The sequence below is a fragment of the Scaptodrosophila lebanonensis genome, unplaced genomic scaffold (genome assembly GCF_003285725.1).
Source record: "Scaptodrosophila lebanonensis strain 11010-0011.00,11010-0021.00 unplaced genomic scaffold, SlebRS2 tig00000024-arrow-pilon, whole genome shotgun sequence".
NCBI classification, from domain to species: domain Eukaryota; kingdom Metazoa; phylum Arthropoda; class Insecta; order Diptera; family Drosophilidae; genus Scaptodrosophila; species Scaptodrosophila lebanonensis.
Window position 1 is genome coordinate 9,416,583 of NW_022060538.1, and position 288,358 is coordinate 9,704,940.

Consider the following 288,358-nt stretch of genomic DNA (forward strand, 5'->3'; position numbering starts at 1 on the left):
AACAAAATAATATAACAGAAGCATAAATTCGCTGAAATCTAAAAGCCGCTCTAAGAACATAAAGTACCGAATTAAATGCCTGCTTAATATCTTTAATGGACATCTAATTCATGATTTTCTTTTGCAAAAGTCGCAATTCGCTTTCATATGCCATATGCCATTTAATTGTAATTTTTGTTGTTGTTGTTTGTTATTGTTTTTGCGCTTAAATAATTTAAACATTTATCACATCCACTTACACGGCGATCACAATCGCAGTTAATTTTCTTAATCTTTTCCTTTTCGTTTTATAATATGTCTTATGATTAAGTTTATAGCTTTAATGCATACATTTTCTTTTTTACTTTGCTGCATAATATTTTTGTATATTATTTATTATTAAGTTGTTTTTTATTTAACTTTTTCTTTTATCTTGCTTTTATCTTGTAATGTTTAAAATGTTTCTTTCTTTGTTCTAGGAATTTCGAGTTCATTTGCGGAATATTCTTTTTTTTTTGTTTTGCTTGTAAATGCTCTGTTTTTGTTTATTTTAAAATGTTTTTTTTTGTTGGTATATTCGTATAGATATTTATGAGCTTTGCATTCGATTTATTTTTCTTTACTTATTACTGGAACACCATGAGAGTTTTGTATTTTGTAAGCCTAAAACACTTTTCTGATTCTATTCAGTTGTCAGTGGTTTTGAAATGCAAGTTTGTTGAGCTTATTTTAGTATGAACACAAATAAGATTGGTAAATGCTATGGGGTGGTTTCCGTAAGCTGCATAGGCAATCCAATTTTTTTTACAAGGAAACAAGAAAAACGAGAACTATGATGATTGCTAAATAAGCTAGAAGTTACTATATGTTGAACATTTTATGGCGTAATGGAAGTAGTATAAAACAAAGTGTCATTTAAAATATGAAGTTCTGTTGAATTCTGTTTTTAAGGATAGGTTGGGGATTTACCATTTCGATTTCTATGCAGCATGCGTGAATTTTCCAAAGAACCCATAAAGTAGCTTATGCCCCTAACAATGATATAAGCGTTGCATAGTTTTTGAATATTATATATTCGATTATGGCAGCTGATAATATTACGTTGAAATATTGCAGTATTTATCAGTTTTTAAAATTCCATTGCAAAACTGTAAAAAATTGTTTTGATCTGTTATTTTATATTTGCTTTAAATATCATTGAAAAGGGCATACAATCGATTTCGTATCGATTACTGTCATCGTTTACATTTGTCATTTGTCATGATGTTACTTTATATCTTTTACAACACTGAATTTGCCGTTAAGCATTGGCATAGACAGGCTGCTTCTTCTGTGGAAAGGTACTATTGTTTGTTACTGTCGTTTTTCTTGTTGTTGCTGTTTGTTTGGTTGGTAGGTTTATGAATATATGTATGTAGGCAGCATAGATAATGCTTTACTATGTTGTTATTGCACTTAGGTCTAAATACGTATACAGTTACAATTTTTAAACACATTTTGTCACATTCAATCATATATCAATCTTTTTCGATAAAAATTTGCCTTTCATTTCATTTCCAATATATATATATATATATATATATATATTTACATACACATATATGTATGTAACCATGTAAGTATTAATGTCAATATGTTAGGTAGGTGATTGCGTGTGTTTATAGTACCTCTATGGAATGTGTTTGTAGGTCTGTCTATTTGTTGGCTTGGTATGTATATTTATGTATATATAGTATGTATGTGTGTGTGTGTGTATTATTATTATTAATTTCATTTTATAACAATTTTTTTGCTTTTCGTTTTACACTTGGAACAACAATTCACAAAATACACTTTATAACTGACAATGTTGAGCTTTGTTATTTGGATGCTCTATTCGTAGATTTGTGGTTTTTGCTAATGTTCGTTAACACGCTACTTTAACTTGCTATGCTTATCAAAAATAATATCAATGCACGCTGGTCGATAATTGATGATTACACAGTTTGGCAATAATTATTTAATTTCTAATGAAAAAGTTTGAGTTTTATTTTACCAATAGAGAATAAAAATAATTATAATTTTTAATTACATTTGATTAATTCATTATAAAATACAATGATTCTGACATTCAAAAACCCATTTTTCAATTAAAAAATTGATGAAAAGAGAAGCCAAATTGTTTTTCTTCAGCATAAAAAACCATCGTCTACTGGGAATAAACGTCGCCTTATTGAAACCTTCTGTTCTGTTACTTCCATTGAATGACCATAAAAGAGTCAACATTTCAGCTTTCTATCACCGACTATACACGTAAACGATTTCAATTACAATTTGAAGCTAAGAGCTTAATTTAAAAATTTAAAATTTTTTCAAAAACGTTTAAATTAATGAAACAAGTATATCATGATTCAAGAATTTTTAGTAATTCTACAAAATCTTTGGTTTACTTTATGGAAATTAAGTGAAAAATCTTCAAATCATCGATTCATCGCATTTTAAGCAAGCAGCCACCCATTTGCCCATTAAAGAAAAGGGCTATGAGGACGTCGAGCCCTTTAAAAAAGTTTGTCCTGATATTCTGAAGAGCATGCCATATGTCTCAAAAATCCTTCATTATCATGCAAAATGTTTTATTAAGTCGTAAGGTAAATTTTTTGAATAAAATTAACTCATTTCAACAAAATATCAATTCTGTAATTTTATTTTTATATAGTCCAGTAACTATGGGACATACCTTGCATGCTTGATATATCAAAAGAATATTATCGACATGACCCAACTAATGTTATAGAACTAAAGTTCTTGATATTTGATATTTTCTGTCTTAAATTTTATGAAATGTTTGAGTCTAAAATTGTTATTTTTCATTATGAAGTTAGTTTTTTAAGCCAATTTGATATTCTGTAACAATACTAAATAAAAATAAATAAAATAAAATTGTAAAATGAATACAACTTTTTGGTGTTGTTTTTTAATTGTAATTTTAACGCAGAGAGTGGAACTTATCATTGAATCCGGAACTAACTTTTGTCTTGTTTTTAAATCCTAAATAAATGAGCGTATAATGCTGAAAAATGCTGTTAGTAAGTTTCTTAAACTAAAAATGTTTACATTTTTAAAAAGCTGTCATTACATAATAACCGTATAAAATTTAAAAAGGACACGTTTTACAATCAAATAATTCTATTAAATAAATATTTTTGATATTGAATTATTTTCAAAAATGTATATTCGCGGGATTTTCAATTTAATCTTTTTCAGAACATTTATTCTTTGAATGTAATTTTCTGTGAAAATTTGAGCGTTTAATCAAAAAAAAAGTCTGCATTTTTCATATTAAAAGGGATTATATTTCTTGAATATAGACTGCTATTCACTGATTTGTTTGGGCGCTATTTCAGAATTTACTCGTAATTGTATAATCTTCAAATATCGACCAGTATACAGTATGTTGGTGTGTGTGTGTGTGTGTTCGGGCTAGCGACAGATTCAGATTAAGATTTCTATTCAATTTCAGTATCAGTATTAGTTTCATATTCAGATTCAGCTTCTGTTGTTTTGTACAAACGAGGTACAGTCGGTGAATTGGATTTATAATACGGCTGTGGTACAAGTCTATGGTCATCAAAATATTTGCATATAAAGTTAAAATAAAAATATGCGTGTGTATGTGTGTGTGTGAGAGAGCTCGCATTTGTGTGAGTGTGTTTAGTTGTGTTTGAAAGCATGTAAAACAAAATGCAAAATGATTATAATCAGGTACATTTGATATATCGGTTGTGAAACAGAGAGAGAGAGAGATAGAAAGAGAGAGATATATAGAAAACAAAAACAATAAGCAAACAAAATGAAGCAATAAATACACGGAAATTAAATGTTATGATTGTAAAGATTTTAAATGCATTTTAAATCAATGAACACTTTTGACTATTGTGGCTGTGAGTTGGCTGTATATATATGAATGTATATATGTTTATATGTAGTATTTGTATATATGTATGTATATGGGCTATTGCAATGTGTGTGTGTGTATGTGTGAGTGAGTGTTGTTTATAGAAATATGCTGTTGTTTTTTGGCTACGTATGCATGTATGTACTTGTATGTATGTATTAATGCGATTAAATTAATAAGTTATTGTTTAATTATAGCAGCAATGGGTAAATTCTTGCAAAACTGCCTTTGCAAACTAAAACGTACAAATAATAATATTTATTAGCCTCAATTAACGAAAACAAAGTGATGTAAACGAATACGTATGTATACTAAACAAATATCAAGTATACGATATATGTATAAAAAACTATAGCATACAACTTAGCGCTTATATGATTACAAGTATATAGTATGTATATAAATAGTAGTTGTGTGCCTTATGTTTAACGCATACAGGGGTTCAACAGGTTCAGTTGGCCCTAAGCTGTTTATTAAAGGTGCACATGCCAGTACAGTCAAGCTTCTTTAAAACGAACCCATTGGAAAATGGCTAAATTATAGATGTAAATTGTGCAATAAAAACAAACACTTTACTGCTTAACCAACAAGAGGTTTCCAAGCTTATGACCTATTTGAATAGAGCGACAAACTATGGGCATCGGAATGATTTTAGTTAACTTTGAACACGAAATAAACGAGTAAACAGTTATAGGCCCTAGTTCCACAACAAAATATGGAACGCTTTACAAAAATAATAATAAAACTCTGTTCTCCGGCATGCATAAGAAAGTCGCTTCACAAAACAGCTGCTTACTTCATTTACATAACTTTTATAATAAATTTGTAAATATAGCATGCGAACATATTGATTTTATTTATATAGCACTGTTTCGAGACTCAAAACATTGTGATCAATGCCACCAAAATTGATTGCAACAACTTATCAGCGGCAGATCATATAACAAGGTGTTCTAATCGAAAACATGGGAGAGATCGATAGGCTTTTTTTGTATATCACAAAACTAGCTTTTATGCGCATTATGAGCCAACATTTCATCAATTGATGCGGTTCAGTGGAACAGGGCTCTAACTAACCAAGAGGTCCATAGAGTAGCTGATTTGTTGTTTAGAAGTGTTCTTTATAGTCGTACCCCAATATACTAAATGTCTAAACGAATGCTTTGCTGAACATGTGCTCACCAAATAAGGATACAGTGAAACCTCTCTTGGCCGGAAACTCACGGTCGGTCAGTTTTTGTCTGCCCACGGGGAGTGTTCGCTTAAATACTTTATGCACGGATCGATTGCTTTAGAAAAAGTGTCCGCCGAAGAGAGTGTAAAAGAGGTGTCGATGAAAGAGATATCTGTTAAGGGAGTTTTCACAGTATTTGTTTTGATTGACAACTATTTTAGTTCAATTGTTTTTAATTAAGAATTACTTAACAAATTTTAGAAAAGAGCTTATGCGAGCTTATTGAATTGAACTCCAATGCTCTTTGAAGGGCTGCTTGTTGCAATCTATTTTATTTGGATAGTTAGAGTCATAGAATCTACAAAAAATATGGGTTCTTTTATAATTGAAAGTATTTTCATTTTTTTACATTTGTTTCTGCTATACTTTTTGCTATTTCTTCTCTCGCCCAATTCAATAGAGTTATGGCACGAATCTATGCACAGTTTTGCTGTTAAAACTATATAAGTCTATTTGACTGATAGTGCGAAAAAAGTTCTTATAAGTACCAACCTTTGGCAGATTTTGTAATATTTTTAACGAAACTGTAAATATTTTATAGTTCGAATGCTTTTGCCCACTAAAAACGAAATGTTAGCGAAAGATAAATGATTTCGCAGATATTTTGATTTTGGAACCGATTGTTTTTATCAAATTCATTGATTTCTAATAATATTATGTAGAAAACCTATTTGGGAACTATAAGTTGTGGTTGGATGCTACACGAACAGCATGAGAGGATCGAAGTGTTTTTTGTAGCACATAAGAATAATAGTAATTAAAAGAAGTTAGTTCGACAATCGAAATAATTCCAGAATTATTTCATCTATACATTTTGCAATGCGTATGTTCGCTGGAGTCGTAGACCCTTAACCCTCTTACATTACGAAAATAAAATAAAAATAAATCAGGCCAAAGGTACTGTCAGGAATTCTGGGTTCATTAGAGGAGGAAATTAGTTCGTTTTAGTTAAGTTCGACTGTACCTAAAACTGGATGGCATGTGTGTTTTGGAATGTTTCAAGCTGCGAATGTTACAGTGTGTGTGAGTGTGTGTGTATTTTTATGTGTTTAGTAGCTTTATAAAATACTTATGCAGCGTGCCGTCATGTCGTTAAGGGCCATGACTCAGCCATTTGGGTCCACCTGGGCCCGTCGATGCACCGATGTTGTCGCTGGCCACGGCTGTTTGGCATGCAACATTGTTGATGTTGTTGCTGCTGCTGCTGCTGCGGTCGCTGATGCTGTTGCATTGCTTGTTGCATTGACGGCCACAAGTGGCTTTTGTGGCCCGTTGGCAGGAACTATGGATGATGTGTTGTGGCTGAACGAGATCGGTTTGCTGCGCTGCGACGAGTTCTGCTGCTGCCTCTGCTGGCGATCCTTCAGTTGTGTGACGGCAGTCTGGCCTTTCTGACCGCTGCCATTGTTGTTGTTGCTGTTGTTGTTGCGACTGAAATGCAATTTGCTGACTGGCTGCTCCAGCGTCTTGCTGCTTTTGTTATTCGTTGTTGTCATATCGGCGGGCAATTTGAAACCATTGGTCAGTGTGGCGCCAACATATTCGTGCTCCGAGGTCGGCGTCAGTGTGGCCGCCGATTCCTCCTCGGCTAGCAAACAGATGCCATCATTGGAATTGGAATGTTTGGGGAAATTTGTATGATGGTACTGTTTCTTGCTGCCATTGCTGCTGCTGCTGGTGCTGCTGCTGCTTAAACTGCAGCTGCGACGGGCGCTGCTGCTGCCCAGCCCCAGACCCGGCATGGCGGACACCAGTGGCAGCGAACTGGGAGGTACGGCCACCTCCAGTTCAGCACCATTGGCATGCAGCGAGGAACTTTGTTGCTTGTTGCTGGCCGGCTGCAGCGCCACAGCATTTGGCGGTGTATGGCGATAGGGTATGTAGAAGGCCTTGGCATCGTGCAGCATCGCCTCCTGCGCACTCTTCGCCTCCGGCGAGCCACTGCAGAGCGGCATTTGCGACAAATTATGCACACCGGCAATACTGAGCTCGTGACCATCGCTGCCCATTTGCGATTCCTGCTCCAGGCGACGTGCTGATGGTATATTGCCATTGCCATTGCCATTGGGCAGCGGATGTGAGGAAGCTCCAGCTACTGCCGCCGCCGATGTCGATGTCTGATACTCAAGCGTGTGCTCCGGCAGCAGTTCGATGTGGTAGCGAGAGCGTGGAATTAGCGTCTGCATCTCGTGGCAATCCTGCTGCAGCGTGCTGCCACTCAGCCCTCCAGCACTGTCGCCTGGCATCACCGTGTTGCTCAGATTTCCGAAATTAATGTCCGTGGGCGTCGTCAGGTGTGTGGGTCCCTGCTGACGCGCCTTAAAACGGCGCCGCTGAAAGATGATGAACAGTGCAAAGCCAAACACACACATGAGGGACAGCATGGAGCCAATTGCAATGCCGCTATAGACCTCCGAATTAGAACTGGATCGTTCGCGTTCCAACGTGTGATGATTGTTCCTCGTCAAATCGAAGTACATGGGCGCGCCCACACCTGTGTCACCCAGCACCCGCACAGCCACATGAATCAAATCCGTCTCCGAAACATTAGGAAACTGTGGAATATACAAATTTAAATTGTTAATCACTGGAAACATTTAAGCAATCGTAGTACCATTTAGAGAAAATGAAAGAAGTACGCATTTAAATGATTATCAAATTGAAAGAAAGAGAAAAAATATTTACTTAACAAAGAAAAATAAAATTTCACTACTAAAAACCTGCAAAAGAGCTCTGGGTAGTGAAAAAAGTGAAAGAAAAATTTTTGTTAGAACTATTTACAAAACTTTTTAAGTTGAATCGATCTACACACGTAGTTGTTAATTCTGAGTTATGCTGTCGAGATGTTTAATTAATTTATTGTTAAAGGAGCTATCTATTTTTTTCATTTTTTTAATCACTTTATAAATTAGGATTGTTTTAACATTCTGCATCTTTAAGTTTCAAGATCAGTTGAATCATTATCGCTAAAACAGTTGTACTTAAATAACTAGAAATTATAACAAGAAAATGGGAGAGAGATTTTATTCTTTCTAGCTCCATTATTAAAAAAAAACCTTTCTTTATTGAAAATATATATGATTTTTCAAATCAGTTAGAAAATCAGCGGAGCGATATTAATAAATATGTATCTAAAAATTAATAAATTTATTATTCTAGTTTCGGAAATAACGATGGGAATATGAAGAGGGAAATCTTTGACACTTTTCAATCCTATGAATTGTTTAATAGGTTCTCAATTGTTTATCAATTAAAAAGCATACTTCAGGCATTGTATTCTCCTGTAAGTGATCTTTAATTTGTTTCAAAGGAATCGCCATTGGTGGGAGAATCACAAAATGTATTTTATTTAAAATGAAAAACAATAAATGTTTTGAGTAGAAATTAGTTATACCTTGTAGCTGCAGGGATTACATTTGAAAACATTGGTCTCATGTGTCACATTTCCCAGCGTCCATACTATATTATAATGATGTATTTGACCGTTGGGCTGATTTGGCGGATCCCAAACAAGCTTCAGACCATTCTCCACTATCAGACGCGAGTTGTTTATAGTGCCGGGTGCTGTGTATAAATATAATATAGTATAGTTGAGAGACAGACAAGTCTTTCTGATTTGATTGAGCACTTACGATCAGGCAGGGTCTTCACATCGATCTGTCCATAGAATATGTGATTCTCACAATTGTAAAAATGGAAATTATAGCTGTTGTTGGCAAAGAGTCCGTTGACCAACAATATTGAATTCATAATAGTTCTCTCCTTGCACTTGGGCTCCTCTTTCCGTTTGAGTGCCATCTGTATGAGCAAATGGCATTCATAGACGCAAGTATCATTGAAGCTATCCTGAAATTGAAAGGCCAACATTCGCGACTCCCGGGTGGTCAGACGAAAGGGCATGCTCGACTGAGCTGAGGTATTGTTCTCGATCTGTCAGAAGGAACGATGGAAAATGTTTTAGATAAAGTAGACTTTAGTTGGGGGCATTTATAAAAAGGTTACTAGCTGATAATAAAGAAATAAATTCAATTCAAAAAGTGCAATGGTTTAAAGATATGTATCATTTAGTCGATTGCTGTTTTCGAATCAACAATGAAAGGCAGTTGGGTTCAATACGATGGACAAAGATATATAAAAAACATATTTACATACTTGTACAAGAAGTTAAATAAAAAATGTTTTTAATGTTTCCAATTAAATTGCTACCCAGAAAACCTTCTTAAGTACATCTATTAGATCAATGTGTAGGGTTTGATTTAATTTTTACAATTTTTGAAAAATCTATGAAATAAGTAAATCAAACATAAATATAACACTATTTAATAATATACATAATACTTTCTTGATGAAAATAAAACTCCGAAACTACTAAATTTAAATGCTGGGAGGAAAGTTATTATTATTTATAATGAAGATGTAATAAAGATATTATAAAATACTAAATAAATACCTTTAAAAAATGATATATTCAATTCTTTGGTGCAGATTATTTTGGGAAATAGTCATGTTTCTATTCAAAAATGTGTACCAATGGACAAAGCTTTCTGCGATTTCTAAAAACTTAAAGAGCGGCGCTCCTTAAATTCTGTTCTTCACAATAAATATGATTTGAAACCTAGGAAACGAAACTATCGATGCTACATAACACTCGGTTAAGAAATTGTTTTTAAACCATATATGTAGTTTATGTAATAACAAATAGAGGGACTAATTATAAACAAGATTTACAAATGAAGTCCATCCATTGTAAAAAATGTTTTCCTTTTTTTTTTTTTTATAAAAAGTGACTACAATACTGAAAGCTATTTTCTAATTCAAAATTAATTAATTAATTTAATGTTAATTTTTGTGCACACTACTATTAAGGAAATAATAGAAAATATCCACTGTTTTGTAAGCCAAGTTTTGTAAATAAAGTGTTCTTCTTGTTTTGAGCCTCAGCGGGTTGTGTAAGAACCCCTAATCGTCCCCAATAAATTAAAGATGTTCTCACTACAGTACAGTTTACTCACAATCTTCCAGCGCACATAGCGAAAGTCCTGACCCAAATACTCGTTTTCGCTAGTGATGATGAGGACACGCATCTTAATGCGCGTAAAGTGCTGCAGAAGGAGGCCCGTGACATTGGCATCCACCACCAAACTGAATATGTCCTCCTCCAATTCCAAAGCCATGTCGTCCACCTCGTTGTCCAGTACCTCGTGCTCGGCATTACGCAGCACGTTGGTGGCTGCCGTTTGATTTAGCGGCTCTATGGTTGTCAACTGGCGTCGGACTATATCCTCGTTGAGGTCGACGGGCGCGACGGTGCCTATGAGCGGGGATTTCAGCAGCTGCTCGGGATGCGGATGCGTGTGATTAATGGAGAACTGCAAGATGAAGTATTTCTTCGTTTCCAGCTCGGCCTGTGACCAGAAGACAAAGGTGTCGTTCTTAATGTGCACGGAGAGCAGCAACACTAAACAGACAGGCCGAAGAAAGGAATGGAGAAAGAGAGATGGTATTAGTGGCAGTGGCCTTGTGGTTAATGGTCTGGGACCGGGTCTATACTCACGCCCTTGAGTGCAGCATGTGACCGGCGGACTACGCAATGAGCTCTGATATATTCGTTGCTGAGTCAGCGTGCGCGTCCGCACCTCGGAGGTGGGGAAGAGGACGCGCGTAATCAGCGCAAATGGACGATAGGCGGGCAACGCATTCGAGATGATCACATACGAGGTGTGGTTCAGCTTCATTGGTGGCAATGAGCTCCAGTTGTGGGGATTACTGCGCACAATATGAACCACAAATAGTGACTGAAATCAAATCCGAATTGCGAATTAGTAAAGCGTAGACGAAATTTGATTAAAATTGTGTTTTGAAAATGTGCTGCAACAACAAGTTGTTTGTGGCAATAAAGGTTTTCATTATTTAAGGTCAATTCAAATAATTAAATTAAAAATTAAAAGGTATTTCATTTAATGTAATAATGCAGAAAACCAGTAAATCAACAATTTATTATTGGTTGTTCGAGGGCATAATTCGATTTATTCTGCTGCAGTTTATCGTACGAGGAAAGTTCCAGAAGTATTGAAACAAAGAAAACGTGAAAAATTCGTATAAATACACCTTTTTTCTACACAGTCCCCTTTTACTTAGATCGATATGTTTATGGTGAGAAAAGTGGAGTTTCTCAGAACTCTCTAAATAAATAATTTGTTAATTTTTATGCTATTGTGTTGCTCATATCTTAAATACTTTCTAAAATATCACTCCAAGCTGCTTCTAAAGCTTTACTAAAACTTTACTATATTTATAATAATAGCATATTATGCTGAAATGTGGTGTCAAAAATTCGATAGCATTATGAAAGCATTTTCTCAAGATTGTAGGTATTTGTTTGACGACTATAACTAAAATCCTTTTTTTTAACTTTTAACTTAAAAAGCATTTTTTAAATACTGTCAACCTTTGATCCATTTTCAAAAAAGCTCTAAAGCAACCTATTTTTGAACCCTATTATTCAGATTGTGTAGGTATTTTAAATTATAAAAATATATTGCACCAGTCTGCATTCAATGTTTTCATTTTACTTATAATTTAAATGGTATAGTATACTTGGAATAAATGATAGACATAGGCCTAAATATCTAGTAGCTTTGAAGCCTTAAAGGTCTTTTTTAAAAAAAATATTTTTTTTTACCGTTTTTTTTAAGTAACCAGTCTGCCCACAATGTTATACGTTAATATTTCAAATAAATTCGAAGTAACATTTTCGGGAAATATGTTTACTGAAAAATATAAATAACAACAAGAGAGAACGCTACAGTCGAGCAAGCCCGACAGTGTAATACCCTGTACCCAGGTAAACTTCCGTCACTGAGTTATATGCGCCCATAGCAGCAGCAAAAAGAGGAAGAAGAAGAGCGAACTTGTTGCTGCAGTTTGGGGGGGTTGTACTGGCGAGAATTTGTTTTGCTAATAACTTTTCTTAAAATTGACCGAATTGAATAATATTTTGAACAACAATAGACAATTATATATAAATTATGTGTGCAAAGTTTGGTTTAGGTAGCATTTGAAATGTGGACGCTATTGACGAAATTCTGTAGCGGGGGAAGGGGGGGAAAATTAAAAAAAATAAAATAAACTCGTCCTTACTCGGACCTAGGAGAATCTGGATGCCAACTTTGGTTATTCCAGCTTTTATAGTTTCTGAGATCCTTGCGTTCATCCAGACGGACGGACAGACGGACAGACGGACGGACATGTCTAGATCGATTTCTCTCGTCATGCTGATTCAGAATATATATACTTTATGGGGTCGGAGATGCTTCCTTCTGTATGTTACATACTTTGCACAAACCTAATATACCCTTTTTACCCTACGGGTACAGGGTATAAAAAGTCCTCCTCCCTGATATATAGTACATAAATAGTAACTACGAAGTCATTTAAATGTTAGAGTATTATGTATAATGCGTTTAATTTTATAGGTTCTAGAAGTTTCATGTTTTTTAAGCCCTTTTTAATTTCTAAAATAATAATATATATTTATGCTTATTTCCAATTTTTATCAAATGCACTTCAAATACGAAACCTTTACCCCAAAAGCGTGTATTTAGATTTAGTAAAGCTTAGAGAAATGACGAAAAATGATTGAAAATTAATTTTTAATGTAAGCACACAACTGTGGTGCTGCAAGTTATTTTTGCAATGGCCTTCTGGCTTCACTCACCTCCATAATGCGACTGTCAAAGGTCACATTGATGGCGTTAAAGCTGTGTGGGTAGCAGCGAATATTCTGTAATGGATTTGGCTGCTCCAGCTGCTGTTTCAGGAGTATCTCGCCGGTCATGTGGTCCTCACCGGCGACATTGCGAGCAAAGCATTGGTAGATGCCCTCCTCCTCGGGATCAAAGGAATGTATTTCCAAAGTGTTGCTACTAATATAGCGTGTATAGGAACTATTGAGCTGTGCACCATTGTGATACCAGGTGAGTGTGGGACGCGGATTGCCCTCGGCGCGACAACTAAGCGTTATGGGTAAACTAATGGACACAACCTCCACGGGCAGTGTGTTGAGAATGCGCGGAGCTGTGGTCACCAGCACGTGAAACGTTTGCCGGTCCAGCGGTGTGACGCAGGTATAGTGGCCCTCATGTTGCACCATGCTGGCATTGATTATGGCATAGGACACACTGTTGTTGCTCAGCTTGGTCAGCGTGTTGTTACTGTTCTGGAACCACCACTCGATGGCCACAAAGTCGGCCACGGCACGGCATTGCAGCACAAGTGAACCACTAGTCGGCACATACTGGGTGGCATTCTGCAGCTCTGGCAATAGCTGCGCTGCCGAAACGGGCGGCTGACCACTCGACTCGATCCACAGCGTCCACACGTACTGGCGATGGCCCTTGTTGGCAAATTGGTTGAGCGCCACGCATCTGCAAAAGCATAGAACATGTACGAGTATAAGTAGAGTTGGCAGGCTAAATACAATTCGATTGGGCAGTGTGCACAGTGGGCGCGAGCTCGTGCACCCTGCTTGCCATGCTAATTGGCAGCAATTATGGACGCTTGTCTGTGTGGGGTGGCCACGCAAAACCTTCTGCAAAAGTGTTAATAAATATGTACATATTTGCATGCATTCCTTCTTGCCCCCGTTGCGACGGATGCATTAATTAGTGTGGCCAGGGTAGCGTAAACCCACACGAGTCTGCGGCACAGTGGACCGGAAACCAAGGAGATAAGTCTCACTTATACTAAGTATTTAGCAAAAAAAAAACAAAAAATTAATATCGAATAAATAAATTGCAGCTTTGGTGCTTCGCATGAGAAGCGCAGAGAATGTCATTCAAAAAAAAAACAAAAATTAGCAAATAGTCTTTAAAACTCGCTGCCATTGTGTCGGGTCAGTGAAAACTTGCTTTTCAATGAATTGGCAGAGAAAATGATAAATAAAACTATTTGTTATCATAGAAAATAAAAATTGCTCAGATGCTTCATAGAATAGAGGCAAAAAAATTAATCAAATTTTTATCAAAAATATTAACTAAATCAACAGTTGGTCTCTAAAACTCGCTCCCATTGTGCTGTGGTCAGTGATAAGCTGTTATTGGCCAACACTTAAAGCCAAATGGAAATTTGTTTTCCAATTTATTTTCAGAGAAAAGGATAGATTGAATTGTAAACGAAGGTTAAAGTAAATTAATTATTATTATATAGAAAAACAAGAGAGAACGCTACAGTCGAGCAAGCCCGACAGTGTGATACCCTGTACCCAGGTAAACTTCCGTCACTGAGTTATATGCGCCCATAGCAGCAGCAAAAAGAGGAAGAAGAAGAGGGAACTTGTTGCTGCAGTTTGTGGGGGTTGTACTGGCGAGAATTTGTTTCGCTAATAACTTTTCTTAGAATTGACCGAATTGAATAAAATTTTAAACAACAATAGACAATTATATATAAATTATGTGTGCATTATGTGTGGTTTAGGTAGCATTTGAAATGTGGACGCTATTGACGAAATTCTGTAGCGGGGGAAGGGGGGGAAAATTAAAAAAAAAACATAAACTCGTCCTTACTCGGACCTAGGAGAATCTGGATGCCAACTTTGGTTATTCTAGCTTTTATAGTTTCTGAGATCCTCGCGTTCATCCAGACGGACGGACGGACAGACGGACGGACATGTCTAGATCGATTTCTCTCATCATGCTGATCAAGAATATATATACTTTATGGGGTCGGAGATGCTTCCTTCTGTATGTTACATACTTTGCACAAACCTAATATACCCTTTTTACCCTACGGGTACAGGGTATAAAAAATTGCTCGGTGCTTGGCATGAGAAGCGCAGAGGAGGGCTTCAAAAAATGCTATAATTTCATCTATCAGCTTTTCTAGCTTATAAGACTTTCTTTTTATAATTTTAATGTTGTTTAAATAAAATAACAAAAATAAAAACACTGAATGGAAACTGGTTTTTCAATTTATTTGCAGGGAAGAGAATAGCAGAGAATGGCTTCCAAAATTTCTATAATTTGTAGGTGGGATCAAAAAAGAGAACAAATTTCAGCAAGTGGTTTCTAAAACTCACTACCACTGTGCCTTGGTCTGTGTGAAGGTGTTGATGGCTTTCCTAGCTTATAAGGCTTTTTTTTATAATTTTCATATTGTTTAAATAAAATACATAAAAATGAGAAGGGCTTCCAAAATTACTATAATTTGTAGGTGGGAGCAAGAAAGCGGAGAAATTTCATCCAACGGTTTCTAAAACTCACTGCCACTGTGCCGGGGCCAGTGCTAAGGTGTTGATGGCCAACACTAAGTATCAGCCAAATGGAAAATTGCTTTTCCATCTATTTACAAGGAGGAAGATACAGAGAGGGGTGCACTCGTATATGTCTAATTGGTTGGCGAGTAACTCACTTGTATTTGCCTGCATGCTCGAGTCTCAGCTGGCGGAGTATCAGCGTTCCATTTGCCAATATGAGCACACTGCAATGAGAAAAGTCACGCACATCAGTTATAAGTAGTGGTTGGCAGACCGGGCAGTTGGACATAAGTGCTGGAAACGGTTATTGATTACATCAAGTGGGCAGGCGGCGCATCGCTTCTAATGGGGTGCCTCTAACTCATACCTCACTCGATGGCTACAATACTCGGATCTTTACTCGCCTGTTGTCATTGGCCAGCGACTCGTTGCCAAAGTACCAGCTGATGTGGGCCGCGGGCACACTGTACATGGGACAGTGTAAGGCCAGGGGCTGTCCCTCATAAGCACTGATGTTGGCGCTCACCTGTGAGCCGGGGGTCAGGCGCTTGAGCACTGCAGTAAGGAAGTAAAGCAATTAGCGTTCCTGTGTGCTGTTCATATTCGTACATACCTGGATATTCGACCGTCACGCTATCGGAGATTACGGCCACCTCATCGGATTCGATTTTGCAATGATAGACGCCGCTGGCACGCTCGTTGGGGGGCAGGCGCAGCGTGCCATTTTTGTAGATGAAGAAATCGTTTTTGCGTATCGACAAGTGCTCGATGGCCTCGTCGTTCCGATACCAGGTGCAGAAGAAGGCATTATCTGTGGTATAACAAATCGTTTGCGTGTGAGTTGCAAGCACGCTGTGCATTTAACCTTTTCAGTTATAACCCCCCCTCTACTCTCTCTCTTTTTCCAACTTACTCTGATAGTATTCATCGGGGTGAACCAGAGGCTGGCATGGCAAAAAGTATGGTGTGTGTAGCTTGGTAATTGTCAGTCTTGTTACAGGATGCTTTTTAATCTGTAGAGATGGCTTCGGTGTGGTTGTGTTTTTCTGTTGTGTGGCAGCAACTGAAATAGATTTAAGATTTAATTCGGTTAGTGGCGGATTTCAATTTAGTTTAGAGTATTGATTGAATATAAATCTGAGATAGTGGCGACCAATGTGAGTGCAGTAGCGAAAAATTTAGTTCAATTACAGAGTATTATTGTAGAATTGATTTCTGTGGAGCAAGAGAATAAGTCCCTTGTGAACATATTTCAATTTAATTGAATACCTAAATTTCGTGTGCCATTTTGGCTTAAAGTAAAAATAGAGTAGTTCATAATCAGCTAGAAACGACCAAAAAAGTTATCTTCTTCGGTGTCTTACAAGAAAACTTTATATCAGCTTATAGTCACGAGTGTTGCAACAATATTAGATGTGAATACAACTTTCTCAATTTGCAGTTATGTTCCCATATATTTTGAAATAAATAAGTAGTTGGTACAAGAACTATTTTAAATCAAATCGGTCTATACAAGGAAATTTAAAAGCTGGCATGGAGCTATGCACCCAGCCAACAATGGGAACAGCCAGCAATCGTAACGTGGAGGTAAAAATATTAAGGCTAATTACTGGTGCACTCTGCTAATCCCTGATCTTAGCCAGAATTTGGCAAAATTTAACAATTCGTAATAGCTTAGACAAAACACAATTTAACTGATACTTAAACCGATTAATTTTTAGGGCCAAGGCTATTGTTTCATCTCGATAGCTTATAAACTGTGCTGATGGTCAATGTGATTTGAATTTGTCTATATGTATGTGCTTCTAGGCACATACAATTGTACACCACCAAAAAGTATATACCTTTAAACATTTCAATAAAGTACATAAATTAGTATCTTAAAAAAATGCAACATAGGGCTTCATTTAAATGAGAGATGAGCATGGGGACCGATTGAGCAGCAATATTTATTGAAATAATCAGGAAGGTTTGATTAAGATCAACGATAACTTAGCATTAAATGATAAAACAAAAAATAAAGCTGAGCAACTATTTCTTCCTCAGTTAAGCCACGGGAGATCATTCTGTTCAAATCATGAGCAAATAAAACACACAATACGGCTGTCTGTCCTATAAATTATTAAATAAAATTGATTTATTATGTTGTTATGAACGTTGTACCCCAATGTAACAGAAATGTTAGAAACTGTCAATTGTCCATAATTCCAAAACAAGAATATGTTGAAACATAATATTTACTTACTATTTTTAACTTCTACTTATTTGCTGAATGATTTTAGATAGGTTTTATAAAAATGTTAAATTTTAAAAGAAAGTTTCTTAGCAAGTTTTGGGCGGGCTTGCTAAAAGTCAGCTTATGGAAATTATTGCCATATGATGTGTAAAAACTGAATTACAGATACATTCCTTCACATGTATAAAAGATGTCAGTTTGCATATTAAAGAATATTTGTAAGTTAATTCAAAATTGCAGGGACTTTTTACAGATATGTCCCAGATAAAGGGTTAAAGCTACAGCCACGGAGTAAAAATGTGTAATGCTTGTATTTCATTTTCCCATTAATATAAATTGTTTAATCTATTGATTTCTTACTTTAACGTCTAATTGCCTTTACTTACTTGTATAACATTTCAAATAAAATACATCTTGATTAAACAGATTATAAAATAAGAATTATAAATATTAAAAACTATTCAATTAACTGAATTGCGGCGAAAATGTTTGTGGCAACAGGGCTTAATTGAGGCAAAGTTCATTATAGAATAAACGGATTATTAAATAATAATTATAAATATTAAAACTCGTCAATTAACAGAATGGCGGAGAGAAAGTTAATGACAACAGAAATTACTTGAGGCAAAGTTCATTATAGATGTGTTTTTTTTAATATGTTTTTTAATTGAAAATCTAATTTGAAGTTGAATTATGTCTTGCTTAACCCAATTTTCGATACGAACATATAGTATAGTATATGACTAATCCATTATAATTGGCAGGCATATTTTTATGCGAAGCCATTTCTAATTGGGAGACCTCAACAACAGTTTCTTGGAAGTCTTTGTTTACAACAAAATGCACTCGTGCAAGCAAACAGAAAACTGCAATGTTATTTATATTCTAGCATAATCTATTGGCTGTTATAAATTTCACGCTTTTCATTTAGCACGACAAGTCGCCAGACCACCAAACCATCCGGCAGACAGACAGAAAGACGGACCGAGCCCCCAGACCGAGCTGCGACAGTGGCTTCTTTGTTGACTCTATGGCGCGACTCCTCTAGATGGTGTTGGCGCGCATTGCCCATAAAATACATGGCGAAAAATCTGGGAAATAGAAAATAGGCGGCTAGGCAGTCAGTCAGTCGGGCGGGTAGTCGTTGAAGAAGTCGGGGGAGCAGGGAGCAGGGAGCAGGGGCAGGGGCGAGTGGTACGTGTTGCAGGCGTGTCCACCAAGCCTTGGTGTGTTAATTAATTTTTCTGCTACTGCTACCATTGTTGTTGACTCTAAAGTAGTTGTTGTTGTTGTAGTTACTGACTTTTTTATTAGTTTTGTTGTTGCCTTTTGTTGCACTTGCACGTCAGTTAATCTTAGCACATAATTTCAAGGAGGATTGTAGAACTGGCATTACCTTTTAGTATGTAGTTTTAATTTTATTTTATGTGCCACTTAACTTTGTTGCTGGCTGCAACAATTAACCCGCATTACAGCGGTTTTTTATTGCAGCATTTTCTGGCATTTTAAAGCACCCGTAATAAGCCGTTAAAGGGCACATATTTTTGGTTTTACGGGCCTGATTTTTGTGAGTAGATTAACGGGGAAAACCGCAAATATATTACATTACTGTGAAAATGTATGGAAAGGTGGCTGATTTGTTAGTCAAATTTTGTAGGGAACGGCATTATTTATTGGCATTTCTAAGCAGCTACACATAGCGTTGAAATGCGTTCATACTATATTTATGGATTGGCTTACACCAGATGTTTGTTGAGTTAATAAACGTAAAACACATAAACAAAAGTTATAAAAAAGTATTCAAATGTTATTTGCAAAGCGAAAGGTTCACAAATATTGGAGACAAGGAAAGCCATTAACAAGCTATTTATTAGCGAAAATGAGTTTAAGTGAATGTTTGAAAATGTTGAACTTTAATGAGTAATTTATTTTTGGCAGAATACTCGTATATACACTTTTACCTTTATAAAAATGTTTAGTTTGGGGTTTTCATACACATACTTGTATATGTAGTTTTAGTTTCATTTTTTTTAAATGGTCAACAATATGAAGACGGCTTTAATATTGTTGTAATTTTTATTTAATGTTATTGATTCGAAGGCATTAATGGTTAAACAATTATAATGAGTAAACGAGGTCTGGAATTTTTGCCATATGTAAAATTCTTGCCATCCAAAAAGTGGTGTTTCCAATTTCAGGACTAAAGCTATTCGAAGTTTTACATTTCTAGAGTGCATTTCGAAGATTGATAAATTGATTTTTAGCGTTTAACTTTCGGTTTTAAATCAAACATAAAACAGTATTTTTAAGGAAACTAAATAAAAGGGAACAAAATAGGGTGGAAGAGAAAAGCGAGCACAATTTGTAAACATCTTGTTACAATAGCAGGGAAGTTGTTATAATAGCAAAAATATGATGTAATGGCTTAAGGGAATATGAATACTATTTTAGCCCTTATACGGTCCAAGATCCTTGCGTTCATACAGACGGACAAATGAACGGTATTGATTAAGAATATATATATATATATAAAGTACTTGTGTATTGCCAAGCTATCTTCTTATAGCTTTACAACTACTATACCAATTTATCCTTTGGCTGCATTATACAAATTAAAAGCTATTGCGCAATATTTGAAAATTTAGTTAATGAATAACTTTTAACTCCGATGATTAATAAACGTTTTTAAAAATATAAAAAGTGAAGATAAATTGAAGTAAATAAATAAGGTAGTATTAAATGAAATCCGAATGTAAAGGCAAACGGATTCATTTCCGCCTAAATTCAATCTTCTAAATATATAACTTTAGCTTTTATATTTCCATAATTTTTGGAAATTTATCATCAATATCCTACATTTATTTTTCTTTTAATTGCCTTCAATTTAGAGAAAATGTTGTGACGAAAAGTTCAATCAATTGATAGCTGATATGTATCGAGAATACAAATTACGCTGTGTTCTAAAGTTTGTCTTAAGAACACCCAAATGTTGATGACCCCTTTGCTAAACAAGGGTTAAAATTTGGCTCACGTCAAAAGCAATGACTGTGATAAGCACACCATGGCCAACAAAAACAAATCGAGTACAAAACGACAATTACATTTGCATACGACTTTGTTGATGTTTGCTGAAGAGTTACTTCAACACATTCGCATCAACAATATCTATTAGCTGCAATAATTTCTAGTGCGCATTCTCAGAATTGCGCAGTGCCCGAGGAATGGCAAATGGGTGAAATGGGTAAAATGGCTAAAAATGTGTAAAAACTGCCAAATGGGAAATGGACAGAGCTCAGAGCTCGTAGCAACAGAGACAGCAGGAGCGCAGAGCGTTGTTGAAAATAACAAATAGCCAAACATTAGTCAAATGCGTTGAAATTTATGCTAAAAATGCAATCAACTAGCGTTCCGCTTGCCCGCCACTACTCCATGTGTTCGCGGCCCACCCAAGAGTCTAAAGTGGTGGAGACGCATTCGGTTGTGGCAGTTAACGAGCCAGAGAAATTGTGGCACGCTGCCAGTTCTGAGGAAACTGCTTATTTGTTTAGTTTTTGATAAATGAACTTATATAAATTAGATAATTGTCGTGCATGCAGAGAGAGAGAGAGAGAGAGAGAGAGAGAGAGAGAGAGAGGGAGAGCGACTAAGGCTAAATCGGTGCACGAATGCAACCTGCAACCAGCAATCCGCAACTTGCAACGAGATCATAAACAATGTACCCCTAATGTGCTGAAATACGAGTATGTATGTGTGTATGCTGAAGGGCTTATACAGAATATTTTCTTTATTTGTGGAATTTGCCATGTTGCATGTTTGTACGCAATGTGTTGCAATTTTTATTGCTGTAATTATACGCAATGCACACACACGCACACACACACACAACACAGGCGGCAATTTGACGCATGAAAATGACTTTGTGGCAGCCACGACTTTTGAGCAGAAGTCGCCACCGAAGCTGCAACTGCCGCGTCAGCGCTAAATGCGGCAAATTTACAAACATACAGTATTTAGGGGGCCGAGGGATATACAATATATAACTATACTTATATAGGTACATGCTCGCAGCTATCAACAGCAACTGGCATCGCATGTGTAGGCCCAACCTAATTGTTGTGCCGTAATTGTTTCAATGGTGGGGCGTTTAATTACGCTTTGAAAAATACTCGACATTGGCTTTGGAGTCGGAGTCGGACTCGGACTCGCCGCAAAGTTAAAGCTCAGCACATTTTTTTGATTTCGGGTTACATCGGGGCACATCAGAGCACACCTTTCAGCCATTTAGCAAACCCATTTGCTAGCAAAGGCCAACAACAACATACTTGTACTCGTATAAAGATTAGGGAAGTATTGTTGTGACTCGTTAGCATGCAGCTCCTACCTGACATACCTCAAATATTAAATTGCTTGTGTATTTCGAGAAGCAATGGACTCTTAATGTGAATTTAAAATAAATTCAGAATACCTTTATTATGTTAGTTTCATGTCAGCATATCTTTGCAGCAAAATGTTAACCTCAAAATAACGAAAATATTTTTTACCTCACAAATATTTATCACATTGCCTTGCTCTACACTACAGTGCACAAATATGATTTACTCTATTTATAATATACTCTATCTTTCAAATCTTGCATTCTTCATTCATGAATATAAATTTATTGCTTTCAAAGTAATGCCCTGCGGTTGCAATGCCAACACTCTTTCCAATCCTTGGAGCAACCCAAAATATTCTTTCCTGAAGTGGTTTTTATACCCTGTACCCAAAGGGTACAAGGGTATATTAGTTTTGTGCGAGTGCACATGGAACACACAGAAGGAGGCTTGGTAGACCCCACAAAGTATATATATTCTTGATCAGCATGACAAGCCGAGTCGATATAGCCATGTCCGTCTGTCCGTCTGTCTGTCCGTCTGTCTGTCTGTATGAACGCAAGGATCTCCGAAAGTATAAGAGCTAGAATAACCAAACTTGGTATATAGATTCTCCTGAGACCGAGAAAGGACGAGTTTGTTCATTTTTTCTGATCCACCCCCCCACTCCCCCCCTATTAACGATTTTCTATAACTCCCGTAATTCTTGGAATTTTGAACTAAAATTTGGTAGTCACATTAGGTTAGTAATTATATATCCGCATACCAAGTTTCATTATGATAGAATGATCGGAAAGAAAGGTATAGCCATATAACCAGGCCCAATGCACACATACATACATATGTACAAGTACAAAAACACGCATAAGGCACGATTCTGATGTAAATGCATGTATGCATGCATGGAATATTTTATATTTAATTTAGTTAATTAATTAAATTAATTTAGTTAATTACTTTAATTTAATTAATTAATTAATTTAATTACTTTTTTGTGGGGTGGTACAGGGTATTTAAGAGTTGAGCCTGCTCGACTTTAGCATTCCTTTCTTGTTAGTACAGATTCATTATTAAGTAGCTAGAATTAGTATTTAGTAGCTAGAGGTCTTACACAGCTAAATAAAGCGAATACTACATCCATTGTGGCGACATCCTCATGATAAGCCCGTGCAGTGTTTTTGGAACCTAAAGAGTTTTGACTTTTATGCGGAACAATTGTTCTCCTGAAATACTGTTGACTGATCCATTCGAAATAATTGCCATGTCATGATGTTTTTGGTTGTCTTGAATTAGGGATGTAAGTCGAAGGGAAAACATCGATGTCTCTCTATCAAAAATAGATGCATGGTCGATGCATCGAAAAAACATCGATGCATCGATGTTTTAAAAAATTAACTTTCCATTCACAAAATAGCGATTATTAGGGGGAGAAAATCAACAGCGATGTTTGAAATAAAAAATGTTTATATATCAAGAACAGTGATGTTTGAAATAAAAAATGTTCATATATCAAGAAAGACTGTCATAGTATTATACTAAATGTTGTTAATCAAAAAAGTACTCGTAATATTGACTTTTGATGATTTACTTAAAAAAACTGATTATATACAGTTTTAAAAACAACGACGTGTGCAGCTACACCTTTTAAGCATATTAAGTGTAACATAATATGTATACGAAAAAAAGAAGATCAAATACAAACTAAAATGTATATTACAAAATACACATTTTAATGAAAACATCAAATAATTTATAATACAAATACGACAAACCACACAAAGAAATTTGACCGCCCAAAAAAACATGAATAATGTTCGATGTTTGGACAAACACCGATGGATAAACGATGCATCGTTAGCAAAAAACCATCGGAAAACATCGATGCATCGTGGTAAAAACATCGTCGATGTTTTTTACATCCCTATCTTGAATGTGGTTCGTCTTCCCTATCGAAACACCCACTCGATTTCAGGGACATTTTTGTACACAGTAGTATATTAGCCGTTTGTACACTTACATTATTATATTCTCCTGGAACAATAATTTTCATTCTACAAGTAAGTTTCGTAAGTTATTAGGCTTAGTTAGGCACTATGACAATATTTGAAATATACACATTAGTTACTTAGATACATACGAGTATTAGCTATAAAGACAGTTTATTATTTTAGGAATAAGAGGATTTTAAATTTAATTAAATTCCTCTGTTATTCTTGTTGTTACAAATTTAGTTGTTTAAATAACACTCTAGGTATTTTGAATTTTTCTTTTAGTTTTGCTTTCAGTTTAGCTGGAAAGTACATAGCTTGCATTTCTAATAGTCTTAAAGTCTAAATAAATGAAAAGTAACAAGTAAAAGCCAATTATTTATTTATTATAATCAATCATTGAATAGTGTTTTGTGGCTATGAAACAATTAGCAAAGAAGTTCTATAAAAGAATAAGTATTGTTTATACTTCTTGTGTCACGCAAATTAAATCTTATCAAGCAAATCCTGGATCGAACACATCTCCCAGCCTATCTCTCTCCTTTTTCTTTTATTTGAAACAGTATTATCCTTTATATTTTTGTGTATTTTAAATCTCACAAGTTTAATATAGATAAATTGGAAAACTGCTGACCATTATGGTTCGTATTTCTAATATATTGTATTCTATATTGTAGAATTTGGAGTTGATTGAATTCTAAAGCGATGTAACAGGAAACTGCACCAATTTTAGGAATTTTAAATTGTTGATCAACTTCTAGCAACAATCTTTTGTCAATACATCCACCTATAGGAACGTTTTTGGCTGAGCAGTAAAGTAAATTGTTTTTTGTGCCGTCCAGCTATAAATTTGTTTTATTCGATCACCAATTTATTGCAATGCTGCTCTTATTCTCAAATTTTAAGGTGTCCATTTATTCTAATATTTCTCTTGAGTAAAGGGAGTTATTTAGTCCGATTCGCCTGATAGTATACCTCTACTATACAAGAACATATTAGCTGCAACAACAGAACGCACTATGCTTAATAGCAAAATAAGTTTTTATTTATAGCATTTATTGGCAAGTTCACGTTAGCTTAAAAGTTGTGCCAAACTTGCCTCATTTTGTAAAGTAAGTGTGTCATGAAATTGATATGTTCCCCGAGGTACATATTGATTGGCATCTCATGTTCGAGGCAACATCAAGATGAGGAAAGTTTCATGAAACTAATTTACACGTGCGAAAGTTGACTTCACACAGTTGGTTTTAAAACTTTTCGCACTTTGTTTACAACTAGTACATCGGTTAGCCTTTAAGCAGCGCGTAAAAACTAGAGCAGCACTTCTCCGCTTACTGTACAATTTTAAGTTTATTTTCTTTCTACATGCTTAACCTTTTCGCATTATTATCGGCTGCAGTACATACTTGTAGATACACCGTTAACCTTGAGAGCCAAACAAGATCAACTATCGCAATGATTGAACTGTCATGACAAGTACCTTTCGCCCAGAACGCTTTATCTTTAGCAGCTCTACTTAATTTCTGCTCATTTATGTATTGAAAAAGAGAAGAAGATAGACGGGCAACAAAGCAAAGCCACAAAGATGCAAAGAGTCAAAGCCAGTGGAGAGGAATGTTTCCCAGAATCGTGCTTGAATGCTGTTTGACAACAAATATGTACACACAGACACACACACATACACAAACAGAGGCTCGCACAGACTATTGCTTTACTAAGTTGTAGCAAGTTGCAAGTCAATGTTGAAGCTATTGACTGCAAAGCCCTCGTTGCCGGCACTTCCTCCATTCCTTGATGCTGCTGCTGCTGCTGTCGCTGCTGCTTTTGCTGTTCGAAGCGGCACATTACTGCACAATTTGCATAGTTGAACGTACCGAGCAGCGCATTCCACGCTTAGCAGCAGCAGCAGCAGTAGAAGCGGCAGAGGGTGCAGCAGCAGCAACTGTTGCTGCTGCTGATGATGATGATGATGAATGCAAATGCAACTGCAACGGCAACGTCCGCACATAAATTGCCTGCCGCTGCGTTGCTTATCAAACGGCAACATCTTGTGCATAGATAAGCCCGGCCTGCGTCAGGCCATGCGGCCAACGGTTGGCATTAGTTGGACCCCCAATGGAATTTCACAAATTAAAATTGCCTACGCCCGGTCGGCTGCGGAACTCGACAGTGGGCATGCACTCAGAAAAATGATTGAACAGTCAAGAAATAAACATTCATTTTACTTTACCCCTTTATCAGACATACTTGTATCTTTCAAAAAATACTGCACAGGCCCGCTGTTAATGACAGTTTTTGCATTTCAGGAAACTACTTTAAGACAAATACTTCTTAGGCTATAATTTATAGCAATTACTATTTGTAACATAAATTCATTATTGCCCTGTTCGTATTAAGGGAGGACTCTTAAAACCTCAACATGATGTTTAAACAAAGCTTAGCAAAAATTAGTATTACGTTGCTTTCTAAGTAATTTACTTAATTTTTAGTGTTTTAGAATAGGATTATATATCACTAACAGTTAAAACTTGGAAACTCAGAGACCAGATATAAACTTGACTGAAAATTGTGCAAAAACTAAATTAATGCTCAAGCGAGAAAAACAAACAAAACAGTGTTTAGTTGAGCAAGAAGAATTTATTGCTGACCTTTTCTAAGTTTTCAGTTTCATCTTTAAGTCAGTTAGTTTAGTGATGCCTTTCAATATTATTATGTATAGCTTTACAAAATAAAAGTCAAGCTAGGTTGAAAAAAAAAGTATAAAAAAATGTCTATATTGATAACAATTTTCAAGCCTTTGAGCTACAATATATATTTACGAAGTGTATTTTGTTTTTGGGTGCGTAAATTTTCGTAGCTCACAGAAGCATGTCCGATGTCTACCTATCCGTTACCACCGGTACTCCTCCCATAGTTTCCAGATCAATATAATATGTACATAAATAGCTGTCATATAATCGAAACGACTTAAACAGAGGTTTTGTATGAAAAACTATTTGTTTCTAAATATATTAAAACAAAGTTAAATACTGAAAGCTGTTGGCAAATCCTTAGTCCAGAAAGGTAACAAATGTTGGGAAACAAACATTCCTTGTGCAGGTTTTTTGAAACTGAATGAATGAAATTCGTCAGCATGGTTTTCTCACAGTGTAGTTTGGCCATGGCCTCGGCTGGCAGAGTGACTGAGTGGCTGAACGGCTGGCGTCCTTTAATGCAGCCAAGAAAGTCGCCCATTTGCCACAGCTGTTGGCTATGCCTGGCGTTTGGCACACTTTTGTGGCAGCAACAGCAACAGCAGCAGCAGCATCAGGAGCAGCGGCATGCCAATCTCTTCACATGGTTGCGGCAGCCGGCTTGCAACATTTTATGCAAAATTGCAGCGCGCATGAGATAATTTATCGCTTAATGACGTGCTGTTCCTAAGGTTGTGCGCGTTGTTATAAAATGCAATAATAAAGCTTGTGCAAAATATAATAAAAAAAGCAAAATAAAAATAAAATTAAAATAAAATTTAAATGCCACATGAGCATGCACAAGTTTGCGTCTAAGGCCTACAGCTGGGATTGAGGGGGGACATTAGAATGAAGGCGGCTACCAGGGACCAGCCAACTATTTTCTCGCACTCTGCTATACATTTTCCCCAAACCCCTTCGCAGACAACACTCTCCCCCACCCCCTCCTCACCAACTAGCTATATAATAGCAGCATTCTTTTACTCTGTCGCTTTGGGCGCTCAACGAGAATTTATGAATGTGCAAATGTATACGACAATTTCGCGCATAAATGTAAGCTCCTGCAATGCCAGCAGCGCACACACACAGCCACACAAACACACACAGCCACACACACACACGTCATACGAGGTTGGTGAGAAGAGTATGAAAACTAATAGCTGGTTACATCATCAACTAATCTATTTCCTACCATGTCTGATGCATGGCCATGGCCCTATAGGCAAATAATTAGCTTACAAGTCTGTAGACTTCTTTAAGTATATTTAAAGAAAGAAAAACTCTAATTTGCAACAGTATCGTTCTACAATTTTGATGTTTCTTGACAGAATATGCCTGTCTGACCACCTATTATGGCAACTGGCCATGGCCCTATAGGCAAATAATTAGCTTAGAAGTCTGTAGACTTCATACTTTAAGTATGTTTCGTATTTAAGAAAAACTCTAATTTGCAACAATATTGTTCTACAATTTTGATGTTTCTTGACAGATTATTTGCCTGTCTGACCATCTATTATAGAGACGAAGAATTTAAGACGTGACAGATGAATTTTTCCTGTCTAAAATATTGGAAATGAATTTTTAAATGCACCTGCTTGTCAGCATTGAAAAAAGGATAACAAATTGTTATCAGAAATAGCTATGGAGGGTAAAACTGTAAAATAAATTTCCTAACATTGTTTTTTGTATAGCGTTGTTACTTCTGAAGAAAATAAAATCAACTTCATGGCAAGCTTGTTAGGTTAGGTTGCAGAGGCGTATTCATTCATTTTGCTGGGTCCGCCTATAAGCAACCGGTGTTTTTGTCAAATTTTGGTAACTCAACGAGATCGCTTTTCTCCTCTTCTTTATCTCCGCAGTGTCTGCAGGAATTATTGAAAGGGGTGGCGGTGTGTCTGCTCCCACCACCACGGAACCTTCTTTACACTTTACAGTATTTAGAGTTTGGATATTCTTTTGGTGTCGAACCCGCAAATTTGTACCTTTCACGCCCTGCTGGGCTATTGACTATGCGTCGTTTCATGTTGGAAGACGGAACGAAATTCGCAGCTCACCAATGTGTACCTTGTCAGAGAGGATGTATGCGGTAGTTCCCTCCCTTGTCAACTCATAGGCAATGCAGTTACCCTCAATGTTCCGGTGTCCAGTACACATAAGGGTTTGGCAGCACATCTCGTTATAATGGTGGTAGCCTTGGAGTTAACTAAATTGGAGTCGAGTGACTATTTCCAATTATTTGCCTGTTTATATTCCTGGATAGTCACGAGAGATATATTAAATCCCTTTTGCTGCAATTTTATTTGTCTTTGACATAATAAGAAGGGATTCCTTGAAAATATGTCCAAAATCAGTTTATCGTCTTTTTTTAAAGCTTTCATTGTTTTCACCCGCTTCTGAACAAAATTCTCTGTCTTATATACTTTACAGCTGTTACATGAGACATGTTTAGACCTTTTGGGTAACCTCAAAACGCTTAGCAAACGGAGCATACATTGAAAAACACGTGTCAATGCGTCAAAATCTCAACAATGAATTCAATTTTTTTATGAAAATTCCAAAGACAAAAGCTCTAGCTAACGATACAAAAAAGTTTTTGAAGTTGGCGTATTCTAATTGCAAGCTGTTTCTGAACATACTGTAGATTTATAATATATTTTATATTTATATATTTATTTATATATTTTATATTTATTATATATTTTTGTCATTTTTATAGGCTTTTTTATTTCATAAGTTTTACTTTGTTTAAGTTCTCTATTGTATTGTATTGATTTTTTTTATGTACATCGACTGCATTGTTTGTCGATGAAAATAAATAAATAAAAATATTTCCTATAAATTCTTTTACAATGGGGAATTTTATTTGCCAAACGGCCAGCTATGCCCCGATTCAGAGCAGAGAGAAGTAAGATACGTTATTAGACCTATCAAAAGATAAGTGGAGATGAAATAATATAGCAATAAAATATAGAAGAAATCAAATTAAAATTGAAATACTTAAATAATAAAATATAAAATATAATTAAAAATTAAAGGTTAAGAATCACAGACCCGTTGGGGGAAAATTTATTAGCCAGTCCGGCAAGCTATGCCTCTACTCAAGCAACAATTTGGTGTACAAGCCTCGCTAGTGTAGAGTATGTGTGTGTTTGTGTGTGTGTGTCTTCGCACACCCACCGCCACACATTCGCATTTGTACTCGCTTGGTTTGCGGCCTAGCTTCGATGGCCTGGCTGGGTCTAGTGTGGCTGCCAAATCGCCCAGAGATCGTATTGCCGGCTGACAGTCGAAGATGCGTGCACACACACACACACACACATACACACACATTCATACACATAGAGACACACACACATTCCATGGCATTCCGCAAAGCATGTGGGAAGTTCTATGGTTGCAGCATGCCTGCAACGAGTACGTACTACAGAAAGTATCTTGTAACTCAAGTTGCAGCCGCAGCTCCCGACGATAGTTCTTGCTGCTGCTGCTGCTGTTGTTGTTGTTGTTGTTCTTGCATCTATTGATTGCATGCAGTTCATTGGCGCGCTCTGTGCCCGCACATTCATTTTCTTATTTAAAATGTGTGTGTGAGTGTGTGCATATATGTATACGTATATATAGTATATTCCAAGGATTGCCAGTCGTTTGTGGCTGTTTACAATGTTTTATACTATTGCTGGTGCGATCTTCGGTTGTTGCTGCTGCTGCTGCTGCTGCAGCCACTTCTGTTGTTGTTGCTGCTGCTGCAGCTCTGTTCAGCTTATTTAGGTTAGCAGTTCAAATACTTAGTTACGTGCCTTGCCACGTATTGTGAAATTTGAAATTCCGCGCAAATTTATTGGAAAGTCTTGCAGTCCTCACACACACGCACACATTTGATTGCATGTGTGCATGTGTGAGTGTTGCTTTATCTCTCTTACTGCTTCTGTCTGCCAATTGCTGCTATAATTCTTGAACGCCCATTGTTTGCCGTTTGCATGCTTAGTTCTCTTAATGGTGCGCGATTTTGCCAGAGTACTGGTAGTTGCTCAATTGATTTGTGTGCGGCGACTGTGTGGGCGCTTCGAGTGTAATTGAGTGGTTGAAAATGCTCGAAATTTTAGTCAGCACTCGAACTAGTTAAAAGCGCTTAGAGCGATTCGCCCAGCCCACACGCTCCTCCTCCTAGTACATATACAGTCATCGTATTATATATATTGACGGGAACATTAAGCTGCTTTACAGCTTCGTTTTTTTTATGCACAAATATGTATCGTGTTATGTTTGTTAGATTCGAAATCTTCATCTAAGATTAAACAATTTGGACACGATGTCTGAACAGCTATTTTGAAAAGCTTTAACTTGTTTCTTATCTGCAGCCGTGGCTAGTTGGGAATTTTATGTTTAACATATTTTGTTAATTTTTCTGTATGATGAAAACGTTACAGAATGCAACACAAATATTAACTAACACCTCCGATTTGTTGGGGGGATATTTTTAGCACTACGGGACACTAAGCTACCTTACAGGCCAGATTTAGTCAACTTTTAAGACACAAAATGAAATTAATATTATTTATTTCTGCACAAAGTTATTAATGTAAATTTAAAAAAACACAAAAAAATTTAAAACAATTTTTGTTGGTTACTTTTGAAGTAAAATTAATTTAAATAAATTGAGAACTTTAAATAAATATAGCATGTTATTTTATCAAAGGAATAATTAAATTTAAATTAAGCTAAAATGAATACCTGCATGACGATAGATTGTTAATTCGCAAAAAATATAATTCGTCAGCTTAACCTACGGTCAGACAATATGTCCACATATATGTGTTATTTTATGTACATTTGTTGAACCAGAAAATAATATTTTACTTTACAAATTCAAAGGAATAAACATTTGAATAAACATTTTGGTCAAGGCATATTGTAAAGTTTAACAAAATTGTGTGCAAATTATAGAAAACAATATTTAACTTTACAAATTCAAAGGATAATTTAAATTGAAGAAACATTTTGGTCAAGGGTTATTGTAAAGTTTAACAAAATTTGTGCAAATTATTTGCCAGTCTGAATAAGGCTGGTTACTTTTTCAATTCATCAAAACATTTTTATGTGTGACTCAACGTAAATCTCATGGGAATGTAGTTATATTATTTGAAGATTTTAAATTATGGATTTACTAAAACCCATGTTGGCGAATAGTTAAAAATGAGGACTTATTGTATTTGGTGAACAGTATGATGTTTGATTATTTTAAAATAAAAACGGAAATATTTAAAGAAAGGACACATTTTAAGCAATTTATTACAATTCCTGATAGATTTTGTTCTAACCTAGCGGAATTTGTTAGCTACTAATAGTCATATTTTTCAACAGTTTTCCCAAATGATATAATCATTTTTGAAATCTCAAAAGTCAAATATTTTACATGTTCATTTAGTTTTGGCGATTACTGTCGTTCGTACACATATGTACTTGCATGCATGCAAAATGGCTTGCTGTTTGGGCACAATGGGCTGAATGGCTGGCCATTGAACCATTGTAGACAATGGCAATGGGATTTAGTTGGTAAAAGTCAAAGATAAATTGCTTTTTAACCTACAAGCTCCGTTTAGTTAGTATGTAAGTAGTAGGCAAAAGTCCTTCCTTCGCTTTGTTTGCAGCCACACACACCCAAACTAACAAAAAACGTTCAATTGACATGTTTGCTTAACTTTTGCTCACAAGATATGCAGTAAAAATAAATTGGATTTTGCAATTTGCATTGCATGGCAAGCCACGCACAATGTGGCTGCCTGGTTCGGTTCGGTTCGGTTGGGTTCGGTTGGATTGGGTTGGGTGGCTCTTTTTATCTAAATGTGGTGCCCCATGTGCGTGTTTGTGACTGTTACGCAATTTCTTCAACTATTTGTATATGTAAATGTGGCAATTGAGAAAACTGCTCAATGATATGTGAGTATTGTGCCTAGAAAATAGATGAACTGGGAGAAATTCAAGTATCATTGGCATCGGTTTCAGGCCCTAATATTAATCACTAAAAAGCTATTTAAAGCCAAGGCGTTAGTCACTTTTTTTCTGTTAATTTGAAAAATAGTGTTAAGTTAAGGCTGTGGCTGTGGCAGAATAAAAGTTAATGGTATACTAAAAACTTATCAAACGTGGAGACATGTTTCTTCTTTATTTATAAATCTGGTAACATTGTGTTCAAATAAACGCCACAATGTGGAGACAGCAATTACAATTTCTTTAATGACTTAATTTGATTTTTTTAAAACCAACATTGGAAAAGTGTCATAATTTTTCTCTTAAGAAATTTTAAGTTTATTACAAATTCTTGAATTAAAGTAGAAGTACTATGTTTTTGTTTATGTAAGTTTTTTAAAAAATTCAGAATCTCCAAGCATTTTGTTGGAAAAGTAAATTAATACATATATGCACCGAGGGCTCCTTCGTTTTCTTAATCACTATTTATAGAATCAATCAATAACTATTCGCAAGCAACAAAAAAACTGTCAAACAACTAAACATTTTCATTGATGATACATAAAAAAAAATATACATAAAAAAAAAAATAAAATGCACCAACAAATAATTAAAGGTTTCTCATATCAATATTCCAAAAACTGGTTTCCAACTATTTATAAGAAAGTGAATACTAATAGTAAAATAGTACTAAAATAGTATTGTATAAGCATAAAACTGTTTTGTTCCTGGTTAATATTTCAAGTATAAATATATAATATGCTATATATGTAGATTACTTCTAATTAATGCAATCTTTTAAAAAGAATTCCCAAAACTATATTCAGAACGCCACCACCCCCAAATAATTGTTAAATTTGTTTACATATTTACTGATAAAACAGTTTAATAATGAAAATTGGTTGTAAAAATGAAATTCAAATTAGCATCGACACATGTAGAATTTAATTAAAGAATTAAAGCTATACATTTTATTATGCACTGTGCATTAATTAGACAAAAAGTGCATACTCTGTATCCAATTCATTTGCATTATAATTTGAAAATTCATTATGTATTTTGTCACGTTAGCTGTTTTTAGATAAACAATAACAATATGTCTATGTTCGCAATAATTAATTAAAGTATAATTATAGCTGATTGGCAACCCAATAGGGGATCTGCCAATAAGATAGAGCTTGGCATATTGCCAAAAGCTTACTTATTGCTAGCAACAAGTTAATGGAAATAAGTATTTATTTTCCCTTTGCCACGCTGCTAAGCTATTTAATAACTGATTTAACTTTTGCACTTTCATAACTTGTCCAATTTTCAGAATAGTACATATGTACGAATAACAGTTACTTCCTCAATTCCCATTGTCGCACGAACAATATGCAGCACGTTCATCCTTAAACGAACGAACGAATTTCCGTTTAAATTTGGCAACAGCTTTGCAACCGTAGTCCGCAGCTCAATAAATCATGCAGCAAAAATTTCCGTTTTATATATACTTGTATTTTCTTGCAACATAAACATGGAATAATAAGAGGAGTGGCAGAAAGCGCAGCGACAGAGCGCACAAAGACTAACATTAAAAATTGAAACACTGACATTTTATGCAAGTTTTGCTTGCCATTCAGGCATACATATAAACATACATAAATACGTTGTTGTACAAACAAATGGACACATGTATGTACATATGTACATACATATGTACATGAAATGTGCGTCTACAGTCGTCACGTCGCACGCCTCGTATGCATTTTTAAATGGGTTAAACGTAAACCATTTACCAATGACTCAATATAACTTCCTGGAAGCGGACAATTCGTGCAAAAGCAACAGGGGGGAGGGATAGGAGAGGGGGAGCCAGCAGCCGGCAGGAGCCAAACAAACAACAACAATAAGTAACACACACAAGCTCCGGAACAGGAGAGAGAGAGAGAGAGCCAGTCAGCATGCATTAAAACGAAATAAATAAATAAACTGTTGAAAAACGCAGCGCTTCGTCAGACGGCGCAGGGCAGCCAAAGGGAGGTGGAGAGGGTCCGTAAATAGTCAATGTCCAAATAGCAGAAAACAACAATGTTGCCAATAGCCAACGAACCAAACAACAGCAACAACAACATCAGCAAAACAAAGCAATAATAACGAGCAGAAATGCTCGACGACGACAACGACGACAACAACTGAAGTAGCAACAGCAGAAGCAGCAGCAAGAGGGAGGGAGGGGAAGAGCGGAGGCAGTGGAAGGGCCCCAATATTGAGAGCTGAAGGAAGTGCAAGCAATGGATGTCCAAAAACGAAACGAAAAGAAATTATAAAAATGTTTCAATTCAAGTGAGTAAATAATAAAAGAGGAATACATCTATACATAGATTATAAGAGGTTTGCATTTAAAGTACACGTAATGGGCATAAATGGTAAATGATACCGAAGTTAGTAATATAAATACAAGATGCGTTACAAATTAAACAGAACTTTTGATGCAAAGCTTCTTAGGGTTGAGGGTTTTGTCGGCTGGATTGGCAAGGTTTTGTGTGACGAAACCAATAGCACGGTAATAGGCGCGCATAAATGAACAGCAGGTAGACAAGCTGGCGAAATTGAATTTATGAATGCAAACAAAAATCTGCTACCTAACGGTACAATCTGAAATGTAAACAAAAGACAAAAACAAAACAAAACACATTGCTACACTATCCCAATTGCCTTCAGCTTATATATTCCCAGCTGGTAGGTCTTGATTTTTAAAAGTCTCCGTTTCTTGTGGGTTTCGGGGCATTCCAGAAATATATTTAATGGAAATTTTTTTCGATGTTCTTGAAAGCTTTATAGGCAACTATCGATAACGGCGGGTTTACTTTCAATTATAAGCGGAGTTTTTAAGGCTATTATCGGTTATTTTTTTTTTATCCATTTTCTATCTATTTAGAGCGATTTTGTATTCATTTTCTGGCACATTCTATAAATTTTTAGCTGAGTTTCGAACTACAAGTATTTATAGTAAGATTTGTAGCCTTTCTTGTTATTTTAAGTGGATTTTCAAGCCATTTTCTACCTACTTATAGTTGTGTTTCTAGCCACTTTGTTTGATAACCGACAGTGATAACCATTTTCTAGCCATTCTTTTCAAGTCAAATTTAAATTTGCCAACAATTATTGAAGAATAATTATAAAGGCTCCTCTTACCAAAAGAAATTACCTCAAAATAAAATACTCCAATAGAACCTAATTCGAAATATTAAGTTTTGTTTTAAGCTCGGCTAAACTTTTACCGATACGTTTTAGAAATTAATACCATAATTGAATATAACTCATTCCATTGATTCTTTGGATTAGTGAATTTTCCAGAAATTAAAAAGGCTATCCCTTACTTTTAAATCCAACCTCGTTTGTGCAGACATGCACGCGGAACTGTTCGGTGGCTTATGGCCAACGTTGGTCAAACGGAAACTAAGGGAATTTTCGCAATACGCAAGTGCTGTCAGCAAAAATTTTACGAACCTATAGTTCGGTGGAATGTTGTGGCAAATGCTTGCGGGCGTATATAAGTTACAATGTTTAAGCCAATATATCTCTTCCCGCACTCCACCACTCCCTCCGTTATGCTCGTGCGTGTATGTTATTGCGGTCTGGGTTTTGGGTCTAGAGTCGCGTCCGGTGCACAATCATTATCATCATCATAATCAACATCATCGTCGCATCACAGAAACTTTCAACTATGATTTCTTAACTGACGAAGCGTCGCAATTGCTGCCTATTGCTGTTGCCAGTTGCCCGTTGCCGTTACCGTTGGAATGCTGTCCCACATCCCGTGACTCTGACGGCTCGCCCGCTTACTCATTTCTGGCTTACCCGCTTCCACTTTCAAAGCTGAGCGCGCCCGTTCCCGATTATTATGCATCATTTAACAGCCAACATTGTTGCAGTCGTCAATGCCTAGGGCATGGGTATGAGGCATGGGCATGGGCATTGCTTTGAGCTTAAATGTTGCTTGGGCTTTTGGTCACGAATAGCGCCGCCACCCCCCTGCCAATAAGAAACACAACAACGCTGGCGATGTCTACAATGAACGTGCCACAAAATGTTTTACCGAATGCGAATTGCAAGAAAAATTATTATTATTATGAGTTGCTAATTGAATGGAGCTGTGCGCGGGACAAGGTAGAAAAGAGGCTCTGCTAAGGCAAGGCAACCTGCCTTGAGTGTCGAATACACAGTACAAAATAAATACTCCCAAGGGCGGCTGAATAATAGAATTAATGAACTGGCACACGATATTATCTTGTGGGTATTTTTGGGTTTATCCAGCAAAATACAAGGGTTTATTTTGTAATGCTCCCGCATTAAACAAACAAAAAATGCTTTGTTTCACATTGCAAACCCTTTTCCCATTCAGACAGGGACGCCATTTCTTCAGGGAATTAGTCAAACTGTCAAACAGTCGATCAATATATGTGAGCTCGTAATGTCAATTACGTTGTTGATGCTTCGGAAAAGCGGAAAATGCACGAACCCATATCAAAGAGTGAAATGTTGACATGCTGTTTCAATTTGTAGGCAACGTCATTCTTTTTTCGTGAAACAATTGTGTTTAGAATGTTCAAAGGAAAAGGGATACGAAAAAAATAATAATATTATATAAACGCAGTGCAAGGACAATTAAATACTAACCTGGCGTTAAATTTGTAGTTATAGAACATATGACATAGCAATTAATAATATGCTTAATGCAACTTGAATCTTTTAGATACAATCTTTTTGTTTAAAGAAAGCAAAAATTATACATCTTTCTTTATTTCAACTGATTTTATTTGATCAAAAGATGAAAAGATTATTTTAAATTATTGATGCTACTGTCATTGTTTAAACGAACTCGTACAATCAAATAGTTCTTCATTTCCACAAGAAATGTTTATTGAGAATTGAAAGTAATCGGCCTAAAAAAAGTCATAAAAGATACATGTGAGGATATCTGGTAAATCTGTAGTCTTTATTTTTATATTTTTAACTCCGATTTTGAAGAAACATTTCCTTTACCGCCTTCCTGAAATTAATCTTACTTGTACATTCTTAAATGATTTTATTCCTTTCACACTTATAATTGTTTTGTATTGTATTGATAAAAACCGAAAACTTGATTGCTGGATTTCTTTTATTTATGTTTATACCCTGTACCCAAAGGGTACAAGGGTATATTAGTTTTGTGCGAGTGCACATGGAACACACAGAAGGAGGCTTGGTAGACCCCACAAAGTATATATATTCTTGATCAGCATGACAAGCCGAGTCGATATAGCCATGCCCGTCGGTCCGTCTGTCCGTCTGTCTGTCTGTCTGTATGAACGCAAGGATCTCCGAAAGTATAAGAGCTAGAATAACCAAACTTGGTATACAGATTCTCCTGAGACCGAGAAAGGACGAGTTTGTTCATTTTTTCTGATCCACCCCCCCACTCCCCTCCCCCCCTATTACTGATTTTCTATAACTCCCGTAATTCTTGGAATTTTGAACTGAAATTTGGTAGACACATCCAGTTAGTAATTGTATATCCGTATACCAAGTTTCATTATGATAGAATGATCGGAAAGAAAGTTATAGCCATATAACCAGGCCCAATGCACACATACATACATATGTACAAGTACACAAACACGCATAAGGCACGATTCTGATGTAAATGTATCTATGCATGCATTTTATATTTAATTTAGTTAATTAATTAAATTAAATTAATTAAATTAATTTTTTGTGGGGTGGTACAGGGTATTTCAGAGTTGAGCCTGCTCGACTTTAGCATTCCTTTCTTGTTTTTAAATTAGAAAGTCTTGGCGTAAACCAAGCAGGCTAAAAAGAGGAACATAATGCGACACCACGTATTGGGAATGCAGGCATCGAAAAGGTAAATAATATTCAATATCAACTGATTTTGAAAGCAATGAAATAAAAAAATCACTTTTGGAGGCCAATGAAGGAGAATCTTTCTGAATTAATTATAAGAATGGTTTATGCTGAAGATCACATGGCTTCGCTAACATACACGATGTTAAGCAATCTATTTGAGATGTTAAATTTTGGAGACATAAGAGCCAGAGAAAGCTCGAAAAGGCAATTTATGAAGTTGTGCTGTGCTGAGAGAGAAAAGTAATTGGATCCATTAAATAGGAACATTAAATATTTGAATAATATTTTGAATCGCCGATCACAACCAGCGTGCCATTATAACGAAATAGTGTTAAGACTACCTTATATAACTTAACTTGTGTTATATTTTCATTCAAATAAGAGCAGAATATGGAATGTGGAAGTAAGTGATAAATACAGCTGGAAGAGAGAAGGAAGCAGGCATATCAACATGAACTAACTGTAATGGGAGGATGGATTTAACTGAACTCAAAGAACTCAACATCATTTGCATAATTGAAGCTTGGCTTTAAATTTTCTCACGGTGTATTCCTCTAACTCTATAAATGTAAATGAATGTAAAACGTTAAATTTAACATTTCTTTCAGATGCATGCACATTCGCATATACATTTGATATCTCGGAATATTAAAGTGTGTTGAGCGTGTTGCTGTCTTTACCTTTAGCGCAATCTGAGCTGCTGCTATATGTGTGCATGTGTGTGTGCGTGTGTGTATGTAGATTTTCAATGTCAAAGTCATACACGATTCTCAGCATGCCAAAAGCGAAAAGGCAATCGACAACAGAAACAACCGAAGATACAAAAAAAACGTGGCATCTTTGCATGCTGCCAACGAGCTACGAAAAATTCCATGCGCATAATTTATGAAAAAGATTTCAATATTGGACGAACAACAACAACAATAACAACAACAACAATAACAACAACAGCGACTATGGCCAAGTGCAGGTGAAACATATTTGCATTTTTATACGTAGAATGCGAGTGTGAGGAAGCAAAAAGACGCAAAAAGCAATGCCAGAAAAGTGCTGGAAAACTGAAAACTAAACGTGAAATGCGTTTTACTTGCTTTGCGTGCCATTGACAGACTAGTCGAAGAGAGAGAGAGGGGGGAGATCAAAGGAAACAAGCAAGGCGGCTAAATTGCATCAAAGTGCCAGCCATGGTGCTGCAGGACAGGAGAGGGGAGCGAACATTAGGCGGCAAATTAGTGGCAACATGACTTTTGGCGTTGCAAATAAATTTAAGTACAACAGAAGCAACAACATCAAGTACAACGAACATGCGGAAATTAAGACGCACATCATCAAGAGAGGAGGGGGAAAAAAGTAGTAGAAGCTACTTATCCTGCAGGCTATGTAAATGTCATTTAGCTACAGGAACTGGCAACTGACACTTTGTAATGTGATGAGAGTAGCAGTTTCCTTGTGGACGGATTTTAAACCCTGTTGTCAAAAATAAAGTAATATACGATTCATATTACACAGAGAGTATGTGTGTAACTGGCAGAAGATTGACGTAGGGAAATGATTATAAAGCAAGCATTTCATTCCAAAGTTTCCAGCGGAGTTGCAAAAAGGATGCTGAGAACACAGCAATAATTATGATTAAACCTAGGAACCTAGGAATGCAAATGTTAAATGTACTATTCCAAATTAAAAATTAAGCTGTCATGTTTCAAAATGTTTATACAAATATACAATTTTTTTTTGGTTATCTAAGCTGCTGCAGGAAAGATAGTTTTTTTTTTTTTTTTTTTTTTTGTTATTTTTGTACCTGAACATGTACTTTACTCTTTAAATTCAATGTCAAATAGCGCTCTCATTAATTGGATGGCTTGATAAGCTCTAAGACTTATTTTATTTAATTACAGTTGTACCTTGAGTGAAAAACCAAAGCACATAATTCTGTAAAAATAAATCAAGGTACTTGTATAGCATATACTTAATAAGGTTAAATAGCCTAATTATAAATCTCTTTTCATTATCTATATTTTTTTGTGACTCGCCAAATATTATATATTATACAAATATTGACTTATCGATTTAAATGTGATTCTTTCAATTTGTAGATCTTTATCTAAAGGTAAAGCCACACACATAGATATACTTGTATGTAGTACTAAGCATATAGCAAACCAATTCCAAAGCTAGACAGCAGAAGTGCTAGATACAATTTAATAAAAAATAAGATGAAATGTACATGATTTGTCATAAACTTGATATGTATGTTGACAAGACAAGTTTGCATAAAAAGTTTGGTTTTTCTAGCTCTGTTGGTTTAAAAGTTATCGATGTTCATACGGACGGACAGGCAGACAGCACGCCATGCGGATCAGGCTTGTATACAAGTGTACCTTATATTTAAACAGTAACTCCTTCAAGGTGTAATATAAATTAGTTCGACCTCCAAAACAAACAAAGTGGTCGATATTGCAATGATCTGAGCAATTGTGTCCATCTGTAATATACATTTGACCAAACCTGATATACCCTTGTTAGACGGGTATAAAAAGTAGTAGAAACTATATTTGTGTGAAAACGCTGCAAAAAATTGGACAGTTTGGGATAAAAGCATTTCTGTTTTACTCTGTTAGCTATTTTAATTAAATAATGCAAATGGGTGTGAACGTGTGTTTGTGTGTGTGTGTGTGTGTGTGTGTGTGTGGATTGTTGATAAACCGGTGGCTGCTCAGTGACCGATGCACTCGTTGACTCCAATGTTGACTCTATTTGACTGCACCCCACATGCAGTATAGCTGTGCACACAAACGGAGAAACCCCAGAAAAGTTGTTGGCCAGCTTGATTTGCAGACTGTGGCTGGCTGCCACAAAGTGTTGCAGTCAACACTTTTAATGGTTCTGCATTAACTTTAAGAGGCATTAGTGCGTAAGTATGCTGTAATCTAGACTATAGAGGGGTCCCCGAGCGGACACTCCCGGAGTTCGGACCGACCAGCCGACCGGCCGACCAACCGGCAGTCGTTGTACTTGTTAATTGCAGCGGAAGCACTCAATTAAAAGCGCGTGAAACGAGTGCGCCACCTGCGTTTATATGTATCTCTCTCTATATACACACATATATATGTACGTATGTATATTTAGGTGCTATGCGTGTGCGTGTGAGCGTTTGCAGCGCCTATCATTAAACGCCTGCCTGCTGCGCCTGTGTGCGTAAATAAAGGCTACAGGAAACAAACAAATGCGGCGTAATCAAAAAGCGGTAAATGGCTGACTATGTAAATGTTTTATAGTGCCAAAGAGAAAATGGCATAAAATTGCAATTTACTCACATAAAATGCCCCGCTAAATGCAATAATCCAAATGTTTGTCAATGTAAGCGCCTAATTAGACGCGCCGTTGACTCTCGCTGACTAAATTATCGCTGCAGCTTTTACAGCACCCATATAATTAGTATGTGCACTATATATGTATGTATGTATGCGTTTGTGTGACAAATGCAATAAAGTAGCGAAAATGATAAACAGAAATTATGCAGCATTAAGTAAAATTGTGTGAAAATGTACAGAAAAACTGTAAAGTTAATTAGCACTGGACACTTTTTCATAAAGTTGAGTCTAGCAATTGTGTTTTGTTTTTAAATAAAACAAATACGAGTATTAAAGAATGATGAACATAATGAAAACCTGCTTCACTCTACATTAGCAATTTAATTAATTTGTTATTTTGTGTCCACATGGTTGCAGAAAATAATATTGTCTACGCCTGTAAAATTTGAAATGCAAATGGCCGTGGGTTCAAATCGTTTATCTGTTTCATAGCTCAGTTAATTGATGAAACGATTTAAACATTTCCTTAAAAGCTATCCAGTTTACTTATAAGCACATATAATATTAATAAACTTCTCAAACTTTTCCTTAGCCTAGGGATTTTAATTAAGTTAAGTTATAAGTATTTGAAATTATTCCAGACAGATTTATACTTGAACTATAAACAATAAATGTACATTTATGCTAAGAAAAAAAAAAAACAATAAACGTATGTAGAAGTAATCAATATTTATGATGCTGTGCCCTTAATTTAATTTGTCATTCAAATTAAAGTCGTTCGCAGCTGCGAAGTTCATGACTCAGATTTGACGATAATTACTTTAAAGTGAGAATTTTGTCGTTGTCAAAGCTGATGAAAAACATAGAGTATTCAGTGAAATGCATACAAAATTGTGCTTCCTTGGTTTCATATTGGGTTGAAAAGGTGCTTTCTATGCGTCTCAGAAGACAAAAAGCAGTGCTCGGATGCACCCATAAACGAATCCAGCAACATTCTGACCAACATTCTCACTTTATGTTTCTAAAGGCGTGGCAAACAAATTGAATATTGAGAATGTTTAACCTGATGTTACTGTACCTACCGTGGATCGCGAAATTTGATCACAGAAGATAAACCATGCTCTCCGATAAAAAAATATATATATTAGGGACACAGTACGGTGTATATATAATTCGCAACATATAGAAAAACTGTTTGTTGTGGGACCCTGTGAAGGGTAACTTCTCAGCTCGTTTGTTTTGTTTCCATTTCCCCAAATGACAACTTGTCAAAATAAAAAAATATGGACAAAATATTGAACAGAAAGAGCATGTATTCCGCACTTCTCATCCCAAACTTCTGAACACAATAAAAACTAATCGTTTGTTAAGCGTTAAAGGTAAGTAAGAAGGTTCAAATAAATCAAATCGAATCAAATTTAATTCTTTTCAACTACGACATTTCCAGAATGCATATTTTATGATACACATATATTTTGTATAGAACTATTTTTAGTAGAAAGCAATTTTCAAATTCTTTTGATTCTTATCAACTAATTTATCTTGACGTTTTTTTATGCCCTTTATATAGTTTAGATCAATATTAATATTAAAAGTGAAGAAAATCTGATTGAATTCACTAAATTGACACGCATCTAACGACCATATTTGTATGTCAAGCGGTTACAATTTGTATATATGCGACGCAACCGCTGAAAATTAATATATTCCTAGCATATTTAAATCGACTACAAAAAACTTCAAATTAAAGTTGAGAAAAATAAATTTATTTACTATGGAATATTGTAAATTTAGCTATTTGTTTTTTGAAGTGTCTGCATATTAATATTTAATATGGTTTAACATTAAATTGAATATGACAAACTTTAATAACAAAGTTTTACACTTTGTTTTGAATATTATTCATACTAAAATCACTAATTGAATACGTTTATACTTATACGTGTATACTTTGTGGGGTCTGCCACACCTACTGCTGTCTGATACATTTTTCACGTGGCACAAACCTAAACTACTCTTGTACAAGTACGATGCAGGTACAGAGTATAAAAATCAGGCCAATTGGTTTAACTGCATTCAGAGCTGGCGACGGCCATCACTTGATTGCTGGTAGCGTTGCTTTCTACTTGAGTGCCCGAAATAGCGAATGGCACTTTACAGACGCACTATTTCAGACTAGTTCGTTCGCTCTGGAGCCCATCAATAATTGTCTTGGTTATGAGCAACGACAGTGTCGGACGGGCATGTGTTGTGAATGGTGACTATTCCATATACATATGTACGGGTATGTATGTATGTATGTATATCGTTTCCCATTGCAGTCGGAACTAAGCATCAGGCGCAGACGACACACAAAGTGCTGTCAGTCTCGAAGACAAAAAGCGCAGTTGCACACACAAAGTGGCAAAAACAACAAAGGCGACAAAAGTGCACATGTGCTTGTTGCTTTTGTTTGTGTTGGTGTTGTTGTTGTTGGTGTTGGCGTTGCTGGTGTCGTGACATCATAAGGCAAAATGTCAGCAGTTTTATTATCAGCACACGCGTAAGTTGTACTTGTTTGTTGTTGTTGTTGCTGTTGTAGCAATTGTTGTTGTAGCAATTGTTGTTGTTGCTGTTGTAGCAATTGTTGTTGTTGCTGTTGTTGCAGTGGCATTCACTGTGTCTGTATGCCGCATAAATAATGCAGTTCATTATGTCATTTAGCGGCAAGTTGCGTTGGGTTGCGTGTGTAACTGACGCTGACGCTGACGCCGACGCAGAAGCCGAAGATGACGACGACGCTGACGCCGTCGCCGACGCCGACGTTGCAGCTGCGTTTCGTTTCGTTTCATTTGAAGCGAGAAGAGCAAAAGCAATAATAATAACAACAACAGTAACAACAACCACAGCAGCCACATGAAAGACGATGTTCATGATCTTAAGCGGATCAGATGCCACAGCAGGTCGTTGTTGTTGTTGTTGTTTTAGTTTTTGTTGCACTCATTGCTGCACACCAAGGCGCGGAAATGAAGTTGTCAATGAGCCACTTCCACAATTTATGACGTTGCCGCCGACTGTCGCAGCTTGCCTGCCACGATCTTAATTATGACTTGAGTAATGTTAAATAAACGATTAAGCGTACGCACGCAAATACACTGCAAGAAATTTTACACACACACACACATTATTCTAAGCCAACTGTAAGCCAAGCCCAATTCTGCCTGCAGACGACGAGAACAAGCCGGCCGGCCAATCAACATCATAAATCAAGCCACCAACTAACATGGCCCGTTGCTTTTTTGAGTAGAAATCATGGCAACTGTTCGTTGGCTTCATAAAAATGTCAAATAAAATGTGCAACCATTTTTGTGCATTTGCCAAATTTGTGAAATTTAATTGTGGCGAAAAAATGTTGAAATTTATGTTTATTTTATTACACATTTTGGTCGAAACGCTTTTGGCAGCCCACCAGAAACGGTCAAAAGAGAGCATTTTAAGTGGGTAACATTCAATTGCTAACTGTCTTCTATAACATTTCTACATAATCGAATAATTTATGTATATACTCATGCGCAAATCAATTCCCAGACATTTTTCTTCGAAGATTATGCGCTACTTCCCCGCTTCCAAGACTTGTCGGTCAATAATCGAGGCACACTATGGCAAGACATTATAAAACACTAGTGGGTGGCTGTTGCAGAGAAAACAGATTGAGTTGCTTATGTTTTAATAATGAATTGAATTGAAATAGCTTTAAATATTGAAAAAAATTTAAAAATTCTGAAACTGGTACCATTTTTGTTAAAATGTACATAAATGAATTCTGAATTTATTGCACTAATCTGCCAGCCTCCTACAGCTTAGCGAATATATAAAAGACGTAGAATTCTGTACGGATTCTGATAAATTTTTTTCATAATAGTCACAATGGCAATTGCGGGCGTGTATTTATTCAGTCTATCCGATCGGAACCATTATTCATCTCGTTTGATTATTCCAATATTTGATTCTTCGATTAATAATATACTATCGATCTAAAACCCAAAATGATGCTCAAATCAACGCCCTTAAAAGACCGAGACCCTTTGGAAGAATTTCAAAAAAAATTATTTTTAAACCACAAACTATTGTAGAGCAATGAAACAAGTCGGTAAGTCTTAAAATAAGGAACTTTGAGGACATTCTAAGCACACAAGCTTTAATGATTTGCTATTTCAAAGAATCATCTGCAAGCCTAAAGGGTTTGGAGAATCGTGCTATGGACAATTGAACACAATGAATCTTTTCCGGTGACGGGCTGATTGTAGAACCATTTATCCTGCAACAGGATAATGCAAAATGTTAAGCAAAATTGTAAAGGATGTTGACATTACTACTCTGAACTGGCCACCTCAAAGTGATTTCTTTTAAAGAAGAGGTTCTATAAAATGTAGTGGACTCAGTTCAAAAATTATTGAAGCCAAAGGGGCTATACATTTTATTAACTCACATTCAATATCTTAAGTCTCGTTTAGAAGTCAGCTTTTGATATTTATTTATAATCACTTATGCCAATCCATGAAAATTATATAACCATTAAATTATAGAAATATGAGGCTTGCACTACCAACTTTTGAATGTTATTTAAAAGTACATAATGACTTAATATAAAAATGCATAATTTGTTTTCGTCAAAATAATTTAACCAACCAGTGTTTATGATGAGCTTTGTTTTGCTGGATTTTAGTTGTTTATTTCAAAAGCGAATCAATCTATTTTATGACTTCACTTGTTTGTCATTTTCATTCTTTAGTCATATTGTGTTTAGTTAGCGTTTAAGTATTGTTAGGATATACGATTTGTTATGAATATTTAAAACGCATATACTATGGTGTTATTGTGGACTTGGAGTATTTATATTTTAGAATACTCTAGTCAAAATTTAGCTGGGTCTCTTTAATTTCTTAAAATTACAAAGTACTTGATTACGTCCAATTTTAAACCGAACAGCTCTTTAGCATCTATATGCTATCAGCATATTTTAGTATTTCCGACTCAAAATAAATTGTCAATGGTTCTAAAACTTATTCTTAGTGTTGTCTATTAACATTAGTTCTACTATTTATGGCTTACTATGTAATAACAAAAACTAGTTAAAAGAATTATTCAAATTAAAATATTCAATTTAAGAAATGGTAAGAGTATACGAAGTATGCTAAAGCTTATCTATTGTTTTGTTTTGTTTGTTTTTCCTGCAACTACAATAACTAAATAATTTCATTTATTATTTCTCTAGGGAGATGCAGTTTTGAAATATGTGAAAAGTTTCTCTCACAAATGCCATATTGATAAAACAAAATATATATGAATAAAAAATGTGATGTTTTAATTAAAGTTATTTATTCAAATATTTAGCAACACTTGCCACAATACAATCAAAAATATCAAAACATGGCAAAAGCAAATACTTGTGCACACACTTTCCTGTTTCTGGCAATTTAATTAAGATTTGGGCATTACAAAAACTGTAATAATGGTCACCTTGATGGCGGCCCCACAAACTAAAGCAGATTGAGTTTGAATGGAGTGTGGAAATTCCATTTTAACAAATCAATTAATAGCACGGCAGCCATTGGCTAATGCTGCTGGGAAGTCCTAAATGGGTGGGAGGGAGTTGGGGAGTTGTGGGTGCCTGTTTTTGCCGTGTGCTGTGTTGTTTGCTCTCGGAAGCAATCAGCACTAATCAACAGCTGCAGCAGCTATAGCCAGAGCCGCGCCAGACATGGCAGAGCACGTCTGAGTGCGCAACGCCAAACACCGTCAGCAACAACAACAACAGCAACCACAACAAATATCGCAGCAACCGACGATGGCGGTGAACGTGAACGTCTCTATAGACGGATTTAATCGATTATGCGATTTAATTGAACTAAAAACGCTTAATAAGCAAGAAAATCACACAAAAACACAGACGCGGAAAGGGGCTGATGGCAATGTGCTGGCAAACAAATTAAAAGTAACACTAAAAATTACAACACGTAGACAACAACAACAAAAACAACAAAGAGTAGTAAAGACAACTACAAAAACATTGGCATTGAGTTCATGACATTGGCGATGGGTAGAAGGGAAGACCAAAGGAATTTGCCGGCCTTCCTCTGTCTGTTTCTGTGCCTCTGTCTGGTTGCTTGCAATTGCTTTTTGAAAATGTGTAATAAAATTTTATTTTCTAAGAAATAAAATTTTGTGAAGCGTTGAAAACCACTTGCCACACGTTTTGCCTTTGATGCCAAACACACACACACACACACACACATACTTTCATACACACAGAGACACTGACAAAATTCAAAATAGTGGTGTAGGAGGGCATGCAAGGCGGCTGTCTTGGTCAAAGTTTAAATGCTGTTAAACGCATTCATTTATCAAATTTAATTTTATTAATTCGCTTTATAAGTGCATGGGCTGAAATGTTTTGAATGTTGGATTTCATTTTATTGCGCAGACAGACGAGCGATTTTTGGGCAAGTATATAAGCATATTCTGTGTGGCGGATTTATGAACATGGACACGAAGCAAAAGGCAGAGAGATGGGCATTAAAAGCTACAAACGATTTGCCCGCCTTCTATAGCTCAATGAAAAATGAGAAATTTTGCAGATGTTGCCTGGGCGGCGGAAACGCGGGAAAATGTTTTTAAGGGTGCAAAGTAATGGAAGTGATTTTGGGTGGATTTGAGCTGCTAGGAGGGTGGAGGGGGGAAAACATTAAAAATATAGCTGCTGGAATTTGGCGGTTAAGTGTAAGAGTGTCTATAAATTCAGTCAAGCCAGATATAAAAAATAAAATCAATGCTTATTCAATTTGCAAGAGAGTGAAGTCCTACTTGGATAGAAGAGTTTTGGGAGAGTCAATTTTTCAAAAGAAATAAAATAATAATTACAAATTTCATTTACAAAGTAAAAGAAAGTCGTAAAAGCCATACAATTCACTAAAACCCTTTTAGTTAATGATCTATGTTTTCTTATTCAAACAAATCTACATTCTATTTTAAACAATTTTAAAATAAAACAACTCGTAAAAGATAATTGTAGAAACATGAGACCTTTAGCAATCATGAATGAATAAAAAATATAGATATTTTTAAGAAAAAATTGTAAAGATATGTTAATTCCTAAATTATCAAATCCAAATACAAAAAATATTGGTAATGAAACGGAAAAAATATAAAATAAGAATTAATAAATAGTAAGTCTAAAATTTAAACTAATATAGGAATTAAAGTACTTGCAAAAATAAATAACTTATTATAACCAATTCCAAAATCTTTTCTGCCTGCATTTTGAACACCAGCGAAGAAAACTTTATAATTTCATTCACTTAAAAAAGTCGCAGCTCACTTTAAAAATGGGAGATATTTGCAAAACTTTATGAACATTTGCAGGGACCGCAAAGTGCTTTAATTTGCTTCTCTTTTGAATGATATTGTTTGGCAAAAACAATACAAGTTTTACGGAAAGGGTAGAGCATATGATATTTATTTTACAGATATATATATTTTATTTGGTTAATATTTCTTTCAGGAAGATAAATTCACATGCCTTTGAAGTATTAGTCTTCATTGTGCTTCCAATAGCTGCTTTATTGGATTTTTACAAATGTAATTTTTGTAATTTCTATTGAAGAATAAATATTAAATTATATGGGACAATACAAAAGAAATTGTTTTTGCCCCAGCATGCCAAAGTATGGAATAAATAGCCTCCATCCTAAGCAAATTATTGGTATTTTGATCGAACAACATATTGTTTGATTTGCTTTAATTAACTTATTGATAAAATGATTTTCTTGAAATTTTCTTCATTTAGATTACTTTTTTAATGACATAATAAACCTACACATTATTAATTCCCTACGTGACATTTAAATTTATTACAATACTACAGCTGAACAGCTTAATTCAACCCTGTTTGTTTTCTTTTAATTTATGTTCAAATATCAAAGTAAATTCTACAAACAACAAAGGCACTACTGTAATTAAATGCCTTAGTTAATACGCTTGCTGCTAATAGCGTCAATCTGTAATTATACGTATCTATATAAAGCAAAGCGAATAATTAAAAAGTATGCGAAACCTACAATTAATTAGGCATGTCTTGTATTTTCCTCATTGTGCACGCTACACAAAAAATTCATATACATACAAATATTTCCTTCACCAAATTATTTTATCATATACACAAATACAAATTTTAAAACTATACTTGAATAAATGAGTTCAATGAATTATTGTATGAAAATTGTTTATTCATCTGTCGTGACAGCAGCTTTAGCTGCCTTTCCATTTCATTTGCTTACTTGCCAAATGCGAGTTAATTTGTAATAGAATACATACATAAACATATATATACGTGTGTGTTTGTGGATTAACAAAGAAACGGGTTCAATGAACGGATTGCGTGTGCGTAGGGATTTATAGGCGGAGAGAGCTTTAAATTTAGACAAACAAGTGCACAGACAAAAACACAAGCAAGCTAGCTTTATTTTTTACTTTTCAACTGCTTATGAAGTTATTGTTGTTCTTGGTTTTGATGTTGCTTCTGTTGTATGCCCCTGTGTGGGTGTATGTAGGTATTTGTGTGTTTGTGTGCACAGCAAACACAAAACATATGTACTCTGTGTACAATGCGGCGTATGCGTAATGTGCAATTTGTTATACAGCTGTGGTGCGTACAACAAATTACACAGACACACGCTCACACATGCATAGTAGGTATTCATGTATTGGGTTTATTTTATGATAGGCAACATATTGCCGCTGGTATTCTGTTGCCTTTGCTGTTGTTACTGGTAATGCGATAGCTCAGAGAGAAAACACCTTTTTCGCTTTTAACAGCGTTCATTAACCGGCGGCGCGCAAAAACAATAACAATAACAAAATGGTCGCAAAAAACACTGTTTGGTAATTGAAGTTGTTCGCACAATAACAACAACAACAACAGCAACAATAACAACAACATCAACAAGAACAACAACAGCAACCATAATAACTACAGTGAGTGTTACGACGAAAAGTCATTACATAAACAAATGAAAATTAAATATTTTGCCACAGACAGCAGCAACGCAAGCGAAAAAATGTCAGTAATCATATTGTCGCACAAATAATGCAATAATACAAATAATTCAATAATAATATTGTCAATATAATGAGCGGACAAATAAGCGGGGGCTGGAGCGGGTTAAGCGCGAATGCCTGGGTTGGTTGACACACGAAAGGCTTAATGCGCACAAATAATTGAGCACGCGCCAACGCCAACAACAACAACAACTACAGCTTGAACACCAATGGCAAAGAGAAGGACGTTGGACCACAAACAAACACACACACATACACGCGTACGCACTCACACACAGAGTCCTTTATTAAATGCATGTAAAAAACCAAAAATCGATAAAACTGACTGACTACCGTGGCAGGCAAGCGAGCGTAGAGGCGACGCACACAAACCGCCATACATACATATATAAACACATGGCAATAGATACATAGATATACCAAACACACACAGACATAGTTACATACTTATATGTATGTACTTATATTTTTGTACACTCAAAAAAAATTAAGTCTCTAAAATGGATTTTTGTAATCTCGCAGCATGATACAGTGAAAACTCTCTTGGCCGGACACTCACAGGTTGGCCAACTTTTGTCCGTGCAGGAGTAGTGTTCGGTTAGGGGGATACCTATTTAATAATAATATTTAGTAGTTTAGAAAAAGTGTCCGCCTAAGAGGAATACTCGAAATAAAAAGCGGTCCCAATACCTATTCAACTAAAACTACGGTCACACATACAAAGAATTTGCATTTAATTTTGTATAAAATTATAAATAAGCTTTGAAAAATAATTCGCAGCGAGCTCATTTGTAGCAGAAAATTCAATTTTAGCATTGAATTATTACTGACATATAGTACTTAAGGAACTCAAAAATAAATATGCGTGCAAATTACTTGCCTGTCTGATCGCAGCTTAAGTATTGAATACTACGTAGAAAATAGGTAACTATCTGTTTGAGCATATCCAAAAATTGTCAAAGGAGAATGCAGCTCAGAGTATTTTGTTGTCCATAATTTTATCAATAAAGTGTTCGTTTAAGCTAATTAAGTTTTGTTCATCTCCACCCTTTGTACATGCTTTAAATACAAATATACAAATAATAACCACCAAAGAAAATATTTTAATCTATAAAGAAAATTCGTTAATTGTGTTTTTTTTAAAATGTCATAAAATATGTTCTAGTTTAATAATAACTTTTTGATCAAAACACTTTTTAGCTGCGTAAAGAAAAAATAAAATTTGAATCATTAATGTTTTAAGTAAATTAAATTTAAAAATAACGGAAATATAGTGTTATTTCTAAAATGAACGTTTGTTTATTTTTAGATTTTTTCCAAGTAAATGCGTTTTTCATGATTAAATGAATTCGTCTTGCATAGCGACACTGGAGACAGAAAAAAAGTATATAAGCAACTACAACTAGCACGTGCGACTAAGCTATGCTTACGCATATAATAATATAATATAATATTTATTCTAAGTCGCTTTTAAGCCCAAATTTATCTAATTATAATCTTTTAAAAATTATGATAAAATTCAAACATTTTAAATAGTTTTTAAACGATCTGGTATATGATTTAAGTTCAAAGAACGTGATGGCACAACAATCAGTTTTTGGTTTGAATTCTAATTAATCATAATTTCAATGGAACGATTTAGTTTTATTTTATTCTAGCAGGTCTGGTCCGTATATATTACATATTTATTTATTATACTGCTACTTATTTCGCTTTTCACACACAATGTGCTCATTAGCAGTTTTCATAGAAGCTACCCAATTTTTCTTTGGTTGTTTCTTGCATGCCCCGAATGTGAATTTCAAAAATTCTACCAAGTGGCATATTTTGTATTATCTCTTAAAGTTCTTTAAAGTTAATCGGATGGATCTTTGGAGTCTATTGTTCCCGCTTTGGAGTACGAATATTCCAAAACCGCTTCTCATTGGTCACCTACACTGTAAATTTCAGCTCCCTAGCTTCATTTGGACATCAATCAGTCAGTCAGAATAAACTGTTTTATAAATAGTATATAGATTCATTCCACTCTCAAATTATTTGATAAAAAATGGGAAAAGATTATGTGCAATATTAAACATTACTTTACATTACTTTAACTCCAAAATAAATGGAGTTGAAGATCAGGGCTCTATTTCTTAGTATTTTCTAGTTTTGTAAGCTAATTGTAATAAATAAAGGAAATAAGATTAAAAACGGTTTCTCTTTTACATGAAATGAACACAATATTGCCAAAAATTCCTCAGTGTATTATTGTGTTTATGTGTGTGTGTGTGTATGTTTAGCGTCTAACGTATCCTGTAAGTTGTAGTCGTAGTAGGCGTTGATGCTTGATGGTAACGTTGACTGCAAAGCATTGCCTGGTCGAGTCAAGCTTGGCGGAAATGGCATGCGAAGTGAAACGGATGTGAACGTTTGGGGAAATGTACAGGAAAAACGCACCATATCTATCTATATATAATGTGTTGCTGCCACAATGTCTATAAGTGTGCTTGCGCGCGCGCGTGTGTGTGTGTGTGTGTTTATGCGTTGCAGTTGAATAACCTTTGAGCTCGTGTCACTTGTATCTCTTACGCTCGATGTGAATGCTGCCTGCATATGCTTGGCAGGTGCGTCTGTCTAACGGCAACGCACAAGCCAGCAACGGTAACGGTACAATCACACACGCACGCCACTCACACACACAGACACACACACCATGTCAGATTATTATGACGCTTCTGTCAGCCATTACAGGGGCTACTTCATTATGGTGCGTGTCTCTCACACACAAAGACCGCGACGCCTACACGAGCAACCTGGTTTGGTCGAGCTTGTTGCGTCGCATCAACGGACAAGCCAGTAAGTCACTCAGTTAATAAAACGCTTGCTGCTGCTGCTGCTGCTGCTGCAACAGCAACAACAACATCAACAACAAGAGGCCAAGTGGGTGAATAAGTGGATGGGTGGTAGATCGGTTGACTGACGTACTAGTTGGCTGCATGACGACAGTGAGCTTGTTGGGCTCTTTGCTTGACTGGCGAAATGAAAAACAAAATAAAAAATACCGACAAATAAAAACCGACATAAGCGCCATTCAAGAAGCTTTTTAGTTTATTTCAGTGAAGCAAAACAACAAAAAACAGCGTTAACAGTGTTGTCACACAACATGCAACAAAAAACGGAAAAAACGACGTATTGGTAACAGAGAAAGAGTACGTAAGAATAAAATACAGTTGCTAAGATATCCTATATATATGTAAATGTGTAGAATTTAATTCTTAAAACATCATTTTGTACATTGTTGAACATTCAAAAGTTCCGGTTTCTTTCTCTCTCAGAAAATTTACAACAAATTACAATACAATTACTAACTAAAATGCGAATGAACTAGTATTTTAGTATTTTACTCCAGTAATTATTTATTTAACTGTAAGCAGCAGAAGGACGCAATAAAAGAGTATAAATAGCAGATTGACAAACAATTATTCTGCATTTTTTGATTTCCAATTAATTTGTTAACGAGTTGTAACATATGGTTATATTCTTATTATTATTTTGTTGTAGGTGAAAACTTATCTTATATATAGTATGTTAGGAAATCAACTTTTGTTCAACAACTTAAGAAATGTATTAAAAAACTAGCTATAGAAATCTATTTCAATACAAAAGTTAATGTATGTATTTCGTTATTCAACAACCAAAACAAACATATTTTAAAGACGTAATAAATAAGTCTGCAACATTTATATTCTTTGCTTTTCTGTTTGCAAAATTTTATAAGATTATAAACAATTTTTACAAACACATATTGTTATATTCTTATTATTATTTTGTTGTTGTTGAAAACTGATCTTTTATATGTGTTAGAAAATGAACTTTTGTTCAACAACTGAAGAATGTATTAAAAAACTAGCTAGAAATCCATTTCAATCCAAAGGTTAATTTATTTTGTTATTCAACAACTAAAACAAACATATTTTAAAGATATTAGAAATAAGTCTGCAAAATGTTCTAAGATTATAAACAATTGTACAAAAACAATATGGGGAAAATATGGAATATGAATATGTTTATCATGAAAATAATTCTTTCAATTTTATTTAATTTCGTAATTTAAGAGAATAGGTAACGGATCTGCTCCAACTTCCATATCGATACACTTAATGTCGCGGAATGCTACTGTAATGATCCATATTTATATACTCGTAGGATTTGCGGTTAAAAAAATAGTGAAAGTGGATAAAATAGGGATGGCTTCTGTGTAACGGCTATTTCTTTTTTTTTCGGCTCATCTTAGTTAAGAGCTCTCAACGATGTTGAACAAATGACAGGGTAGCCTGTTCTTGATGTGGTGATGGGTCAAAAGGGAAAGAGTGAGATTAACACGTGGTTTGGGGTTCACCGTGTGCCCATTGCTGCTTGCTGGCTGCCTGAGCTTTTGTGTATATCTCATTATGGCTTAAATGGGTATGAATGGTGTGAGTGGGTGTGTGCGTGCTTATATGTGTGGGTGTAAGCGTGGATGTGAGTGTGATATTTACGCATTTTCTGCACCCAACTCGTTCTTCATACAAATGTGTATATGAATGGTAGCATGGATGTGTGTGTGTGTGTGTTGTCGTTGAGCTAATGAAAAGCGGAAATGAAACTTTTGTATTAAACAAGCTGCTGTTTGTTGCGCGCCTGTACTTGTATGTGTGAATGTACTTTTAAGCTTGTGTGTGTGCGTATGTATGTGTGAATGGGTGTGTTTGTTTGTCCGCCTGCTGGCTGCCTGTCTACTCCCAAGCCCAAACTTCATGCAGTTTACATAATAAAGCGTCGCATGAAATACACACAGATTGCGTATACGCAGCGTGTGCTACAAAATTAATACCAAGCCAAATTGCCTGTATGGGGGCAGGGGCCGCGGATGTGTGTGTGTGTGTGTATTTGTGTGCGTGCTGGGGCGGGGATTTGACGGTGCGGCCTGTCTTCTATAATACGCCTGGATTAAGTGAAGTCCTATTAAAATAAAGTAATTTCTGTCGCGGCTTAAAAAACAACTCTTACTCGCTACTGGCCGCTGTTTTTTCTCTCTTTTTTTTCATGCCTGTCTATGCCTTTGTTTTTGCGCTCAAGAAAAAACTAAATTGTAAAAGAAGCTGAACAATAACAACAGCAGCAACAATAACAACAGAAAGACGACAATGCGGCGCCTGTTAAATGTGTAAAATGCGCTTAGTTCTATGGCAAGCGGCAAAAATGGTTAAGTAGGAGAGAGTGGCAGAATGGGTGGCTGGTACGCGAGAATTGGGAGCTGGGAACTGCGTGCTAATGTGCAAGCCAAAAAAAAAAGAAAAGGAAATCAGAAGAAAAGCTCACACAGGGAGATGGTGCCGTGGTTTCTGGCGAACAAAGCACACAAGACACAAAAAAACAGCATGCCCCAAAATATGAAAAAATTGAAATTTTTATGCAAATAGCATTTTATTTAGTTTGCTCGGGTATTTGCTGAAAAATGTGCAGAGTGTGCAAATATAATACGAAAACTAAATAAAAATTAATTGAATTAAGACTGGTGCACACACCCAAAAAAATAAAAAATAAAAAACGAGCATTAAATGCGAACAGAACTTTTACAAATGCAGCGCCCAACGTGTAGCGAGCATTTTCTTTTCGGCAAATAATGAATGCTGCACAGATTGTAAAGTTCTGCCAGATTTAAAAATTGTAAATGAGTTTGGGAAAATGTATTTGCCTTCCCCTCTGACTGTGCCAACTAGCTAGAGCAGAAAGTCTATGTAAAAGGAGGCGAGAAATAATGAATTTAAATACAGGCCCCTTAGCTTACCTGCGAATTGGGGTAGATTTCACTTTTTGTTTTAGAAAAGTTATCAAAAACTTTATGACAGGGCTTTGGGGATTCGTTTGGTGGAAAAGATTTGGCTTAGAAATGCGTTTTTATTCAAGCAAATAGAAAAGAACGATATAAATGTTGGGGCACATGCTTACCAACGTACATATATGTACTATAAGAATGTGAACTAGCTTGAGGCATATAAAGCAATTCAGAAATAGTATACAAAAAATATTTCTAATATTTTATCAATCAATCGATGAACTAAATTAAATATTTGATTATAATTTACAGACTCATACTCAACAAACAAAATTAATTGTTCTTCGGTGATAAATCAATATATACTTGTATTATAAAATGTAATATTACAAATATTGGAAAAATTCAAACAATTCGAATGTCACTACAATTATTGGCATTTATACTTTGTATTGAAAATATAAGTTTTATATAAGTCTCAAGTTTTATATTTCTAAAGTAATTGGCATTTCTTAAAACCAAACAAGAGAAAACTTTTTTAAGGGCCCCCAGCAACTGGCTGGAAACTTCAACTTCATCTCTACAATGCACATTTTATTTCTACCTTATGCATTCATAATCTGATTAATTTGCAAATTGAATCTGTATTAATTCAATTCAAGAGCAGAAAAGTTCTGCTTTACAAAGAAAGGTGGCAAGTTTTACAAAATAAAACAATTTGTGGCAACAGCACAGCTACATTTCAACAGCTTGTTACCAACGTTGCTAGGCCAGTCACCGCATGTTGACGCCATCTTGACAGACAACTGCAATACTATACACACACTCACAAATGCATGCAAGTATATGCATGCACAGAAGAGTTGTTGTCTACCTATATGGCAGACGCATTGCCAGACAAATGCGCGTCAAGTTGACTTCATGTCTCGAGGCAAGTCATTCACATTCGTCATCGCAGTCGCAGTCTCAGTCTCGCTTTCAGATACAGTCACAATCACAGTTGCAGACACCACCAACTAGGAGATGCAGTTGCTAGACAACATACTATAGAGGTGCAAAAGCAGCAGCACCCACACGCATCTGCTGCTCACCGTTCAACGCTCGCAACTTGGGGCCAACCAGGCAGGCAGGCAGGCAGCCAGCCAACCAGCCAGCCAGCGCTACCAGTAGCTGCCGTCGCACCTCTCGTCATGTATAATTTGTTGCTGTTATTAATCTAACGCAATGCATTGCTGCCCACACCCAGGTGGCAACGCTACCCAACTCATGCTCGTATCTTCGTGCCTACGAGGTCTGATCGAAGCTTAAGGGTACGATCTGATTGGAAAGCCAAGCGCGATAGAAATGAACGAAAGAAGAGTACCTAATTTAGAATGATTTAGAAAATCGAGGACTATCTCGAATACTTTTCTCTACTTGCTCTTACTGCGTTTAAAGCCAAATTTTTTTGGGCAGAGCCCAATTGTGTATTGCTTGATTCAGTCGAATAATATTTTGTGCAAAAAGACAGACTAAGTCTCGCCAACAATATTTGTAATCGAAATTCACATTTAACTGTGATGGAAATGTTCACATCTAACTCATGCAGCATTCATTATTGTCCTTTGTTTCTTTTAACGAGCAAATTGTCGCAACAAGCCATGCGTGTTGACACAAAAGCCTACTCCATTTTTTCGTTTGAATTCAAAAGAACATCGTGATTATAAATTTACTGCCTTCCCAAAATTTGTGCAATTTGCAAATAAGGTAACACATCCGATAGCATACTTATTTAGTAAAACCAGCCTTTGGTGAACTGACAATTTTTTATAAAGAGCTGCCAGTGTTGCAAAATATTAAAAAATGGGTTTGAACTGAAATGAGAAAGTTATTTCCAACTTTTAATGCAACGAACGGTGTAATGGAAATAAAATTTTGTATACGGAGTATATCCCAAGGACAACACATAATTTTTGAGATAATAACAACTGGTTGAAATTTCTAATTTTATAATTTTTTGGATAGCTACTTATTACAGGTTTAAAACTAAATACGTAGTCTCTGAGATGTACTACTTCTTCTTGTGAACCTGGAAAAAACCAAATATTTCTATAAGTTTACGTTAATGTTTTCTAATTAGGGAGATGTAGTACTTGTTATTATTTATTGTTATATAATATAGCTTTAGTAGAGCTCGGTAGAGTTATATTTCGGTTAAAATCACATTAGTTTATTTACTTTTAAAAACAATAAAATGTCTTCAAAGAGGTGTGACTGACAAAGTTATGTGTGGGGGAATAAAAAATTGACTCCAATTAGATGTTTATGTCTTATGACAAGCAAAAACGAGAAAAAAAAACATCACTTTTTTAATCCCAACTTTTTCGATACAGCCTCGCTTATGAATTTGTATGTTTGTAGTAAGAGTTGGCCCATTAGTTTCGCGTATTTTGGTAGCATGTTGCACAGCTCATGTTCGTGTGCTCATGTTGTATTGCGCCGAGGAGGCACTTGAGCGCCACACGTAGGCAAATCAGTCGCTAGATCGAGTATGAATGCATAGATGTATGTACTGTATACAGATATGGCCACAAAGTAAATAAATCGAAAAGGAAAACTAACTTTGGGCGTACTTAAATTGCCGTTTAAGCATTTTTTATGAGCATAATTTATCAAAGTTACGTTAATAATTTCTTAAATGTGCACCACACAGTTATTAGCACACACACACACACAAATGTAAATAGGCAGCCTGTGACTCTTTGCCAGCTCACGTTTATGTGGGCCGTGGCTGTTGTCGCTGTGTTCTGTGGTGACATAAAAAATATAAAGTATTGCAATTTAATTTGCATAAATTGAGCAGCCACCGCAAGGCCCAGCAGAGCACCCAAAGCGCTTGCGTCAGTTTTATAGAAAACAAGAAGAGTATATCTTTAAATTCATGCCAGCCGAACTCTTGAATGCTCTGCAATCGCCCTTGTCCCATTTGGTACCGATTTTCATAAAAACTGCAGGTTAATATATCATTATAAATAATAAAGCTGTTGGCATTTAGCTTAAAGTTTGCACTGATTGTTATTGTTTCTGCTTTATGAAAAGCTGTTAGCTCCCAGACTTGCTTAAGAATTCTATAATTGATTGTTGCACCTACATATATGATATGTAGGTATATAGATATATAGGCAGATTTCGATGAAATTTGGATTATAGTGAGAGACTATACAAACCAAATAAATTTAAGTTTTGTGTAATAAGTATATTAAAAACAGGCCAACAATTTTTTTGCACCCAGTAGTAGTAGGCCGATTTTGTAAATCCTTCAGATTATGGTGGGGCACTATAAATAACTTACAAATATTAAAATTGTTCACCCTATTTAAATAAATATCAGAGTTTTTGTACTAAGATTGATTTTTGCACCGATCGTTTCTATGGCAGCTATATAAAATAATAAGGCCATGGATAAAACTAGTTTACGTACCAATGTTGGTGATTAATGCTAAAAAGATCTCGGTTTTCATACAGACAGACGGCCAGAGAGGACAAACAGACCCGCAGAATCAGATATGCACCTACCCGTATGTAGGTACTAGAAAGTCCCATGAAATTCTAGTATCCCCCTTTCATCCTTCGGGTGCAGGGTATAGAAAAGACACCGCTCAGTATTCTGCTGAAATAATTTCATTGCTTACTTTTAACATTGCACTGACAACATAAGGCTAGCAACAACAACAACAACAACAAAAACAAGCGGAACGCCCAAAAAGGGTTTCAGGGCACAAAATACTGGCATTAAATTTTGCTTTAGTATACTTATTCTTATGTACATACTACATCCACGTATATGTGTGTGTGTGTGTAAAGCATTGTGTTAAAATATGCGGCAAAATAAAAAACTTTGTGTGCACACCAAAATTTTTGTAAGAATTTTTGCCAAAAACTTTTAGAGAATTTTCATTATCAACATTGTTGTTGTTGGTGTGCGAGGCACTGATAAGCCGCATTGAGCTTAAAACGACTGAAGTTTTAGGCTTTTGCAAATCCTTAACGTTTATTCTCGTACTGCATCAGCATTTTTAACTCATTTCTGCATTTAAATCAAGTACCATTTAAGGTTTATGTGTTTAAGATAAATAAAATGTTGCATTCGCATAGAAATAAAACTAAAGCAAAATTCTAGTTTTATTACGAATTCTCGTTTTTCCTATCATTTTAGTATTCATAATCTTATACAAGCCATCATCAGTGCACATTTGTTCCATCGCTTCGTATTTATTCGCATAATTTCTAAGCCGCTTACTCCATAAAGTTGGTTTCGAAGGCAGTTATTTAGCAATCGTTAACTGTTGCCGCCACATGAACCCTCTTTTTGAACTTTAAACCCTCGATTTGTTGCCAATTTCAGCAGCAAATAAAAGTTACTCTCGAAAGGGTTAAGCACATATATTCCTACATATTGTTGAATTCATGATGCCTCGAGCCCTTTTTCGATTAAGCGTAGAGTTCATATGCAATAACTTTCCTTTTTTTTTTTTTCTTTTTTTGATATAATCTTTTTCCGTATTGTATGTTTGTTTTGTGCGTGCAATCAATCGAACTTATTTAAAAATCCCTTTTCAATGACTTTAAAATACGGGCGAATGGACGGGTATTGAACAGTATTACTATTAATAAGCGGATCATGTTCAAATGAATTTAAATGGAAAATGGCGAATAAAAAATGCAGTTCATTTCAGTGCTCAATTGTTATCAATTGTCAATATTAAATGCATCATTATTATTTCGACAAATGTGAAGTATGAATAAATTAATTTTGGAAGCAAAAGGAAGGCAGCGAATTATTTATCATTATAGAAAATATTCTCTTTACAATAATCTCCCAATTCACATCTTCTTTTGGTTCATAAACGAATGCTAAAATAAATGACAATGAAATGAAAATTCACAACAAAACCTAATACTAAAATTCTGAAATATTGTTATTTCACATTAGAAGACAACTGTTCCGATAAATAGTATGGCAAGCCTTAAGTAAAATGGATCAGTATATTAATCAGAACAAGGAGTCTATTATTATATCAGACTAACTATTAAATATTAGTAACTCAGATAAATATTATGATGAGTATACAGAGCCATTGACTTATCCTTTAAAGGAAGTGTTAAATGAAAATTCACATCAAAAACAAATAGTAATATTCTAAAATATTGTTATTTATAAAAAAAAACTGTATTTCATGACACACTTTTACTAATTATTGGCGGTATATACTATAGCTACCGTCAGTCCATGTAAATATTTCTATAAAATTAAAATAAAATATCTACTCTGCCGATGTTTCATTTTCCAGGCAAGCATTTGCCTTAAATTGGTTTGAAGAGCTCTCCGAGTTTTCACTTCTGGAATGGGTTTATAAATCAACGCACATATCACTTTGACAGCATCTTAATTAAGAACAGACTAGAGTGTTCGTATGGCATGAAGTGCTGCTGCAAATTGCAATTTGAGAAAATTGAGAAACACAAGTGCAGGCAAGTGGTCTTGGTGGCCAACTTGGCAGCTCATTTGGCCGAAAAACAAATTGACAATTTTGCCCAAAATTGCTTCAACTTCAACGAACAATTCAAATAATATTACTATTTATTTTACAGTTTTGTTTAATTTATGCTGCACTCAAAAAGCGCAAGTATGCTTATATTGCAGCATATACATTAATATTCAGGAGTCTACTTGTACTTGTGGAGCAAAAAGTTTTCCGCTATAATGAAGGAATATTCTCTACAATAGTTCACTTATTTTTGATTTCTTTCTAAAATTAATCTGTTTTGTCTTTGAACATTCGAGTCGTCACATAATTAATTTAAAGCTTTGTTGCGAATTTATTTCTAAAGTTTAAAGATAACATTATTATAAGAGTCTTCCAAAAAAGCGATTGATTTTTATACCCTGTACCCAAAGGGTAAAAGGGTATATTAGTTTTGTGCGAGTGTACATGGAACACACAGAAGAAGGCGTGGCAGACCCCACAAAGTATATATATTCTTGATCAGCATGACAAGCCGAATCGATATAGCCATGTCCGTCTGTCTGTCTGTCCGTCCGTCTGTCTGTATGAACGCAAGGATCTCAGAAAGTATAAGAGCTAGAATAACCAAATTTGGTATCCAGATTCTCCTGAGCCCGAGAAAGGACGATTTTGTTCATTTTTTCTGATACATTATATATATACATTATATTATATTTCATTTAATTAATTAAATTTAAAAAAAAATGTTTTTTTTTTGTGGGGTGGTTCAGAGTATTTAACAGTTTAGTCTGCTCGACTTTAGCATTCCTTTCTTGTTTGTTATATATAGTACATACATAAACGTAACATAAAGAAATCAATATTCGAAGGACATAATTAAAGAGTTCAAAAAACCCAACAATAATAATGGAATATTATTGTTATTTGACCAAAAAGCCAAAGCGCATTTAAAAGGCTTGAACTACTATTCTGAAAACTTGTTAGAAATGCATCTTGAGCGTGCAAAACATTGAAGAGAGAGATAGTGTTTTTTTTTTTAATAAAATAAATAAATTTTGTTAAAATATCAAGTTTGAGTTCTTATTTGTTAAAAGTTCTTCTATGACTAACAACCCCCATATATATTTTTATAAAACTCACTTAAAAGTCGCAAATAAATTTATACTTGCTAGAATATTATTTAAGCGCGATTGTTAAATTTTTATAGATATTATTCATAGACTTTTGCAGTAAATATAGATTTTTATACAAGTATATTTGTAATCATTTGCCAGAAAAACGTCTGATAATTTCTAGTAATTACTTATTTAAAAACTTTAATTTCGAAAGGAACAGAAGCTTTTAATATTGATAATTATTAAGGAAATTAATGCAATTATATATTTGTGTCATCTATTGCACGTTCTTAATCAAATCATAGCATCTTCATGTATTTGCTTTTCAAAATCATTATGCCTATTCTTTGCAAATATTATTATTGAATTTTGTCGACAAAACTTTATCCTGCTGCTGGCATGTCCATTAACTTTTTACGCAGCCCTCGCAGATGCCATGCTTAGGAAACATTGGCCTAAAAGCAAAATTTTGCAAACAAGCGCCAGAGTGCGTTCGCTCTGATTGTATATACATATACATACGTATATGTGTGTGTGTGTGTGTGTGTGTGTGTGCCACAGATGGTGTAGGCAAAAATTGAATTGAACTGCAATGCAGTTGGCAGCGCAAAAGCTGAAGGGTTAGTTTCTGTGACTGCAGCGGCTGTTGGTCGTCTCTTCAATTTTGGCAGCTCGCACACATAAAACGAGCAAGAGTTCAATAGCCTTAACGCAGTACAAATACATACAAACACACATAAAAGACACAAATGTCACACATCCACACAGGAACACACTTATGAAGCACAACAGAATGCAAGCGTTAACCAAAACCTATCCTAATAAATTTGTGCTTGATGCGCTTTCATGATGTTACCTGCCCTGACGGACTGGTTGGTTGCCTGGTTGCGACCTGACATCCTGCTGAAGGCTGAGAGCGGCAGACTGGTAGACGGAGTAATGAAATGCCAGCCGCAAACACACACATACACACACTCATATTCACTTGATGGTAAAGTTTATTGCAATGCGACATTTGAGCTTCAACACTCGACGCCTGAAGTCTGCTGCTGCCGTTGCTGTGGTAGCTGCTGCCCCCGTGATGTTGTTGCTCCTGCCGCTGCTGTTGCTGCTGTTGTTGTTGGTGGTGTGGCATGCAAAAAAGGAGGGTTGCAAATTTCGTATTGCATTTGGAACTCAAACCAAATACAGAGGCCATCGACTGCGAACAAATAACAATGGTGCTTATGTATTATATAACAGTGCACACATATGTATGTACATACAGATATTCGCATATACATACCTATGTACATATAATTACACACAGGAAAAAAAATGAAGTAAAGTCAATACATAAATATTTCAGCTCTTCTGATCGAAATGATGTGAGCTAATATTTATTTTGTCTGCTGTTGTCCTAAGGCCGAATACCTCGCATAAAACTCAATTAACAAATATCCTTGCCTAATGAAAATTGTTTTTTTTTATAAATGATTGAAGTATAATCAAAGCGTTTAAAGTAATCCTTGTAATGTAGTTTTTATTATGTCTTATTAATAAAATGTCACATTTATTCCCGCAGATTGGGTTCAATATTTAAGTTTGAGAAACTTTAAAGCGAAAGAAAATCTAACAAAACTGGGTTATATTTTAAAATATGTAATTAAATTTATAAATAAATTATACATTTATTTTATAGCTTACATAAATATGATTGAAATGAATTCACACTAGAGAGCTGCTGACAAGAAATATTTGCTAAGTTTTAGTGGTTTCCAAAATTATTTAAATTAATTATGTATTTTTCTAACATATTTTATATACATTTTTTTTTTATTTTACAGATGAAATTATCTATTTTTCTACAAACATTTTATAGAATTACAAACTTTTGTGGTTCATACACTACAATATAAGGATATAATTAATTTTATAAATAATATTTATAACTATAGTAACAATAAGGATTATTATATTTAATTCACCCTAAGGAAAATAATATAATATTTGAAATAAATATTTCATTTACTTCGATAATTATTTATTAATAAGAAAATAATTTCAATTCTATTTTATTATTAAGTTGATAACATTTCTTTAAATCTTTCTATAAAAAGAGTGTATCTTTCAGACTTGAGCTTAATTTCATCAGCACCTAATATTTTCATTGGAAAATAATACCAATAAGTGCTGTTATAAGAAGGATATACATACACGAATATTATTTAGATCATTCTTCTAACATTTGCCGTAACTTGTAACCACGATAATAAATGATACTCGTAAAGTATTGCGCCAATGCCCCGAGTCCTCTTACTTTCGGATTTAATGAATTCAATAATAAATAAAGAAGTCCTCACTAATTGTTCACAAACACATAAAGACTGATGGTTTGGGTAGAGCTCAGGTCTAGCTATTTTAATGGAGATCCTTAAGATCTTCATAGAGTTGCCCTTTTCCAACTTTTTTCAACATTACACCTCCAAGCCAGTTTCCGACCCGATACTGTACGAGGCATCTTTCTTGCATTTTGGATGGGATCCTTCCATTACCCCTTGATTACTTCCTTGGTTCCTTCATCACGTCCGTATTTCATTAGACAGTTCAAATAAATGTTGGTAAATACAATATTTTAATGAATTTATGCTTCTGCTGTCACTTTTTCCACTGTGTAGCTTTGTGTGTGTGTATGCGCGTGCGTGCAGGCCTGGAATCCTTATGAATCCTTTTTGCCTTATACGCACAAAACAATGAAACAAAATTGTTGTTTTTCTTGTTGTTGTCGTCGCCTTCATCGTGTTGTTTTTTAACTTAATAAACAAGCAGTAGCAACTGCGGCAAGTTAGGGCGCAGCGACAACAGCAACAAACGCAACAACAACCTAAAGTTGAGACATCTGTCATAGATACTGTCAGTTTATATTGATTTTTGTTTGGCTTTTTTTTCGACGTACATCGAGGTTTGCATTCCGTATTTATAGGTGCAGAGGAAGAGCGTAGCAAGAGGGGGCCGAACGCACAACAATGCCGCCAATTGGTAACAATGGAACGTCAACGTCATCGTCGTCCTCGTCCTCGTCCTCGTCTGCTCTACCTGACTACATATTTGCGTTCAACTTGTAAATAATACAAAATGCAAATACAAGGCTGAGGAGGACGATGGCAATAGCGACGACGATAGCGATGAAGAGGATTGGGAGGCGTTATCGGGAGTAGAAAACCACTTTTGACGCATTAACGTCACTTTAGCTAGCTGGCTCGTTGGCTGCCTGACTGGCAGACCCACACACACAATTATCTTACGTTTATGCCAGTCGAATAGCAGGAAATTATTTCAAAATCTTGATTTAGAGTTACACAGGAAGGTTCGATATAATCAAAGGCTCCGATGAAGCTAGATGAATCTAGTTTTTGCTGGACAGAATTTTAGTTTAATTTATTTCTCTACGTTTGAATGGTAAAGAAAATTGCCTGAAGAATGAAATGGTTTTCTGTGGAATATCAGAGTTCCTTATTTTTCTTATTAATGAAGTTCGTGAAGGGAAAAGTGAGAAAATGTTCATTTCAAGATTTTGAATTTGCGTGTGTTGGCTGGCAAGTATAAGCATAGCAATACACATATACGTACACATATGTATTAACTGGCAGACCTAGCGTATACGTAATATGTGCATGTTACCCGTTAGACTGGCTGGCAGATCCGTTTCAATGCAAACAATGGCTAATAGTGCTAAAACTTACTCCCACAATGCACGCACACACACACAAACACACTCCTATGTACATACACAATTACAGCGACGCTGACACATTGCTTGCATGCCATTGTCAATATTTGCAACAGTCAACGATGCTAACAACAACAAGGATGATGAGAAATGAGTATGAGGATGATGATGACGATGTTGACGGCAACTGGCAACTTCAAACTAACAACAACAGCAACAGCAAGAACAACATTAGCAACTACTGGCAACAACATTAGCTACCCAACATGTTCAACAACATATTGAACAAATGCATTTCAATAAGCCAAACAGCAGCGGCCGCAGCAACCGCCAAGCCTTAACCGCAACCACAACCACAACAACAACTACAGCAACAGCAGCAATAACAACAGCACCAGCAACAGCAACAACAATCAGCACAAGAGCCACAAATGTGGCAGCACGCTAGGCAGTTTGCAAATAGCAAAGTGAGAAGCAAAGAGTTGCGGTGGGGGGGTGGGGACGCCAATAACTACAAACTACCGAGAAGGGGGGTTTCTGTTTCCATTTCTATGCGCTACACGCTTCAGCTTCAATTGTTTGCATTAAAATTGCACTTCAACTTCGACAACTAGTACATGCAACAACAACAAGAACAACAACAGCCACAAACAACTAAAAAGCTGTAGTTGATGCTGATGCTGACGCCAGCAGCGAGAGCGACTGCGGCAACCACAAAACTGAACCGTAGCTAAAAAACCATAGCAAAATTGTTTGATAAAATGAAAAGAAGCAGACGAAATGACAAGGAGTGGGCGCAGTAGAGAGCGAGAGGAACAAGTTGAAGAATTCTGAAGTCTACTGCTGCCGCTGTAGACGACGTTACTGCGGCTGCTGCTGCTGCTGCTGTAAAGTAAATATGTAAATAAAATATAACAACAAAATGCCAAAGCTAACAACAACTTGGTTTGTCGCAAGTCAGCATAACATGATGAGTAAATGATACAAATACAACGCGTAGCTTTTTTAAAGGAGGACACCAAAACGACTACAAAACGACAACAAGATATTTGCTTAGCTTCAGGCCCTACAACATCAACTAAAGAAGCGAAACCCCCCCCCAAAAAAAAAAAAAAAGAAGCGAGCATTCAACTTATTATATATACTTGTGTATATATGTACCATTGCACCCTATCAGCTGCATTTTACCGCTCTAAGCTGACTTCAAGCATCCGCAAAATGTGCGTTTTGTTTAGCATAAAATGCTGAAATTTGTTGAAAAACGTAAAAGAAGGATAAAAATGGGGCCAAATACAGCAACTGACTGCAGAGCAGAAAATAGCAAATAGAATATTTAAGGTCTAAGGTTTAAGCAGCTGGCTAAAAGCAAACATAAAAAGCTTTGTTTAAAGCTGAAAATTTGATTTCGACATGGGAGAGGCGATGGTACATTTAAAGCTTTCGCATGATCCTAAAATGGGTTGCAGAGAGGCAGATTGCGTTGCTAGGGTAAAGGATCAAATGTTGGTTTAAAAATTTCCACAACAAGTAGTCAAGTTTGTCAACTTCGGCCCTTGCCTCGCACCTTTTCAGGTAAGGGACATTTATCAAGCATTAAACAAATAAGGAAACAAAAAGCTATTTTCCTAAGTTGAGGAAATTGAGTTTAAACGAGTAGCACAGTGCCTTTAAAATTCACACAATCATACCCATAGTATAGTAAACACGATGACTTCCTAAACAATAGTTATCATACCAAGTGCGACTTTAATGCTCCGATAAAGTGGAGTTGAACGAGTGTTCATACTGGTGGAAAGAAGAAGGACGGACATATTTAAATTAATTTCTCTCTTCATGCTGTTATGTAGCTACAACATAATGCATGTTAGAGCCACGGCCGGTTTAAGGACAGGCAAAGCAACATCAGCAGTTATTGTTAAACATCCTGGCGGGGTAAGACTCTGGATTTGTCAGCGCCAAGCAATGACAGCCACATCAATATAAGAAGCAGAGATTGTGGCAGCAAAAAAGCCGTTAAATATTTGGCTAACAAAATTGTTCCATGGTATCGCCCTTATACAAATAGATAATGCAGCTGAGGGGAAAGAAGTTTCCGATGTGATGACTAGGCAACTGCTGAGATCTCGCGCTTTATTTATTTTGCAACGAAATGTGACTTTTCACATATCTCTGTATGTTAAAATTCGATGTCTCATTCATTCTTCTGTCATCACACCATTAATCCAAGTATGTATTATTTTTAAATTGGATGTTAATGTCAGGAATTGTTAGTTTAAAATAAAAAATGTGAACGCTGCATAAATGGAGATACTATACGAATGGTTTAACAAAGTCTGTCATGCTACCTTATTATCGTTACATATGTACATACTTGTACTATAGTGTTCATCAAATAATTTCATTTCATTCCTTTTCCAATTGGATAAAAAGATTACTTAAAAAAATATATTTTGACTTTGGTTGGGAGCCTAAGCGACTACAATTTCCACAACCACACTTCCTTAACTTCCAACGATAACAACAAAGTAAGTTGCACTTCAAATTATATAGATGTGGTGTGTGTTTTTTTTCCAATAATACATTTCCCCTTTTTTTCCTTAAATTTAAAACGTTGTTTAATTTGAACTTTAAAAGCTAAGACCCCTTAAAGCAAATCTTTGGGGAACCCCAAAATATTGAGAATTCATTTACAGAAAAAAGCTACAAAGTTTTCCCAAAGAGATAAATTGAAAATTGATTTTTATTTAAAAGAATCTTTCTCGATTTTTTAAACTATATAAATGCTTTTGAATGCAAATACAGTTTTTAAAAAAAAAATCAACATTTTACTTCAAATTTGCACTTTGTTTTATTCAGACTGCAGAATCGACTCCGATGTCCTGATATTTGCGTTTGTTAATATTTAAGCGAGCACTTTAATTGCATTGCATGTAGCAGTGCCAATGTAATATTGGCCCCTATCAAATATTGATAGTCAGTCGGTTTCCATTGGATGTGTAGCAGCTGAATGACGTGAACGCACGTTGGATTTTACTTAAAAATTCATAAACTCTGTCAATTTAAACGACACTTTGAAATTCAAAGCGCCAGCTCATATCGATTTACAGTCACTGATATATGGTCTGCATATATGTATAAAACATGTGTAATAATGCACAAGCAATTCGATCTTATTAGGGCTTATGAAAATTTTAAAATATGTATACATGTAGCTACTTAAAGGACAAAGGAATAAAAATGTATTCATAATATTCCAAATGATGTGTGTATCGACTAACTTATATGTGTGTACAGGTGGAAAAAAAGTGCACCAAATGACAGTTTTATCTTGCTTTTACCTTTTTTTTATTATTGTCAGATAATGTCTACAAAGGCACTGTTGAAAATCAATACAAACATAAGTACCAATGCACGCATGTTAATATAAGCAGATAATAATCTTATGTTATCTACAAGTTATCTGTCACTGTTGCATACGAATGTAAGCATAAAGAATATGTATAGCAAAAGTGTCAGTCTCCAATAAAACTCTAAAGCGAACAGACGCACGGCGGTCCGCGACTATTGTCTTTTACTTTACTCCTACTGAGCCCTTCCCTTTTCAGCGAATATATAATCTATTCAATAGGTTATGGGCCCAGGGCATATAGGCTCATAGGAGAAGTTCAAAGTATTGTGAAATAGTAATCGTTTGGTGACTCAAGAAATATAACATTTAAAAAATGAGTGCGCTATATCAAATAGACAAATTGGAAGAGCATAACTATGACTCATGGAGCATACAGATGCGATCTGTCTTAGTGCACGCGGAATTGTGGAGTGTGGCATCAGGTGCTGAACCTAGTAATACTGAGAGTTCAAGGCCAAAAGATGAAAAGGCATTAGCAATTATAACGCTAAGTGTAAAAGCTTCACAATTGGGCTTCATTAAAAATTGCAACACTTCGTACGAGGCATGGAAAAAGTTAAAGGACGTTCATCAGCCGAGTGGACCTGTACGGAAAGTGTCGCTGTACAAGAAATTGCTAGGCAAACGCATGTTTCAAGGCCAAAGCATTTCAAGTTACATACACGAATTTAACGAAATTCTGGATGGTTTGTGTACAGTTGGCATCGAATTAAATGATGAGTTAAAAACAATCGTGTTGTTGTCAAGCTTGCCCGAACCATACGAAAATTTTGTCGTCGCCATTGAGACGCGTGACAATTTACCGTCATTTGATGTGTTATGTATCAAGCTGATGGAAGAGGGAGAGCGCAGAGGCAATGCAGATGGAGAGAGCGAGAATGCAAGAGCATTTATAGCTACGCAGCAGATCGTCGCGCATTCCAAAGCGAATTCAAAAAGGAATTCAAAAATCGTCGTTTGCTACAACTGCGGCGAAAAAGGGCACTACAAGGCACAGTGCAAGCGTGAGAAAATTCGCGGTGAAGGGAAAAAGCAATCGACAAAGAAAGAGATGGAAAAGCAGAGCAGCTTGTTAAATGCGTTGGACGTTGGAAAGATAGAGAACAACATGTGGTGTCTGGACAGCGGAGCAACAAGCCATATGTGTTGCGATAAGACGTTATTTTCAAAATTTATTGCGCACACTGAAATGATCGGTTTAGCTGACGCTGGTTTCCTGAAGGCCGAAGGCAGAGGAGAGGTGAAGTTACAGACAGAACTTTGTACCTTGGTGTTGTCAGATGTACTGTATGTACCGAAAATGAATGGCAACTTTATGTCCGTCAGCCGGTCAGTGCAAAAGAACAATGTTATACATTTTGGGCCACATTTTGCTAAAGTTATACAAAACGGCGAGTGTATACTGAAAGCGAATAAAGTTGGGAACCTTTATATGTTTCAAGGCAAACAAAATAGGTGTTATTCCGCAACTGAATCAGATGGTACATTGTGGCATAAGCGTTATGGCCATTTAAATTTTACCAGTCTGAAGGAAGTGATCAGCAAAGAGCTAGTGCGTGGTATTGGAAAGGTTGTTTTCCCAGACAACTTGAATTGCAAAACGTGTATGCTAAGCAAAATACATGTACAGCCATTCCCAAAGGTAAGCACTAACCGTGCCGAAGAGCTGTTGGAACTGGTTCATGCTGATGTATGCGGCCCATTCGACACGAAGTCACTTGCTGGATCCAAATACTTTCTGACCTTCATCGATGACAAGTCCAGGCGTATATTTGTTTATTTTTTGCGGAAGAAAGATGAAGTGTTCAGTAAGTTCGTCGAATTTAAAAACTTGGTTGAACGGCAAACAGATAAAAAGCTCAAATGTATTCGAACCGACAATGGAGGCGAGTTTGTCAACACAACATTCAACGGTTTCCTGAAACACCATGGTATTGCAAGGCAATTGACCGTGGCTTATACTCCGCAGCAGAACGGCGTGGCGGAAAGAGCAAACCGGACATTAACGGAGATGTCCAGATGCTTATTGGTGCAGTCGGGCCTAGGCGAGTCTTTGTGGGCCGAAGCAGTCAACACAGCAGTATACATAAGAAACAGATCACCTACCAGTGCACTGAACAACCTGACTCCAATGGAAGCGTGGACAGGTAAGAAACCCTGTGTTAGCCATCTAAAAGTTTTTGGTTCCATTGCAGTTGCACTTGCAAAGGGTCCCCGTAAAGGCAAATTCAAACCCAAAGGGCATGAGTACCGTATGGTTGGGTATTCGGTAGCAGCCAAAGGCTATCGGTTATACGACCCAGAGACGAGGACGATTGTCGAAAAACGAGACATTCTATTTGATGAGCGTTGTGGTGGTCATACCAATGAAGATACCGTTACGGTAGATTTTCCTGCATGCGAGGTTCAAGAGCATGTCACTCACACGGATGGTGACAGAAGCATCGACGACGATGACAGTGAGCACAGTTCTGACGACAGCAGCTCCAACGCATATGAGAGTGCAGTCGAAAAAGAAGACTCTGACGAGGATACTGTGAAGATTGGGCCAGGCCGGCCTAAAATTGTTCGAAATGGTAAACCTGGTCGTCCAAGAAAGCAATACAATGTGCTTGGAGCATTGGTTGCTAGTGACGTAATGGTTCCGACATCCTATGATCAGGCCGTTGGTAGCACACATGCAGTATTCTGGCAAGAGGCGATGCAAAAGGAATATCAGGCACTACAATCAAACGAAACCTGGCAGATGGCTGATTTACCAAAAGATCAGCGAGCAGTTGGTTGCAAGTGGGTATACAGCCTGAAACGTGACTCTGATGGAAAAGTCGAACGTTTCAAGGCACGACTCGTTGCTAAAGGGTGCTCCCAGAAGTATGGCGTGAACTATGTAGAGACGTTCTCACCCGTTTGCAGATTGGAAACCGTGCGGTTTATTTTGGCGTTAGCAGCGGAATTGAAGCTGTACCTTCACCAGATAGATGTGTGTACCGCCTATTTGAATAGCGACCTGCATGAAACTGTTTATATGAAGCAGCCACAGGGATACACAGATCCCAATAATCCAAGTAAGGCTTTATTGCTTAAAAAGGCAATATATGGATTGAAGCAGTCGGGGCGCGAGTGGAACTCCAAGCTCGATTGTGTACTACAAGGCATAGATTTTGTAGCATGTGAAAATGAACCGTGTCTTTACAAAAGGAACGGAAGAGGTGACTTATCATTAATCCTTGTTTATGTTGATGATATAATTATAGCATGCCGATCAAAAGAGGACTTGGCCAACATCAAGTCAGCCATTACAACATCGTTTGAATGTGTTGACAAGGGAGAGCTGCATTTGTTCCTTGACATGGAAGTGCAGCGCGACGGTGAGCTTGGCGAAATTTCGCTAAGCAATTCGCAATACATCAAAGACATATTGCGTGAACATGGATGCGAGACCTGTAGACCTACAGCGACCCCACTGGATGCTGGTTTCCAAGTGATATGTACCAGCGAGCATTGTCAAAAGGTTGACATTGCATCCTACCAGTCTTCAATTGGCGAGTTAATGTGGCTGGCGCTTACAACAAGGCCAGACATATTGCATTCCGTTGCCAAGTTAGCTCAACGGAATCAAGATCCGCATGCAGAGCACCTAGTGGGTGTAAAACATGTGCTTCGATACCTGGCGTCAACTGTGGACCTGAAGTTGCACTACAAAGAGTGTGGACAACCCCTTACCGGCTATGTGGATGCAGACTGGGGTGGCGACCGCATCGATCGCAAGTCGTATACTGGCTATGTATACTACTTGGCTGGAGGACCCATATCCTGGCGATCTGAAAAGCAACGCAGCGTGGCACTTAGCAGCACGGAGGCGGAGTATATGGCTCTTTCAACTGCGTGTAAGGAGGCCATATACCTACGGCGTCTTATAGTGGAGATTGGCTGCGGTGACTCGAGTACTCCAACTATTCTTCATGGCGATAATTTAAGTGCTCAACAATTAGCTAAGAATCCTGTACACCATGAAAGAACAAAGCATATTGATATTAGATATCATTTTGCAAGACAGGTTGTAAACGAAGAACAAATTGTTTTACAGTATACATCAACCAATGAAATGATAGCTGATATTTTAACGAAAAATCTCCCTAAAGCGAAGCATGTTCATTTTACAAAGCTGTTAAATTTGATTTGAAAATTTTTGTAAAACATGTTTGCATTGAGGAAGGGTGTTGAAAATCAATACAAACATAAGTACCAATGCACGCATGTTAATATAAGCAGATAATAATCTTATGTTATCTACAAGTTATCTGTCACTGTTGCATACGAATGTAAGCATAAAGAATATGTATAGCAAAAGTGTCAGTCTCCAATAAAACTCTAAAGCGAACAGACGCACGGCGGTCCGCGACTATTGTCTTTTACTTTACTCCTACTGAGCCCTTCCCTTTTCAGCGAATATATAATCTATTCAATAGGCACATGCGTTAATTTATTATTAGTTTAAAAAAAAAATGTTTATAGTTATATTTGTTCGTTACAGGATATATTTGTTTATATTTAAGAGGCCCCTTAAAATAAGTACATTTCTTGTAATGGATTGTGAAAGTTTGATTAAGTAACAATGACATTAACCAGTTAAAGAGAATTAGGGTGCCCTACAGTCATCGTGCAATTTACATTTTAGACACAAAGCATGGGGCAGGCGCAGTAAGGCTAGTGGAATTTGATACGCCAGATGTCGTTATGGAGAAATAAAAGCCCATTAGTCACATAATTGAATTGAGCTTTCGAATTATGCACTTCATTTAAAGCATCATAACTTAATGGAATGTCGCACCCCTCCCCCCACTTTCCAAAAAACGAACATTCCCCTGCTCTACCAAGATTCAAATCGTCATCATACCCAAGCTTGACAGAAATTTCTTTACACAACTTGAAGATAACTTCAACTCAAGTGCTTGTTGTTAGCTTCTATTCATTCATACTAGAGAGCATGAAAAATGCGATACTTTTTTCTACGAAAATTGGTCAGAATGTACGTACTATGAGTACATATTGATGCTTCAAGTGTCATTTATCTTACTCAACTAGCTGAGCAAACTATTGGCATTTGATTGAAAATCAAGTCAAGTGGCAGGAAGGCGCACACAAAAGCAAGGAAGTCACTGTATAAAATTTTAAACGGTTCGTAGATTTGGCCGAAAACTTTTTTTTTTGGCTACGAGTATTGCAACTTCCTGCATTTGGGGGCCGCTCTTCAACCGTCTGCCAATCGCACAAAAAAAAAGAACGCAGTGAAGGAAAGAAAACAAACTGCGGAAAACAACAAATACAACAAACAAAAGGCAAAGAAAAAATACAAGTGGAAAGAACTTTGGCTAACTGCTTGAAATTATGAAAGTTTTTCCTACAAGTTGAACAGTGTTAATGTTTTGCATTCATGTCGCCTGCAATGTAATCCAATCAAACTTCATGATGAAATAATAATGCCCTCAACTGAAGTGCATGAAAAATCAGCAGTACACAGTTATGCCGACCAGATAGCAGATAGCAGCGACCAGATACTACGAGTAGCACAAGGGCTGCCACTTAAAGGATGAGTAAGTGAGATGGCTTCAACGGGATGCACTTTGAAAAGTTAAAGGAAATATTGCGTTACTGTGCAAATAAAACTTCGTGCTGTTATTACAGATGGCAGCGTGACGAACGAACAGATGCGGTCGGTCATGGGAGCCACAAAATGCAATGTAAATAAAAGAAAAAAAAAAACAACAAAAAAATATGAACAAAACATTAAAGTTGCAGAGCAAATATTTTAGCTACTCCAGCGCAAGTTTCTTTACAATCTCATGATGTTTTTTTATACTAGTCGTATATAACATTGCTACATAATGATGTTGCAAAAATTTACTGCTGTTGTTACTGTTGTAAACTTGTAAAGAAAACTAGTCATTTTTCAGATAGTAACAAAAATATTTCTAAATATAAATATTTAAAATAAATGTTATATTATTTTTATAATTTCATTATTTAATTAGGGGCCAGGCATAGCTCAACAATTGTCCTACCTAATTGTTCTACCTACCTAGGACAGATCGTAAATAAAGATTAATGAAAAAGTATTTCGAATTGTTTATTGTTTTAAGAGAAATAACTTATAAATGGTAATACTATACTGTACTTGTATTATGCATTTGCAAACAATGATTTATTTCCACCTTCCACAATTCATTTGCCTATGGTGATGCGTCATACGCGCATCTCTAGCAACCACCCTCCGCAGCAACTACCCACCCCTAGCAGCTTTATGCATAAGCCCCGTCTGCCTTCTGCCGTCCGTCTCTGCCGACGCGTCGCTGCTGAGCACTGCAAGTCAGTCATAAAGGGAGGCGGCTGGCGGCTTTTCGGCATAAGACAGAATGCAAGCACTGGGAAACTGGTGTAAGTGGCACGAAGCTCACACAGGCTAAAGAATAACAGTTGTCAGAGAACGCATAACAAAGGCAGCAATAACACAAGCGGCAATAACATGCGGGCCAAACGGACAGAGGCAAAGCAGCTTTAAACAAAAGCAAACTGAATGACGAGTCGGCAACGACGCCGACGACGACGACGACGACGCTGACGCCGACAGCGATGATGATGATGATAATAACGACTACGTCGACCATGGCCTACGACAACGTGATTTTCAGTAAGTTTCGTTATGCCTACACACGTACATACATACGTGTGTGTATGAATGTATGTGTATGTGTGTAAGTGCATGAAGTGCGTATGTGTGTGTGTGTGTGGTTCTGCTGTTGTTTCTGTTTCAGTTTTTGTCGCTGTTGCTGTTGTGCGTTGTGCCGGTGGTCGTCTGTCAATTTAATGTGCGACGCAACCACGACGCCGGCAACGTTGACGACGTCATCAGCAAAGCGACTGCAACAGCAACAGCAACTTTTCATTGTTGCAGCAGCAGCTCCATTACAATACATCTCTCTCACTCACTCTTTCACACTTCCCCACTGCAAATAAGTAAGTATAAGTATGTGTGTGATTTACGGCCGCCGTTTCGTTTGAGGCATGACGTCAAATTGTAGACAACACATGAAGAAAAAATGCTTAACAAATAAGTAAGTAAGCGCAGAAGAAGTGCTCCCAACGACCAGCTGAGCGCAATTTCAAATGCGTTAACGTATGCGTATATATATAACGTATATGTATATGTAAATATGTATGTGTGTTCTGTGTGTCTGTGTGGGAGTTTTGGAGTCTCAACTAACAGGCGCCATTATAGCTGACAATGCGTCTGAGTTTCTTTGCATGCTGCGTGAGCTTTTTTTTGACATTTCTTAACGGTTTCCTATGTTTGATCCCAAAAATAAAAAAAGGCTCATAAATATATAAAGAAATGCAGGAACAGCTTTAATAGCCAGTTTAAAATGCTGCGACAGAGAAAGGCGTGTCTTGATATATATATATATATTTTTTTTTGGTTTTACTTTAAACAAACGGATAACCAGTTTGTTTTGAATGTTTGTCATGGTTGGCTGCAAATTAGTTGTTATTTAGAATTTAACGCCTCATCACAAAAAAGATCAACATTCAACACGTACGATTATGAATGTGTATGAATAAATTTTTAGCAGCCGTAAAAAATGGAACTGTCATGAGAAGCTAACTACTTTATTCGCGAATCTTGCTCGAAGTCTATTTACAAAACTGCGATAGAAAAGCTATAAACCAAGTCATGATCAAATATAACAAGCGTTTCATGTTCATATGAGCAGTTAAACAAATTTGCTTCTTTTCCTTATAAGAGCACCCATTAAAAATTGTTAAGTATACAAACAGGTGTTGTTTCCAAGACAATACAGTTGAAATAAAGTATCAACAAGGTGCATTCCAAAGTAAAGATGGCATTTTTTGGTGGCCCCACATATTCAGGAAAGAGTTAGTTACATCTTAGATAGAATGAATAGAAAATAAGTAGTTGTTTTTAAACATTTTTTAATGGGACAATATTGACTTTTTTAAGAGACCACACTCTTAGAATTTATGACTTTCAAAATTTTTAATCATTATTATGCGACAATGGTGGAGTCATTAATGAACAAACTCACATTGTGGGATTCTTGCATGCGCGTTGATTTCGAAAACGCGAAGGATTCAAAAAAGACTAGTGAGAAAATGTGGTGTTAAAAACGAAACAAAGTCGATTGATGAAGACAAGGGTGAACAGAATGCTGATTTGTTTCTACGCCTCAAAGGGAATTAGTCATTGGAAATATGTTCCACCAAACTAAACAGTAAATGCGGAGTTTTATGTTGGTGTTTTGAGGCGATTGTTTCGTTTTGTTTTACATGAATAAGGATGTTGGCGCTTGTTGCACGATATTTGCCGACACTTGTGACTAATTTTTGGACAAACAGTCGCATGTTTAGCATCAACAAATCCTATATTCGCCTGAATTTGAACAAAAAAACCGATAAGGAAAAGGCTGTTACCGACATTCTTAACAAATGCTGTTCAACAACCTAAAACACACGTTCGTGGCTTTTTTTAGGTGCAAAACGTTGTATCGATTTGGAAGGTAATTCCTTTGAATAAAAACAAAATTCATTTACACAACATATCAATTCTGTGTTTTTTTGTTTTTTAAAGGTGCATCCGAAACCTTTTAAAAGTAAAATAAATTGATAATTTCTGATTTTTCCAAACAAAATGTGATTGCTTTTAATTCGAATCGAGTATATGATTCATTATTCATTCATTCTTTTATTGTTGCAAAACATTTATTTAATTTTTTCATTCGAAGTAAAACGATAAGTCCCCTTGATTGTTTGCTTACTTTAAGGTTCCAATTTCTTAAGGAAACTCATAGAGTTGTCTATAAAATGATTAATTTCCAGAATTCTCAATGACTATGCATTTATTTATAATGTAACGTGTTTCTCACCCAGAATGCGCGTACTAGTATTTTCTTTAGAATCACAATATTGTTCATTGAAAATGCACTTCGATTCGTTGTCTTTTGCTTACATGAAAACTTCATTGTCTCGAGCTGCGCGGAAATCGAGTCGTATGCGTAATGCAGTATTGTTTGGCTTACCTAAAACGAAAAGAAAGAAGAAAATGCACGATTAATTTATACAGTGTTAAGTAAATTAAATGCGCGATGTGCCTTAGAAATTGCCTGACAGTTGTGCTAAAAACAAATTCGAATACCCGAATTAATTACGCACATTACAAACACTTTGCAAAGACATTTTGTGCGTTACCCGAAATGAAATATAAATAAACAAAGGATGCCAAAGGATGCGGCGCCTTGCAGTGAGGCAACCAACAACAGAAACCAACAACAACAGCAAATGCCATTTTCATGCGGAGAGAAAGAGGACGGTCTTCAACCCAAACAATGCGAGGCCAACAACATTGTCCGCCTCAATATTCCCATCCTGTCTCATTTTTTGTGTTTTCGGCGTGCTCGGCATTTTGGCAACGCAATAAAATTATTTTGCTTTCTTTGCCTCTCTCTCTCTCTCTCTCTCTCCTTCTCTTTCTCATTTCGACAATATCCTGTCCATTTGTCTCGCTCATTGTGCTGCTTTACGCTTAACGGCATTTGTGTTTTTGTTGGTCCTGTTTGGTGTTTTTTTTTTGCGGCTTTTTTGGAGCTTGAAGGGTTTTGCACGTCTAATGAAGCAACCCTTAAAATTTGGCACGTTTCACGAATTTCGGTTATAAATACATGCATATGCTATGTATGTGTGTATGTGGCTGCCAACGAAAATGAAATTTTGTGCAGCAACAACAACAACAACAATAATAACAATTGAGTGCATTGAACTTTTGCCGGCCGGCTATTTATGCCGATTATTTGCCGCAACTTTTTCTTGTTCCTACATTTCTGGTTTTTTGCATTATCGATGCTAATGACGACAATGATGATGCAATAAATCTTCAAGAGTGCCTCAATTAGTTCCATTTTTTACCCCCATTTCTTAAAATTATATTAATTTATCCAGTTATTTAATGTGTAATGGAAAATAGTGGTAAAATTTTAATGCAAACTTTAATTTATTTCTTTTCCAGTCTTGCGTCATCTACACCTTGGCTAATGCGCTTGCGAAGTTTTTTTTTATTTGTATTATTTTTTTTCCATTCATTTTTTGCTCTGCGTCTTCCTGTAGAAGACACGATTATCGAGACTCGCTGTAAGCCGAACCTGTTTCTAATGGTGGGAACTTTCATTAAAAACTGCACACACGTACTCAAAAGGAAATAAGCGAGTACTCGCATTTGCACTCGCACTCGCACTCATATACATATATACATATGTATGTATATAGAAATTGAAACCGGCGCTAAAAATTTGTTTATGCAAACGAGCAACTGCGAAACGGACAACAACAATTTGACCGAGTTAAAATATGCGACGCTGACGCTTATGTTAATTTTGCTCCACTATATAAAAGGCCCAACAAAAAAAGTGGGGTAAAAAACAAAATACGCGTATTCATAAAGTTGTCTATGTTCGGCTGCGACATGCCCTCTAAATGTTCTAAGATGTCAGCCTAAGACCAATGTGGACATTCTAAAAAGTTTTAAAAGAAATAAATTTGTCATAGGAAGTAATCATAGGAGTAATATTTTAGATAACGGGTGTATTAAGGGTTGGGGGGCTAATAGTTAAAATAATAAAACCTTAAAGTTGAAAAGTTGGCTTTTACTTTTAAAAATGAAAAATGGTTTGAGTCTTATTTGCGATTTCCTATTAGCGCCTAAATTTTGATGGCATTGTAAGCTTGTTAAGAGCTACAACAACATATGAAGTTCTACCAAGAGTTAACACAACATAATTTTGGAAATGCCAATCCGCATATTACACTATCTTTTTCTAATGAAGCTTCGACATCTCCATCAAAAAATGAAAATATTGTAATATAAAAAAGGTATGGGAGAATATTAGAAATTAGATAATAATATTACAGAAAATTGGAAAAAGTAATAATTACAAGTAAAAATAATAAAATATCCAACAATTTTAATTTCTAATATTGATTCTTGATAAAGCAATAGGTGTGAACATATATATATATATTTTTTTCAAAACAGACAGCTTTTTAATATATTTTAATTAAATCAAAGAAATTATTAGTTTTCAATATAAACATACTTCAGTGTCGAAACAAATAATAAGCGACTTATATAGAAATTAAAAATTAAAATTAAAAATAATTGTAAAAAAAAAATAAATTGCAAATTAAATATTGGTTCATAATAAACATTTTCACAATCAATCTCAGATTCACAGAACATCAAAATCTCTTATAATGAGTTGAAAGTTCTATTCGCCTAATTGTTTATATAACAACTACACAGCTTAGTGAATATGCTTACAGTTAACCACAAACTTCATTTGCTTGCATCTTAGCTCTTATGGTTTCCATAAACTCGAGATAGTAGGTGTAGCTTACACATAGATAGCCTCTCAATGGTCCCTATGCGTTGCAGAAATACAATCAGTCTGAATTGGCCTGTTGGGTATAGGGTATTGGAATCAAGGAGCCGTAAATTATTTATAAAATAAAAAAGGCCAAAATGCACGTCACGTTGTGCCGAATATACAAACAGGGACGCAGTCGGAGCAGCAGCTGCACGTCGCGTGCTTTTGGGCCAAAGCTAAACAACGAACTTTTGCCTCGTTGTGTGTTTTAATTGCAGTGCCAAAAATAGCCTAATATTGTCGAATTTTCATTTGCCGCCACCATGCCAGACAACTCTGAACCCTAACCCTATGTGCCGACTGCCCTAACTGGTTCTGCCACTGGCTCTTGTCTCGTCTTGCAGTTGTGCCTATTTATTCATTAACATTATCTACCCTTTGTAATCTTATAACTTGAAGCTTGAAGCTCCCTGCCTGGCCACAGTGAGTGAGCCTCTTCCTCCCTTTCCCTGTGCATTTATTTCATTAAAATCAAATTAACTTGTGATAAATGTTGCAAAATGTATCATAAGAGACATAGCCACATGTGCATATATGCATAAATGAACGATTGTGTAACTACCACATACTTGCATATGTATGTATAAGGATGTGTATGTATGTATGTATGTATGTAGGGCGACTTTTGTCTGTCAGACAATGGACTTCTATTTGATATTTATCTGCATTTAATTTCTGCCATGTGTAACGTATGCCAAAATAAAAACGTACGAGTAAAGCAAAATGTTATCGTTGCTGTGGAAGCGAAATGCTATATCTGATTATATAGAGCATAAAACACACACACACCGACACAGGCACACACACACACAGACACAGTCAGAAACTCAAACACCACATACATTAAACGAAAGGGGCAGAGAACAAAACGTGAAATAAATGCTTGTGGCAGCCAACTAGATGCGAGCATTGGGCGGAACAAACTGGCAAATGGTGGAAACGATGGCATATTAGCGCAGATTTAATGCACCACTTTCAAGCGGTGGGGGCGGGCAATGCCAACACACACACATACACCCCTAGATAAGTATGTAGTTATACATATAAAGATATATATATATATATATATATGTATATATAATGTGGTTTGGTAAAGAAAGTCTAGGTGTTCATGCATAGCATGTAAAGCTACTGCCTGATAAGTTGAATTTAGCTTTAAGCCAATAAAAGGGTCGACGTGACTGCATTTAAGCTTCAATAAATTGACGTTTATTGCACCCATAATTGAAAAAGGTGACACAAACATGCTCTATAAACAATAACTGTCTGAAATTTAATTAATGTATTTATGGGCTGACGAGAATGTGAATCTACTAAGTGACGCATAATATCTTGTTTTTGTTCAACCAAAGCAGCTACTAGTGTCAAATTTCGTATTAAAAGATAAATGTATTTGCTATTTCTATATAAAGAACAGGCCAGCATATACTCTTTACACTCTTCGGGCAATTCTAAATTTATATTATAATTAATATAGTATAGTTCATGTCAAAATTAAACTTTCTTTGTGATGCAAAGGTATATAGGTAATAAGTTTAAATACTAATAAATTGCTTAATCTTAAATCTAAATCAACTGTCATTATAAATCACTACAAACTGCCAGCAGCTATTAACTGGAAGCTATATCTGCAATTGGAAGAAAATGTGGTTAAGAGTTTTTATGTCCATTTGAACGCAAATTAATTCAAATTTTCACTAACTATCCTAACAAGCCATTTGAATGTGGTACTAAGTATAACTAACCCCGGTAGTTAGCGAAGTAAAAATATAATCGAAAAAAGTATCCTCTTTCTAGATAAACTACTAGAATTTTGACAGAAGCAACTAATTACAAGTAATACGATCGAATTCTGCATATATAGATGACATAATAATAGTGGAAAACTCATCTCTTTTTACCGAGAATCTTTTACAAAGTTGAAGAAAGCAACTTTTTATTTTACTTCGATTTAATTCTGCATATATATCTCTAAAATAGCTGCAGTAATATATGAAAGAAATAGCTACAAAAATTAACAAATGATGTGAGCTAATGATACAAAACAATAAATAGTACTCAAACATTTTATTAAAATCATATAAAAAAGCAAAACTAACATTGGCATAGTTTATGATGATAAATTATTTAGCTAAGCATAGCTCAAATGTTGATTAATTCCAATACCTGTTTCTGGTGTCATTTACGAGAATTCTTTTCAAAAAATCAATTACTTCAAATACAATGGAAACTAAAAACTGAAACCAACTCAAGCTTAATAATCAACTTAGTCATTGTATTAATCTTTAAGGCCAACCATCTTGGACAGAAACTGTCAACGCGCATATCTCTCTACATAATCAAGCAATGCCATCAACTATAACGGCCAACTTTTTTGACAAACTTCCCAGCTGTCATTGGTTGGCAAGCCCGACGTAGATCGGGCAGTAAAAAAGAAAATGAATCAGCAGTAGAAGAAACAGTAAAGTTTGAAATTTCTTGTGTGTTTCCACAGCCCTCAGCAACAAATGTAATTGAAATGATTTATCAACTTTTTCCCTCACTTCATTTTAACCAGCGAATGAACAAATGAACGTTGAAGTAATGCAGATTGGTTTGCCACACAAGCCGCATGCTGACAGCACTAAAATAAAAAAAAATAAAAAAGAGACATTACGCATACGCCATGGTGACAAGGCAGAGAGGCAGCTGTCGGTTAGCGCAACCCTTTCAGCACAAAAACGAAATTCCAGGAATAACACCTTCTTGCTGGCTTATTTCTTCATTCGACGAATGCCAAAGGCAGTGTCGCGACACATTCTGCTTAAAATTCAATTGCCAACATGACTGGAACTTCCACATCACACTTTATCATATCAATTTCAATTTTGCTCAAATTAAGTAAAACAGTAAAAACCGGTGACGATGCCCGGCATAAATTCACAAAATAACTTAAAACGCAAAAGAATAATTACAATTTAGGCAACACTTAACACAGTACACGAAAATTTGCGGCTGGTCTGGTTTGGTCTGTCCTGGTATTTTGGTTCTTGTTGTTGTTGTTTTTGCTGTTCCCGTCGCCGTCGTGACTCGTTAGGGTTGAGTAAAGAGGTAACTAGAAATTAGGGTACGAGTAGGGTGCAGCCGTCACGAAAATTGAGCAAAAATAATAATAATAAAAAGGGGGAGCGGCGCAAGAAAAACCCAAAAAAGGAAAAAACCAAAAAATAAGCAAGAAAAAAAGCAAGACCCTTCAAATTTGAAACGACAAGCACAGACAACACGCCAGGAATGACGTTTACGATGCACTCTGGTATGAATAGTTCTTTCTTTGGTCAATACCAGCTACATTTTAATTGCGAGACGTCTCAATACTGAGCTGAATCCGTTTTGCTTTGTATCGTTTCTACAAAATTTGAATAAACCATTAAATATCAAAAATAACTTTAAAAGTAGGTTATATTTTGTAGAATATTTATCTTTGATATTTTCATCATGAAAAGTTATTAGAGTCCTATACATTTTTGGAATATTTTAAAACAATTTAGAAAGCGTAATATATGCTTGAAAAAATAAACAGTAAAGTTTATTTTTATTTCCAACAGGGGGTAAAAAGTAAGAAAATATTTAGAAGCCTGATTTGGCAAAACCGGCGGACGGATTACTTAAATATCTTTTAATGATAGATGTGCAATGACAGATGTGTTGCAAGCCTCATTGCAAGTAAGAAAGAGGGTTTCCCAAACCAATTTATACAAGTAATTCGCAGTTAATACAATAATTGCCAAAAATTGTTTAAGCAATTTTTATAACATTTTAAGCTCCAAAACTATAAATAACCTATTAATAATCTTATATGTGAATTTAGGAGACTAAAAATAATATTAAAACGCCTTGAAAGTATTAAGACCGTGGCAATCAATGCATTGATAAGATTATCATTCATACAATTTGTTCGGATTTACTTGTATAATGACTTCCCAGGTGTCTCAAGACTTGAAGCCAAAATTTATAAATTAAAAACAACTTTTATGTTTTCTTTGAGTTATTTAAAATTTAACAAATTTATATCACTGTACAATAATATAAAGCACGAACTATTACGCTGGCTTCTGGGAATTAAGTTGCAAGTTCTGTTGTTAAAAATATTCAATTTTCTTTTAGTTGAGCTCGTTGTAAGGCCATAAACATATATTGCTTTACAATTATATTGCATATGTGCAGTTAGCTGCGATTAAATTTTGTAAATTTTATACCACGGTGCGATGGCGTGAAGTAAAACAGCGAGGCGCGACAGCTGAGCGCAGGACCCGTGCCACTAGCAAGTTGAATTATGTGCGCCCGGCGCTTTGCCTGCCTGCCTGCATGTATTAAATGTGTATGTGTGCAGGAGTGTGTGTTTTGTGTGTGTGTGTGTGTGTGAGTGTATGGGTGCAGTGCGAGATGAATGAGCTGAAGGAAGTGGCGTTGAGTACTGGCATAAGGAAGCATAAGCAGCAGCGGCTGCGCTTATGCAAAGTGGCAGACGAACGCTGCCTGGAAGCTGGCACTGAGGTAAGGAAGTATGGTAGGAAGCATTGCGCGCGCTAATGATGACGATGATGTACTGCAGGACGTGTTGGTTTTTGCTCTTTGCTCAGTTCAAAACAAATTAAAATCAACCAGGAAGACAGACGGAGCAGACTGGCAGACAGACAGGCAAGCAGGCAGTCAGGCAGGCAGGCAGGTTTCCAGGCAGAGAATAAACGAACAAGCGAGTGAACGAGTGTACGAGCAAAAGGACAAGCCAATGCAGAAGCGCAAGGATGCGTTCAACTGCCTCACTGGCTGCCAATGTTCTGGCATAGCTTCACAAGCTTCCTGACTGGCTGCCTGGCTTACATGATAATTTTATGTTTTTACATAATTATGTTAATGGATGGATTTCGTCTCTACTTTACGACTTTATAAAACTGTAAAATTATATGAAAGTGTTAATTATGTTTATAGACAGACAAGGGTTTCGTTGTTCGACCACTCTTCGCATCACTGTGCCAGAAAATAAATTTAATTCACAAAAAAATAAAGAATTTTGTGTGTTTTTTTCATAAAGCCACACCTTTGGCAGCTGCCGCACACCTAAGTACGAGTATTACACATGGCTTGCCGACTACCTGCCACATGTGAGCGCATAAATTTTCACCACGTGCTAAAACATGAGCAGTGTACGAAAAAAAAGTATATATATACGTATAGTATATATGACTATATGATTTGTCGCAAATTACTTTAGAAAAGTTTGGCACAAACACACACACCCACACACTCACAAATATACAGTCGTAAATCATGAAATAAAAGTTGCTGCCCATATGTGGAAAGTGCATGAAAAGTTACAGTTTTTGCAACAACTTTTGCCACATCAATGGCTCTGTCCAATTTTAATTAACAAAATGCGCTCGATTGTGGCAAACAATCGAAAATTATTTGGGACAGCCATCCGACACAAATCACAATCAAACCGTATACTATACATATATATATATATATATATATATATGGTATGTATGTATATTTTCCTATTTGTTTATTTGTTTGTTAGCATGATTTATGACACGGCACCTTAAACGTTTTGCTGCTTTGCGTTTAGTTTAGTGGCAGCAACCACTACCGTGTCATTGATTAATTAAGCACAGTCATTACATTGTCTACACGCATTTTTTTTTTTTTTTTTTGGCTTTTTCCTTAGCCCCAGAAAGCCTTGGCATTGATCGAAGGTCAGCACACATATCTATATTATATACATATACGAGTATATAAAAAAATACACCTGTAAATACGAATCTACATAAGTGGAAATGCTTAACAATTTAGCGCTGATTGTTGCTCCCCAAATAAATATACATATATATATGCGGGTATATAAAAAAAACGACTCATTCAAACGCTTTAGGCTTGTTATTATATTCTAAAAATACTGCCAGGTAATCATTATTCTTGATTTTTCTTTAACTTCATCACAAATGCTTTATACACAAACGTTGATCACAGCGAGCGCGAATTCGGCACACAAAATTATTCAGTTAGATCTCTTAAGAGTGTCTCGTTTTTAGTTATTTTCGGAACTCAGACTCTTTAAGGCTATTACATAATTGCTATTCGATGTTTGCCAATTGTCTGCTTGATTTTGGCCTTAAAAAGATAACATGACACTTTTGAAAGTTTTGGATGTCTGCAGTATTTTTAGAGCAGTCGGTTTTATAAGCCGCCGACAGGTATTTGTTATGATTACAATACACTTTATAAGGCATTTAGAAAGGCCTAGGAAGAGCCAACAAAGAAGACAATATGATATATTATGATATATAAAAATAGAACAGAAAAGGCGGCGTACATTCAATCCTATTAGACGAAGTCACAAGCAAAACATGATTACCTATTTTAAAAAAATACCCAGACAGATAATGAATTATTAATTGTATTGGAAGTTAAATAAAACTATTTGGGACTCTTACTATGCACAATTTTTCCATAGCAATTATGAAACTAGTTCTTACAAAATGTACATATCAATCAATTTTTTTAATGATAGCCATTTAAAGGAGATCCAGAGACCCAGTTATGAAATTGGAATATTTTTGATCAGACAATAGATATAAAGTACATTTGAATAAACTCAAGTTTCTTTGATAAGTAGCTTCAATTTAAACAAATTACTTGAAGATATAAAACAAAGGATGGCTCCACATTTTGGCGATCATTCAATTAAAGGTTATCCCCAAATCGATTTGGTCTGTAATTCATCGACCACATAGCCATCACAAGAATAAGTAATATTATCTAATTAAGCAGATGGCTGCTTTAACTCTATTTATGAATGGCGCCCTTTTACTCTATTTATACATTAATTAATTGATTTCTTACGGCTTCAAACTTATCATTTGGTTAGCACAACCGCTTTCACTTAAGCTTCTCTGTAATGGCCTTAATTGAAATTCAGATGCATTTGGTATTCAATAGCACATGCCAATCACCTTAAAGAAATTTACAAATTGCACAGCAATTTTTCATATGTATATATATATATATATACATATGTATATATATATATATATATATGTATTTATATACAACAGCTACTAAGTCCTGTCCGCAGGTCTTTTGTGTACTGACACGTGCGGCGCTCAATCTCTTCAAATTTGTCACAATGCCAACGGGCGTTTCAATAAAATCCTCAAGTGCACATCACATTAATGCGCTTAAAATCAGATATAAGAAAATTTACGTGTTATGCTCTCATTGTCTTTGTTGTGTTTCCGTCGCTAGGACACAAATATAAAGCATCAAGAGCTGGCCACGTTCATATGGCAACTTAATTGAGAAGCCCATAAGCAAAATATATGTCCATCTCTGTACATATTTGTATTCCTATACATATATATACAAACATGCACAGAGATCATCTGATAACATTACAAACACTGCAACCTTAGTGATATATAAAATACGCTAAGCAACATTGCGTATACATAATATGGACCATATGCAAGATGCTTTTATGGCTAGCCAAGAGCATCAGCAAGTCCTGCGCTGTAAGTGAAGTGCTCCGACTTTAGGTGACCGCCAGATTTTATTAGTTTACTTGAGGCGAAATGAATTTAACGTCGCAAATCAACAAGTGCCGGAGCGTGGAGTGGCTCAAGGCTTGGCTTCATTCTTAGCTCTGAGTATAACCGGCAGGCAAAAGCTGTCGATGTCTGTGGTTATGTAATGATGTCGTCGCAACAAGAATAAAACACAATTTAATTAAAAGCGATGCAATGTAAATAAATGAACCAACGCATAAAATGCAGGAGGAGAAGCGACCATGTCACATAATGACCAGCCGACCAAGTGGCGCACAGTGTTTCAGAAATATTGCAAGCATTTAATAAATAAAATAATACACTTACATATATTATTAAACGAAAAAATTCATTCATTTTATAAAATATTTATAAACACGGTTTATTACACGGCTTATAAAAACTAAAATTTATGAAACTTGTGAAATCCTAAATTAGATATACATTCTGTCTGATAGACATTGTACAAACATAATATACCCTTTTTAATTTCCTGCAAAGTATGTAACAATTAGAAGGAAGCATCTCCGACTAGTCTATAGGCAACATGAAATTAATTAATTTTATTAATTTCTCCCCTCCTTCCCTCGTTGCAGCAATTAATATCTCATTCTCTCAATTAAATTATTTTAAATATCGTTGAATTCGGTAAATTCCAAGGAAAGCGAATCAATTTCACTCCAGTATTTAAAAAACATAAACTACTTTCAAAACAATAGCTTTGAAAACATTACAATGGGGAAAGGGTATGGAATATTAAGAATATATTCGCATCGATATGGCAGTTAATTATTGTGTTTTCTATTGCTATTATAGTGGAAGCTTAAAGTTATTGAACTTTAAAATAAATATATTACTCGGCAGCAAAAGAGAAAAATAAATAAAGCAAAGCATTATTCATCCATGGTTCTTCTATAATCACATTGGTTATGTGATTTAATTCAATCACGCATACATTGAGTTTTGTTTTAAAATCTAGATTTTTCTAAGTGAGCTTTTAACTATTTTGTGGACGAAACTTCGGCTGCTGCCATGCCTTTCTACAATTAGCTGAGACAGCTAACAAATTAATCGAACTATCAGGAATTGACTCAGCTGTCAAAATTATATTAAAAAGCATCAAAGATTTCTTGGCATCCACAATTTATCAGGAATTGCCAGAGCTGTTAATATGATATCAAAAAGGACCTGAATTCTGATTCGTATCAATTGTCTAATATTACGTTTATCAAAGCCAGAACGAACCAAATAGTGAATGCTAAAAAAAGTCTGTTTCTATGTTGCCTTTCTTTTAGCCTCGGGCAAAGATATTAAATGATTCTCTTTTACGTGAGGCTGGCCCAATGTGCGTGGGTCTCATGATAATTTACGTTGCGTATACGCCGCGTTAATGTCTCCGTTTGTGTGTGTGTGTCTGTTTGTGTGTGTTTTTGTGTGTGTGTGTCTGTGTGGTCGGCCAGCCAGCGCAGGACAGGTCACTTATTATGTAAGCGGGCATTAAACTACTTACATAAATCACACTGCTGCTGGCTGGCCGGTTGGCCGCTTGACTGGTTGAGCATCGGAACATCGCCCTGCCCGACCGCTCAGCAGTGATTAATCACTGAAAAATGTTACAAAGACCTTTGGCAGGGCTGCCAATACAACTACAACATACGCGTACACACAAAATAAATGGCATGTAAGCATGTAATTCAATTGGCGTTGGCATTTCCATTTAAAACACACAAACACAAAAATGAACATGCCCGATATGTAATGTAGGTACATACTCGTATACATAAAAAATAGATTGAAAAAAAATTAAATCATAAACGCACATTTGAAATGCTAGGCCATGCCGCACGGGCGCTATGCTGTCAGCCTCCCAGGCCTCCCAGGGGCAATATGACAATTAGTTACCAAAGCAACAACAGAAATACCTACAAATGACAGCATATATACACAGAGGGGGAGGCAGGGCAAGAAGCCCGAACACCACACAACATGGCCGCACGGCAGCCATTTTGATGTCACCAGCAACAGCAACACCAACTGCCATGAGAGATAGCAACGTATTGGTATTGGCGAATGAATCGTGGAGCGGCGTCAAGCGTCTAGCGTGGAGGTCGAGGAGAGGGCAGGTGCAGTGTTGCCTGAGCAAAGGCACGTGTAGTTTACTGGCAAGTGGAAGGCAGCAGCTACAACGATAACAAAAAAAAGGAAACAAACACAGCAACAGCACATTTAATTAGAAAATACGTATACGCCTCGTGGTACGTGCTGGTCTGCTCGCGCGCGCTCCTCTGCACGTTGCCTTGACAGCAAAACGAATCCTGTCAACTAATTCATCAATTTTATTTTTACGTTTTCACATTTCCACTTGGTGCTTTTGTTTTTGTTGTTTACAAGTTGGACCAGATTGTAGATTATAGAAACGAGCGCTCTTGCGTCGAGATTATTTGTTTAAAATTATAATATCTGCGCTTAGCGCTAAACTTTGCTTTGCATTAGGTTCAATGTTAATGGTTTATTTGCATTTAGGTTGACGCAGGTTTTAAGCGCATAATTAAGATAAATATTTAGACCTCAAACTAATTAGTCGCGTTATTTATTACAATTACCTGTCAGCAGCAACGGCAGCAGCTACATAGAGACAAGTATAGTATATACATACTCGTACATACACATTTTCTATTAAAATTAACGGGCATGCATTCAGACCGTAGCTATATAGTAAGGCAAGTAAGGCAAGGCAAGTCGTGCCACGTTTTACAACTGTAAAAACTATGCTAATTCGTGCGTTCGCATTGCGTTTTCATTTCAGTTTAAATGTCAAATGAGTGTGGGGCACAGTGGAGCAAAAGCCATGGAAGCCTAATGCCAAGTCTTATGCGTTATATTTTAGTTTCTTACTTAGATAAGCAAATTAAAGTTCATCCACAAGTGCCTATGGCTTTTACAATTGTTATTTGTTTTATAACAATTTCGCTTCTTCACAGTTATGATGACTTTAAAAATTGTAACAGTTTAAAGCGGAATTACTTTGTAAACGAACCTGTTAGCTGCTCAGCACTTGTAAGATAAATCGCTTCATTATCAGCTTAACATTTAATAGTAGCACACGCTTGGGGAATTTTCCATTGCCTAAAAAAACACACACACACATACAGCTAGAATTTCTCTTTCTCTCTCTGTCCTTTTATACTTTACGCAGCTCATAAAAACTTTGTTAAATTTCAATTTGATTTCATTTTTTGTCACATTATGTTTTGCTTAGAGATTTGTTGGCACACTGTGCTTTCGTGCCACTTATTAAGACTGGCATAAATAAGACAGAGAGATAAAACTAAGCAACTTAGCTGTAATGCTAATTAAAACTTGGTATCATTAGCGGCAACAATAACAACGAGTTTGCAACAAAGTTAATCGCATTATTGTGTAGTCCATATGTAATGAATTCAAATGCACACGAGTTCATATCGAATATTTATGCAAATGTCTAACAAGTGAGCTAATTGAGTATTAATTTAATACACATTGGCGCATATTACAGGCAAATTCGTATAAAATATTGTAATAATATTTATACTAAGAATCGATATCAATAACAATGACAATATGGCCGCAGTGTCATATGAAAACACAATAAAAATACTAAACATATGAGGATTAAATCAATTATGGCAATAAACGTGCCAACAAGCAACTAAGCGACTCACTGAATGCATGACTAAATGACTGAACGACTGAATGACTGATGGACGAATGGGCAGCCCACATCTATGTATACATAGACATATGCGTGTGCAGAGCTTTAAAAGCAAACAAACAATAATTTGCATAAACAATTAATCATGCAGAGCGGAGAAACGTGCGCGAAATCCTATAGGCAAATTTTTAGTTGCCACAGCAAAAACAAAAAAATGCAGAAGATATGAGAGAAGAAAAAACTGAAAATTCCAAGAACCACAAAACTATTAAGCGAAAATATATACTATATATGTATGTGTGTATGTCTGAAGTGGAGCAGGCTGCCGCATTATTTTATTCTCTTGTGAGTATTATATCAAAAATTGTATCACAAAAACGAAAAAATACATCTTAAGTATATAAAAGCCTCAAAAATTGTGCAAGTGAGGAACGACCAAAGCATGACCGGCAGTGGCAACAAACGTGGCCCAAAAGAATGCAGTCCAAAAACGAAGTAAAACCAGTTTGGCGTACAGCCTGTGGACGACAACGACGGCGTCAAGATCAAGACGTACAACAACAACAACAACACCAACAGCAACACCAGCAAGTGAACCAAATTCTTTTTAACGAGCTTGCGAACATTTGATCCCCAGACGTAGTCAAAAAATACGTTGTTGAAAAAAATTGGTAAAAAGAAAAAATTAAAAAACACAAAAAAATTTATATATATATAACTTGAGCGTGCAACGTGTTGAGGGTTTTTGCCAACGTTGCCGCTACCACAAAAATAAGAAGGCAAGTCAAGAAGTGTTAAACCTAAACCTGAGCCAAGTTGCCTTAATTTCTGTGCTGAATTTGCTGTTTTATGTTCTTGGTGATAGTGTTGGTGTTCATATCTCGTGTCAATTTGCAAACTGATTTTTGTAGTGCCCTGGCAAAGGCATTTAAGCTTTAGCTTGATGTTTGTATTGCAGAGAAGAAAGTATAAATAAGTCTGCTACTTGGTAAGGCCAATCGAATTTTACAGGCGTGCGAGGAAGTTAATTTTATTTCAAGAAGACAATTTCGTACTCTAACGTTTTTGTTTTACTTTTCAAAACTCAGTTCAATTTAATGAATAAATAAATACAAACATCACAGGCATCTCAAAAGGACACAGAAATGTATTGGAAATCTACTTTATTCCCTTTTTAAATGAATTTACTAACAACAAAAATTGATATTTACATTCGATCTCCAAAACATAGTTATGATAATGCTTAGTCGACATGTTGATTTGGAACTCAATCAAAATGCATATTTCAATAAACTGCAGTGGTAAAAATTTAGCAATTTATCGGCAGATGGAAGAAAAATATGCTATCAACGTAATGACAGATGGTTCCAAAATTAAAGAGAGATTCGTAGTAGGGATATACTTTGACCTGAGGATAACACTCTCTTTGCTGCTTCCGGATCAATGCAGCGCATATTAAGCGGAAATAACAGTGAGGCCTCAAGACATATACTCTCTATCATTGTAGGTTCTCCTGAAACCTAAAATTTTTGTGGACAGCCAATCATCCCTGATGGTCGTATATCTCTTAACGAGACAATCCAGCAGGTCAATCGTATGGCATGGCACTAGCTGGCAAGTGTGGGAACAAGGACAAGGACTCAGCAAATGTATGAATATACAAACTTGTGTGTTGTGAAAGTATTTACAGACTATTAACCACCAGACTTAAAATTACATTCAATGATTACTGTAGAGAAGAGGAAGGGGAAGAATGTGTAGATCAGCTTCTTTCTTATTATCTAATATCTAGCAATAATATCTACCTCAAATATCAGCTCAGAAATATATCAAAAATTGTAAAACTACCACCGAATCAGGTCGAGCATCATCTCTCCAGACATCTCGACCTTAACCAATCTATTCTTACCTTATCTAACCTAGCCTAACCATGCATGACTTAGGTTAGTCTCTTCAGAGAGGAGACTGTTTTGTTCATATTCCACGCGATGAACATTTCTTAATCTTGTTAGTCGTTTTATGTGTACAAAAATTGGTTTATTTTTAATTATGGACCTTTTAAACAATTTTAAGCAACACCTATTTATGAAAGTACCTCCATAAAATTGATATTTGTGCAAAATTTGTTTTTGATATTACCGATATTTTAATAGAGATATATGTTTTGTGTATACAAATGTTGTCACTTATGCTTATCATTTATGTTTTGTCATACATTTGTTTTTTATCAGCTCTTGCCGTTTTTAAGATCTAGTACCGTTACAATTTGTCCTGACTTCCGACTGACTGAGTGATGAGCAATGTACTTGTAGAATGTCGAAAAATGTGCTTCAACATTTATATTGTGTATGTATTTGTCCTTATACTCCAAGAAAGAAAAGAACACATCAAAACAAACTGCATTCGCCATTTTGGAAATTTTCTTGAGGCCTGATTTATTAGCAATTTCTTGTAATTAATGAAGTTGTTTCATCAAAACGCATATTTTAGAATCAGCTTGTTGCTCGCATTTAATTTAAAGGCCCTTAAAGCTGAGCTTGACTTGTGCTTGCCTTTTTATTATTAGTTAACAAATATATTATAATATATTTTTTGTGGAAGTTGCATTAAATGCGCCATTTAATTGCAAACGCGACGGTCACACCATTCTCAATTTTTTGTTGTTGTGTGCTTCTTTTTTTTTTGGCTGCTTTGCAAAATTTTCCTACACGCTTGGTTAATTTTCTAAAAAATGCTTAAGACACATGCAATGCGTCCCAAGCGCATGGTCAGGCGGCCGGCAGGCGGCAGACAGTGGACTGCGGACGGCGGACGGCAGGCGAAGCGCATAATTCTTGTTGCCAAAGCAAAAATAAATATAATTATGTATTTATGAAATTAAGCTAATTATGCTAAATGCATTTTATTATTTAGTTGTCGTAGACACAGCGAGCAACCAGACTGGAGTGCCTGACTCGACGCGACTTCACATGTGCCGCCACATCATCGGCAATCCATGGATGAGGGAGCGGTAGGAGGTAACCAAAGGTGGCCGCTGGCAGTTGGCACAGCGTGGCATACAAATTAATAAATTATACGCTTCGCTTTTTTACTATATTTTTGCATTATTGTGGTGCTCTTTTTGCACAACTTTTTTTTTGGTTTCTGCTTAAAAAAAGTACACACACACACATAAACAACAACGAGAACAACAACAAAAGCAGCATAATACGGAACAACAGCCTGTCGTTGTTTAGGTTTGGGTTTTTTTTTTGTTCTATTCGATGAATGGCCCATGGCCCGGAGGGCAGAAATCAACTCAAATTTCATAAAAATAGCAAAATGTTTATTAAATTTTTGCGTTTCACAGCCAACGCTTCAAATTCTTGTCAGAGCAGAATTCAATACAAATTATGCAAACATTTTGTGCGATTGTTATTTATTTGGAAAATTCGGAAAAGCGTGAAAATTGCCGACGGTATGAGTAAACCAAATCAAATTTAGTATGTATAAATGCAATTGAATGGACGAAATGTTAAAGCATTGGGGTAAAGTGAAGTTATTTATGTGTAAAATATTAAATAAAATGAAAAGGTTTACTAGAATATTTTGAATATTATTCATAACCTACCGTTACGTGTACAATGAACTGTAAAATCAATTTGAAAAACATAAAACCAAATTTACAACACAACTCAAAAAAAACAACATGGCTACACAGGAAACATTGTGGGGAAATTATTCCACGCCAACTAAGTGTTTGCATTTTGAATTATTTTTTAATTTTTATTTCAACCTTATATGTGGGGTATTAAGATGTGAAAAACACAAAAAACTTGATATTGATTGATTTCTGATTTCAATCGCAAAGAAGTTGATTGAAGGCAGCGTGCGATTCGTTTCGTTTAACTGTGCGAATTAAGAAGTTGTTCTAAATATGATAAAAATTTCATATTTCTGCAACAACAAATTAAATTGAAAAATTTTAATATATTTCCCTCCAGACTACTTTAAAATAGCCATAAATTATAGTTATTATAGCTCAATATATAATATCTCTGGAAATATATTTATCTCATTATATTAAACTTATATTTATTTAAAATTTTATCAATTCCAGAGTAAATTAAAATTGTTCTTAGCAGGTACTCTAAATATAGCATTAGCTCGTACTATAAGTTACAAAAAATTCTGTGAATTTTTGGCCAGATTTGTATATTTGATAAGAATATTCCTATCAAATTTATTTGAGTCTCCTACACAACCTAATGTTTATAAGGTTTAAGCAGCTGTTTAATGTGGCTCAATTCACAATACATAACTTTTTTGTAAATCTAAAATACTCCAGTTACCTTATTTTTCTTCCTCTTCTTCTTTACAAAATGTCCTCTTCAAGTTTGATTAATTTTTGTATTAGTACTTGTAACTTTATCCTTAAACTCTTCCTTTGGTCAAATTGCATTTAATTTAATATATCAATGAATTAAACTTGTATTTAAGAAAAAATACAGACAAGGTGTATCCCAGTCAACTGGCGAGGAATGTATTTAAGGGAGGATACGCAGAAGACGTTCTTTTCTCTCGACTATTTTAGCCTTAAGGGATTGTTACAAACTTTAAATTTAACTAAGCCTAAATATCTCATATCCGAATGATATTTGAATTTAATATATTTGCCTTTAATTTATCAGGTATTATGTACTTAATAATTTAAGTAAAAGTTTAATAAACTAGTTCCACTTATTACATTTCTCTTATATACTATGTATATTCTAGTCCTTAGTGAGTAATTATGAGGTATAAGCTCTCAGTCGTACATTTAATTGGCCTTGAAACGTAAGAAAAACAAATTAAATTCACAAATATGTATATGTGTTCAATTTCATACTTCAATCAAAATATTTTTACACGTATTACATAAAGTTAACTCCTATAAGCTTCGTATTTCGTATTTCTTTTTTAAGGATTTTCTATAGAAATGTTTTTTTAGAAGAGACCTTTTCCTTCAATGCATTTTATTTACAAATATAGTAAAAATTTAACCGTATAAATAATTGCAGCTTATGTCTTTTAGGCCTTTTAGCCATTCACTGCATCCCGATAACACACATCTCCTCTTCCCTATTGCTTTCGTTCGCATGCCGTACTGCCCTACGAAAACATTCAAAATTCATGTTTCCACTAAAAATCATTGGCTTGGCTTTTATATCGTGTATGAAATCTTTCCCAGGATTTTATCGCAATGCTGTTTCTGTTCTGTTTCTATTTTTATTTGTATTTTTTTGCTGTTGCTGTTGTGTGTTCAACAAATGCGACACTCCATTTTTGTCAATTGATTCGCCTGTCTGGCTCTTTCAAATACGCATTAATTTCATTTATTGCAATCATCATAGTCGTTGCCATAGTGAGAGCGCAAACAGCAAGCATGAAAGTTTGAAAGAAAGCGAGGCTGTGGGGTATTGTGGGCATTGGTGTGGGTGTGAAGAGGGCGTTAGAAGCGTTGGCATTGGGGTTGAGGGTGGCTGTGGGGGTGGAGGATGGGGGCTAGGCAGTTAGATGGATAGACTGACAGGCGGCAGAGGGCAGAGGGAATGGCTCTGGCAAGGAAAAAGCAAACCATCACATTCCAAGATACTGATTGTGTTGATTACAGTGACCCACTTTGTTTGCCAAGGCTTTAGATCTGCTTTGACTTGGCTTCGTATCGGACTCAGGCTCTTGCTCTTTCCATCTCCCCCCATTCTCTTCTCTTACTATTGGTGCCGGAATGGAACAACGGAACTCGTACTCATACCAGCTCGAACTCAAGCTCTCTCACCCACTCGCCGGTCAAATTCAATGAACTCGAAACTTGCTGATAAAACTCGCAATAATAATAGTAATAATGTTGTTTTCAAATGACAGCGCCGCAGCAGCAGCAGCGCCGGCGACAATGTTGAATCGGCAGCAACAATGCCGACGTCGATACCCACGCCGCAGTGACATTCAAAGATGGGCAGGCGGGCCCTGAAGACCCCACAAAATATACTATAAATACGAATGGAGGTGGTGGTCGTACCATAATCGAAATATGTGCGCATCGTTGTTCGAATTACTGCAAAACGCGCGCTTCTTTTTCCTCTCATCATAAGTACCCCTACACCCAAACATACTCAATGTTATGTACCCGTGCATATGTACCTATAAGCATATGTACGTATACATGGGTATGAGGATAGAACTTAAACAAATTATGTAATCCTCAAAAATAAGAAAATTATAAAATGTTAAATTTGTACTTAATATGTTACACAAATTTTTTTTTTCTCTTAATACTTTGATATCCAACAATTTTTCTAATATGCTAAGAAATTATGACATTATAGTTTAACGAAAAACAAAATACATATACCTTTTTAATATCCTATTTTCTTCTACAAGTATAATATCATGGAGGATATGATATCATATAATCTTCCTAATCTAAAGTTTCATCAAAAATCAATCAAATATATAATATTGTAATGAACTAAGTATATCACAAAGGCATGATTAGTTTAGTTAATTGACGACAAAATGGGGTCGACCTGAATCACATTGAGTAAAACTTAAGTAGATTATTAAAATACACCAGCAATATATATACAAATCACTGCCACTTTTCGTTGTAATTTTATAACTCAAGAACGGGCTCACCTATCCACACCCAATATTTAGGCTTTGTTCGGACTGTTCAGTAGATGGTTTATGTGAAGTTTGCTCAAACTCGATCGAGCGGTTCTTCATTTATCACATTTTTTGTAACAAATGAATTCAATGAATGGCGGATCATATTATTAATGGGAATTTTGCTGTCAAATTGAAATGCTTTTCAGAAGGGGATTGTACTGTGAATTTGGAGGAATCATGTTTTTCACATGGCCAACTTTATGTTGCCTGTTCCAGAGTCGGTAGAAAAACAAAAAATATTTTGTATCCAAATGTTTTGCATTAAGTTTTGAAATAACTAGCAATTAATAAAATATTTTTTGTTTGAATACATGAATTTGATGTTCCAATAAATTTTTTGTATTATTTCCGCCGCTAGTTAGATTTAAAATACAATTTAAGATTTAAGATATACCATCTTTGGAGGAGATCTTCTGGCGATCTTCTTATAATACTGAAATTTGTATGAGGTAGCTGGTTTTGAATCTCTCTATTTGAATTATTAATTAAACTTAATCTTCTAGTTGCAAAAGAATGTGGAGAAAGCCAACTAGATGGAGTTGAAGAATTATTTTGGCTACAGTTAAATTCTGGCTCAAACTTAGCTACTAAGTAATACAGTCTGTTTAAACTGTACAGATCGGAAGCCAGTCACTTTATTGACTAAGTATGTTCAAGAGTGTGCGCATTCTTGACAATGATAAATGGATTCCAGGCAGTATGATACCACAGCCACAGTATCATAATATCTCTGGATTCTCGCAGATATTCAATTGATATTATTTATTATTGCCATCGAATCCGCTATTCCCCTCTTCAAAAACCTTCCCTCTAAGCTTCGTGTGTATGTAACTCTAATGATATTAAGAAGCTACAACTACCATTGTTTACATTCTTCACTGTAATATATTTTCCTGAACCAAGACGCTCAAATTTGGAGGGAATGGAAAAAAAATGTTGCCAAGTTTTCGTTTTAGTACCAATTTTATTCAATTTAAGTTTCATTTAAAACATACAGAGCCCTTTAACAGTTCTTAGTCAATGTCAGTGTCTCATTTAGCCGCCCTCGTGCATAAGGACATATACATAGCCTAAGATATATTTACTTATCTGTTGTCTTTCTGCTCAATAACAATAACAAAATACTTCAGGAAGAATATTGCAAAGAGAATGAAAATAAAAAAAGAAAAAAAACACATACAGACAGAGCCAAGAAATTGTTTTGTTGACCTTAATCTGTGACGGTGACTACGCACTTTCCAAAATAAACTTCAAGAGTAATAATAAAAAAAAGAAACAACAAATTATGCGCAAGGAGTGATGAAATCTACTCCAACACTTGTGCATAAAGGGCCCAACATGATCGTCAACACCAAACTTTGTTTATTGTTTTTCCTTTTGCTTCTATTTTCTTGGCAACTTTTTAGTAAACTTCGAAATTGTTTCTGTTATTATTGTTATTGTTGTTCTTTTTGTTGTTGTAACATGACCAGCGCGTCAATTACCGTCTGTTGTATGTCAATAATATGCGTCATTCTAATGCAAAAAAAAAAAAAGAGAATCAAAAAAAAAAAAACGAAAAAAGAAGAAACACGACTTACACGTGGTACTACTTTTAATGGATTTTATTTGTACTTACTTGCCACCGTTGTAAGTGACCATGAGGGGGAGGGTCTGGGGGGATAGGTGTGACCAATTGGCTGTGCGTTGTTGTTTGAGTAAGGGGGCAGGGTGTAAAGGTAAGGCATACAGCACTCCATAGTATGTGCCCAGGTTGATTGTGTAGGCATTGCGCCAGCAATCTGTACACATATGAAGGCTTAGGTATAGGTGACTGCATGTGTGTGTGTGTGTGTGTATCGGGGTCCACGATTCGAACAATAGCACAAGGAATTGTAAAGTTGGCATTTCAAATTGAGCATATAGCGTGGCTGTATGAAAACGAGTCTTGAACCGACATGCATGTATGTATAGTCGCACATACAAAGATATTGATTGATAGCATAGAATAGCTCTTTCCGTAAGCCAAAAACAACAACAATCGAATGATGGACATCGAAAGCAACACTACAATATTGCTTGTGTTATTTACGAGTATGTGCGCCAGCCAGCAGTCCAGACAGTCCAGTTCATTTGTGACCATTTCTTCTATTTTGCGATTGAATCAATATACCATCAATTTTCGCATTTCTTCTAAAAGTAATAGAGCTGGGCGCTTAATCCAGAATGTAAAGAAAATGTACATCACAATGCTTCTAGTACCTGCATTAATACAATTAAGTAAATTTAAAAAGCACTTCACCATTCATTAGAGCTAGACCAGAGCAATCATAGTAGTACGGTAATGAAATGAGTCCCTGAACAATATACTTTTAGTGAAGGATTAGAGTATGTACATACGAATATCTGCCCTTGATGCTTTGAATATTCATTCAGATTCACTAATATTTTGTTCACCATCTCATTTTTACAATTATTTTATATCACTAGTTGATGGCTTCAAGAAGACATAGAACAGACGAACTTTATTTACTTAGCAGAATTTACAGTGAAAAGGCAAAAATTAAATTAAAAAATTTATAAAACACTAAAACACAAAGATGTTAATGTTTTAACTTCAATAATTAAGCGGTTCCTATACACAACGCATCACTAACTCGCAGACTCAAAACAAGGAAACATTACAAAGAGTGGGCTTCTCAAACAAAAATAAGTATATTTTTAGCTATAAAAAGTTGTTGTTGAATGGAAACCATTTTTCCACATTAAGAATGACTTTTATTTACACACCTGTGTAAAGTTTCAATGGCACGTCGACTAAATATAATCAAATATATTTAGTTACTACCGCACCAGCTGACTTAAAAGAAATCTAAATTCGAAAATATAAAAAAGAATGACTGCAATATAATTCCAAAGTTATTAGAAATTATTGATATTTAAAAAAGATAACAGGCATATGCATTTATTGAATAAAGGAGTTCCAGTAAAAAATGAAGAGAGCATCATAAATTGAAAATCTAGCAAACATTATACTAACTTCCTCACTCCGTATTTGTAAGCTTTGTTTAAAACAAAATTACATTTATACATTAGCTACAAAGCTTTTTTTTTTGGCTATGGAAAATGTGCGATTTTCAACTTTATATTAATAATAATTATTATTTCACTGTTGATCAAATTTTGGTTTGAACATAAATTTTGAACAATCAATAGCACACCATTAGGAAAATTCGTAGTAGAGTTCAACAATCAAATGAAATTGCATTGTGTGTAGAGAGAGGGTTTTGTTTGGCTTCCTAATTTTACAAAACACAAAAAAAAAGAAGTTGTGAGCATGCTACTTTTCTGCTGCTCCCTTTCATGTTTGTTCCTGTCACAAATAAGCAACGTTGCTTTAATATTGTTACTCCGCCATAGCTAACAAGCACTTTATCCCATATACATGCATTGTTTGCTGCCTGGTGCCTGGCTGCCTGGTTGCCTCTGCTTCCCTGTGTTGCCATTACTAATTTGAATAGATAAATGCTAGTCTAGCTGTATGATGGACTCAGTACTCTACTGCTATAGTCCTGCGCAGCAATGCTCTTGTTCCTGCCGTTGTTGTTGTGGCAGTTGCCAGTTACTATATTCCTTAGCATATGCATGACTACCTAAAATACATATCTACATAATTGCAAAAAGATAAATCTAAAATTGGTGCTTTTAACAGCTGCACACGCCTCCAGGTCGTGGGCAGAGTGGAAAGAACCACAGAATAGAAAACGCTGCGTCAGCACTGTGCGTTAACCAATGGCCTGCAACATTGTGTGTGTGTGTAAATACACTAAGCGAAAAAATGTATTCTTTGAAGACTAGCCAAATTATTTTCAGGAAATGAGATACTTACAACAAGCTTATAATTGCGATGAATTAAAGCAACTATATTTTTAATTAATAGGTGTACGAGTATGTAGGATGCTTTATTAAGGTGTTTCTAACTCATCTACGGAAAAATATTCTATATATTTAGTTAGTTATAAATTGTAAATGGGCAGTAGTAAAAGAACTAAATCAAACCAATTCCTAAATTAAGAATTGAAGAGAGCTATGCAAATGCAGACTAAATCTAGGCTTTCGCTTAAGTTCCATTGTTCTCAAACTTAAATATTTTCTACTAGTCTAAATCCCCAGTAACTGTACAATGCTTAGCTTATTAATTAAAGAAATACTTGAAAACATCATTTGAAAACAATAAGCTTCATTGTATATGAAGTCTTCAAAATTATTTGCTGGCACTCTTCCAATGCAATTTGATTTCTCCTTTCTCGCTTTGCTCCACATTTTCTTCGAGTGTATATGTGGGTATTTGTGTGTGTTGGTTTTGAGTATGCCATAAAGCATTTTTAGGTGGCATTTTCACAACCATGAAAAGTGAGTTTCTGTTCGTGTGCTACGTTCCGAGTTTATGGCAACTAAACGCGAGCACACCCCACACCATGCTCCAGACTTTAAGTTATTTCAAACGTATCGTCGTCGTCTTTTCCATTTAAATGTGTGCAACTTTATTAGAGCAACTTAATTATGCGCTAGCTTTCCAAGCTCAGTACCATTCTCTTCCTCCCATCAATCCAGCAATCCAGCAACCACCGCAACCACCCCCAGCACCACTTGTGCGTAAACTTCAACGCAACGACGTTAAAACTTTTCTCATGCTGCCCCATGGCCGGGCCACGCAAATTTCTGCCAACTAACTTCTAATAATAATTTTAATTGCCAGCAGCAGTTGCCTATTTTGCCCCTCCCTCCACCAGCTCCGGCGAGTTTTAAGTGTTATATATATGTGTATATGGTATGTTCTTATGTATTTTTTTGTTGTTTTTTCTTACAAACATTTTGAACAATTCTTGAACGACGACAACATCGCCATATAAAATGCAAACATCATGCTGACTATAGCACATTTTTTTTCCATTTGTGTTGTATTTTTTTTTTTTTTTGCCCACCACTTAATTTTTTCAGCTCATGGGTTTTAGTAACCATATTTTTGCAGATGGGCGCTGTCTAATGTGCTTACATGTAAGCCAAGCGTAAAAGTACCAACAAAAAAATAATAAGTGAAACAAAAATTAGAAAGCATCCTTAGTTGACTATTATATACACTTCTTCGAGTGTCTTGCCCCTTGGCAGTAGTCTGAATGAAACTGTTGACTAAAATATACCAGTATCTCAGGTGTTGAAACGCTGCTTTTCTTTACTTACTACTTGTATTATCTAAAGTTGTATCACAATCGTATATTTAATATTTATATATATTGAATAATTTAATTTATGTATTTAATAATTTAACTCTGCATTATAAATTCGTCAATTGTTGCTTCCGACAGCAACTTTTTATATGTAAATTCATTTAAAAATGGAGCAGTAGTTGGGCAGAAGTCGAACAAAAATTGAATTGAATTCCTTGAAGAATCGTTTAATAAACTCCTTTGCTCACTTTATTTATATTTTTAGTCATTGTTCTTTCGATTCTTGTGAGCGGATTGATTGAATTAAATAACATTTTTACCTAAATTGTCCTACAGCCTGGCATAAGCCTTAAAACTGACAAATTAAACCTTGAAGTATGCTATTGTTAATGGCATTTTTGTTGCATTTCTTTTAATCTTTAGATACAACTTTCCGAAATAAAACTGTTACCATTCTCAATGCTATTGATTACAACTTTACAAAAAGTTACTCTCCCTCGGCGCCGAATCGAACTGTTACTTTTGAAGAAGCTTTGGAACAATTAAGTTTTAGATAAAAGAATTAAAAGTCGGCTACTACTCTGGCGCTTGTTTCCTAAGAGGAGAAAGTTAAAAAAAAATGGAAGATCCTCCTCTCATTTTGCGTTACAAACCGCAGCCAAAAGGGACAAATGCCGCCTAAGACTGTTTTTACAAATAATTATAAAATGCTAGACACATTAAAGGCGCTTACGCACGTATTTCTAGCTTTTGATGCTGCCAAATAAAGGAACCGAAGAAACAAAATGAAAATTAAATAATGCCACACTGTGGCTGGCAAGCATTTGTCTAATTGAACTAATAGAATGTTATGTTCTCTTTTTTCTGAGCCCAGATAGGGGCGTTCATTTTATGGGGGTGGCTTGGCAAATCCAGAGATAGGTTGGCTGGGGGAAAAGGCAAAAAAAAAAATATGTTTCTGCCTCTGTTATAATTATGAAGTTGTATGAATGTTTTAAAAAAGATTTCCGTTGCTTCCAAAGTAATCTTTGCTGTTTTTTTTTCTTCTTCCTGCCGCCAAACATGTAAGCCAGGGGCACAAATTGACACAGAAATGGGGGTGGGACGGAGTGGGGTGGCTTCAACGGAAGGTGAGTGTGGGAGTAATGGGTGTGGCATGTTGTGCTTAACTGATTTCTGAGAATTGCCACACACAGCAAGACGCTGCCAGAACAGAGCTACAAACATTACGGGCCATTGATGTAAAGTAATGTAAGGAGCAATTGGCGTTGGCAGCAGCAGGACATGGCGAGAGGCAAGGACGTGAATCCCCCGCATGCGTTGGCTCGGCAACCAGCAGTGTGCAATCAGTTTAAAGCTGTCAAGGAAACGTCAGGGATTTTTTTTTTGCAATGAGGCCATAAAACGGAAAATTGATGCCAGTAATGCGACAAACGTTCTGTTGCTAGAGAGACCAGGACCAGGACAGCGAGTGGCGATGTCCATGTCCATGTTTCATGTGTATAGGAACTTTAATCAGGACAAATCCGCCAAAGCACAAGCATGTACTTGTATACAAATAAATACATCTTTATATGTTTACATCTAACTAACACACTCGCAAGTATTTCGATCAAACTAAGTGGCAAAGCATTTAAGACTGTTTAAGCCCAGTACTTACTGGCAACGAAGAGAAGCAGAAATGTGATGTAATTACACTTGTTCCGCATGAACGGAAATGTCTAAAAACGACCAGATACTTAAACTTTTATCTATTACTCAACTATTTGTAGCTAGGCGGAAACAACAGAAACAGAAACGATTTAAAAGTTCAATTGAATTTGAATGGTTGCCAAAAATGTACAAGTTAGCAGGCTATAGAAATAATTGATGCGCTATCGAAAGGGGAAGCTTTTATGAGCGACAAATTATGGGAACTTTTGCCTAAATTAGTATTTCCAACAGATTTCATGCGAATTGAAAATCTTCTACATATTTTGTAAATACTTTCCTTACTGCCTTCCGTTTTATTTTTCACATTTTACCTTCAGTTCTTGCAGAGTTAGTGATTAGGCAAGTATGTTCGGATAGGAATTTATTTTGCCGGAATATTTGCATTGATTTCAAGATATTTTAGTTACTATATAAGAATTGGCATGCAAAGGTGTTTATGGATTCGTTACGAATGTACCAAGGACTGTACTTAAGCAATAGGGCTGAGAATTTGAGATTAGTCTCCTTGAATACTGTCCTCATTGCTGGCATTTCCCTAGAGATGCGAGAAATAAGTGAAGACTGACTTTAAAAGTGGCCTTATGATACAGCACTTTGATTGCAAATTTTGATTTTTTTTTTTTTTACATCGATATATTTTGAGTCCTCTATCGACATCAGTAGAGTGCGGGATTATAACTGATTAAGTGTAAACGTAACATGTTTATTTTGTGTTTTTCGTTGGCAACCACTCCCCCCTTAAGTGAATTAGATTGATCGGCCATAGAGACCAGTGTCATCCGCCTAAATGCATATTGTAAGTTGGAGATCTGTTGGAATATCTGCTATGTACAAAAACGGACTGAGAAGTCTTCATTGTGGAAACCCTGCTCCTATAACATCCTCTAGGGGCTATATAATCTGTGAAATGTCTTACTGCAAAAACTCTATTTCTGAAGTTTTAAGACTTTTCTGCGTGTTTGAAGGAAGCAGTGCTTTTTTCTTGTCTTTCAGACTAGACAGCCAGATCCGCAAAAATGAGAGAATAGAAGGGTTATGAAAATAATTTTTTTGTTTCTTTTAAACTGAAACATCTCCATAAAAGAAATGAAACCTTTTTGCTAACATTTCGAATTTAAAGACACTAAAGATTTTCAAAACTTTTTTCAAAAAGGAATATTAATCTTAGTTTTTAAATTTAATTTAGTTTTAAACAATTTTCTAGTCATCGCCTTCAATATTTTTAAAATAAATTCAACAAATTCACTTAAGCAAGTTGAACACATTCTATTACTGAAATGAAAATTCAAAAATTTAAATTCAGAATTACTTCTTTTAATATTTGCTTAAATTTTGTGAAAAATCGCTAGCTTTTTAGCGAAACGACAACAAGATTTAATTATTTATTGATGAGACGCGGTATTCTTCGATTATTAATATTGCTTTAATGGCTTGGATAATTGTACAAACGACGATGTTGAATGTGCGAGAATTATTTAACAAGTGATTTGCCTGCTGCCGCTACAAGTCAGCGGGCCGGCATAAGAAAAGTAATGCACAAAGAGAGCGCCACAGAGAGCGCAGTAAAGGGCGCGATAGAGAGCGCAAAGAAAGGGCTTAGAAGCTAAGTAGGGTGCTCCAACATTTTGCATTATTATTTCAAATTATAAAGGAATAGAATCTGTAAACAAACTTTAAACTTTAGATTGAACAAAATACCTGTAGCAGCATCTGTCGTAATGGTGAAAAAAAACTAATTTTCAAAGTTAAGGTAATGAACTTCGTTAACTTCGTAATTGTTGTAAACAACTTTGAAACGCTGTAGAAAAAACAAAATGAAAATTGAAATTCCCAACTTGACAAATTAGATAAGTTTGCTTTTATTGATTCAACTACTGCGTTTAAACTTAATTAACGAGCCACACTTGTTCATTAAATCAAGTTTAAATGTCTACCTATACGTTTAAGCTAATTATGGTGATTATGTTATGTTGAGAGAAATAGGTGTGAGGGAGTCTAGCATGTGTAAAAAGGGTTCTATCGCAAGAGCTGATGGTTGGGTTTTTAATTTCCTGCCAGATGTTCGTTTCAATAGAAAATTGTTCTATTACAATGTAGTTTTGAGAGTGGAGCCAAAGTTTTATATGGCTAGTTATGGTTTGTCAACAAAATTCAGTTCAATTGCGTTTACAATTTTGATTGCCATTTGCGGTCACGTTTTGGACTTGGTTTGAATACTTATGGCCGTTAGGCACAAACACAAGTATACACAAATTTTTGTATATATGTATATGTATAACTTGTATAGTTGAGTAGTTAAAACCTAACATTTTTTCGGCTTTTGGTCGTCAACACACATATACGCAAACACATAAACACGCACACATGCACACTTGCAGCTTAAAAGACCACAAGAGAACGCCAGCAGGCACAGCTGTGCCACAATCCTGTATTTTATTTTTGGGGAGGTATATGGAGCGTTTGTGGTGTTTGGATGTGTGGGTGAGTGGGTGTGTGGGTAAGAGACTGCCATTTGGATTTCCAGCTTTAGCAGCCGGCGCCACCGGCTGCGCTTCAGTTCGCATCATAGGCGCACTCGCTAAGTCAAGAGTGTAGCGGCAACCGCCGGCATTTGTGGCTAGAAGAGCCGATTTGCTGTTTTATATTGTGTAGTTAGTAGCAGAGCGAGCTCAAGTTGTTTTTCCGCCCCTGCTCCAACTCAACTGTTTGTTATTGTTATGCTGTTGGTGTTGTTGCTGTTGGTGTTGTTCTTGTGGCGCAAGTAACGCTGCTTGAGATGTCAAATTGTAGAGCGCCAGCAACCACAACAACAGCAACAGCAACAACGAACAGGAAGCACTTCAAAATTGAAATCAAGCATTGGGCGCCATAGCCAAGCCATACGCAGACGCCTACAACTACAACAATAACAATAACAACAGCAACAGGAACAGCAACGACGCCGACGACGACAGCAAGCGTAAAGCCCAAAAACAAAAGCAACACAAAAGGTCCTCCAAACGCTATTTGCATATGAATATGGAGCTTATACGCACACACACACACACACATACACCCACTCACACACATACAAACAGGCACACACACACACACACTATGGTACATGCCTTCGGGCTGCCTCAATATTGTTGTTGTTTTACGCCGCGTGCCCGCAGTTGAAGTAAACAATAACAACAACAACAATAGCACTAACTATAAGCCAAGTTGGTACAACAAGCGATTTGCTTTTTGGCATATGAATAAAGCAAAAGCAAAAACAAAAACAACAATAATATAATAAAAGCAAGAACAACAACAATGCCGCTACCCCATAGCTTATGGTGTAGTTATTGCCGCCGGTAACAATATCGTTCAACAATGCTGCTGCCTGCTGCCATTTGTTGCTGCTCTTCCTCTTTCTCTTCATCTAGCTCTTCCTCTTGTGTTCATGCTGCGCGACTATTGCTGTAGCTGCAGCTGCCGCTGTTGAGCTCTAGATGGCGCCACACGCCATTATAAATCGAATGACACACCGCCGCCAAAAAGTCATTGCAAAGCAGTAGGCAGAGAGCTAGGCAGAGAGCTAAAGTTGTTGTACAGCACACACACACACACATAAACACTAATACATACATTCAGGTGACGTGTAAGTACACACCCACATGGCAACACAGCATTGGCTAATTGAATAGAAACAGCAAAAGTAATGTAGATTTTAATTGAAAATTAATTATGGAAATAATTGATAGTTATTGTGTAAAACACAAATATTGGACGAAATATTGGATTTTAAATATGTAGCCTGAATTTAAAAATTCACCTGCACTCACACATTGTTCCACGTCACTTTAAGCTCTAATTAATATTAGATGTAATTAAAAACGTGTCTAACAAACATCAACATGTTCAAACTCTTTATGGTTCTATATATACAAGTATATATGTAAGTGTATTTATGTTATTGTATATGTTGCATTGAAAGATGAAGCTGTCTATAGGCAAGGATCGTTTTGGAACATAGAATGGCTTTCTAACTCCGCAACAAACATAACTATGTGGCTAGCATTTTAAGAAACTTAAGGCAAAGAACATTGCGAAAAGGCTGTAATTTGAAAAATTATATTGCCAACAAATATAATAGATATCGAGTTTGGAATGAATAAAAACTTTACCCTATTATTTTTAGTTCTACATAAATAACAATTAAGGAAATGCAAGTTTTACATAATGGTCTTAAAATCTTGAAGAATTCAGCATCCTTATATTCTTTTAAGTTAGTTCCAGGAATTTCAACATGTACAATGTACTTTAAAAATTTAAATGTGATTTCTTTAAAAATACAATAGATAAAAAGTCGACTGTGAAGCAAATATTATAAAATGGACTTTTAAATATATGTATATGTACATATATATATGCATGAGTATACTATCTTAGCATTTCCGGATTTCCTTTGCTCTTTAGCTTCAGTGCACAGCTTGTTTCTCTACACTTCTTGGGCCTATCGATTGTTGCTTTAAAAATTTTACATCAGGGGTAATAAATAAATAATGTATATACAAGTAGGAAGGGGGAGATATAAAGGAGATTATAACAAGATTGGGCAAAGTAAAATAATATTCTCATAAGTCTTCTTTTGCAAACGCATAAGATCTTTTATTAAACAATTAATCACATAAAGAGAAAATTGGCTTCCACATACAATAAAACCTCTTTAGACCTAAGCTCAAATGAAGCTGTTCGCAAGCCTTTTAAAGAATGCAAAAGTAAGATACATAATCGAGCTTTCTTTCCCCTTATGTTGCAAATTAGTTTTCGAGAAGTAAGGAGTTATAATATTGCTTTGACATGATATGGTATATGATATTATTTAAGATGAACAAAATTGAAAACATATATACTTTAATCCAATTTTTATTCATTATCGGCACTTGAGTTGGCAATTGCGGTCAATTGGCCAGACGGTGTTATTCCTATTTGAACTATCAACACTGTTCACAATACATACATACATACATACTACATGTGTATGTGCATGTGTACGTGCATGTGTGTTCGTGCGTGTGAGTGCCCATAACGGCCAGGAGTTATGTAGTATGTGCCTTCCTTTATGTTTTCCTTTTACATTTCGTACGAGTTTTTTTTTTTGCCTTTTGGGTTTGCTTTGAATTTAATGGAAAATTTATTGACGACATGCCGCTTAGTCGTTTGACTTGGACTTGGACTTTCGCCTTGCCTCATTTTCATTGGCATGCCCCTTCCTGTGCTGCCACGAAGCCTTGCTGAGCCCCAGCCGTGTGTGCAGTGCACCGCAAACTTTTGGTTAACATTGAGTGTTCTGGGTTTGTGTATGCCCTGCATTTTAAGTGCACATCATCAGTTGTGGTTTGCTTTGCTGCCTTCGCAACGGCTAAATATTTGATGATGGCTATGGCAAATGGCTTGACTGATGATGGCGATGCCACTACCCTTCCTCTTTCTATTTTAGGTGAGTGGGAGGGAGAGGGCTAAAACTTTGATGGATGAACTAATAATTGGTTCATAATTCACTAGCCACACATGTTTGACAAACATATGCGAGTAGTTGAAATATGTACAAAATCAAAGCATTGGACAATTTATGGCAACATGCTGCCATCAAGTGTGTTAGCTAGGACTTCATAGAGAAGAAAAGAGCAACATTATCCTGTAAGGTCTTCAAACCAATAAGCTGAATATAAAACAATATGGCCACAATATCCGAATTGCCCGTTTGCCAACATCAAAAGAAAGTGCGTAATTTTTTCATGTCTAGCTCGAGCATCGAGCATCGCGCATCGAAGGGTTGACACGCATTGCATACAAACGACCTGGGAATGTCACAGGGTGCTTTTGAAATTATATAGTATGTACGAGAGGGGGTGGCAGCATGAAGGAAATCTTGCTCATAACATTATAATAAATCACTTAGAAGGAACAGCAGCAGTGGGGAGTTTTACAAAAGGCCCAAATACATACTTAGTTGCATTGCTTTTTAACGATGTTCAGCTGAGATAGGGATAGGATATGCGAACCAACTAACTTTTCAAATTAAATGAACAGAATTATAAATTGATTGAAGCCAAAAATCGATAATGTTCTGCAATTGAAAAGCAATCGTTTAAGAATTTCAATGCAAAAGTATTTAAATTTAAATTATTGTTTGAATTGAAAAATACTTAAATATTTTATATTACTATACTTGACTGTTTTTTGTTAAGATGTTTATGAATTTTAAAGTAAAACGATTTTGCGGCACTTCTTTGAAATTAAAACTTAAAGTAGTATTTTAAATATTTTGTCAATATTGCAGGTTCACGCGTATCTGAAATTATGTTTGGTTCGAGGTAGTACTTAGGTCTGAGAACTACCAATGGGTTCTCCTAATGAAACAGTGCTGAAAATGTTTTGAAGTAAGAAAATAAAGCCAGCAACAAAAACACAGGTCTTTAGAAAATGTGTGGGAATTAAATTTCATCCATTTTAGGTTATTTCTAAACAAACTGAAAAACCTATTGACATTTGTGCGCCCTGCTCTAAAAAAATTAATTTTGTCCTATAAATATAAATACATTTGAAACTTTGGCTTGTCTGACGATATCATTACTTTTCATTTCACAAATTCATTTGTCGCCCACTTTATTAATTATCAACATTATTAACTAAATTTTCTAAAATAAACACAATTTAATGATTACAAATTTTTTTTTTTGCTTTTGCTTTTTTGTTTCAAAGCGATACTGTAGTATGATTGACTGTCTGTGAGCAGTGAACTGCTTTCTGTAAAAGCCCAACTTATAGAAGCATATTATAGAAGAAAGTTAATGGCCAAGCACTGAGCACTCTGCACCCTTGAATTTTGTTGGCGAACAAAATTGCCAAGCCTTCAAGTTTTTTATTTTACTTTTACACAAAGTATGGTATATGAATTATAATTTCGTTTAGTCAAATCAACAACGTAATAACCTCAGATGGCGGACTTGCATGCGAAAGTGCTATTCTATTGCACGGAACGGGGAACAGCCCCGTTTAACATTATTCCCGCCCTCTATGCAGTAAAGAAAAAAAAAAAAATGAAAGCCAAAAACCGTGTGGCTATAAAACAGAGTTGGTTTTAGTTATCGTTGTTGTTGTTGAAATTTTGTTAGCTTCCCGCACACATCGCGCGAAAAAGTTTTCTTGCGTGTTCCAGCAACTTTAATATTTTATGTTACTGATTTTCTTTATGGCTTTTTTTCGCTATGCTCCTTCAACTAGCCAAGCTATATAGCTCCACAGGAACTCAACAAGTTCTTCTATTTTTTTTGTAACTCCCTTTGAAGTTTTGGGCAATGAGGAGACTTTTAAGTGGCCTTGGTAAACACTTGACACGCCCCAGCACTGAGAATAAGTTACATCTAAGCGGTATTTATACGCTTTAGAGTCTACAAACTAAAATATATATTTGGAAAAGAACTTTTAACAGGTATTTATATGTGCACATACCTGGGCTGCATAAATTCTTTTATTTCTTGTCACCCACTGAACTCTCACTTCATTCAATTTATTTATAAATGAGCACAAATGCGAGAATGTTGACCAAACAATCCATAGAATTCCGACTGAGTCAATAAAATTGAGTGAGCACGCACGCTGCTGCGTCGAATTGTGGGAACACATTCTACCTACTTTTAGAATGCATTCACTTGGAAGGCAAATAATTTTTGTTTCACTGACAAATAATAATTCAATTCTCCTTCGAAATGTACAACTTTATCTGTGTGAGGCATGTGAGGCATGATCTTCCTCTACTTATATAGCCATATATATACAAATATTTCTTCATGTCTGTTAAAAACGAATTATAATTTAAACTCATTGTAAATATCCCATTTTGAAAGTGTAATAGGAACCTTTTGTGACAATCCATTAAATACATACGGAATTGCAAAAAAATGTAAAAAAAAAGTCGATATTTATCAACAAAAAAAAAGATATATTTATAAAAAATGCTGTGCAATGTTGCTTTAATTATGTTCATTTATTTAGTATTAGAAACAAGAATGCTCCGTATTCAGAAAAATGAAATACCTTGTCGCTGTGAAGGTAGACAAAAAAAAAAATCCTCCACGGTATTGCTTTTTTCCGTGAGAACGAGATATAACTTTGTAACGAAAGCATAACAGAAAATTCTATGTCGATTAGGTTTAAATTAATCAAAATTATAAACAAAATATACTTATACTTGTAAGCTTATCAGATGGCGTTCAGACAGGTATATGATAAGCCATGAAAAGTATATCCGAAATAAGCATTCTTCCCATATAAATTTTAATCTGCTAAGTTTTATGCGAATTTGAAAAGTAGTATTGGATATCAGCAAGGCATTGCCACAAGAAATGCCATATTTTCCAAAAACTGATTAATAAATAACGGCAAAAGTATCAGTTTTTGGAGCAATGTTATTGCTTTTGATTGAATTTACATGAAAATCGTGTTATATTAGCGCAGTTTCATAAATTTTTGTACAAATTACTTGTATGAACATAGCTAGGAAAATAGGATCCTGCTGAGCTAAGTTATGGAATATATATATATTTATATATTTTTTCTGCATGAGGTGAGGGGCTAAATTATTTCTGAACTCACCTGTTGTCGGCTCCTTGGTCAGACGTCCATTGTCATCGCTCAATATCAGCAGCAATATTTCAATTAGTAGAATGACAAAACCGCGTCCATTGTAAAACAAAAACATTGCAATCTGACGTAATTTCCGTTCCCAGTTCCAGCTGGCTAAAAAGCCCAGTGTGTGAGTTTAAATCGTCAATTGGTATCGTCGTCAGAGGCTAAACTCCCAGATCGTTGGCATGCAAATTTATCTCGCTGCAGGCGGCCAAGACAAAAACCAGCAGCAACCACAATTGCAATTATGTTGTTGTTGTTGATTATTATTGCAAACTGTTTTTTAGCATTGGTAGCAAATTTTTATGAGCAATATTCTCATTTGTTTTGTTCATTTTTTTTTATTATTATGTATTTTATACACTTGGTGCAATTTTTATGCTATTTTTTGTTGTTGCTTTCTTTACTTAATAGCCGTGATTACGCGCATGTTGCGGCTTTTGCCTGTAAGAGCAAGAACAAAAAATCAATTCTATTTGCTAATGTAAACGAAATGGCGGGTAAATGTAATGTTTTACGCGCGCACACACACACACACACGCACGCATACACGCATGGATGCAGAAGGCACACACGTGCACACAAAAGTATGCTAATATATTTTTCTGTATATAAAAGATGCATAAATATTTTACGCGCGCAACAGTGCGTATACGTAATTTGTTAAATAGCGCACCCGCGCCCATAAAAAAGGGAGCAAAACGGATGCACACACACACACACACACACTGGCACAAACGGAGCCACAAACAGACAGTTGTCGTTTGCTGTCAGCATTGAAGATTTGGAAATTTGTGAAATTGATTGAAATGGCATTAACTTGTGGCACATTGCGACTTCACACACACACACACACACTCACACACACACACTCACACACACACACGCACGCACACACACACACTCGTACTCAAAAAACAAAAAGAAGCAATCAATAAGGGGTAGTACAAAAAACACAAACGTCTATCAATTGCTGTCAATACGCTGAGAGACAACAAAAGACATACTACATATTTATTTGTTATAGTCACTGCTATAAATATCAGATGTTGCAGGTAAAAATTCGGATTCTAAAAATTGTTTTATGTCCGTCCGCCTAAAAGTTATTGCCTTGCAAGAAACTGCAGAATTTGAAGAAGGATTTGTAATTAGATACAAGATATCTCGCAGATAAGCGACTCCACAAAGCTTGCATTTTTTAATTTTAAGAAAATAGAATCTGAACAAGTAAGACTCCTTATAAAGAAACTTGGCACTTTAGCAGATGCAGAACGAAAGCAAGATACATTTTAAAGCTGATAACACATACTTGATATATATGGAATCAGATTAAAAGAGGGAACAGGCTTAGTTCCTATTACACAGTGGTATAAATATTTTAAAAACTAAAAGAAGAAATTAGAAATCTTGTCATTGAAAGTCTACATATTTTTAAGCATAATATACTCGCACTACTCTTAAAACAAAAAAAGGAGAGTTTTATATTCAAAGTTGTTTAATTAATAGATAAGTGAAATTAATAAAACATTACGCTCAAAAACCTTTTTTTGAAATAATAATGTTTCTCTTATGTCTGTACATTTTTTATTATAGGTATAGAAATTAATCGGACTTAGAATAGCAATTAGGCTGTCAATTACTTTGAAATTGTTTGTCGTTGTGACACCAAAGTTTGTAAATAATTAAAAGGAAAGATAAAATAAATAAGTCAACTCGTCACATAGTTACTTAATTTGTGAATGGTTTAGAATTTGACAATTTTACAATTTCGCAAAACTATACTATTCCTATTCTCGATTGCTTTACATTCCCCCTCAACAGATACGTGTGCCATAAACTGTTCCAAAGTTAGTTGCAAGATGATTTACAAAAGGAGAATTTTATTTGGAAATTGGTATAATGAGTATTTTAAATAAATTTGAGAAGATATTTCTATAAGAACTGTTCTACCACATATAATTGGTAGTACACTTTTAAAAAGTACTTTGAACGATTAAAAGAATTATGAATTTAAAATTAGGAGTATATTATAATTATTGTCTATAATAACATAAATATTACACATCAATAAGAATTATCTTCCATCCATAATATTAATTTCCAAATTCAAGTTCTATATTCTGTTTTCAATTATTAAATTTAAATTTGTATATTGTTAATTTCTATTACCTTTCTGCTACAAATGGCTACCAAGTCATCGAAGTCTATGAAAAATGCGAAATTTCAAATACAAGAGTTCATTATTTTGTCAATCCTATTAATTATTAATGGGCGTCTTAAAAATGCTTTATAGATTAGTTCTGTTGTGGCTTCTTGCCTATTCATTACCTACAAACATTAATGGGTGAATAGACGTGCTCGGTTCTAGTCTATCTTTTGTAATATTAAAGAAGCCAACTCACAAATCCTTGTCTATGACCAAAGAACTTGTCGTGTTTCTAGGGCAACCAACCGCCCACGCCCCTTCTACAGGTTTACTCTGTTCACTCAACTGCCATTAGGCACGCATGATAATAATAATGTTGGTGGTACCATTGTTGATGGTGTTGTTCAGTTGCTGCTGCGGCCGATGATGATGCCATAAAAGGCGACACATAATTTCAGCAAACAACCGAAACGCCAAGTAAATGCCAATGTTGTCTTGCTGTATCTATGAGATACATTTCGCTCGCCAAAAGTAAGAGAGGGCAGCTATATATGTATATATAAATATATATATATATATATATATATATATATATATATATATATATTTTTATATATATATATATATATATATATATATATATATATATATATATATATATATATATATATATATATATATATATACATTTTTTTATGTATCTACGTTATGTACACGAGTTCGCGCGGCAAAAATTTTCAGCAAGCCGCATAAATGAATTCTCAATTATATTTCAGGGCCCCATCGTTGTTGTTGTTGTTATTGTCGAGCCACTTCTATGAAAGGTTTTGCAAAAAGTACGCTCAGCTCAGCTGTGCAAAAATAACAACAACAGCCACAAAAGTAAAAGCAACCGAAAACGTATTTTATTTGGGGAATTGCTGTTTGCTTTGCAACCGGAGATAAACAATAACAACAAACATCAAAAATGTTATCTTCAGCACTCCACAGATTATAAATACCCTCGCAAATAGTTCATGACGTACTTTGATGGATTTTTCAGTTTTAAGTTCGACAAACAGAACCATTTTTAAGCAACACAACAACAACAACTCTTTTGTTTAAATACACGCATAAACCGCATAAATTTGTTTCTTTTCTTTTGCAACCTTTCTATCAACATTTTTATGTTTGTTGAAATAAACTATATTTTAATAACAAATCAATTCTCAGACTTAGGCACACGAACCAAACCAATAACTGTGCTTTATGTGTCCTGGCCATGACTTTCTAACCAAATTTCCCAACTACCATTTGAAATAAGTTAAATTTTACTTTATAGAAAAAATAGCTACGTATTCCTAAAGCAAATTATAATTTATAAAATACGATATAACATTCTAAAAAATGTTATTCATAATAATATTATTATCCAAAAAAATATCTAAAACCGACCGGGTCAAATTCGACTTTAAGACCTTACGCACAAAACGTATAAAACGCAAAATATGAACGAGATATCAGATGACACCTTCAAACACTTCACACAATCGTCGACTGGAGCTCCAACTGGAGATGATTGGTTTCTGTTTCGTATTCTGATAATTGTCTTTTAAATCGGGACTTAGAAGAAGGCTAAAAATTTGAAGAAGATGTCATTTCAACAGACAAATGGTTCAAAGTGTTGGAATCACCTTTGCTTATTCTAAGTCGGGAAGCAAAATATTCAAATACTATTGCGCTGTTATTTATACTTGTAATTTTTTATTTTATTAATCGATTTGATGTGAAAAACTTTTAAGAAAGGTGCAAACTTGAATATAAGGGTTTTAAAATGTTGATAATATTTTCTAAGTTCGGTGTTCTCGATGCGTGGCTGAAATCAGTTTGTTATTACAAACACATATTTTCTACATTCAGAAAAAAGTGCTAGCTTCATGATTTTTTATTAAATTTACTTTTGTAAATATACAATTATATGAGCTCGTCTTCAATAACAACCTAGTCGTTAAAATTTTAGTTGAACTTTGTGATTTTTAGTAATTTCAGGCGTTGGTTTAATAATTAATCATTTTTTTCATGTTATTTTAGCAATGCTTGATGTTTAGTTTGAAGTTCAAATGGGAAAGATTCCAGCGTTAAATTTTCTTGAGCAAACAGATAAAAACTCTTGAAACTATCTACATACATTTAAATTTTAAATAAAATAAAAATATGACATTACAATTGCAATCTCAATATAAATGGACTGTAGCCATATAATAATAAATAAATGAGCAGCTCCGGTGACTGAAATAGTTGCATTGATGTTGAGAGATGCCGGCTAAATAATTTGAATTTCAAATTTGTTAAATTTAATATTTGATTGACACAAATGGATTATATAATTAATCTCTCAGTAAATAAATCTAGACCAACAATTATGGAACCATTTAGTGTAGTTTTGGTGTTTGGTGAAAATTAATTAAAGTGATTTCTTTATACATTACGGGACAGTTTATTGAATGCACATTCTATACATAAGTAAAGCTAGATATATAGTATATATAAATTCTTGAGACCTCAGATCAGCACATACTATTAAGTCACAAGTAGCTCTGCCAGATTTCTCATATTGTATAAGCTTTTGGAACTACAAACTTCGCCTCAATATATCTCTATTATTATTTATTAGTACACTCCCAGATTGGTGAACCATATAACCAAGAGAATGTTGACTGCGCTTTCGCTAATCCGTGGATAATAGAAACCTGCAATCTATTCAATCTATTATAATAATATACTTTATTTTATCCCTAGACTAAACTTAAATTATCGGACTGCTGGATAGGTCCTCATAATTATTTGTAATACTTAACTGATTATTTATAATAGTTCACAAAATTTCAGTTTTCTTTTCGTATATTTCTATATAATCAGTTATCCGTACCAACAAAAACAACATGAAATTAAATTTTAAAAAACAACCACGGTGAATGCACAACAAAGTTGCATCTAAGCTTATTTTTTACTCTTGATTTAACCAAAGTTGTTCCCCCCGGTCGCATTTTATTTGTTGAATGTAAAAGTTTGTTTATTATTTTAAAAGTTGTATTTATGCAATTTGTGTGCAGAGTTTTGTGGCTGTCATAGTTTTGGCGCAAACATTTTTTATTTCTCTTTTATTACTACTTTTTTGTTATTATTTTTACAAAAAGTTTCACGCCCAATCGAGAGATAAGGAAGTAAAGCGGAAATGATATACACATGCGAAGTGACATGCTCGTACATACTATTGGTATCTCCGCAGGCAACTAAAATGGCCGAAAAGAAGGAGTTTTGCTTTGCGCCTTTCACAATATTTTAAAGACGCAAATTTCGATTTCCTTGAAATTCTACCTTTTGTTGTTGTTGTTGTTGCTGCTGCTTCTATTATTGTGCTTATTCTTTTTGTTTCTTTCAACATCATCAAAAAATCGGTAATCATCATTATCATCATCGCCAACGTTTGTGCAGCGTGCGGCGTCATACATATGTATATATGTACGTACATACATACATACATGTATGTATGTATTTGTTTGTATTCGCAAATTGTACTTTTGTTTGCAAAACGACAAAAAAAAAAAAGGAAGAGCGAAAAAACGAAATTCGCCAAGCAAAGCCAGCAAAAATTGTAGCAGCAGCGCAGCTTACTAAGCTTTTTATACTTATACAGCCCACTCAGTCGCTGTCGTTGTCGCTGCCGCCGGCGACGTTGAAGTCGACGTTAGCGTCGAAGTTGAAGCCGCCTTTTTTGCTCCTTGTTTTTGCTACGCTTTCGCTTTGTGTTCGCAAGCTCTCTGGTTTGCCTGCCTGCCTGCTTGTCGCCTTTGCCTGCCTGCCTGCCTTCCTACTACAACCGCCGCTGTTGCTTCACAGCTTGGTCTGTTGTTGTTTATTTTGTTGTTGTTGCTGTTGTTGTCTTTGTCACAGTGTGCGTGCGTGCTTTTTGTTCGAACGGCTTTGCAACCAAACTACTGTACTTGCCGCACCGTGTTTATTGCGTTTTATATCCTTTTTGTTGTTGTTGTTATTATTATTTGTGTTGCTGTTCGTTTGTTTGTTTGGAATTTCATTTTAAAATATTCATTTCATATTTTTACTTATTGGTTTTTGTAGCTGTGCGTCTCTCTCTCTTTGTGTGTCGTTCGTGCGTGTATGTGTGTGTGTGTGTATGTGTGTGTGTGTGGCCACCCGCACAAGGCAAACAAATAAGTACACTGAGCGAGCGACAGCGACAGTGACGTCGCAGCGGCAGCGGCACGCACTTTGCGTTCTTTGTTGTTGCTGTTGCCGTTGCCGTTGCTCTGACATCGATGCTGCTGCTGCTGCCGTTGCTTCTGTCACTGATTTGCTGCTTATTATGTCATAATTTATTTTCAACAGGACTCAGTGTCAAAGACAATGCCGGAATTTTGTACAATGAATCATTTTTGTTTGATTCTTACAAGCGCACGCACATAAACATTGCATACATACATACACACACACGCTGATACAAATGTATTTACATACATACATACATCTACATATATGTATGTTTGTATGCATGCGTGTGTGTGTGCTCTGCTACGCACTGCACCGGCTTTTGCTGCCGCCGTCGCTCTTGTGTTGTTTGTTGTATCTTTGAGTTACCTTTGTCGCATATTCTCTTCTTTTTGCATTTCCGCTTTAGGTGTTGTGTTTTGTTGTTGTAGAAGAGTTTGCCGCGGCAACGTAGTAGCTATCAATATATCTTTTATAAACTTTACTTTTGTATCTTTCGCGCACACATACACAAACACCGACAAATACGCGCACACAAAGTCGACGTTGACGCTAACGTCGGCGCTGCCGTCGCCGTCACTTAAATCAGCGTCGTCAGTAAATTACGCGCAAAAAATTCACAATTACGAGTTAATTTTTCAGTTTACTTGAAATTCTTTTTTATAACATTTTCGGTTGTTGTTGCTGTTGATTTGTTTATTTTTTGTTTGATTGGCTTTTGTGCCCGTTTGTGTGTTAGACATTGAAGATGCACGCACACACACAAACAAACACACAAAAGAGTGCGGTTGAATTACAACGCAGCGCCTAGAAATGAAACGCGGTACGCGCAAACACGTCCAAACACTTTGGAATCCATTCGTGTACTGAAACAGAGCTTTGACGCTGCTGCCACCGCCTCTGCTTGCGCACTCTGTCATCGCCGTCGACGTACGCGGCAGCGTCGCACATTGGCTGTTTTCTGTTCAGCTGTTTAATAATTTTATCATTTTTTTGAATTTGATTAAAACAAAACATAGTGCTGACTGCAACCAGCTAATAAATCTTAAAAACAAAAACAAAAGAAACACAAACCGAAGATGTATACAGTCTGTGACGAAAAATATTTAGAATTGTAATAAAAAATGAAAATCACTGGTCTGCTCCAACTGGAACAATTTATGAAATTTGATTTTCATTTTTTATTTAAAAAAAAAAAGTATAATTTTATTTATTATTAAAACAATGATTTTTGTGCAAAGCTACATTGGATACAAAATGCTTTGAATTTTGTTAAAAACATAATAAATGATTTATGATTATTAATTTTGTATTTGTTTGTTTCTTATGTTTGGAAGGAATTGTTGAATTGAAAATCCTGTGAAATCCTAAAAAATCAAATTGTAATTAACTTACATTATTTAGCTGGTAAAAATAAAATTACTTACTTTCAAGTATATGTACATACCAGGGTTAATTTCAAACATCAAGATGTGTTTCTAAATATGTGTCGTAGACCTGGACTTGACAACTTGAGGTGAGTATACTTACAAGATACACAAATTATTAGAACGTTCTCTTTTAAATAGACATGACTGTAAAATTTAAATTTATTTTAATTAACATAATTTCAATTATTTTATTTACATTTTAGTTTAGTGGACTTTGGCGATATTTGTTTGCCAATATTACAGAGCTCAAGAAACAAAGAAATTGGTCTCTTATGCTAAAAAATTTGAAACCAATGTTCAGCGCCGCAAAGCGTCTTTGGCTATAACTGCGACTGCGCCGCTAACGTCGCTGTATGCGTAAGCTTGCGTTTGCCGGCTTTGACAGCGGCAACTTTTGTTTTTGTTTGCGCCGCAAAAGAAGCATAAAAAAATTTCAATGGCGACGCTGGCGTCAAAAGCTCCGTTGTAGCGTTTTGGCATGAATGAAAGTTTGCAAAAACCGAAACAAGACAAATGGAACAAACGTTTTCAGGGCTTTTGGCGCCTCGCAGAGTTGCCCAATTGATAAAGATTTTGTTTGAAAATCTGCTTAAGCATTTATGCCGTTTCAGGGGCTAATAAGAATTTATTCGAATGTAGTAACATGAACTGCGACCGTTTGGTATAAGAATTATTTTTTTCTACGTCTTTTTATAAGAATTATAAACATATTTCCATAAAAAAAAGTAGCTTAGGAAAGAATATCACTTATTGCGTTAGTATGGGGACTAAATAAATTAATGAATATGTTTTTATTTGTAACACTGTGTATTCTATACACTTTTCAATAAGGATTTTACAAAATTAAAGATCTTCAATTTTATGCCTATGTAAGCTTAATAAGTTATTAGTAAATTCGTCTTGTAATTTTGTAAATATGTTTAAATCTTTTCAGTAAAAAATCAGCAGTAAAAAACATTTAAAAAATATGAGGCTTCTTTAATTTTCTGAAAGAATTGGGGAGATAGCTTTTAGTTCTAGATAACAAACACTCCCTTACTTTAACTATATTTTCTTACAAAATCATGAATTCGAATATAATGCTCATTATGCGAACGGATTGAGTATATATGGAGACAGTTCCAACTTAGACGGCTTTAAGTAAGGAGAATAAGAAGGCCTTTCAGGTACTCATACATATATGTAAACCCTAATTAGAGCGCCAGACTCTCGCCTAATAACAATTAATATCTTATGAGGTGATGACTTTAAAATCAATATATTACAAAATTTATTCGAACGGTTATTATAAATATTAATATTTCAGTGTTGTTATTTTTCTTAAATTCGAGCGCAATAAAATGTAATAAATGTATTATTTTTAAATTCAAATAGCGATTACTAAATAAAAATAAATGAAACTAGAGCTTGGTTTGATATCTCATTGCCAATTTCAGAGCAATTGGTCTTGGCAATGTGAAGGTATTTTGTTTTGCTTTATAATAATGATTTCGATCCATACGGATATGAAAGAAGTCAACAAAAAAAAAAGAAACGTTAGACTGAATAGTCACTCCTTGATAATAAGAAAGAAAAAAAAAACGTATTCGTTATGATTTGGTCTCAATAATAAGTTAGACCTATTTTTGAGTTAGAATTAAAGAATATTCAAATATTCTTAGTATTTTGTTCATGTGTATATTAAAATAAATACTCGTACTTTCTTTAACTTCACGTCTTCTTCTCATGAGATAATTGGTTCGCATTGCGCTTAAAACGGTATTAAAAATCACAATAAAAAATTTATGATTTTAATACTCCTTTAGAACATATTCTTAAAACCTCGTAAGAAAAGTACATTTATTTCTATAATAAATATAGGGTCTTTCTTAAGAAGGAAAAATAGTATTTCAACCAATACTGCTCAGCTGTAAATATAAAAGGTGATGCAATCTCATACTAATGAAATCCTTTCTTACGTCACTCGTGAGAATAGCAAATAGCCGTCCAAATATAGGTTAAGTATTTAAATCCTGTTCACCACCAAATACGTTTTAACTAAAGCTTCACTCAGTTCTGAGTTGAAAGAATTTTAGAAAACTTGTTACGATTTAAGTTCCAGGGAAACTTATTCGGAACAGGACGCCTACATTTAACGCATTTTCGATAGTATTTCGCATCTTTGGGTGATTACCTTGCTGTAAGACCTATCTTAGAGGAAAACTTCAAAATATCTCTGTAATTTTTATATAGTAATGTTATATAGTAAGACAAAATAAAGCCTATAGGGCGTCGGCAATACACTGTCCACCATTTTTCACCATGGTTTTTGGAAAAAGTTAATCTTAATTATTTTTTTTTTATGACTAATAAAATCCGTAACAATTTTGGGAATCGGAACATGTACCTTAAAAGTTTTCGCCAACACTGATTTCAATTGAAGTTTTTTTGAATCTGATAGGCTGATTACGGAATGATCCGGCATGATCATCAAGTTTTATTTTATAAAACATCTCTCATCAAATTTAAGTTAAGTGTAGTTCCGAAAGAGTTAATATCTAGTCTTATTGTTTTTTCATTTTCGCATTCCTTAATCAAGAAAATCGGTTAGAGAGTCAACAGTATTTGGGCGTGTATGAATCTTTATTTAAGATCAGTTTAGTTGTGTTTCTTCAATACAATCTATTAATGGCTTTTCCTAATGCATAGTAAAGTATATTCCTTTATATGTGTCTTGCATTTTAATGCAGTATGTGTGTGTGTGTGTTCGGTGTATTTTTTAAAATTTTTTTTGCAATCTGTTTTTACAAATTCAGTTTTCATGATTTCCGAAATTGCTTGACTATTCCTTTAAATTGATTGAATTGCCTCGTAATTTGAACTTCTAGTCAGAGCCCGAGCGGGGCGAACGCGTCGCCTGCTTCTTGGACTTCTTTTGCTTGCGTTTCTTCTCGCGATGGCGTTCCTCACGACTGCTGCCACGACTGTTGCGTCGGGCGGCAGCGGCCACTGCCGCAGCCTCATCCTGAGCGCGCTCCTCCTCGAGCTTTTTGAGCGTCTCGGCTTTGAGTCGCTCCAGTTCCTCAAGTTCTCGGGTGGTGCGCTCCTTTTCTAGATCGTCAAGGCGCTGTTTCTCTGCACGCCGCTCCTCCTCCTTGGCAATCTCCTTGCGCATATGCTCCTTCAGCAGTAGAGCGGCCTCGGCACGTTTCTGTTTCTTTTCAAGTGCCGCCTTTGCGTCTCGATCTCTCTCACTGTCCTTGCCATCAGAGTCGTGAGCGTCGCGCTCGGCACCGCTGCGATCTGCGCCGGGTGGTGCACGCAGAGGCAGCGCTGAAGTCAGCTTCGGAGCGCTGCGATCAAGCGAGCGACGGCGAGACCTGGGGCTGGGACTGCGACGACCTTTGGGGCTGGGACTGCGACGAGCTCGGGGGCTGGGACTGCGACGAGCTCTAGGGCTGAGACTGCGGCGGGATCTGGGGCTGAGACTACGACGGGCTCTGGGGCTGGGACTGCGACGTGAGCGAGGACTCGGGCTGCGTGAGACGCTGTGACGACGACGACTGCGTGAACGCTGCTGACGCCTGTCGCGATTACGATCTGGCGATTCATTACGGCGCCCACGACTGTCCGCACGATTCTGTGGCGGCTGACGTCGGTCCGGGGGCGAAATGTGCGTCGAAGTGCGTATGGGCGAGAGCGGAAAACGATTGCGATACTCATTGTCTACGGAGCGCGAGCGACGACGGCCAACAGCAAACGGATTGCGTCGATTACGATTCATCATTTGAGGTGGACGCCTCATTAATGGCGAACGTTGCTGCCGGCGCATGGGAGAACGGCGACGTTCTCGCGGGGAACGTGAGCGTTCGGGTGAACGCTTGCGTGAGTTTGAGCGCTCACGAGAGCGTGCATTTCGTTCCTGTTTGCGTGAATTTGAGCGCTCGCGAGAGCGTACATTGCGCTCCTGTTTGCGTGAACTTGAGCGCTCACGAGAGCGTGCATTGCGCTCCTGTTTGCGTGAGTTTGAACGCTCACGAGAGCGTACAACACGTTCCTGCACGTTTCTGCGCTTCGATCGCGAACGCGAACGCTTTGAGGACCTTTGCTTATCGTCCTGGGTCTTACGCTCCTCACGCTTGGGAGCAGCTGGCTCGCGTTCTCGTTCTTTTTCTCGTTCCCGCTCCTTTTCCCTATGTGCCGATTGTTTGGGGCCATGCCGTGTCTTTTCCAGCTCCTTGCTGTTGTTGACTGGCGCATTATCGTGCTCCGCCTCGCTATCTGTTTGCTGTTCATAGTCCAGGGCATTCATATCCACGGACTTACGACGTTTGCTGCTGGCTTCCTCTTTGGGTTTCTCCTTCTCCTTGTCGCGCTCCAGTTCACTGACTTTACGCTCTCGCGCATCCTTGTGCTTGCCGCGCTCAGTGTCCTTAAGAGTCTGACTGTCGTTGCGCTTGCGTTTATCGCCACTGCTGGCGCCGGTGCCGGTGCTGGTCTTGTGTTCCGGCGACTTTTCTGGTGTCAATTTGCCACCATAGGTGCTGGCATGTGATAGCTCGAAAAAGGACTTCTTTGGATCCTTGGTGGCCTCCTCATGACGCTTCCTGCGCTCCAGTTCACGACGCTTCACCTCCTCGTCACGCAGCTTCTTTTCCTCCTCCAGGCGTTCCAAATCAGACAACTTAATGGTCCGTTTCTGGGCATGCTTCCAATGCGGCGGCGTGTTGCTGCGTGAACGACTGCGTGAAGGCGTTCGAAACCGCTACAAAAGAAAATATTTTTATTTTATTACCATTTTACTCAAGCGAGATAGACAATAGTTGTACATACAAACACGCCACGCCCTTTCACAATACGCCCACTGCGAGATGTCGGTGCTTGTTTTTTAGACCAGCCGAAAGCATTGCGATTACGGTCACGATCCCGATCCCGATCACGTCCACGGTCTCGCTCCTTCTCCCGAGAACCATCGCGTCCATGAGTTCGCTCGGTGCGCTCTCTTGAATGCGACTTTTCGCCGCGAAGCAGATACTTATTCGACACCTGCGATAAAAATGAGTTGCTATATAAATATTTTCAATAATGGGTTCCTTAAAAACAAAAACAAAAAGTTTAGAATCAATACTAATTACAGCTTAGGATTGTAAATTTATTAAAGGAATGGGGAAGGGTTTTATGTCTATATGTATTACCTCTGGTATTTCATTTGGATCGATTTTTGTTAGAGTGACGAGCGGATGGATCTCGCCCTCCTCATCCTCCTGCTTCTGGCGCCCGTTGCCGCGCTCTATCTCACTATAGATGTAAATTTGAATCAGTAGTAAGATAATTAATACGATCATTAAAAATCAGAAAAAATAAAACAATCATGCTCTTAGCTGTGAATCTATTTCTATACATATTTCACAGATGAATTAATGTACACCTAAGTTCAATCTTAAAAATTATATTTATCTCCTACACGGTTTGTCAATTGAATTCTTCGCCTTCTTTGGTCTCACATGTTTTTTTTTAATCAATCTTAAACCCGATCACAAAGTCTTAAGGCGTTACAGTTGCGAATTATAATCAATCCTTTATCCAGTTCAACAAAAAATATAAATAGGGTTGTTTTAAAACGCCGACGAAATTAGGTGGGAATCTGATTTTAAGATTGATGATCTGCTGATTGAGAAATTTAACTGATAAATCGTGCTATGTATAATAAAATAAAAAATTAAAACTAAACCAAAACATTGGAACTATTGGAATATTGAAATTTTAAAAACAAAAAATAATATATTGAAAAATGTAGAAATACTTTTTTGATAATTATACTCATTTTTGTTACCATCTGGAAAATGGCTAATTTTCTATTTCCCTGATGATACTGCACTTTAATCAAAAAAACCTCTGATATATTGCATCGCAATTTTCTAGCTCCACAGTCCCTATCACATTTTAAAATATAATAATTGCAGATCTACTGATATTTCAGATTCAAAAACCGTCAGACATTCTGAATTAGGAAATTCCATTTTAGGGCTATACATTAAATTTGAAATTTGTATAATACGCACTTTTCGCTGTCACTCGACTTGGACTCCTTGCGTGAACGCTTCTTTTTCTTCTCCTTGCGCTTAGGCTCTGCTTCGCTTTCACTTCCTGTATCTTCTGAGGTCGCATAGCGTTTCTTCTTCTTCTTGTCTTTCTTCACTGCAAGTAAGCAAATGGATTGTGGAGTGTTAAGATAAAGTACTGGGGCAGCAACCCTCGTCTTACATACCTTTAGTCTGGCGAACCAGTTCACCACAATTGGCAATGGCCGCATCCTGCAAGGGTCTGGAGTTGCGATCAACAGGCAATTCCTCGAGCTGTTTTACTAATTCCTGACCGGAAATAACATGACCGAATACAACATGAATGCTGCAAAGAATGGAATTCAATATTATAGAGTTTAATTGCTTCTAAGGGATGGGGATAGACTTACTTGTCCAAGTGTGGCGCAGGCTGTGTTGTACTACAATGAAAAACAGAAGAAGAGAAAAATATTCTTTACACATTGGCAAACTGTTTTTTTGTTGGGAGTTGGTGGTTGTAGTAGCGGTTGTAGTTGTTTCTGTTGTTGTTGTACGTGGTGGTTGAGACTATGTTTTTGGTGCAACAAGATAAAAGATTTTTGTTTTTTGGTCTTATTGTGAAGAATGGAGACGTGGTGGCAACAAACGACAACTAGAGGACCATCTACGCCATCAGATTAGCCAGCCATCAACCATTTTCGCAAGACGGGCTGGCGGGAGATCGATCGAGCACATTGTAGACCTCAAAGAGCGTGTCCCTTTTTTTGTGCCACCGAGCAGAGACGTCGTGGTTTGCGGCCCTGGTCGTTGCTGTTCGGCTGGCCAAACACAGGCGATAGGCCCGAGGCGAGAGGAGACACACTCACACACACCGGTAGGGTGTTGGATTGGCAGTAGCCTGCAGGAGCAGTAGCAGTAGTAGTAGTAGAGGCTAGCCCTCGTAGAGGCTCGACCCACACACATTAAGCCGGCTCTGCTGGCACACTGGCGCTATCGAGGGGATCGCTGCGTGCTCAATTAATGCCGAGTCCCGAGCACGCTCATCTACAGTGCGGCAAGAACTCGCTTTTTTTTGTGACGCTCGGCTATATGGCAATAGAGATCAATGAACAACAACAGTTTTTTAAAATAGAGATTTTTAAAGAGAGCAACATTTAGTTAAAAAGATTTTAATTTTTTTTTTTTAATTTTTTGGTAGCTGCAATAAGAACTGTTGGGATTAGAGTACGGCGTGCATGGAGCAGGCCAAGACGCAACGACCTGACCACTTACATAAAGAACTGGGAGCCATTGGTGTTCTTGCCCCGATTGGCCATTGACAACAAAAAAGGACGATCGTGTTTCTTATCAAAGCATTCATCTGTAATTAAATGAATAGAATTTGAATTATATTGAGGTTTGTTTCTAAAATAACAAAAAGCATTCGTAACTTGAAATGCTGATGTTTAAACGTTTCGTATTTAGGAATTAATAATTGAAAAAAAGAGTCGAAATTAGCGGATCTAAAAGAGGAAATTGAGAAGAAGAAAGATTTTAAAGACTCTATGGGAGAGAAAATATACAAGAGTATTAAGTAGGAGTCAGTAGAATAGAATTTTAAAAAAATAAATCTCGCAGAGGGAAAAAGGGTTTAAAATGAGAGAAAACATGAAAAAAAAAAGAAGATATTTAAAATAGGAAATTGAAATAAGTTGACTATATTCTGCAGCGGAAGTTTATAGCAAAGAATGCATATTGAAGGTAAGAAGTGCAAAAACCTGTAACGACCCTGATCTTAAAAACGTTGGGAAAAGCTACAAATTCTGAAAGAGAGTTAGGCCGGTCAGCTATTTGGATCGACTTCGGAAAAAGTTAGGAAGAAGGAGCAACCAAGTCCTCCAGAATTCAACATTTACCAACACTTTTATTAAAGAAAAACTATACAAGTATATTGTACATACATATGTACATACATATATACAGCTCATTATTTGATTTCATTTCTAATCAAGCGACATTTGTAATTATTTGAAACGCTATTTGCTTGGGCTATTATTATTATCTTGCACAAACAAATAAATCCATTGATTATTGATTTTTGTTAATCGCACGCATGCACAAACACATGCATACATACATACACACACACACACTCAAACTCTTACCCTCAAATGTGCCGCCATAAATTGATTCGCCGCCAGTACCGTTACCAGCGCTAAAATCACCCGCTTGCACCATAAAATCCTTAACCACACGATGAAAAATTACATTCTTGTAGTGCAATTTCTTGCCTGTGACCAGACCATTGCCTTTTTCGCCGGTGCACAGGGCACGAAAGTTTTCGACGGTCTTGGGAGCCACATCATTGTATAGTTCGAAAACGATTCGACCGACCCCGAGCCCCCCGAGCGTAATGTCGAAGAAGCAACGCGGACGCGGTACATTCGCGTCGCGCTTATTCACCGTCATTTTTTCACAAATAGTTATGCCCTTTATTTCTCAACAATTTTTTCTTCTCGACAGACCGAAAATTGCACAATTGTTTGACGCACGCACGTTAAGTGTGACCATATAGCGGAAATGGCAAAAAAACGACAACTTACAGTCCAACAAAAAAAAAAATACTGAAAGTACCAGTAACTGTTCCTTTCATTTCCTTTTGTTTTTTTACTTGTTTTTACTTTAAAACTTGCATTAAATATAAAATAAATCATATTCATAACATAAATGATTAGATTATGAAAAAAACTTGGGTTTTAATATGACTTTCATGTTGTTTGTTTAATTTAAACGAATTTATTGATTTAAGTATTTAAATTGTATGGCAAGTGTAGCAAATTTTACTTAAGTAATTAAATAAAAATGTATGTTCTGAATATTATATTTCAACGAATGTTGATTACTCTATAAGTAATTGCACAAAATAATGTAAATATGCATAGTTTTAGGGTAAAAATTAAAATTTGATTTAAATGTTGGTATTAGTTTATCAAATGCTTAAAAGTAATTACAAATACAGATAAACATAGCTGAATCGAAGCTATAGCGACGTGGCATGAAGAACGGGCTAATGAAATATATGTATATATGTATATAGACATTTACTTAATAGAGTAAATAAAATGTATATATATTCACATTATTGGATTTATTTGAATGGGGAAGCTATATTGGAAACCATAATAAAGAAATGTTATGAGAATTTAGAAAGTGTGTTTTAAAAGGTGAATGAAAAGTTTCAACCTTTGACTTGTGAAGGATTGACATTCTGACACAAAGTGCGTTAAAAGTATTGGTGTTAATTTATGGGCAGATGCCATGTTTGTGACAGGATCAAAAATGTGCTTTTGGACAGATTTTCAGAGCATACCCTAAAAAATAAAATGCCAGTATAGATTTAGAAAAAAGATTTGAAAAACTATAGTATTTCAAAATTTAACACAACGTTTATTTAAATTTTCTGTATTTTTTACAGATAAGTTAAGTAAGATAAGATATGAAAAATTAATTAATCTCCAATCCAAATTATGAAAGGCTTGTATATCTCTGGCGCATTTTTTGGAAAGAAGTGTTATTTTCGACTTTTTTCCTAATAAATTAATATTAAAGTGGGGCGCTTTTGCCAGGCGATAAAGATAAAAATCTGAAATTAACAAAATTTAATAAATTTTGCTTTAATTTTTTACCATAGATATAATAATAATAAATTATTACCAACATAGATGCAAACTTCAGAGGTCTTCCACAATAAAACTATTATGACTGTACCGATAAGACTGAAATAATAATAATATTAAAAAAGAAATAAAATATTATAAAAAATTAATAGGAAATATATGATTACTAAATATTAAAAAATTAAAAATACCAACAATTTCACAATGTTTTTATGCGACTAGTTCGAATGTGGAAAACTTTGGTTTTGATAGAAAGATATACGAGATTTGAGGTATACCTGGTGTAAATCCCGACATTCAGTCTTCAGGGCCTTTTTAAGATATTTCGAGCCAATATTGCCCTAAAATTTCGAATAATATAAAGGCCTGGCGGCTGTGAAAAGTTATAAATCAACCAGAATGGGACTATATCTGCTCTGTGAGTGAAATTCGACCAATACTTCGTCACTTTACAGCTTGATTCTTTCAATATTATTTTAGATACTTCAGTTCTTTCATTATACTCTGCAAAAAAGTTAACATTTCCACTTGTAGACTCAGGCCATAGCGCTGCCTACTAACAATGCTAAAAAGTCCATATTGATAGAATATCATAATTGTGGATATAATTGAAAAAAGTAGTTGATAATTTTATTTTTTAATTGCACGATCATCAGAAGTTTACCACAATAGTTTGCTTTGCAGCTCAGAATGCTCAACATTGGGCTTAAAGACGAATATAGAGAAGACATTGAAAGTGTTGCGAAAATGGTGCAAGTATAAAAGTTTGAAACTTATAACTAACTGGTGAGGATATATGTTTGTAGTATGTATAAGCATTAAGGTATACAAATATATAAGTATAGTGTATTTCAATGTGGTAAATACTTTCGGCGAACGAAAATGGAATTACTATTATGGAGTAGCGTCCGTTTATTCCACAGTAACGGACTTGGCCAGATTGCGTGGGCAGTCCACATCGCAGCCACGGAGCACGGCAATATGATAGGAGAGGAGCTGGAGTGGGATGACAGTCAGGATGCCCTGCAAACAGTCGACGGTGCGGGGAATTCCCAGGGAGCGGGTCGAGAAGGCCATAGTCTCGGCATCGCCCGCCTCACAAATAAGTATTGGCCGACCCTTGCGGGAGGTGACTTGTTGAAGGGCATTCATGCACTTGGTATATACCGGATCGCGTTGCACAATCATTAGCACCGGCATCTCATCGTCGACCAGCGCCAGCGGACCATGTTTAAGCTCGCCAGCCAGAATGCCCTCGCTGTGCATGTAGGTGAGCTCCTTAACCTTCAGGGCGCCCTCCAGGCAAGTGGCAAAGTTATAGCCACGTCCCATTATCAGCAGGGATTTGTGTTGGTAGAGCTCTTTGGCTAGCTCCTGCACCTCCGAGTTCAGCTGGAGCACAGTTCTAATGTGATCCGCGAGCTGCGAGAGTCCATTTATGATTTCGAGACGTCGCTGCTGCAACGACAAACGATCCTCGGACATGACAAGCGCAAACATCACCAGCGAAATGAACTGCGATGTGTAGGCTTTGGTGGAGGCGACACCAATCTCTGGGCCAGCATTGATGTGCACGCCACAGTGGGACTCGCGACAGATACTGCTGCCCACTGTGTTGGTTACGCCCACAATCAGCGCCCCCCTCTGCTTACAATAGCGCAGAGCCATCAAAGTGTCCGCGGTCTCACCCGACTGTGAGATGAAGAAGCACACATCGTCCCGAAAGATGGGTGTGTTGCGATCTAGAAAATCCGAGGCCAACTCCACCATAACGGGCAGCTCGGTAAGCTCCTCCAGCAGTTGACGCGTCGCCACAGCGCTGTGATACGAAGTGCCGCAGGCAATCAGCATGAGACGGCGACAACGTTTGATTTCCGGTATATATTCCTTAATGCCGCCCAACACGACGGTCTGGGTGTCGAAGCGCATCCGGCCACGCATTGTATTTACCACCGACTCAGGCTGCTCGAAAATCTCCTTTAGCATGAAGTAGTCGTAGTTTCCCTTCATGATCTGTTGTATCTCCATCTTTAGTGTTATAATCTCTCGGGCATGCGGATCATCGGAAGACTTGTTCAGACGATGTATACTCAATATGCCATCACGCTTAACCGCAGCCACATCGTCATCCTCCAGATAGATGACTCGATTTGTGTGCTCAATGACGGCGGAGGCATCAGAAGCAAAGAAATATTCCACCTCCTTGTCTTCTAGTGGCTGAAATTCTGCGCTACAGTCGGCGCCGGCGGCAGAGGGCAAAAGCTGATACTGCTGGCCATGCGGACGATGCGCCTTGGCATAGAGAATTGGCACATGATCGGTGGCCAGCTTGTTTTTGGCCTTAATTCCCACCAGCAGCGGAGAACCGCGTCTCGACGCGACACACTCGCCAGGAAAGTGCTTTGACTTGAAGGCAATGGCAAAGGCGCCCTCCAGCTGTTGAATCGCCTGCTCCACTAGTTCGCCAAATGTATAACCAGGATGCTGCTGCCACAAATGATGCACCAGCTTCGCAATTACTTCCGTGTCCGTTTCCGATTCAAAAACATAGCCACGTTTCTCTAGCAATGTCTTCACATCCTTGTAGTTGGTTATAATGCCATTGTGCACAACCACAAAGCTATTGTCCTCATCACTGCGCTGCGGATGCGAGTTAAGCTCCGACGGCACGCCATGGGTGGCCCAACGTGTGTGCGCAATGCCAATATGAACGTTCACCGCATCCGCATAGCCAGTACCTTGACAAATCTCTAATATGGCATCCTCCAGCACCTTCACCTTGCCGCTCCTCTTCACCATAATTATGTCGTGTGATTCGCCAGGCGCGTCGATGGCCACGCCCGTCGAGTCATAGCCGCGATATTCCAAGCGCTTCAGTCCCTGCAACAACAAATCGAGCACTTCCTGGCGCGTCTTTGGAGTCAAATAGTTGAGGTAAGCGAATATGCCGCACATTTTGCTGCAGCTGAAGAAATTCTAGCAGTAGAGGCCACGTCAACAGATCTGCAACTGCGTGTACGCTTGAATTGAAAATAAGCCAAAGCCGCAAGTTGTTATGTTAATGTTAATTTACGACGTTACGTTGCGCACTTATCGCAGCACTTCCGTGGAATTATTCTCCCGAGATAAAAAAACAAAATGGGAAAACCTCACGTCTCTATTTCTGCCGACGCCACGCCACCCACAGCACTTAAACAGCTGACGTGCGCAAATGTAAACATTAGCTTTTTGGGCATGATTTAGTGAGCTAAGTACACGGTGTGCCAATAAACATTAAACAATTTTTACTCTCACGTACAAGTGCGAGAGCGTGCAACCAATGTGCTCGCTCCGCTGTTTCTGCAGTTGTTTATATTGATATTTTATTGTGTTATTTAGTAAAAGCGCAAATTGCTATGCATGTCTGACCGTAGCTTAACTTTGAAGTATATTATATTATTTAAAAATCACTTCGTACACTCTCTAGCTCCATTTTATGACGTCAGCCAGGAGAACATAGATTATCGTACTTGCGTTACCGTGTTGTTACTATTACCATTGATATTAGGTACGCAATTAGGTATACAATTGTAATTGCGTGCGTGCATTTGAATTACATAATTATCAATAGTGTATATGCTTTGCAAAATGCATATTTACAAACATCATAATTGAAACCAATTGAATATGTTAATTCTAGATAGAATGCCGGTAGTGCTGCCATTTGTCGACCCACATTGCTTATAGAAGTATGGCAGGGCATGCGCAACGGCGTGAAATAGTGCGAAATCAATGGCTTCGTTCTTTTCGAAGTTTCTTGCGACGGCGTCAAAACCACATGTCTGCTCGGTGTCCGAGATTTTTGTAATTTTTCCGCAAAATTATGCTGAAAAGTAGTGTGAAAACATATAAATCAGCTAAATAAGCAAACGGGCGTAAAGTAACAACTGAAATTCATTGCAATTTGTGACAAATCGTGCGAATTAATTGCATCGAGAAGTAATAACGTCGTGTATTGAAGAACTCGTGAGCGTGTGTGATTGTACGTGAGCAGTGCGTGAGCGGTGTGCGAACGAAACCGCAAAACAAAGCATACGACGAAACAAAAACAACAACACACTACCTATACATATTACATGACATACACGCACGTGTGCTGGTACGTGTGTTTGTGCGGAATAAGCAAAAATAATTGTGTACACATTTTTGTTGTTGTCTAACAGCACTAGCTTTGCGATTTCATTTGTGTTGGTGCGTATTAAGATTGTTTATATTCTAAATGTGTGTGTGAATGTGTGTTAATTGGTTAGCCTCCCACAAACAGCTGTTCCCTGGCCAGGGCTGCACTATTCGTAACATTGTAATTGCATAATAATAGCAAATCAATCAGATCTTTACGAATGTTCATTTTAGAAACGAATTCATTGCTGTACCTGCATTTTAGTTTACTATTTTTGTTATCAATTACAACTGTTTCTTCTTTCCTCTGTCTTCGACTGCACAGTCGCATTCAAATACCAACCGTTTTTAAGGGAGATGGCAACGCCAACACAGCGCTGTCAACGCTTGTTGCTCTTTATGCTCTCGTTTCGTTAGTGTGGGGGGCAATCGCTGACGCCTTAACCTCACTTCTGCTGCATAATAATATTTCAGCTGGTCGCCTCACCACCGTTTGTGTCGTCTATTAGTCGTGCTTCATTTAGCGCATATAATGCAAGATTTCTTCAACGTGTTATAACTTTAAGCTTCAGAAATCAGTTTCCCCCATAAACACAAAGAAACGAATTCGCCAAAGCAGCGTGAAAATTTCCATAATTCGTACGCGATGTGCATGATTTGTTAGAGTGCGAATAGAGGAGTGTCGAGTGTGTGGAGGGCGGCACCATGAAGCATTCATCAAAGCAGTTGTAGGGCAGAGTAGAGTGCATAACGCAAGCCTCAGGAATAAGCCGGAGAATTTTGGCATAGATATAGTGCATTGCGAAATCGGTTGTGAAATTGCTATAACAAGTTTCTGCGTAGTGTCCTCTAAAAGGTCGAAGTGCAAAGTGTGGGTGTTCTGTATGTTTGTGTGAGTGCGTCCATTACAACGCAAACTAACTTGATTACGTTTGCTCTTTCACTTTTTAGCAGTTACAAACAGGACAACACATTTCGCCATAAATATCGTTCGGATTCGTTGACATTGTCTGCACGTTGAGACCAAACACGTGACTAGGCAAGGAAGCACCAAAGAGTTTCCATCAACAATAAACGGAGCGAAGCAGCAAGAAGTGGTACCTAACCTAATAACTTAGGAATAATATTAACAACAACAACAACAGGAATAGGAGTAACAACGGCTGCAACAATCTGGAGTAGATTACGCTACTCTGGTTACGCCATCGCCACTGAAGCACCAGCAATAACAGCAGGAGCCTTAAAAAAACACGCTCGGCATGTCCAGCAAGGAGGAAACTTCAACGAGTGGCGCCCCCGTCGCTGTCGCTGTCGCCGCTGCCACCACCACGTCATATGCCAATGTAGTGCAGAATTTGGACAGCAAGAAGTCGGCAGCTCTGCAAGATGTCGTCGCAGCTGTCGACAACAAGGAGAATCAACCCAATTTAAAAACTTTGAAATCATGGAGTGAGGAAACAGCTGCAGCCGAAGCTGCTGGCGAGACTGGACTATCAACAACTGTTGGCCTACCGTTGACCACCGGTGAGAAACGTGCCGCTCTCGGCACAGGCGACAATACTGCGGAGAACTCTTCGGAAATGGATGATAATAATGATTTTGTGCCTGTTATTTCGCATCATCGACGGGATCGTAAGAAGGCACGCAAGGATAAACCAACGCCACGTGAACAACGCGTAAGCGCAAGTGGCACTGGTCAGAAACAACAGCAGCAACAGCTGAGCAGCAAACGCAGCGTCAGTGGAGCTGCAGGAACTGGTGCCGGGCAGGAGTTGGGTGAACGTAAACAAAATTCACGCCAACGTCCAGCACGTGGTGGTAGTCCACGCAAAACAGCTGCAGGTGCTCAGACTGCTGGAGGTGCAGGTGGCGGTAGTGGTGGTGGAAAGATACAAAGGGATCGCAAGCTGGACGCCTCACCCAGCGCTAGTCTGGAAGCGACTAGCAGCGGCAATGAGGCTAAATCTGGCGATGGAGATTCCCAGACGCTCAGCACAACGGCGCCGTCACAACCCAAACGCTTTGTAGCGGCCCCGCCGCCAAAGGTCAACGCTTGGAAGGTGAGTGTCCTAGATTTGATTTTTCTTCTTTTTTTTTTTTTGAGAAATAGCCAGCAACCCCAAGCTTGGGAATTTCATACATTCCGGGTTTTTCCTGCGCTTTTACGAAATGTGTATGCACATTTGTTGTTCTTTCAAGCTCAATTATCGCTGTATTTGATGTTTTACTTTTTCTTTCAACACGTTTTCTTGGGCTGAATTGCGTCTCAAATTTATGAAATGAAAAACGAAAACAAAAACCGTTTATGTTGTTCACTGCCTTCACAAACCCACACACACATCTAAATGGGTATGTATGTATGTATGTACATACTTATGTTTGTTTATTTGTGTGTACAACAAAATAGTAAACAAATGTGCGTAGAATGAGAGACAACAGGCAAGAAGCGGGGCAAGCAGCATAACAAGTGATAAAGACAACACACAATTCAACATGAAAACACGTTTATCTATTTTCCTCGTTCATTGCTTTTATTGTCAAAGCAAGACTTGAGGTTTGAAAACAAAAACCGCAAACACCCCCAGAGATACCTTTTTGTTTTCTTGAAGTGCTAAGCAATTATAGCAATTTTTGGTTCTGCGGTTGTTTGTTCTTTTTAGCATTGCAATTGTATTGCATAATATGCATTTAAAAACACACAAGAATACACACAAAAAAGACAACATTTTTTGTGTATTATGCAATACGCCAACGCCGGCACCTCAGCCAAAACACACGGCCGTCTGTTGTTATTGTTGTTGTTTCTGTTGCCTTGTCTGTATATTTGCCCATTCACTTTGCACTCTGTTCTTTAATACCGTTCGGTACTCTTCCTCTTTCTGCCCATGCTGTAATTCAATTAGACAATTTCGTTGGCATTTAATTACTTGGCGAAAGGAAAAACAATAAAACATTCAATTGCCTTTGCATTTATTCCATGCTATGTATGTACATACAAGTACATTTGTATGTATATTCTTCCGACAATCAAATGAGAGAAAAAGTACAAAATTGCGTTTAAAAATAAATGTCAAGGTCAGAGTTGTCGTTGTTGCCATCCACCATATTCACGCACCATTCGTCATCTTTGGGGTCCGTTGCTCCCCTTTCGCATATTATAAAAGAAAATCGTCAGTTTTTGTCGATGCTACAGATCCAGAAAAAAAAGGAAAAACGAGGTGTGGCAAATTTTCTTTGTTACGGTAGTCCAAATAAAATGAAATTCTAATGCATTTTTGTGTGTGACGCTTTCGTGAAATAGGGCTACCTGTATTTTTCTTCCAATTAGAAACTTATTTATCGGAATTATATGGGCATAAGTGAACTTCAAACTCCAAAGCATTACATATGATGGGTAGTATATTGTTACAGGTTTGAATAATGTTGAAATATGACTCATCTTCGAATATTACCAACTTCTATAGGGAATGTTTACCGTGGCGAAGTAGAATCTACAAAGTCTATTCTTGATAAACTTTGACTTGCGTTTTAATTCTAGAATTCTAGAATCCGTTTAAAGGATGAGTGTTTTAGAGAAAAAAATGTGCACCTCACAATATAAAATGATAGGCACTGTTGTTTTACAATATTTTTGGTTATTTTATTTCGAGTTTTCATTATAATACATATTTTATTTGTTCGATTTGGATTTAGAATTTCGTAGCATGAATATTCAAATCCACAGTACATTTCTAAATGTTTACTTTCTAAATTCTATTCCTATCAAAGCTGACGCAAAAAGACGATTAAATCAAAAGTAAAATTGGCAATTTAAAGCATGCTTATAAAGGAATGGAAATAAATGTTTAATATCTCTGTATCTTGCTTTATAACAAAATCTATTTCTTCCATTCACTTTTTGATACTTAAATCAATATCAGTAGCAAAATAAAATCCAACGAAATTTCCATTTAATTCTCATTCTGTACATATATACTTATGTTATGCAAGACATATGCAAATGGGGTTTTAATTAAATTTAAAATGCGCAAAACTCTATTGTTGATAATTTTTAATGCGGATTGTGCACGTAATAACTTCATTTTGTGTGTTTCCTACCCTACATCTAAAGGGGAAAAAGGTATATTGCTTTTATTGACAATAAATGCAACAACTAAAGAGGAACAGAGAAAGAGGGCGTTTTAGTTTAAAATTTTTAAAAAGTCATTCATTTATTGATTAATGTGATATTAATTGTCTGCCGAAGCAAAATTAGTTTATCTTATTCAATACAATTGCCTTCCAACTTAATACAATATTGTCATTTGGTGTACAATGGTGGTTCAAGCCTTTTGTATAACTTCGACGTCCAAATAGAATTTTTTCGTTCATGGAAAGGGAATTGCTAAAAAAAAATAGTTGTACGAAGACAAAACTGGAAAATGTGGGGACTGTTTGCGGGTTAAATTAATTTTTTTTGTCAAAAAATTAGGCAAAGTGTCAAGCTAGGAGAGGGCGCATTATCGCCAACTACGAATACGATATGCCAGATCTTTCAAAACACCCACATTAAACACAGCTTTGACCGTTTGGCAAGGTGGAACTGATTCCCGATGACTAATTACCTTCGAATCGTAGAAACTTATGACTTCTCCAAACTTCTAGCTCATCTGTTATTTTGACGGTTGGTTTTAGACGTTTCAGACGGTTTTGGTTTTGTTTTCGACTCGTTATTGACATCTTTCGAATGTTGAATTCTGTGCAATATTTTTTGGTCTTTTTGTGCGATAGCGCGGCTTCTATTCATCTGATTTTTATTAAATGGTGCCACGATGTGGATAATAGATGTACCTAAGTAACGCAGTCTGAAAGAAGTCTGGGATGGGCTTTTCCATTTTATAATTATGTATACGTATTTCTAAACCTTTTTAAATCTGCCATATTTGCGATTGGTATTCAAAAGTTGGTAGATACACTATATTTGAAATTCTATGTTTAAAGATATATAAAAAACAGTTGATCCTTAGAACCTTTTTTCATGAATTAAAAATGATAATAATTAATTATGTTAGTGTATTCCTTTGTCGAGCTGATCTTACAGCTCTTACCAGTTTATATTTTATTATTCATTTTGCATACAGGTTCGTTGCTACTAATACGAGTATTGTTGGTGGTTTGTTTTTTTCGTTGCCATGCACTGTGTTTGTTAATTTTGTTGTGGTTGCTGGGTTTGTTCTTGTTTTAAATGCCAGAAAAATTATTGCACTGCAGCGAAACAAATTCAGGAGACGGGTAGGAGGAGGCCAGTCTGTCGTCTAGTTAGTCAACCAGTTGACGTGTGCCGCTCAAGTGCTTGAAACGTGTATGGAACCGAGAACTGCGACTGTGTTACATACTATACAGCCAGCCATACAGCCCCCATCGTCATTAAATTTAACGCTCTGCAATTTTCCACAGTGAAGCGACAAGTGCGACGCATTCAATTTTATAAATTACAAATACCTTTAAAACTTTATGCAAGCGTGCCAGGCCATACGAATACATCCGTCCATAAGGCCCCGAGTTCTCTTCCGTTATTTGTTATTCAAATCTTGGCCAGTGGCACATGTGCGGTTCCCCACGCGAATTTCTACACAGTGAATGTTAATAAGTGTGGTGGATATAGGAAGATTAAAAAAACTTATAAAAATCTAGCTTGTTGCGAAGTGCTTAAAAATAAATACAAATTAGAATAATCAAGATATACGGAAGGCGGCAGAAGCGAAAACTCGATAAACTTGTTGATAGCCAACAAGTGGGAAAAGTGCGAGTGTTTCCGTTGCCTCTGGCTCTCTCTCGCTCTCTCGCACTCTTTCGCTCTTGGATTGGCGGTGTGATTGTCGCGATATTTCGTATACGACCTGTGTGGCAATACCGTAGAGTAGAGTTGATTTGTCAAAGTTTGTTTAACAAAAATATAAATAAACATAATATAACCACCTGGCAGCTCTTCAACGATAAGAAATAATAACAACAACAATACTTGGAAATGTCAGCAGCAACAACAACAACAGAATCAGCAACAAACATGAAAACGAAAGTAAATATTTGATCTCAATTTGATGAAAATATGTACAAAAGTACAATTATTGTCATGCGTTTATTTATAAATATACTATATGCCTACTAGTATTTGTGTAAATGTGTCAATATTCTAAATGCGAAGCATACAAGTATATGCTTATGGTACGTATACACTCGTGGACAAAATATTAGGTGTATAGCCTAAAAATGTTTGAGATCTCGACGGAAACATGTACACAAATATGACCCTGAGAAATCTAAGCGGCTGTTTCCATACGGACAAATCTTTGTATTTTTTAATGGGCACTGTTATTGTCTACCGAGGCACGTTTCCATTTCATTTTCTTCATTGCTTACTTATGCGGTGAATTCAAAAATTTTCGGTAAAGTTTTGTGTAAAGAAAATGGAATTATTTTGCAATTCGTTACCCCTGATATAATCGAAACAGTTATGACACGATTGAGAAGATTAAAGCCGAGTCAAGAAAAGGGTTCTTGGACTGATTTGAAGATTGGCAAAGGCATTGGAGTATGTGTATTGCATACAGAGGGGGAATACTTTGATGGCAATAAAATGGATTTTAATGAACAAATAAAGACTTTGAAACTTATCATAAATGGTGCAGGTCATATTTGTTGACAGAAATACAACCAGTTTAGTTAGTTCCACTGCTATGGAGTTAAGCAGCTGGAAGAATATTAGGAACAGCGTCATCTCTCACCGAAGAATCTAAATCTACTATGAATATTGGATAATATTCCAGTGATATATTATGAAATTATGTTGCATTTGCATTCAGAAAGACATTTGTTTGCAATATATTGTATTTGTGGCCACCATCTGAAATGTCAATGTCCAGCAGAGTTTGAAAATCCCTACATTTTCTTTTTTAATTAAATAAAATCCATACTGAACTGTGCATTATAAATACACTCTAATGCCATATTTTGGAGTGCATTCCTAAATGCGTAGTTTCATTTGTTTATTTTTAGCACAATGCCAGCAAACTTTAACTAGCAATTTAATCACTTCAGTTAATATTAATTACAGATTTGTTGATTTGCTGTGCAATGCAGGGGGCTGTCGTTACACATCGTTGCCCTCGTGGGTAAAAACAAAAACAGTAACTGAGACATATATGTACATATAGATTTGTTTTGTGTCTACTGGAAATTGTAATTTAATATATGGCGCCATATGTCGGTCGACATACTCATGGCATTCTTCTAAAACCTATTTATTTGCATATGCGATTACGTTTTTATATACAAACAATCAAATCTATATACATTTTCATTTCCATCTTCATATATTCTTACGTTGGTAGCTAAGCAAACATTACAAATTTTCCACTTGCTCCTTCTTTTCCAATATTTTCTTTTTCTGAGTGCTATCTGTGGCGGTCGTTGTTGTTTTCGTTCTTGGTGTTGTCGAGACTGTAATGTGATTGTCTCTGATAATTGCACTGCACTTCTTCTATATGCCGCCTGCCTGCCGCATTATTTGCTTTACTTTTTCTTCTTTTGTGCCCAGTTGTCGTACATTCGTTTCATTTGTTACCTTTCCTTGTTTCCATTCTTTGCTTTCTGCTCGTGTGAGATGAGTTGCTACCTTCCAAGATATTGCCTTTGTTTGCTTCCCTTTTTCTTTGTGCATAAAGTTATTCAGTTCAAAGTGCAATTGATTTTTACTTCTGGTCGTAAAATATTATACAAATAATTCTGGCATGTGTATTTCATTTATTAGCTATATAAAGAAATGATTTGCAAAATGTTTTGGACAGCGCTTAAAGTAATACATAAAACATGCAATATCACATGTTACCGGTACTTTTTTCGCCTGTTAAGTCTGTTTGACTATATGAACGTCTTGATTTCGAAGTCTTTGACAGCTAGAGTCATCACACTAGCTGTTAGACATCTCTCAAACGTCTAAGCACATCAAGTTTGGCTTAGATTTTCAATTTGCTCACTTTGTCATAAATGGGAATACTAGAAAGTCGAAATGACAAATGTAGTTTGTAGCATGTCAGCATGACGAGATGAATCGATTTGGACGTGTCGGTCTGCCTGTCTGTATGAGTTTTTTCTGTATACTATGTTTTAGTACATAATTCTTATATTATTAAAATATCATTACGTTTATGACATGTTTGGAAAATTTAAAAAATAGTGTGTCGTCTAACTTTTGTGTTGAGTTTACGTTTCATATTTTGTAGTTTTTTGTGAAACTTTGTGAACTTTACATTTGAGTTGATTGGTTTTACTTACTTGAATCCAACCAACACTTTGACAGAAATCCTCTGCTTAAAGTTTTGCTGATATTAATAATTTCTTGTTTCAAATTTACAAGGTCCTTCATTTTGAATCCCATGTTTCTCCTTAAACTTAGATTCCATCGCAATTACATAAACCTAGACTTGCATTTTTGTTCATAATTTCCACTTTCCTGTCACAAATGATAAATAAATTATCTGTTGACGTAAAGCGGTCGTAAATTGGATTTACTTGCTTACGTAATTTGAAGTGGATTTAAATAGTGATATCATATATCATATATCAAGCATATATCATAAATAGAATGATTCTTCAAATAAAAATAATAAGAATTTCATATTTATATACTTTTGGGAAGCCTACTTGTAAAATGATACTACTTTGTTTGCATACCATAGCATGGTATGTTTTTTAAGAGAGTCGCGAAGTAAACTTAATTCTAATTCTATAAGTATCTCAAGATTTAGCACATATACAAGTATAACAAAATGCATAAAAGAACAAAAAGATATTGAGTACTGTTTATCTATTTGGAAACATATTTACTTTGAGTTTAAAATAATGGAAGCAAACAATAAAGAATCAAGAATCAACGTGCCATAATTAATCCCACAAGTCGCTTGTTTACCCCTAGTTGGTCAACCTTGATAGATATCAAGTTCGATAACTTCAGTATCATGCTTTGAAGACCTTCTCTATGGGCATTGCAAACTTTGTTGTTACTGCTTACCTAGAAACCAAAATCGATGCGTAATATCAATCGTATAACGTGGCAAGTAATATACTTGTAGCACATGTTCAATGAAAGTGTACCTCCAACAAAGTTTTATCGTTATCTTGCACGCTAACAGGCTAGCTCTTATCAATATTTATCTGGCCTAACATTCTCGCTTGTTTATTTCGACTAATTACTGCCAAGAAATCACAAGTAGCGAAGCGAAACGAATGAAAGATCTTGTTAGCAAATGTTTTGCGCAATAATTTGTGACGAATTACGTTTTTTCTGGTTACCGTAAGCTCTTCAAGTAAAGTGGCCGCTAAAAATATATGTTTTGTAAATATTTTATTACACAAACTTCTAACAGGGTGCTGGCTGATAAGTCTAATCTTAGCTGGTTATTAACACAGCGAACTTAATCGCCTATTATTGTTAAATATTGACAGCAAGTATAGTTGGCGGTAAAAAACGCTCGCAAAACGCACAGAAAACGCGCGAATTATTTTTCAGTATTTAATGTGCGCTAAAACATATTGTAAATATTTAAACTAAAGCTCTATTTACGCAAATACATTTTGTGCACATGTGTTGTACATAAAAATAAGAAATATATGCATATTTATTTTTTATTTCCACTTTTTTTTTTTAATAAGCGAGAAATGTTTTAATGCGACGCACTCTTTGGGGCCTTGACTTGATAGCTGCGCAATAAGTCCAGCCAAGCCAAGTCAGCGCCCACAGAATAACCGAAATCAGCACACCCCTCTTTCTCCGTCCACAAATATATGCATGTATGTTAATTTTTTGCATGCGATTTAAATCGCCATTTCGCAGGGGCCCGTACGCTCATCGCCATCAAAACATAAAGCTGTATTAGTTGTTGTTTATCGCCAACAACAATATCAACACCAAAACTCATTGCCTTCTGCTCTGTCCTGCCCCCAACATTTGTTATAACTGGTTTTTATTGTTTTCGTTTTCTAATCGAATAATAACAAGATAGAACGCTACAGTCGAGCAAGCCCGACAGTAAAATAGCCTGTACTCTCCACAAAAAGGAAAAATTAAAAAAAAAAAAAAATTTAAAAAAAAATTAAATTATTAAAAAAAATGAATGAATTAATTAATTAAAATAATTAATTAAATTAAAATACATGTTTATGTTCAGTTTAAACAGCATACATTTACATCACGTACCTATGCGTGTTCATATGCGTGTATGTATGCAGCACAAAGTTGAACAAAAGCAGCAACAACAACAACAGCTGCGGGCAGCGCTGCCGACAGAGCTGCAGGCAGCGCATGAGCAGCGATTTTACTTATGGCTATAACTTTCTTCAGAATTGACCTATCATGATGAAATTTGGCACACGGACACATTAGTACTAACTGGATGTACCTACCAAATTGATTTTTAAATTCCGAGAATTACGGAAGTTATAAGAAAAAATACGAATTGCGGGGGAGTGGGGGGGTGTATCAGAAAAAATAAACAAACTCGTTCTGCCTAGGGCTTATAGGAACCTTGATACCAATTTTGGTTATCCTAGCTCTTGTACTTACTGAGATCCTTGCGCTCATACAGACAGACGGACAGACGGACAGACGGTCAGACGGACAGACGGACATGGCTATATCGACTCGTCTTCTCATCCTGATCAAGAATATATATACTTTGTGGGGTCTGCCACGCCTCCTTCTGTGTGTTACATACATGCGCACAAAACTAGTATAGCCTTTCACCCTTTGGGTACAGGCTATAAAAACTAAAAATAGAAATGTACATAAATAAAAAACAAATTCAATAGCCGTGTCGTCAGCTTGAACTAGTTCGTAAAAGCAACAAAAAATAATTTAAAATATGCGCTGGAAATGAAAGTAATGCGAGCTAAAAATACTAATTGTACCATCTTTATTGTATGGAGTATTACAATTGGGATAAATCCCGAAAATGAAGAATATTTTTTATGCTCTGGTACTTATAGTTTCAAGCCATTTGAAGAAAGTATTTGCGATTTGAAAATATATTTTTATACCCTGTACCCAAAGGGTGAAAGATTATACTAGTTTATATCTGTAGACAAACTTTATTAAAAAATAGTCAACAGCAGTTACTAGAAAATGGCTCAATGTTTTCACAATTTTCGATGAAACTTTGGTATGGGCAGTATTTGAAATTTTAGTTACGATAACTCATGCAAATAATTGGAATACAAATTTGAACTACTTCAGAAGTTGGTTACAAAAAGCACTCCGAAAGGACATTTTTTCTTTCTATTATTTTCAGAAAAGTACCATTTTATTCATTACATAAAAGGGGAAAAAATTAAAGTATTAGCTGCAGTCCATTCCAATAAAATTGTGAATAATTTAAGCATATAATTATTAGATTGATTTTAAATGGTTAAATGCAAGTTTTATTGAAATCACATTGTAACCATTTCAACTCAATAATTATTACAATGAAGCCAATTTGCTGAACTAGTTCAATTGGAACACACAGCTCTATTATTATTTTTCACATGCACCCATACTCGTAAACTTGTTTGCGTTCAAGTGTTGACCTTTTTTTGTTTTATTATTTTTACACATTACTTTTTATTGCTTTATATGTTTGTGTGTGTGTGTGTGACTGCTAATTGATAAGGCAGCTCGCCCTCTCTTCTATATATACATATGTATGTATGTAAGTATGTGATCATTGCCAAACCAGTTCATCTGACCACTCATACACATACCTCCCTGTACTCGGAGCCCTCGTTAAAAGTGCTTTGCTGTTCAGTATTTGCACGATTCGCTGCTGTTTTACATAATACTACACTCAACAAGAAACCAACAATAGCAATAAAAACAACTTTTGTTGCGGCCGGCATTTCATTCTATTTAATTCCATTTCCATTTTTTAAAACGTAGAAAACTGCACATGGGTCTCTCGTACACTTGTTCTTAGTATCTCTCTCTCTGTCTGTCTGTAAATCATTGATGTATGTAGACCTTACTTTATTGCACGTTTTTGCCACTGCTGTTTATTTTACAATATCTGTATATGCTAGTAATTATTCTTTACGATTATACATACTTGCAAAACCCATTGGTTCTCGTCTTTGGCGCCAGCGGCGACATCGTTCCATCCACTGACATTTTGCAATTTGTAATTTCGCCTTTGGGAATGTTTTAGTTGCCATTCAGCAATCATACGTTTCGCAACTTACTCTCGGAATTATTCAAAAGTATTATAGAAAAATATTTTTCGTTCTGAAGCAGGTGAATGGTTTATTCTTTTTTCAAATGTGCACTAATATATTCTATATAATAATGATCAAGCAAAGGTCTTATAAATTGAGTTGATATTTTATTTTTACTATCAATAATAACCTTCAACCACCAAGGTTTGAATGCTCACATAAATTTTTTACTGACAAATACGTCAGCATAGTTCAAAATGATAATTTTGTGACTATAATTAGAATAAAAGAAGCACATGAAATAATTTTGGCATAAATACAAATCATTTGCGTCAAGAATACAACGTTTTGTATTGTAGACAGATTGTCAATCGAAACAAATGCTTTTACAAGTAAAAGTGATTGTTCATATGTTAACTATAAAAAAGATCCGCAGAAATATCTTAAAGGTTTTTAAGAATGCTTGTAAATAATGGTATAGTATTTGGCGAACTAGAGTAGAGCACATTTCCCACTGATTTTTAACAGCTTCGATGGCCTGTTTAAAGTGAGAAATGTCGAGCTCCTCTAAAAAGCTATCAAGTGTCGATATCCTTCCACCTCCTCAAAACTTTTAACATTTAGCGATTTTTTAATAGTTCTTTATTTTATCACTCAAGGCAAAATGTGGTTTTCCTTTTGGAATCAATGAAAATGATCCTCCCATGTCCTTGCTTGCAGATGGGACAGGCCTTTCAGTCCATTGTTTTGAATGTTTCTTCGTCTCAGGTGTAAAGTGATGAGACCATGTTCAGGTTTGGTAGGACTTCGGAGAAAGAAATACATTTTGATTTTATCACAATAGCACAATTTACTTGCCTTATAAATGATGGGACCCTCTATTATAATAATTTTATATGGTTGGCCTTCGTGGGAGTCTGTTACTTGTAGTTACATCTCTGTAAATATGATTTGATTTTAAATTTGAGAAAATTAATCATCTTTCGAAAACTGATATCCTATTAACGATTTATGATAAGAGGTATTCACTAATAAGTATCCACAAAAATACATAAGATTCCAAAGAACTAAAAATGTTTTACAGCAGCGGTGGGTACAGAACAAAAAAAACTATCATCGAATGTTTGTTTCTTTAACAGAATAAGTAACACATCTTAAGTCAAACTTAATGATGTTCGAGCTTTAATAATTTTATTAGTAGCTGTTATTAATAATTGATCGAAGGGCGTGTTGTGATGATTTATACATATACTAGTTGATACTTATGCTTCGGTATTTCCAAGGAAAATGACTGTATGAGTCATTCATAGAACGAATGTCCTGGACTTATTAGTCATACTTTGCAGGAGACAATTTTCTACGCAAACTCAAGAACCTAAAAAAAACGAGGCTGAAAAGAGTAAACTTCCACTAAGTATGTACATGAAATTAAATTCCAAAAACAATTTGAAATGAACTTGAAAAGCAGCTTAGGGGAACATGCGATGCGAATTTCCCTTTGATTATGTATGTACGTGACGATTGGCAGACACGGCGCACTAGTCATGCGAATAGTTTTAATGTTTCTTCATTTTTTCCGAAAATATTTAACAATGCATTTAATTTTGAAAACAAAATAAAAAGGTCATGTCTTGGCCATGCTCTCTCTCTTTCTCTATCTCCCGCTCTCTCGGCTTTTCTCTTTGTAGTTGTTGTTTTTTTTTGTTCATTGTGGAAAAACACCACCAGCCGGGCGTCTTGTTTTCGGTATGTGGCCTACGTGCCCGAAATCACATGTTGTTTGTTTTGTTATTTTCAGTACAGAGCTGCTGTAACAGTTACACTGGTGTGCGAGCGAGATGGCAATGTTTGTTCGAACATAGTTGCTAAATACACATTTATTTAAAATGCAAATACCGTTGCCAAAAGTATGGCTATAAATAGAAGAAAACAAGTGCAGAAAATGCGTATGAAAACAAAATAATTAAAAACAGCTATTAAAAGACGATATAAAGCAAACAACACCACACGTACATAGATTGAATGAAAACAAGTATCTGACTGAGATACAGGGTGCCCCTGCTGCGCGGTTGCTCTTCCACGCGGCCCGGCAAATTGCGCGCCCGCTCTATCCACCTCTCTATCTTACTCAAGCATGGAAAGCAGGGACCGGCGCGTCGGCTGTTTTTTGTTTTTGTTTTGAATTGTAGGGGCATTCAAAAAAAACCAGTCGTTTTTGGTCGTCCACTTCGTTCTTCTCTTTGTTGTTGTTTTTAAAATATGTATCTGCTAGACTGCGTCTTTGTGCAGCAAACGGTCTCCGGTATGTACACTCATATGCAGTCTGGTCTCGATAGTTCCAACGGCTTAAATGATAATTTTATGAAGCTTACACACGAACAAAAATCGATTTAAAATATTGCGTCTAGAGCTTGAACCAAAACCTTTAGAAGGGCAGCAATTAGCTTAGCTTAGACTTTAGACAGATTATACGATGTAGATCAGAATTGAATGTTGATGTTTCTGAAACAGTACGTTACTGAATTTAAATCTGGTTCTTAAAAATATGCTGACCAGCTTTTTTGTGACATTATTCAAGTTTACGGGAATACAAGCCTAAAAAACCTACTTTAAAATTCTCTCTGCTGTTAATATAAAAATGTAGAAAAATGTAAATCAAACTATTCTTGATAAAAACAAAGACTCAGTAAGTTTAAATTGTTTACTTAAAAAATTTAAAATACGTGCTTCAATTGAATATTTGCTTTTCTGTTGACTGAATAATGCACCAAACGTAACGTATACGGAAAATATGGGAAATGTTTGTCAATTTTATATGTTTGTTATTTATTATAATGTATTCGAAAAAATTTGCCTTAAACCAATATTTTGTGTGCTTGACAATGCTGCTGGGAAGGAAGGCTTTCCTGTACACTTATGTGATAGGTGACTGTTTCTGTTTGCGTCTTGCTATCGTCGCCACCATCGTTGTTGTTGTCTTCGTCGTCGACGTCTTCGTCGTTTTTGCTCACGTAGCCACCGCATGCACAATACAGGCAGGCAGTCAGTCAGTTAGGCAGGCAGGCAACCATCCGAGCTGTTTTTCATGACAGCGAACCGCTCTCTACTCACAGAACTCGCCGAGCAGTTCAAGAGAACGGACGTGTTTCTTTCCCGCAACGCGTGGTGCAATTGAAAAAAATTGAATTGAAAAAAAAAAAAAAAAAAAACAACAAATTTACTGACAAAGCAACGCAAAGCAATTGTTTAAATAAATGAAATTTGCCGCAGTGAAATAAACGTATAGCAGCAGCATTGAACATTTAAATTATACAACCAGCAACTTTTTGTTGTATGTGTGTGTTGTGCGAGATAAGATTAAAAGCCGACAACAACAACAAGCTGTTGATTTCGTATAAAAAGCCTACAAATTGAAGAGGAGAAAAGATAAACTTGTATGTTAATAAAACTACTAAAATAGATCTGGTGTGTAAAGGTAATTTGTGCTTTGTGTATGTATAACAGATATATATATATATACATAGATCTAAAATATAGCGTCATGTGCGCGAAATGCGATGTTGTTGTAGTGACACCGCCCCTGCCCATGCTTGTCCTGAAACTAGGTTAGGGACACTCCCCAAAGGGGCCTCTTCACGAGACTTAGCATTTTTGTTTTTGGGGACGAAACGAGTGGAAAATTTTTCAAACAAAGCCGAATTGATTGTTTTGAGAGCAGCAAAGCAAACATTGTATGATTTATGACGTCTTTTCGCTTTAACTTGTGCAATTTGTGCGATTTTTGAACTGCTGCTAATTAGTTTTATTTATATAACTTTGTTTTGCAGATATCAAAACAAACAGTGGGCAGTCCAAAAGCAACCAACACATCGCCATCAGACAAACGTGTTTTGCAGCCAAAGCCACAGCAGCAGCAGCAGCAGCAGCAACCACTAGCGAGGCAACCTGCCAGCAATAACAATAACAGCGCACAGAATATTAACGCGACGAGCAGCAGCAGTACCAGCAACAACAATAATAATAAAAAGACACAACAACAGGCCACGCAGCCAAATTTAAAAGGCGCAGCAGCAGCAACAACAACAACAGCAGCCGCAACAGCAACTGTCGCCGCTGCAACAGCAACAAAAACAAGCGAAGTCGCTTCAACAACTGGTGAGCATTCCACTTCATACTGTTCTATAAGCTAATAGTCAAATTGGGTGTTCGATGAGATACTAAAGAAAAAGTTCCTTAACAGTTTTGGAAATTTTCAGAAAATTCATTAAACATTTACATATTTCCAATTAAGAATATCAATCAATCAAATAAATAAGTTTATAATTGTCTGTAAGCATAAACAATTTATATGTTTGTTGAGAAAAACCTGCTGCTAATAATTTGGCCTCTCACTTTAAATTACAATTTTTAAAAGTAAATAAAAACTTCAAAAAAGTGCCAAGCAAATTACTTTTTAAGAAGGAATTTTTAGTCTGCTATGCAATTACAGCGAAGTTTTACGGAAGAATTATTTCCATAGTAATACAAAAAAAAATTATTAATTAAATTTCATTATAAAGAAGTTCTACAGACGATAAATTTCCATAAATAAAGAAATTAGGACAATTTAGAATCTCTAGCAGCTTTTTTTAATGCAGAAAATGTGATGATAGTGCCAAATACTGAACAAATCAACTCAACCTTTAGTTTATACAGTGTTTATAGTTTATGTTGTTTATTTTCTACATTTAAAAAAATAAGCTAAAAGCGCTTAACAACTGTCCGAAATCAATTTGAAAATAGTTTGAAACGGTTACAATTTCAATTAGTGATTCATAAACAAATTTATAACAATTAGATATCACAAGCGAATATTTAAATATAAATAATTGACATAGGTCTCTGCGACTGACTATATTCGATAGCATTAATTGGCTTTGTTATTTTTAGACAACAAAGTAAGCTATTCACAACGGATTTTAAGCATCCCGTAGTATATTTTATTTAGCTACAAAAGATATATTATTTTCACAAAATAAAATTAAATAGAAGAACTACTTTAGCCATCGAATTTCATCATTTTGGGGGACACAGCGTAATTTTGGGTACACTGCGTTCTACCTACCCCATCCAACTCGTATTTTCTCTCGGGCTCTCTCTCGGATTCACTCGCTCTCTCTGATGCGTCGCGTGTTGCTCTCAGCGCAATTGCGCCTCAAAATTCGCCGTTGCATGATGGTGATGCTTGGTTTTTCATTATATTTTTAACGCATTTCTTTTTCTCTATTTTCTTCCCCATCTCTCCACCTGCGATGCATAGTTGATGCCAGTACTGCCGATGCGTTTGCCAGCTCAGTGGTAAAGGACAAAAAGAAGGTCAATCAGAAGGTGAGTGAAAAATACTAGCCAATTGTATGCCCCCATACCAACACATAATCCCTCGACTGAGTCATAATCTTATGGGTATTTTTGTTGACCTCATTGCAGGCCAGCGACTTTAGCAACATCGGCGATTGGCCCACACTTATTGGCGGCGTAACGGGCAGTGGCAAACCCACTAGCAACGAAGCCAAACGTGCAACGAAAAAACAAATAAATAAAACCAACAGCAATACACCCGCCAATAACACCAACAACAATAACGATACAACAACAGCACCAAGCAGCAGCAACAGCAAAGCTCAAGCTGCAGCCACAAGTGCAACTGTCGCTAGCAACCCCGCTGACGGAAGCGTTGTCACATCTTCCAACAACAACAACAGCCAGAATAGCTCATCAGTTGGTGCAACAGCCAGCACGAGTCATGATGCCAAAATCCGAGACGCCGAACAGTCAAGCGGTGACGGAGCTGCTTCAGGCACTCCAAGTGCCCTCCCAGCTGCCAGCGCAGGCCCGAACGGCATCAATAAAAAGATACCCAAGCACAAGTGGCGTCCATTGCACATCGATCTGGCCAAATCTAGTCGGCCCAAGTCACTTGGCGGACGCCCCAATCGTCGGTTCAGCGGCGATGTCAACGATTCGCGCCGATCAACACGCATCTACCATGAGCCGCGCGAGCGTGGCGCACCCGGAGCTTCAGCAGGTGCCGACTCAGCTGCTGGTCAGCCGTCCAGCGGTGGCACCGCTGCAGCCACATCCGGTGCCGGGACAGTCCCCGCAACGTCAGCCACTGGCTCCACGGAGTCCCGCGGCCATGGCTATGGGCGGCATTCGACGTACGCCGGCGCACGCTCGTCTGCTGCGCCTGAGCGTATTGATTCCTGGCGTAGCAGCGGCAGCACCGTCCCCGGGGGCGCCGCTGGACGGACAGAAGAACGTGACTACGAGCGTTCCGCCACCAGCGGCGGTGGCGGCGGTATCCGCGGGCCCCGCCGCTTCCGTACGCCGTACAGGGGCGGGCGGCAAGGGCGCGGTGGATTCACAAGACCGGGACCAGGTCGTTCGTCTCATCGCATACCACGCCATCTGTTAGCTTCGGGCGAGTTTTCTAATTATCTGCCGGCGGATGCTGCCGGTTCAGATTCCTCGCAATCCTATGTACTCATGGGCACCCATTATTTCGGTCCGGTACCGGCTGCGTATATTGAAATGGACGCGACCAGCGTCAAGGAAGCCATCAAGAAGCAAGTGTAAGTAGAAATTCTATGAAATTTTCTAATCACGCCTTCTCTAACAGGGCCGAAATAACGATTATTGGTGCATAATCAAATACAGGATCTTTTTTTTTTTTGTTAACTATATCTGATATGTAATGGACTACAAAAAGAACCACAAATAATTTTCTGTTGAATGTTGACACTATATATGATATGATAATAAAAATGAAATTGGGTTCAGTTTCATTTCAAAGGTCTTAGGTTTTATTGCATAAATACGAATATACTCTTAAAAGAAAATCTTGGTTATCGCTGGCAGAACTTATCGGAAGACATCGTTAAAAACGATAGATATTTAACAAAAAGAGCAAAGATTTATTTTTAATCAAAAGTTAAAAGTTTTTCTTAACAGGATTGTCCTGTTTTTTTTTGAAAGGAAAAAAAATCAGTTTTAAATAAAATATCTGATGGTAATGGATATTATTATAATTGGCTCCAAAAACTACTTTCTACAACTATTGCAGTGTTTTTTTAAGGTTATTTAGTTAAATTTTTTTTTTATTTAGAGACCTACATTAATCGGATTGGCTAAGGTCTTCAAAAGTGATACTTATAGAGCGCACTTATAATCGTTAAGGCCCCTTTCTATGCTTTTATTTCTGTTTGCTTTGTGTTTTGGAAACGTTACCTTTATGTAATTTTCTAGCTGTGTTTTGTGTATTTGTGTTCTCGTTATAAGCTGTGTGTTTGTGTTCTTTCTGTCTTCGCTTTTGCTTTGCTTGTCTGCGCAACAGCAACATCAAAATCAACAACAACAACAAACAAGGTTTACTGACATATTCTCTTCTTTCTCCAACCCTGCCAATACCTATGCAGTGAATATTATTTCAGTGCTGAAAATCTTACTGGCGATTTCTTTTTACGCCGCAAAATGGACCCAGAGGGTTACATACCGGTCACCCTCATTGCCTCGTTCCATCGCGTACTGGCACTGACAACAGATGTGGCGCTCATTGTGACCGCCATTAAGGATTCGGATAAGCTAGAGCTGTTCGAGGGCTATAAGGTGCGCACAAAGACGACACCAACCATTTGGCCCATCAGCGATGTGCTGGATCCCAAAGCATCGCTGCTGGCAGCTGGAGCTGCCGGCGATGATGTGGCAACCAGTGGAACCACCACCGTTGCTGAGGTGGTGAAGTCGTCCTCGTCGTCGACGAAGGCAGCGACTAAAGAGACTGATAAATCAAAGACGACGACGACGATAGAAAAAACGGCGGCCGATGTGGTTGCGGCCGTGCCAGATGTGGTGCCAGAGGTTGAAATGGAGGCTTCGGCGGCGACCATTTTGAGCGCTCCGATGGTCACAAAACCACTGAGCAGCATACCGCCGCCGCCGGTGCCGCGTAATTCGCAGAATTTGGTGCCCAAAATGCTGCAGGAACAGAAGCAACGGTCGCCTATGGCGGCATTGAATTCGGTAAATGCGATCAGTGCCTTGACACAGCAGGTGGAGGCGGGACAGAAGGGCGGATCTGCGGCTCAACTGGCCGATCATTTGAGCGGCTTGGCGGAGAGTGTTAAGCCCAAATCAAGTTCAACGCCCGAGAAGCAACGAACTGTGGTGGGCGGCGGAGGCGGTGGCGCAGTGACCACAGCTGGTTTGGGCAGAAAGGCAGTGACTGAGGGCTCGGGTGCGTTGCATGTGGCAGAGCCTGAGGGCATGTGGAAAGAGGTAAAGAGACGCTCGAAATCAAATGCTTTAAAAGAAACTACTAAATCTTCCAACAACACGTCAACAACTACAACAACAACCACACAAACGCTTTCACAAACGCTCAACAACAACAACAACAAAAATAATAACAATAACAACAAATCGAACAACACCGCCATCAATTACTCGTCTACATCCTCTGTTACATCGAACGCATCAAACGCATCCAACGCCACAACATCCGCAAAGACAAAATCAACAACAACAAACATCAACGCTATCAACAACAACAACAACACACTCACTTCTGCCTCAGCCACTGCCACCGCCACCGCCACAAATGTCCATGTCCACGCCCACGCCCACAATGCCACCACCAACAAAAACAATAAAAATAAACCATCTGCCAATGCTACTTCTTCAACTGCTTACTCGACCTCCTCCTCCTCCTCGTCCAAAACAGTTGCTGCGCCATCCGCTCAGCCCCATGCCGAAAAGGAAGAACTAGACTTTCAATTTGACGAAGAGCTCATGGACCCCATACCCGCCACCGGACGCATCAATAACTTCACCGAAAAATTCTCTGACGACGACGACGACGAATCCGACTACGAATTTGCCGATCGTGACATCAATAAGCTGCTAATTGTTGCCCAAGTAGGTCGCGCCCCCAAACATGAGGGCTACGACCGCACCGCCGATTATACATCCCGTACAAAAATCACCCAAGACTTAGAGAACATTATCAACGATGGTCTGGCCAACTATGAGGAGGATCTATGGACCACATCGAATGTGGTCACCAACGATTATCGCACCGTCAATATCATCTCGCAGGAAGACTTTGAGAAATTGGCGGCCAATAGTCGTTTGCGTCCCAATGCAGCTGCTACTTCCACGACCCAACCACCACCGCCACCACCCACATTTGTCGACGATGAGAACATGCTTGACAATACGCTCGATCACACTCTAGTTAATACCACACTCAACTCAACGCTCAACTCGACGCTCAAGTCGCGTCGCGCTCGCTTCTATGCGGCACCCAACACACACTCCATCGATCCACGGACACCGCGCAAACGCAAGCTGCGTCACACCTCGAATCCGCCTGTGGAAGCACATGTGGGCTGGCTCTTGGATACGGTGGAGCATCGTCCCCGCACCACCTCTATGGGCTCTTCTGCAGGCACTTCCCCGACTACCTCCTCGTATGGATCCTATGGCTCATCGGTGCCGCAATCGTTGCCCGTATTCCAGCATCCATCGCATGCGTTGCTCAAGGAGAACAATTTCACACAGCAGGCGTACCACAAGTACCATTCGCGCTGTCTGAAGGAGCGCCGTCGCCTGGGCTATGGTCAATCGCAGGAGATGAATACACTGTATCGCTTCTGGTCCTTCTTCCTGCGTGAGAATTTCAATAAAAGCATGTACAACGAGTTCCGCACGCTGGCGCTAGAAGATGCTGGCAATGGGTTCCGTTACGGTCTTGAGTGCCTCTTCCGTTTCTACAGTTATGGGCTGGAGAAAAAGTTCCGACCATATATCTATCAGGACTTCCAGGACGAAACAATTGCCGATTACGAAACTGGTAAGTCACAATATTAATTATTAGAGAGGTTAAGGGTAGAATCCAATTAACTAATTAGTTTAATTTCAAGTGTTCAAATTTTAAAAATATAGAGATAATTGGAATGGTTATAAATAGAAATTCCCATAAAACCCTTGGGGTTGTCTTTAAAGTCAATCGAGAGTTTTGTTAACAATAACTTATGAGTGTTACGATAAGGATAATGAATCATCTTTCTATTATTATCAGTTATGGATAGATTTTATCGAAAATATTTATAATTCCCTAAGCAAATTAAATTTGTATATCTTTTAAAAGTTATTATTATCAAGGTTCAATTCGACTTTTAAGTGATATTATAAACAAGTTGTAGGATCACATTTAAGGCATAACAACAAAAGGGTCTTATAACAACCTTCGCCTAACTAATCGATTCAATATTCGTTCCTCATCCATAGGTCAACTGTACGGCCTTGAAAAGTTCTGGGCTTTCCTAAAGTACTTTAAGAATGGCGAGAAACTCGATGTGCAGCCCAAACTATCAGAATATCTGAAGAGCTTTAAGACAATCGAAGACTTTCGTGTGGTGGAGCCCGAAATCAATGAGATTTTGCAGGGTGTGGGCAGCCTAATTCCTAATCGTCAGCTGAACCGACATCGCAGTGTCTCCGAGAGCGATGGTACCGCTGTTATTGCATCTGGTGGTCGACGCTTGAACACAACCATAACCAATCGTAGCGACTATGTGGGTCGGTTACTCCAGCAACAACAGCAGCAGCAGCAGCAACAACAACATCAGCAGCAGCATCAGCAACGACAACAACAACATAATCAACAGGGTGGCGGCGGCTATGGCCAACAGAATAGGCGGCGCACGGGCAGCTTTGGAAGCAGCACGGTGCGCATACGCAGCGGCTCCCTAGGCAACAAGCCACAGGTGGCGAATCGTAATTATCAGCAGGGCTCGCAGCATGAGCTGCGACGTGGCGGCAGCAACTCAGGCCTGGTGCCGCACAAGCGCCAACAACAGCAACAGCACCCGCAACAGCAGCAGCAACAGCAACAAAATAAATCAAAGGCGCAGGGCGCTAACACAACAGCGATCAGCAATAATAGTCAGACAAATGCCGTGCGCGCATCCACATCCGCGGCGGCAGCAACAGCGGCAGGAGTGGGAGTAGGAGCAGGAGCAGGAGTGGTTTCGTCATCGTCATCGACGCAGAAATAGCTTGCATAATGCATTATAATGCACATTATAATAATTATTGATTTGATTATCGTTAAGTTTATGACCATATTATGTTAGTTAGTGCGTTGTGTCTTGAAACATTGCAAACTGGCTTAGTTTATAATTGCATCTTTATTATTATTATTACTATTATGATTATTATTATTGTTTGCGCTCTTCTCTTCTCTCCTTTGTTTATTATTATTTCCCTTACTAGAGTAGTAGTCGAGTCAAACGTAAAGCGATGAGCATTAGTTAGCATTAAATTGATTAAGTAAATTTTTGAGAATTTGTTTATTGCAATTGCTGGACGTTGGTTAGTTACTTCGATGATATACAATTTTATTTTGTTTGTTTTCAATATAGATAACTACTGAAACGGTTGCTTATCAAATGCTCAATGTTTGTTGTTATTAGCACACACACACACACACACAAACACTCACACACACACACACACCTCAGTGTTGTCTGTCTGTACCAGTGCCAAGCGCAGTGAAGCCAATAAGAATTCTACATAACAACAACATCAACAACAGGAAGGAACATTTCTAGTTGAACTTTGTTAATTGAGAAAAGGGATGAACTCTTTTTTTTTATATATTACTAAGCATGTAACAAGAAAGGGAATTCGTATATAAATATATACATATATTACCTAACGAAAACTAAAAGTAAAACGAAATTACTATTACAAAAACCAAATGATCTTGAATATTGCAAAAATTAACAAACAAACAAAAAAAAAAAACAATTAAAACAATGTATGTAAAAAACAAAACAAAAAAAAAACAAACAAATTATATATGTGTAGCGCAGACTACAGTGAATTATAGCACCTAATAAAAAACATTTAAGAATAATTTTGTTCGAGCCTAAGCGCAAAACATATAATATTGTTAATAAACTTAAGTCAAGGCAAGTCAAACTGAACACATTATAATCGGCGATGGCACATATTACTATGCATATGTGTGTATATGTGTATGTGCAAGGATAATTAAGAGGCATGCGGGGCGCAACTGCAAACGAATTTTAGTTATTTAAGCATTTAAACGTGTAAATCGTGCATCTAAAACTCTTGCTATGACAATTAACTAAAGTCATCAACAACGAAAAGTGTTTTGGTTTTCGCTTTTATTTGTATTCTTGTTAAACTCTCTCTCTCTATCTCACACGCACACACACTCTCTTTGCCATTATCTTGGCCAGCTTCAATCAGTTAGTTGCTTTTTAACTTCTCAACTATTCAATGCACTGCCTGGTTTTTCCAATCAATCAATCAATCAGTCAATCACCTCACCAACCTCTAACTAAGCATTTAAGCAAATAGTCGCACACATTTTCAAAATCTTAGTTACTTAAAACAAAGCGAGTTCACCCCCTCCAGAAAAAAACAAACTTTAAAATCAAAACAAATCTGAAAATAATCGTTGTCCAAAAAAAAAGTTTAAAACTTATAAAAAATCAAATGCAAACTAAATTTAAAACATATGTGAGAAGTCAAGTGTAAGCTTAATACTGATAATTATATATCTATATATAAATATAAACATTAAAAATAGAAGCATATTTGAAAGATAAGTGAAAAGTAATCATCTAATATCGGTGAAGTTTGTTTGATGCGCAGTTTGGAAAACTGACGCCACACCCCATTTCCACACCCATACCCCATACAAAGAATATTCAAAATACACACACCCACTAACCACATTTGATTCGTACGTGGATGTAAGAAACAATTTGTCAATACTTGATATTTTTTAACATTCATTATTTGTACATACTATTAGTTCTGCTTTTAAAGTGTCGCCCTCACACACTCTCATTTGACATGAAAGAAAATGCTTTGCCATGAGCTTATTAAACATATAAACAAAACAAAAAACCACACACACACACATATATATATATATATATAAATAAATAAATAAATAAATATTTAATTGAATTAACTTTTGTAACGTCAGATTAATGAACTGAATTTGAAGAGTTGCAAAACGTTTTGCCAATCAATTATGTTTCGCATTGGAATGCGTTGTATGTTAAATTTGTTTTACTATTTCATTATATTTTTTATATATATATTATTTTTACATACGAGTACATATACACATATATGCCCACATAAATTCGATGATTATTGCTCTATATGTGCCCCTCCCCTCCCCCCACCCCTGCCCCAAGTTTTCAATATGTATGTATGTATTTAAATCGATATATTCTACCTTTATACGAAATACGAACATATTCTAATGTTTCTTGAAAAAACAATACACAAAACAAAAAGCAACTAAACTGTAATTTTGTAAGCTACATACTTAAATGAAAATGCGAAAGATAAGAAAGAAAACAAAAAAAAAAAAAAAAAAAATGAAAACACCTTAAAAAAATGATTTTTGTGAAAAACGTGATAGTTTAAACCATAAAGAGTAATATTTACTACTATATTATTATTATATTAATAATTTTAATTGTAATGATGCATACAAAAAAGAAACGACAAAAATTATTAACTAACGTAACAAAAAAAGGTAAAAAACTTTTTAAAAAATCACCAACACAAAAAAATGTTAAAAACAATAATTGCGTAGAAAAAAAACTAAAACAAAAAATGAATAAAAAAAAACTTGAAAAACTTAATATACGCAAGACTTTCTATTCCAAATCTTTTCGAACTGGAGATGGGGGGAATGAGAAGAGATATTTATCGTTTAGAATTCTACATTCTAAGATCTACATCTTACTTCAAAAGCTACTTGCGTTCCGATATGCGGTAAAAGCATTAATTGCGCTGGCTTGTCTGCTGCATGTGTGAACATCCAATAATCTGCAAGCAGACTTCGGCTGAATCGAGTCTGTACCGGACAATTGGAAAGTGTGAACAACATTCTTATCGAACCTGCTAGCAGATTGTCTAAAGAGGGTTACATGGGCGTAGCCAAGAATTTAATCGAATCTCTCCCTAGTCCTCACTCTTCTTAAGGAACTAAAAGATCTTTCAATTGTTGCTATCGAACAAGGCAGTGATATAGCAACATTCAGAGCGTTTTCCATTTCGAAGTCAAGTGTTAGGCAGATCGCTTACACAATTTTGAAATAATAATCACTTTATTCAGTTGAATCTTAAGAATGCGCTAATTACGTGACTTCTGCTTAGGCAGCTACAAGTACTTTGCGCGATTAGGAAGATAAGAAACAAAACGAACTTCGGTTGGATGTTTATATGTACCACTGACTTATTCAAACAATATTTTTCCTTAATTATTATTATAGCCTGTACCCTAAGGGTGAAAGGCTATACCAGTTTTGTGCGAATTTATGTAACAGGGAGAAGGAGGAGTGGCAACCCTACAAAGTATATTCTTGATCAGTCTGTCCGTCTGTATGAGCGCAAGGATCTCAGAAGGTACAAGAGCTAGAATGACCAAACTTGGTATCGAGGTTCCCCTGAGCCCTAGGCAGGTCAAGTTTGTTTTTTTATTTTGACACAATTTTTTTTTATTTTCCTTTTTTTTTGTGGGAGTACAGGCTATTTTACTGTCGGGCTTGCTGGACTATAGCGTTCTCTCCACATTGACGGTTGTTTCTCCTATAATTTGCGCATGTCTGCCATGATTGTTGTAGGTATTTTTTTTTATTTTTTATTCTTATTAATTCGCTTACAATATAATGATTAATTTTCAGTTTTATCATCATTTATACATTTTAATTTTTATTCATTCTCTCAAAATTTAATGATTATATTTGATTTTTACTTTTTAACTTAATTAATAATCATTATTTTTTGAGCAAAGAAATAAAACTCATTAAATAATAATCTTTAAGTTTTATTTTTGTAATCAAAAATAAACCTCAAATAATCCTTCCCGGCAAAAAAAAAAATTCTGGCAAAATTACAGCTTGAGTTTTATTTTTGATCAAAAAAATAAAATTCAGTTAATAATCACTTTTTTCTGAGTTTCGTGTTTTGCTCAAAAATAATGATTATTAGTTAAGTTGTAAAGTAAAACTCAAAATTAAACATTAAATTTTGGGAGAATGAGTAAAATAAAACAAAATAATCATTATTTGCGGTCTCTGGTCATAAGTCTGCCACAATTTTTTATCATCGTAGTTAGGATCCAGTATCCTTAGTACTGGGAGTATCTGCGTGTTCGGCCCCCTAGTCCCTCATCAATATATGACGCTTCGAACAACTTACGCAAATTCTCGATGCCATTTGTTAAATGTTATTAAAAGCTAAACAATGTCATCTTTCGAATGGCGCGAACCGCAAATTGTTAATTGATTTTGAATTGAATAATAATTTTAGGTCAATTATAAGTTGACATACATAAATAGCCCATTTAACGGGCTAAATATTTTTATTTGTATATTTATTTGTTCGTGGTGATGTCAAGAAAAACATAATTTAAGAAAAAATAAAAAGTTAAGGTCGTCCCGCTCCGACTTTTAATACCCTATATCCACATTTTTCACCACTACAGTTTATCTCTTAAAATAAATAAATAATAAACAGCTATATTACAACGGTTTATTGAACATGGAACATAAAATAAATTAGTTAAAATTTTTAAAAGAAATTGAACTTAATTAGTTTTACGAAGCAAAATCTTAAATAGACGTTAAAAATGGTGCTGCTGGCGCCATCTTCCCAATGTTTGGTAAGCTGCAGTCAGGTTTGTGTCTGCGCTTTATTAGACAGTTGCAAAATATTTGCGACTGATGGCAGCACTTAAATGTTTAAATCGGCATGGCTGCCAGCCAATGTAGTGGCGAAGGCACCACAGCAGATGAAATCTACACTAATATTGCAGATTATTTTAAATACAAAATGTATACTATTGTATCTCCAGATCTAATAGTCGCTGCGATCCAGGTGCTCATACGGACGGATAGACAGGGCTAGATCGACTCGTCTTGTCATGCCGATGAAAAATATATATACTTTGTGGGGTCTCGCGTGCCTCCTTCTGCATGTTACATTTAATATAATATAATGCGAATATACTTTTGTACCTTTAAAATGTTTGTTCTTTCTTATTTTTCAACATGGTGTCCACATAGATGGTCCCACATCCTCAACTCCTTATAAAAGAATTCACAGACTTGCTCCTCAAAATGGTTATTAACGATGGTAGAAGAATTCTCATTAATTAATTCGTTCTTCTGTTTTCATATATCTTGGAACTTCCAGCTATATATCTTATTTTGTTTTGGGGGTCGTTCAGAACCACTTTGTGAATTTTGGCGATGTTTTCTTGTTCTTGTGCGTTTAGGAAATCTCTCATTTTCTAAGCTCGTGCGTCCATATTTAAATTCAGGTGCCCAGAACTTAACACTTGCATACATATGATGCGAAAAAGTCCCCATAGACAGCATCCATCTCGTCTTGATTCGCGTAGGCGTTGCGCTTCAAAAACAAATAACTTATATCTGATATAATTCAGGCCCCAGGTAAAGTTTCAAAAAACCAAGTATTCAGTTTTTTTTCTCTAAAAGTATACAAACTAAGTTAAAAGGCGAGCGGTTAAAAAATAAAGATTTTTCATACAAACTTTGAAGGCTGTTTTCCCCCATTGGAACTTGAATTTTCCAAAACCGCTTCTTATCGCTCTCCTTCACGGTAAAAAGACACTTGAGTCAATATTTCAGCTTCCTAGCTTTACCGTTTGGGCTGTGCGTTTATCACCAATAAAGAAGTCATGTCAAGCTTTGTTCTACGCTTGTATATATATTTTAGATCCTAAAAAATAACTGTAATCGACTTGGCTAACCGATTGTTGAACGATAATACATTAAAGATAATACATTAACAGATGCCTAATCAAAATACCAAAGTTTGGTTAATGTAGAAGGTCGTCGTTATGGCCTGGGACTGCCCTATATTAGTGTTCAGATCAGTGTTCAGATGAGATAGCACTTATCTAGCAATGTTTTGAAATAATACTGCATATTACAAATAGATATTTGCCATTTGTGTGTGACATCAATATAAATAATTGAAGTGCAGTTGTCAGTGCAAAGCCGACTGAGGCATTCAAAATGCAAAAAACGCTTGGATTATGGAAAATTGCGTGAAAAGGGCAAACCGAACATAAATGTGACACATCAATTGACCTTTTCAGCAATTAACCCCTTAAAGTTATGCGCCATTTGTCAACGACGACAAACTGCAAAGCGAAAGCCAAAGCCAAAGCACCAAGCACACACACACACACTCGCACACACACACACCCGCACACTCGACATATGTTGGTTGTTGGCTTTGCAGCGGTAGCGAGCGCGTTGGGTGTCACAGATTAACGCCTTACTTGAATTATGGGCTGAAGAGCCCCCAGACGGGCAGAGAGGCTGTTGGGGGTGGATGGCGGGTGTCGGGAGACGGGAGGCGGTAGTGGAAAACTACTTGGCCGAGCTGAACAAAAACAAAAAGTCAAGCGTGGAAAAATCATGTATAAAACATAAGTGAGCCAAACACGCACACACACACACACAAAGGCACTCAAATGCCACCCGTAAAAGGGCATGGCACGTAAGGCACAGGCCATAACACCTATGCATGATCACGCATACATGCGCATGCATGTAGTTGAGGGGTGTGTCTGTGTCTGTGTGTGTGTGTGCTTGTCGAAGTCGGCGTCAGGCGTTTAAAAATTGAAAACCAATTTCGTAGCGATTTCAAACGACAATGCCAGTGCCACACCATGGGATATGAGTTCGATTTGTTTGGAGAAATATTATAATTCAACAAAAAGTCAAGTAATGAAATGTTTTATTTATTAAAATTCAACAAAATTCAAATAATGAAATGTTTTATTTATACTCTTTATGAAGAAATTGCATTTATATCGTTTTCTTTATTGTCTGGCCCAATAGTTTAAGAAACTAAGAACAAATTTAGATTTTTTTTCTTTTTCTAAACTAAACAATATAATAAGAAAATTTAAGTAAATGTAATGTACAGACAAAAAGTTGTGTCATATTATATTATATATTATAATTTTGAAAAACCACTTTATGCTTCCTATCTATAAAAAAAACTAAAAATAATAAACTAAGTAGTAATCGATAATATTACTATGAACAATATAATACAAAAATTAAAGTAAATTTAATATACAGTCGATTTATAAAATTTTGTTAATATATTTTGTTCATATTCAATGTAATAAACTTTACGAAATGATCCCGTCTACAACAAATCGACCAACAATTTGTGCTGTAGAAACTTCAAGAAAAAAATTATAATTTTGAAAAACCCATTTATGCTTCAAATCTATAACCGTAGTAGCGGATAATATTATTTTTGGTAATGATATGATATAGTGTTATGATTATATTGGTAGATTGGTAGAATGTAATAACATTTTAATATAAATAAATAAAAACTGAGTAAAAAATTATACAATTCATATTGTTCGTATTGTTAACTTTTGAAGAAAATGTTAAATTAGTTTTAAAATAAATTGTAAAAATCGTTACTATCGTATTCATATATCGATTAAAAGCGGACATAATTTGCTGCTGGATATATTTTAAAGGCTGATTCAAGGATTATATACTACTGTGCTAATTCCTAATCTAAAGGCTATGAAAGTAGTTTATACGCGATGACGATGAAAATGATTTTAAATTTGACATTTTCCAGACTATATTGTTGGCCTACTTATTGGCTCAGCAGCGCTTAGGAATGAAAATTTCATTGAAATTTGTTATTTTGATTCGTGATAAATGAAAAAAAGGCGAGTAACCATACATATGTACAATTTTTAATTTTCAAATCGTGTTAAATGAAAAGTGCAAAAACAGAATTAGGTGTAGTTTTAAAAACGAAATTTAGAATAGGCTGAACGTTTTGAAAAATGGTATTCAGTAATGGGTTTAATAGGTTAGGGAAACAGAATCCGACGATTTTTTAGCCAACAAATCGGATTCATATTCCATAGTGCTGCGGAGTGTCCATGTGTGTGTGTGTGTGTGTGTGTGTGTGTGTATGGGTGTGGGTGTGGGCGCCAACTCAGAGTGTGACTTTTCACACCCACCTCGACTTGGTTGGGGCCAGTGTTTAGATTGTGTTACCAATATTTATGGCTCAATGGGGATATGTTGGCGACGTCGACTCTTGGCCCAGACCCGGCCAAATCTAATCGCCCAGAGCCCCTTGGAGTTCGACACTTTTTAGTTGGGACACTGAGCACGGGCTTGCATATTGACGCTAAATTTAATGGGCGTTTAACTTGTGAGAGTGCCATGTCTGTGTATGTGTGTATGTGTGTGTGTGCCTTTCGCCTTTGAACTTTGGTCGCATTCAAAACACGCATATGCCAACGCTTGAATGTTGACGTGGGCGCGTGTTGAAGGTGGGCGTGTCTAAGCGGCACTTCTCTCTCGTTGGCATTTATTTCATTTATTAAACATTGCATACGCAATTTAGTGGTCTAATTATGACAAAAGTTTTCTATTCCAACACATGAACTATATGCATGAATCGAAAAAGGGTATGGCAGGTGGAGAAAATTTAAGTTAAATCAATCAAATATTCCGTGCTTTAGAAAACAATTTCTTTGGCATTTATAAAAGTATGTCTACATATTTTAAGAAATATATTTATATTTTGCAAAACACAGATCATGGGATTTGAACAAATATTTCTGAAAAATATATTAGATTTAGTTTTAGTTGTTTAAGAAATACTACAAATTTTTCATTTTAAAAATATAAAATATAAATAATATTTTAAAAACCAAATAAATTGGCCTATAAATTTTTTCAGTATATTTTGTTATCAAACTTTCCTTTTGGAGTTGGCATTTACCATCTCCACGTCTCAAAATACCACAAAAGATCGGACATTCAAAATTTTTTTTAGAAATTTAGCCAGTCACCTTTTTACTTACCTGTGGAGAAATAGGCGAGCTGAATTTTTATTCAAAAATATAATATAAAATATTTGATTTTATTCTACCTATTCATCGAAGTATCTCATCTGATATCTTTATTCTGATTCTATTTGTACATAAGGATATAGTTATGACCAAGTTCAATTTGTACTCAGAAGGTTCTATACAGATGTACTCTACGGTGAACTAGTTCTCTATGCTCAAATGATTAAAAGTCTCTCTAGTGTCAAACAGTTCCTTGGCACCAAAAAGTTCTGACAATTTCCAGGAACTGGGACCCAACCAGTAACCTCCCTAACCAATTCTAACTCAATTCTTTTTATTCTCTTACCCAATTCTCCCAAGGTTCTATATGTTTTATATATTTTCACACACGGCGTCGAGGCTTCCTCAACATTTCTTATTTTCGTCCTCTAAGGCATTTAACAAATATTTGCTCCGATAAGCAGAGTAAACGGCCATAAATACTTAAAAGTTGAGCGGGTTTCTAAGTTCAAATTCGTGGAAACATGAATTTTAGTTCTAAAAACACTCTGAATGAAATATTTCTATCGTTGAGAAAACTTTCTTAACAAAAAAGAAGAGTTATTATTAATACTTAACATTACAATAATTCTTAACTTCTTCAATTTTTAGTTAGTAACAAATCTTTTTAAGTTGTAAATTTTTTCAAATATATAATGTTTATAAAAGAAAATGTTGATAATATATATATTTCCTCTAATCTGAAAAGCCACTAGTTACAGAATAAAAGGATTGTAAGAAGAACCTTATTAAACGAATCGTTTCCAAATACAATACTGAATGTCCAAATATTAAACAAAAGTCTATTTTTTAAATTTGAGAAATATTATGTTCCGAGATATACGGAGCTGCTGCTTCCATATTAAAACGAAATATGCGCAATTTAACTTGAATTTATGGCCTGCATTGGCCGATCAATTAACCCACAGTTGACCATTTTTGTGCGATCGATTAGTTGGTAGAAAAGCTGCTTACCACAACCATGCTAATTTTCACATGGCTCGGTGCAATTATTTAGTTAGCCATAAATATATTTTTAACGTTTATACCAAAGCACAAATATTTTCGCTTTGGCACGTTGCATAATTAGCTGGCCGCGTTGTGTGTGGCGGTGGAAAACCAATGCCAAAATATGTCACCAGATGGCTTTGCAAACATGACAACGACCGCCTACACTCTATCCCCCCATCCTCGCTACCTGCCAAAACTGCCAGTCATTGGAGGCAGCATCGATGCCAAAATGTGAATAAAATTCATGTTTGGCTGCATCGGAAAATTATTGCAAAATTCCAAATAATTAAATTAAATATTTCATAAAACTGTTTCGGATGCGCTTGCAATTGCCACAGAGGTGCACTCTTCGCGGCACTTGTATCGATGTTATATGCGTATGTATGTATGTGTGTGTGTGTGTGTGTATTTGTCCAAAAACTAATTATATTTTGGGGTTTTAATGCTTGTGGCTTTCTGCGTTAGATTTGTCTGGGCAAATAACCAAGGCAACCCACATATCTGGGTGTCCAGCCGACACGCCAACAAATTTGAGGCTAGGTTTATCGTTTATTCTAGAACTTAACTGCAGTACAGCTGGAAGAGGTAGAAGATGAAGATCCATAGCTCCCTGCAGCTTGATAGTTGAAATTAAAGAAATACCTACAAAGAAAGCAAACGAAACTATACCTTTTATTATTTTATATTTATTTTATATTGGTTGCACGACTTTATTCCATTTTGCACGATTTAAAATAACATATGATCTATATCTTTTTTCACACGACTTTTTCTGGAACCAATCTAACGTGTATACTTGTGTTCAAAATTGCTTGAACTCATTTAAGATTTTTAGAATACAGAGAAAGAATTAGGTGTATATTTAAAATTGCTTGAAAGAAATCTTTTTTTGTATGTGGGGAACATTTGGAAACAAAACACTTAAAGTTTCCGCAAAACTTATGGAAGAGGAAGTCCTCCTGGGATCTGGGTTCACGAACTCACAAGTAATTAATGAACTGAATTTGTGCTCGAAGGGCCAAACGTGTAAACTAGAAATTTTAAGCTCCAAATGTATTTAAAGAAGACGTAGCAGATCCAATCTTATAGGATTATCTAACGCATGCCAATAAAATTTTATAAAGACATGTCCGTCTGACTGTTCGCAGGATTGAACACCGAGATCCTTTTAACTAAAACAGCACCAAACTTGGTATATAGTGTAGGAATGGGTGATAGTAGGAACAACCCTAATCACTAACAATAATTAAGCAGCGACCGAATAGTGGTTAAATAGCGAAGTAGTGATAAGTTATCGATAATAACGAAGAACAGGGAAGTAAGAAGTTAATTGATATTGACCAGCCAAAGAAGGAGGACGCTTAGTGAAATTTGAATAAAACGGAAACATTGTGAAACATTGTTAATTGTTATAAACCAAAGTAACCGAACAAATTTGAATAAACTTAATTAATCCAAGCTTGTCTTATTTAAACGCAGAGCAAGTCTGCTACAAACTTTAAATATCTGCATTATTTTATATTGCTGCTAGAGAAGGGTGCAGAAATCCAGCATAGTTTATAAAGATATCTAAAGAAAAGGTTTGGAATTTATGAGTTTTTTATAGTTGCCTTTCATGATCCAAAGTTATATTAAAATCGGTAAAATATTCTGTTATAGGAATATGATTTGTACAATCAAGTTTTTAGCGTGGAAAAAGGTGTTGCATACAGGGTGTTCAAGAGTCTACAAGTATGTTTTTCAAATTTGCGATCAGGCGAGTCGGTTTTCGTAAATTTGGTCGGATGGCCAGCATACTGTATGTATGTATGTTTATAATCGTGTGTATTTATGTAAATAGATTTCGGCTTTTGCTTTGGTCTTTTGGTTCCCTGAAATTTATTTGAACATGCACAAAATGTTCATAAATAAATGTTAGCATTTATGTTTGTGCCAGACTTGATGCTAAATAATGTATACTCCACTCGGTCCTCCTCCCCTCACCCACAAAAAGTGATAGAGGAGCGGTTGTGTGGTTGGCTCGAACATTGCTTCTGACTGCAGGCAAATAACAAAAAATGGATGAATGTGTGGCTTACGCATATACTTGCATATGTACATATTAGTGCGGTTTTCCGGAGCTTTGTTGCATTGTGATGCTCAGCTCGAACTTGATTTGAATGTTGCGGTCACAGTTTTAATTCGATCCATTCGAGTGCAGAACGCACACACTATAATTAGGGTACAGAACTGATTTGGCGCTATTAAAGCTTTGATTTCACTATCGTTGATATCAATACTAGTTTTGTGTTAAACAATAGCTTACTGGACTAGCAATAAAATAGTCCTCACCGGGCAGGAGGTTTTCCTTTATTCCTTTTATTTCTCAATTATTTTAATTAGCTCTTAGTTAGTATTTAGTTTCCTCCTATACTCACTTTTTATATCCGGCACTCGTAGGGTATAAAGGGTATATTAGGTTTATAATGCAGAATATATATACTTGATCAGCGTGATGAGAAAAATCGTTCTAGACATGTCCAGTCCATGTCTGCCTGTCCGTCTGTTTGGATGAACGCCTGGATTTCGGAAACGGCTGAGCGCACATTAACCAAACTTGGTATGCAGGTGCTCCTAGTCCCTAGACTAAACGAGTTTATTTTATTTTTTTGAATTTCCCTCCCCCCTCCCCGCTATAGAATTTAGTCAATACTGTCCACATTTCAAGAGGTACATAAACCTAACTCTGCACACGTAGTAAAATAAAGTAAAATTATCTACTTTTGTTTCAAATTCCATCTAAAACGGTCAGTTCAAAGAAAAATTATTACCGAAACAATTTCACTCCAAGACTACTCCAACAAAGTTTGTTGGGGTACAGGGTATTTCAATGTTGTACATGCTCCACTGTAGCGTTCATTAGGCATTAATGTACAATTATTTTCTTAGCTTTTAATGTCTTCTTTGTTTTATAAATATTGTTATTTGAATCAACAGTCAATTTTTTAAATTTATAAAAAAAAGAATAAAATAAATATTTAGCACTACTGCCAAGTGCTTTAAGACCCTCTCTAAATTTATTTATTTATTTTTTCGTATTAATTTATCAATATTGTTTGCTTGCAACGCCCTTTTGCTCCTTTTGGTTCGTCGGACATGATCAACCTCTGAGTTTGATTTAAGCACATTATAGTTAAAGATGAAAATGGAGCTAAGCTCGTTGGGATATTATTCCAGCAGTGAACAACTCTATTAATTGCAATGAATTGTGTGCCCCACGACTGCTAGCTATTGTTAGTCTGACAAACTCCGATGTTGACCTAATGGGCCATGCTTGCGTACTAAGCAACTACAATTCATTTGGAGTGCAGTTCACTTTGTAACGCCAATGGGCGGAGTGGTTAGCCGAACTAGTGCTTCAATGTCTCTAAGCAGTTAAAGCGAAATCAAATTAATGACGTGAATTTCTTATTTAAGGATATTAACGTGAGCTTAACGATGTCAACCTTCGGCCAGCAAATAGGCCGACATTTGCAACAGCAGCATCTACAATAACAACAACAACAACAATGACAAGCTGCGTATACAAAATGGCGTCTGTTGAATTGGTCAACAACAGGAAACGGATGTGCGTCAGCGTTTGCTGTGTGCGTGCGCGTCGCTGGGGAATTATTAAAACGTCAGGCTGGCCAGGATCAATTGCTCAATAACACAAATACACACATAAACACACACACACACACACATACGAGCAATTACTGTTATACAAATGTGCATGTGTTGCGCATTAATTTCACATTTTGTTCAGCTTTGCAGCAGAGCACAATAACTTTAGTCTGTTGTTTGTAACACATTGAAGGAATTCACAAAAATGTCTTAACACATTCAGAAGCAGGATAGATATTTAATTGTATTTAAGATATATCTATTTAACGATTTGATTGAGGGCAATGCTTAGAATATGAATCTGATTTGAGTTGAACTTCTAGCATATGTTGTGGTATTCGAAAGGTATACCAGAACACCAATTCGGTTTTATGAAGAACAAGTTAAAATAAGCCTGGAGGGGCAGACAGAGGGCTAAAGTATCATGTGATGTTATCGGATCAAAAAGCTTTTTAATATGAAGCTGGCAGTCCGTTTGCAGCAGAGGCAGCAGCAGTTCTGGAAAATAGTAGTTTTAAAAACGAAATTGTTTGAAAAGTAATCTTAATATCTTAATCTTAAATAATGCCATATTAAAATGATTTAAAAAAAAAACGTTCAAACTTTTTTGTTTTAATTTTAAAGTATCTATAGACATACTGTTTTAGGTTCTGGTTTTCCAATTTTATTTACATTTGAAAGCTGCGAACTTATGATCTATCAAAATATTTTATAGGGAACTTTAGAAATTCAATTTAAAGAAAATTGTGATTAGTTGAAGAACTGGAAAATAGTAGTTTTAAAATAGAAATTGTTTGAAAAGTAATCTTAATATCTTAATCTTAAATAATGCCATAATAAAATTATTTAAACAAAAATAAAAAGCATTTAACCGGTGGTGTTTCAATTTTAAAGTTATCTATAGAAGTACTGTTTTAGATCATGGTTTTGCAATTCTATTTGCATTTGAAAAGGGCTAACTTACGATCTATCTAAATAGTTTGTAGGGAACTTTAGAAATTCATTTTAAAGAAAATTGTACTCAGCTGAAGAACTGGATGGTATTGATATTGGTTTTTTTTGTCGAATGTTCCTATGAAAGCTGTATGTATTATACTATAGTTCACAGGTTTTGATGAAAATTCAGAATATTTTTAGACACACAAAATCTAAGTTTGCTTAAGATATTTTTGCAAAGAAGACTGTTATCGTATTAGGAGTGAGTTTTGCATCGATCGGTCCTATGACAGCTACATATATCACTGAGTTTATATGACACCTTATCTGAGTTTTGATAAGTCAAAAGTTGTTGGTGTTCCTACCAACAAACAGACAATAGATTCGTGTAATACGGGGTCTATCACGACTCCACTTGTCTTTCACTTGCTATACATTTGGCATTTAGTATACATTTGGAAAGCACCATTATGGAAATAAATATAATATATTCACAATATTCCTTATACATTTGTCAAAAATATTAGTTGTCGCCATATAGCGCTTGAAATAGAAAGCACAAATGGGTTTAGTTGAACTATTTCCATAAAAAATTCAGAAAATTCAAAAGCACTTTTTTTTTTAAATACAAAAACCTTAGGAAATTGTAAATTCAAGTTAAAGTTTGTGATTCACTTTTTACCTAGAAATAGCTCGGGGAAGGGTGTCTAAGGTTCGCAGCGAACACCAAATGTTTTTTCCTTTTCTTCTGCCATATTTTGGCCAAGTACCATATATCTTGGAATTTCGTTTAAACATTTGGCTAATAGTTGGCTTACAGTAGCAACTAGTCGCTGACAACATCAGTGTCTGATTGTGTCTGTTTGTGTGTGTTTGTGTGTGTGCGACAATTAGATAAATACCACGACACGCACATCCTTGTCGCTGCCTTGACTGCCTGCTCGGTTGGTTAGTTGGCTAGTTCCTTTTTATTTTGCCTCGTTGGCATTTTTCTTTGACTTCACCCTCAGGGGGCTGTTGGTCAGTTAAGCTGCCATGGCCAGCTTCAGGCTATTGCCACTTTATTGTGTGTGTGTATGATGTCAACTAGGATGACATTGTTGTAGTTGTTGCCGCTGCTCCTGTTGTTGTCTGATATTTTTGTAATTGGCAAACTAAAATCATGTGACAAATTAACAGCGAAAAATTTATTGCCTGCCCGCCGCTTAAGCTGTTGATGAAGAAATATTGTGTACGTTGCCATTGCCTGTTGGTTTGTGTGCCTGTTTGCTTGTGTGTGTGTTATGTGTGTGTGAGCATGAGACAGCAGTTTGTTAATGGATAAGGCATGGAGTCGTTTGTGTGCTCGTCTAATCGCAGACATGTGCTGGAACAGCACTAAACTACTTACCTGCGGCATTATAATGATAGCTCATAGCACCCTTAAACGAACCACAAGATATTGGGGGAATACTTGTAGCAATAAAAGTGACAGCGATAAAATACTAAAGGATTGCAATTGGCTTTCTCCCTCTCTTATTTGAATTGGACGTCTTCACTGCCCGTGTTTGAATGGACTATTCATTCAGTTATTTCCGAGACCGTTCAGTAGAAGAAGATATTATCGATTATAATAAATTGATTGTGCATTTCTGTAGTTACAAAAAATACAATAAAAAATAGTAAGGTAAAAATTACAAATAATACCAAAAAAATAAAAAATAAATTGAGTAATTTTTTTGGAAAAACAAAAACTGAGAGATAGTTACATTTCCGATTTCTGATTTTTTTCAAAAGAAATGTACAGCAATTTGTTTCAAATGGTTGATTGCTAAATCATGTTCAGCTTAAAAAGAAACATTATAAATTAAGTAATAAATATTTATAATACTTTTCTAAAATCTAAGAGTTTTTATCTGTAAAATAGGAAATATTCCTCTTAATACAAAGGTAACACAGTTTTATTCCACAATATTAACTTATATTTATTTCTTATATTTTTTGTTATCTAAAACCTTAAAGCCAATAAAAGAATGTAATTAATAAACAGACAAGTAATTTAATTTTCTCTATAATTTACTTGAGCACTGGGAGGTGAAATTTATAAATTTCCAGACTTTAAGTTTGAAAGCAACTGAGCTGGGGAGCAGTATATTAGGTATATATTTGATTACTGGTATATGTATATGGATATGCACTATAATACTTATGTACAAAGGAATAAACCATATTGTTTGCACTCCGAATGGCGCAAATAGAGCATTGTGTTTGTTTGTATCATTGTTTTGTTGTTTTGCTGCGACGCACTGCAAAACATTAATTAATGCGCCTGCAGCAAAATGACGCCATTTTGTAGAAAACGCCGTGTGCCAAGCCAAACGTAGAGCGGAAGTGGGGGGGGGGGTGGCGGAAGGGGATAAGCGGTGCAAAATGTGTGCATGTCTTATGAACAATGAATTTTAGATGTACGTACATATTGTGACCAAAAACATGCCTCACACACAAACGCACACACACAAGCACACACGCACACACACAGACACACAGACACACCGGCACACACACCTGTGTGCGAGTCCGGTACATGTTCTGCAGCAAATGCCAAATGCTGCAGGCAATGAGTGGACGATAAGGCCTCGACGCCTTCTGGCCTAAAAGCAAACAACGACAAGCGCTAAAACTAAAAGCGACATGTTTTTGCACGCTCGAATGCCAATAATAATAACAACAACAACAGCGGCAGCAGCAGTCTCAGCTACACAGCCGCCGCAATTAAACATAGTCTGTATATACATATATATATATATATATATATATATATATATACAAGTATATATGTAGACAAAAACCTGTACCGCTGCAAGCATTTCCGCCACTTGCTTGCTGGATGACCGCCTGCCAGAGTCCACTTCCAGTTCCACTCCCGCACCCCCTCCTCTACTAACAAGCCCTATTGGCGAACACACTTCCGTTGCCATCGCATGTGTGTGTGTGAGTGCAATTAAATTAAAATGGCCGCCAGGCAGCTGGTGTCTAAAAATATACATATTTTTGCTTGAGCGCTTAGTTTCCTCATAATAACCGCAAGCTAATACGGCTCCTGTTCATGTCAGGCAGCGGCACCTAATCCGGGGCGTTAATGACGCTGATTTGGAGCATTTTAATTGGCTTGGCCAAGGTCGCTCACACTAATGGAGATTGCCCGAGAGCCTCATCACCTCACTGCCTCCACTTCCTACCTATTCGCCCTTTGGTTGCGCAATATTTCTGCATTTGTTTGCCAGATCAAATGTCAGTTTATGACTTTGACAAAATTTTCATCTCATACGAAAACAAATTAATTACACTGGCATGCAGTTGAATAGATTCGATAAGGAATATATTTCGCTTTGGGCTTTTAAGAATTGTTTTCAGTTCTAGTTTTATTTCAAAACTTACAATCACAAAGAAATAATAGGTATTTTCATTTTAAAACTAAAAAACTTGGCTTAAGTACAATTAGTTAAATATTACATTTAAATACGTATGGTGAGGTAATCAAATATTTAATAATGTACCGATTTTGGAACGTTTTCTGCTCAGCAAAAATTGCGATTATATCGGAACTAAAGTTTTTTTTTTTATTCCCGACTAAGAAAGCTTATTCTCAAACTTTGTTTGATACTATATAGTAAGAATACTCGTAGATATTTCCCACTTTTAAAAATAAAAGGTCGATATTGATGAACAGCAACTAAATAAATCCACAACTACAAGTACTTCTATATAACTGAAGTCTCTGGGCATCCTAATGGTCATTAGACTAGACTAGACTAGACTAATGGACCGTGCGTAATACGTTAGTAGTTGAATCTAAGTAAGTATAGGTGTGGATATATAGTACAGGTCTTGGAAGCTGTAAGTAGAGTGTTTAGTTGAATTTTGAGGGTAGAAAAGCGCGGAAGCCATTTTGTACATTTTTATAGCATTTCACGTCAATGGTTTGGCAGCTGTTTTATTTTCCTCTAAAGAGGCTCCCATCGAACATAAATTTGAAAAGTGCAGCACTCATATGTCAATCATTTTGTATTTATTCCTCACAAGCGCTGCAAAATCGAATTGAGAATGATATTCAATATTTGTCATTTATTTACAATTGAAAGTTTTTAACCAAATTTCAAGAAAACTTAAGTACGAAAAATATTTAGTACTATTTAAAAAAGAATGTTATCTTTTTTCTCTGAGTGTGCTTCCATTTTCGCATAAATAAAATAGTTTTAATTATTTATTGACAATAAGTGGCTCAGAGTTTTATCTTGGCATTACTGATTTTGTTTACTTAATTACTTGTTTTATTGAGAAATAAAAGACATTAGTTGGAGCTACAAATTGCTAAATTGTGGTGATTAAAAATTGATATACAAGTATGTATGTGCTTTATAGAATTATATATTTCTTCTTTCTGTACATAAATATATTTACAAAGCAAGTTACATAAACAAGTGTCTTTATAGGTTCTCAACAGGGAAGCTCCCTTGGTAGAAGAAATATCCTTACTTCTGGCACTTTTGAAATAAATATTAAATAGTTTTATTTATATGAACCCAAAGTATGTGCCCCATAATGCCAGGAGTGTGTTGGGAGGGGAGGGTTTGCTTGCAACGCTGCTCATGCTCGGTACATAATTAAATCTGCATCTATTTGAGTGAAGTTCATGATCCTTGCACTCATCAGCTGGCCCTGAGTATCCCTATTGTGCCTGTCGCTGTCGCTGGCGCTGGCTGGTGGTGGCGCTGATGTCGCCGCTGTTTTGCATTGACACTGCTGCATTTGTAATAAAAGTGGTGCTCGAGCAAAATGGAAAATTTATTGCGCCGACAGTTATGGGCCATAACAATAATAAAAACAGCAACGGCAACAACTACAACAAGGAGCAGGCAGGAGTCGTACCGCCAGCCAGCCTGCACGCCAGTGTTGATAATGATAATGATGATGATGATGACGTTGCACTGATAGCCGACGCTACTTCAAAGTCAACATCAATTGCTGCACCAACAAGGACATTCATTGGTTTGCCACCATCGTTGCCGGCTGTCCGCTAACAAGCCTGTCGTGCTCCATAGCCTGTGCCTCTTGCTGCGTCTCCATGGCTGGTCCTGCCAGTAAGTGCGTGTTTGTGCGCGGCATTTCTAGTTATTTACATTTTTTTTCTTGCACTCGCTTTTTACACTTTTTGCTCATCAGCGTCGCATTTGGTTAATGGAAAAAAATGGCCTGTCATAAATGCCTTGCAGCTGAAATGCTGAACGCATATCGATGCCGCTTTAATACTGCCTCTTGCCACTTGCCACTTGCTGTATGCGAAAATAAGTTCTGTGTATCCTTGCTTTGTAACAGTGTTGTGTGTTGTGAATGCTTAAGAAATTTGAAAAATACCAGAGAACACCTCTACATTTAAGTTTGAGTTTCAAAGTTCAGAAGTTTTATTTTTTGAGACTATAAGGAAAGTAACTGCTGTTGATATAGCATTTATGGCTACTAAATCAATACAATCTCCTCCATTTTAATGCTCACTGTTCTGAAACTAAACTGTAATATCAAATTTTTGTTAAAAATCAAAATCAACCTTTCATCTATTCTTGTGTGTATAAGTATCCTTGCCTTCACCAAAATAAAGAAGAATAGAGAACATTGAGAACATTGTAAGCGAAGTCCAATATTTTTTGAAACTAGCATTTCATCAGTTCCGTACTAATTTAATATATTATTTTAATTAAGTCAAGCATGAAACAGAAAGGGTTTTAATTCTTCCTCTATTGGTTTCTAACAAATAGTTCTGCCTCTCTTTTCGAATAAATTTTTTTTTTTATTTTTATTATATAAATTGGGGCTTCATTAGTGGTAATAGGCATGGGCGTACGCAGTGGGGGGCCGTTGCCGTTGGTAATAGGATTTACATAATTCCATTTAATTTCAGTACAAGTATTAAGTACAACAATCTTATTAGCTTAATAGATTATTGTGTAAATTCATTGTGACAGTTTTTATCGCTGGACTTGTTATTTAAATGTTAAAGCAATTGAAGTAATTCATAAAAGCTATTAATAACAAACGTTATTTTAATGCTGAAAATATAATGTTTTTTATTTTTATATAACTTTTAAACTTACGGGCGTTTAATCATTGGTAGGAAGAATTCAATTCTCGTTATATCACTATATTATTGTAAAGTTCTTTGGAGGGCATACTAAATACAAAGTACCTACTGTACATACATACTGTACATACTATTGTAGTATACTGTTTAAAAAACGTATTAGGATTGGATTAAATGGATTCTAAAATAAATTATTCTATTTGCTAATTATTGCTTGCCATTTTAATCAAGGAGACTTTTGTTTATTAAACTTCAATTACTAACGTATCGCAGGACTGTCATGTTCCTTAAAAAATCGATTGTCGGCGGTGCAGATTCCTCTGCAGATGAACAAGAAATAATTTCCCTGTTATCTCAAATATTCGTAGATGCACAACTCACAATTGTTTTTAGGTTTTATGGCTTAATTGTTACGATACTTTCCTACCACCTATCGAGCTTTAACCAATACACTGACTTCCCTCTCTAAAGCCTCTTCTTTAATTAATCTTTTGCAGAATGTGGGTTCATATTCGGCTGTAGGCAAGCATAGCTGGTCAGAATTCCCATTCTTTTTAAAATATTTTTGTTTTCTGAGGAGGTTTTGATGGAGGCATATATGGTCGATATACAACTTAAATAGGTGTTTAGTTTTAATTACGATTTCACATTTATAATTTATATAAATCTGTTGGCAAGAAAGTTATTTGATTACATTTTTAAGTTTTTGTTTAGCTTTCATTATAAAACTAGTATTTATTAAACAAAATATTGTATTATATAATATATTAGCGTTTCCTTATGAAGCAGTTAAGTGAAGTTGTCTTCAATACGTATTTAAAACGATGTTTTTTTTGCCAGTGTACCTGCATTTTTATACACTTTCACCCTTTTGCCTGCAGAGCATAAACATTGCGATATGTGTTAAATATGGTATTTCTTGTAGCACACACACACACACACACGCACACACACTCATGCAACATAAATGGGAACAATAGTAAGTAAACTAAAGGCACGTAGTTCCATGCCCGTCTAAAAAGGCTGTAAAGTAGAATACTTTAAGATTTTCAAACATGTTTAGCTTACAATAGCCGACGCCAACGTTTAGCATTAGCAGAGCTTTCAAATACTATAATATAATATGTATGTGTATATGTGTGTGTGTGTATGTGTGTGAGTGCGTGTTTATTGCTGCTGATCTTTGCTTCGTGTTTCATTGCACATCCTTGCCTTGCCGGCTTGTGCGTTGGCCATATATTTATGGTAGCAGGTCGCAGAAGGAGAAAATTATGAATTATAGTTTTCTTTAAATACATTTCTTTCACTCCGACCGTGAGAGCTCTGTTGCTGTCTCTCTTTCTTTTAATTTTATTTATTCTCCGCTGTGTTGCGACACGACAGTCTCAGATTTACGAGCCCGCCTAATTGCTTGCAACAATAAATTTTGCAACAGTAAAATTATGTGTACAATTTTTGCACTCTGCGTCTCTTTTCAGTATACTTTTGTGTGTTTTTTTTCGGGGGTCCATTCTTTGGTTCGTTTCGCCTCGAGTCAGAGTCAGAGTCAGGCGTCATTTTGGCTTTTCGGCTGATTTTATTTATGCGCCATAATACAAAATAAAGTGCAGCGAAAAATCGAAACGGATATGCCAGCCATATAATGCGAATACTTTTACGGATTTATCTTTATCTGTGTATGTGTGTGTGTACAGTGGTAAGTTCTTGAAGAAGATCGGCAAAGTACAGTAGGGCAACAAATTGAAATTCACTTATTGCGCTCTTTTTAACGAACTTTTAGAATTGTAATTAACAAATTAAGTTCTCTATTATATTGCTCTTTTTCCTTTTTTGACATCGACAGCCTTGTTTCAATAAATAAGTAATTAGTAAATAAATAAATAAATAAATAAATAAATAAATAAATAAATAAAACAAATAAAATAAATAAAATAAATAAAATAAAAAAAATAAATAAAATAAATAAAATAAATAAAATAAATAAAATAAATAAAATAAATAAAATAAATAAAATAAATAAAATAAATAAAATAAATAAAATAAATAAATAAATAAAATAAATAAAATAAATAAAATAAATAAAATAAATAAAATAAATAAAATAAATAAAATAAATAAAATAAATAAATAAATAAAAAAAACTTAGAAAAACTTAGAGTTTAATTTAAATTTGGAATATATTAAATAAAATATTAACTTTACCTCTAATGAATTGGATGTTTAAGTATTATATTTACAGGGTGCGCCATCTTTTATATCGGTATGTAAACATTGAGTATCTTTGAAAAAAAAACAACCGATTTTCAAGTATGAGATGTTTTTATTTAATTTGGTTCTGTACAATTTCTTCAGACTAATTTTTCAATACTGGTCTACTCGGTTCACTAATGACAAAGTTATTCAATATTTACATACCGACATAAAAGATGGCACACCCTGTATGTATGTTTTATTTCGATGTTTCGTCTTTGGAAATAGTTATAGGTTGTTATTACAATCAAATATCAATAGAATTGAATAAACAGAAGATTTTTTTTACATTTAAAGATTTTATTCAGGAGATCATATGGAGTGCATTTTATTGATCCAATAGCATATTTCTGTACTTCGAGAATGCCAGCAGTGCGCCTGAAGAGTATTTTGATGTTTCCTTCAAATAAGCAAGACTGTGCGCGTTGAGGTACTTTGTCCTTTTAGTTTTTGATTGTTTCTGATTGGTTTCATGCTCCCAGCACCCAGATGTAGAGCGCCGTTAGGAAGATTAGCATCGCGTTCGTGATTGCGCGGGATAGCTCTGCTTATTCTTCTGACAGAGTGTCCATCATCTAGATTTCTTCAAATTCCACTCTGCTTGTTACGACGTTTTTTGAGCAGAAGATGGACACCTGCAAAAATTTCATCGCTGTCTGGTTGCTCAAAAAAATATGAATGCGCTGTAGCGTAGAGCTGCATCTGAACCTTTTTATGGCAAACTATTTCACCTAAAAGATACTGCAATAGTCAGGCAACTTTAATGATTATTTGAGCTTAAGATCTGCGTTGTATAATGTATAATAATGAAAATGTGTTGGTGTCTTGCTGAGCAAGTCCTAAGCGCTAATTATTTAGTTTCTATGTGTAGGTCTGTTTTTGAAGATCGTAGATCTTTATATATTGTTAATCGACATAAATATTAATAATATAGTAATTGTCAGAATAATTAGAGCCGTTTGTCTAAAATAGTAATAAAATTATCTTATTAGGATAGTTTCAGTCAAAATCAATAAATTTTTATAGACCTTTACCTCAGGTTTCTAGACAATGTCTTGTAATAGAAAATGTGTAATAAATCGAAAAAGTAAAAGCTGATATAGTTCTCTAATTAACTAATAGTTTCAACAGTTTAACTTCTTGGCAATAAAAGCTTTTTAAATTAAAGGAACTTTTTAAAAAGACTTACAAGTAGTGGCACAATATTTTGCCAAAGGTTTTATATTTATTATCTAGCTTTCAAGATTTGAAATTCTTTAACATTTATTTCGTTGCCAATATAAATGTTCCGCACGAATATCTTCGTGCCATTTAAGCCCCAGCAGCAGCATGCCAACATGCTCCAGTGCATCTCAAACTGTCACTACGTATTTGCATTTACACCAACTTTTCGCGATCTGTGTGTGAGTGTGTGTGTGTATCTGTGTCTGTGTTAGAGAGAGTTTTGCATGTTTGTTACACGTTTAAATGTCAAATACGCTACGCTAAACACAATTTCTAAGCAAATCGCACAATGCAACATAAAAATGTCAAAGTTTTCCTACACTCAACCATTCAGAACCTGCCCCGCTGCCACACTGCCACGCTGTGCCGCTGCCCACCTGCCTCACTGGCCCCTCTGCCACACGCATTTTACTACGAGAAATGTAAATTTTATCTTGCCAAAGTAACTTTTACAATTTCATTATGTTTCATTTGCATAAAATGCGTGTGCAGTGCTCGGTGCTGTTCTGTGTGCTTGTTGTTGCATGCAAATGCTGCCTGCTGCCACAAAACGTTGCACAAAACGTTGTCTTTGTCTTTACGAATTAGCAAGAGGCGATGCCATCACGTATGTGTGTGTGTGTGTCGGTGTGGGCGTGCCACTGATAACGATGCTGCCAAGCATTGCGGTTGCGAATTTACGAGCTGCCGCTCGTCGCGTTGTTCCTCATGCCGAGCAACTTTTTGATTGCCAGCCGCTGTTATTACTGGCAACTTGCCATTGTTACTGCCACTGCCACTGGCACAGCTACTGCTCTCTCGTTGTTGTGCATTTGAATGATTTCTTGTGTTTTACAGCAGCTGCCTTTTATGCATGACCTTGTCGAACTTTGATGCGTTTGTGCTACACACACACACACACACACACACACACACACACACACACACACACACACACACACACACACACATACATACATACGTACTTGAATATCTCCGTGTACTCGTATGTGTTACGGCTTCTGGCTTTCATTGTTGTGCTCGCTGGATTGTGATGAAAAGTTTTACTGCAGCCATTTTGAAAATGCATTTAGACCAAACAGTTTGAAATTTAATACAATCTAAATAATAATTTAATTATTTTTGCTCAAGTCCAGCAAGAGTTTGTTGAAATAGCTTGCGATCCCCTAAGCTAAAGCTTGTAATGAAAAAGTTTTGAACCCATATGTTTCACGCTTACAGTTAAATCGGCTAAGAGGCAGGGTAGTTTTAGTTCACTGAAATATTATTTATGCAAAGCATTCTATTGTTATTAACTGTTTGTAAATGTGTTTCAGAATGAATCAAAATAAATGAAATGTACCAAGATAAAACAGAATTTCAAAAAAATAAAAAAAAAAAATTCCGTAAGCTGTTAGGAAAATTATTTTAAGCATTATTTCGTCTTAAATTGCGATAACATTTAAAGAAAACATTAAAGAATTTCCATATTGGAAATGGAATTGAAACAACATTTTGTAATATAAATCGTTCATTTTAGTCATTCATAGAAGAATAAAATAGAACAAGATAGATCAATTTTATCACCAGAATGAATCGAATTTGAAATGTTCCAAGATATTACGGAATTTCAATGAGAAATTGCAGTTAAGCAGTTAAGAAAATTATTTTAACCCTTTATTTCGATATTTCTAACCCGTCTTCAATTGCTATATCATCTAAAGGAAACATTAAAGAATTTAAATATAGGGCATACAATTAGAACAACATTTTGTAATACAAATCGTTCATTAGTCATTCATAGAAGACTAAAATAAAACAAGATACAAGTTGGAATAAACTGAATAGAATGGAACAGCATGGAATGGAATGGAATAGCACAGAATAACGTGGAACATAATTGAATGGCATATAATGGAGTACAATAAGTAGAACAGATTAGAATGAAATAGAATGGAAAAGCGGGAATTGAATGGTATATAATGGAATAGAATATAATAAAATGGACTGAAATTTAATTATTTATTACATAATCGTAATAATAAAAAATTTTAAAGCATAGGTATATAAACAAAGAAAATAACATATTCTATAAACAGCAATTGTAAGAACGACCGATCTGCAGGCAACAGAAAGTCCAAATTAATTTAAATCAAAAATGTTTATTAAAGCTAAGCGTGTACTTCAATATTAAAGGAATGATTTTGCAGAACATTAAAAATAGAGCATATTTATATTTATATAAAAAAGTAAGTAAGCTAAGTTCTTTAAAATTCTTCAATTTGACATTTTTGGTCGTAGTTCAATTAATGCAATATAAAACATATTTGGATCGAATGTGCGTTTTACAAGAGAGCCAAAAAACACAAACAACATATAATTAATTCTCCATTTATGTATTTCAATCCGATTTGCAACTTTATTTCTATGTGCACAAATTTTTGTAAAATCATTGTCTGCAACTGTTCAGTTAAAAGCCCTTAATCCCAATTCTTTGCTGCTGTTCAGTTAATTAGGATGAAAAATTGGATGAAAAACAAAGCCCATGCCAGCAGCAACATCATTGTGTAATTAATATGTGCTTGTTGTGTTGGAGACAGATTCTATTATCATCACACACACAGACTAGAACATAGATATATAGACCTGCAGCTACTAATAATTAAATTGGACTTTGCGTGCATTTCGAGTGTAGTACACGCGATGTATAAAGCAAGGCAACATGCTCTGCCGTTCAGATAGCAGCATAAACAGCAACCGACGCAATTTTTCTTCATTTCCCCTCTTTTTAATGAGAATATGTGTGCTGTACAAAGGTAAAAGGACAGCGCAAGGACATTAACGCAACGCACTAGTAAAAAGGCATAAACTATGAACTTTTGAGTTTTGACTTTGTGCCCGTAGTTGCCGATGCGGCTGCTGCTGCTGCTGCTGCTGAAGGACTAATTAAAATTGAAAACTTATGCCATATATGCGCAGGACGTCTTCTCCTCTTTTTTTGTTTTATTTTTTGGCTGCACCCATTGAAGCTAATTGCGTAGAAGCGACTTGGGGGCGTGTGCGCGTGAGATAGCGACTAATGCAAGTAATGCGCATGAATAATAATTTCCATTAAGGCTAGCTTGTCGCACTGCCAAACTTGTGGCAAGTTACTTAGGAGGAAGATGCAGAAAGAGTACGAGAAATAGTGACTACTTTAACTTAATTTGTGCTCTTGCCATGGCACACGCACACTTGCTCGCCCACTTGCTCGCCCACTTGCTCGCCCACTTGCTCGCCCACTTGCTCCCCCACTTGCTCCCCCACTTGCCTCCCCCGCTCTGCAGTTGCAGCTCCTGCTCCATTATGGCCACTATCTCTCTGAAGCTCGCATTGTAAATTCCGTCTTTCACACCTGTTACACGCAATTATCCTTCCACACCAACAGCAACAAAAAAAAAAGGAGGGGAGACGAAGCTAAGGCAAAGAAAGTGCTCCTTCCTTACTATTCGCCCGCTGCTGTTGCTGCTGCAACACTTTAGACAGCCACGCCTGGCCGCCCATTTCCTGCGCCGACATGACAGCGCTTCATTTCCGCTTCGCACCAATTTCCAGCCAACAGTTTGCACGGAAGGAAATGAGTTTCGGATTAGGACACGAATCGTGTGCATTTGCAATGCGAAGAGAATGCCGAGTTGGTGGAGTGATGGAGTGATGTGGACGCACGCTTGCGGGTGACCACCAGCCAAGTGCTCCCATCACAGTATGCATATCTATGCACTGAGAGAATAAAGAGGGCATTCTTCTTCTCGAAAAACAGATTTCTGGTTCATCAACATTTTTTTCAGGATAATATTCCATATTCCTCAAAGTTAAACAGTTGCTCTAATTGAGTCTAAACGTCTTTTATTACGAAATTAAATTGAACTGCAAGAGTTCCAGAATCATTTAAAACAATTTTTTTAATAAGTTATCAATCTTGAACCATTTGTGATTAAACTCCATAATTTAAAAAAATCTTTGAACCAGCTCCGGATCGATTAATGACTATGAAATCTTGGAAAAAAAGTCCTTACTTTAAAACAATCTTTGAACCACCTCTGATTCGACTGAAGACTATGAAAGAAGACTATGGAAATTGATTTAAGGAATAACCTAACTAACTAACAATTGAATCTATTCAAAAAGTTGAGCAGACTTTGAAATCTTGGTGATCGGTATGCTGAATACTTCTAGAAGAACTACAGGAGCTACATAGTTATAAAGCACTGAACAAAATTGAAAACAAGTAAAAAAGCTAAAGTAGGGTGTCCCGACCTTGAAATACTCGTACATATGTTTACAATAATTATAGAAAATAAAAAAAAATTCAATGATCGATTTTACCTTTCTCGGTATTCGAACTCACGTAAAGGGTGTATAATTGCACATTTACATAGCAAATGCGTCTGTGTGAGTGTATGTATGCCTATGCGCATCTATTCGTGCCTGTGTAGGCATTTTCGCAGTCAACCAAAGCACCAGCATCAAAAGGCGCGGGCAGCACTTGAGCAGCGCTTGAGCAGCGTTGCAGCAGCAAATATATTTATGGCTATAACTTCTCGATAAATCGGTCTATCATAATGAAACTTGGTATACGGACATATAATAACCAACTGGGGGTATTTACAAAATTTTAGTTCGAAATTTCAAGAATTACGGGTTACGAATTAGTTAGAGAAAATCGCATTTGCGGAGTAGAGGGGGGAGGGAGGGAAATTCCAAAATATACATTTTCTGCGTATTCACACAAGGCTCCTTGGACTAACATTTGGTGTTCCTAGGTCTTATGGTCTCCGAGATATAGGTGATTATACGAATGGAAAATCGGGAAAACCCCCATAGGGGGGAAGTGGGGGGAAAATCAAAAAAATAAAACAAACTCGTATAGCGTACACACATAAGGCATCTTTGTGAAAAATTTGGTGTCTCTAGCTCTTATAGTCTCTGAGATCTAGGTGATCATACGGACGGACGGACGAACAGACGGACAGTCGGACAGACAGAAAGGGCTAGATCGATTCGTCTTGTCACGCTGATCAAGAATATATATACTTTGTGGGGTCTGCCACGCCTCCTTCTGCCTGTTACATTTTTCAGCTCCCGCAAACCTAATATACTTCTGTACATTTCATGTACAGAGTATAATAATGACAAACTTGTCAAGAGCAAAGCCATTACAGTTTCAACTGTCAAATGTTGTCCTATAAGGCAATAAATAAATTACTTAGCAGCTTGGATCCATACACTAAGAAAGTTGGTTCAGTGATTACAATTTTAATTCTTGAAAAATTCCATATTAGAGTTAAGCGCTTTCCTTGTTATATAAGAGTATATGTTTTCCCTCAGTGCATGAGCGTGCGTGCGAATGTGTTTGACTGTAAGTAGCCTGGGCCTCGGCTGAGCTGCTGAAAACCACTCGCTTCCTTTTTGGCTGAAATCGGCCCAGTTGGCTAAGTGCCGCCACTGCACCACTGCACCACTGCGCCACTCCCGCCGCCTCTGCACGCACTGATTGCGATGGAAATGTGCATGTGAAATTAACCTCTTATGCTGTTCAGTTTAATTTGCACTCGCCGCTGCAACGCAAAAAGTTGCATGTTGTCAGTGTCAGGAGCACCGCGTTGTCGTTGGTTTTGGTGTTGGTCTTGGGGCACGCCCGCATCTCAAATGGAATTTTCTTTTGCTCATTTGCTACTTGGCTGACGGGCGAAATGCGTTGCCTTTTAGTCATTCAACACTTTCCGCCGTCAAAGTCAAGTTTTCCGCATTTCCACAGTTGTCAAATGTGCAGCGCTTCACTGACCCTGTAATCGCATTTGCTTTTCCTATTCCAGAATTCTCTTTGGCAATGAGTGTCGCTGCTGATTAATCCGATGATCATCATCATCATGAAGCTGATGTTAATTTTAATGAAGCTGAACGCTTGTAATTAACCTATGGACTATGCATACAAAATTGGTAACGATTAATTATTAATTACATATTTGTTTTGAATCAGCTTGATCGGAAGTAAAATTGTGTACAGTAGAGTAGTGGAATGCAGGGTAAGGCTCTATAAAAATTGTTATCCATAGCTTTGATGCCAACTTGCCCGGTTCGCCTCAATACCATTTAATATCAATTTTTCGAACAAGAGTTGGAAAACTATCGTTGGATTTGTTCTTCAATAACTTTTGACAGATTTGGAAGATTATCTATAATGATAGGCGTTTAAAAATGTATTATTTTATATATAAAATAATTTAAACAATAAATATATAACGCTCACACAAATATTTGTGCTTTCCCGATTATTACAAAATAATCGTAAATTATTATAGTACAGTTTTGGGATTAAAAAAAAACACCCTTAAAAAATATTTTCATCCAAAATTACAGCTCGAGTTTTATTTTTGATCCAAAAAATAAAAATTAATCATTAGATTTCGAGAGAATAAAAACAAAGAAATATTTGTAAATCATTCCTCGCTTTCTCATTACTATAAGTGAATGTTTTTTTCGTAAAGTGAAAATTTCAATATTAATTATTAATTTTGTTGGGCACACCTATAATGCTATAATAATATAATAATAAATAAATAATTAAATAAATAAATAATTAAATAAATAAATAAATAAAATAAATAAATAAAAAAATACTTAGAAAAACTTATAGTTTAATTTAAATTTGGAATATATTAAATAAAATATCAACTTTACCTTTAATGAATTGGATGTTTAAGTATTATATTTACAGGGTGCGCCATCTTTTATGTCGGTATGTAAACATTGAATATCTTTGAAAATAAACAACCGATTTTCAAGTATGAGATATTTTTATTTCATTTGGTTCTCTATAATTTCTTGAACTGAGGTTTTCAACACTGGTCTACTCAAGTCAATCGGTTCACTAATGACAAAGTTATTCAATGTTTACATGCCGGCATAAAAGATGGCGCACCCTGTAGAGTTATTAAGCTACCCACATACTCATTCCCATTATTGCATTATTTTGCATCATTCAGGTACTCGGAAAAAATTATTTTTCATGTTGAAAGTCTTTTTGTTGTTGTTGCTGCATAAGGCGTTATAATATTTATATATTTGCTCATTTGCCATGCAATTTACAATTCATCTTAAATATAAACTCAGTCAGATGCATTGCGCTGAACTTTAATGACAAACGGCAGGCTGGCTCCCAACACACACACACAAATGAACTATTCATTTCAGTTCAATAACAAAGCAGTCAAAAGCCTGCACATATGCACTGACATACACACCCATACATACATATATAAGGCATGTAAATGTGTGTGTGTGTGTGTGTGTTATACGCCGCATTAACGAAAACGAAATCAACATTTAAATTGCAAATTGTGTATTTTGATTGAAAAATGCGACGACTCGATACACATACACACGCACAGACACACGCAAACAGATATGTAGCCTAGCCTTTGGTTGTGTCTATACGCGTGTATGTATGTGTGTGAATAACAATGGCTGATTGTGTTGGCTGACTGACTGGCAGGCTGGCTGGTCGGCTGGTCGGCTGGTTGACTGGTGTGTCGAATGTTTGGTTGGCTGCCTGTTGTTGGCAGCTGCCTGTCTTCACACTCGCCCGCATACAATTTGCTGCTCTTTTGTACAGCAACAAAAACAAGAATAGCAACAACAACAACAACAAGAAAAAATGAAAATTTCATGCGCATTAACGTGCGACATTTGAGCGGTCGTTGGTTGCGATTGCCTTTTATTTTTGTCAATGCGCAAAAGTGCAATAAAAATGAAAAAAAAAAATACTGAAAAAAAAACGAAAAACGAATTGATTGAACAAATGTGCGATGGCCAACACACACACACACACACACACACACACACACACACACACACACACACACACACACACACACACACATACAGACACACAGACGTAACAAGAACAGCAACAACAAAATGAATGACAGAAAATTATTCATTAACACATGCGTAAAATGCAAAAGAACACGGCCATAAATAAATAATTGATAAATTGCAGATGAATTTTCATATTTAATGATGGTTAAGTGTGTATGCGTGCGTGAGTGCTGGCGTGCGTGCATGTGAACGTGTGCATGTGTTTGTGTGTACCATAATATTATGTTAAAATATACGCTTTTTATCCGGATTTTTTTTACGACTCAAGTCAACCGAACGCACCCATCCATGTGCTACTTTGTCGGTACCACAGTGCGTATGAAAATTGATTGTTGGTTTATTTATAGGTCGCACTCACAAAGTAGACATAAAAAATTAACACAAACATAAAATACAATCATGCAGCTCCTCAACTCAACTCCCAGCTCCTCCTATACACTCATCAAAATTGTTCAGCCTAAAATCAAGCCAGCGGTGAAGCTAAATGAACAATTTATTACATAAACTATAAAAAACTGACTATAATCCACTTAAGAAAACCATTTGGTGCAGACAAGTGGTTGCTTACAAGTTTAGGACCGTTTTTCTAATTAAGTACTTACAATTGTTCCTACATTCCCTTAGAATTCCCAAGTGGTTCTTCTGTGGCTGCATGCTGTAAATAAAAGCTTTAATCACTTGTTGTTTTACTGCACTTCACAGGGGTATATAATAGAGATGAGCTTAATTTTGAGATTAATAGCATTGTGAGAATAAAGTTGAGGACTATCCTAAAATTAACAAATATAGCGTTTCTCTAGAGTTTAAACTTATTTCAATAACATAATTATGAAGTGCAGGCCCCCAGACGACGCGAAAACTTCAAAAGCATTGAAGTATTTCAAGAGGGAACATCAATATATTTTTTTTTAGAATTTATTACTCTTTTTCAATCTAGATTTTTTTCTTAGAGACTGACAATATGTTTTCTTAATCTGTTTATCTAGCAATAACCAACTAATTGGGTATGCATTTTGTTCAAAGGCCTTAATAATTTTACGATTGGGCTAACAGGTCGTTTTGTGTAGTCTTAATCTAGAAATTTCATGGCTAATGGCTTGAGATGCGTAAGGAAATTTGATGGTGTACTTTTCGATATTCAATGTTTGTTGACATACAAATATAATAAATAAATAAAAAAATAATAAACACAAAACTTACACACGAATACTTGCTCACCAAATCATCACCGCCGCTATGTCCTTACTGCAACGCAAGCACTCTAACTATAGAACACTTCACCAACTACTGCCGATTTATCCTCAACCAATGTACTTCCTTGAAAATTCCCACGCCAAATCAACTACTCGCAGAGACAAATAATGGAAATATTAATAACTTCATAAAACTAATTTCTAAACTACATATAAACATATAACTAATAGAAAAAAAAAAACCAGCCTGAAGGCCTTCGTTGCTCTGGCTATACATATACTTTTTATATGTATCAAATTTATGATTTAGGATTAATTCTAAGTTACAAATGTTAAAATAAATAAATAAATAAAAAAATAATAAATAAATAAGATGACTTTATTGTCCATTCAATTTATAATCAGAATTAGATGACTTTTTACTGGTACATATACAAATAAATAAAATTGCTTATGGACGTCGAACAATTATTATTTTTTATTGTTCATGTTGTCTATCATGCAGTAATTAGAAACACATTTAATTTTGAATGCCTTTCTTTTAAAATAAGCCATAGGTTAGCTGAAAATGAGAAACTGCTTGCTGCATTAAAGTAATATTTTCAAGTGTTACATTTTTTACGCTTAATGAATAAACATTTTTTGAAACCGTAAAACACATTGGCAGATAATGTAATACATCACAGAATCTTCAATAAAGTTAAATCGGGTTACAAAATCGGACAACAGAGGCAGTTTTATTTCTGGAATTCCAATGGCAGTTCTAAATTAAAGTACATAATTCTCTTCTGAAGATTTTATATGCATTGTTTTCCAAATCTAAATATTTCTTGCTCAGCAATTTTTTTTGCGTGTATCTTTAACCCAACAACATTGTCCATTTGCTTGATTTGCTTTTACATGCACCAGGAGACGCTAAAGCATCGAGCACCGTGCCACCATGTAATAAAACGCGTAAAACTTTGCTTAACGAGCGCCATTTTACGAGCTGGCCACTGACATCAACGATGGCAGCCACGCCGACGTTGGCGACCCTGTCACAGCTGTTGTCTTTGAATTCTTCAGTGCATACGCTAGGGCGCTTAATGATTTGTCATATGCATATAGCACGTCTGGCTCGTTGTCTGTCTGCCTACCCAAAGGGTACAACGACAGACGGTGTGGGAGTTGGAAAGTGTTAAAGGGGTGGGGGTGGTTATGACAACTCTACCAAATACCGTTTGCTTGTCATGGAGTTAAGCTAATTGCTACTTTTAATGACATTTTTTTGAATGTTTAACTTCCAAGCGGATGTCAGTGAATATATCAATTTAGCTTAGGAATTCATTAATTTGTTGAAAAATAATATATTAATGTTTGTTTAATCTAAGCTAATTGCCATTTTTAATCAAACATTTGTAAACGTTTTATTTGCAAGCGGAAGTCAGTGCAATAGTTATATCTAGCTAAGGAATTAATTAGTTTGTTGAAAAATAATATAATATTGTTTGCTAAATCAAAGCTAATTGCAATTTTTCGTCAAACATTTGTAGACGTTTAATTTGCAAGCGGAAGTGATTGGTACATTTTAATCTAGCTTAGAAATTAATGAATTTGTTAAAAACTAATATAATAATATTTGATGTGCAATTTGTAATATGTCGGAAATCAATTTAAGGATAGATATGCGTATTTGTATTGGTATATACATATATAAAAATTATTATATATAATAGCGTCCTGCTCCTGCTTCGCACGGGTATTTTTACAAAAATTTTAAAAATTATACCTTTTATAACACACGCACACTTAACACACATACACCCTTCTTTTTGCTATGAGTTGCTAAGAAGAAGTGAAATTTATTTTGGATATTATTATGATTCTTTGTTCGTTCTTAGATTTTTTTCTTAATCTTTATTAGGTCAGAGGTTCTCTGTAAAAGATGTTTGATGTTTTATTTCGTGGTAGCAAAATAAATTCATTTTCAGGAGCTCCGACCCGTGATAGGTCAACATACCGTAAAACATTGCTTTCGTATGTCGATCCCTACTTATTCGAAGGCTTGATCTTGGGGCTATTGGAAATTGTATCCTCGGTTTCCTCGTTATATGAGCTAGTTGATAATAGTTGCTACACTTAAATTGTCCTGCAATTCCTTAATAAGCAGCCTCGTCCCATTGCACATGCTTGGAAGGCTTTATTCTCAAAAGCATGATTACAATTCCGAATTTTACCGCCAATTCATGTGGCAGCAGTCCAGAAGGGCTTAATCAATTTAAATGTCTTCAATATTAGTCACGGTGTCGATCGATTTGTAATCTTTTATTTGGCTGGGGGCTTTTGAATAATACTTGTATTGCCTTAATATTTAAAGTGACAATGTTTCGAGGATGATTATGAATTAACAGCATGCCATTCAGGAGTTTATTAAGGTAACTTTTTAACACATTTGGTTACATTATTGGAGTTTTAGCAAGGATTCCATTATTTTTGTAAATATAGTGTAGCTTCCCAACAGTGAAAGAATCCATTAAATCGGTCCAGCAGATTCAGCAGATTAATAATAAAAATATTAAAAATAAGAACCAAATACACTTTAAATTTATGTATAATTAAAATGTATCTAATATAAATAGGTTAAGTACGCTAATGAAATCACTTGAATTTTAATAATATCTAAGGAAATTTAATTAATGTGACTAGTGCATTAATTTATAAGAATCATTCTTGTAGCACTAGGAATAAATAAATAAATAAATAAATAAATTCGGAGCCTTTTCAATTCAAACAAACAAACAATCAAATCTTTCCTCTTTATAATATTAGTATAGATAAGTCTCTTTTTATTAGAATTCTATTGTATAGAAATTTTATATAAAGTGTTTATTAAGCAACTGTTGGTGCCTACTCAGAATCAAAGGTTTAGTTGTGCGAGCTGCTAAAGTGTTCAGAAATTTTTCAGCGTTTACAACTTTATAAAAGAACACTTGCAAAATTGCATAAATATTTGGCAAGCGGTTTTTTGCCAGAAGCTGTTCACGTTTTCGATATAAATGCGAGCACAGAAATAAAAGGATGTTAAATGCACAAGTATTATTAGATATAGCTATTAAAGGACAAATTGTTGAAGACGTCTTCATTTTAATTATTTTGTATTTGTTAATTAAATAACTGGGTGCCATCCGATGTATTAATTGTGATGGATGTGCCAGCCAAGCTACTTAATTCATTTGGTTGAATGAGTTTCGTGTAGTTGTCTCTTAATATTGCTGAAGGCTAGCATTGTTCTTGGCCTGCAAGTAGAGTCCATTGGCAGTGCATTGCGAGTTATTTCAACGGCTGCCTGCAAAATATGTAATTAAAGTTAATGAGTGTAAAATTCTTGTCGAGCATTGTAGCAACAAATCCTTGCATTGCTGCCTCCTGGAAATGCTGTCAAGCAAATCAGCTCTTTCATTTGTCAATTAAAAGAGAATGGATTAAACTAAGGCAGGCATTGCAAGTCAACAAGCCGAAAATGAATTCATTTGAATTATTATGAAAGGCCACTCCTTCTGCCACTCAGCCACCGACTCTTAACTTTTGACTCTGGCTTTGAACTGCATTTTATTAATATATTTGAGTGTTTGTGCAACAGCAGCTTACTAAGTTGTCAGTGGTTAGACTCGTCATATGCTTTCGTTATGCATTTTAAGTAAAAGCGCAAGCAGGCTTTGGATAATACTGACATGTTTGTTTAAAATTAAGTATTAATTAAAAATAAATACATGCATGGCTAGAAACATGAAAACAAAATCTAAAAAGCCAAAACATAAAACCACATCCAAGCCACTGACTGCAACTCAACGCCGTCAATTGCAGGCAAGTTTTGTGCTAACGGCGGCTCGACATGCTGGATATCGCTATAGGACAGCCGGAAATCGGGGCGATTCACCAATACAAGGCGTCGAATTTGACGCCTACGAGCATTTCAAGCGAGATGCAAAAATCATGCGTCGAATGCAGCGGTACAAGCGTCGAATATTTCGCTACAGACTGGGGTGGTGAGGTGGAGTCCAGGATTTAATCGCTTCTAAATTTAGTTCAAGGAAACATAAGCAGCAATAATGCGAGGCACGTTTCTCTCCAAAGGCTGGAGTGGAGAGGTGGCGGCAGGCTTAAGGACTTGATGGTTTCTAAATTCAATGTGCTAACGGCGGCTCGACATGCTGGATATCGCTATAGGACAGCCGGAAATCGGGGCGATTCACCAATACAAGGCGTCGAATTTGACGCCTACGAGCAATTCAAGCGAGATGCAAAAATCATGCGTCGAATGCAGCGGTACAAGCGTCGAATATTTCGCTACAGACTGGGGTGGTGAGGTGGAGTCCGGGATTTGATCGCTTCTAAATTTAGTTCAAGGAAACATAAGCAGCAATAATGAGAGGCACGTTTCTCACCAGAGGCTGGAGTGTAGAGGTGGCGGCAGGCTTAAGGACTTGATGGTTTCTAAATTCAATTAAATAAAATATAAACGGCAATACTGTGAGGCATTATTTGTCAAAGTCATGTCATAGCTTCTTTTTTGTTTTTCATTTGCTCTGTCGCTACTATCTAGTGTCAGCCTTTCAATTATTGCGCTTTTGTTGCTGTTTGTTTGCTTTTTGTCGCTTTCATGGACTGATTTTGTTTTTATGCGCAATTTTCAAACTAAAGCGATTGTTGTTTTTGGGTCTGTCAAAGTTATGCCCTTCACAATAGGAGTATCTATTGTGTAGCAGGCAAGCTTATTAATTTGTAGAGCGTATGCGATGGATTAGGGTAAATATTTAAAGTTGTTCTTTGTTATTGCTGGAGTTGCAGCAAAAGTTCATAGATATGGCTGCCATAGAAATAAATGAATTTAGGAAATTGTTTAATTCAGGTACTGTTATACTTGAAAGCAGTTTCTTTAAAAAAGATGCTGAACTCAAAAGTGAATATATTTAGAGACATAGTACAGATCAACGGATAGCATTTATGACAAGCAGCAAGCAACTGAGCGAAGGAAATAAATATTTGTATATAAGAAATCATCTAGCACATGAAATATGAAAAAAAAAAAAACAGGATTGTGGAAAATATAATCGGAATGAGATTAGAAATTCTAGCGAGTGTTTCCTTCTAGTTCTTAATAACATGAGCAATAAATTTTGTTCAAAGCTTTGTAAATTAACAGTGCGCCCACAACATTTTTTTGGTAAACTAACTTCTTGCAAAGCTAATATTTTGATGGCGTAGCCCTCATGTAACTTTAGCTTTTTGTTTCAAGAATGCTGTGATCAGTTGTATTTGTAATTGTTTTTTAAATGTTTTTTTTTAAAGAAACACATTAATGCAGTCGTAAATATATAATAAAAAATACATGGTCTGACCATGCACTTGAGCCAGAGACTGCCATCAACATTATTTCCTCATAAATTGCAATTATATTTCTGGTTAAGAGACATTTTCCCTTATATTGCTTTTCGCAAGAGCATAAAATTCTTGTTTGAACAATGCTAAGCCATTATTTTAATTTAGTAAGAATTCAAAAACGTAAAATTTATTTTCATGTATGTAGTATGGGAGTCGAAAATGTACTCAGCTAGTGCAGATAAATATCTAAGTGCGATATGGTTTTTAAATTTGAGGTACAGGGAACTTTTTATTAAAGACTAAGAAAGTGAAGGTAGAGAGAATGGAACCTCTTAAGGGTTCTAAAGCGGGTATTGTCTAGCAAGGTTATAGCCAGGGTTTTGTCGTGTGCAGAGAGTTGCTGAATAAGCCGATCCGCTAATGATGCAAAAAAGTACCATTGCAGAATGGACTGGCTGTCCCCCATACTGGGATTCCGTAGGTCCAGGCTGGTGTCAACATCGCCAAAAGTTACGAAGGATCAGCTTGGATCGGGGGCCCAGGAATAAGTGCAGATTTCCCAGCTAGGTGTTGAGGGCCCTTCTTTTGCCAGTGATATGGGCACGCCAAGTGAGTCACCTATCCAGAATGAGGCACAGGTACTTTGTCGAATAAGCTGGCGGGATAATGTAACTATGAGAGGGACCGTAGGGGCACCTGAGCGGAAGGGAAATGTGGCCTGGACATACTTTTCGCAGCTAACGCCTATATTCCATTTTTGCAGCCATGGCTCCAGTTCACTGAGTGTCATTTCCCTGAGACATCACTAGCTGCTGCCGTTGGCATATATACGTTAACAGTGAAGTATGGAAGGAAGGTGTGGAAGACGTAGAGTGTTAGAGACTGCTAGTTATTGTGAGAAAGGAAACCCAACGTTTCCTGCTAGTTTCAATGAATACATTGGCTCTTACCTCTTCTCTTCCATATTTCTAATAGCGTGCCCTGCATTTTAACTGTTCTGCTAAGCAATTGCGAGAAAATGCTGGCTTTTGGGTTGAATTTATAACATAATATTATTGTAATTCTTTATTGTAATTTAATATAAAACATTTCATAAAGTAATCTGTAACGACAGCACAATTGGTTGATTGATTAAATAAGTTACCAATTAAATTACATTAAATTAAATGTTAATTTGAAAGATAAGTATAGAGTATTTTGACATCGGCTAACTAAAAGTTGCTCCTATTATTGTTTTATTATTTGTTATTGCTGTTCACTAAGCGCATTTGCCAATGGCGCCGCAGTTGTTAATTACGCATAGAGACACACACAAACAAAACACACACACACACACACACACACACACACACACACACACACACACACACACACACACACACACACACACACACACACACACACACACACACACACACACACACACACACACACATGGGCGTGTTGGCAGACAACAGCTGCTGGTGCTTGAACAAATGTCCTTTTTGTTTTTGCTTATTATTATTTAGCTCTGTGCGCATAGTCATTGTTGTTGCTATTTCCATTTTTCAGGCTCTGCATACATTTGCAATGAACATTTTTCAGACACGCACACACACACACACACATTATGTTCGGCGGGCACGTGGGTGTGGGTGTGTGTGAGACAGAGTTTCACCATTTTCACATAATTCTATTAAATTTGCGCGCATTTTCATGGTCGGTGAGCGGCTGTCGTGGTCGTTGTTGCTGCCATTGTTATTGTTGTGTATGCCTAATGTTTTTTAATGGCATAGTTTGCATGGCTTTGAATAATATTGTGCGTGCATTAACCTTTCCGGGGATATTTTGAGTTGTCAAAATATTATTGAATTTCCGCCAATTTATTGCGCAATGTTTTCTCTCACTATTTTTTATTTTATCTTTTTGGCTTGTTAGCTAAATCTGTTGTGACAGCAATGGGGGCGTTTTAGACTCAAATCATAGAGGATGCACTGGAAAAGTGGCAACTCATGCAGAATCAAATTACTGAAATGTATCTAATTTGAATCATTCTTTATAATTCGAAAAGGCTTTAAGGGGTATGCAGGAAAATTAAAATCTATAATAACTGGAGATGAGGATTATATCCATGCGTACGATCCCGAAACTGATGATGAATCGAGCGAATTTCCAGACAAGATTTCGGGAGTCAAGCTCAAGAATCATAGCTTTTTTTGATTTACATAATTTTGTGCATCTATATTTTTTGTGTGTTATATGTCGATTTTGTAAAGCAATATCTCGCAAGTGGTCGGATTTGTGGAAATACAAAATTATTTTCACACGAATCGAAGAAGGTATTGATAAGAAGTTTTCGGACTGTTTCGAGGACTCGTATCCATTCCTCGAATGTGCATTGCATCCGAAGGTTATAAAATAGAATTTAACGATTACATAAAAATTTTAAAAGTTATAATCACATTCCTGGTGATTTCTGGAAAATTTTCAAAGATGCTTCAATGCTGCTCCATCTTTAGAATTATTACATTTTACATTGGTATCAAAAATATGATTGGGAATGATTTGGTTAAATAATTGTAATTCGTAACTGTTGTTGCACGTTAAATAATAAAATAACCCATGTTGTATATTTTATGAAATGAGAGACATATAGCTACGCGCGTAGTAAAAGAAAAACTGGTGAGATGATTAAGTATTCAGTTCTGATTCAGCAGAGTTCGAATGCAGAAACTATTTGAAAAGAGATTATTTGTTAAGACGTTATGTAAAGTGTAAAATAATGTATGAAGAAGGTATATTGTAGTTGTACACACACCCTTACCTACTTCAAATTTGTTGAGCATTTCAACTGTTAAGATATCCATTAAATGGTTTTTAGTGAAACGAACTACACTCTATGAATCATTTTAGCGCATTCATTTAGCCGTAACAATGGCGCGATTCAATTGCCATGCATACACATATCTCTATGCACACACACATACACACACATATATACTTATAAACATATACACTGTACATGGTTATAAAGCAACTGTGCAATCTCTATTTAAATAGCGCTTTCAACAACTAGGCAAATAAAAAGGAGGAAAAGCCATAAACTTTCGCAACCGACCGACCGCACTTTGTGCGCTAATCTAAATTAATGCCTCACTCACAGTCGCGAGCAACGCAGTTTTATCATTCAATTAAAAAAGGAAACGCGTGCATACGAAATGCGAAACGCGAAATCAACTGGAGGATTTTCGCGCCATGAAACAGAGGCGCCAGAAACAAATACGAATGTACGTGGCATGGACGCATCGTGAAACAATTTGCACACCGACGAAATAATGAAGTGTTTAGTTGATTATCTAAACGCCAAACGCACACACACACACACACACACAAATACACACACTAAAAAGGAGCAATTGCAAACGCTGGCCATACCGAACAGCACATCAAAGGCGCCATTCAAATGAAATCAGACAACGTTGAATTTGCGGGTTTTTTTTTTCCTCATTTTTTTTTTTTTGGTGAGGGACGCAATTGAAAATACGCGCAGACAAGCAGACCAAATAGAGCAACATTATGGGCAAATAAACAGGCAACAGCTTGGCCATAAAAACTCTAAAATTACCTCAAGTCTATTTGGCAGCGAGTTAGGCGCACGGTCGCACTAAACGATAGACACGCACTCGCTGGCAAACTAACTGACTGTGTAGTGGAACTGCTGGTGGGGTAGGATGAAGGGACAGAGTAGTGTGGTTGTGTTTAAGGATGCGTGGGTGTGCCGCCAATTGAGGCTATCCGCCAAACGCATCAACAGTAAAAACTCGCTTCAGAATAGATTCATTGTTAAGCTATTCTGAATATCAATAGTCGCTTTAGATCTCAACTCTTCAGATAAGAAATGATATTCAAAGTTTGCTTACAAGAGAAAATAATGCTAGCTGTGTGTACTTACTTCTTGAATAATTTAATTGAACTATATTTTGTGTTGCAAGCAAGTTTGTCGTACAAGAACACTACCAATATTTTGATAGATGATTGCAAGGATGATGTCCATAAAAGACGTTTCAGTAATATGGGTTTTACTTAAATAAAGAATATAAAACAATATTCGTTTAACTTTACATTTTCAAAATACGCGTATATCTTTTGTGATGGTGCGAGCTTTTTATAAAGATTTGATTTCTGATTATTCTTAATATTGAATAGTACAAAAATCATATAGAAATTGAAATCGAAAATTTAGAAAATACCTTACGTTACAACATACTTAACTTAAAACGTTCTTCGAAACCAGAAATGTGTTTCAAAGGCATTACTAAATTTTAAGTAATAGGGATAATAGTATTCACATTTGAGAATGTTTTCCTTTTCGCCGATTTCGAAGACTTTGTAAACATAAAATCAAATATTGTTGATAAATTAAATATTGCACGCATCTTTGACACGCATCTCACGGAGGCAAAATTTGAGACCAAGGAGTACATAGCTACATATCTTGATATTGAATAAGTGTTTGATTTAGTGATGGGGCTGCTATGTAAACTATGTGGTAACTAGTATCTGCTCAATAGATCTATGTGCATTGTTTTAGATAGTGCCGAATCCAGCGTCAAGGCTATTCGTGTTAAAATAATAATTTATTTTAAAAAAATTGTCACGCAAAATGTTTACATACGGCTTTGAATGTCGTTAAACAATATATGCGCAACTTCGAGATTTAAACCAATTGATGATCCAATGAGTTGCTAGTGTTATTTATACCCTATCCTTATCTTTTAAGTTTATTGTATTTATACTATTAAATAAGATGATGTAAGTTATTTACAGATCACAAATTTAAATTAAATTTGTTTATTTGCCTGATTCTACACAAGGGATCTCGGAGGAGATCCTTCGGGTGATTCTTTTTAAGTCTTCCTGTCTTTTTTTTGTAGTAAAGAATAATTGCGTGTCTTAGATTTTACATACATTTATAGAAAAAATATTAAAACGCATAGCTTGGAGGAGTTAATTGTGTTATCACTGTATTTGGTGCTTTATTTTTGTTTTTTGCATTGGCATTGTTGGAGGCGCAGGCCTATTTTGCCGTGCACTTGCATTGATTACTGCAAATGTTTTGGCCTTAGTTTCGTGCACTGCTTACATATTTTATGGCCAAATCAAACAACGAACACTAAATTGCAACAATAACAGCAATGGGCGTGCCAAGGGGGCGTATCAAGCTATGTAATGCAATTGTGCAATAATTGTGGGTATGCGTGTAGATATTGGGGGGCTTGCAAGTTGTAGGTGCGCTTGATGGCTTAATTAAATTTGATTAGCTGTACGGGCGCGTAAATTAGTAACTTTGATTCGTGCTGATGAGTTTGCCAACTTCGGTAATTGGTTAATTGATTGAGCGCTGCATACTTTAAGGAGCCACTCCGATTACATGCTCTTTGGCTAATTGCAAAAGCATGGAATTGATTTTCAAACAGCAGTACAACGAAGTGCGAATGCAGTAACGAGTTCTTAAAACAGTGAATAAGCGAAAATAAGTGAACCTTTTGATGGAGTGTGTGTCCTGCTCAAGAGGAAGTAGCTCGAGCGCCCAAACTTGTGCTATATTATTTTTAAATGTGTTCCTTATCCAGAAACGCAGATTTCTCGACTGGCGACCACTACGTCTACTTGCCTGCCTCCTGCCTGCCTGTCTGCCTGCCTGCTGCATAATACACATAAAAACAAAAAAAAAACCTTCGTCCGAAATGCGCAAAAAGAATAACTGTGCATTGTTGGCAAAGAAAAACTTTGCTTGCTCACTCGCTCGCTGGCTGCTTGGCTTGGTGGCTAAAGTTTGTAGAACGCGCGCGCATGAAATTTCCACTTTACTTGTATTTCTCTAGCCAATTTTTTGTACTTCTTTTACCTCACGTACCCCCCCTATTTCGAGTAGTTGAAATTATTTTATAGCATAAAACTTTAGTTTCTTAAACTTCACCACTGCTCTTGTTATTTTCCCTTCTTACACATCTATTTGGCAGCGCATTCCACAATACACCCGCCCGTTTTTCTTGATATTCCTTATTTTTAGCATATTTATATTTTAATAAGCATTCCTGCAGCTGCGCTCTTTTGCCTCGTGCCTGTAATTTTACTGCAATTTCTGACAGTCTTAGAAATCTTTGTGAGTAGAACTTATGAACATAAATGTGTTGCCTTGTCAGTAGCAACTGGCTGGCAGGCAGGTAGGCAGCAAGGCAAGCAAAGCAGCTTCCTGCCAGGCTATACTGCAGACCATTTCAGACTTGCAACGTGGCGTATGATTGTTATTAATTTGCCATTATGTGTAAGCATCATTGCCTGCCAACATTGCTCCTGCAATAAGTGTCTTTCGAAATGATATTTAGCATGAAAGCAATGAGAGAGAGAGAGAGAGAGAAAGATAGAGCATAGAATAGAGAACCTACATAAAATTGTTGGGCATCTCTTTCTCCTTATCGGGCTTATTAAAATACATACATACAAGTATATATAATTCTCCTTGTGCCTTAAAAGGCAATTCAAAACAATTCGATTTACAAGCACTTTAGGGCGAAACAATATGATTTGGGAATGTGTTGCTTACAGATCTAATTATTACGAAATGTTTGCCAATACGATTTCTGATAATGTCAGCGCATGCCACATAATGTTATGATAGCTTTATATTCACAGTAACTACTCTGATATTTGCAGAAAGCCAGATTGTAAAACCCTTAAGGGGCTAAAGTGATAATTAAAATACGTTATGCTTGGACGACAGCTCACGATGGACTCTATAAACCAATTGCCCCTCTGTTGAAGTGGCAGACTCTAAGTAGCGAGAGAATGTATCATGTCCGTGCGGTTCTTTACCATAAATGCTTTTCCTGTCTTCCGTTGAGATCAAGTACGTGTATCTGTTGGAAAGTGGCAAAGTCGCAGTGTTGCCTAGCTCGTGGTCTTTTCTGTGTTCCATCCGGAATCATCTTCATTTACACCAGACCCATTATTCCCAGAAGACAGTCGCTAAGGTCTCCAAACCCAAATCTTGCCATGTGGGATGTCTCATCCACGAGGTTGGCTGGCACTACCAAAATGTTATCAAGAGTGTGCAGCATGAGGCCAAGTCTGTCAACAAAAGAATTCAATCAAACCGATCGTTCATTATTGGTATATATGTTTTTGTCAGTTGATTTTTTTTTAAAAGTATTCAACAAATTGGCTTAACTAACTTTGCAATCATTTTTGTTTTTGGAAAATGAACTTCCTCACTTACTTTCAACAGAACTTAAGGCTTTGAGTCGGGGCATGCGTTCTTCTCTCCATGGTTGGAAATTTCCTTTTTTCTTGTTTTTCCTTAAGTCACATAACTAGCTATTAATTAGAATTAAATTGTTCACTTCTTTTTACTATTATAGGTACTGCAGGTAACTTTTTCTTAATTCGTTGGGTGTAGCTTTTGGCTCTAAATCGGGGCATAGCTAGTCGGATGACCAACGTGTCGGAGGCTGGAATAAAAATTATTGTTTATTTATTATAACATATTGGACATTGTTATCTACGTCGGCAGCCCATAATTTTTAATGAAATAAAAGAAAATGAAAAAAGGCCAAAAATAAATCGAATTTTGAAATGATAGCAAGTTTTTTTGTCGAAAAGTTAAGACAGCTTTTATTAGAGCGACTCATTGTCCCTTAATTAATAATATTTTATATATCTATGGTTATTGTTCCAGACGTGCTCCGGAGGGGTCCTCGATCCACTTGATATGGTTTTTGTTGAGCCGATTTGGCGCTGCTGTACCTTTCCCAAATAATTTAAGGTTCGCCAAGGTTGATTGTGTGTATGTGCGTATATTTGTATGTTATGTGTCGTGCGTGCCGAAATGACTGATACCATGCAAGTCCGAAATGCGAGTGCCTTGTTACAAAAAAGGGCATAGCTAATAATGCGTTATGCCGCTATGAGTGCGTTTGTTCTCTTTCGCAGAAGAGTTGAGTGAAAACATAAGTAAAAAACAAACGTAAATAAAGTTGCCAGATGGGCTACTTAACAAAAGTGAGTGATGTTACTTTACATATCAAATAGCGCTTATATTATTGTGTTGTCCTCCAACATCCTCCCCCCTTGAAAGGATCTACTTTCAAAAGTGAGAATTCGGTAACGGTGCGATCTTGTGAATAGGTCGACGAAAGGCTCCTTTGCTGGTTTTCAGGTCAACCACTCGAACCTTGCCGTCCTCTCCAGGAATAGCCGAAGTTACGCGTGCCAGCTTCCATGTTTGCGGGGGTACGTTGTCTTCATGTACAAGAACCAGTTGTCCCTGTTGAATGTTTGGCTGCGCACAGGTCCATTTCGTTTTCCTTTGCAGCGTGTGAATGTAGTCACGATGCCATCTGTCCCAGAATTGCTGCTTTAGAAAGGTCACCTTTTGCCAGCGGTCTAAGTAGCGTAGATTGGTAGTGTCCTCCTGATTGAAGAGGATCTGCTCTGGTGCGGATACCAGTGATGTACCAATAAGGAGATGGCCTGGTGTGAGTACGTCGCCATCATTTGGATCATCTGACACTGGGGCAATTGGTCGTGAATTCAAAATAGCCTCCACTTCAGTAAACAGCGTTTGCAGCTCTTCGAAAGTGAGGTTGGCCTCTTCGACGTTCTTTATCAAAAGAGACTTTGCTGATTTTACTGCTGCTTCCCACAAGCCGCCAAAGTGTGGAGCCCGCGGCGGTATGAAGCGAAACTCAAAGCCTTTACAGGAAGTAAATTCGTTGATGCTGTGGGTTGCCTCTGAGTTAAGAGCGTCTTTCTTAAAATCAGCTAATTTTGCTGCAGCGCCAACAAAATTTGTCGCATTATCACAGTAAATGCGTTCAGGCAGTCCACGGCTTGAAATAAATCTTCGAATACAAAATAGAAATGCGTTAGTTGAGAGTTCGCTGACCAACTCGATATGAATCGCTTTCGAAGCGAAACAAACAAATACTGCTGCGTAGGACTTGTATGGCGCCCTTCCACGTATTCGATACGACGTCATAAACGGTCCGCAGAAATCTACGCCCGTGATCATAAAGGGGCGACAAGCTCGCAAGCGATCTGCAGGGAGATTTCCCATTACTTGCTGCATGAGACGAGGTTTGTACTTGAAACAGTGTGTGCATGCTCGTACAACCTGTCGAGCTAACAATCTGGCGTTTACGATCCATACCCTTTCTCGTAAGAGAGAAACAAGTACTTTCGGCCCAGCATGTAAATTTTGACGATGTAAATACTCTACGTATAAGCGACTGAAACGATGGTCTCGAGGCAAAATAGCTTGGAACTTAGCATCAAAGGGAATTTCGGCCTTAGCTAACCTTCCGCCAACTCTCACAACATCTACACACAATTCTCCTAGTTGCATTGAACATAAAAAGGGTGCAAGGCTTTGCAAGCTTGGCTTTAATTGTTTATTTTTCGCTAATAGAAGAATCTCATCACGATAGGCTGACTGTTGTATGTGCGCTACAATGCGCCAGAACGTTACACATAATTCTGAGGATTGTATTTGCGAGATATCTTTAACCCTTAAGTGGCGATTAGCGGAAACTCTGTTGAATACGCGAAATACATAAGACATGATTCTTAGTATTCGGATGTATGACGATGAGCGTTCGATGACAGTGTCAATGATTGAAGTTGTAGGCTGCAACTCTTCTATGCAGATCAGTGCAGCTCGTTTGCGCACTTCTGTAGGTGCAGGCAATGGCTCCTTAAGTTGTGGCCAGTAAATTTCCTCTTTCTTCAAAAAGTCAGGGCCGGTAAACCACATGTTGGTTTTCAGTTCCTCAATTGTGCATCCCCTTGAAATTATATCAGCAGGATTTTTAGCAGAAGGCACGTGCCTCCATTTTACGTCTCCAGAATGCACCTGTAACTCAGCAATTCTATTTGCTACGAAGCAGTTTAGTTGAGACGAATGCATGCCAATCCACTGCAGCACAATTTTTGAGTCAGTCCAAAAATAAATATTGTTGATGTATTGGTCCAGTTTACTTTGAAATTTGCGAAAAGTTCTATTGAGCAGAACTGCAGCACATAGTTCCAGCTTCGGTAGTGTTTGAACCTTAATTGGCGCCACCTTTGATTTGGCTATAACCAAATGCACTTTAGTGCCTGTGCCAATCCTTGTGCGTATGTAAATGCAGCAGCCGTAAGCACGTTCAGAAAGCACGTAAGCACGTTCTGCAAATCCGTGTATCTCACTTCTGGCTAATGGCGATGTGCTTACGTATCGTGGAATTTTGAGACTTGAGCTGTTTTCTAAGTCAATCTTAAGTTCGTTCCACATCTCGACAAACCTTGCAGGAAGTGGGTCATCCCAGTCGAATTTCCGAATGACCAAGTCTTGAAGAAAGATTTTGCAGCGTATTACTATTGGCCCCATTAGGCCTAGAACATCAAAAATCCTTGCTATGGTTGACAGAACTGTGCGGCGTGTAGCAATGCCATCATGTTGCACCTTGTGTTGAAAAACAAAGCAGTCATGGCTCGGCTCCCACGCTAATCCGAGCGTCTTGGTTACAATGTTGTCATCATGGTGATCGATGGAAATCTCCTGATCCATTTGCTGGTCGTTGATGAGCTCGCACGAGTTGCTAGTGAATTTTGTCATTTGCAATCCGGCATTGTTCAGAATTGCAGTCAGTTCATCCTTTTTTCGTTTAACTTCTTCTAATTTGTCGGCTCCTGTAAGTAAGTCGTCAACATAAAAGTCAGATCGCAATACTGCCGCACCTATTGGAAACTCTGAATCAAATAGATCAGCTAAATGAAATAAACACCTTATGGCAAGAAATGGCGCGGATGATAGACCGTATGTCACAGTATTGAGCTGATAGACTCGTAAGTCGTCTTCTTGATTTGATCTCCACAATATCATTTGAAATTGCCTGTCGCGTGGGTCGATGACGAACTGGCGATACATTTTCGTAATATCTCCTGACAGAGCGTATTTGTGCAAGCGAAAAGCAAGAAGTGATGTTATAAGATCTTGTTGTATTGTTGGTCCAGTCATTAGGCAATCGTTTAGCGATATTCCTAAGTTCGTCTTTGCTGACCCATCGAATACGACTCGCAGTTTTGTTGTCAAACTGTCTGGCCGTAATACACAATGGTGTGGGATGAAAAAGTGTTGTTTAGTACGATCAAAGTCAGGGATGAGTGTCATATGACCTAGATCCTCGTACTCTTGCATAAAATCAGCATATGCCTGCTTGAGTTTTGCATCACGCTCAAGTTTTCGTTCGACAAAATTAAAACGCTTGCGTGCGATATCGTATGACTGACCAAGATCAAACGATTCGATTCGGAATGGAAGACGTACACTGATGCGGCCATCGCTAAGAGCTGATACGGTTTTGACAAAGTGATTTTCACATTTTTGTTCTTCATCAGTGAATTTGGCTGGTGAGCTCGTATACTCCTCGACATTCCAAAACTGTTGAACAATTATATCTAGCGCTGGCTCTTCCTTTACGACGTAACATGAATAGTTTTGGTTCCTCGGCTGAATGCCTTGACCGCCTACTATCCAACCGTATGCAGTGTTTAATAAACATGGCATGCTGTTGCCTAGCGATATTTTTCCTTCGCGAACAGCATCGAAGAAACCTTCCGTGTTTATGAGAACGTCGATCTTATTCGTTTCGTAGAAATAAGGATCGGCTAACTCGACGTGGGGTGGAAACTGCCATTTTGATATTTCCAAATTGCGATTTGGCTGGTTACTGCAAATGGACTTTATAACAGCAAACGTTGATGGCCATTCGAAATGCGATATACGCGATTTCAATGTTGTTTGAACTGTGAAATTGATCCTTTGAGGAACTTCCGAAATACCGCATACTGAGCTTGAGACTCGACATTTCTCTAACTTGAGCCGTTTAGCAGTTTCTTCAGTCATGAAACTTATTTCTGAGCATGAATCTAGCAAAGCGCGTACTATGTGATAGTCACCGCATTTGCTCTTGATTTGTATTATTGCAGTTGGGAGAATGCCTCTAGTAGACGCTCGAACTACTAACGATACATTTCCTTGTTGGGCCGATGAAGACGGCATAAACGATGGCGTCGTAAATGATGACGGCATAAGCCCGCTATTCGGATTAGCGCTGGCTGTAAGAGTTGGTCCTTGCGACCTTTGCTCAACTTCCGCGAAGTTGTGCAATAGTGAATGATGCGGTGAATGGCACACTTTGCAGCGTGACTTTGACTGACACTGCTTTTGGTTGTGGTTTTTACGAAGGCAATTAAAACAAAGTTGATTCCTTTTTACCCATTCTTTTCGTTGTCCCAAAAGTAACGCAGTGAATGCAGGACAAGACGAAATGTAGTGCTCTGATGAGCTGCAGAAGACACAAGTTGCTTTGCTCGTGAGGAATGTCTTGGATACATTGCTGAACTTAGCCTTATGCTTGACATCTGGCGTATCTAGTCGCCCTAAGGGTTTGGAACGACTTTCTAGAAATCTACATCTGTGCGTTAATGTAGTACAACAATTTTCCCAAGATGGCAAAGATTCAAAAGTCTGCTTCTCGTCATAATGAAGCTTGGTGTCTGCGTCGACTTTGGATAAAACCATGTGAATCATAATTGAATTCATAACATCCTCAGCTTTACCTAATGACAAAAGCGACGCTCGCATGGCTGAGACAGAATCAATTAGTTTCTGCAGCATCGTCGCATCAGGATTGGTCATCTTCGGCAGACTGAACAAGCTCGATATATAATCAAGGAATATGAGTACATCGTTGTCATATCTCTTTTTTAGTTGACTTAGCGCCTTGGCATAGTTCCCTTCAGAGACTTGAAATACCTGCACGACTTCTAATGCGGGTCCAGACAAACAGTTTAGTAAATAATTAAATTTGTCAATTACCGAGATTGAACTGTCGCTTTCAATAAGGTTGTTGTATGCGGCTATAAATCGTTTATAGTTAGCATACTGGCCATCAAAGGTTGGAAGTTTAATCTTTGGGAGCCTACTCTGATGGACAGCAGTAATGCTTGATGTAGAATTTAGAAACGTCGACTCAGAAACAGTTGTTCGCCTTTTCTCGTTGATAAACGTGACAATTGCTGCCTTTGTTGCGATAAAAAGTTCTTCAATGCTAGACCTGCCTGTATCCCTGTTATGGATGTCCTCGATTTGTGTTTGTATCTGCATAATCTGACGAAAATAGGACTCCAGTATTTGAAGGTTGCACTCAAGAACTGGTACTTCAGAACCAGCTCCAGTGGTGGTTATTCTGGACTTTAAACTTTCGATGTTTCTTTCCATTGTAGTTCTCTGCACACGAAGTTTGATCAAACGGGGATCGTTAACGTCGACGGCCGCAGCTTTCATAATTACGGCGTCGTCGGATTGACTCATTTTAATTTATTTATCTAAATTAATTACACGCAAAATTTAACCAACGCAGTAACACAACCTCAACAGGTCAACACTAATGCCACTTGAAGCTAAATCTCTTATGCAAATAATTTATTACAAATTTCACTAAGTGTTGTGCCACTGTGCGCTGAGCGCGTTAGGCGAATTTGGTTAAAACGAACTGAAAAGCAATGCACAACAACAAGAATCACAGCCTAGCGGATCTTTCTAGCGAGTTCAAATTTGCAACAACAACCACAATATTTGGCTGTACATCAGTTTAAGAATGCATCTGTATTAAATGTGTGTATTTACCGCTTGATTTTGTGCTCTTCTTTGAGCGCGCTTCTTACATGTTTCGTTGGCGGGAACAATATGTGGGTTGTTGAGAGGGGATGTGCGGAGCGGCGGGTGTAGACTGTCGAACGGTGAAATGCTGACGTCTCCGTTGCTGTTCTATCCAACGGCGTGGCCTTGGTACAGCGGCTAAGTTGACCACAGTGCCTTGTGCACTAGTTACAGTTGATTTATGTATATGTAGTTACAGATAATGTTCTGTCCAGCAGCTCGTTGCCCTGAACCAGACGATTACTATGGCGTTCCAATATTGTTTGGTAATCTGTATAGCAACTATACGATTTCATGAAATCGGCGAATTTTAACATAAAAAATGGAACGAGACTTATCTGTGTCCTGTCATGGTCGCCAAAATGTTCCAGACGTGCTCCGGAGGGGTCCTCGATCCACTTGATATGGTTTTTGTTGAGCCGATTTGGCGCTGCTGTACCTTTCCCAAATAATTTAAGGTTCGCCAAGGTTGATTGTGTGTATGTGCGTATATTTGTATGTTATGTGTCGTGCGTGCCGAAATGACTGATACCATGCAAGTCCGAAATGCGAGTGCCTTGTTACAAAAAAGGGCATAGCTAATAATGCGTTATGCCGCTATGAGTGCGTTTGTTCTCTTTCGCAGAAGAGTTGAGTGAAAACATAAGTAAAAAACAAACGTAAATAAAGTTGCCAGATGGGCTACTTAACAAAAGTGAGTGATGTTACTTTACATATCAAATAGCGCTTATATTATTGTGTTGTCCTCCAACAGTTATTTTTAAGAAAAAGTAAAAGATAGTATGAAAGATGAAGGCCTCAATTCTAGCGCTCTTTTGTATTCTTATTATTTGTATTCTTTTTAAAAAATGCATTTTATATGATATTTAATAATTATTGAATATGGGAGTAAATTGTTGTTTTTGCAAATAAGTAAAAGGAGTACTATCAGCAGGTTGATTTAAATCACTTCTACAACAAATACCAGTACACTGCCATTCATAAACAAGCACAATGCCATCGCCACAATTGTTAACCGTTAGCACTTCAATACAATCTGGCCGGCATCTAAAATAAATATATATATATATATGTGTGTGTGTGTGTCCATGTTTGTTTATGACATTGTGTATGGGATTGTGTTTGTTGCAAATATAATCATAAACGTAATTTAATCGCGCCAAACCGCGTCTGTCACGTACTTGCCAACAACAGCCACACGCATACGCCGAACACACACACACACACAAACGCAGGCAGATGCCGTTAACAATGTTGACAGCGCAGAAACTGTTATAATAATTCAATAGACAGCCATTCCATAATATTATAGTCGATTCAATGTAGTAAATTCTCAGCCAACAGCCAGAAGATAATGCGAAATACGTCGTGACCTGCCTTGATTCGTTTTATTCATCTGTTTCGAGTACCTGTGTGCGTATGTTTGTGCGCGTGTGTATGTGGGGGCGTGAAAATGTGGGCTAGGCAATTGATTTTGCTATCTAAGCACGTCACATAATACATATTTGGTGCTATAAAACTATTTTCATTGAATTAAATTGTTGCCATTACAAAGAAAGCAACATAGTACGAGGAAACTTGGAGATAACTTGGAGCTGAATTACTCAATCAGTTCGTTAAAGTTGCCGCAGCATAATAACTTCTCAATAATTTGTAACAATGTAAAGGGGAAGCTAAGTTGAAATGCGACATTGCTGCGGCTGAAATTGTGGCTTATTTTATTAATTTAATTTTAATAAATCTTCTCAACAATAGTACCACCAAGAGAAGGCTGAAGGGACTTAATCCATTGGAGATTATATTCCAATTATACACCATCTATCAATAAACCCGTCATTTTTTCTATGATTCAGTACAAAACATCTTCCGAAACTAAATATCTCAATTACATTTTTAAAACATAAACATTGAAACTGTCCATGCATAACAAAAAAATTGAAATGATTCTGCATTCAGCGCCAGATTTTTAATGAAGAATAGAAAAATATGATAACTACAATATTTGATTCGCAATGTAAATATTTGTTAAAATACTATTTTCAGAGAATGCACAATTGATCCAATTTTATTTAACAGTATACCTACGCTGTCTAAAAATCAATAAATAATAATTTCCACACATTTATATATATCTAATGAGTTTTGTTTAATTTCATGATTAAAACACTCTCAAAATGTTCTAAAAATGTGCGTTCAAAATCAAATTTTTTATGAAATTGAAAATTATGAAATTAGTTATGTAATTCACTTCTCCGCAAAGAATACAAAACCTATTAAATATAATTATACACAAAGACAAATGAATGACATTATATAAATGATTGATAAATTGTTTTAAATTTAACGTTTTTTTTTTTTTTTTTTTTTGGGTTGATTACAACTTTACATTTTTTACCAATCAATTAACTTGAAAGCAAATTAAATACACATTTTTCCATTTTTCAACCGAATTAAAAATATAATTAGTTCTTCGAAAAGAATTGCAAATAATTGCAGTTATTTAAAATAGCGAAAAAATTAATGAAAACATCTAATTAACTATAAAATAATTGAAATCCCATTTAAGGCTAGAGATAGTGCAGCATACATTTGTGGGCAGCCGGCGCATAGTTTGTAAAGAAAATGAATCAATTGTGTGTAAATCTTTAATGAAGATAGACAATGCCTTTTGGTGACTGCATTACGAATGCTGTAAATCAATTGGAAATTGAAGTTGTTGTTTCCTGCAGTCATTTGTACGCTTGGCTTGCAGATTTGCAACTTCGGTGCGCATTCAAATGCAATAGACAGCCATCATATGTCATATCCCTCTCGCGTTCTGCAGCCCAGTGCAATCCATTCAATTCTTGTCAAACTGCTCGCGCAAATTTCTTAAAACACAGTCACGTGTGAATCAAAATGAAACCGATTTGCGGTTGCCTGTTGTCTAAGTCTTTTGTTTGGCTGCTCGTGAAATTTGCTGGCAAAGCGTGAATGCGCGTAAATTACGGCTGACAAGCGACGAAGATGTCGTCGGCAATATCTGATTGATGTGCAGGGCCGCAACTTTTCCTACTTAAGTCAAAGCCAGAGCCAGAACCAGAGCACGCATGACAGGTGCCAGCTGTCTCCAAACCGCAATGTGCTTCTCTCCGCATTAGTATGTGTGTGTATGTGTGTGTGTGTGTGCCATGCTTTGTCCTTGTCACCTTTTAGTTTTTGGCGTTGACAGGCGCATACGGTTGGCAATGCAAGTGCATCTATCTCCAGGACTCGGCTGCGAATGCCTTTTGAATAACTTGCCATATTAACGCTGCTACATTCTCCAAATCTCAGTGACGGTGATTGCGGCTATGGGTACTCTGTGTATGTCCTTGTGTGCGTGTGAGTGTGGGTATTTGTCAAAAGGATTTTAGCCATGATTTCGCTTTTGTCCCAAAATGCATAGATCCACAAATACACTTCGAGAAAACCAACCCTTAAATAAGAAGTTAACTTCATTTCCTGAATATTTGTCATTGTTCCAAATAAAGAGAAAGAAACTAAAATGAAGGTACATAGAAAAATAATTAAAGCATTCGCAGCCACATTTTAATTTGTAATATTGCATTTATAGGTGCGAAATTTGTTTATATACTTAGTTACAACATACTTATGTAGGTATATTTTATTTTTGTATTATTTGAAAGTAGCTTTTCTTGGGTTCTTTTGAATATATTTTTAATAGAAATTGCAAATATTTAGCTTTGCAAAAGTTAAGTTTTAAAAATTGAACATAATTTAAAAAGTGAATTTCAAATATAACTGAAATAGATTTAAATGATTTCAAAATACTTAAAAGATAAAAAAAATTATTAAATTTAAAATTAACCATAAATAAACGAATATTGAAACGAATATTGCTAATGCAACATAGAGAAAAAAAAACACAGCATATGATCGGAAAAAATTAAATTATGCCAATGAGGGCATTAATAATTACTTTATAGAAATGTTGAATTCAATAAATCAAACGGAAAAATACAAGTAGTATCATTGAATGTGGTTGCTGTGAATTCATGTTTCGTTTTTTTACCAATCAGTATTCATAATCATTCAGCAGAGCCTTAAAAAAGCGTCGAACGTTGCTGGTAAAATAAATTAAATAACCGATATGTACAATAGGAACTCCCCTACTCTACTCTGTCATGTTATACAACAGCACAAGTATATTCTACATTATTTATTGAGAAGATGATTCTTATTCCTATTAGCATGCTCCTTACAATTATCTAAACAGCAACGGCCAACCCATATAGATTAAAAGATTTAATTAAGTTACGCCTGACAATAAAATTCTATGCATTACTCAAACTACATCTTTAGACTTAGAAAAAACTTTCCTTAAAAGTTATTACAAATGATTGAATATTTGCTGTCTAACTTAAATATAAGGAGCTATATAGTATCTTGGACCAATTTATATGATCTTGGAAATTATTTAGTGGTTGTTATTACAACAACAATAAAATTACTAAAAATTTTTCACAGTGCACAAATACACACTAACGCCTTTCTAACTCAATGACTGACAAGGCGCTCTGGCATTTTCGCTTTGCTTGCGGATGTCTCTATGTGTGGAACAGGATTAGTGCGCTCATGTTTTCAGAGTCTATGCTGGTTGCCTATGCGACTGCCATCCTGCTTTGGCGCCCAGGCTCTGCAAATTAGCTGCCTAATTGTTTGGCCAAAGCCGCAACTTTGCGCGCTTCTTTCTTTAAGGCCGAATTGACAGCTGAAATAATGTGAGCCACAAACGCAATTAACGCGCCATTGGGGGCTTATGCAAGTGCGACTGTCTGTGTGTCTGTGTATGTGTGTGTGTATTACAAATTGAGTCAATAATTTTACAGCCTGGGGCCCGAGGCACATGGACATACGGGCACTTTGTGCATAATAAATAAACGCCATGTGAAATGCGGAACTTAACACGCAATGCACAGTGAGACGCAAGGCGCTTCTACAGTGACTAAGTGAGTGTGTATAAATGTGTGTGTGTGTGTGTGTGTATTTAAGTGCCATATGACACCACCTTGACTCATTAATTACGCACTGACATTTTTATTTTCATTGCATACTTTTATCCAATTTATTATTACGAAATATGCAACGCATAAAAAGGAAAGGTGAAACAAAAATACAAATTGCCCTTTTTAACAACTACATGCACAGACTGCATTGCATATACTTATGTGTGTGACTGTGTGAGTGTTTGTATGTATGTGGAAGTACATTTGCATTTATTTACAGAGGCAGCAATGCATATGGAATTGTGGCAAGCATGACAAGCCACAAATGAAACGTGTGCTGCTTTTGGGGACTGTTCCGGCGGTCCAGAAGCGACTGCATCCTTTTGCGTCTCTGGCCCCAACTGCCTCTGGGCATTCCCTGTTATGCTTATTTGAGTAGCTGCAGCGTTGTCTGATTGCCGCCAGTCTTCATTTTGATTATAGTTTAACAAAGGGTATTATAATTTTATCATGCAGTTTGTGTGCGCCACTATGCTTTCACTCTCCAATTCCATTTCATTGAAATTATGAATATCTAAGTTAAATATACTTACTTATATTATTTACTTATGGTATACATATACTCAATATAATTGATTACCTTGCTTGAGTTTTATTGAGCAGAACTGACAATAAAGTGCGACCGTTTAGCATTATGGTTAGTAAAATGACAATAATTTAACAGCATTGGCCTTTCTCAAATTCTTCGTAGCTTATGTTAATGTAAATAGATTACACGAAACTAATCAATTGATTTAATCTAAATCATAATTACAGGTTTCATATGGAACTACCTTCCAGTAAAGGCTAGCATTTCGTTTTGAGAGACTGAACAAGATATAAGAAGATATTTGAAATTTAGTTGAGCAATTAAACTTTTTGTAGACATTGATCCATAAAGTATATTAAAACAAATATTTATCAAATATTTATTTATATTTATATTTTATATATATCAAATTAGATTTTTCCACTACCCACTTTTTCAATTTTGAATAAAATATTAGAAACTATTATTTGACAAAATAACTAAATAAAGTAAAATTTTAATTGAAATCAGTTATTTTATGTCGGTTTTAATATAAGATGAGTGGTTTTCGGTTTTCAGTAAAATAAAATGTTGGTGACTTTTCAGAAAATTCTATATATATATATATATAATATATAAAATGTTTCAAAAACTTTAAGTTAAAGCCACCTCGATGTCTTTTTAGACAAGCAATGGAATATATAGGAACGGCAGGTTGTCGCTTGTATGAATATTATATTGAATATTGTTCAGGAAAATTCCTCAACTCTTAAACTATGTGCAGACTTTAAATACAAATGAGTTTATTTAATAGAAATACCTACTAAGTATACATTTTACGGCTTATAAAAAAATATAATAAGCAACTGAAGTCTAAGTATTTTCGAGTGGCTGACTTGCACCGAACTTTCTTCTTTATGCTCGTTTCTGGTCTGAGTTCATAATTTATGAAGGTGTGATGCCCTGCGTGCCCAGGTCTGCTAGTAAAGTGCCAATTGGGTATATTTATATAAGATTTTAAGCTGATTAACTGATTTTGTTTGCTCTTACACACAATTTCAATGCATGCTGCAGCGCATTCGAACTTCGTTAGATTGCGTCAGTATGGAATAAGTGACCAGAGTATTACTTTGTTTATTTTGTAACTTCAATTCCCCTCAGAGTAAGACACACTTATCGCAAATTACTTTGGCAGATGCAGGCGCACGAAAACACACGCACACACAAAATCGAATAAATCTCGCTACTTTTGTATATAAATTTAACAATTTGCACATACGAGCGTGTAGTGCAGGCTTCTGGGATTGTAAATTACCATGCAACACACACACACACACACACACACACACACACACATACACACACATGTACATAGCAATACATTTTGCAAAGAGTGAAGCAAGCAGTAGAAATTGGTCAGGCAGTATGCAAAACGGCAAAAACAGTAAAACTTTTGAACAAAACAACATGGCGTATGTGTAATATTTCTTGTCGCATATGTCCATGTTGGCTGCAGCAAACTTCATTAACAACTTGCGGGAATCTGTAACAGTAACAACAACAGTAGCAACAACATCGAGCATAACAACAATATTACAATACTATAATGGTCGACATGCATGCAATGCCAACTGCTCGTTATTCTCAACTCGCTTTGTTTTACTTTTGTGTGCGTTTAAAATTTGTTGCTTAAGTCGCTTGCATTAATTAAGTACAACTTGCATTGTGACAAGGCTGTGTGTGTATACAAGTGTGTGTGTGTGTGTGTGTGTGTGCGTGTATTGCAATTAGCTGAACGGCTCATTAAGCGCAGCTCAATAACAAGAAGCTGACAAATTTTTAAAGTATATTCGTACTTGCGAAAAAATGTCAATTAGCTTTCAGGGGCGAATAATTTTCGAGGGCGCACAGTGGGACACTGAAATGAAATTATGAGTATAAAAGCCGCCAAATTATGTTTTATGACCCTTGATTTTTTTGAATAACGAGAATGAATAAATTCGTAGATAAAAAACGAATTATTTAATTGTTAACAAAAATTACCTTGATTAACATCAATGATCAACTGCAGAATAATAACATTATAGCTATGTATTAGCAATATAGTTTTTGTGCTTCATTTGAATTTATATACTCAAATGTAACCATAAAAATCCAAATAACGATGTGCGTTTGTCCATTTATCTCCTTCCACAGTTCTGGAATTATCGCAATACAAATGATATTTGTATGAAATATATTTAACAGTTTTAAAATGAAAAACAGTTTGTTCCTTGAGATTTTTTAAAGCAATTTGCATACCAAGAACTTCTTGTCACACCTAATGGTATGATCCGTGGGACGCAAATGCAATAAAGTTAAAAGCCTGGATCTATTTATTAGACTATGGAGGCATAAAGTTGTTGTTGTCATGGCCAGTAAGTGGTAACAGAGATCGCTGTTTTGAATCTTTTTGCATGCGATGGGCACATTAGTTCTGTTCCCAGTAAGAATAATGCTTACTGTCTCAGCAAAAATTATTCTTTTATTCATTAAATGGGCTTCTTAGTTTAGGCACTAATAACTAATCAAATACATTGTTGATGGCTCTTATAAACATATTACTCTGCTCTGCACTTCTCAGATAAGGCTGCCAAGTAATAATTTAGCTTAGATACTAATTGTTTAAAAATACATTTCTTCACATAATTGAAATTATGACCCTGCTTCGAACTCTTTTAATCAAATGGCATTAGCATACAACAATGCTGGGACTACAGATATTGCCAATACATAAAATAATTTATTCAATACATCGCTTAATTAGTCATTTTTTGATTTGGGCTAAAAAATATAATTTGCAGTTCCACTGTGGGCGATAGAATAGGGTTTCCCTCCCTTCTTTACACACAGTTTTTGCTGTAATAATTTATTATTGTTGCTGTTGTTCTGATGCTGTTGCTGTTGCTGCTGCTCTTGTCGTTGCTGGCTTCATAAGATGTTAACGCGCACTTAATGCCACTTAAAAATACGCATAAATCTTGACAGCAATAAATGCAACAACGGCAACGGCAACGGCAATGGCAGCAGCAGTTGGGCAAAACGGATGAGCTTCGTCCGCCTGCCTGGAAACTGTAGCAGCGTCCACTTGTCCACTTACATGGCTACTTACAACGGTGCTCAAGCATATGCAGATGTGAGTAAGTGAGTGTGCATGTGTGTGTGTGTGTGTGCGTGACACTCTTTTATCTTATACCCTCTCTTGACAAGCTTGCGTCATGGTGGCAGCTGCAAAAAACAAGGTCGAGGGAGGATGAGCAGAAACTGCAACACGCAATTAAGTGCATTTAATTAATTATCGTTGATAAAATAATATTTTTGCAATTTATTGTGCAGGCGGTCGGGGCGGGCGCCATTTGGTTGTTTTGAATTTTTTTTTATGTTGCCCGTTGTTTTCATTTTATTTATGCATATGTGTGGGCAAATAAATAAAGTGACCGTTTTTGTGCAAGTGCGGTAAAAATATCATACTTTTGCGCTGACGTTATCAGCGCACTGCCAGCATGCGTACCAGACAGATAGCATTACAGTTGCATCATCATCACCATCACCATCAGCATCAGCATCGGCATCATCGAAAAGAGCAACAGCAACAATGTCGGCAGCCATGACAGATAAATTCAAATAACAATAATTTCTTCCGGTCGAATGGCAGCGCGACAGATACGCAGATACAGATACTCGAATGCAGTTCTTTTTTCGTTATTGTTGTTGCTTTTCAAAACGATTGTGCATAAGTAAACAAGGATTGACAGGAAGTTCGGAGCATGCACACACATACACACACATGCGCCCGCCGCCATTTTGAAGAGTCAGCAGCAATGCGACTGCATTTAAAAATTCGCAAACGGCAAGTCGTGACAAGCTACCCAAGGACACTCATAATTTGTGCAGCTCTCGATTGTGCATAAATATTCTCTCATATTTTTGGTTTATGACCTTAAAGTGCAATTAATTTTCATAAATTTTATTCCGTTGACAACTGAACAAATTTTATTCACCAAAATAAAAAAAAAAAAATAGTTGGACCGTAAATTAATTGAAAATGCGGAGTTATTTAAAAATGTTGCGAATACTATTTTATATTCAATAAAAATCTGGCATTGACATACATATGTGTCTTTGATTTCAATTAGCTCAACAATTGCAATTTATATTTGTAGTGGCTGTTAAAAATACTTAAGAGGGAAATAATTTACGTTTTGTTGTAACCATTCACGCACTCTTTTGTTTTGTCCATAACTGTTACTACTATAGTTTTTGTATGACGAAAATTTAGCGGAACGCACAGTTGCTAAAACTGTAGCGTAGAAATTCTAAAAAAAACAAGTAAAAAAGCTAAAGTCGGGTGTCCCGACTTTGAAATACTCTGTACATATTTTTACAATATTTATAGAAAATGAAAAAATTAAGAAAATAAAAAAAAATTTGATCGATTTTACCTCTCTCGGTATTCGAACTCACGTAAAGGGTTTATAATTGCACATTTACATAGCAATTGCGCCTGTGTGAGTGTATGTATGCCTATGCGCATCTATTCGTGTCTGTGTAAGCATTTTCGCAGTCAACCAAACAGCAACATCAACAACAGCCCCGGGCAGCGCTTGAGCAGCGCTGCAGCAACAAATATATTTATGGCTATAACTTCTTGTTAAATCGGTCTATCATAGTGAAACTTGGCATACGGACACATAATAACTAACTGGGGGTATTTCCAAAATTTTAGTTTGAAATTCCAACAATTACGGGAGTTACGATTTGCTGGGTAGAGGGGGGAGGGAGGGAAATTCCAAAATATACATTTTCTGCGTATTCACGTAAGGCATCTGGGGCTAAATTTGGCTAATTTGGTGTTCCTAAGTCTTATAGTCTCCGAGATATAGGCGATTATACTAATGGAAAATCGGGAAAACCCCCATAGGGGGGAAGTGGGGGGGAAAATCAAAAAAATAAAACAAACTCGTATAGAATATACACATAACGCATCTTTGTGCAAAATTTGGTGTCTCTATCTCTTATAGTCTCTGAGATCCAGGTGTTCATACGGACGGACAGACGGACAGACAGACAGGCAGGGCTAGATCGACTCGTCTCGTCATGCTGATCAAGAATATATATACTTTGTGGGGTCTGCCACGCCTCCTTCTGCCTGTTACATTTTTCAGCTCCCGCAAACCTAATATACTTCTGTACATTTCATGTACAGAGTATAAAAAACAAAACCTTACAGCAATAAAGTGATACCGGGTAATAAAAATATAGGAAAGTAAGGTTAGTTTCTCACCAAAGCTATCATGAGCCATTACTCCTAAAGAAAAGCCCCCTTTTTAGTAGAGAGAGACAATTTCTTATATTGTAAAAAAAATATATTTGATTTGAAAATAAATAAATATTCTTCATTTCAATCTTCATTGTGTGGTGGGGTTTGCACCACAAGTAAAACACGTCCGCTCTGTTTGCCAATCTGTTTAATACTGTCCTTTGGTATTTGTAGGAGCGCTTGTCGCAAATATTAATAACTTTGCTTTTATTTATTTTTATTTTGTAGTAAAATTTTATTATTTATTTTTTTTTTTGCCTTTATATTTAGTAGTAGATTCGGTTTTACATTTAGTAGTAGAATCTATGGTTACTCTTAGTAGTAGATTAGTTGCATACGAGCGCCATCTATGGTCGTGGCAAGGTTCATTTCTCTTTTCCTTTCTTTTGGCTGAATTGTCAACGTCAGTGTTCTCCTTGCACCTTTCTTTTGACAACTGCCACCTCAACCACTTCCGTAGAAGGGCTAATGAGCCTAGGTTGGAACTAGCCACTTTCTTTTTCTTTGAACCGCCGAACGGAACAGACGTACTTTTTCGCATAGCAAAAATAAATGTGCTTGCATTAAAATTTTAATTTGGGCAAGAAATAATTGCTCCCGTGCAACAAATTTAAAATAAAAAAAAAAACAACTTTTGTTAAGGAAAAAAAAAGAAACTACAAATGTTGGTATAGAAGTGAACGCCTGTGTTAAGTGCAAGTTAGAGCTACTGCCTATTTTCTGTTTTTTGGCGTGGATGCCATTTGCGTTGGCAAAGGAATTCTTCTTAAGTTGATGCCGAACAGGGTAAATATTTTAATTTCAGGCTTGTTTTTCTGTGCCTATTACTTAGTTGCCGTTTTTCTGTTCGCTCACATTTAGATTCGGCACTAAGTCTGGAGCCTATATACCTATGCATATACCTATGTACGATGCATTCTACTAAGTCTGGAGCCTATATACCTATGCATATACCTATGTACGATGCATTCTACTACGTCTGGAGCTATTTATTAAGCCGCTCTTAAATTCTTGTCCGAAAAAACGAACTATTTTCGTACTCACTGGCGGACCCGAGAACTCTAAGCCCAGCAGTTGATGCGCGGATGTATACGCCGGCGGACCCTGTGCTTACGGCCAGTCGCAAAATAATTACTTTCGGGGTTAATTTAAACGCCTTCTAAAGTGGACAGTGATAATGGGAAAACCGCCGAATTAGGTTTTAGCGTTACATGTTTTCCTGATTTCTTATATTTTCCCGGTTTCATATATTTTTTGTTTACGCCGCAGAAAAAAATATTAACTTGCCAATAGGTTAAATTACCTTTAAAATGTGCCTGCAGTGCAAAGAAAAATAAGAGAGTGAGGTTAGGCAGTGCCGCAATCTGTAAGCGCCGAGTGAAGCCAAGATTGGTAGTCGCATTTATTTTTGGTCGTTCCTGCCTACAACTAACGTGCGTAGATATTGTAAATATTATTTTTTTTTTTTTTTTTGCTTTTTTTTTATTATTTTTTTTGTTCTCTGTTTAAGATAAAATGAGTGTTTTAATGAGTGCATTTAAATAATGCAAGAAACCGAAGAAACGGAACAACAACGATTTTTTTTCAGCAAAGCCTGCCGAACACCGCCGAAAGATCTTTCGCCGTTGGATTCGGAGTCGAAACCGTAAGTGCGCTCTTCTTTTTATTATCTACTTGATTACCTTGTCCGCTCTTAAAGCGCTCATTTTAAGCGGACAGAAACCGCAATGTTTAATAGCTCTCTCTTGAAATTCTAATGCAAATTCGAAGCAATGCCGACATCGTAGTCAGCTGTGTGCTTTAAGTCGGTCATTGACCTTAGTGCATTAATACATTTTACTGCACAAAACATATGCAATTTTCGTTTGTGCATATTTTTTTTTTTTTTTTTTCCCCCCCACCTTATTCTCCATATATATATATATTTTTTTTTTTGCTTCTTATTTTGCGGATTGTATATTCGAAATTGAAATCCATTTTTTTTTTTTTTTTGGACAGCATAATTTAAATACAGGCCAATACCGAACTTCATTATTTTTTCTTTGCTATGCACATTTATACACTGTTCAAATTCTTTCGTGGAATTTGTATTTAATTATTGTATTTCCTGTTATTATTATTACTACTATTATTAATTATTATTGCTATTACTTTTATTATTGTGTTTCCCTTTTTTTAATATGGATTATAGTGATTATCGATGAAGCGAGAAACTCCCTGAATTTTTTTTTTTCTGTTTATTTACTTATTAGAACTAGTTGTTTTTTCTTGTTAATATGAATAAATTTATAATGAAATCGACGTAAGTGTCTAAATTCGGGAATCATGTGTGCCGTCCGTGAGCCAATTTAGGAATCCGCAGTGTGCTTAGGGATCGTCAATAATTGTAGATGCAGCATGACGATCATGGAAGGGTGGGGTTACTCGAGCCGCTCATTACCACCATTGCGAGCTCATTTCGCCACTATGGCTCCTAGCGTAGCAAGCTTCTTCTCTTAATACTTTCTGCCCCCCTTTTCCTTCTTTTCCTCCCTATAACTGATCGCTGATTGATAGAACTTTATTTCCCTCCTCCCATAAAACAGCACGCGAATTTTAAATAAATAAAATAATACACCTTTGTGAGCACGCAGTGTTGCGGTACCCTCAACATAACCCACTCCCTCCCAGCCGACTAAACTGAGGCCGGTATGCTAGCGCGTGCTCCGTTCACACATCTGCCCTACCATCAGCTCACCCAAAAAGTGTACGTTGTATGCTACAATATTTCTTTTTATTATTTTAATTATTTTGGCGCCCAACGTGAGGGGCCTGTTTCTGAACCAATGCTAAATGTTAAGCCAGTTGCACTATTTCTTTTTAATATTTTACTTATTTGCCTGTTTCTGAACCAATACTAAATGTTAAGCCAGAAACAATATTTCTTTTTAGTATTTTAATTATTTGGAGCCAATCTAAGAGGCCTGTTTCTATCCCAATGCTACATTCTAAGCCATTTACAAGATTTCTTTTATTAGTTTATGTTTTTAGCTTATCAACTTATAAGCTTGGTTCAGCAAGCCCCATCCTAGTTTCAGTCATTAACAGCTGACTTAAATCAATCAGTGTAGGTTAAATTAAATGTTTCTCCCAAATACCAGTTTACGTACTTGAGTGCGGCGGACACTGTAGTGGTTTCAAATAACTTCCAGCCCTGCCTCAATAGAAGCTGTAAACGCTTGCGCATTTGGTTAGATTGGTTGGACATGTTGTATTTCTAGATCAGTTACAGCTCCACAATCATGAGATAACCGATGACTTCTTTTTCCTGTGTTTCTGATAATTCTGCAAAAGTATTGCTGGATTTAGGTTCTATGTGGATGCAATCTACGGCCTACCGCTTATTTAAATTCAGAACATTAGTTACACCCTACGCTGTGTATTGGATCAGTGATACTTTCAACATAAGTTCATTGCCGGCACAACTCTTAACCCTTGTCCTATTTACCATTATCTTTTGTATTATGTGCGAGCTACATTATTTGACCAGTGCTGGATATACTGCATATACCGCGCTAATTATATGTAAATGCGAATGCACAATATTTTAGGATAATGTCCGTTCTTTCAACTGTTAACTTTTTTTTTCCTCCTTGTTCGGCTAGAAGCTGTTGGTTATAGTATTCGAGAATTATTACAGGAATGTGTAGTTATTTTGCTGGTGCCTTGACTTAATTACCTTATTCCTTGGATTAATAAGTACTCGTTAGAATATTACTCCTATATTGAAAGCTGAGCATTCTGCATACTATTTTATGTAGAGCATAGGTATTGCTGGATATCAGTTGCGCTGCCGTTTGCTGTATACTGTCCGTGGTACTTGTGCCAATTTTCTGTCTTCTGGTTTCTTTTTCACTTGCTACATTACATTGCTCATGAAAGCGTTTCATGATTTCCGAATGTTTTAGTTTTGATTTTAATTGGTATTTACTGTTAGTATTAAAGTTTTTTTTTCGCTACAAAGGAATATTGTTATTCTTTTTCTTTGATATTTTTGGGTGTACATATCAACTGTTTGTACGGTTTGGCCAATCTGAGAGTTGGCGGAAATGTCTTTAAATCGCAGCGGCGACGAATCAAACGAGACTTTGAGCGATATTGACTGCTTTATTTGCCTCCGATCAGTGCAGTTTGAGGCTCAGTTGATAACTAATTGTTGTGGTCACACTTTTCATAAAGTCTGTGTAAACACCAGAGTAGGCTCGAAGAAAGTTTGCCCTGTTTGCCAAGCTCCCTTGCAAGGTTCTACCTTGGGTCAACTGTATGGTTCTAGTTTAGGCCAGTTATCTCCGTCTATACAGAATATACAAGAAATAATGCCAGCACAAACGAGAAGTGGCTCTAAAGCAATAGATGCTCCACCCAGGGAACACTCGAATGTGCGATCTACTGGTCCGCAGTTGCCACTAGATGCAGCCCCTACAACTTCTACGGCTCCCTCACCGAATATGAGTGAATTACAGCAAATTGTAGCTGAGGCAATGGCAGCAGCCGCTATCCGACAAACGGAAATACTGTCAGAAGCTACATTACGACAGACAAATATGTTGAGAGAGGCTATAGCCGAGGGTTTTCATGCAATCCGAAATGACAGTCCGAGTCAAGTAACAAATGTGGATACACATACTCTTCCGCCACAGGATGAGCAGCCATGTCGATTGTCAAGTCAGTCAGAACATCCTCGCACTTCTCCACGTTCTGATATACGTCCAGATCGAATCAGCCAGATCATTCTGAATTGGAAATTACGATTTTCTGGACGATCATCTTTGTCCGTTGATGATTTTATTTACCGCGCAGAGGCACTAACTATTCAAACACTGGATGCAAATTTTGACCTGTTAGCACGTCACGTCAGTAATTTATTTGATGGTAGTGCTAGTGACTGGTTTTGGCGCTATCATAAAAGCGTTAAATCCATCCGATGGGAGGATTTGTGTACTCAGTTGCGAATACAGTTTAAAGATGAGCGAACTGATAGCAATATTCGAGCTGTCATGAGTCGCAGAAAGCAACAGCCAAATGAGTCGTTTGACCAATTTTATGAGTCAGTAGTTCTTCTAGCTGACCAATTGTCTAACCCCTTGCCAGAGACAGCCTTGCTAGAGACACTGCAAGCTAACTTGTTGCCAGAAATCCAACATGAGCTTCTGTATGAACGCATATTTAGTGTAGCCCAGCTCCGACACCTAGTAAGAAAGCGTGAGTCGTTTTTGCAGTCGTTAGCTAAACCTGCATGGCCTAAAATGCGAACTGCTCCACAGCGCACCGTACATGAAATAGAAGCGCCATTAGAAGAGTCGGATCTAAGCGACAATGAAGTGTCCGCGTTGACTTTGTCCTGTTGGAATTGTCGTGCAATGGGACATCGGTATCAGGACTGTGTTTCTGAACGACGCGTATTTTGTTATGGTTGTGGACAGCCAGATACGTATAAACCATCTTGCTATAATTGTAATGCTTCAAAAAACTGTTTGCAGCGTGCACTGCCGAAAAGTGTACGCAAACTAGTGACGAAGGCCACCAATACGGAATAGTGGACGGTTCTGCCCCCACTAATCCCTTTTCCCTTGACTTACCTTATGAATCACTGCTACATAACCGTCTAAAGCATAAATCTACAAAAATAACCATAAAGGAGAAGAGAATCACTCGTTCTCGCTTGCGACAGAAGGAATATTTTAAGCGGAAGAAGATTGAAAAACAAGCTTTGATCGCCGCCATAGTCGGTCATGATTTAAGGCCATATGCTGAAGTCAGCATGCTTGGTAGTTCTATGATAGGTTTAATGGATACCGGAGCATCGATTAGTTGTATCGGTGGAAATTTTGCAAAGGAGTTGATAGACTCTGGGCAGCCGTACAAGCCTATGGAGTCCAGTGTGCGTACCGCCGATGGTAAAACGCAAAATATCGTAGGAAAGATTCGTTGTAAAGTTGAGTATCTCGGAAGTAGTAAAGCTTTGACATTTTATTTAGTACCCTCCCTAAATCAACCGTTGTACTTAGGAATAGATTTTTGGACAGAGTTTGATTTATTGCCAATGGGCTTATCGAAGCAGGTGTCCAACTGCCCCGCTGCTCTCGCCAGCGTGCAAAAAGATATTGCTGTGGAACAGCGTCCCTTAAATAACGAACAACAGAAAGCGTTGAAGGACGCCATTGAGTGTTTTCCTTCATTTGTAGAGAAAGGGTTAGGAAAAACTAGCTTGTTGTCTCATATAATAGATGTTGGCGATGCCAAACCAATTAAACAGAGGCATTATCCTGTTTCTCCGGCCGTAGAGAAACTGATGTACGAGGAACTCGACCGCATGATTGCCCTTGGAGTAATTGAAGAGTCAGAGAGTGCATGGTCGTCCCCAGTAGTGCTAGTACAGAAGCCTGGAAAGGTGCGCCTATGTCTAGATAGTCGAAAGGTCAATGAAGTGACGAGAAAGGATGCTTATCCCATGCCACTGATAGATGGCATACTAAGTCGGCTTCCCAAGGCTGAATTTATAACAACTCTGGATCTGAAAGATGCTTATTGGCAGATTCCTCTAGATGCCAGTTCAAGGGACAAAACTGCTTTCACCGTTCCCGGGCGGGCTCTTTACCAATTCACGGTAATGCCTTTTGGCCTTACCAACGCACCGTCCACAATGTCAAAACTAATGGACCGAATAGTTCCTGTCAAATATCGAAACGAAGTATTTGTTTATCTGGATGATCTTCTCATCATTTCCGATAAGTTTGAAAGACATATTGCTGTTCTGAAGGACATAGCAAAAAGGTTGGCCGACGCTGGCTTAACAATTAATGTTCAAAAAAGTAATTTCTGTGTTGCAGAAGTGCAGTATTTAGGCCATATTGTAGGGCATGGTACCATTTCGATGGATGGTCATAAAATAGTTGCAATAAAAGAGTATCCTACTCCAAAGTCTGTTAAGCAATTACGCCGGTTCTTAGGTATGACTGGCTGGTACAATAAATTTATTAGGAATTATGCAGCAATAGCTTCTCCCCTTACGGATGCCCTAAAGAAATCCAGACAATTTATATGGACTGACGCAGCCGAATGTGCATTTCAGCAGCTCAAAACAGCCATGTGTACAGCGCCTGTTTTGCACACGCCCGATTTTAAGTCTCCATTTTATATTCATTGTGATGCAAGTCATACGGGAGTAGGTGGAGTGCTCATGCAGAAAGACAACGAAGGAAATGAGGTGCCAATATCTTATATGTCTCGAAAATTGAATCAGTGTCAGCGTAAATACTCAGTGACAGAGAAAGAATGCTTGGCAGCTATCTTAAGTCTTAAGAAGTTTCGTGCATACGTAGAAGGGCAGCAGTTTACAATTATAACTGATCACGCGTCCCTTAAATGGTTAATGTCACAGTCAGATCTTAGCAGTCGATTAGCGCGATGGGCCTTGAAATTGCAAGGGTATTCATTTACCATACAACATAGGAAGGGTAGTCAGAATGTGGTCCCAGATGCATTATCACGTACCTTCACAGAGGATTTGTCTGCAATAGATTTGGGTTGTGTTATAGATTTGCAGCATCCGCATTTCAATTCACCAAGTTATCAGGATCTGAGGTCGAAGCTAGAGCAGCAGAAAGCTCGAACACCTGACATAAAAATAGTGGATAAGTTTATTTATCGACGAAGCGAACATGCTTCAGGAGAGCGAATAGCAGATGACTTGGTATGGAAATTGTGGCTCCCAAAAGAGTTGATCCCTGAAGTTTTGAAAAGAGTTCACGATGACCCATTGTCATCCCACTGTGGAATAAATAAATCGCTTGAAAAACTTAGGCGTCATTATTATTGGCCAAATATGGTGACAGATGTAAAGGAATACGTCAATCGATGCGAAGTGTGCAAAAGCACTAAACATCCTAATTATGTACTCCGTCCACCTTTGGGCAAAACGGGTGAAAGTCAGCGTTTTTTCCAAAAGTTGTATGTAGATTTTTTGGGTCCGTATCCCAGGTCTAAATCCGGTAATGTAGGAATATTTATAGTACTGGATCACTTTTCTAAATTCCCTTTTTTAAAGCCTGTTAAGAAGATCACAGCCGATGCCATTTTGAAGTTCTTAGAAGAAGATTTATTCCATTGTTTCGGGATACCAGAAGTTATAGTCTCAGACAACGGAGTTCAATTTAGGTCCCGTATCTTTAAAGACTTGCTACAGCGATATGGTGTACATCACGCATATACAGCGTTATACGCTCCGCAAGCGAATGCTTCAGAAAGGGTAAATCGCTCAGTTTTGACGGCAATTAAATCTTATATTCATCCTGATCAGTCAAACTGGGACGAAAAGTTAAGTAGCATTAGTTGCGCACTGCGGGCAAGTTGGCATTCCGCCGTGAACAATACTCCCTATAGATTGGTTTTTGGGCAGCACATGATTACCGAAGGGAATTCATATAAACTGTTGCGCGAGCTCGAGTTGTTAGAAGATCGAACGATCCGATTTGATCGTGATGATTCATTGGAGCTGATGCGAAACAAGGCTGCAGTTGCAATGCGGAAGCAGCATAGCCGAAATGAAAATACTTATAACTTGCGATGTCGCCCAGTTTCTTTTGTTATAGGTCAGGAAGTGTACCGTAGGAATTTCCAGCAAAGCAATTTTAGTAAAGGATTTAATGCCAAACTAGCGCCTACATTTGTAAAAGCTAGAATAAAACGAAAATTTGGAAATAGTTATTACGAGCTAGAGGACCTGCAAGGAAATGTGGTTGGGAAATATCATGCTAAAGATATTAAGCAATAGTTTGGTCCAAGCAAGAGATGTTTCGACAAGCGTGGATCACCCGTTGTGGAATTGCATTCCCCAAGTGTGATTTTGGCCGGGGGGAATTGTAGGAGCGCTTGTCGCAAATATTAATAACTTTGCTTTTATTTATTTTTATTTTGTAGTAAAATTTTATTATTTATTTTTTTTTTTGCCTTTATATTTAGTAGTAGATTCGGTTTTACATTTAGTAGTAGAATCTATGGTTACTCTTAGTAGTAGATTAGTTGCATACGAGCGCCATCTATGGTCGTGGCAAGGTTCATTTCTCTTTTCCTTTCTTTTGGCTGAATTGTCAACGTCAGTGTTCTCCTTGCACCTTTCTTTTGACAACTGCCACCTCAACCACTTCCGTAGAAGGGCTAATGAGCCTAGGTTGGAACTAGCCACTTTCTTTTTCTTTGAACCGCCGAACGGAACAGACGTACTTTTTCGCATAGCAAAAATAAATGTGCTTGCATTAAAATTTTAATTTGGGCAAGAAATAATTGCTCCCGTGCAACAAATTTAAAAGAAAAAAAAAAACAACTTTTGTTAAGGAAAAAAAAAGAAACTACAAATGTTGGTATAGAAGTGAACGCCTGTGTTAAGTGCAAGTTAGAGCTACTGCCTATTTTCTGTTTTTTGGCGTGGATGCCATTTGCGTTGGCAAAGGAATTCTTCTTAAGTTGATGCCGAACAGGGTAAATATTTTAATTTCAGGCTTGTTTTTCTGTGCCTATTACTTAGTTGCCGTTTTTCTGTTCGCTCACATTTAGATTCGGCACTAAGTCTGGAGCCTATATACCTATGCATATACCTATGTACGATGCATTCTACTAAGTCTGGAGCCTATATACCTATGCATATACCTATGTACGATGCATTCTACTACGTCTGGAGCTATTTATTAAGCCGCTCTTAAATTCTTGTCCGAAAAAACGAACTATTTTCGTACTCACTGGCGGACCCGAGAACTCTAAGCCCAGCAGTTGATGCGCGGATGTATACGCCGGCGGACCCTGTGCTTACGGCCAGTCGCAAAATAATTACTTTCGGGGTTAATTTAAACGCCTTCTAAAGTGGACAGTGATAATGGGAAAACCGCCGAATTAGGTTTTAGCGTTACATGTTTTCCTGATTTCTTATATTTTCCCGGTTTCATATATTTTTTGTTTACGCCGCAGAAAAAAATATTAACTTGCCAATAGGTTAAATTACCTTTAAAATGTGCCTGCAGTGCAAAGAAAAATAAGAGAGTGAGGTTAGGCAGTGCCGCAATCTGTAAGCGCCGAGTGAAGCCAAGATTGGTAGTCGCATTTATTTTTGGTCGTTCCTGCCTACAACTAACGTGCGTAGATATTGTAAATATTATTATTTTTTTTTTTTTTTGCTTTTTTTTTTATTATTTTTTTTGTTCTCTGTTTAAGATAAAATGAGTGTTTTAATGAGTGCATTTAAATAATGCAAGAAACCGAAGAAACGGAACAACAACGATTTTTTTTCAGCAAAGCCTGCCGAACACCGCCGAAAGATCTTTCGCCGTTGGATTCGGAGTCGAAACCGTAAGTGCGCTCTTCTTTTTATTATCTACTTGATTACCTTGTCCGCTCTTAAAGCGCTCATTTTAAGCGGACAGAAACCGCAATGTTTAATAGCTCTCTCTTGAAATTCTAATGCAAATTCGAAGCAATGCCGACATCGTAGTCAGCTGTGTGCTTTAAGTCGGTCATTGACCTTAGTGCATTAATACATTTTACTGCACAAAACATATGCAATTTTCGTTTGTGCATATTTTTTTTTTTTTTTTTTCCCCCCCACCTTATTCTCCATATATATATATATATTTTTTTTTTTGCTTCTTATTTTGCGGATTGTATATTCGAAATTGAAATCCATTTTTTTTTTTTTTTTGGACAGCATAATTTAAATACAGGCCAATACCGAACTTCATTATTTTTTCTTTGCTATGCACATTTATACACTGTTCAAATTCTTTCGTGGAATTTGTATTTAATTATTGTATTTCCTGTTATTATTATTACTACTATTATTAATTATTATTGCTATTACTTTTATTATTGTGTTTCCCTTTTTTTAATATGGATTATAGTGATTATCGATGAAGCGAGAAACTCCCTGAATTTTTTTTTTTTCTGTTTATTTACTTATTAGAACTAGTTGTTTTTTCTTGTTAATATGAATAAATTTATAATGAAATCGACGTAAGTGTCTAAATTCGGGAATCATGTGTGCCGTCCGTGAGCCAATTTAGGAATCCGCAGTGTGCTTAGGGATCGTCAATAATTGTAGATGCAGCATGACGATCATGGAAGGGTGGGGTTACTCGAGCCGCTCATTACCACCATTGCGAGCTCATTTCGCCACTATGGCTCCTAGCGTAGCAAGCTTCTTCTCTTAATACTTTCTGCCCCCCTTTTCCTTCTTTTCCTCCCTATAACTGATCGCTGATTGATAGAACTTTATTTCCCTCCTCCCATAAAACAGCACGCGAATTTTAAATAAATAAAATAATACACCTTTGTGAGCACGCAGTGTTGCGGTACCCTCAACATAACCCACTCCCTCCCAGCCGACTAAACTGAGGCCGGTATGCTAGCGCGTGCTCCGTTCACACATCTGCCCTACCATCAGCTCACCCAAAAAGTGTACGTTGTATGCTACATATTCACAATCACTCGATATCATATAACATTCGATCATTCGATATCACACATGCTTACATGCCTATACTCATACTTATACTACTACAATAGTATTTCTTAGATACCTTTGTTTATCCATTAAAGCTTTGCTTGTCTATATCTATATTTGCTTGGATAATAGCCATTTATCTCAAGATATTCCTCTATTTGTTTATGGTTTTTTCAGTAGCTATACTTGTATTAATAATAGAGGGTTGTGAAAACTTTACTATTTTGCATTATTGTCTATAAAAAGGGACCCGAATCAGCGGTCAATGCAGTACTTAAAAGTGAGTAAAAGAGCCATCGGGGTTTTTTTTCCCTTAACTTTTCAGCTTGTAAATTTTCTACAAATTTATAAAGTAGTCCTTTGTTGGCACTATATCGACCATAATTTTTTTTAAAATTGACGAGTTCCTTGCTTGGCATATCACCTTAATAAGCATTGAATACCACTCAGCACTGCCTTTTGTACACATTTTTTAAATTAATAGCACTGCAAAATATAACCATTAATTTGTGAGGCAAGCGAAGTCATCTAGGTTTTTTTTGAAGATTAAAATGCCGGCTGAAAAAAATGAGGAGAAAAATCGAGCAATCATAATTAATAACACTTTATATCGCGGCCAATGAAATGCATGCCAAAAACGCCTTTTATCTTACTAAGTTATAAATTTAAACCACACATATGGCGACTGCTGGTGAGTGTGTGTGCGCGTTTAATCCTTTAATATGCTTTCGCCTTTATGCGCGCAACACATTTTTTTACTAAGCCAAATGTTGGTGTGAAAAAACTGTGCCGATTTAAATAAAAACTAGCTGGACCGCTATGAATGAGCCTAATGAGTTGAGGAATACCCTAAAGGAGCATTTGGGAGGTGTACCAGGATGGGAAATACTTGATCGTTGAGACAACAGAACTCATGTTTTTTTTAAAACTAACAACATTGGCGGCCATTTCCAATATACGGACTACTTATATCTAAAGACCTTTGTGCTTCTGAAAAAAATTACATTTAATGAAGATTTTAAAATTCTTCATATGAAGGCGGCAGATCCTTTGAATTAAGTTCTGGATTTCTAACTATCTTTTGATTGATTGATTACAATTTGAGTTCAGTTCTCGGCTGTAAAAACTTCAAAAATGTATTTCGAATTGATTTATGTCTAGTTTTTTCCAAAATAAAACCGATATAAAATTGAATAATCATAAATCGTCCTCATAGATTTCTTAAAAAAATATTTTTATAAATATTCATTATGCTTTAATATTTGTAGGATAACGGAAAGTAGTTTTTTTTAGCAAGCACAGATCAAAAAGAATAAATAAGGATTAATTAATTTTCTTTTCCATTTTACTCCATACTGGTAATCGACTCAATATGCTTTTCTTCTGTTTGGGTGCAGGGTATCAAGCCTACCTACCAGCTATTCGTTGTAGTCGTTTTGTTAGCTGTTGTGACAGCAACACAAAAAGCGTTTGGGCAAGCATCTGTCGTGGGCTGTGGTAGCGGGGGTGTTGCGCAATCAGTGCTTTGTGCCCATGCTGCTTCCCAATTTGGAAGGACAGTCAAAAAAAGTGACAACAATGGCATAAAACATTCGCACCAAAAAATATATGTAAAAAAGAAGGAACGACAACTTTTGACAGGCGACCAAAGGACTACACAAAGCCATGTAGCTGCGAAAGCATAGCGATTGATTTTAAGCCTTTCAAAATTTAAATAAAGCCTTTGCCTGCAATAACAATATGCAATTTATACCTAAGATATCGAAATGAAAACAATTTCGACAGTTTGGAAAGCTTATCGTCCCACAGCCAAGCCAATCACGTTGCCAAAATGCAGAGCCAAGTTTAAAGCTAAGGTCAGACCGGCAATATTTTAGCAGGAAATGTGTAAAAACGTATGAGAATGAAATGTCTTGTGTGTGAAAAAAATGTGACTCATAATAAGTTATGGTCTGACTTGTATGCTTTTCCGGTATTTAACCCTGATTTAATGCCTATATTTGGCTTAAAAGCTATTAGTTTTTAAAGTGACAAACATTTCATTATGTTTTAAAGAATGCGATTCATAGACCAACAAACAAAATCAAACGAACGAAGCCGAGCGATTAGTTCGTCACCAGCAGGAAATGATGAGAATATGCTTGAAGGCCGTTTTAATAATGAAATATATTGATAAAAACGCTTAGATCAACAAAAAATTCCAAATTATGATATTTCAATACAAATTATTTACGGTTTTGTGGGGAAGCATTGTTCGCTGTCAATAATATTGGCAAACAAACTAAGCAATGGAACGATATACTTCTGCTGAATAAATTTTAATGGAATAGGAAATTACAAAACTCGCTTAGTTTATATACAAGTTTTTAGCTGGTAGTTATTTAATTATTATATATTTTAGGTTTAATAATAGTATTTCAAACATATTTATTCCTATTAATGATCCAACGCAGATGTTCTTTATTTGCCTAATGTGTGTAATTATATTATGGCTTGAAGATGTTTTGTGAGTTCTGTCGAGGAATAGGGATCAAAGCATAATGGGCAGAAATTGAACAACTATGGAATTATTGCTGATATCGATTGTAGTGATATAGCTAAAGAATTCATAAATTTTTTTTATTTATTTGTACAAGATTGTAAAAAGCTTCATGAAAATTTTACTAAATAATTGGCATATAAAAGTGAAAGTTGTATTATAGAAAATGTTGCTTTAATGTGTCCTGGAAAGGGCGTAAATGAGACCATTAATAATGTTGCTTACTTTATTAATAAAGTATTACGTGGGAAATTTTGTAAAGTTACGAAACATTTTTAATGCGAATTTTTCAACAAAGATTTTATATTTGCCGAAGACTCAGTCCGATGCCGCTCAAGTATGAAACATGAGTAGCATAGAGTTGAAAAGAACGATCGATATCAGGCTTAAATACTTGTTCATTAACTTGATCTATTTATGTTTCCTTTAGACATAGTCGACTTGTAGTCTATTTGCAGGCTACACATTTAATAGATTCCTTTATTCTCTTTATTCTTCCATGAAATGTTTGCACAAATGCTCGCAAGGTCTAAGCTTAGCTTAAGTATAGGTCCCGTAGATGCTGCCGCAGACAAAGAGCGTGCTAATTCCATTCCATCTTGGGGATACAACGTATAATCAGCGCAACGCAGTTGTCATGGACGCGAAAATGGTTGGCTAATAATGCAAACAATGAGGCCAGCAATAGCAACAACAAGAGAAGCAACAACAACGGACAGTTAGCCGCACATAGAGCGGAGATTCAACATAATTATGAGACAGACCATTTCTGCGTTAAGGCCGCGCAATTAGCAGGCTTAGTGAGTAAACTTAGGGGCCAGGCCAATAAATCGCTGGCTGGCAGGCCGCAGTGTCTGCAAGCGCGCAGATAGAAAGCAACAGCAAGTGTCAGTTGTCAGTTTGGAAGTGGTGGTGGTGGGCGGTGGTGGTGGTGGTGCTGCTGCTGGTGGTGTTGTAGGTGTTGTTGCTGTTGTTGTTGTTGTTGTTCTTGGTTACCAAAGCAATTTCGTTTCATTCCACTTCATGTCGCTTGGCAGGCATATTTCTTTAATGAATTTAATCGCGCGTAATAAACCGTCGCAGCCTCGCAGCAACGCAGCTCAACGCAGGCATACATACATAGAGCAGTATATAAATACACATATATATACACACACATACATATTTATATGTACATTCTCACACCATAAAACAGCCGTGGCCGCTTATGTTGTTTGCTTGCAGTCTTTGCGGTCGTTTGACGTTGATAAGCGATCTGATTTATTGACAAACACAAACTGTATGTGTCCGTGCGTGTGTATGAGTGGTGGAATTTATTTAAATTTATATATTTATTTATGGCCGCTACACACACACACACACACACACACGCAAACACACAGCTGTACAGCCACACGCAAAGATACGCAGCCAGATAGGCAAACAGATCGAGCATTCGCTTTAAAATACAAACATACGCAACAAATTTTTGGCGGCGACTTGTTTCGGTTGTTGTTGTTTTTCTCCGCTGCATTTCCGCCTGATTTCAATAATTTAAACATCCGACATAAGCCGGAAATGGCAAATAAAATGCAATGCATCGAAACGCACTGAGAAAAACTGACGCGACGCTGCCGGTAGTCCCAAAAAATAAAACACATTGCACTGGCAAATCGGATTAAATTAAAATTTTGAGTTTTGATTTTTTTTTTTTTAAATACGGACCACAGTTTTTATAAGTCAACTTTTTTGAATTGGCCTATTAAATAAATACAGCAACAACCTTACATGAATTTGTATTTTTTGAGAAATACCCTATAATTTTCCAGATAATAATAATTATCACATCCTTGACATTATTAGACTCATAAAATGCTATATATCCCTCCCTAAACATAGACAGGCTGCCGGCAAAATTATTTGCCAACCCTCGGCCCATTCACTTCTTTTTTTTATCCTTCTAAAGACTAATTTAAAATACTCTACTAATTTAAAATACTAATACTAAAATACATACAATAAATTTAAATCACCAAATCTTACTCAAAAATTATAGTTCTATTAACCTAAATTATTTATATTATTATTTTTTAAGTTAGTCTTAATGCCACGACGTTTTATCTTAGACTAAAATAGCTTATCTGTAATTTTAATTACCTTTAACCTGTATATAAATAAATAAATAAATAATCTAAATTCAATTCAATTATTTCAAATTATTTTGTAAATAAATAATGAATTTCTAAATTTGGTTTAGCTAGTTTTAAGTTTCTATACAAATAATTGTTAAATGGAGCTTTCTCTTTATTCATACGTTGTGGAATATTTAACATTCTGTAGATTTTGTTTTCTTCACGACCTTGTCATTAAAATCGCGGTGTCAGCTCACTCGTATATACGTACGGGTTTTCCAGATCGAAAATGTTCAAGATTTATTCAACAAAGTGTTCCCATTACTGTGATTATATTTCTAGCATAACTAAAAATGAAGATGCATCTTGCATAACTGTTCAGAATCAGAATCAATATCAAATAGTTTCTTTAAACAATACTTTCCCACCATATTTTCCTTCTCATTAGGCTTGAGAATGTAATGAACACTTTCTTCGAAAGTTTTGATCTCCCTTAATGATCATTCATGAAAATATTTGTGCTTTTAAAAGTTTTAAATTATTTTAAATTGAATCTGATTTTCAGAAATGCACTTCTGCGAAGCTAGCTTCAATTTGTGTCTTTTGTAAGCTGATCGCTTTTGATTTCTTATAGCTGCTGGCGCTGTTCCCTTTGTGTCTGTGTGTGTGTGTTCTTTTGTAATTGCGTGCTTTTTAGCGCAACTGTACGGAAATCGCATTAATTACGTGATTCTCGCGCACGCTTCTTTTCGACGAAATCCGAGCATAAAGCCCAGTGCTGGTTAAAAAAGAAACAAAGTAGGCAGCGGAATAATTTAAGCTTGGGGTGCATGTTGTGCGAATGCATATTTGTATTTATTTTTGCTTTTTGCAGTCTGTAAATACTCGCATGCATTCACATGCACACACACACACACACATACAGAGAGAGAGACACATACGATGACCATGAATTACATAAAAATCCGCAAATACCGAAGTCAAAATGGGTGGACCCAAACGCTGTTGTTGCGGTTCTTGTTGTTGCTGTTGTTTTTGTTGTTGTGGCCCCATTGCGCTTGTATTGCAAAGCATTCCAATGGGCAGAAACATGAGGCAGTGGCACCAACAACACAAACAAAATAAGGAAAACACAAATATATATTGCAATCCTTTAGGCGCAGAACATAATGAAACGAAAATGCTACTGTGGTAGAAGCATTTGCAACTGCAACAACAGTACCAACAACAATGGTCCAGCATTAACAACAAGGACAGCTGCACAATGCCAGGCCAGCTTGTGGAGCTGCAGTCGAAGTCTGTGGCCAATGCCGAATAAGAGAAATAAATAAAAACGTGCAAATATTCTTTTGGCCAACAATTCTGCATCGCCAGCGACTCCTCAACCCCTAACCCCTCCATTTACATACAAAAATATTCGTATTTATTTGTATTTTTATTTTCTCGGCCTGCAGTTGGGCGGTTCCTGTCCGCTCTGTATGTGGCCTGAGCTTGATTTATATTGATGAATGTCCGTTTGTTCGTTAGTTCCGTCTTCGCAGACTGCCAAAGAGATTTACATGTTGTTGCTGCTGGCATGGGATGGAGGCGGAGGCACAGGCAACTGCTGACTACAGCAGTTACTTTGCACATGTCCTTTGTTGAAGTTGCACATACACACACTTACTGCCATACATAAGTACATACATAAATATACTTGTATGCTTTGAACACTCGCTTATGCTCGACGCCAGAAATTATTGCATACTTTACGGAAATTAACCGCATTTCCATTTCTTGCACGCACGCCTCACTCGCTCACTCGCATATTTACAATTTTAATGACTTTATTTTTGTGTTGGCACACAATATTTTTATGTCTCTCCTTCACACTCCCTCCCCTCCCCCTCCCACCACCCTTCTTACTGCGATTGTGCGAATGTGTGCGTGCAAGTTGGCAAGTCGTCGGGCTGGTTTTTGGGCTGGCTCGCATTCATAATTCTTTGTGACATTCTTTCTGTGCATTATTAATCAACTGGGAGCATTTTTAATTTATGTTGACATGCACTTATTTATAAAATACAAAAATAATAAAAACGACTACGGAAAACGACATTAACGAAACGAGAAATGCTTTCGTTTTTTTTTTGTTCTCCCTTTTATACAAATTGTGAGTGTGCATATCTAAGATTTTTTGGTTGGGTATGCTTTGATTTACAATCAAGCGGCAAGAATTTGTATTTCGCTTGAGCTTAAGTTTATTTCGAAAGTATTGCAGAGCTTCTTTCCTATATCTTTAGTTAAGAAGTGTTTTGTAACATGGTTTGAGTTAGAAATGCATATAATTTTAAACAAATCTTTGTTGCTCTGCTGATTAGTTAAAAAAGATTTTATATTTCGAATCAGATATTTGTATATTTAAGAAGTTCACATGTTGATGGGAGAAAAAAACTCGTCTCTATGGATAATAGGAGACATTTGCATAGAAATTTTAAATCACTTCAACTTGTTCTTGTCATTTTTGTAACCGACAATTTGCTCGGTTTTTGGGATTCATCTCAACTTGTTTAACGATATCGAAAAATATAAAATATTTCGAAACTTGAGAATTATTTAACATGCATTTAAGTCCATTTTGTTGATTTTTAACATCATATTCTATTAATGGCTAAAGCTTTGTAATAAAGTTATTCCAATAAGCTGCCTCTCTGCTTTACTTTTATAATATTTACTGATAATTGTTCAATTATATTTAATATACATATTTAGTAGTGCCTTTATATACTTGTATATATTTATCGTATACAAGTTTTTGAACAATTTATTGTTTCGTTAAATTTAAGAAATATTTTCAAACATAAATAAAATCATAATGTTATCCTGAGAAGACTGTCACTTCCTTAACAAGTTTATTAGTTACTCCACAGCTTACCCCAAGTTAAATGCATTTTAAATGATAGTTTCAATGGCAATTATTTCAAATGGTTGCAACGAATTTCTAGTTTTTCCTGGATAACTTTATAATTTGTACAGAGTTGTGAAGAAACGACAGTTAGACATTTTAGTTTAAATTTCTTTCTAATTCAAAAATCTATTCTGATCTAAGTCAGCATTAAATAAGTATAAAATAAAGTAACCGTCACGAACTGGTTAGAAATAAAAAAGGACACCCTTTCTGCTATTACAAATTTACTTTAACTTAATTTGGAAAAAAATTACGTGCAGCTTACTGCTTATCTTTACTTTGCTCAAGAAATTGCCAAGACTTTTGTTTAACATTTTCAAAGAAATTTACGAATTACGTTGCCCTCTTCTATAAGTACGACTACAAACATTCCCCCCCCATTTAGCCAAACAAAAATCAACCCTAGAGACAGCTACAGAGCTAAGACGTCCAGTACGTGGCACGTGCGAAATGGCATTCATTTCCTTTGCCACTCGAAATGAAAAGAATGAAAGGGAATTCACATGCAAATAGAACGCAAGGTGTAAATGAAAAATGAAAAGGCGAGCAATGGTGCGGAAAAGATGCAGAGTACAAATAAAATTAAATGGAAAACCGCATGAGCCATTTGGATTCGGATCAGGATGAGGGTGCAACGGAGTTGGGGTGAAAAGCCGCATAATGGATATGCGGCAGGAAAAATAGGTTTGGAGCATAAATGGCAAGCATGATTATAATTATAAGAAATGAAAACTTTGGCTTAAAGTATACTAATTTATGAGCTGTAACATAAGTAGTTGAGATACATAACTTTTTGTCTGCAAACAGCAAATGCAATTTGATAATACAAGTATGTAGATTGTAGCAGGAAATTCAATTTCCAGCTGTTTCAATGAGCATGACTGTCAGCCAACCATCACAATGATGGCAAAACTATATATTGATTTGAAATTTCCTTCACACATCAAGTACTCAATTTGCACTGCAATTTTTCATAAAGTTCAGAGGTGAATTGATGGCAGGAATGGAGGTGCTGCTGCTACTACTACTGCCAATTGCCAGCTTGGCCTTAACCAACAACACGTCCCTGGCACTCTGGCAACATGGCGTATGCGTTATCTATTGCAAACAAGACCTTGCAAATCGAGGAAACTGTCTGCCGCACACAATACAATACAATTTGCAAGTACGAGTATTGCTGCAGTTGCAGTTGCTTTCGTTGTAACTGTCAAGCTGTTCGACCGTCCACTTGTCCAATTGTCTGACTGCGTGAAAAGTTTATAGAGACATTGCATATAAAATGCAGACAAATAGCTGGCGCAAAATGTTTAGCGTATGCCATGGCTCTTGACATTGCCAATAGAACAACACACAATGCACAAAATGCAACAACCAGCAATAAAATACATCCAACAAACGTATTGACTACTGACAAACGCCAGTGCCTGTCAATTCATCAAACAAAAAAGAAAAGGAAAAAATGTTCAAAAACGCGAACGAGTGCAAAACTATTGACATGCACGCACTCCGAGGGGAGGAGGTCTTACGATACTACTAGCAGGAATGGCAAAGCGATTGCCTCTGAATTTGCGTAACTGACAAAAAAAAAGAAGAAAGGAAAAACCTGACAGACCCATATAAAATAGATGACAAGACAGACATATCGGCAAGTTAGCCATGCGACATTTTTACAAATTGTTTTGAAACGAAATCGGCATTGTTTTATGTGGCAATCGGAAACTTAAAGTTTTCATGCGTTAGTCGCCAAGTTTGAGCTTTCATCATTGTGGTTGCACTTGTTTTGCATGCATCACATGTACTGATACGGACAGCCTTTTTTTTCTCATATCCATGAACAAAATTTGTGTGCCAGGGCGACACGCGAAAGAAGTGAAACTTAATTATTGTATAGGAATGATTTAATTTTACTTAATTCTTTTTAATTGGTGGGCTTTTATTATTACTCATCAATGACCCATTGATAATGTATATTTTGCTCAAAAATAATGACAGGAAAAAAGCTAGAAAACGGTAAAAAGAAGCCGCTGGAGATGGCTTAAAAATGCGCTAAAATAGCTAGAGAACAGGTAGAGAAATCTTAACAAATGCTACAAACAAATTTCTAGAAACCTTACTAAAAATTGAAAGAAAACCCGCTAGAAAATGGCTAGAAACACCATTCTAAATAACTATAAAAGCCGCTAAAAAATTGATAGAAACAGCCTCATACAAAGCAGTTTTTTTTTCGCATAAAATATATTTCTGCCATCATGGAAAACCTCAATAAACAGCGACTCTTAAAAGTCATAACCTATCAGGAAGTCATAAAAAAGCAGAAGGCAAATCAACTACTGACGATTCTGTGTTTATATTAATCTATCATCGTGTATCAATGTTTTTTGACCCAAAAGAGAACACCAAGTTTGTTTATATTTTAGATTTTTGATTGATTTATTTTTGCTTAAATTCATTATTTGAATTTTGCCAGTTGAATTGCTCTTGGCTCTGAATTGTTTTGCGGTCAGACACGCAAGTAATTTGAATATTAATTCGTTCAATATAAAGAGTCATGAGAAACCTGTATTCAATTCACTTTTCATGGCCCACTTGAAAAATTATCTGCCGCCTGAGCCCAGCATTAGCCATATGCCTCTTTTCAATTTTTTAATTACCTCTATAATTAAATTTGGGAAATATGCACATTGTAATAGAAGTCTTCAGAACAACTTTATAAATATTTTAAGATCTTGCCCACTAAACTGGCAAATTAGATTTCTTTTAAGTGCGATATTGATGAGCACAGGGCTAAGCACCGAAAATAATAAAAAAACGAAAAAAAACTGTTACACCTTTGTACCTTTTGAAGGGCTCCCAACCGACACTCGCCATTTCATCAACAACAAATTGCGTCAATTACTTTTTTTGCTCTTGTTATTTGGCACGTTGCCCAGCAGAGCCCTTAGATGGCTTTATTGTAGGTATAAAAAACTTTATTAAAAACTTTGTGCCCAAGCCTTTTGCGCTCGTTTTATTACAGGACGTTGTCTGCCCGGCCTGTTATATATATACATATATATATATACATTTATAGTATGCTATATATTTATAAAATACACGCGCGTTTAGCGCCACACTGCACTCCAGGGGCGTTGAGGAAATCAAATTAAGAAAATTTTCTTTGGTAGAAAGTTTTGCGCCTGTTTTAGAGTTTTGTAATACTTCAACGTTACGGTATCTCTACCACCTCCCCCTCCTACTATGAACTATGCGGACCATCTATCTCACTTGCTCTTGCCCGGCTTTACTGGTATACTGGCCTCATGTCTGTCCCATGTTGCTTGTTGCTGTTCCGTTTACAGCCATTACTGTTGGCTTTAACCCCATGTGGTTACTTGAAAAAAGCTAAATGGTCCCAAAGCAATTGCTACCGCAACAACAACACCACCAGCAGCAGCAGCAGCAACAGCAAGAACAATAGCTTTTAGCAGACAGCCGGCTTTAAACGTGGCCAATGAAAATTTTCGGCCTGCTTGCCGGGCAGACAGACATCTTCTATAAACAGGCTACTATTTTTTCTGTGCTGCCATGTTGGTTGGTCCTGTTTCGGCTAACTTTGTTGTTGGTAGGAGTTAATTTTTGTGCCGAGCGCAATTTTTTGTTGCTACTGTTACTTTTGACAACCTGACGCCACGTAAAGTGGCATTAGCTGGCTGTTATTGTTGCCACTGCAGCTTATGTAATCATATGGGCCTGCTTTATGGCTAGCCTGGGTCTTTTGCCGGCATCCAAAAGTGGCATATGCGTCGTACTATTTGATGCTCTGGGTGGTTTATAGTAGTACGTATAACTTTCTATTAAATAAATTATTTTGGGCAAATACACGAAAAGTAATGCGGCAATTTCTAGGGCTAATGCGGCCTAAGGTGCGTTCAACAATCATCTGTGCTTGGGCAAAGGCTTTAAATAATTTATATTTAAGAATTTTGTAGTAAATCAAAAGCTTTGCGCTGGCACCTTTTCCCAAGCTGATTACCTTAGCTCACTGCGAAATTATTATTTAGAGTGGAAATGCATTTCAAATTTAAAAGTTTTTAAAAGTAAACTAATACTTGTAACGCTAGGATTGAGATTACAAATAAATAAATAAAATACAACAATTAAAAATTTCCATTATTGCACTCGTTATGGTGCTCTAATCTCTCGTAAACTAGTTCTGGTATTTTACAATATTCGAGGGATCAGTATGCTGGTTTTTATCTCTGTAACTTAATTGCTATAATATCATCATCATAATAACAATTACTATGGATAAGTGTACGTTTCTCAATATATATATTTGCATATAATAATTGAATTTGAAAAAAAAGTGCGCTGCCGAAAAAAATTGCAAACTTGTGTCAACATTTTAGCTTCCTAGCTCAGTCAGTAAGTCAGTCTGAGAGTCTGTTTTATATAACTATATCAATATATGCTTATTGGTATCTCGATTTGGACATTAAAAGGTAACTACAACTGCCAAGACATGTCCTGCTTTCTTAAGATTTCATTTATAATAGAAAGGCATAGTGCAATGGTATGTTTTTGGCAGATGCTGTATCTGTTTAAAATATTTCAAATTTTAATGAATTATGTAATTTTGCTGAAGATGCCGTCATGGCCAAAAAAATATTGTAAATATTTCTTAATTTTATATGTTATACAAAAACTTATATTTTAATCACCTCCATTCAAATTTTGGATATAAAAGGCAAACAAAATGGTCATTAACCCAAATCCTGATCAAAAGTTTTGTTTTATTTGTGCTGCGTCTGTGGAATATATTTAGCAATAAAATCAGTTAGTTAAAGAATTAGAGTTAACTATTTTCTATGTAAAACAAATGTAAACAAAGCTAAAATGTAATTTATTACCAGTTAACCACTCAATTTCCTAAGAATTAATATTTAATTTTGAAACGAATATAACTCTCTTATTCAATTTTTATTGCGTGATTTTATTTATTAGATATTTTAATAAAAGGGTTTTCAGCTCTGCTTAATTTTATGCAAAACTTGGTGCATTTGATTTTGCATGCATCTTGAAGCAAAAGCTGGAGTAACCACAAAATAATGTGACACTTTCTCTACACAAACACTCATCCACACACACATATACAAACTCATATATTTTCAATTGTTCCGGTTGGCAAACCTTTTCAAGGTCACACTTTAGTAAGTATGTGGCTGTATATAGTATGTTTATGTGCTGCCGCTGGTTATTGTTACTGCTGTTGTGCATATTCCTTTCAAGTTCAATAATGTCATGGGGCGCGTCTCGGGGCAGGCGAAAATTTATGGCCAAAGGTCGGTCAGCGGGCCGCGTGCGCCCAACAATGCCCAAGTTTAGGGGCACGTGCTGCGGTTGCGGCTTGGCTGTGGCTGTGGCTCTGGTTCTGGCTGGGACTATGAAAATAATTTAGCCAAAAACATGTGAAGCTTGCAAATATAAATTATGCACATACTTACTAACATACGAAGGAAACATGTATGTACTCTAGGTATTGTCTAGCGGCAAGCGGAACTGCCCACAAATGCAACAACAACAAGAACAACATGGCATAGACATAACTCACCGCTTGGCCTTTTATTTTATTGTATTTTATCTTTTGGATTACTTTCTGCCATGACCACAACAAATAAACTTAAGCATCTCTGGGAAAACGGCAGGGCAGAAAAACTGGGCGCAGAACCGAAACAAAAAAAAAAAAAAAAGAAATATATATATGTATAAGAATATACGAGACAAGGCTAGGGAAAAACTTGCCTTGTGCTTGGGTATGCCCCCAGGGCTGCCAACAACGGCACACAATTGTGCATGTTAACATACTTGTAAGTAGTTTTTCCACTTTGCCATGTTGTTATTTTTCTTCCCCACCCACGACTTGCACATTTGTTTTGCTCTCCCCTCCCTAATTCCAACTACTACTGCAACGTTAAGCGTCGCCTTTGTTTTTGTAATTATCTGCACGTTATTTGTGGGTCAATAAAGTTTGATAGTTTGACCAATTGTCTGGACTCTTGGCCTCTGCTGTTGTGTGTGTGAGTCTGTGCGTGTGTAAGTCTCTCTGTGTGTGTGTGTCAGGATTTATGTAATATGTGCGGCCCAATTTTGAGAGCCGCTTAACATGCCAACGCCATTAACATTTATGCGGCCATTAGTGCAGTTTGCTGCTGCCCTATTTTTAGGCATTAAAATATTTGCCCCATTCTCAAAATATTTTATAACCAAAACTATCTAAAAGAGTGTGTTAAATTGTACCCTGCTTATGTTACACACATTTATTGAACTAATTATGTTTGTAAGTTGCATGTGATTGAGAAATATTTCATTACATTAATATAAAACCGAATTATAATATTTTGAAATTTTTTTGAATCGTTCTTTTTTTTTACCATTATCATGACATGATGACATAAAATAAAATAAATAAATAAATAAAAAAAAAAATCTCAGTCAATTGCTTCTGCAACTCCAGAGAAGGGAATGCAGTGTAAAAATCAGGGAATCACAGAAGTCGACATATGCAGGAAATCCTAGAACACCTTTTCTTCCACTGTTTCGCACCCTTAGCATTTAGGGTAAACAATTTCAAAACACCTCACTGAAAGAGGCTTTAAAAAGCTCTCCCAACTAACTGTTGTTGGAGTTTTCACTAAACACAATTAAATTACTTTTTTATACAGCTGGACAGTCAGCTTTAATTTTTCGTGGTTGGTAAAAATTCTCGAATTAAAACTTCCAATTAGTATGAAAATCAGACAGGCTGGAGGCCTAGCCTCCCGGATGTCTGCCCAGGTGGTCCAACCAACCACTCGGTTTCGACACTCTGGTGAACTACAGCTGGACGAAATTACAACGACCACTACTACAATAGTATGAGCAACGGCACAAACGTACTCCGTAAAGTCAAAGACGAAGCCAAGCCAATTATGCAGGCTTAGTAGGTTGATCCCCAACCTCTACTGGCTACCCAAAGCCCATTCATAGCATCAAAGCTATCAGTATGTTCATTGCAACGGGCGAACGAACACATGATAAGATTAGGTTGGAATAAAAAACAATGATAGAATTAATAATTGAGAATTTACTCACAGATTTCTTCCAATTTAAAAACAAGCCATGAAAAGGAATCTCCAAAAGAGTGCAGAATTTATCTTAAAATCTGGACACATTTGAGTAGGAAAGCCGTAAAGATTTAAAAATGTAAAAGCGACTTCATACTCACAAGCTAATCCTGTAATTATAAACCATTGCTTAATTATGAAAATTTCGAAAAACTTGCAAAAATGTTAATCTTTGAAAATATGCGAGAAAATTATTGGAGCATTCCAACTGTTTGGTGAAATTTCAATTGTTTTTAATTAAATCGATGGACTTAGGAATGATCGAAGGAATCAATGAATTCATTTTTAATATCGATTAGTGTCGACTGCGATTAAATGAGTGCCATTCAATCTTAACTCTTAACTTAAAAGTTATATGAATAAAAAGCAGCAACGACACGGCAAGCATTGAGGCATCAACACCATTTTCATAGAGTAAATAAACTTATAGAGTGTATAACAATTGTGCTCGTTCTCACGGTCATTTTTGTTGCTCTATCTTTTTATAATGTTGTGCCGGCTGCTGCCAAAACTAACACGAAACATTTTAATGCTCCTGAGACACTCAACGTGTTTTCAGCTTGGTGTATAATTAACACATACTCGTACTCGTCGCTGATTTATTCATTTACTATATTTCTATAGTTGGATCTGTATTTGGATGCCTGCCTCCTTAGCTCCACTGCTTGCTCATGCCTTGTAATTGTAGTAGCTGTCAATGGATCGTATTGCACAAAATTTATAAGTAATTGGTTTGCTTTGCGACCAAAATCGTGCTCGATATTTTTTTTGTCTCTGTGTGTGTGTGTTGTGTTCTTTGCTTGCCGCAAGCAGCAAATCATTAATGATAAATTGGTTTGATTTTGTGTTTAATTATTTAATAAAGTGGCTTGGCGTGTGGCTAGAAGCTATTCAATTTCATTCCCAGTTAAGTATTTTATTAGCGTTGTTCGGTAGCTGTATAATACACAATTGTCTGCGGATAAATGAGCGCTTGTTGTGCTTTCTTCGTTTTTGTCTTAGCAGAAATCAGCTTAACATAGCAACATAAATTAAAACCTTTGTTGCAAACAGAAAAGCAATTGAAAGTTTAAATTTTATACAATAACGACTCCAATTCACAGAAAATCTTTTAAGCTGAAAAAAAATCAGTTTGGAAAAACAAAACTAAATCCATTAATAAAATTCATTAAAAACCTACAACAAATTTGAGGTTGCCTAGGTTTGGAGGTCAAAATGCGAAAACAGTTGGATGGCTGAGCAAGAGAGTAGCGGCAACAAGAAAAGGGTCCAACATCTGGCAGAGCCTGCAGCAAGATTCGCCATGGTATTACCTGCCAAGGACGCTGCAGGGGCTCTACAAGAGCGTTCGCAGAAGTGGGTGAGACAATGGGGATTCTCATTCAATTGCAGCACAATGCCTTTGTAGTTCTTGGAGCAGGTTGAATGATTACCCGGAACGTATCGCTTCGACGTAGACGAGCGCTTGCAAACAGCTGCACTGGTAATTTAAATTTCAGAAATTGTTGTTCGATATGAAGGCCTAAACGTCGCAGGACTTTTGTTGGCCGGCGACACTAGTGCAGCGCGTTCGAAAAGTACATCATGAAGCTCTTTTTTGGCTTAGGTTTTTAAGGCTTTTTGCCTTTCGGAAAGTTAACATTCCACGGGAGCACTTCAGGAAGAGCTAGAAAGAACACAACAGCGTAGCAAGCAAGGAACTAAAGTGAGACAACCGACCAGTCCAGCAACAAGGACTGGAGAGCCGAACTATGGCTAAGAAAAACGCAGGAGTTAAGACAAAACTAAGTAGAAGAATCCGAGATAGGCAAGAAACGAATCTGAACTTTGTCACTAAGACAGAAAGGCTATGAATTGCCGATGTAATCTGCTTTTATTACAAATCAATTGATTGCTAATTTTTGGTAGTTTGTCTGTGCTGTCTTGCACATTTGATTGATTTGATATTCAGAAACAGTTGAAATGAAACTGCAAATGCAAATAAAGTCCTTTGAAATGTCATAAAATAGTTGCTGACATCTACATGTAAAAGCTGAATTCATAGTCAAATACAGTCAACTTTGATGCCATATTTTATTCACTACGTTATGAATACATTTGGTTGTGTATTTTTAAACAACAATTTATGTTTTTCATTAAATTTATTTTGATCAGACAAATTTGTTGTTAATTTTAATAATTGCGAACAAACAAACAGGCATGTTTTCATTGAATTAAGTGCGTTGCACAAACAAGGATGCGCATGGCATTCAATTTATTGCAACTTCCACATGAGTCCTCCTCCCCAAACCATCCGATCCCACCCCACCCCACCCCACCTCTCCTCTCCTCTCATCATATATGTCATCATTTATTACAGTCGGAAAATCCAATTGTGCATATAATAAAATTGCATATATAGATGAGCTTTTCAATTGCAATGCAATTGCACAATACATTTTTACTTCAATTAAATGGGCAAATAATTTTCAATATACGAGTGTGTGTTAGAAGTTGGGACACACTGAACAAATAATTAAAACAAAATGTTTATTGCGAAACAGCCAAAACATTTGCACAAAATAAATACCAACCACAACAATACAAGCAACAAATACAACAATACCGCACGGCCAATTAAACCTGAGCTACTGTCAGTTTAGCCAAAAATAGTTTCTTAATTTATTGCACAAATAAACTGAACAAAAGGTAAAGAAGTGATGGCCGATGGGCAAAGAACAGCGAACAAATAACGAATTGAAAGGCATAAAATGCTCAACGAGAAGAGCTCAAAGCTAAAAAACTACTACTACTTACATACAGCTGTGTAGGAGTCTTGCAGCGCCAATTGTTTAAAAGTGAAAATTCAATTTTGTGGCAGGGTAAAGCCAGAAACAACAACACAACAAATGTGGCACAAACGAATGAGGTGCAAAACTCAGAGAAAAACATTTTTTGCAGCACAAAATTTGTTTCCACACTTTTTTTAGTGCATTTGTTTTTATAACACTGCGCTCGAATTGGCTATAGTTGTTGTTGTTTCTTGCAAAGGCCTTGTGTCAATGGCTAAACACATCAATGTGTGTGTGTGTGTGTTGATGTGGCCAAAAAGTGTACAACATAAAAAACGAAAATGGCAGCCACGACAATAAGAATGCTGCTCAATGGTCAAGCCCGGAGCGGCAGGACCATAAGTGGGAATAAAAGCGAGTGCCGTATATGTGGGCGACTTATCCTCTCATCGTCTCATCCCCTCTCCCTCTATCTCTCGTGGGTAGACCAACAAGAAACGTAACGATAACGAAAAACAAACTTTAAAAATTGGATTCTTCATTTGCATCGGGAAATCCAATCAAGCCAACGCAAGGAAACAAGCAGACAAGCACATACATGCACACACATGCACACACACAAAGCCGGCGTCTGGTGTCGGGTACAGGTCCTAGGATCTGACAGGCTGCCTAAGAGAGGGTAAGATGAACGGATGAATGCTTCTGTAGCTGTCCCTGTGCCTGTGACGACACAAAAAGCGTGCGCGCGCCATACAAATGTTCAATAAAACGGTACAAGCGGCCATGCACTGCACGTTACGTATACGCCATGCCGACACAGCCACATATGAACAATAAATGAAAGGTGTGTATTTGGGTGTGTGCGTGCGTACATTTGCGAGTGTGTGTGTGTGTGTGTGTGTGCGTGTGTATGAGTCAGTATTTACCATATAGTTGACCATTGCTTTTAGTTGGGCACTCTGGCTGGCATGCTCAATGCTATGTTTCGGCCTCGTTCACATGCACAATAGTGGGACAATATTGAAAGGTAAGTGTTGACATTAAAAACTAATTAAAAGTTTCTTTAAAAATGAGTATCACAAATATTTTACCATTTTGTATGCCGCTTTTCATCATTAAATCAAAGAATTGATAATAATTACATTTAATATTTAAAGTTTCAGGGAATGCTTGGTAGGCTTATGAAAATGTGATTTATAAAAAATACATATTTTTGAATTAGTTATCCCAATATTCAGAAAAAAGAACAAATTGATTTTAAATGTGTAGGCAATATAAACGCTAAATACTTAGCACAACAATCAGAATATTTGAGCAAAAAGTAAAAATATTTAATGCGTTAACTGGCATCACAAATATTTTACCATTTTGTATGCCGCTTTTCATCATTAAATCAAAGAATTGATAATAATTGCATTTAATATTTAAAGTTTCAGGGCATGCATGGTAGGCTTATGAAAATGTGATTTATAAAAAATACAAATTTTTGAATTAGTTATCACAATATTCAGAAAAAAGAACAAATTGATTTTAAATGTGTAGGCACCATAAACGCTAAATACTTAGCACAACAATGAGAATATTTGAGCAAAAAGTAAAAATATTTAATGCGTTAACTGGCATTGGTAACAAATAAGATGTTGAAAAGGAAATATTACTAATTTGAAAATTGATCATTTTTTGTAAGCCTCTTACTTTCTATTTAGTAGTACTTGTGGATGAACTATTTTAATATTGAAATGGTATCAAGTCAATGATTGGGTTCTGAAATTGTGTGACAAGCCAATTGGAATTCGTATTGGATTACATATGGTTTTTAAGAGATATTGCATTACCTATAACTATAGTATACCTCTAGTATAGGTATAATTTTCGGTCTTACTGGTATAATTAAGGTATTAATATAAAAACAACCCATTTGCTAAATTGTTTTAGAATTTCATATTTTGCAGATTTTAAATGCCTTTGTTTATTTAAGTACGTTAGCAAAAATAAATAGTGTAGAAGAAGAAGCTTTAATGATAATTATTAATGTGTTGAAATAATGAACTAAATAGATTTGAGGCATATACTCGTTATGAAGCTTGAAATGTTGGTATTGCTGGTGAGCTACCTATTGGTTATAGAAGAAACAATATAGAGTTGTATACATACATGCTTGTTTTTCTTTTTTTTTTAAATTTTGATAAAACTTTAATTTTACTGTTATTATTTACAACAACTTAAGTTAAACTTATAGAAATATACAAATACAGCTTAAACTAGGCGTTTAGTCTTATTTAATTATTTATTTCATTTAATTATTAATTATTTATACTTATATTAAATAAATCTATTGGAAAGATCAGCAGGGTGTGACCTCTTCAGCCTCCTTCTTACTACTCTTATTTCTTTTCGTCGCCGTTTCAGCAGGCGCCTTGCTAATACGTTATCATGGGTTCGCAGACGCTCCATGTATTGCGCAGCCTGCTTATTTAGCACGTCTCCAACTTTTTTCACCCCTAGATCCCTTTCTATGTGTGCCGTTTTGATGTACCAGGAGGCACCTGTTAGGAGGCGAAGGGTTTTCGCTTGCAGGACCCGGATTTTCTGCAGGTGTGACTTTGCAGCGATTCCATAAACTTGTAAACATGCTTGCATAGATTTATAGAAAGTGGGTTGAATTTAAAAGTACTTAAGACAGCTCTTTTGCATTTGCCAAGACCGAAGAAGTTTAGCTTCTCTATCAAGATCGTTTAATGCATCGTTCTTAGATGTGAATGGAAAAACAAGACATGATTTTAGTTTGATATTGAACCACTGTGCACTGTTCATGCTGTTTGCCGGCTGCTTGAAAATTGGTAGCGATTTGTATTGGTTGCACTGCGGTCAGGCAGGAAAAAAGGCTGTGTCTCAGTTTTTGTCATGGCCTCCAGTATGCGGGTGCGTTTATATGTTTTTTTTTTTAATGTTATCTTGTGCCTTTAAAACAGCTCGTTGCAAAATTTTCTTATTTGTATGCCCACCACTGTCTCGTTCTTCACTCCTTAATTCTTGTGTTTCTTTTTTCTGCCACCTCTGCCACCTCATCTGTCTTGTGTCTTCATCAAGTTGGCCTGTATTAAGTCGTTCGTTCGTTGGTTGCTTATACATACATCTTTTCCACTTCCTGTCATCTGCTATTTTTCATGTAGTTGTTGTTGTTTTTGTGCGTTCTGCTGCTTGTTGCGGTTTGGCTTTTACAAAAAAGTGTAGCATGCTTTTGGGCTGACTCTGTTCTGGATATTGATTGCAGGCATACGTTTGGCATTTAATGAAAACCAAAAAGGAAAAACAGTGCAAAAAATATATATACTATATATATACGCATATGTATGAGTAGCAAACCAGCAGCACTTCATTACCGCAACGACGTATGCTGCCTGCTGCATGTTGCTGCTCTTGTTATTGGAGCAGCAGCCCAGCCCACAGCCTTTGTTGTGTCTTTCTGGCCCTCGTTAATTGCCCCAAAGCCAAACATTTGTGTCAGCGTAACCACATCCAACGACAATGACAACAGCAACCGCCGCTTAAATTGCCCAAAACCGCGACAAGTTACTGGCTGTAGGGGCCACTACCATGAATGCTGTCCTTCTAGCAACCATTGCTGCTACTGCTGCTATTGCTGCTGATTGTCCATTGAAGCGCATAAGAAAACCATTCATTAGCGCCCATCAAACGTCGCGGCTTTGAATTTTTTTCTAGACGTGCCTCACTGTCTCGATAGGCTAGAAATCTTTGACGTTTATAGTAAATGGCTGTCCAATCGAAATTGTTGTGGCCTATCAACGTCAACGCGGTCTTGTGTCATTAGTGTTTCACACGCACAGTGCGCAGGGAAAAAAATTATATATATAGGCAAGCGGAACTCTTGTCCGAGTAAGCCGTGAAAAAAATAACTGGCATTTTTATCGCTCGTCGTTCGGCTGCCTGTTGCCGCGCTTTAGTGTAATTGGCACTTGACAGAGTGGTCGGAACATCGGTGGCGGTATTGGGCTTATCAATCAAATTGGTGACCCACCAGTCGTATAAGGCATTTTTTTTATTCGTCATTGACATTTTGTGCTGTAGATAAGTTTTCCTATAAATACATGTCTACTACATATATGTATGTATATATATATACATATTCTTCCCCTTGTGGCTTGATTGTTGCTTTTAACTGCGGCCTGCGCCAGCTGTGCGTTAAATTGTTTAATGTCTTTTTTATTCTAATTGCAAACAATTAAGGGACATTAATTAGCAGTGGACAGGAAAAGCAATGTTATTACTGAGATATCATTTATTATATGGTATATGTTTTCTGTGGCAGGGAACAATGTTATTGATTGCACGACAAACAGACTCGGAGAAGAAAAGGTGCTTTATGGAATTACTTAAAATAATCACAATAATTTTTGTGCAAATTTTATTAATTTGTTTTAGTATTTTAGCTAACTACAACCAATTAACGAGCTAAACAATAAAACGATGATGTCAATATTTGCTTAATTGAAACATTTTTAATAGCAACAAATTTTCATTCTTGTATGTTTTGTTTGATTAGTTTTGGTTTGCATTTTGGGCTACAGTGATTTGAATAGTGTTTTTTATAGCCTGTACCCAAAGGGTGAAAGGCTATACTAGTTTTGTGCGCATGTATGTAACACACAGAAGGAGGCGTGGCAGACCCCACAAAGTATATATATTCTTGATCAGGATGAGAATCCGAGTGGATATAGCCTTGTCCGTCCGTCCGTCTGTCCGTCTGACCGTCTGTCCGTCTGTCTGTCCGTATGAACGCAAGGATCTCAGAAAGTATAAGACCTAGAATAACCAAACTTGGTTTCCATATTCTCCTCAGACCGAGAAAGTACGAGTTTGAGTTTTTTTTCGATGCACCCCCCCACTCCCCCGCAATTCATGTTTTTTGAAATAAATTTTGGTAGGTACATCCAGTTGGTACTAATGTGTCCGTGTGCCAAATTTCATCATGATAGGTCAATTCTGAAGAAAGTTATAGCCATAAGTAAAATCGCTGCTCATGCGCTGCCTGCAGCTCTGTCGGCAGCGCTGCCCGCAGCTGTTGTTGTTGTTGCTGCTTTGGTTCAACTTTGTGCTGCATACATACACGCGTAGGTACGTGATGTAAATGTATGCTGTTAAAACTGAACATAAACATGTTTTCTAATTTAATTTAATTAATTAATTCATTCATTCATTTTTTTTTTAAATTTATTTTTTTTTTAATTTTTTTTTTGTGGAGAGTACAGGCTATTTTACTGTCGGGCTTGCTCGACTGTAGCGTTCTATCTTGTTTAATAATATAAAATATTTTTACAAAATTTTAGCCATAAGCAAAAAAAGGAAGGAAAATTGAGAAGATGAAAATCGTTTCTAAGTTGCTAAGTTTGTTTAGTTAAGCTCTCTCTATCTTTATGTTTTGACTTAAATGGGTCAATATATGCTGCAAATTGGTCTAAAAAAGATAAGTAATTCCATAAATTCAAAAAACAATTTTCAAGAAGGGGAAGAGGAACATTCTTCTTCCTAATTGTAAAAACTGTATAATTCAGAACAATTTATGCGCCATTACTGTAGCAATCATATATAAATATATTGTTTGAATATTTCTCCCCCCCAAATAGCATGCCAATAAGCATATATAAGTAGTAAGTCCTTAATAAAATTCGCGTCCACAACTTAAAGAACCATAATTCAGAGCCCACAAGCTAAATGCATTCGAGTTGTGCATGCATACTAGTATGTCTCTGAATTTGGAACGAAGCATATTCAACGGCACGGCATCAATGGTGGACAGTAAGCATTGCTTAAGTGTGGCTGGGGAGCATATAAGCGTTTTATTTGTCAGCGCTTGTTTAGTTAGCATCGTATTTTGCATTTGAAGTATACACATATACATATGTGTATATACATACATATATAACATTTATTACGTTGCATGTTTGCCTTGTCACAGTCGACTGACCGAAATGGCAGCCGCATTGAGCTTCATTGCCGACATCCTTGTTGTTGTCGTTGTTGTGCAAACAATAAAATTTATGCTCAAGCGCGCCTGATACTGCCTCATGTGATTGCCATTGTGTATATTTTGTTGTTGCCGTTGCCGCAGGCCAGCCTGGCCGGCTTGCAGGCAGCTAATGTTTCATTAGATTTTCCATTGCCCGCAGAGCGCTCATTGGACAAGGACTAACTATGCAGCAGTCATCGTGATTTCAAATAATAATTAAAAACCGACGAATGTTGTTTGATGTGTTCATGTCACACACACACACACACATGAACACATATTTGAATACAGATGGACGAGCGTGCGGGCTGTAGAACACAAACGGAGAGTGAGAGAGTAAGATGCGAAGATTGACATGGTCTTTGTATTTTAGGGATGGACTTTTAAAGCATAGGCTATGAACATCGAGTTTGGTTTTTGTTTTTGATGTAATTTGACAAATATTTTAACATAAAAATCTAAAAAATATATGTAATGTGAAAAGCATTATCACAGAAATTATAACAATAAATATATTTGCAGCATGTTATTGTTACGCGATTTGAGTTATGAATCAGACATTCAAATTGTTAAAGTCAAATACTCACTGATAAATGTGCACACACCTATGCTTAGCGCTTATTACAAGTAGAATAAAATTAGGATTTTTTTCAAGATTTGGGAACCGAAACGGGCCAAAGAACACGGCGATTTAGGGAACTAGTTTATGAAAGAAACTATTGTTTATTAAAATTATAATATTTCTCCAATACTTAACGTCCTACGTTTACGTTTGCTCATTGTAATATTTGCCGATTTTGTATTTAAAAAATTTGTTTCATGCAAAATACACATACAATGTTAAAATGTTGTACAGTAGATCGTGAAAGCAGCTCACCTTTGATCCCACATTTCATGGTAAATAAATAAATAATAAAGTAAAATGAAATATATAATTGAATTAGAAGATTAAAGACAAAGACAATAAGAAATTCTGACTTGCCATTTTGATAAATTTTAAAAGAAAAGCTGTTGCTGCGTAAACAACGAAAAAATTGTATATTATAACTTTCCTTTATTGAACTGAGTTTGGGGTTTGTTTTAAACTGGAAAATTTTTATCTTTTCCACCTTGGCTAGTCTATTATTTTAATTTAAAAAAAACCAACAAATTTTTATACAAATTTTGACCAGATTCTTTTGGCGCTTAGAACTTTCTTAAGGACAAAAAATTGAAATAAATTAAAACTACAGAAACATTTAGATAGTTTCCCCATTTATTTGATTTAATTTAAGGCTGTAAGTGGCTCGAAATGTAAATCTGTGCTCCTCTCTAGCTGGTGTGTCCGCTTGTCGGGCCACAAATTAAAGTCAGCGCATGCTAAACACTAAAAGCAAATCTAATGGGCAGCCAAGCCACTGACTGACTGACTGGCTGACGGACCCACACTATGGCTGTCTGCCGGCTTGATTGTCTGACTGATGCACGTTTGGATGAGCGCCTCGTCAGCTCATCGCTCGGTGAGCTGTCTAAATGAGCGTTGCCGGCTTTTTGGGGCGGCTCTATTGCCAATGACAACAGACAAAATACACACACACACACAAAATTGTCGATGTCCTGCTCATCGTCGTTGCTGTGTGCTAAAATGCTGTTTTATTTGAATAATTAAAAGGCATACTCATTCACACACATACACACACACACACACAAATATAGAGGCTTGACTGTCGCAATGTTATCAGCACCATGGCTTACGGTAAAGGGAATTATGCATATGTATTTGTAAATCTAATGTCCTGCAGCGCAATGCAACGCATAGCCTTGCATGTCCTGTCCGCTGGTGACACAAGGCTCAACTGATGGCTCTCGAAACTGACGAAGCGGCTGGTTGGTCGGCCACATCAGGTCCCCCCACGAATTTATAACTGATTTCTGGTGATTTAGTTGGCTCGCAAAATGCAATGAGATGCCGTTGCCGCTGCCGCTGTTTTCTCCATCTCCAACTCCAGCGCCATTGCCGACGCCATCGCCATCGCTGTCGCCATCACTGCTGCCACTTACTATGCAAAATGCCGTCACATGCGAGAGCTCATGACGAACGCGCTCATTTATATTGCAAGTGCTGGCAAGCGAGTTTCGGGAAAGGGCATATTTAAGCATTGCACTAAAACCCTTTAACTGCCAAATGCGAGCCGGTCCAGTTCCCTTTAGCTGCTGCACTTTAAGTTAGGGCTGCACAGCAATCTATAGTTCCTCTACTAGTTTGTATTTTAGTTCGCGAAAGGAGCTTAATACGAAAACAGTTTGCTTTATTGGAGCTTTAAAGTGTAATTCAATTAATATTTTTCTTTATATTATTATTTATTATATTTCAGTTGTCCAATGATAAATGTGAGATTTTTCTAAGACAACTCATGTGTAGTATTAATTATTAAATAATTAGTAACATTTTAAATAATTCTTAGTTTGATTAAGTAGATTTCGTTGCTAGAAATGTCTCTCACATACGAGAGACCTTTCCATTGTTCCCGTCTGGGAATTGTTACTTTATAATGCTTTTCAAAGGTTATTCCTGCTGGTCGATCCGTGCGAGTCGGGACTCTAGGGTGGAGAATTAGTATTGTTATATGCATCCTTCTATGCCTTGGTGCTGTACTTTGAAATAAAATTGGCTTTTCTTTAACAAAATGTTATATTTTTTTGATCAAATTAAATGTTTTTTAAAGAAAATAAATTGCTATAAATTTGTATTTGTAGTAAATATAGTTTATTATAAGTTTATATTATAATTGCATTTTTATAGTTAGTTTTTATGTCCAGTTTAGAGCTAATGTTCTCATTGGGGATCATTATGGAACCGCTCTAAAACGAAACATCTGAAATGATGTGGTCTTCCAATAAATTACAGCAAATGTGGAGGAATATGATGTTGAAGAATAAAAAGAATCATCATCAGTTGTCAATTTTAGTGATCCAATACTTAGTTCTTTTTAAAATATTTCTAAATAATAATGACTAGCATTTCAATAAAAGTTGATGGTTGACCCACTCAAAAGCTTGCCTTGTCCAAGTCCCTTTTGAACAATCTTGCTTACTTTTTAGCACATATTATGTATAGTTCAAGTTCCTTTATTTTAAAGTAACGGCTTTTTAGTATAGTTCAAGTTCCTTTATTTTAAAGTAACGGCTTTTGTTTGTCAGTCAAATAACTTGAAACTAGTTCCGTGAGCGCCCCAGATTCTTCAGCTCCAACAGCAGTTATATTCGCATTCTTGTTTCAAATGCAAATAAATTCCTTATGGTATAAAAACATGTTCAAAAACAGAAATAAAATAGAAATAAATAAAAATAAAAATTCAGCACAAGGCCGTAAAAGTTAATTGAAATGCTATCAAAGCATATTCAATTAATTTAAATTAGTTCAGCGACGTAGCACAAAAACCCTTTAGGCTGTGAAGGCGAAACGCGCAAGTGGGCATTGAATGGGGCGTGGCAATGGTTTGTGGCATGGGCGGAAGATGGTGGCAAAGTTCCGTGTTAATTAGATGCGTTTGCCTTTACGCTAAATAGCAAAAGTTTCTAGCTGTTCCTCCGTGCTGTCAACAAAAGCAAGCGACAGGCAGTCAATGATAAGACAGGCAGAGGCGGGCAACAACGTCAAAAGGGTGTAGGGGGAGGTGGAGTATTCCGAAGGCAAGCAAGCACATTAATCAATTATTGCCAACAATTTATTGCTTTGTTTTGCCTAACAACAATAACAACAACGACAGTAATGATAGGCTGCTCTAACTGCTAGTGTTGTTGCTGTGGCTGTCAGTTGCCTGGGCGTGTCAGTAAACATTTTATGAAAATTGCATTGTGCGTTGTTCGAGAGGGAAAAATGCCTTGAGGCATTTTCGACGTAATTGCCAACAAGACTCGCAAACTCGTACTCACACAAATATACTATGGACAATTTCGCGCCCCTACACATGTCACCCGCTTGACATTGTCAAATTCCAATCAATATGCAAATTAATAATAAACAAAACTTGTCTGACATTTATCGAGAAATGTGCTTTGATTAAATTTCAATTAGTTGACAATGAATGCATTCCATATGAGCTGTAAATACATAATACACATCTCTGCATAGTGTTAGCATTAACAATGGCTGTATAGTATGATAGGGTCAAAATGTTTAGACTACCGTGGAATGTCAGCCACTTACCACTAAACCAATGTTGTGTGCATTGTAGTGAAAACCAGAGTGCCAACAGCTAAGTATTTGATTACAAAAGAGGTTCGCGCAGGCCACAAGGAAGTGCGTTTTAATATACTTCAATAGTCCTGAGAGTCGCTCTAAAAATAAGTTTTGATTGATTGCAAGTATGAAGGGGCGAGAGAGTGTCGAAAATATATGTTTTTTTCAAATACATAAATTATTAAAAACGCTAGACAACGAAATTTTGTATTACTAATTATTCAGACTTGAATGTTGTATATATAATTGAGAGGATATTGTGTATCAGCAAGTATTGAAATTAAATTTTAAATAAAAATTATTTTCAATTGAACAACCGAGTAATACAATTATAAAATTTTAGCAAATTTAAAAATAATCGTATTGTTTATGATAAGAAGATATTTTAAATTGTTAGTCGAATGAAACTATATAGCGATTATTGTGATTTTTTTTAAAAAAGTTTTTAAATTAATTGGAAAAGATTATAATAAAAGTCGCGAAAGTATATTAGTATTATAAATTTTGTATGTTTTGTAAATATGAATTGTTACGGATTGCTTTTTTAAAACATGTTTTAAATTTGTCTCAAACTTTCTACATTTCTTTCTTCTTCTTTTCAGTGTGTCCATACACCCACGCCATATACCCTCGCAATATACACTCTTATGCAAATATTATTAATACGTACCAATATTATCGATATATATATATAATGGTGTACATTAGACCTTTACAGTATATTTTAATGTTTTTTCTCATCAACTAAATATCATATAGAGTTTATGAAATGAAAAATTTTTGAGTTTAAAATGCTCCGTATATCAGTTTTAGAAGCAAAGCTACACTCTCAATTTCATATTGAAATGAAGTAAAGCTTTCGCATTGCTTGAACTTAAAAAAGGAGTTGAACAGCATGAAGAGTACTTGTATTTAAGATTATTTGCTGTTTTGTTTTATTTATTTTATTTATGCAGGTGCATATTTATTGGAAGAAAAAGCAACTAGAGCAAGTAAGTGGCTGTGATATCGGTCAGCGTTTCTGAAGCAGCTTTTTTTTAGCTGTGAATGATTTTTTATCAATATTATGGAGCATTACAAAAAGCGTTGAACGACAATGCAGATTTGTTTTTGCACAATTTTTGTGCAATTTTGTGGACCAGATATGTACCACACTGAAAACAAACTTCTAATTCTTGTCGCCTGTGAATTGGTGGGGCCATTGTTAAATATTTTATTGCATACGCACAGACGTGAGATTGCAGCGGAAGTTGGAGCCGTTTATTAACATTGCGTTTAACATAAAAATCGTTGAGTGCGGCGACTGTGACTGGTCAGCCGCAGACTGTAGCAGTTGCATAACTAAATTATTTAGTTGTGTGGCGCTGGACGCTGACCAGGGTTTTGGTCAGGGCCAGGGACAGAGAACGAAAAAGAGACCCATAGTCGACCGCTGCAAATGACCACGAACAGTCAGAGAAGGCAGCGGCAGCCACTGACTGTTGCTTGGGCATGGACATGGGTATGGGCATGTGCATCAAATGATTGCCAGACACTTTATAATGCATGAGCCAACAACAACAGCAACAACATCAGCGGCAGAAACAAAGCGGTGCAATGGGCATGAACATGAGTAACCAAATTATTTATATTTAAATTGTTTTTGTGCTCACATTGTTGCTGCTTGTTGTTTTCCATGCTGTTGTTATTGCACACACCACTTTTGACTCTCGCCTGTCTGTTTGCAGCACACACACACACACACACACACGCACACAGAGATAGACATGCAGCCATGATTATGTGGCGGTTGCCTGCCTTTGAGTCTGGCAACAGAGTCGAGTCTTCCGGGCAGTTTGCCACTCCATTCCGCCATCTCTGCCACCAACTCATTCCTGTGGCATGCGCAAAGTTTATTTATGCATTTCATTTGGGGGGCTGAGCTGCACTGCGTCGCTTTACCGCGGGCGTGGCTGGCCATGGGTAACGTTGACAGCCCTGCCAAGAGTAGGGGCAGGCAGACGAGTGTAGGTGGATACATATAGCTCTGCGCTTTCCTTTTTGGCTCTTGCTGCGGTTCACGTTTGAGTTGATGTATTAAAAATTTTCACACATGGCAGTTCTGTGTCAGACTCTGCTTATAGCCAAATTTGATTTTCTTGCCGCTTAACCATCACCAGCTGAGTGCTGGAACTTCCGTGCTCCCCCCCTTCCCCCAGATGCTGTTTCAACGCCAACTTCACTTTGTGTGTGCATTTTTCAGCGCATGATTTGCGTTAAGCACGCTCCTTGATTTCGTACTACGCATACACTACGTATGCAATGGGCGGGGATGGGGGCGTTGGAGGTGGGGTCTTAGCTCGCTGGCTTTGACGGTGTGCGTTCATTTTGATTAGCGTGCGTTTTTTACGCTACTTTAGCAGAGAAGTGCCGTGTTTACTTTATTTGGGGACTGCGTGACGCTGAGTTATATTAAAAATTTTTGTTAGCTTTTGTGGCTGCTGTGCTAAACCGAGCAGGGGCTTGGGGTTTCTGGTTTCGGGTTTTGGGGCATTGGGGCTTTCTGCGGGATTGTGGGCTTGTGGATGTTATGTTGTTCAGTTCGCTAGTTTATTAAGTTTTGCATCAGAGCGTGTGAGTAAGTGGGTAAGCCGAATGATACTTGTATGTGCATAACAGGATTGAAAGGGCAGCGCATAATTGGATATGGAGGTTATATATGTTGAGTATACATTTTATGCCAAATAAAAGCTGATATCCGACTTTAATTAAGGACATAGAATATCACCTAATAGCTTAAAATATCAGATATGTTTACATACTCGGTTAGTAGCTCTCTGTCCTTCAGCATCATTTATATAAAGCAAGCCATTTTTCATGTTTTATGTTTAAACGGCTATAAAGAACATCCTATTATAGTTGTACTTAATAAAAACGCTATAATTATAATTTAAAAAAAGTTAGTTTGTTTTTGTTTTTAATGCTTTTTTCTATCACTGCTCATGAATATATGTATTACAGCTGTACCTATTAAATACGCTATAATTGTTTAAAAAACGTTAGTTGATTTTGTTTTTAATGCTTTTTTCTACCGCTGCCCATGAATATATGCTTACTATATCTAAGTATTAAGAAAATGGACGTATGCATTGTGCGTATAGTGCCAAAAATATTACTAATAAGTTTGAAAATATTAACATCAATTTTCCGAACAGTGGGAAGAGGTGTTGTGCCCTCCCAACAAATACAAATCTATACCTTTACGAGAAATGTCCAAAACATCGACAATCAATCCGTCTATGATTGAACAGCAAAAGCAAAGATAAAAAAAGTAAGAAAAGAAAAAAATGAAAGTAGAAAAAATTAATGCTAAGATTTTGTTGAATGCAAATTAATTGATGATACAAAATATGTAAATAAAATGGGCAGAATAACAAGAACACAGCGGATAAAAATGCCGACAGTTTTATATAAAACATAAAAGTAATCGCACGCAACAACTGAAATTAAATAATTTGGAAAAATGTATTTTTTATTGATCGATTTGTTGAATACTTTATTCGCTTATTAACGAGAAAAACTACTCGGGCTCTACTGCAATAAAAGAACGTGTGCAGAACTTAATGAATACAGTTCAATAAAAAGGTCAGAAGGTCCGGAAATGCGTTACTTACTTTGCCAATATACCCTTTTTACCCTATGCCCGATATATTTAAAATTACATTAGAAATGTTAATATTATTAAAATAAATATTATTTTCCTAAAAAATATAGAAAACGTTTTGATAAATAAGCTTTTAAGTAGAACAAAATGTGCAGGTTTTCAGACCAATTATTAAAATCTTAGTCCGCAACTACGACAATCCCTTTGCCAGCTAGAGAAGTAAGTCTATAAGTACACTTGTGTTATATAAATATAAGTCTGTTTAGAATGCATTCAATACATACAAGTATATACAACTAGCTGCCTTTTTGGGACTAATTTTTATAAACTAGGAACAGCAGAAATAAATTGTTCAACACAAGCCCTCAAGCGCCAACACAAGTTCCATGTAGCTGTGCCTCAAGGCTCCATCCAACTCCTTGTTCACAACATTTATGACATTTCCTGCTGCACCCAAGGGCGTTTTATTACGCATGGATATTGTGTGTGTATGTAAACAACATTAAATTCAGAAATTGCATGAGTTTTTACTTACAGTCGGTCGCATTTTTTGCTATTAGCCATAATACCGTGTCTAGTTGTTGTTTGCTGTGTCATGCCATGGGAAATTGTCATATTGTTGCCAGCACAGCATCTTGTGCGTCATTGTTTGATGGCTTCCGTTGTCAGTCTGCAGCGAGTGCATATCCTGTTTATCCTGCTTGCTACTTAAGTTTCCTCTGCACTGCTCGCTTCCTGGGTGGCCATTGTCGCATGAATACAAATACGAGTTTGCATATGCATGTTGTGCCTTCTTCTTGTTAAATACATTTAGCCATTTCTCTGTGTTATAATTTTATTGTTCGGCTGTTCCCCAACGTTGTGACATCAATGCTAACTGTAAAGGATTGTTGTCAGCGCAGCTCAGCTCAGCTCAGCGCTGCGCAACGTAACGCATCGCATACAATTCTTTTGCCCATTTGTTTTGTCATTTTTTTTCCTATCCTTTTCGTCTGGCAAATACAAACATGAAAATTGCATAATCCACGCATTGCGATTTATGACTTGTGTATGTGTGGCAGCAGCTGCGTGAATGATGGAACTGCAACTGCCACACGCGGAACAAATAAATGTCAAGGAAACGACGCAAGAGTACAAGGATATGCAATAGCAACAACTTCCCCTCTTCCTGCTCTGTGGCAGCACATTTTAAATGCATTTTTATGAAAATACATTTTTCATTTGCCTGTCATATCTCAGTTTCTACTTCCTATGTTTTTTTTTTTTTTTTTACTTTTTCAGACAACAGGTAAAAACGGCACCCACTTTAATGGCAAACCATAAAATGCAAAAGCCGAGCACCACTGCACACACTTACAGCTCGGCAGATACCATGGCACAGTTTTGGCTGCCACTCGAACAGCGAAGGCAGCCAGTGAGCCAGCCAGCCCGCTAGCCACAAGCCATTATCAGCAACCTTAAATGCAACTTTTGGGGTCAATCAGCAATTAAGTGTGTAAATGGATTGTGTGGTTAAAGAGCAGGAAAGCGCAGGTGGCTTTATTCTCCAATTAGCCGTGGCAGCTTCTCGAAAATCTTACAATCTCACTCAATTTTATTTCGATTTGGTAAAATTATGGATGGAACTATAAGTTAGTAGTGCAACTTTTTTCCCGAGAGAATTTCTGAAATAAGTCCTTCCATAAATAAACAACTTTATTTTTAAAGCAGCTAAATGTCTTAAACATCGTCTTGAGTTTACATAAATCGGATTCTTAGTTGTTCAATTATTAACTTATTATAATTTGATTTTATTTTATTTAAAGCTCAATCGATTTTAATTGTTGAGATAATAATTGCCTCTCTCTTTTATCGTTACTATAATTTGCATATAATAAATGTAAAGAAAAATGCTCAAAAATATGACGTTATTCGATTAAAAGCATTAAGTTCTGCTTTTCAAATGTTCTCTACAGTACTCTTGTGCTTACGAGCCTAACAATCAGTCAAGATTTTTAGCATACAAATCGAATTTACGATAAAATGTGGATATAAATGACTGAGTTCGGAATTAAATTTAGGGCGAACATTTTTGAAAAGAAGAAATTGCGGTTCGCTTACAGAACATAGCTGTAGGTCAAGTTCCTGACAACAATTAAATATTGATTTAATTGAGACGGTCCTGCTTCCTTTAATGTCCCAATCGAAACATCCGTTCATATTTCCACCTCATATATGTACACAGTAGTAAAATTTGAATATAAATGAAATATACGATGAACACTTTTCAAAAAACCCTATAGTATTTCGCCTTAAAATGGGGTTGGATTTTTGTCTGTTAATCGTATGCATTAATTATTTAATAAACATATTACTTTTTGAACAAATCTGCGTACGCTTTTGCATAGGAGTAAGAAAAGTGCAAGAACATAATTAAATAATAACTAAATTTAGACAGGCATGATTCTTTACATATACTGGAGAGGAAACAAATATAAATTCGATTACATATTTAGTTTTTAGACATCTTGGCAGTTGCAAAGCTAACTACCTGTAGCTACTATCTCCAATTAATATTAGATGAACATGTAAAATAGTGGTGTGCCCGTATTTGTCTCACCATAGCAGCTTGCGCTGTGTAAGCAAATCCTAATTCGACCACACTGTTCAATGTGGCTTGGCGGTTGAACAATGAAAGGCTATTAGTGCGCGTCGACATTCAAAAGATAGCCGCTTGAGTAGTTTTCATTAGAAAGTGGGGACTTGGAGTGGCGCGGCAATCCTGCCGCTTGCAATGACACTCATGGCACCGGAAGTGCATAATTAATTTGGAAAATGCGCTGTGTGCGCTTGAAATGCGCCCAAGCAGGCGCAAAACTATGAGGGCCACCTGAAGTGCTCCGTGTCCTGGTTATCCCTTCGTTCTGCTGCCGTTTTCAGGCGTCCTCGAGTGGCGTTAAAGTGTTGAAATGCCTGGCAGGCCGGCAGCCTGTCTGGCCGTTCATTTTGTTTAAACATTTTGGCGGCTTCGCGCATAAATTTGAGAATACATTTTTAGCCGTCTTTTATTTTACTTTTTTTTTTTTTTGCATTCATTTTATGCATTTTTATGAGCAGTCCATTAAAATGCCGACGCAGTCAATGGGCCAAAGTAAACTCAGAGCTCAATTTAACGCACATGGCCACGCACATGGTGCGCATTCACATATGGGCGTGTGTGTGCGTGTTTATATATATGTGTCAGGCCAAATGAAAAAGTAAGCAAAGCAAGCGGCCCGGCCAAGTAGCTAACGAGAGCCAACAGAACCAGCAGAGCAGGCAGGCAGGCCGGCGGCATCCGGCGCACAAAAATAAAATGAAATACATAAATTTTGCAACGATTTGAAAACCGCATTTTATAATTGAATCACGTACGACATTTTCGAAGGGGCGCGCATGGCGCGGAAATAGGAAATAAGTTTCACATGAAATACAGTGATATAAATTAGAATCTTAAGGGATTCGCCGCAGAGTGCATGTCGGCAGCCACCGCCATCCCGTTGTCCTCGTTGAGCGAGCGAGCGATCCAAGCTGCTAACTTAATCAATAAGTGTGTGTGTGTTTGTGTGACCGAGTGCTTATGGAGAGCCCAACAAGGACTTTGCTTTCATACACACACACACACACACACATGCGAACGAACTTGCAGTAGGGCTATCAATCGAACCAGAATTCAATCGGAATTAACAGCGTATAGCAATGTTAGATTATTTTAATCGGTTCTGATGTAATCGCATCTTGACTTCTACCGAAATGTTATCCAATATTCTACAATATATAATTTATAGGGGAGTTCTTTCGGTCGAACTAGAGTTAAATCAATTAATTGAATTAAATAATATTAACAGCGTATTGCAATGCAACATTATTTTATTTAGTTCATATATAATGACTCTTGAGTTCCACAGAAATGTTACACAACATTCTACAATATATAATTTATAGGGGATTTCTTTCGGTCGAACTAGAGTTCAATCGGAATTAACAGCATATAGCAATGATACATTGTTTTAATCGGTTCTGATATAATAACATCTTGAGTTCTACCGAAATGTTCTACAATATACAATTTATAGGGGATTTCTTTCGGTTTTATATAAGAGTTGTGTATAAGAATATATACAGTGAACAATATAATTAATTTAATACGGACCAGACACATGGCGTACCAAAAACTGTTAATTTATTTAATAACACACTCTTAGAAAATAATGATCTGAAAATCAAGCTTAAATTCGCATTCAAATTTATTAGAAATTAGAATTTTAATTTTAAGAGAGCATATAACTTTACGAAAGAAATTAAGTTCTAAAATATAAAGTATAAATTACCGAACATTTTTTAGTCTATTTACCTTTTAAAAGTAGTTTTATTTTCATGCTCATTAATTCAATTAAATTTTCATTAAAATTAAGAAGGAAATTACAAAGAAGACCGGACTAATATATGTTCAAGGAAAATGCAACAGTATAAGAAAAACCGTTTGCATATAACTCCTAGATAGTAAGCTTGTCATATAAAATAAATATCGTATTCCTTGAAGATTAAATTGAATGTCCTTCGTTGTACGTTAAAGGAGCTTCATTTAACAAATACACAAATTTTTGTGTACAATAGATAGCAAAGTAATGAGAATAAGAAAGATAAGAAACTCTGTTTAAAAAATTATAAATGATCAATATTAGTTGGGTATGGTAAGTAAGTATACTGCTATCTTAAGTTATTATATTTAAAATTATATTTAATTATTTTTGGACGCACGCTCAGAGAAAAGAAATTGAAACAAAAAAATGTGTACAGAAATATGTAGTTTATTTTTTGATTAAAATAACATACATTTCTTTACAGCTAATTTTCTCAGAGGTATGGGCGATGTGTTTTCATCCTATTTGTCTGCTGCAAAGCCTTGCTGTAATACACCTCCTATATACAAAATGTGTAAATTCTATGAAGAAGTAAATATTGTTAAATTGCTCTACATTGCATGTAACTATTATATGGATTTACCTCGTCTACCATTTTGTCTGAGTCTGCAGTTTTTTACGGCTGCTTCGCAAATATTATTAAAGAATTGAGAACAAATACCATTCCAAGCACAGACAGGCTTATAAGCTCCTTCACAATTTCTGTGGCAATAATCAACTATCATGGCATTTATTGCACTCAATAAGCATGCTGTAACGAAATATTAAACGCCACGTATTAAAGAATATGATTGTTACATATATCAGTCATACTTACCGAAGAAGATAGTTGCTACCAATTTCATTTTTCTGACTCTGAACTCATAGCAATGAACGCAAAGACTTTTATGTGTCCGTCAGCTCGTAACTGTGTCTAATTAATTCATATTTAAATTGCCGATTCTCGGCCATGAAATGTAATCGATAAAGCCTCGCACCGTAGCGTGAAAAAAACGAAAGCGATATAGTGTAATTAAGAAAGGCATTTTTAAAACTAGTATTAATTATTGTGGCGTAGTTTTTTCTTATATATTAACTGATTAAAGAAAGTTATTTTTCTCAATATAAGAAAGCATTGTATGTCTATTTTAAAAAATATTCTTGCAAAGTTGTAAAAAAGTTAACATAAAACACAGTAATAACCGTTTGGCCAGATGGGAGGAATTTCCGATTACTAGTTCCTTTCGTTAAAACTCATCAACTTCTATTTGAAGCATGTATTCAGGAACCATTTGAAAACAGAAGATTTTGTCTTTTCTTAATGATGTCGTTCGAATGTTGTGTGTGGATCGTACTTTGTCTTCGATAACTCGGATTCTATCTATTCGATTCGGTTTGTGACAGTTTTTTAAGTAAAGTTAAATGGGAAATCATCAATCAATAAGGAGTAGGACTATTCTATGGCATAAATAGAGGCATAGGTAGTTGGTCAAATAGAATTTCCCCATTCAGTCGGTGAAGGTATATAATAGTTTAAATATATAATATAAAATATGTACTTATATAATTAATGAAATGTATTTATTATTTACATTTGTATATTTAAATATTAATTTGTTCAGCCTGAAGGCCTTAGTTTCTCTCATTGCTATTTAGAATTAATTATAGGTTACAATAATGTGAATAAACTATATATTTTGCCTTTTTAGTATTTAAAAAACGGTTTCTGTGATATTATTGAACAGTTAAAAATTCTAATCAATTATCAATAATGTGTAAAGGAAACATCTTTTGTTTTTTATTTAAAACTTTCTCATCCTTAAAAAAAACCTTTCTCCTGAATCTCAGAAACCGACTGAGAATTTCACTTAGATTGATTGAACTTTATTTATTATGGATGTACAAAGGATCCTTAGTGTTTTCAAATGATCCCACAAATGAAAATCTACTGTGACTTTGTCTCGTTCTTTCAATGTTTAACTCAATTAATGTCTCTGACCACATTTGGCTGTGAATCGGGGCATAGCTGGCCAACTGGCAAATAAAATTCCCCCAACGTGTCGGAGGCATTAATAGACGTCATTGTATAGCTCTCCCTTAGGCTTTCTTATCTTTTAAGTTTAACTTATAATGTAATACTATAAATATCTTTATTTTACTTTCTAATATTATCAATTATTTATTGACAGTAAATTTGTTGATTTTTATAAATAAATAAATAAATAAATAAATAAATAAACTATTTGATCATTGAACTAGTTCAGAGAGGTAGAACGCAACTGCGAAAGGTACACGCAGTATGCGGTCTATGAGATTTATGTGACTTGGGTGCATAAAGTTGCAGCAAGTTGGAAAAAAAATATTTCTCCTTGCTGCGCTGCTTCGTTTATTAGCGCAACTTGCCAAAGAAAAACCTTGTGATTTACTTAGGCGTGCGCGTTCACGTTAGAAGGACAAAAGGAATGGGCGATGTTGCAGACCAAACAACAAGGCGTGCAAAACGAATTGAGTTTGTGGAAAAGTTTTTGTTTTATGGCCTCACACACGCACACACATGCATCTCCCATGCCAGCCCATCGGCATACAGCGCCGCCGCCATTTTGTATCAGTGTGTGCACACGCCATTGAGCATCAATGATGCGTGCAAAATGCAACAGAAACAATTTTTGGCATTTTTTTAAATGGTAATTTTTCGGTTGCTGCTGCTGTTGTTGTTGCTGTTGTTGCTGTTGTTGCTGTTGTTGCCGTTGTTCCTGCCTTCACATTACATTGTAAACTGCATACTTTTGCTTTTTGCTTGCTGTACTATTTACATGATTCCACTTATTTTGCCTTTTATCTTCGTTTCATTGTGGCGTGCTCTGGTCCATAAAAATGCATTGATTTTTATCAAGTGTAAAAATCAAAAATGTTGACATAAGAGCGTGAGCAATAAAATTTTAAGTTCGCTTGTTTGTTGGTGTGCTATTGTTGTTGGTGTTGTTGCGCCTCTTCTGGTTGTTTATGCGTGCGGTTCAAATAGTGTTTTTATCTGCAGCGATTTACATTAGTTTTGTGCAATTTATGCGCGAGCATATTTTTGGTAAATCTGCCCATTTTTTGCAACAAATTGTTTTAATCCAGGTACAGCATATAGTATAGTAGAACTGTGTAATAGCAGCGGCTATAGCTTTTATTAAAATGTGCGTATAAATTTTAAAATGCCAACAGAGGTTCGAACGACAGTAGAATAAAATTGTATTCTTTTCATTTTTTTTAAATTAATAACAAAATAAATAAAATTGTCAGATTAAATAATACTACGATGTGCATCAATCATGGGCGGGGGATGTGGCTTGGCGCTGCGTCTTGGATAGTACCAACAGCTGACATCTTGTCTTCTAAAACAGCAAAGTAAAAGTTGAAGATAGAAGTTTTAATAAGTATGAAATGGTTAGCCCAGATATTCCTTTGATTTTCATACAGGAGCAGAGCAATTTCAGAGTTGTTTGATGATTTCTACTTCTTTCTCATTTCCACAGTTGCAGTTTTATTGGCCATTAGGAATACGATGCAGTACACTGTTAAATCTCCTCTCATTATCCGGATTTGTATTTTTCTAAAGTGAAGGATGTCTTCTTTGAGACTGTGTCGTTAACTTGGTTTGGCAGCCTTAGATATTGATACGATTATGTCTTGGCGAGGTCTTTGCAGTGAATATATTGCAAATTTCCATTTTATTTTATTTTATTTTCATATGCTGTTTAAAATGCATTGATTGTAAAGTTATAGCATTCAATCAATTGTTAGCTTAACAATTATTTGAAGACTATCAGGCATCACTCAAAGAAAATAAATATACGTTAATTAGAATTAAAATGGCTTTTGCTTTTACTTCAAATATAAGTATATATTAGACAACCAATTTGCTTGCTGTGACTAAGATTAGTTTGCAGTTTGCTTAAAAATATTTTTTTGCAGACTAAAATGTCTTTGCACAGACCAGAGATGGAAGTATTAGAACCGTTAGAAATACGGAATAAAAGCTGTCAAATTTAGCCAAACAAAAAAGTCAGTTACGGTTAAAACCAATGTCGTTTTGCGGGTTTATGGTATTTCTTTAAATTTCTGCACTTTTCTGCATTCTATTGGATTCATTTGATTAGGTGTTCATAGAATAGGCCTCATTAAATAGGGAAATGCAAAACTATTTGGATTAATTATTCTGAATTAAAGCAAATACCAAGTGTTTTAGTTTAAGCTTTTCATTGCATCAACACGTATTTTGTTGTCTGTAACAACGAAAACAACAACAACAGCTAACTAAGCTAAGCATGCGGCCTCAAGTGGAGAAATGGAGGGTTGGCCCAGAAATTGGCTTCGGTGGCTGTCTGAATGGCTGGGCTGTCTGAGGTTTGAGGCTGCTTTGCGGCATTTTGCCGAGATTTGTTGAAAATTTATGCGCTACCTTAGAGAATTTATGAGTTGCAGTCGAGTGAATTATTTTATCATACGCATGCAGTGCAACAGAAACACACACACACACACAGCATACACATAGCATACGCACACAATTAGACAATGTGTTGCATCCATGTGCTTGTAAAGTGCATGCCACAACAAGCTACGCTTTTAGTCTGCATGCCTGCCTGCCTGCCTGCTTGCCTTCTTGCCATCCAGTCTGCTTGTCCGCTTGTCTGCTAGTCTGTCTGTCTGCCAAGCCTCACAGTTTAAGCTACTAATTTCACATGCAAAAGTCTTCACTAAGCTGGCGTTTTAATCTTGCCCAAGTGGCGGTCAACTCTCACCCTCACGCATACACACTAACACACATTCAGAAAGTGGGCGTGGCATTGTAAGTAATTAAGCGCACCCACTGTCAAATTGCCTTCGCACCGAATGTTAGCTACAAGTAGAGACAGACAGCAAAAGGCATTTCAATAAAGTCAGAAAATACAATTTTATCAAATTCCATATAGTTCGAAATAAAAGTTACTTAACGACACTTGAATTACATTTTCAAATATAGCCCTTTTATAAGAAAGGGGCAGTTAAAAAAGTAGTTAAGGGAGAGACTTGTCTAAGGTACAATAAGTGTCGATTTAAGTTTATTGCTTTACTAACATTGATTTCCAAAAAATACTTCTTTATTCACTTATTTATTTTAACTACTTTTTATTGTAAGTGTTCATATTTTTAATATTTTTTTGTTTGCTAAAAAATATCAATGAAATTTGTTCTTTTTCTTAAGTAAAGCATGCAGTTTGCTTTGTTCCAAAGTAAACAGGACTTTTTGAACAAAAAAAAAAACAGAACAAATGGTTTTTTTCGGCAAAATCAATTTATTTTATTCAAAAAAGTCTCCTTCTGCTTCAATACAGCTTTTTGCACGATCCAAAAACATGTCGAACGAGTGTTTTAGCTCGTTGGCCGGTATGGCCGCCAGTATGCCGGAGCAAGCCTTTTAAATGGCCCCTACGTCTGCATAACGCTTTCCTTTCATGGGCAAAGGCATTTTTCCGAAGAGGTAGTAGTCGCACGGTGCCATATCAGGTAAATACGGTGAGTGGTTAATGGTTAAAATGTGATTTTTGGTCAAATAATCGGTCACAAGCGACGATCGATGAGACGGATTTTGAGCAATGTTCGGTCAAAATGCGATGTTTTGGAGATGTTCAATTCCATTTCCATCAATTTCAATGATGATTTCGGCTGATTTTTGATGAATTCACGCACAGTTGCGAAGGAATATTCGGTGATCACGAATTTTGAATGGCCCACATGTTGATCGTCATTTATGTCCTCACGACCACTTTGAAAACGTTGAAACAAAGGCAATCATCGACATAAACTTGTCCCATCAATTGAAACGTTTCGGTAAAAGTTTTACCAATTTTAAAACAATATTTAATGTTGGCTCTTTGTTCGAAGCTCATTTTTGCACAGATAACCCAAACATACAGACACTTAAAACGCAATCGATGAAATGTCATGAAATTCTCACTGGACAATCGATAAAGATAGCAGATTCTAACGCACCAGTCGTCATATAGATAGCGCCACCAGGGGCGCTAGATTCAAAAAGTCCTGTTTCCTTGTATAATATCTCTTATGTATTTTTCTTTTAAATAGCTTTCTTCAAATATATTATGTTAACTTTCTGATTTTAAGTGCTATTATTTGAAAAAAATCCAGTAAATAATTGCAAAAGAAAATCAATTAGGTCTAGGGTGGGCGTCAAAAAGCAACAATATTACGCCTAGGTTTCTAGAAATTTGTCTGACTGTCTGAGAGGAATTTCTTTGTGGAAGCTGGCATTTTTAACCAACAACTTTCCGGAATTAAGCTGTTGTTGCTCTTGTAGCAGTTACTGGCAAGCTTGCCAGGCATTGATATGGTGTCAGCATAAGCGTGTCAGCTTGAGTGTCGTAGATGTGTTTGTGTATGTGTGTGTGTGTGTGTGTGCTAATACTCTGTTGTTGTTGTACCTGCGACTTAGTGCTGCAGTTTTTGTTGCCCATCTGATCCCAACTGCTGCTAACAAACATCTGCCTCTGCTGTTGTACTTAGGCCTAATGCCTTGCTGCTGTTTGCGACTTGCATCAGGATAACAAGCACGTCAGCCAAATGCTTTCCTCAGGTCTCTATGCGCCAGCTCCCCCCACGCCCATCTCGCTCTTATGTTTGTTTGTATTGCAGTTGTGCAGGTGCCAGGTGCAATGTGAGGCTTAAATTTTCATTTTGCCAGTTTTGTTCAAGGGTTTTTAGCCTAATCAATTCGGTTTGGTTTCGGCCAGGCTTGCCAGCCTCTGGCAGTTTGCGCAAATTAATTAAAGCCTGCGCCACTTCATTTAATTGAACGCAGCCGAACATATTGAAGCTAAAGCTGAAGCCGGCAAAATTGTTGCTCGCTTTGGCTATTATTTTAAATTTGCTTCTTATATTTTTCTTTTTGGCTTCATGTTACGTTTTTGCCATTTGCATTGCTGACAAGTCACGTTGCCTCCGAAAAAAGAGAAGGAAAATAATAATATTAAAAAAAAAATAGAAGCAAACCCGCTTTGTTGGCCATATACTGCGCCATTTTTCGTTGCAGCAAATGAAAAAAGTTTTTTAATTTTACACACGCTGCGATTAAAATGTCAAAATGTCAATTGTGCGCGCGCAAAGTGCTAAAAAGCCAAAACAACAACAATAGCAACAAAAACAAACTGCAGGAGAAAATAATAAAAAAAAAAAAAACGAATAGCGAGGAAAAGTGCAGCATACGCCAAGGCTGAGTTCCAAAGTGTGCAACAGATTTTCAAATTTGATATCAACGCCGAAAACTTGACGCTCAAGCAATAAAATTTGATTAAAAATAATTTCAAGTGGTAATTACGCCTCGACTTTCAAAACTTTAAGAGCTACGCGAGCTGTGGGAAACTGTAAGACCCGTGTTATAAATTAGCTGTACCGCTTTCATTTTTGTGGAATGTTGTTCTATACATACAAGTAGCTGAATAGATAAAGCTATGAACGATTAGGTTGGGTATTTGAAGTTGGCATAATTTAATTAAAATGTCAACACAAACCAACTGAAAATGGTCAAATGAACATGTTCTATGGGTGTGTTGAAGGATATGAATTTTGTCGACCCCTTTTAAGCACTCGCCGGCATAATTGGCTTCATTACTCATTCATCTTTCATGCCTTCATTAGAAACCAATTCACAGTTTAATTAAGCATTCGCTTTGCCAGTGCCAAGTTATTAAAAGTTTAAACAAATTGGCCTTTTAGCAGCTGGTGCGGTGGAACAAGGTGGGGGGCAGTGCCTACTGTTTGACCATCCTGCGGCCTAATTAGGCATATACATATTTGATTCATATTTGCGGCAGTCTAATCTGAACTTTTTATACTCTGTACATGAAATGTACAAGAGTATATTAGGTTTGCGGGAGCTGGAAAATGTAACAGGCAGAAGGAGGCGTGGCAGACCCCACAAAGTATATATATTCTTGATCTGCATGACATGACGAGTCGATTTAGTCCTGTCTGTCTGTCTGTCTGTCTGTCCGTCCGTCTGTCCGTCTGTGTGATCACCTAGATCTCAGAGACTATAAGAGATAGAGACACCAAATTTTGCACGAAGATGCGTTATGTGTGTATTCTATACGAGTTTGTTTTATTTGTTTGATTTTCCCCCCACTTCCCCCCTATGGGGGTTTTCCCGATTTTCCATTCGTATAATCGCCTATATCTCGGAGACTATAAGACCTAGGAACACCAAAGATGCCTTATGTGAATACGCAGAAAATGTATATTTTGGAATTTCCCTCCCTGTCCCCTCTACCCCGCAAATCGTAACTCCCGTAATTCTTGGAATTTCGAACTAAAATTTTGGAAATACCCCCAGTTGGTTATTATGTGTCCGTGTGTCCGTTTCACTATGATAGACCAATTCAACAAGAAGTTATAGCCATAAACATATTTGCTGCTGCAGCGCTGCTCAAGCGCTGCCCGCGGCTGTTGTTGATGTTGCTGTTTGGTTGACTGCGAGCATGCTTACACAGACACGAATAGATGCGCATAGGCATACATACACTCACACAGACGCAATTGCTATGTGAATGTGCAATTATAAGCCCTTTACGTGAGTTCGAATACCGAGAGAGGTAAAATCGATCAATTTTTTTTTTATTTTCTTAATTTTTTTTATTTTCTATAATTATTGTAAACATATGTACAGAGTATTTCAAAGTCGGGACACCCGACTTTAGCTTTTTTACTTGTTTTTGTAACAAACAACTTTATTTTTCAAAAATGTAAGTAGCTTTTTTTCTTGCTCAAGCACGAGTGCTTTCTGCGTGTGATTGTGAGTGTGTTTTGAAAGCTAATTTGATGCATTCATTTGGCACAGTTTAGTTTTTGACCCTTCAAAAATGTTGGGTAGTTTTGTGTGGCAGTCCCTTGTAATGAGTGGGAGCAAATGGAATAAGGTGTTGGGGCTTTAAATTAAGGGAGCTTTTTGTTAGTTATGCTGTTAAAGTTAAAATTTGTTTATTTCATGCATTATTTAATTTATTTACATATTTATATTTATGTCAACCAACATTGACTGTCGACATTGGAAAATAATATGCGAGTATAAAAATTGGAAGTAAAAACCGTGTAGGCTAGGAAATCCTAGGTAGGAGAAATCTAATAAAATTACAATAATATCCAGTAAACATTATACATAATTGAAATGACATTATTTTTGTAACGAATGCAGATATCTCTGTCGATAATAATTACGGCGCTGCACTGATTCAATGCAGCAATTCTCACCTTCTACGTGTCCTATATATGTAAATGATTTTCATATCAGAATACGAATATAATTGTATATGTTGTCTGGGGCTCCATTTCATTGCGCTGCCTCTGGATTGCTGCCGGAAACTCTATTGATGATGAAGCCTTTACCAGAAATGCCGTTTCATCCACCATTAGGTGGCTCGAGAGCTTGTTGGATGTCTTAGACAACTGTAGAGCACTGTAAGATATATTGCAGCAATCTGTGTATAGCTCAGGAGTGCGCCTAATCCAAACTGTTGGTTCTCTTCTTTGAAAATAGGCAGCATACTGCTCAATAGGCTGATGGAAGTAAGAAGAAGGAAGAAAGCTTTCAATCTTTTATTGAGTTATTTAATTAAACTTTATTTCGTATCTAAACGCTTTATTTGTAAGTTTATTTAGACTTGAACTACTGTTAATTGTTTATAGATTTTAAAAATTTATCGCCAATATGTTCAAATACTTGTATGTTTATAGTTTTGACCGTTTGACCATTGTTATAGAAATGCTTTTGAAAAAAATAAATGTTTAAGTTGCTATTGTGTATTTATTTTGCAATTGTTTTTAAGTTTCCCATTCAGCACATTCAGCAAACTGCAAAAAATAAACATTATTACTTGTAACTTTATTTACAATAATTCAATTTTAGTTTTTAAGACAATTCATGATAGAAGTTCTACATACAAATGCTGTATCGATAGACATGTTTGAATTGAATTGCTTAAATTTCTTTGCTCTCAAGTTGCAGTTGATAGAAGTTATGACTTGTTTTCTCTAACAACAATCACATTGTTATTTCTTAAATTAATAGCAATATATGCAATTCATTTACTTCTGCCCTTTTCATTAGGTTGTGATGGACTTGAACTGAAATGTGTGTTCAAAGAAAGGGAAAAAACGTACATGGCTCTATCGGCTCACTCATAATAATCTCTCACTTCCCTTAGTGCTAGCGAAACATCTTTGCCACCTCATTCAATGAAACTTATACCTTCGGATTTCATAAAGCCACATTGTTAACGGTAACTACTGATGCCGTTGCCTACAGCAATGCAGGCAGCCAACAAAATCTTCTTGTTGCCAAACCAGAAAAAAAGAAAGGAACAAAATAAACGTATTTATGAAATGAGCCGAAGCATATGAGGCCCAGGTAAGTCCTTAGCTTCTGTGCGTCGCAGGTCGGAGTTGTCTAAATTCCTGGAGGCCAAAATGCGCACAGCTCCTCACATCGTTGTGTACATGGGTTTATGTCTACCTGTGGCAAGTAACAACACCAATCTGTGTCATGTTTGTCCGTCGCTGATCCAAACTTGCTGCGTGTAGCTCATTAGGTGCAGCTTATTAGTCGAACAGCATCAGCAGCAGCAACTCTCCGAAAAGTTATGCATGTTTGGCATATAGATACAATTTTAACAAGCATTAAGCTGGAGTTTTAATTCCGTAACGAAGCCCATGTAGGTAAGCAACAACGTTTCTTAGTGGAAGTAGATACACATGTTAGTAAGGCATTTTGCCTTGAAAAGAACAAAACAGATTAATCTAAAAATTGAGAATACTCTGGAAATTTTAAGTACTATTCAAATTTATTTATACTATAAACAATTTGAAAAGCTTCTTTCAGTAAAAAATAAACATTTTCAAATATTGAATTAAATTTATTAAATAGGCGTTTTAGGATTTATTTTATGGAAATATTATAAAATAATATAATAATAACACAAATTTGTCATCGCTGCATTGATTTTAATATAAATTTGAAATCGGTTCTTTAGAAGTTTTTTGGAGACGAAGTCAGCAGCAGACAAGGTTGCCAAAGCTGCTGAAAATAAATATTATGATACATTCCAAAAGTTTATATTAAACTTAATTTGATTCTTTTTATATAATATTTAAATATTCCAAAAAATAATGCTTAAATAGCTTTGAAATTTATTTGGTTCCATCAAGATCTTTGGCCATTTTTACAAGTAGATGTGAAAGTTGAAACAAACTCTGAGATACACTTATCAAATTAAACATTTATGGATGCTATATAATAGTGTTAGTACTTTGTTTTAGTTTTTGGTAATTATTTCATAAAACTTTTGATCATTTGTACTTTGGATATTTGAAAAGGTAATTATTTTATTTTCATTTCTTTAAATAAAAAGTTTAGACTGCTTCTTAATAAGTTTATGTTTATTAATTGTAAGTGTTATTGAAAGTATGATACCAGTTTCTCGGTAATCGGTCCTTTGCCAAAATAAAACTTTTTAGGTCACCCTACAAATACATTTTAAATTATGTTCTGCAAAGTTTTCCGAAGGCCTCTAGCAACCCTAATTGAATATAACGTTAGAAATGTTATCATTTACAAATATTCAATCATCAATATTGGCGATTCGAATTAAAATTGAAAAAGACAACTTGGGGCTTTAATTACATATTATATTTCTCTTTAAATTAGCCTCTTCTTATACTGTACGGCGCTTGCGGAAATATCTGCAACTGGAAAACAATTACATAATTGTTTGATTATTGCGTAGCTTTAGTATTTAATAAGATAGTTTAACTGGATTGACAAGTTGGACAACTTACTGCATGTGCTCATAATATTAATATACGTATCTAAATCGAACTACAAAATGCTTAACGTTGTTATGGAAACTAAAGCAAATTCACATTTGAATTATTATTTTATTTTGAAATATTATATTGCTTCTAGAGATAGGAATGCTTTAAATTATTTTTGCTGATATTATTTCAGCAAATCAAGCCGAAAGCCTATAATAATATCTGTTTCCTATAAATACAAACATGCATTCTTAATTACTTCAATGTCAGCTAGAGCGTAAATATTTTTGTTTTATTGCTGTGGAACCATTTAATGGCTTGTCCACCAATGTTTGTGCAGGACATATCGAAATGCAACAGTAGCAAACAAATCAAATATTAGGTTTGAAATTAAACAAAAACACAAACACAATCAAAAACCTGCAAAATACCCTTATACAGATATATATACATATATATATTTGTATATACATACGTGTGTGTGTGTGGGTGGCATAGCAATGGCATAGCAATGGTAATGCAAATACTAATTGAAACCAAACATGTTGATCATGTTGTCTGCTGTTACAGCTGGTCGTTTGGTTGACTGATTGGCGGCACTCCTTGATGCAACGTTTAGGCCTTTTTAAGAGGACACAGCAAAATCACTAAACTAAGCAATGTTACCGGATGCTGATACTCGTGTTTGTGTCTGTGTGTGTGTGTTTGTGTTTGTGAGATTGCTTAAAGCTTTGATGAACATTACGTCGCATGCAGGAGGAGCAACACCAATATCAGCAGCTGCATCTATTACCACAAACAGCAACAGAAACAGAAACACAAACACAAACAGAACGCTTTGAGGCCCTTCAATCATTTCGACTCTTGATGTTGCTTGAATTTCGACTAGGTAGCAATTACTGTTTGCTTATGCATTTGTTGCTGTTGTTGGCGTCGTTGTTGCAGCATTGCTGGCCAGCAAAGAAGTAAAATTGAAATTTGAAATTCATAATTCAATTGAACGTGTGCTTGGCAGCACAAAAACATTGAAGAACAAACGAAATGCCACATGGAATGGTTTGAACTGGCTAAGAATTGGTAAATGGCAACAATATGCTACCCGAGGCAACAAAATATTGTGTCTGCGCATATGTTCGTATATGTCTCACTCTGTGTGTGTGTGTGTGTGTGTGTGTGTGTGTGTGTGTGTGTGTGTGTGTGTGTGTGTGTGTGTGCGCGTTAATTGCATGCAATTTTTGTTTTACTTAATGGCAGCAGCTACAGTTTGAAAGCATGTGCCATGCTGTCTGGCATTGCAATTTCATTTGTATGCTTCCAATTCAGCTTTCTGCCAAACACACAATAACACATACTCGTGTACATTTGGATGACAAAAAATAGTCAGCAAATATATATAAATTAAGTAATACGTATGTATATATTGAAATGGCAGCTACGTTGTCAGAGGCCCGTTTGCAGACATTTTTGTTTAAAATGCATAAATCATCAAATGCTGCAGTGTCATAAACGTAACTATGCAAAAGTTACAATAAATACGAGTAGATAGCACACTTGCTCCATTTCTTGCTCCCTCGTTTTCTCCCTAAGTGTGTGAGTGGGTTTGTTTGTGTGTGTGTGTGAGCGTATATGAAAATCCAAGACAGGATATTATTATTTTGTGAACACAGCAAAAATCAGTAAAAGCAGTAAAACAAAAAAAAACAAAAAACAAAAAAAATGAAAATATAAAATCCCATGCAAGAACGTGCAAATCAAAGGCAAAAAGCACAACACTAGATACGTTCAAGCCATCCGCTGCAAGAGGGCGACTAAAGTTTTAGAATTTCTATTATCTTTGGGAATGGCAGAGTAAAAAGTATTCCCGTTCTATCCTACATATAGAACTTATTCCCTTAAAAATGCCGCCCCGCCTTCGTAATGTTTTGCAAAAAAACCTAAAGCGGAACTTGTTTTAATTCGATTTTGTGATAAATATAGAAAATTAAAAAATTGCTTTCTCTTCAAATTATCGGCATTCATAACTGGAGTTATTTTTGAAATAAATCATAACCATTTTAAAGAATTTCTATTCAATATATACAATCAATGTACAGCACCCTGCCTGCTGAATTCTTAAAACATTATCTTATGAGATACTACAATTCATTTCTTATAATTCGAAAACTCATTTCAATAGCTCCATTCATTTCAGAAAACTCCGAATATTATACTTTCAAAAGATTTTTAACATTTTAAAAAATATGTATAAACATTTTTATATGGATTTTCCTTAAAGAAGTAAATACTATCCGTCGCAAGTGTATGCCAAAAGCATAGCGGACACAACGATTTCCAGGGAAATTACAAGCTACCCCTCCTCAAAAATGTGTACGATTTGGGATAGATCCTACTTCAGAGTGATTTTTTCAATCACCGCTCCTCTACGATATGGTATTCCAATTTTTGTGAATCCTAAGATTTCGTTCAGACATTTTAATTTGTCCAACAGTCTGCTTTTAGTTCTTTGAACATTAGGTACAAGTCATATTAATATATTGATCAAATGTTTATGTAATATTTAATAATCATGTGATTTTCGTTACTGCCTGCTCTATTTATGTCTGATATCTGTATTTAACTTACAATAGTTAGTTACCTATTGCTGTCTTCAATACTTAGATTTCATTTAAAATATGTTTAGCAATCACCCTGCTGTATATATATTTCCGTGTGTGTGTGTGTTCAGCGCAATAAATCTGCAAGGACAGTCATAAATATTGATTTCAAAATTGTCTCCTCGCATGTCCGTGTGTATGTATGTGTGTGTGTGTGTGTGTGTGTACGGTCCACGCACCATTCACCCGTTTAGATATGTCGTTTGTATTAGCTGCAGAAATGAAAATCTGTTTCGAATAGCATTTTTGCCTTCTACCTTTTGCCGACCATAGTGTGCCGTTCCTGTTGTTGTTTTTGTTGTTGTTGTTGCTGTTGCATGTGTGTTCCAGTGAAGTGTAATTTGCAGTTGCCATGCTAGTCTCTGTTATTGTTTTGCTGGCAAACCACTTTTCTACTCTAAACAAGGATATAATCAATTTTAAATATTGTTTGGAATATGAAGAAGTATTTAACTTATAGAGAGTTTTTAATATAAGTGTTTGGAATATTTAAAACTCTAAAGGAAATCAAGAAATTAAGCTCGAAATTTGGTATCATCCGATGCAACATGCATAGAGCTTTATCAGAGACACCAAATAATGATTATTAATTTTTTATCGCTCGTTAAATTTAAAAACTGTAAGATCGAAGACAGCTGAAAGTAAAATATAATGCAGAAAGGGATTCCTCAATCAGGAAATTATAAAATATCAAACGGAAATGTTAAAAGCAGATAAGTTTAATTATAGCTGAGCATATTTTTTACTCTCATCTATTCTGCTGTTGAGCTCAAATTTCTTCAAATCGCAAGAAAGAAGGAAAGCTCTATTTGTACGTTTTATACCCTTTATAGGAAAAATTTGTAAACTATCGATTCCTAAATTTTTAAAATATTGAAAAACATATTTATGAGGTATGGGTTTTTAAGACCGTTTTATAAAATTAAGAAGAACTTTTTTCAAGTTAAGTTGTCGGAGAATTAGGAGAGCATTTCTAATTCGACATTTTAAGAAAACATTGATATTTTTTCTAAATGCTTTGAAAAAACAAAACTAAAATAAACTAAAATCAATTTGTATAAATTACTTATAAATGAAAATATACGTATTTTATAGTTGTTATATTCTTAATTTTCAAAAAACTTTATAAAAAAGAGTTTTCTCAATAAATTTCGCTTTCTTTAGTTAAAGTAGAGATTGCAATCAATTCTAATAAGATATGATACTTTTTTTTTTTAATGTTTTTGACGTTTTGATGTTTTTGAAGTATTTTTTTTCGTAAGAGTAAACAATTTTCGACGTCGCAAATAATATAGTTTTTGCTGCTTTGTTGCTCCTTTTCGCTTCGTTGAAACGTATTTGTGACTCCCACTATCTGTTTTAAGCTCGACTTCTCCCCATTTATCTATCTGTGTGTCTGTATATGTATTGAACTCATAGCTTCAGTACGTTTCCAATCCGTTTTCTCTTTTGATGCTTTCATCATTTGCCGTCATTCCGTTGTTGCCGCAAGCGTCTTGGGTCCATTCCACCAATGGCTTCATTTCATCTCATATCATCTGAAGTGCAGTTGTAGTTGCAGTTTGGGCAGCAAGTTTCGAATTTATGATCCGTCACAGACTTTAGAATTATGGGCAATGGGTTTTAGTCATGCCAACTGCCAGGTACATACATACATACGTACATACATTCTCATAGCAATTGAAATTAAAGTCATAACTCAATGCGCACTCGAGCTGGTTGCTGGACATCACATCTTGTGGCTTAAAGCGAAAGCTTGACCACATCCCTTGCTTCCATGAAGGCAGCTGTTTAATGGCCTTTCATGTGTGCCACAGGCAGAGCTAATCTGACCTACCGGGGCAGCAGCCAGGGCAGTTACATTAAAATGCCTCTGCCTTTGTCTTTGTCTCTATGTCTCGTCCAAGTTGGCACAGCTGGCTGGGATCTTTGTCCTTTTATTGGCTTGCTGTGTGCTGCCATGAAATTGAACTTCTACGAGTTTATGTATGGGGGATATCAGGATGTGTGAGTATGTTTCGGTGCGCCAGTCTAGTTGGCAATTTCGGTTATAAAAATGTCATCGCACTCATCACTGAATGCTGCCGCATTACGTGCTTTTATTTGTGCGTATTTTTGCATTCCTCTGGGAACCGTCAGGCCATTTTGTCGATCTGTCACTTACGACTTTGCCTTATCAGTACTGGCATGCTACTAGCATGAGTTGTTGTCCTTTATATAATGGCATTTTATTAGGCGTAAATGAAGTGAAACTTGTCGCTACTTTTATGTATAGTCGAAAAATAAGAACAAAATTAAAGACAAAACAAAATTATAGTTACCATTTAAATTTGTATTAAAATATGGGTTATTTTCTCCTTTAAGCTCTAATTTATTTGTTGTAAAAGCCTAAGCCTTTGAATCGAGCCAGAGTTGACCGAAGTCGTAGCCTAAGCGATATTATTTTAGTCTTTGTAAATGATTTTATTTATTCAACATGTTTCTTATAAGCCTTAACTTTAGTAGCAATTTCTTTTGTATATAAACAGTTTTTTTTTTGTAGACAAAGTTATTAAATAAATAAATTATTCGTATACCTATAGGCACCAGAGTTCATGTTTACTTAAAAGAAATGCTTATGTTCTTATTTTTATGCCACATTTAAACTCCTAAATGTCCACTAGTTTTTTCGTGGGGATTGGTCATTTTCTTGTAAACATAGGTAATGAA

General features: G+C 36.3%; 4 protein-coding genes and 1 long non-coding RNA gene across 5 annotated transcripts; 1 reads left to right on the forward strand and 4 right to left on the reverse strand.

Moving 5' to 3' along the window:
* Nucleotides 1-5,867: 5,867 nt before the first annotated feature.
* Nucleotides 5,868-115,760, reverse strand: LOC115621173. The gene is made up of 11 exons (XM_030514737.1): nt 115,530-115,760; nt 16,313-16,462; nt 16,013-16,210; nt 15,804-15,954; nt 15,555-15,623; nt 12,865-13,573; nt 10,702-10,942; nt 10,160-10,605; nt 8,780-9,077; nt 8,542-8,711; nt 5,868-7,702 (listed from the first exon to the last, which is right to left on the reverse strand). Exons 1-11 carry the CDS (start codon nt 115,633-115,635, stop codon nt 6,254-6,256), a joined length of 3,987 nt encoding a protein of 1,328 aa, XP_030370597.1. The 5' UTR covers nt 115,636-115,760; the 3' UTR covers nt 5,868-6,253.
* Nucleotides 115,761-126,007: 10,247 nt separating this feature from the next.
* Nucleotides 126,008-131,959, reverse strand: LOC115620237 (peptidyl-prolyl cis-trans isomerase G). The gene is made up of 8 exons (XM_030513382.1): nt 131,590-131,959; nt 130,718-130,805; nt 129,856-129,885; nt 129,652-129,791; nt 129,446-129,581; nt 128,579-128,681; nt 128,217-128,429; nt 126,008-128,148 (listed from the first exon to the last, which is right to left on the reverse strand). Exons 1-8 carry the CDS (start codon nt 131,891-131,893, stop codon nt 126,268-126,270), a joined length of 2,895 nt encoding a protein of 964 aa, XP_030369242.1. The 5' UTR covers nt 131,894-131,959; the 3' UTR covers nt 126,008-126,267.
* A 1,745-nt stretch (nt 131,960-133,704) lies between these two features.
* On the reverse strand, nt 133,705-136,313 carry LOC115621283 (glutamine--fructose-6-phosphate aminotransferase [isomerizing] 2). Its single transcript, XM_030514886.1, has one exon. The coding sequence runs from the start codon at nt 136,054-136,056 to the stop codon at nt 134,014-134,016; it is 2,043 nt and encodes a 680-aa protein (XP_030370746.1). The 5' UTR covers nt 136,057-136,313; the 3' UTR covers nt 133,705-134,013.
* A 608-nt stretch (nt 136,314-136,921) lies between these two features.
* On the forward strand, nt 136,922-162,518 carry LOC115621606 (la-related protein 1). The gene is made up of 8 exons (XM_030515298.1): nt 136,922-137,331; nt 138,211-139,319; nt 153,309-153,636; nt 154,781-154,848; nt 154,948-155,547; nt 155,647-156,092; nt 156,936-159,370; nt 159,808-162,518. Exons 2-8 carry the CDS (start codon nt 138,519-138,521, stop codon nt 160,575-160,577), a joined length of 5,448 nt encoding a protein of 1,815 aa, XP_030371158.1. The 5' UTR covers nt 136,922-137,331; nt 138,211-138,518; the 3' UTR covers nt 160,578-162,518.
* A 109,020-nt stretch (nt 162,519-271,538) lies between these two features.
* LOC115621761 lies at nt 271,539-272,007 on the reverse strand. Its single transcript, XR_003995296.1, has 3 exons — nt 271,987-272,007; nt 271,753-271,920; nt 271,539-271,690 (listed from the first exon to the last, which is right to left on the reverse strand). It is a non-coding gene; the product is annotated as an uncharacterized LOC115621761 (long non-coding RNA).
* Nucleotides 272,008-288,358: the final 16,351 nt, after the last annotated feature.

Bases quoted from the DNA above. Each gene is read 5' to 3' on its own strand.
- LOC115621173 (XM_030514737.1), bottom strand. From the start codon at position 115,635: ATGTTTTTGTTTTACAATGGACGCGGTTTTGTCATTCTACTAATTGAA. The intron at 15,624-15,803 runs GCGAGTAAAGAT...TTCTCATTGCAG, and splicing joins TCGCTGGCCAATGACAACAG to TGTGCTCATATTGGCAAATG. The intron at 7,703-8,541 runs GTATAACTAATT...TATATTCCACAG, and splicing joins GTAATCCCTGCAGCTACAAG to TTTCCTAATGTTTCGGAGAC.
- LOC115620237 (XM_030513382.1), bottom strand. From the start codon at position 131,893: ATGACGGTGAATAAGCGCGACGCGAATGTACCGCGTCCGCGTTGCTTC. The intron at 129,792-129,855 runs GTAAGTCTATCC...CATTCTTTGCAG, and splicing joins CCTGCGCCACACTTGGACAA to CATTCATGTTGTATTCGGTC. The intron at 129,582-129,651 runs GTATGTAAGACG...GCTTACTTGCAG, and splicing joins ACTGGTTCGCCAGACTAAAG to TGAAGAAAGACAAGAAGAAG.
- LOC115621283 (XM_030514886.1), bottom strand. From the start codon at position 136,056: ATGTGCGGCATATTCGCTTACCTCAACTATTTGACTCCAAAGACGCGC.
- LOC115621606 (XM_030515298.1), top strand. From the start codon at position 138,519: ATGTCCAGCAAGGAGGAAACTTCAACGAGTGGCGCCCCCGTCGCTGTC. The intron at 139,320-153,308 runs GTGAGTGTCCTA...TTTGTTTTGCAG, and splicing joins CAAAGGTCAACGCTTGGAAG to ATATCAAAACAAACAGTGGG. The intron at 155,548-155,646 runs GCCGACTCAGCT...GGCTCCACGGAG, and splicing joins CACCCGGAGCTTCAGCAGGT to TCCCGCGGCCATGGCTATGG.